The 273,256-nt window shown below is 42.4% G+C and overlaps 3 protein-coding genes across 4 annotated transcripts in view; 2 read left to right on the forward strand and 1 right to left on the reverse strand.

Annotated features, from left to right (window-relative positions):
- Positions 1 to 2,725, forward strand: part of neurod1 (neuronal differentiation 1) — a 3,959-nt gene extending 1,234 nt beyond the window's left edge. The window contains exon 2 of the mRNA XM_055637864.1: positions 299 to 2,725. Within this exon, the coding sequence (XP_055493839.1) occupies positions 333 to 1,415 (1,083 nt within the window). The 5' untranslated portion in view covers positions 299 to 332 and the 3' untranslated portion in view covers positions 1,416 to 2,725. The remainder of the gene's footprint in view (positions 1 to 298) is intronic.
- Positions 2,726 to 32,125: 29,400 nt separating this feature from the next.
- cerkl (ceramide kinase-like) lies at positions 32,126 to 144,349 on the forward strand. 2 transcript variants are annotated; one of them, XM_055637866.1, is made up of 13 exons: positions 32,126 to 32,405; positions 65,722 to 65,964; positions 79,910 to 80,044; positions 86,756 to 86,819; positions 95,691 to 95,833; positions 124,547 to 124,621; positions 127,005 to 127,113; positions 127,318 to 127,386; positions 135,166 to 135,200; positions 135,315 to 135,420; positions 136,529 to 136,625; positions 137,617 to 137,816; positions 143,617 to 144,349. In XM_055637866.1, the coding sequence occupies exons 1-13, from the start codon at positions 32,189 to 32,191 to the stop codon at positions 143,696 to 143,698; spliced, it is 1,575 nt and encodes a 524-aa protein (XP_055493841.1). In that variant the 5' UTR covers positions 32,126 to 32,188; the 3' UTR covers positions 143,699 to 144,349. The 2 variants fall into 2 exon arrangements, with proteins under 2 accessions (XP_055493841.1, XP_055493840.1); XM_055637865.1 differs by having other exon boundaries at positions 126,936 to 127,113; positions 143,617 to 144,347.
- An 811-nt stretch (positions 144,350 to 145,160) lies between these two features.
- itga4 (integrin alpha 4) lies at positions 145,161 to 242,328 on the reverse strand. The gene is made up of 28 exons (XM_055637867.1): positions 242,057 to 242,328; positions 241,625 to 241,746; positions 234,437 to 234,543; positions 234,210 to 234,336; positions 231,346 to 231,407; positions 231,127 to 231,256; positions 230,900 to 230,985; positions 230,017 to 230,079; positions 229,792 to 229,929; positions 229,593 to 229,701; positions 226,644 to 226,738; positions 223,439 to 223,529; positions 218,820 to 218,865; positions 200,323 to 200,477; positions 194,003 to 194,157; positions 190,211 to 190,363; positions 188,779 to 188,855; positions 182,746 to 182,896; positions 172,158 to 172,253; positions 169,788 to 169,867; positions 169,106 to 169,195; positions 163,456 to 163,567; positions 158,890 to 158,997; positions 157,141 to 157,257; positions 151,941 to 152,060; positions 150,464 to 150,556; positions 147,474 to 147,593; positions 145,161 to 146,960 (listed from the first exon to the last, which is right to left on the reverse strand). The coding sequence occupies exons 1-28, from the start codon at positions 242,224 to 242,226 to the stop codon at positions 146,832 to 146,834; spliced, it is 3,102 nt and encodes a 1,033-aa protein (XP_055493842.1). The 5' UTR covers positions 242,227 to 242,328; the 3' UTR covers positions 145,161 to 146,831.
- Positions 242,329 to 273,256: the final 30,928 nt, after the last annotated feature.

Below are 273,256 nucleotides of genomic sequence, written 5' to 3' on the forward strand. Positions count from 1 at the left end.
TTTTGGACATCCTATCTCGTTTTTCAGTGCTTTTGAAGATTCATTTATAATCAATAAACCAAATACAATATCCAGGGCTTTGCGAAATGCATTGTTGCTTCACATCTATAGGCATCGCTCGATCTCGATCATCATCCACGATCTATTTTGGAATCACGGTGTATACAATAAAGGTGCTACGGTTTTACTGTGGAAAGTTTTAAACTTAGTTGAGCATCGGCGGATAATGTGATTGTTGGCGTCGGGTTTTCATTCTGCCTGAAGAATGTACTTTTTGTGTGTGTTTTTAATTGTTTAGGTTTTTAACGGTAACAAAGTCGTACATAGAAAACATGATGCCAGAGATCCAGAGTAATCCCAGCTGGACCGATGACTGTCTCAGTTCCCAGGATGAGCACGAAGTGGAGAAGAAGGACGATGAAAACGAAGCCATGAGCCTGTCCTTCAAAGATGACGGGGTAGAGCTTGATAAAATGGGGGAGGAGGACGACGACGACGACGACGAGGACGACGACGACGATGATGATGATGATGGCGATGGTGGCGGTGATGGTGATGGTGATGAGGAGGAAGTGGACGAGGATGAAGATCAACAGCCTAAACGGCGGGGGCCGAAGAAAAAGAAAATGACTAAAGCCCGACAGGAAAGGTTTAAAATGAGGAGAATGAAAGCGAACGCCAGAGAGAGGAACCGCATGCACGGATTGAACGCAGCACTGGACAGTCTGCGGAAAGTCGTGCCCTGTTACTCCAAAACCCAAAAGCTCTCCAAGATCGAGACTCTGAGACTGGCCAAGAACTACATCTGGGCTTTGTCCGAGATCCTGCGTTCGGGAAAGAGCCCGGACCTTGTCTCGTTTGTGCAGACCCTTTGCAAAGGCTTATCCCAGCCCACCACCAACCTGGTCGCCGGGTGCCTTCAGTTAAACCCGCGAACTTGCCTTCCAGAGCAGAACCAGGACATGCCGCACATGCAGACGGCCAGTGCTTCCTTCTCCGTACACCCATATACGTACCAGTCGCCTGGTCTTCCGAGCCCGCCCTACGGTACCATGGACAGCTCACATATATTCCACGTCAAGCCGCATAGCTATGCCGGGGCACTGGAACCTTTTTTCGAAAGCACTCTCACTGAATGCACTAGCCCGTCCTTCGACGGGCCGCTGAGCCCACCTTTAAGCGTCAATGGGAATTTCACATTTAAACACGAGCCTTCTCAAGAGTTTGACAAGAACTATACTTTCACCATGCACTACCCCGCAGCCTCGCTGGCCGGGCCTCAAGGACACGGCTCCATGTTTTCCGCCGCTACCCCTCGGTGTGAAATCCCCATAGACAACATTATGCCATACGACGCCCACTCGCAACACGAGCGAGTTATGAGTGCCCACCTTAATGCCATCTTCCACGATTAACATGGAAGCCAGCAACAATGTATTGTAAACGAAACGATATTGATGTACTCCTTGAATAGCTCGTTTACACACGGCAGCGCACTTGCTGCGGAGTGCAAATGTTTCACGCTTAAATTAGTACTTGTATTTATTATTGTTACTGCCTTTAGAAACGGGAATTTAAACGGCTTCCTGTTCATCTTCTTAACAATATTATACTTAACGTTGCTCGTCGTGGGCTACATATGGAAGTCGATGTAGCGCTTGATCAGAAAATGGTAATTATCGATCCACATGACAAAATCACAAGCAATAATTAGGAATCTATGCAATTTTTAAACTAATAATGGGCCAATTTAAAAATATATTTTTCAACCAACATTTTACTACTGTAACCTTTCCCATGCTGAATTATTTTGTTGTGGTTTTGTACAGAATTTTTAATAAATTTTTATAAGGTCGATTTCCTATTTTAACCATGCAGCTCCATCACTGTTTTATATCAAAAGTAGGATTATTTATAATTTATACAAAAGTAATTTAATTTTTAACGAGCAGAAAAGTGCTTAGAATAATATTCTGTTGCCTTAGCACTTCTTACCTATATAATCACGCAAGGTTGCACAATCCTAGCCAATTATTTTGCTGCATCAGTCTTTAACTGCTATTAGAACCTTACCTACAAAACAAACATAATGCAAATCGAAAACCAATTAAAAAGACATATCTTTCATAGATCGTATCAAAATGGTATGGCAGTTGCACAAATGTGTATATAATTTTAATCAAATACCAATTTCTGTTTCTTAAAACGGTTGCTTGACTATCACAAATGATTTGCACTGCATTTCTTTAAATCATTTCCATCAAACATTGTCAGAACAGCTAAGCTAATTTGACTAAAACCAGCAAAGGAATTGTTCCAGGTATCAACATTGACTTGACATAATGCACACATAGATATACACACATGGACACATAACACTGCATCTTATCATGATTTGAAAAGCAACAGCTATAATCTGGCTTATTAATGTTGGGCTATATATTTGTTAATTAGTGCAGTAGCTAAAAAGTCTCACATTTATTCAGTAATTAGAACAATAGATATTGCATGTACAATGCAGTCCAGATGAAGTGCTGTTTAAAGTGTAATGCTGGTTCAACTGAAATAAATTGGTACTGTAATTTTGTTTGTAATCCTGTATTTTATGATGTAATGCCACAATGCATTGGGAATTGAAATCAGATTCATCCGGTCCTTTATGGAAATAGTAATCTCATCTTTGTCAAATGTTGCATTTTCATTAAATGTGATTTTCCTTAGTGTATGTAATTCCTATGGGATTATTGTTTTATTTTGATAGCTCATGAAAAGGTGCAAAATTTATTATTTGTTGAATAAAAGCTGATTACAACAAACATTTACTTCCATGGTCTGTTTTATTTTCATTTTGTAGATTAGGGGTCAAGGCAGCACTCACATTTTAACATTTGAGGCTTTTTAAGGAATTGAAGACATGAACTCTTCCTTAGGAATAAAATTGCGCACAGATTTCCAATTTATGCCTCTTCTTCCAAAACAGTGTTGATAATCATGAATTATTCCTTAAAGAGAATTATTCCCTTTGACATATTGTAAACGGTATCTTTACAATCATGAACCACTATCAATGTTTAATACTTCCCCATTTTCCTCAGCTCTTCTCCACCACTTCTGCAACAGGTGGCATCAAAGTTCACTTCCTCAAACTTGGGAAAATAACAATTTAAGGTGGCTTATATTCACTGATAAATCTTTATTGCATTCATGAGAGATATTAAACAATGCAGTGTGGGAAAGAACTGCAGATGCTAGTTTGAATCGAAGGTAGACACAAAATGCTAGAGTAACTCAGCATGACAAGCAGCATCTCTGGAGAGAAGGAATGGGTGACGTTTCAGGGTCGAGAGGGGAGTGTGCGGGACAGATATAATGTAGTCGGAGACAGTAGGACTGGTGGGAGAACTGGGGAGGGGATGTAGAGAGAGGGTAAGCAAGGGCTATTTGAAGTTAGAGAAGTCAATGTTTATACCACTGTGGTGCAAGGTACACAAGCAAAATATGAGGTGATGTTCCTCCAATTTGCGCTGGGCCTCACTCTTATAACACTCTGGCCTCACGCTGACACTCTCTATCCCCTCCCCCTTCCCAGTTCTCCCACCAGTCACAATCTCCGACTACATTCTATCTCTGCCCCGCCCACTCCCCTGACATCAGTCTGAAGATGGGTCTCGAGTAGACCTGAAACATCACCCATTCCTTCTCTCCAGAGATGCTGCCTGTCCTGCTGAGTAAAACGATGCAGTCATGAAATAATGCATGGTGTGCACAGTAATAGTACAAACCAATTTAAAGAATTAACACAATACAAAGTATTCTAACTAATAGAAGGTATCTAATATTTGACATCCTTTTGCTCTTAAAATTATTTTGTAAATATTTTTAGTTGCCACACTTTAAATGCAGCTGAGTTAAACTCGCCTTATTGATTGAAGAGAAAAAATATTACCTTGACATTTATTCTACAAGAAGCCAAGTTTGAACAGTTCACTATACTGGGAATCTGAGGACAACTTCAATTTTTGTTTAAAACTTTTTCTTCTCATCATAAATAGATTATCTGATGTTTTTTTGTAATGTTGAGATTTTTAACTTAATAACTACATTTGCTTAATTCTACTCTTCAAAGGTAACTTTAAATTGATTTACATCTCAGAATTGAAAAAAGATTACAGCATATCAGTGTGTTGTAAAGGCTTTCTATCAAGTTGTCCAAATTCACATTTAAATATATGTAGGTGCTGACACGGAAAATGTTACTCTTTGTTGGAATAAATGTTCTAATGGATAGATTAATTAATATTAATAACTCATTCCTTTAAGATCGCCAATTGTGTATATTAAAACAAAATTAAAGCGTGGGCATCCTAACATCATTATCCACAAGTTATTTGTTTTACAATAACAAGGAATGTCATATCTCCAGAGCAGGGGTAGGGAAAAACTGTGAGGTTGGTAAAGCCTGTCACTCTGCAAACCAGTCAGAGGTACTTAGATATATGTATGGATTTAAAGTCTTTAAAATATAAATATTTTTAAATCCTTTAAAAAATACGTGAGGATCGTCAACATTGAAATTCAATCTTTGGCATTGATTAAAAAAAATACAAAGACTGTACATACAATACATTCAAAAATAATTGCACAACTATAGTTTATGCTTAATATGCAAGATATAATTCTACTAAATAATTGAGATGGTTTTGTAAAAGACCAACTAAATTGATATAAAACAAACATTAGTTTAATGACCACCATGAGCTGCAATGGCTGCTTTAGTTTTGTCCAAATATTTAGTTTTGTCCAAATTTCAAAATATCTTTATTTTGCTTAAGAGCAGAATTATCAGTCTTGTCCCTGACCTTCTGTACAGGCATAATTTGGGTTTTTTTCTGGAAAGCATAGTCCATTGCGGGACAACTCGCTGGTCCAGTCCAAAATATTTTGCCATCTTTTTTTGCCATAAATGCAGTGGCTCGGAATTGGGTGTCAGGAGAATATGTACTTGGCAGCTTTCTCACTTTCTTGCCCTCAGCGGTCTTTCTGTTCTCATTAAAAGCATCTGTGTCTGTTATGGTGTATTTAAGCATATAATGCTACAAACATTGCAATGTATTCAATGTACAAAGTTCATCTTAAATAAGCATGGACATTCTTTTCCATTTTTATTTTATTTGTGATGCTTCTAACAAAAGCTTCCGATGCCTCAATGGTGTAAATTGCCAAATTATCAGAATAACCTATATTAAAGGAAGACCCCATAATTAGAGGAAGGTTGGTATTAAAACTCGCCTTTGGAATGAGCTCTACTGTCTGTCAAATTTCCAGGAAAAATATCAGGTTTTCCACTTACAAACTGATGCAAGTACTGTCACATCACAGACAAACAGTTCATTGCTAGCTGAGTACATGCATTGTCGCAACACAAATTCATTCAGCTGCAGTTGGACCTGTTCCATCTCTATTCCCTTGTGTCTATTGGCAGACTCACGAACACCTAAGCATAAGAGAACAAAGACGGGAGTTAGCTACAATTAGAATTAGCATACTTTTTAAGCGATTGAACTGAAATGTTATGCTTAACAAGTAATTAGCAAAAAATAGGATTTAATAGTACAGGTAGGACAAAAAATTCAAAATAGTCTGTTCATTGCATGAAAAATCATAGTAGACATAGAAATGATGAAAAGTGAAAATACAATTTAATATATTTGCATTATGACTTTTTTCAAAACAAAAATGTATCTGTCTCGCATAATATAAAAGGCTAATTTAAAAAAACCTAGCACATTAGTGGATAACTGACCCTTGGTTATGCCTAGATTTCAAAGCATAACGATTCTTTCAGTCAGTTGAGGGGCAACTCGCATGCCACCATCTTTTATTCAAACCCAGGCAGGCACAGATGTTGCTTCTGCAGGGGAGGTTTTAATTTATGAAAATGATATTGTTTATGCATGAATGCACTATGCATAACACACAATCCTTCCATCTGATCAGAGAAATACCACAGAACCAGAGCCAAAGTCAGAAACATATTCTGCAGATTTATTCGCTTAAATGTTTAATGACTATTTGGAAAGCATCTTCAAACCACAACAAACCTTTTCAAACAATCTGATTCTTTTGGCATTTGTGCTGCTATTGATTACACTTACCGCTGTTGTGTATCATATATTTTACATGTAATCAAAAGCAAATTAAATCACCGCAAAATGGAACACATTCTGAATTTAGACCGAATGTTTGCTGAGTTAAATCCAACAAATGGTCAAACGAAAAGACAGAACAATTTGCAGCTCAACATTTAAACATCAAGTCATTTTAAAAGCTAAATAATATTCATCAATATTTGGTGGATTTGGAACTCAGGATAGGATCCAAAAGATCTTTCAGAATTCTATCTGCAATTAAATATCATGAATCCTCCTTGTTTAAACATATGGAATATGCTTCACTTGGTGTCATTTTCATTATAACTCAGATATTGCAGGTACAATATTTTAAAACGTTAAAAACCTCTTCTTACTTCATTTTGGTGTATGCTGAATTTCTAAATTAAAACTATGCTTATCAATCAAAAACACAATATGCAAGGTTTATATCCGAAGAAGGTAAGACATTGATTTGATAGCACCTATCTTCAGATTGCTACAGCAAGTCTCAAATGTCATTTTTTTCCCTACAAATTGCTCCTAACATGGTAAAACCATCTTTTGCTAATCCTAAATGAGAAAAAAAATACATTTAAATTGTGTACTATAAAAGATAGTAGTAGGAAAGTAATAAATAACTAACAATGGTTGGAAAAATAAAATAGACAGAAATGTAGAGCATAAGGGTAAGGAAATCATTTGTATTTGTATTTTTACCTTTTAAGTGTAAACTGCATTTGTCTATCAACAATTTGATTCAACAAATGTTAAAGTTAAATGCTAATTAACAGAAATACCCTAATGGCAGCAGTTTGATAGGAAATTAAGCCTTCTTTGCTATTAGCCTGACTTTGCTATTAGCCTTAGAAACTGTCCAGTTTTTATAGACCAACTATACATTAAAACTTGAAAAGGGATTGGTATTTCTTAAGGCTTAATGCAAGTTCGTATGATTGATTAAAATGGTTTGACATACTGACCAAATACTTGTATGTTAGTCATAGTATTTGAACAGGCAACAGATCAGTTAATTAGTCATCAGTCTTACAAGATTCAATTGTAGGCTCGATGGACAATTTAGAGCAAGGTATAGATTTCCGAAATGCAGTAGTACAAATGTGATAATAGTGATCACCGGCTCATATTCAATATGGATATATGAGTGGGTAAATGACAGATAAAATTAAATAGAAAGACATATGAAACGTGGTGGAGGAGCAGATGTGAATTATGTTGTAAATGGGAATATGCTTGAGAAATGAATGCAGGAAAAGAGACTGGGTTTTTCATGGTCGGCTCAAACACTAGCCAAAAATTCTCTGACTATCAAAAATATCGAGCAGACTGTTGACATGAATACCAAGGGTTCTAACATACAAGTCCAACAGTCATATAAAAATTGTATTTGGCACTGGTGGAACTACATTACAAGCCTACATCTCATTATTTCAGAAAATATTCAGCAATTGGGCATGGTATGGGCAGAAGTGGGCAGGTTATGGTTAATAAAATTCCAATATTTGGCGCAGCTTCAAATGAGCCAGGTTGAGAGGTTAATTTGGGGTGTTGCAACTTTACAAGCACTGAGAAGACATCAGCAACTCTGACATCCCTAAAAAGTTAAACGTCACTATTTCATTTTCCAGCCACATGACGCCTTTTTTATCTACAAAAAAAAGCACTGTAAAGGTTTAAGGTTTAAAACATTTTTCCATTCAGCTGTCTAACTGCTGAATGTTTCCATTATTTTATTTCAGAGTTTTAGCATGCTTTATCTTGATTTTGGTCCAACCTTCGTATTAGTATTTTTCATGGTACTTTTAACTGAATTCCAGCATTTTCCAGTTTCTCCCCTCAAAATCGATTTGTTTCATTAACATTGGGTTGATTAGTTATGTGTGTTCCTTTTAATGAAAGGAAGGGTACATCTCATCATTTGTGCAATTCGGAATTTGCTTTATGCAATAACTTACATTAGACGAATGCAAAATATAGTAGTTAAGGTGATATAAATAAAGATACCAACTTGAATTATAAATTATAAGATTTGATCAACTAAATAATGTAGAATGATTGTAATTTATTAACCATTAAATATTAGATTGAATATGTATTCTTCAGAATGTATTTAGCTATCTCATTCCTCCCCTTTCTTTGCAATGCTATATTTTTCAATTTATTAGCTCGTGTGTCAGACGACGTGTGTCAGACGACGCTGTTGGCTTCTGTCATCGTGCAACATGTTGACAGAATTGGTCACCCGTCGCGCCACAGAATGCATCATGTCATTGTTTTCTGGGGATCGGCACAAGGAGGCTTCTGTCATGATCCCCATTTTTCAATTAAATTGATGATATATTCTCATCTGCAACAACTGAAAATTAAGCACTTCACAGAGCATGTGGTTCTTCTGCTTTAATACCACTGTTGTAGGACTAGTATAGTCCATGTTGCAGGAACATGTTCCTGCTGAACCATGTTAAAATTTAAGAGCCACTTAGTGAAAACAATTTGTTTATTTTGAGTACTGAAAATGTTCTTGCATTTAAGGCGAAGGAAATATACTTCTATTCAAGTTTTTAACAATACATATCATGGTTGTGATTAATTACTTGATTAGTAAAACATTTTGTTATGTAATAAAAGTCACGGACCAGTATAGTCTGTATCTTAGTTTGACCACTTCGGAAAGTTTAAAAAATCTTTCCTCAATCATTTAAAGAGCAAATAAACATCAACATCAACGTGTTATCATGAGAAAAGTGTACATTTTGAACTTAATTCTCAAAAAGATATTTGAATGTCCACATTTTGAAGCTTCAGTATATTTAGAGACTGAAATAGCTAACATGTATCTATATTACTAAAAGTCTGAACTTGCCCACTTCCTGTTGTTTTGTATATTGATTTTAGAAAAAACGCTGCCAGTTACGGCTGTGACTTTTGGCCATCTTACTCAGAGTCCCCCTCCGCTGCGCAGGACAAGAGGATTTTTCCCATCGATGAAAAAAAAGAGTTATTAGTGTTTAAAAAACGTTGAGATTCTCTCTCCTGAAGGCCACGCCCCTTCCGGAGGGACTATAAAACCCGGAAGTGTTGAGTGCCTCAGTCAGTCTCTGCAAGATGGGGGAACGAGAGGATCATGTCTCTCAGTCTGAGCTGTGAATAACACTGAACACATGTCTACTAAACTGTGAGTGGTTTTACTGACCTGTCAGTGCCCTTAATGTGGTTTGAAAATATAGTTTGGAAATGTTAAAGCTGTGTTGCCTTTGGTTTGGAAATGCTAAAGCTGTTTTGACTTTGGTTTGCCCACTTCCTGTTGTTTTGTATATTGATTTTAGAAAAAACGGGAGGGTTGTGGGGGGGGGGGGGGGGAGGGGAGTTGTGGGGGGGGGGGGCGTTGTGGATGTGGGGGCAGGGGGGGTGTGGGAGGGGGCGGGGTGTGTAGCAATGTTACAAAATTTTGAGATTTTAAAATCAAGTCTGCATAAAAAGAAGTTCAATTTGACACATAATTCACTTTCATTTCTCAAGTAATAAAAAAGTTATGGCCATTTTCATACTCGGAAATTTGCATCTAGTTCCTATTAAATTGTCCAGCGATTTTTTTAATTAAAAAAAAAACTGGGAATGGAAGTCCGATCGATTTTTCTTCATCGACTAGCATCCCGAGCAAATCCCTCTCCGACAAGCGATACAAACCTGCATTTTAATCCTGCCCCCTTACCCCCTCAAAGGCGCCAAAGCCGCACACATGGTCAGTGACAGAACGACAGCGCCGCTGAAGGTAGGTTTTGTAACATCGGCAGTGATTGAGATGGGGGTGTGTGTGGGGTGGGGGGGGGGGGGAGTGTGAGGAGGTGGGGTGGGTGTGTGTGCGGGGTGGGTGTGGGGGGGGGTGTGTGTGTGGGGGGGTGTGTGTGGGGGGGGGATGGGTATGTGTGGGGGGGTGGGGGGAGGGGTGCGTTGTGGGGCTGTGTATGTGGGCGGGGGTGTGTGGGCAGTGGGGCTTGTGGGAGAGGTGTGTGTGGGGGTGAGGGGTGTGTGGGCGGTGGGTTTGTGTAGGGGGAGAAGGGTGTGTGGGTTTGGGGGGGGTGAGTTCAGAGAATAGGTGGGGAAAGAGCCATGGGGGAGAGAGTGGCATCACGGGGGAGGGGGGGAGGACCCAGCGAGGGGGCCAGAGGGGTAGGGCCTGGAATTTCCGGTGAGAGAGGGACACACAGCGGGCGCTGGGCGCTGGTCTTTTTGTCCGCTGGGATTAGAGTCTCCGCTTTCCTTTGGCAACATCTCTGACTCTGGGCTGAACTGGGTCTCCAATTGGGCTGGGTCGGGTCTCTAACGCTGGGCTGCTGCTTGGGGCTGGGCTGGGCTGCTTTGGGTCCCTCCAAAAGTCCCGTTGGAAACCTCCGCTGGCCACCCTCGGCTCCAGTAAAGACGCGATGGTACAGGAAGGGGAGGACCGTCCTGGGGATTGACAGGGGATAGAGACTAATCCATGCAGCGCTGACTGGCAGGAGAAGAGATCGGTCTGTGCACGCAAGGTTTTTAAGATTTTTAAACCTCATTAACCTTTACGACATTCAACCGATTGGAATGAAACCTGGTGCACTCGCAGCACAGGAGAACGGTGAGTGAACTGGTGAATAATCGTAGCGCTATCGCGAACCATTTTTGAGCAAATAGAAAGACCGCCAAACCGGAAGATAACATAATCAGAGTTTCAATTATGTATAGGAGAAAATAACTACTACTGGTTCAATAATGCCTCAACGTCACAAACATTTGATATGTTTCTTTGATTGATGGATAGTATTAATAGAAAATGGTAAATAATTTATATCAGCTGAGTTTAAAATCGTATGTCAGGCATCTCTTGGATCATCGGTGGTTTGGGTTTCAGTTTAAGAACACCACAGGCCTCTTGGAGGCAGCATCTTGGCATTGTGAATGTTTTCCTCAATGACAGCGAGGCCAGCATCTCTGGCAGCAATATGGATTACACTGGCAATCTTCCACAGCTTACCCATCATGTGATACTTATAACTGGCACAATGTACCTGGTAGCTTGCCACTCTCATCTAAAGTGTTGGCTTGAAGCTGAAATTGTACATGGAGGCACTAATATATTTGTAGTCCCATCTGGAAGAGGTATCCTCAAAGAGCCTTAGTGCTATGACTTGCTGACTATAGATTAAACCATAGTAAAGATCAAAAATTGTGCTTAGGGGATAGAAGTTGTGAATTAGTCCTAAGGGATCTTGTAAAGCGTGCCAGCTCCAGCTGAGCAAGCAACGGATTTTCCTATTCATATGTCCGGGTGTCCAATGGATAGGATGTATCCCAATTACACATTAACCAAAGCCATAATAAAAATAAAAGATTCTATTTATTGATGTCCTGTCGCTAGTTATGTCTGATAAATTGAACAGATATATTTTCAAAGCATGCATATTTTGCTGATAGTTATAAAATTTGAAGTCCCAATTTGTAAACACTGGTACACTCTGAGTTCAAAGGCTGGCTCCTGCAAAGCCAACTAGAATCATAATTCATAGTTCCAATGAATCGTTGTGATAGCTCAAAGGGATTTTCACTGACAGAGAGTGAACATAAGCTCAGGGTCCAATAAGGAGATCTCTGTCCTTTTGATGCTGATGGCTTTATGAATGGCACCCTTGAGCCCTTGCGCTGGTCAAAAAGTTTAAAGTCTTGTTAGTTTAATAACTATCCTGACACTGTATGACAGAAAACATTGGGAGACGGAAATTATACTGCAAGAATCAGGCAATGTTGTCAATACCTGTAGTTGTTTTTGCTTAGCTTAGTTTAGTTCAGATTAGTTTAATTTATTGTCACGTGCGCAGAGGTAAAGTGAAAATCTTTTTATTGCATGGAAGGGAGGTTGGTTTACATGATGGTCTGGGGTGCGTCCACAATTCTCTGCAATTCCTTGAGGTGCTAGATGGAGTTGTTCCCAAACCATGCTGTGATGCGTCCCGATAAAATGCTTTCCACAGCGCTCCTGTAGAAATTGGTGAGAGTTGTTGGGGACATGCCAAACTTCATAAGCCAAGGAAGCAGAGGCATTGGTGTGCGTTCTTGGCAATTGCTTCAATGTGATTAGTCCCGGCCAAGTTGCAGGTGATATTTACTCCTTGGAACATGAAGCTTCCAACCATCTCTACATCGGTGTCGTCAATGTACACTGGCGTATGTGTACTGCTTCGCTTCCTCGTTTGATCATTTTCCACTTTATCTTGCTGACATTCAGAGAATGATTGACGTCTTGACACTAGGTTATGAGGTTCTCAATCTCTTTCTCTTTTCCGTCATCATTATTTGATATCTGACCCACATCGGTGCTGTCGTCCACAAATTTGTAAAATGAGTTGGATTTGTACTTGGCTGCAAAGTTATGTATAAGGAGTGAAGAAGGAAGCTGAGAACGCATCTTTGTGGAGCAGCAGTGTTGAAGATTATCGCAGGGGATGATTTGTCCCCAATCTTCACTCATTGTGGTCTGTTGGTCAAGAAGTCAAGAATCCAGTTGCAGAAATGAGTGCTGACTCCAAATTACACAAGTATGGTGATAAGCTTGCATGGGATAATGGTATTAAAAGCAGAGTTGTAGTCTGAGTTGTATGTCTCTCTCATCCAGGTGTTCCAGGGATGGGTGTAGGAACAGAGGGATGGCATTATCTGTGGACCGGTTGTCCAGTTTGATAACCACATGGAGAAAGGATCACCTATGGCGCTCTCTGTTGCATCTTGGTGGAACCAGTTTGTTGCTGGAGGTACTCCTCAGGTTGACCAGTTTGTCATAGAGGGGGAGCTGTATTGTCCAGGATGCACAGTTTGAGGAGCATCCTCCCCTCCAAGACCATCTCCAGAGAATCCAACTACACTCAAGGACGGAGCCAGCCTTCTTGATGTGCTTGTTAATTCTGTTGCTGTCCGTGGCCTTCACCCTACTACCCCAGCACACAACTACGAAGAAGATGGCACTGGCCACCACCTTTTGGTAGAACATCTGCAGCATCTTACGGTAGACATTGAAAGAGTGGAGCCTCCTCAGAAATTACGAACGACTCTGTCTTTTTATACAGTGCCTCAGCGTTCCTGGACCAGTCCAATTTACTGTTCAGGTAAACTCCAATGTACTTGTACTCCTTAGTAAACCGCACAACCACACCCTTGATGGACACAGGGGACAGAGGTGTTTCTTTCCTCCTAAAGTCTACTACTAACTCCGTTGTCTTGTCAGCGTTGAGCTGCAGGTGATTCAGCCCACACCACTTAACAAAATCATTGTTTACACCTCAGTATTCAGCTTCCCTCCCTTCACTGATGCAGCCCAAAATTGCAGAGCCATCCGAAAATCTGAGAAGAAGATCTTGCTCTTATTCAGCACCAGGATGATTGTGATCTTCTTGAAATAGGTGTGTAGTTTAGAATGGAGTAGGGGGAGATTAAAGATCTGTTAATACTCCCATTAGTTGGTCCACGCAGTTTCTAAAGGTGGGGCCAGGTACTATCAGGGCCAGTTGCTTTCCGTAGGTTCACCTTCAGGCAGGTCGATCTATCTTCTGCAACATTGATCCTGGGAAGATCATAAGTGATAGGAGCAGAATTAGGCCATTCAGCCCATCAAGTCTACTCCGCCATTCATTCATGGCTAATTTATCTCTCCCTTCTAACCCCATTCTCTACCATTTCCCCATAACCTCTGATACTCATACAAATCAAGAATCAATCTATCTCTGCCTTAAATATATCCACTGACTTGGCCTCCACAGCCTTCTGTGGCAAAGAATTCCAGATTTACCACCCTCTTACTAAATAAATTTCTCCTCATCTCCTTCCTAAAAGAAAGTCCTTTACTTCTTTGGCTATGATCTCTAATCCTAGACCCTCCCACTAGCGGAAACATCCTCTCCACATCCACTCTACTCCAGCATTTCAAGGTTGAAATTCTCATTCTTCTAAACTCCAGTGAGTACAGGCCTGTGCTACTCATTCCCGTGGCACAGTTGAGTCTGATGGGACGGATGTCATTCTCGTTGGCCTTCTGCTCAAAGTGAGCATAGAGAGCATTAAGTTCATCAGGTAGGGCCACACTATCACAAGTGATGTTGCCTGACTTTTCTTTGCAGCCAGTTATAGTATTCAGACCATGCCACATTCTGCAGGTATAATCCGAATGATTATACTGTGACTCAAATTTGTCCTGGTATTGTCTCTTGGCATTCTTGAGTGCTTGGCAAAGATCATAGGGAGCTTTCTTGCACCACTCAGGATCTTTGACGTATGCAGCGGACCTGGCCTCCACCTGTGAATGTACCTCCTGGTTCATCCATGGTTTCTGGTTTAAGAACACTTGGATTATCTTCTTCCGCATGCAGTTCTCTTCTGACTTCCGAATGAAGTCAGTTACAGCAGTGGCGTATTCATTCAGGTTGGCCTCAGAATCCCTGCATATGAACCAGTCCACTGACTCCAGCAGTCACGTAGCATTGAACCACTCTCTGTACTGGATGCTCAATTTTTGTTTGTAGGCAGGGAATAGGTGATCTGATTTCCAAAAATGTGGCCAAGGAACACAGTAGGCATTTTTTATTAATGTGCCGCAGTGGCCAAAGGTGTTCTGGCCCTGGTGGAACAAGAGAAATGCTGATAGTACTTTGGTGGTATGCCCCTGAGGATGACCTTGATTGAAGTTTCCGGCTACAATTAACAGGGCTTTGGGGTGTTTTGTCTCAAGGCTAGTGATAATGGAGTACAGTTAATATTAAGATTCCTCCAGCAGCACATATTGTCGATAACAAACAATTATCATGTTTAAGGCGTATATCCCAAACTGCTCAACATTAGTAGCAATGATGTGCAGGAAAAACTGAATCGAGTCAACTAGATTGCTCTTAAATGGCTTTATTAAATGTAATTGTACTTAATTACATTATGATTCAGGGGATATGTTAACTATATTTTCCAGAAGCCTTATTATAATTTGTTTGTTTCCGGTGCTCTTGAATTTTTCTATAGTTACTAATGGGCATAAATAACAACATTTAATTGGAATTATTTTTAGGTTAACATGATTCACCCTATTTTCTATGGTTCAAATTATTAGTTTTATTATGTCACTTGAATAATTGCATTTGAAAATAAATCAATTAATTTTATAATCTATCATTAAAATACAGTTTTCTTTAATGTAATAGGGTGAGATTCCCATCTATTTGTTCACCAGAATGTATATAGTTACTCACCAACTATGGTCTAGAGAATGAAAAAGCAATCAATGCCAACCATATGTCAAGAACCATCATGATAGGAATAGATCAGGTAGATGTACAGAGTCTCTTGCTCAGAGTAGGGGAATCACAAACCAGAGGACAGTTTTAAGATGAGGGGTAAAGATTTAACTGGAACCTGAGAGGTAACTTTTTCACACAGGTGGGTGTATGGAACGAGCTGCCAGAGGAGGTAGTTGATGCAGGTAGAATCGAAAAATTTAAGAAACATTTGGATAAGTACATGAATAGGATAGGTTTAGAGGGATACTAGACTAAGTGGGACCCGTTGGGTCCCAGTCACACAGGAGGCCTGGCCCCCCAACGCAACCTGTTCCCCAAACGCAATATTTCACCACTCACCCATAGCCACTAACTGCGCAGGCGCAGCTCATTTCCCCTCATCCCCGAACACTCCTTCCCCCTCGTCTTGTGTGGGAGGGGAGGGGAGGGGTGGAGGGGTGTTGGTTGGGAGGGGAGGAGAGGAGAGGTGTGTGTGGGACGGGGAGGTGTAGGAGAGGGGGGAGATGGTTCTGTGGGGGAGGGGGGTGTGTGTCGTCGTGGGGGCGGGGGGGTTTATGGGGGCGGGGAGGGTGTGGGGGTTATGGGGGCGGGGGAGTAGGAGAGGGGGGGATGTGTGTGTGGGGTGTGGGCGGGGGGGGGGATGTGTGGGCGGGGGGGATGTGTAGGCTGGGGTGTGTGGGCGGGGGTTGTGGGGGAAGTGGGGTGTGGACGGGGGGGAGTGTGTGCAGGAAGGGGGGTGTGTGGGTGAGGGGGAGTTGTGGGGGAGAGGGGTGTGTGGGGTGGGGGGGGGGGGGGGGGGGGGGGTTGTTGTGGGGGGGAGAGGGGTGTGTGGGCAGGAGAGGGGGAGTGAGCTCGGAAAAAATATAGTGAATTCCCATGGGCGAGAGGGGGGTATCACGGGGGAGGAGCCAGTGAGGGGGCCAAAGGGGTAGTGGCTGGAATTGGCGGTGCGATGGGAACACACAGCTGGTCGTTCTCCTCCGCCGGGATCAGAGTCTCCGCTTTCCGTTTGGCGACTGGCGACATCTCCGACTCTGGGCTGGGCTGGGTGGGCTGGGCTGGGTCTCCAACTCCGGGCTGGGTCTCCAAAGCTGGGCTAGGTCACGCACGCTGGGCTGGGTCTCCTGCGCTGAGCTGGGCTGGGTCACGCACGCTGGGCTGGGCTGGGCACGATCTCCGACACTGGACTCGGTTGGGTCTCCAACGCTGGGCTGGGTCTCCGAGGCTGGGCTGCTTGGGGCTGGGCTGCTTGTGGCTGTGCTGCTTCGGGTCCCTCTGAAAATTGTGTCTGGTTGGAAACCTCCGCCGTCCATCCTCAGCTCCAGTAAAGACGCAATGGCTCAGGAAGGGGCGGATCGTCCCGTTGAGTGACAGTGGAATAGACTAATCTGCGTGGCAGGATTTAAGATCGATCTGCGTACACGCAGTTTTTAAGATTTTTTTAAACCTCGCTAACTTTTACGATATTCAAGCGATCAGATCGAAACTTGGTGCAATTGCAGCATTGGAGAACCGTGAGTGATCTGGCAAAAAAAAAATCGTTGCGCTATCGCGAACTGTTTTTACGCAAATAGAAAGATCGCACAAGCCGGAAGAAAACAAGATCAGGGTTTTAGTTATGTATAGATAGATAGAAGATAGATGGCCCAACGCAGGCAGGTGGGACTAGTGTAGATGAGGGATGTTGGTCGGTGTGGGCAAGTTGGGCTGTGGGGCCTGTTTCCACACTGTATGACTCTACGACTCTATTACTCTATATTGGTTTGAACCAATAACTTGAAAATGCACACGACTTCTTCAGGATAACTTCTCGCTGAATAATTATCCCAGATATACACAAATGAGAGGAAACTTAGAAGTCTACATGAACGAGAGGAACAAATTAATCTTTCACTGTTTATACATTAAAGCATTTGTCACAATTAATAAAACATAATTTAATAGAGGCGCTCAAATCAAGATCTGACTGATAGTTATGAAATGTCAAGAAGACAAAAGCAAACAGGAAAGGATTTTCGAATGTCTGCTCAAACATACAAGTATATTGTCAGAATCTACGTAAGTGACCCAGGAGAGGTCAATGCGTATTGACTGTGTAATCCATGAAGTATTTAAGGGAGAAAGGAGACAAAACAATTGCTGAGAATATTATTCACTGCGTTAATGCTGGTTGATCTATTTAAAGAAGTGAGCACAATACCAACGAGAAGGAAAGGAATATGAATTGCTCTACAATAAATAAACAATTACATCAGGCGACTCATATCCTTTTAATAATGTTTTATATTTATATTTATTAAGTAAAAAGGTGTTTCTTCTTTAAAATCTGCAGAAAAGAGTGGTTCTGGAGAGGATAGTGGACCAGAGACCTTAGCCTCAGAATAAAAGGATGTACCACTAGAAAGGAGATGTGGAGGATTTTTCTTAGTCAGAGGGTGGTGAATCAATTGCCACAGAATGCAGTGCAGGCCAAGTCAATGGATATTTTTAAGGCGGAGTTGAACAGATTCTTGATTAGTACGGATGTCAGGGGTTATGGGGAGAAGGCAAGAAAATGGCGTTTTGGGAAAGATAGATTATCCATGATTGAATGGTGGAGATTATTCAAAAGACGCTCTGGTATCGCTTTCTCTCGGGGCTTTCCTTCGGCTCCTCAGTCACCTCCTCTCTCTCCCTCCCCGAGCTTTGAAGAATGAGTAAGCCAGACACTATATCAGAGCTCTCGGGTCCGTCTCGGGTCGGGTCCCTCTCCCCCCCCCTCTCCCCTCCTCCCCCCCCCCCCCCCCCCCCCCCCCCCCCCCCCCCCCCCCTCCCCTCCCTCCTCCTCTCCCCTCCTCTCCTCCTCTCCCCCCTTCCCCTCCTCCTCTCCCCTCTCCCCCATCCCCTGGCCTCTCTCCCCCCTCCGCCTCTCCCCATCTCTCCCTGGCCTCTCTCCCCCCTCCTCCTCCTCCTCACCCTCTCCCCCTTCCTCTCCCCCACCCTCTCCCCTCCCCCCCTCGCTCCCCCCCCCCCCTCTGTCTCTGTCTCTCTCCCCCCCTCTCTCTCTGCCTCTCTGTCTCTGCCCCTCTCTCGCTGCCCTCTCTCTCACTCTCTCAACTCCCCCCCCCCCCCCCCCCCTCTTCCCTCTCTAGACGCGCCTGTGAGTTGGGGAGCTATGCGTGAGTGGATAGTGTGTGGATGGGGTAAAAGGAGCAAATGAATAATATTAATATAATGCAAGGTGGGTGGTTAATGTGTTGGGCAGTGGTTAGTGTGTGTGTGTGTGGGAGGTGGTTAGTGATTGTGTGACGCCGCAGGCTGCCCTCCTTCCCCCACATCCGTGCGTTGAGGAGACGGGACCCAACGGGTCCCACTTGGTCTAGTAACTATTAAAACTCTGATCGTGTGTGTGTGTGTGTGTGTGTGTGTGTGTGTGTGTGTATTTATTTGTGTGTGATCCCATCTTCTCGAAAAAACAACGCGCTTACGGTAAAAAACGTTTTTTTACATATTCCGATAGAGATTTATCCCGTGGACTCAGAAATTGCCTCATCTGAAAAATTCATGCATTATTTCTCGAGTTATTAATCAAAATGTTCAAAAATCTGAAACAACTTAGAAAATAAAAACTGTTGGCTTTGGCTGATGACGTGATGATGTCACAATGGATTTCACGCTGTTTTCCACGTGTTGCGAGTGACATCACACGGCCGCCCGCTGCTGCCACCCGGTGTCGACCGCTGCTGCCGCCCTGCTCCCCTTGCCGCCCTCCTCCCCCCGCAACCCTGCATTGAGGGGACGGGACCTGACGGGTCCCACTTGGTCTAGTGGATGTGTGTGTGTGAGTGTGTGTGTGTGTATTTATTTGTTCGTGTGTGATCACATCTTCTCGAAAAAATGACGCGCTAATGGTAAAAAACGTTTTTTTACATATTCTGGTAGAGATTTATCCCGTGGACTCCGAAATTCCCTCATCTGAAAAATTCATGCCGCTCAGGGACGCCCGCTGCTGCCGCCCACTTCTGCTGCCTGGGGCCTCCCGCTGCTGCCGCCCTGCTGCGCCTCCTCCTCTCCCCCCCCCCCCCCCTCTCCCCCCCCCCCCTCTCCCCCCGTTTCTCCCCCTCTCTCTCTCCCCACCCTCCCCCCCTCTCGCACCGCATCTCTCCTCCCCTCTCTCTGCCCCCTGCCTCTCCAGATGCACCTGCGAGTTGGGGGCTATGCGTGGGTGGGTAGGGGGGGATGGGGTAAAAGGTGCGAATGAATAATATTAACATAATATCAAAGGGTGTGGTTAGTGCGTGTGTCTGTGGTTAGTGCGTGTGTGTGTGTGTGTGGTTAGTGTGTGTGGGGGGTGGTTAGTGTGTGTGGGGGGTGGTTAGTGTGTGTGTGATGCCGCATGTTGGCTTTGATCAGTCATGGCATTGAATATAAAAGTTAGGATGTTATGTTGCAGTTGTACATGTTGTAAATAAAGCTGCACTTGCTATTGTGCTCAGTTTTGGTCCCTGCTGCAGGAAATAATTCAATAAGCTGGAAAGAGTGCAGAAAAGATTTACGAGAATGTTGTTCAGATTCGGGGGACTGAGACATATGGAGAGGTTTGGCAGTCTAGAGCTTTATTCCTTCGAGCGTAGGAGACTGGGGGGGGGTGATCTTATAAAGGTGTAGAGGACATAGGTTTAAGGTGAGAGTGGGAATATTTAATATGAACGCACTCCTGCAGAATACCTAGCCTCTGACCTGCTCTTGTAGCCATAGTATCTCTGTGATACCTGCTAAGTTTCTGATCAATGGTGAACTGCAAGATATTGATGATTTCTCAGTAACGATAATGCCATTGAGTGTCAGAGATAGGTGATTAGATTCTATTTTTGGTTGAAGATAATTGCTGTCTAAGTCTTGGTGTTTGCACCATTTTTCCAGCTGGAATATTCTTAGGCAACGATCTTTCTTTCAATGTCAACAAGACAAAGAATATAGTGATCGACTTCAGGAAGCAAAGTGGTACACATACTGCTGCACATTGATGGCACCAAAGTAGAGATGGTTGAAAACTTCAAGTTCCTAGGAGTAAATATCACCAGCAACATGCCCTGGACAAGCCATATCAAAGCAATGGCCAAGAAAGCACATCAACGTCTCTACTTCCCTAGAAGGCTTAGGACGTTTGGCATGCCCCCAACAACCCTCACCAATTTCTACAGATGCTCTGAAGAAAGCATTTTATCAGGATGAATCACAACATGATTTGGTAACAGCTCCATCCAGCACCTCAAGGAATTGCAGAGAATTGTGAACGCAGCCAAGACCATCACATGAACCAACCTCCCTTCCATTGACTCCATCTACACTTTACACTGCCACAACAAGGCCACCGGCATAATCAAGGATGATTCCGGTCACTCTCTTTTCTCTCCTCTCCCATCAGGCACGAGGTACAGAAGTACCTCATTGGAGACCCTTTGACTATCTTTCATCTGACTTTACTGGACTTTATCTTGCACTAAATGTTATTCCCTTTATCTTCTTTCTGTACACTGTGGATGGCTCAATTGTAATCATGTCCTATCGCCAACTGGATATCATGCAACAAAACGCTTTTCACTAAACTTAGGTGCATATAACAATAAACTAAATTAAATAGGAAAGATATAATTAATCTGGAAAGATTGCATAAAAAATTTACAAGGATGTTGCCAGGACACAAGAGCCTGAGCTTCATCGAGAGGTTGAGCAGGTTAGGACTATATTCCGTGGACCACAAGAAACTAAAGGATATTCTTACAGAGATTGATAAAATCATGAGGGGAATAGATAGGTGAATTCACATTCTTTTTTCCCCAGGATGGGGAAATCAAGAACCGGAGGGCTTAGATTTAAGGTGAGGAGGGAAAAATATAATTGGAGTTTGAGGATCAACTTTTTCACACAGAAGGTGGTCGGTGTAAGAAACAAACTGCCAAATTAAGTAGTTGGGACAGGTATTAGAACAACATTTAAAATACATTTGGATAGGTGCATAGATAGGAATAGTTGATAGAAATGTGGGCCAAATACAAGCATATTGAATAGCTTAGATGGTCATCTTGGTCAACATGGATGAACTCACAACAACAACTCGCAGCAATCTCAATATTTGTGATTGTGTAGAAATACAATCCCTGTACCTCCTCCCTCACATCCATCAAGGGACTCCAGCAATCCTACAGGAGTTCACGTGCATCTCCTCTAATCTCATCTATTGCATCCGTTATGGCCTCCTGTACATCGGCGAGACCAAAAGTAGACTCGGCTACTGCTTTGTTGAACACTTACACTTGTAGGTCTGCCAAGGCCTACTGGATCTCCTCGTTGCTAACAATTTTTACTCTTTTTTTCCCTCTCCCATACTGACCTTTCTGTCCTGGGCCCCATCGATTGCCAGAGAATTGCCACACAAACTGGAGGAACAACACCTCATATTCTGCTTACAACCGAATGGTACAAACAACTAACAACTTCCCTTCCTCCCCACACCCTGCTTTCCTCCCCACCCCTCCCCTCCCACCTGGAGCTGCATTTACTTCTCTCCTACCCCTTCTCCCCCCACCCACATTCCTTCTTGTGGCTCGTTGTGACACAAAACAGAATTTACCAAACCTAACCATGACCACCTGTGATGTTGCAACCCATCCGTGACCACCTGTAATCTTTTGCTTATTAGAGAGTGAAGTATTCTCCATCAGGTTAATTTAATTAACAGTTATATATGAGATAATTTTATTATTCCAACTAAAACTAATTATATATATTTTAAATATAGTATATATATATATATATATTTTAAATAGTCTTAAATATTTTAAATATATATAATATATTGAATGAACACATTCAATATTTCTGTAAATGTATATTTCAATTATGTTTCTGTCTATTTTTTACTAGTTAAAATTTGATTATTTATTTTTGCATTCTTAGAAAGACCATTAATGAGCGCCTATCTATTTCTATGTAATTTTGATTTCTGTGAGCATCAGAGAGCTTCTACACAGAGTAAAACATTGCTTCAGTATGAAATATGTACAGATATTTTGTTACTTGAGAGTCTGCTGAACTAATGTAGTTATGATAAAGATATTGCTGAAAAGGACTTTAAAATGGCTGGAATGGTAACAGCTATTGAGATCGGACCATCGTGGCAGAAACCTGCAAGTGCCTGTGGTGATGAAGTGAACCAAGACCTGACAGATTGGGGGGGGAAGAATAAAGGAGAAGAGAATCTGTAGGCAGGAAAAAACTGAGCTAGGAGGAAAGGATGCCAGATATAGGTGAGAATAGACTGAAATGAAAAATCAATAACATAAATGGTAATAGGAAGGAAAATATGAAACAGAATAGAGAATAAAAGGTAAAATAGAAATAAAAGGAAAGTAAGGATCTGTAAAACCAGACAGTAAAACATTATTTATAATAAAAGAGTAGAAATGCACAATGTGGAAAATGTGGGTGTTTACACAATTATGTTTGCAGTAAATCTCTGATAATTTGCCATCAGATTATTCAGGTCCCGATCATTAGGACATTGGCGAACTTCCTATAGATTCACTAGGGCTCCATTTCCCACATTCTCTTTAAACTCACTGTGTCCCCATTTCCCACACTTCCTTTAAACTCACCTGCGCTCAAACTTTAGAAAATCAATGGTAAGGACCTGAGAATAGCACCATTTATTTCCAGTGGAAATTTTGAACATGGTATACAGTGTTCATTTTTATTGACTAAAGGAATCATAGATCATCAGCTTATTAAAATACCTTCCATTATTAGAAGTTTATGTTCTCAATCAATCAGTTCTCCAATGCATCATCCTATAATATCAATTGAGTGAAATCCATTTCTATGGCAACTCCAAAAAATACTAGACTAAGTGGGACCCGTTGGGTCCCATGTTCACACGGGACGGCTGGTCCCCCGATGCAGTATGGGTACTGCGAGCTGAAGGGACTGGTTAGTATGGACATTGAGGGCCAAATGGATTCTTGAGGTGGCAGTTCAGTCACTCAAGCCTGATGTGCTGGCAGCTCACTAACGGCCGGTGGACTAACAGTTGACTCACGGCCATTCTTTGAAATTCCACTTCAAGCTGGGTGTAAGGCAACCAAATTCAAATGCAGTTTCCTACCACTTCAAGCAGGGTGCAAGGCCACCAAATTCAGGTGCAGTTTCCGACCACTTCAAGCAGGGTGCAAGGCCACAGAATCCAAGTGCATTTTCATGCCACTTCAAGCTGGGTGCAAGGCCACCAAATTCAAGTGCAGTTTCATGTCAATTCAAGCAGGGTGCAAGGTCACCAAATGCTGGTGCAGTTTCATGCCATTTCAAGCAGGGTGCAAGACAACCACATTCAAATGCAGTTTCATACCATTTCAATCAGGGTGAAACCACCATAAAACCACACAAAACACCACACTCACAGTTCAGTAGACATTCAGTGTGTTCAGTTGATTCACAGCTCAGACAGTCGTGACCTCTCTCTCCCCCATCTTGTAGAGGCTGAGCCACACCCACACTTACGGGTATTATAATCCCTCCCCCTCCAACTGGAAGGGGCGTGGCCTTCATGGCATGATTGACAGTAGAGAGATTCCCAAAAATGTTTTTTAACACTAACACCACTTTTATTTTTAATTGATGGGAAGAATCCTCTGCACCTGATGAGTGGCGAGGAACTGAGTAAGATGGTCAAAAATCACAGCTGCAAGTGGTAGCATTTTTTTTAATCTAAAATCAATATTCGTGCAAAAAGGAATTTGTCAAGTTTCCACCAACAACAGCCATTTTTTTTTGCAGTGCAGCCTTTCAAAGCAGTTACCACCATCTACAACCACCATTTTTTTGCAGTGCAGCCTTTTAAAAGCAGTTACCACAACCAAAAACAGCCATTTTTTTTTGCATTGCAGCATTTCAAAGAAGTTACCACCACCAACAGCCATTTTTTTTTGCAGTGCAGCCTTTCAAAGTATTTACCACCACTAATAGCCATTTTGTTTGCAGTGCAGCCTTTTATAGCAGTTACCACCACCAATAACAGCCATTGTTTTGCAGTGCAGCCTTTGAAAGCAGTTACTACCTCCAACAACAGCCTTTTTTTTTTTACAGTGCAGCCTTTCAAAGCAGTTACCACCACCACCAACAACAGCCAGTTTTTTTTTGCAGTGCAACCTTTCAAAGCAGTTGCCACCACCAAAACCGCCATTTCTTTTGCAGTGCAACCTTTCAATGCAGTTACCACCACCAACTACAGTTTTTTTTGCAGTTAGAACCAATAGACACTTTTTGCAAGCATTTTAGAAGCGCATTAAGGGGACTCACAGTTGAGTGAACATGTGTTCAGTGTTATTCACAGCTCAGAGAGACATGACCCTCAGGCTTCCTCCATCTTGCAGAGACTGAGTGAGGCATACCACTTCCGGGTTTATAGTCCCCCCCCCCCCCTCCCACCAGCAGGGGCAGCAGAGAGAATGGCAATTTAAAAAACTCCATTAATATTTAGCTGATTTTTCATCGATGGGAAAAATCCTCCGGACCCGAAAGGCGGAGGGGGGCTCTGAGCGAGGTGGCCAAAAATGACGGCCGTAGGTGGCAACGTTCTCTCAGAAATCGCAGCACAGTGGGCCAAAAGCAGTCAAGATCAGACTTTTAGTAATATAATCTGGAGGAAGCAAATCAGACCAACTCCATTTGATATAACAAACAGGTTAGTGCAAGATTGAATATCTTTTGGGGCTATGTTGAAACCAGCCAACTTTGGAAAATTATGTATTATTTTGAAAGTGTAAACTTTACAGTTTGTAGTATCATTATCTCACTTTGGGTGGATCCAAAGTAACCCATATTCAAATCTGAAGACACTAACCCAACCTACAGCAATTTGTTTACAATTGAGATTGACAAAATAGATGCCTAGATAATGTTTCCTTGCCTGCCGTTCGCAGAAATTGGAGTCTCGTGGTGTTCCATGTGAACCTGTTCTGGTAAATAATGGAAAGCCTGAACAGATAAGAGATCTCACATTACAACATTTAATTGGTGCTTTTTTTACATAAAAGTGAAGCACTATCTTGTGAAGTACACTTACAGATTAAAGGACGGAGTATTTTGATATAAGATTTCTTAAGAATCTAAAGTTCCTTAAGATTCCTTTCCTTTTAGTTTAACCCATATGTGCTCATGTAAAATTTTCACAACAAAATTGAACTAAGTTAATAGATGAGTTGAGTTACTTCATTGATGTAAAGGAGGGATTAAATTCAAACAAACAAACTTGTAATGTTTTTTTTTTAATAAAAAAAATATTTTCCACCTAATGATGAGGAAGTTCAAAGAAAATGCTTTTCATGATTTCAGTTTTATTTCTACTTCAGAGACACTGGAATCCAGTAATCATTAATGCCTCCCACGTTTTCTCTTGAAAATCTGCATTATTTTCCAAGGCAAAATAATTACGTTTTGTTTTGATTAATCAGTGCCTATGCCAGAAATTCTTCAATGCTATAAAGGCATGTGAAACCGGTTGTAAGTGGCAAGCCATTCTTGCTTGAACATGAAAGAGCATGAAAAAAAATAGCAAAAGTAAACCATTCATTCCATGTATCTGCTCCCTCATTAATATCATGGTTTACTTTTTGCCTCGCCATCACCTTCCTGCAGTAAAACCATATCCTGTGATTCCTTAGATATCCAAAATTCAATTAATACCCACCTTAAATATAACCAGAACCAAGCCTCCCCAGCCCTCTTGACATGAATTACCCTCTGAGAAAATGTCCAGCCACTTCTTTTGAGACAATGTCCTGCCCAAGAAAAGGAAATATCCTTACATCCACTCTGTCAATCCCAATAATAATCCTCAGTGAGATCATTTCTCATTCTTCTAATCTATATCCAGTCTGTTTAATCTCTAGTCATAGGAAAACCAACCCAATCACAGGAATCAATGCGGTGAACCATTGTTGCACCGCATCCATCATAGGTAGGGAGATCAGACTTAGTCATAATTATTGAGTGATACAGTACAGTGAGGAAACAGACCCTGCGGCACAACTTGCCAGCATGTCCTAGCTACACTCGTCCCACCTGACTGCGTTTGATCCGTATCCCTCCAAACCTGTCCTATCCATGTCCCTGTCTAACTGTTCCTTAAACAATTGGATAGTCCCTGCCTCAACTACCTCCTCTGGCAGCTTGTTCCACACACCCACCACCCTTTGTGTGGAAAAAATTAACCATTGGATTCCTAATCCCCTTCACCTTAAATCTATGTCCTTTGTTCCTCTAAGTGACTTTTCATCTACCCGATCTATTCATCTCATGATTTTATACATCTCTATAAGATCACACCTCGTCCTCCTGCGCTCCAGCTTACTCAACCTCTCCCTATAGATCAGACCCTCTCATCCTGGCAACATCTCTATTTGACACCGGCTTTTCTATAATGGTGCCGGAACTGAACGCAATATTCTAAACATGGTCTCACCAACGTCTTATACAAATGCAACATGACCTCCCAACTTCTACAGCCAATACTCTGGCTGATGAAGGCCAATGTGCCAAAAGCATTCAAATCGTACCCTGTGTAACAGCAACTTCTCCTCCCTCCCCGATCCTGAGTGACAACACCTCCCTTCCTGACCCTGGGAGTAACAGTACTCACCCCACACCCCGGGAGTAACGGCACTCATCCTGGGAATGACGACACTCACCCCAGTCCCCAGGAGTAACGACCCTCACTTGGGAGTAACAACACTCATCCCAGGAGTAACAACACCCACACCGCATCCCGGGAGTAACGGCACTCGCCCCGGGTGTAACAGTACTCTCCCCGGACCCCAGGAGAAATGGCACACACACTGGGAGTAACGTTATTTACCCCAGTAGTAACGACACTCACCCCAGACCCCAGGAGTGACGGCGATCACCCTGGGAGTAACGACACTCACCCCGGTAGTAACGACACTCACCCAAGACCCCGGGAGTGACGGCGATCACCCTGAGATTAACGACACTCACCCCGGGAGTAATGACACACGTCACATCCTGGGAATAAGGACACTCACCCTGGGAGTAATGACACTCACCCCGGGAGTAATGGAATTCACCCGGGAGTAACGCCATTCACCCCGGGAGTAAAAGCACTCACCCCGGAACCCGGGAGTAATGGCCCTCGCCCCGGGAGTAACGGCTTTCACCCGGGAATAATGACACTAAACCCGGGAGTAACGACACTCACCCTGGGAGTAATGTTATTCACCCAGGAATAACAGCACTCACCCCGGACACCAGGAGTAACGAATCTCACCCTGGGAGTAACGACACTCATCCCGGGAGTAAGACACCCACACCGCACCCTGGGAGTAACGACACTCACCATGGGAGTAATGACACACACCCCAGATCCCGGGGGTAATGGCACTCAGCCTGGGAGTAAGGACACTCACCCTGGAACCCGGTAGTAACGGCACTCACTCTGGGAGTATCGACACACACCCCGGATCCCGGGAGTAAAGGCACTCATTACAGGAGTAATGGCACTCACCCCGGGAGTAACGGCACTCACCCCGGGAGTAACGGCACTCAACCCTGGCAGTAATGACACTCACCCCGGGAGTAACGACACTCACCCCGGGAGTAACACACATTTTGGGAATAATGGCACTCACCCCAGACTCCGAGAGTGACGGCAAGCACCCTGGGAGTAACGTTCTTCACCCCGGGAGTAACGCACTCGCCCCGGGAGTAATGACACTCACCCCGGGAACAACAGCCCTCCCCCTGGGAGTAACGGCAATCACTCTGGACCCCGGGAATAAAGGCGCTCGCCCCAGGAGTAACGGCACTCACCCCGGGAGTAACGGCGCGCGCCCCAGGAGTAATGGCGCTCACCCCGGGAGTAACGGCACTCACCCCGGGAGTAACGGCACTCACCCCGGGAGTAACAGCACTCACCCCGGGAGTAACGGCCCTCCCCCTGGGAGTAACGGCACTCACCAGAGGAGTAATGACCCTCACCTCGGGAGTAACAACACTCACCGCGGACACTGGGAGTAATGACACTTACTCTGGGAGTAACGACCCTCACCGCAGCCCCCGGGTGTAACGAAACTCACCCCAGGCGTAACGGCACTCACCCCAAGAGTAACGGCACTCACCCCGGGAGTAATGACACTCACCCCGGGAGTAATGACACTCACCCCGGGAGCAACAGCCCTCTCTCTATGAGTAACGGCATTCACCCCGGGAGTAACAACGCTCATCCCAGACCCCGGGAGTAGCGGCTCTCACCCCAGGAGTTACGACACTCACCACAGGAGTAATGACCCTCACCCCGGGAGTAACGACACTCACCCTGGATCCCGGGAGTAACGAGCATGCATACCGTGAGTAACGGCACTCAACCCGGGAGTAACGGCACTCAACCCGTGAGTAACCACACTAACCCCGGGAGTAACCACACTAACCCCGGATCCCGGGGGTAAAGGCAGTCACCCCTGGAGTAACAACACTCACTCTGGGAGTAACGACACTCGCCCCAGACCTTGGGAGTAATGGCACTCAACCTGGGAGTAACGACACTCACCCCAGGAGTAACGACACTCACCCTAGATCTTGGGGGCAACAGCATTCACCTCGGCAGTAATGACACTCACCCTGGGAGTGACGGCAATCACCCCGGGAGTAACGGCACTCAACCCTGAAGTAATGACACTCACCCCAGAGTAACGACACTCATCCCAGGAGTAACGACACTCATTCTGGGATAACAGCACTCACCCCTGACCCCGAGAGTGACAGCAATCACCCCGGGAGTAACAACACTCACCCGGGAGTAGGCATTTACCCCAAACCTTGGTAGTAACGGCACTTACCCTGGCAGTAATGACACTCACCCCGGGAGTGAGGGCAATCACCCAGGGAGTAACAATGCTGGAGTAATGACACTCACCCCAAGAGTAACTACACTCACCCCGGACCCCGGCAGTAACTGGCACTCACCCTGGGAGTAAAGGCACTCATACCGAGATTAACGACACTCACCCGGGGGTAACGACACTCACCCGGGAGTAATGACACTCATCCCAGGAGTAACAACACCTACCACACCCTGGGAGTAACGACACTCACCCTGGACCCCAGGAGTAACGGCATCCACCCTGGGAGTAACTGCACACACCCCGGGAGTAACTGAACTCACCTTGGGAGTAACGGCATTCGCCCCTAGAGTAACGACACTCACCCTGGGAGTAACAACACACATTTTGGGAATAATGGCACTCACCCCAGACCCTGAGAGTGACGGCAATCACCCTGGGAGTAACGTTCTACACCCCGGGAGTAACGCACTCACCCTGGGAGTAATGACACTCACCCCGGGAGCAACAGCCCTCCCCCTGGGAGTAACGGCAATCACCCCGGACCCCTGGAATAACGGCACTCAACCCATGAGTAACGGCACTCACCCCGGGAGTAACGGCATTCACCCCGGGAGTAACGACTAACCCCGGGAGTAACAATGCTCATCCCAGACCCCGGGAGTAACGGCACTCACCCCAGGAGTTACGCCACTCACCACAGGAGTAATGACCCTCATCCCAGGAGTAACGACACTCACCCCGGACCCCAGGAGCGCATACCGTGAGTAACGGTACTCAACCCGGGAGTAACGGCACTCACCCCGGGAGTAACCGCACTAACCGCGGGAGTAACCGCACTAACACCGGATCCCGGGGGTAAAGGCACTCACCCTTGGAATAACGACACTCATCCCGGTAGCAACAACACTCACCGTAGACCTTGGGAGTAATGGCACTCACCCTGGGAGTAACGACACTCACCCCAGGAGTAACGAAACTCACCCCAGACCCCGAGAGTGACGGCAATCACCCTGGGAGTAACGTTCTTCACCCCGGGAGTAACGCACTCACCCTGGGAGTAATGACACTCACCCCGGGAGCAACAGCCCTCCCCCTGGGAGTAACGGCAATCACCCCGGACCCCTGGAATAACGGCACTCAACCCATGAGTAACGGCACTCACCCCGGGAGTAACGGCATTCACCCCGGGAGTAACGACTAACCCCGGGAGTAACAATGCTCATCCCAGACCCCGGGAGTAACGGCACTCACCCCAGGAGTTACGCCACTCACCACAGGAGTAATGACCCTCATCCCAGGAGTAACGACACTCACCCCGGACCCCAGGAGCGCATACCGTGAGTAACGGTACTCAACCCGGGAGTAACGGCACTCACCCCGGGAGTAACCGCACTAACCGCGGGAGTAACCGCACTAACACCGGATCCCGGGGGTAAAGGCACTCACCCTTGGAATAACGACACTCATCCCGGTAGCAACAACACTCACCGTAGACCTTGGGAGTAATGGCACTCACCCTGGGAGTAACGACACTCACCCCAGGAGTAACGACACTCACCCCAGACCCCGAGAGTGACGGCAATCACCCTGGGAGTAACGTTCTTCACCCCGGGAGTAACGCACTCAATCCCGGGAGTAATGACAATCACCCCCCCCGGGAGTAACGGCAATCACCCCGGACCCCGGGAATAACGGCACTCGCCCTGGGAGTAACGGCAATCATCCCAGGAGTAACGGCACTCACCCCGGGAGTAACGGCACTCACCCCGGGAGTAACGGCACTCACCCCGGGAGTAACGGCACTCACCAGAGGAGTAATGACCCTCACCTCGGGAGTAACAACACTCACCGCGGACACTGGGAGTAATGGCACTCACTCTGGGAGTAACGACCCTCACCGCAGCCCCGGGAGTAACGAAACTCACCCCAGGCGTAACGGCACTCACCCCAAGAGTAACGGCACTCACCCCGGGAGTAATGACACTCACCACGGGAGCAACAGTCCTCAATCTCGGAGTAACGGCATTCACCCCGGGAGTAACAGCGCTTATCCCAGACCCCGGGAGTAATGGCACACACCCCAGGAGTTACGACACTCACCCCGGACCCCGGGAGTAACGAGCACGCATACCGTGAGTAATGGCACTCAACCCGGGAGTAACGGCACTCAACCCTGAAGTAATGACACTCATTCTGGGAATAACAGCACTCAACCCTGGAGTAACAACGCTCACCCGGGAGTAGACATTTACCCCAGACCTTGGGAGTAACGGCACTCACCCTGGCAGTAATGACACTCACCCCGGGAGTGACGGCAATCACCCCGGGAGTAACAATGCTGGAGTAATGACACTCACCCCAAGAGTAACTACACTCACCCCGGACCCCGGCAGTAGCGGGCACTCACCCCGGGAGTAAAGGCACTCTCCCGGGGGTAACGACACTTATCCTGGACCCCGGGAGTAACGACACTCACCCTGACCCCGGGAGTAACGACACTCACCCTGACCCCGGGAGTAACATCACACCCCGGACTTCGGGAGTAACGGATCTCACCCTGGGAGTAACAACACTTACCCCGGGAGGTGGGAGTAACGACACTCACACCGGACCCCAGGAGTAACGACACTCACCCTGGGAGTGACGGGGGGCGGACGCTCGCGACCAACGGTCGGTCGGCGGTACGGTAGGTACGGCGCGCGCACGCACGCGCACTGGCCGCAGCAGGAAGCGTTGCCGAGCCGGTCACCAACACAAACAGTGTCGACTCGGGGCCGCGGTACAAACGCCGGCACCGCCACCGCCACCATTACACCCCCGAGAGATGTTTGAGGACCGGCGGCGTGCAGCGCCCGTCGGGGCCGCCTGGTGCAGCGGCGAAGTCCCGAGGAAGGAGGTGTCCCGGGACTGCAGCCCGGACCGGGGCGGCCCCCACCAACACATCTGCAGGGGGATATTCCAGATTGAGAAAAGAAGCTGCGACGTGCTGCTGACTGCCAGCAGGCTGGAATGGACGGCGATTGAACCGGAGAGCCCTACAGGTGAGTGTGGGCGGCGGCCAGCGGACTGGCACCGGTCTAACGAAGGGGCTCGACCCGAAACGCCTCCCATTCCTTCTCTCCAGAGATGCTGCCTGTCCCGCTGAGTTACTCCTGCATTTTGTGACGACCTTCCGTGTAAACCAGCATTTGCAGTTCCTCCCTACACATGTGGTCGAACTCCTCAACACACAGCTGCAGCGGGCCAACACTTTACACTAGACACCAACCAGCTCGCACTTACTTTCGCTGATGTGTTTCACCAAGCAAAGTAACCAGGTGTTGAAAGTCCATAAAAAGGTCTGACTCTCTATTCTATTCATGCCAAATGCCTTTCTTTTTGATCGTGCAAAATAGGGCACCAAAACAAAAGTCTGTTTTAATGGCATAAGTAGGGTAGAGGGCATTTCTTTAAGGTGAGAAGGGCAAAGTTTAAATAATCGAAGATCTGCATATGCTGGTTTCACAAGAAAAGATACAAGGCGCTGGAGTAACAGCGGGTCTGGCAGAATCTCTGGAGAGAAGGAATGGGAGGCGTTTCGGCAAGTCCCCCCCCCTCCCCTCCCCTCCTCCTCCTCTCAGTTTTGGGTGGCTGTAACACACTGTCAGGAGTGGTTGTAAAGGCATAGATCATAGTGGCATATAGACTTTTGGGTGTGATTATGAGGGAATGGAGGGAGATGGATCATGTGCAGACAGATTAGATTATTTTATTGTGGCAACATGTTTGCCACAGACATTGTGGGCTGAGGGCTTGTTCCTCTGCTGTACTTTTCTTTGTTCTTTTTAGAAACAGTAGGTCTCCTGTGATTTAAAACACTTTTAAAAGACCAATTAATCGGTCCAAAACAAACGTGCAATTTTGAAGCATGAATGTACCAATAAAGCTTGTGTCTAAGTGTGTAGGAAAGAACTGCAGATACTATTTTAAATCGATGGTAGACACAACATTCTGGAGCAACTCAGCGGGATAGGCAGCATCTCTGGAGAGAAGGAATGCGTGACGTTTTGGTTCGAGACCCTTATTCAGACTTAAGGGTGAAGAAGGGTCTTGACCCGAAACGTCACCCAATCCTTCCCTGTAGAGGTGCTGCCTGTTCCGCTGAGTTACTCCAGCATTTTGTGTCTACCTTAAGTTTGTGTCTAAATTGCTTTTTGACAAATCAGAAATGTGCATTGTGGCATGGAGGGTGGAGGGGGGTTATTTGATTCATAGAGTCCATATTTGGTCTTTGTGGAGCTACCCAATAAGCCTCATTGCCCAATTTAGCCCTACATGGATTATTTCCAAGTTTTTAGCTGATTTATTTTTGAAATCTGTGTTCTTATACCTGGGAATGCCCTTTTAACGCGAAGTGAATTACTAGTGCACTTTCTTTAACTGCTCTTAACCGTTACAGTTTGATCATGTTCAGTTTTATTTTTGCTTTAAAGAAACATTTATGGCAAAAATATATATAGCCAATGCTTGTCTACTGTCATATGTTAAATTACACTATTCAGGTCAATTCATATCATCACAGTTCCCTTTATTCAAATTTAAGATCCGAGATACTGTATCAACGCATTCTAATTACGCAAAGATTGATAGTTTAGCTTTGAGATACAGCATTGAAACAGACCTTCGGCAGAATAGAGTCTGCGCCGACCAGCGATTACCCACACACTAATTCTACCTTGCATACTAGTGACAATTTACAGAAACCAATTAACCTACAAACCTGTGTGTCTTTTGATTATCTCTGCTTGCTTGTATTACTTTCATAGGCAGTGAGTTCTAGATCATTTCTATTTATTGCATTAAACAAAGCTCTTTTCGTGTATTTTCCCCAATACTTTAAATCTGTGTCTCATAGTCATAGAATCACATGGAAAACAGGAACTGACCCTGCACCTTAAATCACCCATGCTGACTAAGATGTCCATACTAAGCTAGTCCCATTTGCACTCGTTTGGCCAATTCCTATCTCAACCTATCCTGCCCATGTATCTGTCCAAGGGTCTTGTGAATGTTGTATATTACCTGGCTCATCTATCTTCTCTGGCAGCTCGCTCCATATACCCTCCACCCTCTGAGTGAAAATGTTACCCCCGGGTTCCTATTCAATCTTGCCCATCTCATCTTAAACCTACAGCCTCTGGTATTCAATTCCACTACCCCGGGTAAGAGATTCACCCGATCTATTCCCCTGATGATTTTATACTCATCTATAAGATCACACCTTGGTCTCCTGTGCTCCATGAAAAAAGTACTAGCCTGCCCAACCTTTCTCTATAGCTCAGGGTGTTGAGTCCTCGTAAATCTTCTCTGCACTATTTCCAGCTAAATGACATCCTTCCTGCAACAGTGTGATCAAAACTGAACTCAGTATTCGAAATTCAGCCTCATCGTCATCTTATACAACTGTAGTCCTTGTACCATCGGCTAAATGAATCTAATTTTTATCTGTCTTATCTAAACTTATCACATTGCTGTGCATCTCTGTTTATTCTCCCTTTGACCTACTATAACCTGACTTAACCTTGCAGCTAAAATCCTACTTCCCTGCACCATTCTGGCAATTCAGGAGTGAGAGGTATCAAGAACAATGGCGAGGCCCAGCTTGTGACTGCTGTAGACAAGCCTGAAGCATTCACAACAATATTTATCTGTACGTTCCAATGAATAATGAAGAACGAGTAGCCACTGTGTGGTCCTTGTGGAACCAAAGTACTATCTTCACACTGAGGCCACCGTTTGTATTGTCTGGCACTAATTATCTTACGTTGAATAGACTCTAATCGGAACTGGCAGTTCAAAATTAGGCATCTACGTTACCATCAGAAGTAGTACAAACATTCGCTGCTGTAATCTAACCCGGTGGGCTGGCATATCGCTTCTGTTTCTGTTTGGGCAGTCCTTTGGGTTCGAGGATGATTGGTTCTAATATAGCAGATGAGGCCATATATGACCTCTAACCTTTGCCACAGGTGGAACTTTGTTTACTTAAGAAGGTGATGTGGATATGTGGGAGTTGGTGTGTTTCTTTGACCATTTATGCTGAGGTGCCTGCTCTAAGTAGATCATGGAACAGAGTGATGAAAACAAGGCTACCAGATTGTTGTAAAACCTCTATTCATTCACATCAGTCCTTCATGGTAGAAAACTTGCCATGCTTTCTTGGTTTGGGCTTTATGTGAATCTAAACCCAATGGTAGTTGTCTACCTCAGTCTTTAACCTAATAATGTGGCACATCTCTCAGTTTACCATTATAATCAAGCATGATGACCAAAAAACTACCTGCTGGAGGAATTCACTGGGTCAGACAACATTTTTGGAAGGAATTAAGTTTTGGGTCCCTTCTTCCACCAGATGATCAAATTGGTACAGTGAGAAACACAGAAGGGCATGCCACAAGCAGCATCACCCATATCTAAAAATTAGGTTCCAGCCTGGTGAAGCTTTAATGTAAGACCACATATGATCTAACTGCATGAAATAGACAGTGCTAATTGATTCTCAGAATGAATAGATCAGAAGAAATAAGGAACTGCAGATGCTTGTTTATAAAAGAAGACACAAAGTACCGGAGTAACTCAGTGGGTCAGGCAGCATCAATGGAGAACATGGATGGGTGACATTTCGGGTGGGAGCCTTATTCAGATATTGTAGTGGGGGGTGGGGTGAAAGCTGGAAGAGAGGAGGGGCAGGACAAAGCCTAGGAGATGGGTGTGGGGGTTTCTGAGGGTAAAGGTAGAGGGGAAGGTTTATGGAGTTACCTAAATTTAGAGAATTCAATGTTCATATCATTGGTTGTAAGCTACCCAAGCAGAATATGAGGTGTTGTACCTCCAGTTTGCATGTGGCCTCATTCTAGCAATGGAGAAGGCACAGGGCAGTAAGGCCAGTATGGGAAAAGTAGCACACAATATTTTGCAGCAGCCAACATCCTTGCAGGGAAAACATGATGCACTTGAGTCGCTCTTAAAATGATAACGTGTTGGTATGTTTAGGGATAAGAAAAGATTTGTTTAAAGGACAGCAGCTGTTAGGACTCTTTCAACTTACATTTTTGAGAATTTATTTCTTCACCCTGTATCTTGGTATTTTTGGTGTTTTGCTGATTTTTGTAGAGAATGTGTATATGGCCTTTATGGACAAATTTGAGCTTTTGCTCACTTTTATTAAAAGGAAGAAACATGTCAAGAGATTTAAGGTAAGGTAAGAGGGGAAAAGTTTAAAGGAGATGTTTGGGGCAAGCCTTTTTACACAGAGGATGGTGAGTGCCTGGAATGCCCTGCCAGGGGTAGTGGTGGATGCAGATATGCTAGTAGCATTTAAGAGACTTTACGATAGGCATGTGTATACACAGGGAATTGAGGGATATGGACTCTGTGCAGTCAGATAACTGTTAGTCTCAGCATCATGTTTGGTACAGATATTAGGGCCTGTTCCTGCGATGTACTATTCTATGTTCCATGTATACAAATTCAAGGTTAAGTTTGCAAATCTGGACTAGATGGCTCCACAGTCTCTTTAATGGATCCAAAAGCACAGTCAAAATCTGAGGAAAGCATGGGAGCCAATGAACCAGGCTCTGCCACCACTCAAAGTTAATCTGGACGACAGAAATGTCTCTACTGATTATGGTTTGCATCTGTAAAGTTTAGAATTTGTAATGTTTTTGACTAATTTATAACACTTCAAAATAAGTCCCAGCGACCATAAGAGACAAAAGCGGCATTGGTTAATCTGCAACACACAGCTGCTCCAATGAAGTCACTGATTATCTTTCTCATCACATGTCATGTCACAGGGAAGCAGATAATGATGTTGCCGGATTACCTCTAAAGCTGCCACAGCAGGCAGAGAAATCTCTGCAGCAACAAGTTTGAGAGCATAGACCCAAGGTGGCTCAAAAGAGAAGGCAAAGCAAGGCTGAATCCTATATATGAAGACTTGTATAGAATGGGAGTGTTTCATAATGGGATACATTGGCTTCATGTGACATAGGAGCAATGAGGATGCCCGAGTTGGCTGACAACTGTTCTCCTACCTTGTTGCATAATGAATTGGAGCCAAATATAATGGTACAAGCAATCCTGCATCTCTAAGGTATAGCGAGTCCTGTATTTCTCATCACAACGCTCTTCCAGGTTGAAAAATGTAACAGGAGGACAATTAGTTAATATGTGTTCTTATGACACCGTGTAACATATTTGTATGCAAAGAGGCATACTTTCCTCTGAATGAAAACTGCTGATCCAAGGGGCAAGCCACTGATTTTCCCCACTCCGCTAATTTTCGCGGGTAGAATATCTCATTAATTGCATTAAATTGCAAGATTCCATCATAAATATATTTTGATACTAGACTAAGTGGGCCCAGCATCACACGGGAGGAGTGGTCCCCCAACGCAATATTCCACTGCTCCACCAATTCCAATATTGGTGGCCGGGAGTGGGGGGGGGGGGCTTTCTGGAGCGTTAGTATGGGTGTTGTAGGCTGAAAGGACTGGTTTCAAGAGGGCTAGTATGGACATATTGGGCCGAATGGATTCTTGGGCTGGCGGCTCACTCACTCAAGCCTGTTGTGCTGGCAGCTCACTCACTCACGGCTGGTGGGCTAGCAGTAAGATGGCCAAAAATCACAGCCGCATTTTTCTAAAATCAATATACAGCACACCAGGAAGTGATCAAGATCAGACTTTAGTAATATAGATATGGAGGTGATCTACTTTTGTAAAAATCTGGCTGTATACAGACTGCCAATGCATGCAAGTTGACTGGCAAGCTGCTCTGGGTAATTTAGAAGGTCCTCATGTATAGGAATCAATCTTTTAAAGTCCTTGAGTCCTTGAGGTTTGCAGTTATGTCCCTTGTAGTGCACAGCAAGGATACAGATCTATTCTTAGCACTATACATCTTGTGCTGCAATATCTCTCAATTCATGGCTCTGATCATTTGTTCAGATCCCTCTAGCTTCTATATAGTGTATATACAATGTTTGCCTCAGCAGGAAAAAAATGAGTGATGTGAATAAACAAGTTTTCTTCCCAATGCTGCCGCCAAATTTCCTTGCCATTTTCAAATAGATCAGCCCCTGCCTCAGAAATGACCTAGATCCACTTCAATTTGCTTATTGTCATAGCAGGTCAGCAGCAGATGCTATCTCACTAGCTCTCCACTGTACTCCGGACCATCTTAATAATAAGTACACACGCAGACCACTGTTCATTGACTACAACTTGGTGTCAACACAATCATCCTCTCCAAACTGATGATCAAGCTCCAAGACCTGGGCCTCTCCACCTCCATTTCCAACTGGATTCTTGACTTCCTCATTGGTAGAACTCAGTGCAGATCTGTAACAACATCTCCTCACTGACCATAAACACAACTGCATCTTAAGGCTGTGTGCTTAGCCCACTGTTGTATTGTCAATACACCCAAGACTGGGTGACTAAGCACAGCCCCAATGCCAACTATAAATTAACTGATGACACCACTGTGGTTGGCCGAATCACGGGTGGTAATGGAGAGAGATAAAACACGTAGTTGAATGGTGATTCAACGACAACCTCTCGCTCAATATCAATAAAACCAAGGAATTAATTGTCAACTTTAGAAAGGAGATTTTGGGAGACCACATAACAGTTTTCATTGGCAGGTCGGCGGTGAAGAGAGTTAGCTGCTTCAAATGACTACATCTTGGATGGCCTGATCTGAGGCCAGTATAGTGATGTAATCATAAGAATGTATGCCAGATGTACTGTAGAAAGTATCCTGACTGGTTGCAACACGTCCTGCTACATTTCTAATGCACAGGAATCCAAGAGACTGCAGAGAGTGGTGGACTTTGCCTGGTCCCTTATGTTATCCCTTGATGATAACTCTTGTGGTGAATAATGAGTATTATTTCTGTGTGAATAATTCTGAAAATGTGTTAGGGGAAAGTACAAGCTTTAAAAATAATCATACAAAAAACACTTCTTCTTCTTATCGAGTCCACACACAGGATTAGAAGTTGTTCAGCCAGAGCTGAACACACCTCTCGGCATCTGCATACAATGGTGTCTGTCTTGTCGCTTCTTGTGCTTCTTGTGCGTGGTGGTGGAAAGATTGGTGGAAACAGGGCCGCGACGTGAACGCTCTTTCCTTGACCCCACAAAAAACACTGATAATCACATTTGGAAAGGACTTTGTATTAGGGAGATTGCAAATCTAAGAAGGACAAAGATGCAGCCAGATCGTATTACTATCAAATCAGTGGAACTGAAACATTTCAGCTTACCTTCAAAAGGTTCATTATCATTGTCAGCAGGAACAGACATTTTCTCTTCCACCTCATTAACCACTTTCCCCTTCAAGCAAAGGCGTATGGTGGTACAAACCAAGGTATTAAAGAAGAATTGTTATTATAACATAAATTGCAGCTAATAGTTATTTTATTCTCCACTGGAAAAGATTAAATTGCTTGGAACAAAAATCAATATTTCAGATTCTGTTGCCTAATAGCATTTTATAAGCTATCTACATGAGTGCCATTTATAGTTTTCAGTTAGTTAAGCTCATCCAAGGTACAGGGTACTTGGAAACCAGTTACATGTGAGCAAATGCATTATGCTCCATATTGGTTCTGTTAATTTTGGAAAAAGAATTTGCACAATGATTAACAGCAAGAACTTTAGGCTATGGTTTTGTTCCCTATTTGTTCCATTTGCATTAACTTATGTTTGGTTGATACACACTAATTAATGCCAAATTATCTTCTATCCAGTTTTAAAGCGAGAAACGTATTCACTAACTAAAGTGCATTGGAAGTGAATTCATTGCGTTTTTATTAAACTTGGACATGAGTAAATCTGATAATTCATTGATTAAAAAAAGTAGAGTATTGAGATAGGCACAAAATGCTGGAGTAACTCAGCAGGCCAGGCAGCATCTTTGGAGAAAAGGAATAAGTAATGTTTTGGGTTGAAACCCTTCTTTAGATTGAATATTTGGATTCTGGATATCTGAGATATAAATAGATGTCAGAAGAAGCTTAAATGTCAAGGTGAAAAACCATCTGAAACTTCTAATCAGTTTTTCCCTCTCAGAATGTTGCTCGACCTGTAGGGTGTTGGTTGTTTTTACTTTATATCAAAGTTGTTCTTCTGAAGGCTTGCCAGTTTCTGCACTTTGTACCCCTCTATAAAATAACAAATCTTTTTGTTCAGCGTATTAATTTTCAGGCATAGCTACTTTAAATAATATTTTCAGGTATATTCTACCTACTCTGTCATTGGGCTGGACTTTTATTTAAAACTTTATCGCTTATTCCTGTAGATGGAGCTGTGATAACTTATATTGTAATATACTATGACCTACAGTTTTTTTAATACATTATTGAATACTTTGCAATTGCTCAGTTGGTCCCCTGAATTCCTTCAAATTATTCAATAACATCCTGAAATTAGTTTCTGTCCACTCGTTTTACCAACGTTTTTCGCTAATTAAAATATCATATGTCTGAGATAAAGGATGAAACAAAAGAGTGCATGGTTAGCAATATGCTGTGTTAAATTTATGCTTTACATTGATTTTTTAATATCTTCATTGGTTATTTTTAAAGATTTCAGCTGAAAGTCTGGCCTTGGATATATTTTGTGCTCCACATTATGACAGTCAGATGAACTAGGGTACGTAATTCGAACATGCATAACAAATTCTTCCAGGAAGTTGCTGTGCAGGTGGGCAGGTGTCTTAATTTTCATATTACAGTTTTCAAAGAATAACTGCAGATGTTGAATTTTAAAGTAGAAAAAAAAACTTGCTTCTAAGAGTCAGCACTACTACGAATATAAGGGAAAGCTACTCCACTGGGGCAAGTTCATTTAAAACAAGCACATCAAAAAAGTAGTTTCTATAACTGTGTGGCTATTCAGCTGTGAAAACTTTGTGTAAAGCATATTAAACCATTTTAGCGGTCCTGCAAATTATTTGTCATATGGTGTTTCAAGCTAGATTAACTTACTATGAAGATTTGCAAAGTGCAAATTTTGATAATCCTCAATTTTTCAATAAAATCCTGAATACAATCGCAGAATTTAACTACCAAAATGTTATAATTGGAGGAGACCTCAATTGTGTTTTAGATCCGTACTTAGATAAATCGATGCAAAAACAAAGAGGTAATATGAAATCTAAAACTAGTGAACTCTTAAATACATATATAAAAAATACAAATATAGCAGGATCGCACACAAAACATACTCACGTATAAATTATTTCCTAGTGGATACAAAACTAATCCCTTATACTATGAACCCTAAATATCACACCAATACGATTTCAGATAACTCCCCGCTAAATTTCGTTTTAAAATTAGAAGGAATGTCTACGAACAAATCGTTCTGGAGGTTTAACTCGCAAATTCTGAAAGACCCACAAGGGAGTATACATCTAAAAAAACAGATGAACCTATTTTTTGAACGATACACCAGATATATCGCCTACTTTACTATGGGAATCCTTCAAAGCATTTATTAGAGGAGTCATTATCTCGTATCAAGCTTTTCAAAACAAAAAGAATAAGAATGAACAAAGACAATTAGAAGAACAAATCAGACAACTAGATATAGATAATGCTAAAGATCCAACTATGGATAAACAAAATAAAATTTTTATATTTAAATTTAAGCTAAATAAATTATCGTCAGAGAAAGTTATAAGACTATTCCAAATTACAAAACAAGAACATTTCGAATTTGGGGATAAACCCCATAAACATTTTGCACGCCAACTGAAAAAACGGGAAAAGGATCATGCTATTTTAAAGATTAAATCAGATAGAGGGGAATTATTAACACTACCTAATTATATCAATAAAAGATTTGCTCAATTTTACAAGAATTTATACACATCGAAAACGCTAATAGACAATAATAAAGTTTCAGAATTTCTGGACAATTGTAACCTTCCAAACTAGAACTGAAGGAACAAGAGGAACTGGGAGCACAAATTACATCTAAGGAAATAGAAGACACAATAAACACACTTAAGAATGGAAAAACACCAGGACCAGACGGATTCAGTGATGAATTTTATAAATGTTTTTACGACAAAGTTACACCACGTCTACAGAAAATGTATACATACGCTTTTAAAGAACAGATCTTACCTGAAACACTAGCAGAATCAACAATCACATTAATACTTTAAAAAGATAAAGATATAGAAGAACCAGGCTCATATAGAGCTATTGCTTTGTTAAATACGGATCAAAAAATATTAGCGAAAACACTAGCTAGAAGACTAAAGTAAATATGTTAGTAAATTAATAAATGAGGATCAAACGGGATTTATACCTAAGATACATTTATTTAATAACCTGAGACGTCTGCTTAACATAATGCACTCTCACACTCCTCAAGAACAAGAGTTATCTATCAAAATTTCAATGGAGGAGCCTCAAAAGCGTTTAGATCCGTACTTAGATAAATGGCATTAACAATGATAAATGAATTCTAAAACTAGTGAACTCTTAAAATTACAAAATAGGGAGACAACTTCATCGCATGGATAAATTATTTTAGTTACAAAACTAATCCCTTACGGCTATGAAAAATATAACCAATACGATTTCAGATAACTCCCCGCTAAATTTCCAATTATCAGGAATGTCTACGAACAAATCGTTCTGGAGGTTTAACTTGTAAATTCTGAAAGACCCACAAGGGAGTATACATCTAAAAAAACAGATGGACCTATTTTTTGAACGATACACCAGATATATCGCCTACTTTACTATGGGAATCCTTCAAAGCATTTATTAGAGGAGACATTATCTCGTATCAAGCTTTTCTAAAAAAAAGAATAAGAATGAACAAAGACAATTAGAACAACAAATCAGACAACTAGATATCATAATGCTAAAGATCCAACTATGGATAAACATAAAAAATTTTTATCTTTAAATTTAAGCTAAATAAATTATCGTCAGAGAAAGTTATAGACTATTCCAAATTACAAAACAAGAACATTTCGAATTTGGGGATAAACCCCATAAACTTTAACGCCACTGCGGGAAAAGGTCATGCTAGGTAAAGATTAAATCAGATAGATGGGGATTATTAACACTACCTAATGATATCAATAAAAGATTTGCTCAATTTTACAAGTGATTTATACACATCGAAAACGCTAATAGACAATAATAAAAGTTTCAGAATTTCTGGACAATTGTAACCTTCCAAAACTAGAACTGAAGGAACAAGAGGAACTGGGAGCACAAATTACATCTAAGGAGATAGAAGACACACTAAAGAATGGAAAAACACCAGGACCAGATGGATTCAGTAACGAATTTTATAAATGTTTTTACAACAAAGTTACACCACGTCTACAGAAAATGTATACATACGCTTTTAAAGAACAGACCCGCTCTGAAACACTAGCAGAATCCGCGATCACATTAATACTTTAAAAAGATAAAGATATAGAGTCCCAGGCTCATATAGAGCTATTGTAAATACGGATCAAAAAATATTAGCGAAAACACTAGCTAGAAGACTAAGAGTAAAGGTTAGTCTCCAAATGAGGATCAGAGATTATACCTAAGAGACATTTTTTAATAACCTGAGACGTCTGCTTAACATAATGCACTCTCACAAACCTCAAGAACAAGAGTTATCTATCATTTCAATGGACGCAGAAAAAGCGTTTGATCAAGTAGAATGGGATTATATGATTAAAGTATTGCAAAAATTTCAAATGGGAGAGAACTTCATCGCATGGATAAAATTATTATATAACAAACCCACGGCTAGACTATTAACTAATAATATACTATCTACGAAATTCCAATTATCAAGGGGCAATAGACAAGGATGTTCATTATCACCGCTGTTATTTGCTCTGGTAATTGAACCTTTAGCTGAAGAAATCAGAACACACCCGGATATTTACGGTTATAATACAAAATATTCAAATAACAAAATATCTTTATATGCAGACGATGTACTACTGTATATCACAAAACCCCAAATCAGTATACGAAACATATTAAATCTAATTGAGGACTTTGGATCTTTCTCAGGATACAGAATAAACTGGAATGAAATTATGTCGATAAAACCAAAAGACTCAACGCATCTCTTGAAATTCCCCTTTAAAATAGCCAAAGAAAAATTCAAATATTTGGGAATTGAATTTACTAGAAACTATCACGCTATGTTTAATGCCAATTATAGTCCCTTACTTAAGAAACTAAATAATCTAATCAAATTCTGGAAAATGCTCCCGATGTCTTTAATAGGTCGAATAAATGCTATAAAAATGATCTTTTTACCACAAATCCTATATTTATTTCAATCAATACCGTTATATCTTTTCAAAAAACTAGACTCAGACATTACAAATTTTATATGGGATTATAAATCCCACAGAATACAAGGAGCACACCTTAGTAAACCAAAAGAGATGGGTGGTCTAGCGCTCCCTAACTTTATGTACTATAATTGGGCAGTAAATATTAAAAATATGATTCACCTGCTGGACAACTCTGCCCAGCAGGTGGACTGGATTGTAATGGGGAGAGAAGACTGCTCTCCGTGTAATACAGGAGCAACTCTCCTCTCACCAATGAATCTGAATAACAAAAATTACAATAAAAATCCAATGATACATAGCACAATTAGAACTTGGAAACAAATAAAACAGAATCTAAAATTAAGAAATCTATCTCTTAATGCCAATAGTCAATAATCCGTCGTTTAAACCTTCAATTATGGATAAATCATTTACACAATTGGTAAGAATGGGAATCAAAACGCTCGGAGACTTGTATGAATCGGGAAAATTATTATCATTTCAACAATTACAACTGAAATATAATTTGAAAAATAATCAATATTTTAAATATCTTCAAATCCATGACTATCTGAAAAAATACACAAAAGACTATCATAACATGCCTCCAGACTTATTGGATGAAGCCATGAAGACAAAGGCTGAATCAGCAAATCTAATATCATACTTATACAACATTATTTTAAATATAGAAATACCTACAACTGATGGTATTAGAAGAGACTGGGACCAAGAACTAGCTATAAAAATTTCAAAAGAGAGCTGGGATAAACACTTGCTATATGTGCATAAATGCTCGATCAACGTACGACATACTCTAATTCAATTCAAAACATTACATATACTATATTATTCAAAAACCAAAATAAATAAACTTTTCCCCAATGTCTCACCAACTTGTGATAAATGTCAGTCACAAGAAGCTACCATAGCGCACTCTTTTGTTTTTTGTATAAAAATCCAAAAATTCTGGAATTAAATATTTGAAATCTTCACAAAATTAATTAAAATAAACCTTGTACCAAAAGCAGAATGGATAATTTTTGGATTCTGGAAAAACGCTCCAATACCAACAATAAAAATGTGCATTTCAAACATGTTCGAAACATTACACCTGGAAGAGATGAGAATTCTCCTAGCAGGCAAAGCAGACCACTTCCAAAAGACGTGGTCTGCATTTATGGAACTATTACAAGCATAAGGTGCAATAGTAATTAAAAAAATAAATGGTACCAGGATCTGGTAACGGGGGGTAAAAAAACCCCAAGAAAAACACGGTTGGTATATCCTTTTTTGCGGAGTTTTGTGTTATAATAGAGCGATTGTTTCTCCTTTTTTTTTCTTTTCTTTCTATGGTCCATTTCCTTTGTTTACTTCCTTCTCTAACTTCTTCTCTAAGGGGCTTTCTTTTCCCAACACTTTCCTGCACCTTCACGCCTCTTGCTCACTTTCCTTACTTATTTCTACCTTTTTTAAAGCTCGAAAAATGAAGTGGTACAACAAATGTAATAATATATATGTGATGTGTATTACTGTAATTTACTGTACTTCTAATAAAAATAAATTTAAAAAATAACAAAAAAAACCCAACTTACTATGAAGATTTGCAAAGTGCATATTCCTGGGCGGAAACAGTAATTGACCTCGATTTTCCACTAAAACCCATTGTTTCTTTTGGGTATTGCTAGCTTTTTCCTGCATAATTGTGCAGAGGTTCGGGACACTCAAGTGGAGGCAGACGTTTCTCAATAAAGATGAACACCACTGACAGGATAACTGCATGCACTGTCACCTCCTTTGTGTAAAAAAGTTACCCCTCAGATTCCTATTAAATCTTTTCCCCTTCACCTTGAACCTATGTCCTCTGGTCCTCGATTCCCCAACTGCGGGCAAGAGACTCTGTGCATCTACCCAATCTATTCCTCTCATAATTTTGTACACCTCTATAAGATCCCCCCTCATCTTCCTGGGCTCCAGGGCAAAAATCAAAAAGGGCCACTTTTCAACATAATTGTATAAGGGGTAAGAGTGTTGTAAAGACAAGCCTGAAGGCTTTGTATCTTAATGCAAGGAGCATTCGTAATAAGGTGGATGAGTTGAATGTGCAGATAGTTATTAATGAATATGATATAGTTGGGATCACGGAGACATGGCTCCAGGGTGACCAAGGCTGGGAGCTGAACATCCAGGGATATTCAATATTCAGGAGGGATAGACAGAAAGGGAAAGGAGGTGGGGTAGCGTTGATGGTTAGAGAGGAGATTAACGCAATAGAAAGGAAGGACATTAGCTTGGAGGATGTGGAATCGATATGCGTAGAGCTGCGAAACACTAAGGGGCAGAAAACGCTAGTGGGAGTTGTGTACCGGCCACTAACAGTAGTAGTGGAGTTGGGGATGGCATCAAACAGGAAATTAGAAATGCGTGCAACAAAGGTAAAACAATTATAATGGGTGACTTCAATCTACATATAGATTGGGTGAATCAAATTGGCAGGGGTGCTGAGGAAGAGGATTTCTTGGAATGTATGCGGGATAGTTTTCTAAACCAACATGTAGAGGAACCAACGAGAGAGCAGGCTATTCTAGACTGGGTATTGAGTAATGAGGAAGGGTTAGTTAGCAGTCTTGTTGTGCGTGGCCCCTTGGGCAAGAGTGACCATGATATGGTTGAGTTCTTCATTAGGATGGAGGGTGACATTGTTAATTCAGAAACAAGGGTCCTGAACTTAAAGGAAGGTGACTTTGAGGGTATGAGACGTGAATTGGCCAAGATAGACTGGCAAATGATTCTTAAAGGGTTGACGGTGGATATGCAATGGAAGGCATTTAAAAACTGCATGGATGAACTACAACAAGTGTTCATCCCAGTTTGGCAAAATAATAAATCAGGGAAGGCAGTGCATCCGTGGATAACAAGGGAAATCAGGGATAGTATCAAAACAAAAGATGAAGTGTACAAATTAGCCAGAACAAGCAGCCTACCAGAGGACTGGGAGAAATTCAGAGTCCAGCAGAGGACAAAAGGCTTAATTAGGAAAGGGAAAATAGATTATGAAAGAAAACTGGCAGGGAACATAAAAACTGACTGCAAAAGTTTTTATAGATATGTGAAGAGGAAAATATTAGTTAAAAGAAATGTAGGTCCTTTGCAGTCAGAAACAGGCCTATTGATCATGGGGGAAAAGGACATGGCAGACCAATTGAATAACTACTTTGGTTCTGTCTTCACTAAGGAATACATAAATAATCTGCCGGAAATAGCAAGGGACCGGGGGTTAAATGAGATGGAGGAACTGAGTGAAATCCAGGTTAGCCGGGAAGTGGTGTTGGGTAAATTGAATGGATTAAAGGCCGATAAATCCCCAGGGCCAGATAAGTTGCATCCCAGAGTACTTAAGGAAGTAGCCGCATAAATAGTGGATGCATTAGTGACAATTTTTCAAAACTCTTTAGATTCTGGAGTAGTTCCTGAGGACTGGAGGGTAGCTAATGTAACCCCACTTTTTAAAAAGGGAGGGAGAGAGAAAACAGGGAATTACAGACCAGTTAGTCTAACTTCGGTGGTGGGGAAACTGCTAGAATCGGTTATTAAAGATGGGATAGCAGCACATTTGGAAAGTAGTGAATTCATTGGACAAAGTCAGCATGGATTTATGAAAGGTAAATCATGTCTGACGAATCTTATAGAATTTTTCGAGGATGTAACTAGTAGAGTGGATAAGGAAGAACCAGTGGATGTGTTATATCTGGACTTTCAGAAGGCTTTCGACAAGGTCCCACATAGATTAGTATACAAACTTAAAACACATGGTATTGGGGGTTCAGTATTGATGTGGATAGAGAACTGGCTGGCAGATAGGAAGCAAAGAGTAGGAGTAAAAGGGTCCTTTTCAGAATGGCAGGCAGTGACTAGTGGGGTACCGCAAGGCTCATTGCTGGGACCCCAGCTATTTACAATATATATTAATGATCTGGATGAGGGAATTGAATGCAACATCTCCAGATTTGCGGATGACACAAAGCTGGGGGGCAGTGTTAACTGTGAGGAGGATGCTAGGAGGCTGCAAGGTGACTTGGATAGGTTGGGTGAGTGGGCAAATGCATGGCAGATGCAGTATAATGTGGATAAATGTGAGGTTATCCACTTTGGTGGCAAAAACAGGAAAGTAGACTATTATCTGAATGATGGCCGATTAGGAAAAGGGGAGATGCAACGAGACCTGGGTGTCATGGTACACCAGTCATTGAAAGTAGGAATGCAGGTGCAGCAGGCAGTGAAGAAAACAAATGGTATGTTAGTATTCATAGCAAAAGGATTTGAGTATAAGAGCAGGGAGGTTCTACTGCAGTTGTACAGGGTCTTGGTGAGACCACACCTGGAGTATTGCGTACTGTTTTGGTCTCCTAATCTGAGGAAAGACATTCTTGCCATAGAGGGAGTACAGAGAAGATTCACCAGACTGATTCCTGTGATGGCAGGACTTTCATATTAAGAAAGATTGGATAGACTCGGCTTCTACACGCTAGAATTCAGAAGATTGAGGGGGGATCTTATAGAAACTTACAAAATTCTTAAGGGGTTGGACAGGCTAGATGCAGGAAGATTATTCTCGATGTTGGGGAAGTCCAGAACTAGGTCACAGTTTAAGGATAAGAGGGAAGTCTTTTAGGACCGAGATGAGAAAATCATATTTTACACAGAGAGTGGTGAATCTGTGGAATTCTCTGCCACAGAAGGTAGTTGAGGCCAGTTCATTGGCTATATTTAAGAGGGAGTTAGATGTGGCCCTTGTGGCTAAAGGGATCAGGGGGTATGGAGAGAAGGCAGGGATGGGATACTGAGTTGGATGATCAGCCATGATCATATTGAATGGCGGTGCAGGCTCGAAGGGCCGAATAGCCTCTACTCCTGCACCTATTTTCTATGTTTCTATGAGTTTAGCGTATGAAAATGTGTGTGAAGGGAATGGTGAGCCCTAGTCGCCTTAAATGGCAGAGCAGCACTGAAATGAAACTTCTGCCTCTTTCTCATGATATAATTTAGATATACCTGTTATAAAATGACATTTTTATTCAGCATAATATTTGTTAAATATTATGTGTTTCTTAGTTAACAAGATTGTTTATGAAAGGTATTCCATATTGATTTTAGACACAAAATGCTGGAGTAACTCTGTGGGTAAGGCAGGTGAATGGGTGATGTTTCGGGTCGTGACCCGAAACGTCACCTATTCCTTTTCGTCAGAGATGCTGCCTGATCCGCTAAGTTACTCCAGCATTTTGTGTCTATCTTCGGTGTAAACCAGCATCTGCAGTTCCATCCACACCTTATTGATTGTAGATCAGACAGAGTTGATGTGAATAAGCTTTTCCCACTGAGAGGAGGGAAGATGCAAACAAGGGGACATGACTTGAGAATTAAGGGACAGAAGTTTAGGGGTAACATGAGGGCGAACTTCTTTACTCAGAGAGTGGTGGCTGTGTGGAATGAGCTTCCAGTGAACGTGGTGGAGGCAGGTTCGTTTTTATCATTTAAAAATTAATTGGATAGTTATATGGACGATAAAGGAATGGAGCGTTATGGTCTGAGCGCAGGTATATGGGACTATGGGAGAATACGTGTTCGGCACGGACTAGAAGGGTCGAGATGGCCTGTTTCCGTGCTGTAATTGTTATATGGTTATACAGGTGCACAACCTTTTATCCGAAGATCCAAATAACGAAAACCTCCGAATAGCGACATTTTTTCACTCCTTGAAAAAAGGTCCTTGAAAACGTTCACCGAGGGCGGCCCGCAGAGGTGACAGCGGAACCTCCGGTCGGTCCTCGAAGAAAGGGGAACTAAAGCCCCATTCATAAAAGAGAAGGTGAGGGTATATTGCGCGGGAGGGTTAATAATTGACAATATGCCGCTGCCTGCCCGCTGAGGTTAAAAAGTTCCCACGGTAGACTCACGATACACAGTGTATCGTGAGTCTTGCGTGGGAACTTTTTTAACTCAGTGGGCAGCAGCAAATTGTCGCTCCCTTCAGTTTCACCCCACCTACACCCCTCTGCTTCCCGGCCATGTGTGTGACCCCTTCCCTCCCCTCTCCAGCTCCCCGCCCATTGCACCGGCGCGGGGGCTTTGCACTGTCTTCACGTCGGAGCTAGTGCCAGTCACCGGAGACGTCAGGACCAACGGGACACCGGCACCCAGGCCCACTGCAAGGACGGAGATCCCAGAGACCCACAGCCAGCAGCAGCCCAGCCCCGTTCCAATTCCAGAGGAACACGCTCTCCGCTGTCCCCGTAGGGACAGAAGCTGACGGCTCAGGCTGTGACGTCTCCGGCCACCCCCCTGTACAGGAGCTGAGACTGGGAACTGTGGGGTTGTTTGCAGTTGCAGAGGGAGGGGGCAAGGGCGGTACAGTTCCCAGTCTCAGCTCCATTCCAGGGAGGTGACCGGAGACGTCAGGACCAACGGGACACCGACTGCAAGCACGGAGATCCCATAGACTCACAGCCAGCAGCAACTCTAGCCCAGCCCCGCTCCAACTCCAGAGGAACCCGGGTTGCGGATGAGGGGGCGCAGCTCGGGCTGTGGGCGAACTGCTACTTGTCGCTGTAGCGGCGCATCGGGGAGCGGGTTCCTGTTGGTCCTGACGTCTCCGGCCACCCCCCTGGACAGGAGCTGAGAGACGTCAGGACCACCAGAAGCCGCTCCCCAATGCGCCGCTACAGCGACAAGTGGCAGTTCGCCCACAGCCCGAGCTGCGCCCCCTCATCGGGACACCGACCCCCAGGCCCACTGCAAGCACGGAGATCCCAGAGACTCACAGCCAGCAACAACTCTAGCCCAGCCCCGCTCCAACTCCAGAGGAACCCGGGTTGCGGATGAGGGGACGCAGCTCGGGCTGTGGGCGAACTGCCACTTGTCGCTGTAGCGGCCCATCGGGGAGCGGATTCCTCTGGAGTTGGAGGGACAGGGAGACACAGCGGCTTTTGAGAATGGTGGGCAATCACTTCCAAAGTTCTGCCCACACACTCAGTACACCTCTCCTACACTTGTCTCCCGCACTAAGATCATCTCGCAGAGAAGGATCCCAGCCTAACCCTCCCTATTCTCTCCTATTCTGCAAGAAAAACCTACATTGAAGACTCAAACTCGCGATCGAGTAACTGCCGGGATCGAGGCGCAAACTCGCGACCTTACGGATATGAGCCGAGCACTCTACCACTGAGCCAGCCGTTAAAATCTACGCTAAAAATCTTCCATTCCGAAAACCGAAAAATTCTGAATTACGAAAAGTGTCTGGTCCCAAGGCTTTCGGATAAAAGGTTGTGCACCTGTATATGGTATTGTTCTGAAGAATCAAATATTGCTCTGTCTCTGAAACATGGGTAAACATTTTGGGTGTTTCTGGACTGCAGAGCAGAGTTGACAGAGGTGAGCTCACAGAGTAGTTTTATCTCATCTCCAGCAAACCTAATTAAATTCTGGCTTCTCAAGGACCTGTTTCCATACTGTATGTCTCCGTGTCTATGTGACTGTAAAATGTTGTGGTTTCATTGCTTCATGGTGATTCTGCATTCTGAATGTTAATGCTCAATTTGTTTGAGTTGGCGTTTAGAATTAATAAACTAATCAAAAATGTTTAGGAACGAGTAGATTTTAAAGGGACAGCAGAGTAGCGCAGTGGTAGAGTTGCCACCTTGCATTGCCAGAGACCCAGGTTTGATCCTGACCACAGATGCTGCTATACGAAGTTTGTATATTCTTCCTGTGATCCCATGGGTTTTCACCGGATGCTCCAGTGCCCAACCACATTACAAGGTTTGCATGCTGTATCTTTAAACTAAACTAAACGTTGAAAATAGTAAATTTAAATATCTGCAAAATGTATTGGGATTTCGAATAAAAATGGAATGTGAATTGGGTTGCAAAGATAACACAGTGTTTCTGCTGCTGCTATTGACGGTAGAAAGGTTCCATGGTTATGTAGTTTTAAATATCTATTTAAAAGCCTTAACAGGGAACAACCAATGCACACTGAAAGGATTCTGTATTTTTAATTTGTTGTTTTTAAATTGTAAACTGACAGGACAAGCTAGATGCAGGAAAAATGTTCCCAATGTTGGGCGAGTCCAGAACCAGGGGCCACAGTCTTAGAATAAAGGGGAGGCCATTTAAGACTGCGGTGAGTTGAGGCCAGTTCATTGGCTATATTTAAGAGGGAGTTAGATGTGGCCCTTCTGGCTAAGGGGATCAGGGGGTATGGAGAGAAGGCAGGTACGGGATACTGAGTTGGATGATCAGCCATGATCATATTGAATGGCGGTGCAGGCTCGAAGGGCCGAATGGCCTACTCCTGCACCTAATTTCTATGTTTCTATGTGAGAAAAAACTTTAAGGGCCTGTCCCACTTACGTGTCCTTGGCACGCAAATTACGCGACCCCGTGGTCGCGTTGAGCCGCGATGGTCCCGCGAAGGTCGGGCGCGATTACATGAGTATGCACAGCCGTCTGGAGCGCGTGACGTAATTTGAAGATGGACACAAAACTGGAGTAACTCAGCGGGACCGGCAGCATCTCTGGAGAGAAGCAATGGGTGACGTTTCGTGTCGAGACTCTTCTTCAGTCTGAAAAGAAGGGTCTTGACCCGAAACGTCATCCATTGCTTCTCTCCAGAGATGCAGCCGGTCCCGCTGATTTACTCCTGCATTTCGTGTCTATCTTCAATCTTCTTGGCCCCGCTCTGGGAGTAGAAGTGGGGGTGGATCCGGACCGCAACGGCCGTGAGCCCCAGGCCGAGTTCGGCGATCGTTTGCCTGCTTCTGCTGCTGTTGAAGATGAGACGTTGCGTCGCGCCAGGGTCTTGGGTCCTGTCCCACTTTGGCCGTCAGTTCCGCGACAGGCTGTTGGCGCGCTACGATTTTGTTCACTACCAAAATTTTGGCGCCCCGCGCGATGTCGCACACAACTACATACCCCTCCGCGCCAGAGAGTTGTGAATTTGTGTAATTCCCTGCCACAGAGGGCAGTGGAGGCCAAATCACTGGATGGATTTAAGAGAGCGTTAGATAGAGCTCTAGGGGCTAGTGGAATCAAGGGATATGAGGAGAAGGTAGGCACGGGTTATGATTGCACCCTACCATGATCGCAATGAATGGCGGTGCTGGCTCAAGGGCTGAATGGCCTCCTCCTGCACCTATTTTCTATTTTCTATGCTTCTATGTAACATGATTAAAATGTGCAACATTTATTTAGCTATACTGCTTGATTTGTAAAACAAAACATCTAAGTTGCTGTTGAGGAATGGTTGAAAAAAAGTGTAAATCTTCATGACAGCAGTCATTTTGGCATGATATCTGCGCTTATGATTACATGGTAGCAGCTACTGTGTTTGTAATTTAAGCTAGCGGTTGTTGCCGTGTGTCATATGAATATTGCCAAATTATTTGTATTATAGTCTTGGTTACTCCATGCGTACAGTGAACATAATTAGTATTTTGATGAGGCTGATATCCATCTGGAAGGATAACGTTTTCTGGGAGATTGTGCACTTTATTTCATCTCATGTCTAACTGTGATTAAAATTAAGATTTGATCCAACATGACCTGACATGTTAATAATTGTAACAGAAAATATGACACAAATGTGAGGAAGCTCAGATCATTGTAATTTCTGAATTCAGCTAATTTTCTGTCATGTATACTTGTACAAGTAGTGTGCATCAGTTTAGTCCGTAGACTACAAAAAAGCACAAGAATCCCTAGCAGGAAATATTGTATTTAATTATAAAGTGTGGAAATTTAAGAATAACATTTACAGTAAAATGGGAAATAATAGAATTTTCTGAGCTTGCCTGACGCTGATTTAGCATGAGGTGGGATTGTAGTGTTTGTGATGAAGTATATTTAATTTTAGAAAGATTAGTAAATAGTGTTGGCATCGTTTTTATTTACTGCGTGACAGCATAAAGGGCCTGTCCCACTTTCATGACCTAATTCACAACCTTTTTTACTCGTGGACATTTTTCATCTGGCTAGAAAAACGCCACGACCTACTTAATGCCACGAATACCTACGTCCAACATCACAACCTACTTACGATCTATCTACGACCTCGTGACGACCATGCTGCGAGTATGAGTGAAGGGCAAACTCGGCAGAGGTCATGAATTAGGTCGTGAAAGTGGGACAGGCCCTTTACTGTTTTAAAAAAAAATAAAAGCCAGAATTAGGTGTGATGCCTAATTGAAGCAGATATGTTATTCCTCCTTTTTATTAAAACTTGAGAATTTCTTTTACTTCTTTGGGAAAAGATAAATCCAAATTTAGATGTTAATATGAAACGTTAATGAAATGGGTAGGAAAGAACAGCAGATGCAGGTTTAATCAAAGACACAAAATGCTGGAGTAACTCAGCGGGACAGGCAGCATCTCTGGAAAGAAGCAATGTGTGACGCTTTGGGTCGAGACTCTTCCTCAGACTGATGTCAGGGGAGTGGGCGGTACAGAGATAAAATGTAGCTGGAGACAGTAAGACTGGTGGGAGAACTGGGAAGGGGGAGGGGGAGGGAATGGAGAGAGAATGAAAGCAAGGGTGACTTGAAGTTGGAGAACTCAATGTTCTTACCGCTGGGGTGTAAGCTACCCAAGCGAAATATGAGGTGCTGTTCCTTCAATTTGCGCTGGGCCTCAGTCTGACAATGGAGGAGGCCCAGGACAGAAAGATCAGATTTGGAATGGGAGGGGGAGTTAAAGTGCTGAGCAATCGGGAGATCAGGTAGGTTTAGGCGGACTGAGTGGAAGTGTTCAGCGAAACGATCGCCGAGCCTGTGCTTGGTCACGACAATATACAGGAGCTGACACCTGGAACAGCGGATACAATAGATGAGGTTGGAGGAGGTGCAAGTGAACCTCTGCCTTATCTGAAAAGACTATCTGGGTCCTTGGACGGACTCGAGGGGGGAGGTAAAGGGACAGGAGTTGCTTCTCCTGCGGTTGCAGGGGAATGTACCTGGGGAGGGGATGGTTTTGGTTTGAATGGGACTAGTTGACCAGGGAGTTGCGGAGGGAACGGTCTCTGTGGATCGCAGAAGGGGTGCAGATGGGAAGATATGAGTAGTAGTGGGATCCCGTTGGAGGCAGCGAAAAGCAGAGGATTACGTGCTGTATGTGACGGCTGATGGGGCGGAAGGTGAGGACAAGGGGGACTCTGTCCTTGTTAGGAATGGGGGGAGGGGCAGCAAGTGCAGAGCTCCGGGAGAGCTTTGTCTATAATGGAAGAGGGGAACCCCTGTTCCCTAAAGACTGAGGAAGTTTCTTATAGAAACTTACAAAATTCTTAAGGGTACACAAAAATGCTGGACAAACTCAGCGGGTGCAGCAGCATCAATGGAGCTAAGGAAATAGGTGACGTTTCGGACTGAAGTTTCGGCCCGAAACGTCACCTATTTCCTTTGCTCCATAGATGCTGCTGCACCCGCTGAGTTTCTCCAGCATTTTTGTGTACCTTCGATTTTCCAGCATCTGCAGTTCCTTCTTGAACAAAATTCTTAAGGGGTTGGACAGGCTAGATGCAGGAAGATTATTCCCGATGTTGGGGAAGTCCAGAACTAGAGGTCACAGTTTAAGGATAAGAGGGAAGTCTTTTAGGACCGAGATGAGAAAATCATTTTTTACACAGAGAGTGGTGAATCTGTGGAATACTCTGCCACAGAAGGTAGTTGAGGCCAGTTCATTGGCTATATTTAAGAGGGGGTTAGATGTGGCCCTTGTGGCTAAAGGGATCAGGGGGTATGGAGAGAAGGCAGGGATGGGATACTGAGTTGGATGATCAGCCATGATCATATTGAATGGCGGTGCAGGCTCGAAGGGCCGAATGGCCTACTCCTGCGCCTATTTTCTATGTTTCTATGTTTCTAAATCTCTAATGACCTGGTATGGAAAATCTCAACCTGGGCGCAGATGTGGCGTAGACGGAGGAATTGGGAGTAGGGAATAGTCCTTGCAGAAAGCAGGATGGGAAGAAGTGTAGTCTAGATAGTTATGGGAGACGGTGGGTTTGTAATAGATGTCAGTCGATAGTCTGGTTCCTGTGATGGAGACGGTGAGATCTAGAAACGGTAGGGAAATGTCGGAGATGATCCAAGTGAATTTGAGTGCAGGATGGAATTTAGTAGTGAAGTTGATGAAGTTAGTGAGTTCTGCATGGGTGCAGGATGTAGCACCGATGCAGTCAATGTAGCGGAGGTAGAGTTCGGGGATAGGGCCAGTGTACGCCTGGAACAGTGATTGCTCAACGTACCCTACCAATGGGCAGGCACAGCGGGGGCCCATGTGAGTGCCCCTAGCTACGCCTTGGATTTGGAAGATGTGGGAGGAGTCGAAGGAGAAGTGGTTAAGGGTAAGGACCAGCTCTGCTAGATGGAGGAGAGTGTTAGTAGACAGAAATTGGCTAGTTCTGCGGTCGAGAAAGAAACGGGGGGCTTTAAGACCTTCCTGGTGGGGGATGAAAGTGTACAATGACTGGGCATGTCAGGTGTCTTGGACATGGGTAGGGAGGGATTGGACACGGGTGGATGGGATGGAGTCGATGTATGTGGAAATTAATTCAGTAGGACATGAACAAGCTGAAACAATGGGTCTGCCAGGGCAGTTTTGTTTGTGGATTTTGGTGAGATGAAATGGTATTCTTTTCAGGTAATATTGCAAAATATAATGTGCATGTCTATCTTTGGATTAATATGGTATTTCGAAACTCATTATGGTTTGTGTGTAGAGCAAAAAATCATAATTTGCATCTGTAATAAACATGAAGCTTGCTCTCACCAAAACAGAGAGATTCCCTCTCTTCGATCCATCCATCTCCCACCCCTTCCTCTGCCGCTGAATAATAACTGGCTTTCTCTTATTCTTAAGTATGATGATGAGTCTCAGACATGAAACATTCATTGTTTCTCTTTCTATAGATCTGCCTGAACCACTGTGTTTACAGCATTTCCTGACATTATTTTAGTCATGTTCATCATAAATATACTATGAAGCCTCAGTCCAACTGAAAGTTGCGAAATGGTGTAATTTTCCAATCCCTCACGATCTCTAATTTCTCACTGGCGTACGTGATATTTAACCTGTTTCCCAGCAGCTTCCTGCAACACTTTTGTTCTCTGATTCCTTCTTTGGTTCTGTTCAAACTACATGGATATTTAGGAGCGGAACAGCCTGTTGTTATCTGAATTATCCTATGCTGCACGTGGTTTCATCAGTTTGGGTGCGTGCCACCTGTCAGGAGTTTGTACCAGGCAGCGTGCTGGAAGAAACAACATAGTCCCCAGTAACATGAGATCAGTGAGCTCAAGTGGCTTGTCAGTTGTCAAAAGATCTGCTCCAGTGGGTATGTATCTTGACATTTTAGTTACTAACATTGATGTGAAAGGGTATGTGACTAGAGATAATATTTGCATTGAAGATAGAAGGTTACTTCTTCCACCCCTTTTGTTTTAGTTCAGCGCTTGGTTCACACATGTAGTTAAATTTTTATTCAGTTTGTCAAACCAACAGTTCTTCTGAAAGTATAATAATATTTGGAGAGGAATGCCAGTGTACATATTTTGCCATTGCTTAAGAGAGTCTGTATCGAACATTTTAAACAAAGCGTGGACATGTGCAAGAGCTTTAAGCACTATTAGCATCAAGCGGATATATCTGACTTTAATCCTATTTACGGTCTACATTGGACAGGTGTGCCAAGATTGGATCAGACGAGGCCTCAGCTTACAGTAATATTTAAGCCTGCAGTGGTCCATTATATGTTTGTTGCACCTTCATTTAATGACTGTTTAATAACACTGCCAATGCTAATGCACATTGGTCATGTTTGTATTTGCTTAATTTAGGTAGATGATTTTTCAAATTTCCAAAGAATAGTTTTAAAGTAAATATTTGTTTTAAAGAATCCCATATAACTGACATTTAGGGTTGTACTAAGTCCTTCTCTTTACCAAATAAAAGGAACAAAGCTGTTTGTTGCATCAGCTCTCAAAATATGCCAACTTCAGTGTATGAGAATTATGCTGCCTTACAGATGCCACAAATGATTATTTCAATGTTTGTAGATTATTCCTGATATTTATTATCCTTGTACCAGGTTGATGACAGAATGTTTTCAGTTTTTATTGCATTGGTTTACTTTGCTTCCTAGTTAACGAAAAATGACAAGAACACATTTGTATTTATGATGGACTTTGCAAGCCATCAAGGCTAACTCACCAGAGCCTCATAATGCCAATTAATTACTCACAAATGTTCTTTCTTAATTTTAAGTAAACGCGGCAGCCGAACAGTGAATAACCCACAAAAATTCCTAAAATCCTAACAACGTATCTGAAGAGATTTCTACATTATCAAGAAGTCAGAATGGTGTCAATTTTCCTTCATTCCTTAGCTGGTTTAATATTAAAGGGTCTGGTTTCAGTTTACGTACATCATTTAATATTTTATATGTTTTATGCACCACACCTTAACCATTTTTTTCAGATTAAAGAGCTTTCCCTTGTGATTTTTTCCCGATAACACAATTCATTCCAAATAGAGAAACGATGAGCTGTTCAGTTCAGTTCTGATTGATTAGATACTTTTAAATCATAGTGGGCAAAATTTAATTTATCTCTTGCTCTAGATTTTTTCATTTGCAATGTAATTTAACAATCATGTAAATAATCCAACAATTTAATGTTTATAGTGTATACACATTTCACATTATTTATGATAATGCTAAACGGTACACCAGCTGAAATAGGGTCAGCTACCAGATTTGTAAATCAACTCATGAGTCCTTTCAATGGACAGAATAGTCATATGATTAGACTAACTTAATCCAGTCAATATGCCTGTGTGATTATCGAATTATAGAGTAGTCGTGGCCCAGTCGGTTTGTGGAATATGCGTGGTCTGTTTTTATAGTGTTAACAAATTGGAACCCATCACCTGCTCTTTATGTTCTTCAAAAAGTTGTTTTTCATTTTGTTTTTTCTCTTTGCATTAAAATAATGTTTCCTCTGTTCCTTCAGCTAATTACAACAAATCTTACGTTGCTATTTTTCAGGAAAACAACTTCAATATTTAGTCCATTAGTATTTTAACTATTTGCTTTTGTTTTAAATGTACATGTTTAAGCACCATGAACCACTGTAAAACCTAAAATAGCTTTCTCTTAAAATCTTTAAAGGAGCCAATTAAGTCTCAAAATCCTGCAGAATTACCTGTACCAGAGTGAATTCTGATGATTGCCTTGTAAAGCTTTGGGGCATTTGGATGCTTTGATCATAATTCTGCTTTAATATGTTCGATTCCATTAATGTTTTACAATGTAAGAAAAAGCCACTTTGCCTGTGGAAAATTGATGTTATAAATCACAAGTTATATAGACAAGTTAGTTACATCAGAAGAAGGGTAACCTGTCAATTGTAATCATGTTATTGACAGGTTTACCATTGTGGTGGTGTGAAATCTAGTTATTCTTCCACAATATTGAGTACTGTACTACTAAAAGCAGAATATCTTTCATTAACACAGCCTTTTGTAAGCTGGAGTACTGGATAAAAATATCTGTTAGTAATCGTCTTTACTTTTTTTCTTGTTTCTTTGGTTTAGTAGGTCCTACTGGAATATTCAACTATTTTGTCAATAGAAATCCCACCTAATGGCCAGGGATTGCATGTGAATAATTTAAGTTTCATTCTTAGAACCTGCCGACAGTGTAAGAATGAATTCAGTAATTTCATCAGCGATGCTAATCACCATTTTATCTTTATGCACCAGTAAAGTTAAACCGCAGCTAGGTTCCCCTTCCCACAAACCCCACGCCCTTCACCATCTCTTCAGTACTAGCAATAACATTCACTTTCACATTGTGTTTCTCTCACAATTAGTGCCCTTTTTCCTACACATGCTGCTGCCTTCCCTCACCATGCACCCTATATGCCGCAGAAGCTTTGCAACCTGTCAATAACCACACACTAATACGATCTGACTTTCCTTGCTGGCAGACAACAGAAGGGAGATGTCAAAAACTGCAGGAGGCCTACCAGCTATTCAAAGCAATGGAGGAGGCCACCATGGAGATTGTTGGCAGAGGCAGGGCCTGAAACAAAGCAGATGGCATGGAAAGGGGATGTATCCTGAAGGAAATTTGGTGATCTATTGTTGGTCACAAATGATTAGTCCATTTGAGGATTCCTCTGACCTTCCATTGTCACTCTTGCAGGAAATTCAGCAGATCCTTCAGGGAAATAATAATCTGATGGTAAGGGATTATGTTTCTACATGTTCTGGGAGATTTGGTCGAGAGATGACACATGGAAATTGTGAGGTAATGCATTTTAGAAAGTCAAATAGCAGTAGGTTGTATAGTGTAAATGGCAGGCCACGAAGAAATGTCAATGAACACAGGGAACTTGGGATTCAAGTCCATAGTTCTCTAATAGTGGCAACACATTAGGGTGATAGGGTGATATATTTTATTTTTTATTTTAGTTAGTTAAGTGTTTTGTTTGGAGGTCTAGACTTTTTTATTGGGGGTAGGGGGGGGGGGGGGGGGGGGGGGGGGGGGGGGGGGGGGGGGGGAGGGGGAAACTACCTTTCAGGGTCCCTACCTGGTCGGAGAGGCAGCTTTTCTCCGGGCTGCAGCTTCGACCAGTCCTCACGGCCTACCAGCAGGCCTGGAGCGGCTATTCCTGTCGGGGACCGCCCAGAACCTCGGCTTCAGTGGCGGCACAGCGCTGGAGCGCTATCGCGGAGCGGAGCGGGCGATGCCTTGCCCAGGTCACCGCGCTGGAGCTCCGGTGAGCTGAAGATCGCTGAGGAAAACATCACGGAGCTGCGGGACTGTGGAGCGACCAGCTGCGGGCGGCGGCGCTGACTTTACACCGGGAGCCTGGGATCTCTAGATGAGATCGCCAGTTGTGGAGCACCAACCGGCGTGGCCTTGTTGGCTTCGGAAGTCGCGGCCTCCAGTGCGGATGCGGCCATTCCAGGGTTCCCAAGCCGCTGAGAGGACTCTCCCGATGCCAGAGCAACATCACCCGGCGAGAACGGCCTGGAACATCGGGCCTCCGTAGAGGCAACTGTGGAGGCCTCAATAGGCCCGACTATGGGTGAACTGGGGTTGGGGACTGGACTTTGTGCCTTCCCTCATAATGGGAACCATTGTGGGGGATGCTCTTTATGTTTAAAACTCTTATTAATGTTATGTCTGTATTCCTTCTTTATGTGCTGCAAAATGGCAAGAAGAATTTCACTTCACTACACCTAGGTGTATGTGAATGTGACCAATAAAATACCTTTGATACCTTTGATAGATGGCATATATCATGTTTGCCTTGCTAGGTCAATGCATAGATTTAAAGCAAGGGACATCAAGCTTCGTTATAAAGTACTGTTTAAAGGGAGAAAAGAGAGTTTTAAAGGGGATCTGAAGGGAAGTGATTTTACACAAAGGGTGGTTGATGTTTGGAACTTGATGCCAGAGGAACTAGTGCAGGCAGGTACAATCACTACAATTAAGAGGAACTGAAATTAGCACGGTATAGAAAGAGGACCTAATGTGGGAAAATGGGATTAGTACAGATGGGCAACAAAGGTCAGCATGGAAGTGGTGCGCCAAAGGGCCCATTTCTGCGTTGATCAACTGACTATGACTGAATGACTACATGACTATTTCTGAGTCTATTATATAAGATGGGAGGTTTTGTTTTTTCATTAGTTTATTATTGTCACGTGTACCGTGGTACAGTGAAAAGCTTTTTGTTGTGTGCTATCCAGTCAAAGAAAAGACTACACATGACTACAATCGTTATCCACAGTGTATAGATACAGGATAAAGGGTAGAAGGTTTAGTGCAAGATAAACTGAAAAAGTCAGATTAAAGATAGTTCAAAGGTCTCCAATAAGGTAGATGGGAGGTCAAGACCGCACTCTAGCTAGTGAGAGGATGTTTCATTTGCCTGATAACAGCTGGGAAGAAACTATCCCTGAATCTGGAGGTATGCGTTTTCAAACTTCAAACCTCTTGCCTGATGGGAGAGGGGAGAAGAGGGAGTGGTCAGGGTGAGACTGGTCCTTGATTATGGTGGTGGACTTGTTGAGGTAACATGAGTGTAAACGGAGTCCATGGAAGGGAGAACCTCCCATAAGCTAACGATATATTCCTGATCCCCCAATCTGCCTCATTGTGGCCCTTGCACTATTTTTATCAGCACTTTCTCTCTGGCAATAATACTATGTTGTGCACTCTGTTTTTGCACCATTGGTTGTGCAAGTGTATGGTTTGATTGTACTCTTTATTTGTATGCTACGAGGCATACCATACGTTTGTCACTGTATTAGGCCTTTCTCACGGGGCGACTTGACGCAAGAGTTAACCAGAGTTTAACATCGTGGGAACCTCGTGCGTTAACAGTACGGCATTCGTGGACCACCGTGGACCGCCGTGGCGCTAACGGCAGGTAATCGTGTAACTTGGTGACTCGGGAGAAATTTCAAGCAAGCTTGAATTTCTCCAAGAGTGACTTGTACACTTGTGGTTGAGCATTGCAACATTATATGAACGTAGTGGCCAGTGCGATATCCGTTTGATATCCGTAATAACTCTTGCGGTTACCGTGGGAACTCCTGCGAACGGTAAACCCGGAAGCTGGACAGAGGGGACAGAAGGTGAGTAAAAATTGTCTTCTGTGGGATTGAATTTAAAAAATAAAGATTTGCATCCGCATATGGACATCAACTTATTCATGAGTTATGTTAAGAAAATAACTATAATCTTTAAAAGGGACTTTACTGAAAGGTCCCGCATTTTTATGGTCCCTGAGAAATTTTTCACATGTACTTCTTTGAGAGATACAGCTCGGAGTCCTCGCCGACTAGCGATCGATGCCTTTCCGAAGCAGGGTCCGGAACGCTACCAATCAATGTTTTCCAGAGACCCGTGTAAGGAGTGAACTGCACATGCTGGTTTAAACCGAAGACAGACACAAAAAGCTGGAGTAACTCAGCGAGTCAAGCAGCATCTCTGGAGAAAAATAGGTGATGATTCGGGACGAGACACATCTTCAGACTCAGTTCCGATTAGGATGTCTGAAGAAGGGTTCCGATTCGAATCGCCACCTATTCTTTTTCTCCAGAGATGCTGCCTGACCCGCTGACTTACTCCAGCTTTTTATGTTTTTCTTCCCAGATCTGACTTGGGTAACTTAGGTAACTTACACTCTCTCTCTCTCCCCCATGGTCAGGATCGAACCCCGGTCTCTGGGGCTGTGAGGCAGCAACTCTACCACTGTGCCGCATGTAGTCAGATTTAATAAATTGCTGGTGTTGCTTCCAAAGACAGAGGCATTGATAATATTAGATCAGAATTGCATCTTTCCGCTAATAGTCAATTATTAGTCAATTAATAATAGAATCAATTATTGTTGGTGACATTTCACCTACGAATATCAGACTATTTTCGCAGAGGTAAGGGCCAATTAGGCATAGCAAAAGGTATGAACACTTTAAAACTTTTTTTCCGACTATTTTGTCAAATGCAAATACAGGGAGAATGATCAAAGTGCTCACATGGCTCACTCTGTTAGAAGCGTTCTGAGTTTAAACGTTAACTTGCTTCTAGTTCCCTCCTACAATCATCCCGAAGAAGGGTCCTGACCAAAAATGGAATCTATTCCTTTTCTCCAGAGATGCTGCTTGGCCCGCTGAGTTACTCCAGCATTTTGTGTCTAACTTGCTGATTCAGCCAGGTTTTGATTATCAAGGATTCTGCGCTGACTCTTTACAAGTACCACAGATCCCCACCTTTATAAATTTCTATTTGGCAGTGTTTTCTGTCTCAGGAATTTCAGCCCTTTGTCTGTAGTTACCGTCATCAAATATAGACAAAGGGCTGAAATTCCTGAGACAGAAAACACTGCCAGATGGAAATTTATAAAGGTGGGGATCTGTGGTACTTCTGAAACACACGCTGGAAATTTAAACTTGGGCGCAATTAACATCATCTAAGTAATGTGGCATCTTCCTGCAGTAAAGTCACAGCATTAGTACAGGCATGTCTCCAAATGAGCCAATTCAACCAAGGGAGGATATTTATAGTGTGTGAAAAAAAAGTGACATCATTTGTGCCACGTGACACTTCACAGTTCACAATGTTCATTCAAGATTTAACGGGAAAGCTCGGGAGACGGACAAGTCACTCGCACAAATAACAGAAATGCCGAGTACCGTGGGAACTCTTTATCTGCCCCCCGTTATATCGTGTGATATCGTGCTAGACCACGGCCACTTCACTCTGGTTACATCTTGCGTCAAGTCGCCCCGTGAGAAAGCGCTTTATCTGTGGCAATAATAATCCAATATTGATACTCCTGGCTGGCCTCCTTTCGTCTATCCTCTATAGATATGTACGTCATATCTCGCACTGTCTTTTTCGTCTTTCACTCTTCTGCTCTCTGAACGACAGCGCCTCAATTGTATCAATTGTCCACCGATGACCCTGCCCCAACCCATGCCTGTGATCTCAAGCCTTGCAACCCTTTTGAGATTTCTACTAATTCTGATTCTCATCAATCCATAATTGTGTTGGTGTTGGGGAGAGAGCCAGAAGGGAGGGGTCTGTTGGAGGTTACCTAAATTGGAGAATTCAATGTTGTCACCATTGGGCTGCAAGCCACCCAAGTGGAATATGAAGTGCTGTTCCTCCAGTTTGCACAAAAAAAAAATGAAGGATAGAAAGTCACGGTAATAACAATAGGTTAGCTTGTGATGGAAAACAAAAAATCAAAATGTAAAGAATAAGACATGGAGAAAAAAAATTGAGAATGTATAAATTAGCAGGAAAACAGTTACCTGTGACCCATTCTATGTGATAGGATAAAATAATTAATGAATGATTGATCTGTTAATGGTATTAATATTTTCAGATTTTTTGCTGTGCTTTGGATGCAGGTGATGGTGCAACGATTTCCCAACGCGAGGCAGAATTTCTGGATCTGAAAGAAGTGTTTGCTGTGAAGATGAAACGTCGCCGATCTATGAAACAGCATAATGGAGGAACTCTTTTAGGAATTGCCATCTTTGTGTGTGTCAACAAGGGGCAAAATAAGCTCAAGCACCGTGTTATTCATCTAAGCAACTTAAGTGAAGACCATTGCAACATTTGGTTTAAATATCTAAAAGATCTTCTGAATGGTAAGTGATGAAGCATAGTATGACAATGATCTGCTTGATTTCCAGTTACTTAGAGAGTTGACCCTCTTTTTCAACAAAAGGTGCAAAATTGAACATGGCTATGTGATAATCTATGCACACATCATCGAAGCAGAAGGGAATCACGAGTCATTTAAATTTGTTTCTTATTGTTTTGTCATAAGGTATAATTTATTGACAATTATCATTAATGCAAGAAAGACTTCTATATTCAAAACCCATACAGTGAGTGTAAGATGTTTACAATTGTGATTTTTATATTCAGGTCAATATTTACTACAGTAAACCCTTGCAATTACAGACCTCTATATTACAGATTTCTGTTATAGCGGGAAGAGGCATCCGTTTGTGATGGCGGTTGGTGGGCGGTGCGTTGCATAGTTGGGCAGCAGAAAGGCGGCAGCGGGGAGAGAATGAGCAACAAAACACTGTTGACAGGTTTGCAGCGGCTGCCGCTAAGCGAGGTCCCGGGGTGTTGGATATAGACGCAGCGTGTGCTATTGCACCTGCGTCGCCCTGGCAAAGGGTGCCTCGGATGTCTGGTAATAGCGCGTGGCTCCATTGCACTAGTCCCCACGACTGCAAGGTTTACAAATGAACTGGCACCATGTGGCGAGCTTCTGATGTGCTTCTGGTTGTGGGAGTGGAGAGCGTCGAGCAGCTTGAAGGCGTCGTGAGTACCGGGCCCATTCCTGGTGCACCGGGCTCTACTGCTCCACTGCTTATGAATACTTGTGCCGCTGGTTTAACAACCACCTCCCCACCCCCCCGATGCCACATTTCCTCCAACCCAGTCTTGGGTTAAACTAATACTTATGGGCCTTTCCACGTTGGCGATTTTTTTTGGCGACTGTCATAATCGTAGCAGGTCTCTGAAAAACCAGCGACTGAAACCAGCGACAATGTCCACGACAACCTACCACCTAGTCGACTTCAAGCTACCGACAACCTATTAGGACGTTCACTTACGACAACCTACGTCCACCCGCGACAAGCTATGATAAGATACGACCCTGTTGGTAACAACTGAAGACAACTTAAGACAATTCAGTCGCCGGTACTTGTCGCCGGTTGATGTAGGTAGTCACCAATGGAATTCACCAAAGTCAGAGCCGGCGACAACCTAAGTCACCTGGCAACAAACTACGCCATACTGGCGACAACCTACGACAGCACCTATGTCAGGAGAAGTCAAGCTACGCTCATTGGCATCAAGCCAACTGTCGCCGAAAATGTTTGAACATTTCAAATTCGAGCAGCGACCAGAAAAACACTACTATTCTTTGGGCGTCTGAGGAGACTACTCTAGTCGCCTAAAAAAAAATCGCCTAAGTGGGACAGGCCCATTACCCTCCAACATTTGGTTGTATCGGACAATCGTCATTAACGGACTTCATCCCCCCCCTCCCCCCCCCCGGTGGTCCATTTAAGTGAGGGTTTAGTGTATATTAAAAATTGGCTTACAGAGTGCAGTCTGGATTTGGTCACTGCTACTGGATTCTCTGTCATTCTTCACCAAAGGCGATGCTAAACTTCATAAGGAAACCTTTTATTGATAGAAAATAAAATGTAGAAAAGTAAGTGGCCATTCAGTTATTTGCACTTGCGCTAGAGCTATTCAGGAGCATTTCCCCTTTGGCCTAATTTATTTTTCATTTTCTGAAATTTAACATATTCTTTTGGATTTGGCTGTTGAATCTGCTTCTACTTATTTTGCAGCAAATGGGGGAGGGGAAGGCATGTACGATGAATTTACTTAAAATTAAAGAATTCATTTTAAGTAACTTAATCTTAGTCTCCCCCCCACCTTGCCCCCTCCCTCCGCCATAGTCGTCTTACCAGTTCTCCACATTGTTTCTCTTGAGATCACACCGTCCCTAAGCAAAAATGGGTCTAGCAGGTACTGCCCTGCCTGAGGTCATTTGTGACTGGCCCAGATTGGTCCTGGTCTTTTTTTGCCTCTTGTGTTTCACCTCCGACATGTACCATGCAGGTATCGGAGGCATTTGACAAAAAAAAATAGCACTAGAATGGAAATTCTCACTTAGCAAATACATGGAAGTATAAAGCAGGTAATGTAAAATGGATTTATACGATTTGCAAAAAGCAAAATAAAAATTATGATGTACCTGAGATGAATTAAAATGAATGTAAAAATTGAATGATAGAAAAAATAAATTAAAAAAACATTTTTTTGCGGGGGTTACAAGACTTCCCACATTATTATTATTTCCGAAATCCTAACTTATTCAAAGTTCACTATAAAACTGTAATTAACTTTTGTTACTTTATTTTAAAAAGCGGACCTGTAGGCACATGGAACAAGTTTATGCCTTGCATTTATTTGTGTGTAATTCTTGTGTGTAGCTGCATAGCTTGCAAAGAAGCAGGGTATATCACTGATTTGTACCTCTGTGATTGCCAGAAGTGTCTATCCTTTCTACCACATGTTAATAGTGTGGACTAATGGCCCTACTGTTATTATCGCAAAAACTGGATCGCTAAGTAGGCTGGCTTTATTGGGCAATTTAAGTAAGTTTTTTTGCACATCATTAAGTTCAATTATCTGCTGTTACCTATTTACTTAATCAGTTGAGTGCCTTTGAGTCCTGTCTGACCCTTTTATTTAAATTGCTCTTAATTGCAAATTGTATCGGCATGCACAACACAAAAGTATATGTTAGCATAGGGCAGAGTAGTTTTATTGCTTTGCAGCGTGTGTGGAATCGGATTACCACACAAAATGGCATTTACTGAAATACATTTTCATACCTCACTGTACAATCATTAAATCTTTTCCATATCGGTTTTAAATGCCCTGGGAATAGTTGGCTGAAATTGATAGCCTTCTCTTTTTTTACTGCTCATGAAACGGTTATACAGCAAGGAAACGCTTCAGCCTAACTTGTCACCCATCTAAGCTAGTTCCATTTGCTCACTTTTGATCCAAATCTCTCTAAACCTTTCCTATCCCTGTTTCTGTCCAAATATCTTTTCAATGTTATTGTACCAACCTTAACCATATCCTCTCGCACTTGCTCTATAAGCGTACCGTCCTTTGTGGAAAAAGTTGTCCATTAGGTTCCTACTAAGATCTTCCCCTCTCATCTTTAACCTATGCCCTCCAGTTCTTTATGTCCCCTCGTCTAAGCGAAAAATACTCTGTGCATTCACTCTACCTGGGCCCCTCACGGTTTTATACATGCCTATAAGGTCAACCCTCAGTCTCCTACATTGCAAGAAAAAAAGTCACAGCCTGCCTTACCTTTCCCTATAACCCGGTCCTTTAAATCCTGGCAACATCCTTGTAAATGTTCTCTGCATTATGTCCAGTTCAATGGCATCTTTCCTATAGCAAAGTATCCATAACTGAACACAATACTCCAAGTGCACCTCACCAACGTCTTGTACAACTGCAACATAACAAACATCCCAATCTCTATCCTGACTGATAAAGGCCATTGTGCCAAAAACCTCCTTCACCATCTCATCCACCAATTATGCCACTTTCAGGGAACTACTTACCTCCGAGGTCACTTTGCTGTGCAACACTGCCCAGAGCCTACCATTCACTGTGAAAATCCTAACCTGATTTGACTTCCAAATGTGCAACATCTCGTACTTGTTTGAAGTAAATTCCATTTGCCATTCCATGGCCCACTTACCAACATCAAGAGTCTGTAATTTGTAATCAGCTTTTTCACAGTCCATGATACCGCCCATTTTGGTATCTCCAGACTCACTAGCTGTGCCTTCATACATTTTCATCCAAATAGTTGATGTATATGACATACAATGGGACCAAAAGTCACAGGCCTCCAGTTCAATAAATAGCTTTCCACCATTACCCTTGACTTCTTACCATAAAGCCAATTACATTTCCAATGAGCTAGCTCTCCCTGGATCCCATGCAGGTTGAACATGTTATGCAGCTTTAATCAGCTGTTCACCAAATACCTATGATCAATTGATTTGTATCTACATTAATAGTTACTTCTTGTTAAATTGTCTATACAGCTCCCTTCATTCAGTATGATAGAGATTTTGGTCTCAAATTTTACTTGCTTACTTTAAAAAAATGTTTTCAACATCACTGCCCTATTTAGTGTGGGCTGTATTTCAGCAGCTGTGAAACACTTTGTGATATCTTGAAGACATGAGAAATACTCTACACACATCGGATGTGTTGGAAGCAAGTGCAGATGCCGGATAGACACAAAATGCTGGAATAACTTAGCGGGACAGGGAGCATCTCTGGATAGAAGTAATGGGTGATGTTTTGGGTCGACAATAGACAATAGATGCAGGAGTAGGCCATTTGGCCCTTCGACCCAGCACCGCCATTCAATGTGATCATAGCTGATCATCCCCAATCAGTACCCCGTTCCTGCCTTCTCCCCTGACTCCGTTATTTTTAAGAGTCCTATCTAGCTCTCTCTTGAAAGCATCCAGAGAACCCGCCTCCACCTTCTCTGAGGCAGAGAATTCCACAGACTCACCACTCTCTGTGAGAAAAAGTGTTTCCTCGTCTCCTTTCTAAATGGCTTACTCCTCATTCTTAAACTGTGGCCCCTGGTTCTGGACTCCCCCAACATCGGGAACATGTTTCCTGCCTCTAGCGTGTTCAAGCCCTTAACAATCTTATATGTTTCATATAAGACCCTTCTTCAGACATAGAGAGTCAGCGGAGAGGGTGACATAGCGATAAGGAATGTTAAAATTGGTTATTGATGTAACATAATGAATGAGAAGTTGCAGGGCACATAATTGTATTATATAACGGGACCAAAATAGTTGCAGATTGAGAAGAATATCAAACTTTATTATCTACTTTATTTAATGCAAAGGGCAATTGAATATTTTGATGAACAAAATAAATAATTACTTGGAAGGCAGAATAGGGGTCCGTTGTGATAGTTCTGAATTTAACATGTAGGTATGCTAACAGTATTGGAAATGGGGAAAAGAAAATCTTACAAAAGAAAAAAAACTATATAAAGTTTAATTCCAAAGTTAATCAAAATGGTGCAAAATCTACTATGAAACTAAAACTGTGCAAGTCTAAAAGGTTGACAGCTTCAACAGTTGAAAGCATTTTGAAAAGCTAGATTTGGTTAACTACTCAGGCAAGCATTACAATCATTTTTGCAGATTGATTTGATTTAACTGTCATTGGAAAAATAATAGTGGCTTCTAAAATTGCAAAAATTAACTTGATTTGGTTAAAATTATACTAATATGCCTTTATTGAAAATTATGATGGATTCTTATTTAATACAAATGTGTAATAAGACTTCATACAAAGATGAACTGCACTCTTAATTTTCAAGATGATTTGCCATTTAACTCATGACCTGTGATTTGTATTTTATTTATCAGTTTCTATTATAATAAAAAATGTTACTGCTTCAGTTCTACAGATAAGAAATATGGTACAATGTAAATTGAGTGTGCAGAGGTCAGAACGGAGATAATTGGTGAAATCAGAGTAAAATATAATTATTAATAGTTTATTTCCTTTTAAACTTTTTATTGAACATCTTGAAAATGTATAAATATGATATTCTGCTGTAAACTGAAATTTGTTTTCAAATGTTACTTTCTGAAAGGCCTGTGGAGCTTATCAGCAATTAGGAATGCTTTAAAGTTTGTTGGAGGACAGTGGGAGCTATATTTTGCACCATGTTTCATTGTAATATTCATGGAGTCGTGGTGCAATCATTATGTCTTTGTTTTTTATTGTTTTCATACCTTTGACAACTGCTGCGTATGTGGATGAAGACACTTATGTGACAAATGGGTGTATTCAGTGCAGTCATGCACAATCTTTCATTTGATTGTTATACATTAACTTTGGCCAGTTTTACATTACCTGTCTAGAAGTTAACCTGTCATTCTTTGTAACCTTGGATACATTCTAATCAGGCTTGACTGTGTTTATTTAGATCCATAACATTTTATGAAGTATTGGATTATATGTGAAAATATCTGAGATTTATGTACACTTGCTTATTCAGTTTTAGTCTACAGGTACAAAGTGTGATTGAGAAAAGGGTGAAAAGAGAGGCACAGATGTGAAGCTGACATTTGAGTCTCTGCTGGTCTGTCAGTCTTTGTTTTCTGGCACCCTGATTAACCCTCCGTTTTCATGGTTCAACAGCTCTCTCATAGATCAAGTTTAAACTAGTATGTATTTGTAACGTAGCTCTTGAAGGAACAGTTGGTCGTTCATTATAGGCTGCTATTTTTCGCAAATGGAGAAGTAATGGTGAAAGCTAAATTTATAATTGTAAACTAATGCAGCCAATATTCCAAAATTCAACAAATGGCACAAAGCATGTGGATTTTCCAAACCACCTTGCTTTTTCTAAATAAAAAGTAATATATGCATTGCCTTTGTCACCCTTTTGATAGCACTGAAATGTCTTCTATTAAATGTACTTTGCCAGTTCTACATTGTTGTGTAGTTGTAAACTATTGAGGTAGCATTTAGAATGTTTTAAGAGGTCTACTGTTAAATATTAGTGATAAAGTATAAAGGTTGAGCACTCATTGCTTCACTTAAACCTTGCAACTTGTGTTTCATATTCCAAACCTATACATGCATTTAAAAATATATTTATTTTTAAACGGAGGGAGACCACAGAAAACCTGCTGCAGATAGGTATTGCAGGATATCTGGTGTAATTCCCAACAGATACGTTTCATTTTGTGTTTTATACCATGCTTTTGAATTGTGGTTTCTTATTACACAAAAGAAAATCTTTCCATTTGCCAATAGACAGTATAGTCTGGAAACTAGTGTGAGGGATGTTTTTTAGGTCATTTTTCTTGATATGAGTTTCAGGGAGCGAGACGACACACTGGGCTTTAAGATCATATGCAACAGAAGAGGTATTCTTCAAAGTATATTTTTGATGCAGTATTCTGATTATTGTATGCAACATTAAAAACATGTGTAGGAAAGAACTGCAGATGCTGGTTTAAATCGAAGGTAGACACAAAATGCTGGAGTAACTCAGTGGGACAGGCAGCATCTCGGGAGAGAAGGAATGGGTGACGTTTCGGGTCAAGACCCTTCTTAGACATTAAAAACATGTTGCTATATGTAAAACAGCTTATAACATTTAACTGCAGTTTTTTTAGTTCTGTAGCTTGGGCTGTGCACAGTCTCTGATAAGATCAGCCATGATCTTATGGAATGCCACACAGGCTTGAGAAGTCAGCTGGCTCCTGTTTCTGGTACTGCTGCTCCTGTTTCTTACATTTTTCTGAAATGTAAGATTGTGTGTTCGGATATTGATTTAGAAATGGCATATTAAATCTGCATTATGGGAGGGCTACATTATTGGCAGTGTTATCTTTCAGATGAAATGTTTTGGTCCAATCATTTTATGTGGAGTTAAAAATATAATTGACAAAGAGCTCCCCGAGTGGTACGGCTGACATTTGTCCCTCGACCAAAGTGACTGAAACGACAGGTTAATTGGTTGTTTGATTTGTTGCACTTGGGACTTGATATGCACAAATGGGCACCTGGACGATGGTATTAAAGACTTCATATCTAATTGATATAAAAATGAAACCAATAATTGTTTTTCCACAACTGGCAATAAAGTCTCAGTAATGACTGAGTGTCAGGTGATGCTATTCAGAGGCACCATCATTCAATTGTGTAGGCAGTCTTAAAAAGAAGGCAAAGCTGTGGTGAAGCTTTATTTCCTTCAAAAACTGCTAAGCTTTTTTCAATTTCTATCAGTCTCATGAATTCAGTAACATTTGAAAATTATTGCATGAAATAAATGTTTAATATGATTGAGCGTTTTAGAAAATAATACAAATTAATTGAAGCCATAAAAATGCGGTGATAATTATAATGTTACATGCAAAAGTATAATTCAAATAAACTTAGCTTCCTTTGACTCCACAGGCTTAGAATCCCCAGTGAAATCAACGGGGTCTCAATCCTTATGCCAGGTCTTATCTGGCATGGGATCAGAGTGTTGATACTCCAGCAGAGTGCGGGGGAATCCCAGCAAGACTGAGCTCTCCATGAAGAGTTCAGTGGCAGAGTGTAGTGAGAATTCTGCATTATACCCTGTGTGCATGGCCTATAACTATTCTTTAGATTGACTAGCGTTTAGGTGATGCGATCAAGTGCCCAAAGGTCTGAAGCAAATAATGATCCTGAGGTCGGATATTTGGTAGAAAGCCAAACTCTTCAAAGCTTTCACAAGAGGATGATCCCAAGGATCAATGGTTTGGATTTGGTTGTGCGAGATCACAGCTCACATTTGTTGATCACATTCTCCAAAGCTCGAAACTTACTTGGTATTGTCGACATATAAAATCTTGACAGCGGAGACAGTTTTGTGCAGAAAAGCAAGGCTCATGCGTCTCATGGGCCTTGCATTTCTTTGCTGTCGATGTTGTCAGTGTTTTTCGGTGTCACTGACATTTACTATACTTTCTATTAAACACCAGCGTTGTCTTGATCACTGAAAACAACATCCAGGATGTGAGTCTCTTGCTTACAGTCACTACTTATGTGGCTTATTCAGATGAGTTTTGGTCAATGGCAACCCCCGAATTGTTGATGGTAATGATTTGGCAATGGTGAAGTTGCTGAATTGTTGAAAGCTGATGATTAGTCTCTAGAGTTGTTTATTGCCTGGCTATTGGTATTGGTTTATTACTTGTCTTGCTATTGGTTTATCACAGGTACTGGATACAATGGAAAAACCTGGTTTTATGTGTTATCCAGGTAAATCATACCGTGCGTATAATCAAATTATACGTGAGTACAACAGGTTGTGCAAAAAGAGAAAGGAAACAAAATGCGGAAAATAGTATTACAGCTACAGATCAAATGCTGATTATAAAAAAAAGTACGAGGGCCATAACTAGGAAAAGATTGGGAAATCAGGAATAGATCCTTAGCTTATAAGAAATGGCATGTTCAAGAGTGTGATAACAGGGAAGAAGAAGCTGTTCTTGAATCTGCTGCTAGTTCTATCAAGCGTTTGGATCTTCTGCCCTGTGGGGAAGGAGAGAAGAGGGAATGACTGGGGTGTGAGTGACCCTTGATTATGTTGGCTGCTTTCCCGAGGCAGTGTAAAGTGTAGATAGAGTCATTGGGAGTGATTGAAGGGGGAGGGGGGTATGGATGGGGGAGGCTGGTTTGTGTATGAACAGTGCTGCAATCCACAACTAATTTCTTGTGCTCTTATGGCAGAGCAGTTACTCTGGTCCAAGACCAACACTGGTATGGCACTTCTATTACTAGATAGATAGATAGATAGATAGATAGATAGATAGATAGATAGATAGATAGATAGATAGATAGATAGATAGATAGATAGATAGATAGATAGATAGATAGATAGATAGATAGATAGATAGATAGATAGATAGATAGATAGATAGATAGATAGATAGACAGATAGATAGATAGATAGATAGATAGATAGATAGATAGATAGAGATAGAAAGTTAGAGAGATAGATAGATAGATAGATAGATAGATAGATAGATAGATAGATAGATAGATAGATAGATAGATAGATAGATAGATAGATAGATAGATAGATAGATAGATAGATAGATAGATAGATAGATAGATAGATAGATAGATAGATAGATAGATAGATAGATAGATAGATAGATGAAATTGCAGCAGTCATACATATAATACAATACAATAAAACAACAATAAACACATATTAACATCCACCACAGTGAGTCCACCCAGCATCTCCTCACTGTGATGGAGGCAAAAGTCTTAGGTCTGCAGTCTCTTCCCTCCTCTTCTCCCTCTGCGCTGGGGCGATAACCCCCCGGGCTATGTTAAAAACAGTCCCGCGGCTCAAACACCGCGGCCCGGGGTGGTTGAAGCTGCCGCCCACCAGTCCTGCAGACGCAGCCACTGGCCCGCGGCCGAACCCCGGACTCAGGCCACCACCACCAGAACACCGTCCCAGCCACCCTCACGTGAGTACTGCACCGTCTTCAGCCTCGGGCTGGGCCGCCCCGACATGGGTGCCGAACCTCCCCCGGGCTGAGCCGCCCCGACTCAGCCCATGTGGGAGCTTTTGTTGTTTAATAGCAGGCTCTTATGGATGTTCTTTGCTGTAAAAGGTTGGCTCCCTTGCATAAACCCAAAGGTTTGTCAAATAATTTTAAAGGTGTTCAAACGAATCAGGTTAATTCTGAAGAAGGGTTTCGGCCCGAAACGTCGCCTATTTCCTTCGCTCCATAGATGCTGCTGCACCCGCTGAGTTTCTCCAGCAATTTTGTGTACCTTCGATCTTCCAGCATCTGCAGTTCCTTCTTGAACAGGTTAATTCTCGATTCTTTTAACAAATGGATCACTTTTGCTGTTCCTTTTTTATAAACGCAGAATTCTTATTTACACTTATGACTCTAATGTTATATTTTCAGCATGCCCGTTATTAAAGCACAGTCCATATGCAGATTGAAACAGCATGGCATGTTTGTTCATTCTCCTGTTTGTAACAACTATTGGAATTTTCAGTCAGCTGTGGTGCTGTTTTATCCTTGGGTGTCCTGCTGCCATTAATATATTCATGTAGAGTGTATCTTGATTGTGCCAGTTGCAAATGAGAAATTATTTCCAATCTAGAAATGTTTCATGTACGTCCCTATCTAGAATGGAGCATATAGGTTCACTAAAATTAAAAGTCATGCGGCAAATTCCAATAAATACTGCTCTGAAGAAATTGGTGAAATATATACCTCATTTTCATTTGTAAAGTGCAACTGAAAACTTGCCTAGTGAAATGAAACCGAATGATTAATCCACAGGAACTAATTTCAGTTAAAAAAAAAAACTCAAATTTGAATTGAAGTTAATTCAACGAGGAAATCAACTTTAAATTGGTTAATGAACGATGTGTGGTATCCTTGAGGACGAATGACCGTAATATGTTAGAATTCACCATTAAGATGGAAAGTAAAGTAATTCAGTCTGAAACGGTGAACTTAAATCTAAGCATTTGAAACTACTAAGATATGGGATGTGAATTACCTTCAAGAGATGTATTGGAGTGCTTCATTGAGGAACACGACTGTTAATGGCAATAACTGATAAGTAAGGAACAAATGCAGAGCTGCCACTATCATGCCTTCTTTCTGAAGCAAAACTACAAAAGGAAGAGGAAACTAACATTGGCTTAAGAATAGTATCAAATTCAAAATAACATGACATTGTAGATAAAGAGGTTTGGAGTAGATTTGAAATCAGCCAAAATGGACTGAGATTGATCAAGGGAGGTAAGCATGTAAGCATGTGGGGAACATAAAAGTGGACTGTAAAAACCTCCGTATTTAAAATATTTCTAAGAAGGTAAAATATAAGTTCCTTACTGTCAAAAACAAAGAAATTATAACGGGGAACAAAGAAACAAATCAATTAAACAAATACTTTGGTCTAGATTTCATGGAAAAGTACATAAATAACTTCCCCAAAATGCTTGGGCCTGAAATGTCTAATAGTTGAAATTAAAGGAAATTATTATTAGTAAAAGTTTAGTGCTGAGCAAAGGACAGAAAGCTAATATATCCCCAGGGGCTGCTAATTTGGATCACAAAACACTGAAAGGTAGCCCTGAAAATAGTGGATGCTTTGGTAGTAATCTTCCAATATTCTGTAGATCATTGAATGGCTCCTGAAGGGTACCAATCGTAAACCCACTCTTGAGAAAAGGAGGGTGAGAAAACAGATATTGATGGACTATTTTATACAATATTAATAGTGAGATCAATGCTATGTAATATGAAGAATGTGGTAACAGAACACTTGGAAAATATCAGCAGGATTACATGAAGCCAAAGTAGATTCACAAGAATGAAATCATGAAGCAAACCTGCTTGAAATTCTTTCATTGTGAAACAGCAAATTATTTTTACTGCAAGTAGTAGGCATTGTAGATCAGAACACAATAAAGTGCACATTAATAGTAATTTTGCAGATAAAGTTTTTCCTGACAATTGAGTTATTGCGTCTAGACCCATTACTGTAACCGGTACACATAACTAGCTGAGGATTCACACGTCAGATGATTCATGGTTCAAAGTGACAATCAAAAGAAAAAATGGCAGTTTCCATGGTGAATGGCATGGGGAAAATGGCCACAACTTGGCAGACTCCAATTACAGGGAAAAACCGGAATGTGACTTGGATTTGCATGACCTGCACATACTTAAGGAAGTTTGAACAAAAGACTTTTGATATTCAAGTTGTGGAGTTTCAACATTTCCCATTTGAGTTGCATTTTTAAGACAAAAGGATGTGGGAACTAACTGCCAGAAGAAAGTTTGGGTCTGGAGAAGGATCCAGATCCAAAATGTCATAAAACCATATAACCATATAACCATTACAGCACGGAAACAGGCCATCTCGACCCTTCTAGTCCGTGCCGAACACGCATTCTCCCCTAATCCCATATACCTGCGCTCAGACCATAACCCACCATTTCTTTCCCGTCCATATAACTATCCAATTTATTTTTAAATGATAAAAGCGAACCTGCCTCCACCTTCACTGGAAGCTCATTCCACACAGCCACCACTCCCTGAGTAAAGAAGTTCCCCCTCATGTTACCCCTAAACTTCAGTCCCTTAATTCTCAAGTCATGTCCCCTTGTTTGAATCTTCCCTACTCTCAGTGGGAAAAGCTTATCCACGTCAACTCTGTCTATCCCTCTCATCATTTTAAAGACCTCTATCAAGTCCCCCCTTAACCTTCTGTGCTCCAAAGAATAAAGCCCTAACATGTTCAACCTTTCTCTGTAATTTAGTTGCTGAAACCCAGGCAACATTCTAGTAAATCTCCTCTGTACTCTCTCTATTTTGTTGACATCCTTCCTATAATTAAGGACCCAAATTGGACACCATACTCCAGAATTGGCCTCACCAATGCCTTGTACAATTTTAACATTACATCCCAACTTCTATACTCAATCTGTCATCTGTCCATTCCCTCTGCAGATGCTGCCTGATCCACTGACTTCCTCCAGCACTTTGTGTTTTGGCCAGTTTGGATATTATGTGCATAATTAACATGCATTATTCTCAATTCATAGACAATTGGAAATAATGTGATGTACACTCAGATGGGGTCAGGAGTATTTCTCAGTTCAAAGACACTAATTAAGCAATCGTTTTAATGTAAAGAAGTTTTGTTTAATCCATCGATGCTGTAACTAAAGGCTGTGGCGGCGGCAGCGAGTTTGAACCGGCCCGTTTGCGGAGCACGGTTGGGCCGCGGGATTTACCATCACCCGGTGGGGTCAGAACATCTGGAGCCTGGATCTCCTCGGCGCAGAGGGAGAACAAAGAGGGAAGAGACAGAGACTTTAAGATTTTGCCTTCCACCACAGTGAGGAGGTGTTTGGTGAAATCACTGTGGTGGATGTTAAATTTGTGTTGATTGTGTGTTTTTGTCATTTTTTATTATATGTATGACTGCAGGGAAACAAAATTTCGTTCAGACCGAAAAGTCTGAATGACAATAAAGGAATCTAATCTAATCTAATTTAATCAAGTGGAATTGATCTGCAACATTAATGCTTGACCTTTAAAAGAATCTCTGCAGCTCAGATTTGCTGTTTCATGTGTACTTTATCACAAAGAAAGATTAATGCAAGGTGAACATGGAATTTTTGATTTTCCAAATAGGTGCTTATTTGGACAGATTGGAGCGTTGCCATGAAGTGAGAAATCAGAGATGGATTTTACCTGCAGTTCAATATAAAACACAAACAAAAATATGTATTATGCCATATGCATATTCTGAATGTTGCATGTAGAATCTCTATTTGCAAAAATAAAACTATTACAGTTAAACAAATATAAAATAAACTCTAATGGAATCTGGGCTAATTATTTTGTTTTATTTAATTCACAGGATTTTTTCCAAATAGACCAAAGTCACTAAAAGTTATTATCAACCCCTATAGTCACAAAAAAGAAGCTACACAAGTCTACCATGAACATGTTGCACCTCTTTTCAAGCTGGCTGATATCAGAACAGACATTACCAGTAAGTAAGCCAGATTTATATTTGTATATCGGATGTTTAAGTTTTGTTTTGCAAATGGAACAATTTATTATCTTTTTGGTTAAATGCAACATTGCAACTCCAGCTTGTTTGAATAATTATCGACTGGTAGCCCTCACCTCGGTAGTCATGAAATGCTTCGAGAGGCTGATCAAGAACCACATCTGTGCTTTCCTCCCTCGCACCATGGACCCTCTGCAGTTCGCATATCGTCTGTAGTGGCAGAATGTTCATATTTCCGGTAATTAGCACCCTAGCCGCTAATTGGAGGAGAATGGATAAGGGTTCAGTATGCATGCAAGCTGCCTCAGAGACCTTCAGAGCTTCACCATTCATAAAGCTTCAGCACACAGTCTTTTGATGAATATTTTCTTTATTGTAGATATAAAACAGTAAGATACATCCAAGGTTTCTGACTTGTTACGGCAATCTTCTTCGAACTCCAGCTCATTACTTCAGATATTAGAAAGCTCCTCGTGTCTCTGTAACAATGACATGCCTTGATATGCTCGACATGGTTGAAGGATTAACCTTCTCCATCGTCTCTCCAAAACAAATCTAAAAACTAAATTTCTTCACTGGAGATAATTGGGACTACTGTGGATAGGCTGAGCAGCTTCAAATACCTGGGAGTCCACATCACAGAGGATCTGACATGGACAACACACACTGCCGCACTGGTGAGTAAGGCAAGGTAGCGCCTTTACCACCTCAGGCAGCTGAGGAATTTCAGTCTCTCTGATGATCCTTCAGTGCTTCTACTCTGGGGCTGTGGAAAGCATCTTGTCCGGTAACATCTCAATCTGGTTTGGGAACTGCTTTGCCCAGGACAGGAAGGTTCTGCATAGTTCGGCCAAACGCACTATGGGAACTACATTCACCCCTCAGCAGGACCTATACACCAGGAAGTGCAGATCCATAGCCAGCAACATAATGAAGGACCCCTACCACCCCAGCAACGGACTGTTCCAGCTGCTACGGTCAGGCAAACGCCTCCGCTGTCACGCTGTGAAAACAGAGAGGATGAGACGGAGTTTCTTCCAACAGGCCATCAGGACTGTGAACTCTTATCTCACCAGGGACTAATTTACTATTGTGTTGTGTCTTTTTTTTCCCCCGAAAATGTAAATACTGGTTTTGTTCTATTCTGTTCTGTTGTTCTTGTACAATCCGCAGGCATTGCCACTTTCATTTCACTGCACATCTTGTATGTGTATGTGACAAATACAGTTGACTTGACATGACAAACTGAATGAATTGCATATGTTTGTGACATTGAATTCGAATTGGATTTATATATTTCTTGATTAAAAAAATACACATAAGGACTTCTAGTGGCGCCATGGAGCACTAAGGCGCGGAATTGAGCTCCTCTCCCGCAAAAATTTCAAAAAAGCCGTTTTAAAGTCAGTACCGATTTTTTTAAAAAAAACTCACCGGAGCTGCTTGGTGTCGTGTAAAGGTGACATCATCAGAAGGTGACGTGAAAATCGGGGAGATTAACGGTAAAAATTGGGAATATTAAATGAGCAAAGAAAAAGGCTCAAGGGCACCTAAGAAAAACACTACAGGTGCACAACCTTTTATCCGGTGTTCCGGAAACCGAAAAACTCCGAAAACCGGCCATTTTTTCCAGGATGTCGTCTGCACACCAAAGCTCGCGTTTGGCGTCAAACTTGACCCGAAACGACCCATGGTCAACCCAGGTCTGTACTACTGTAGTGGCTGCCTCCTCCCCGGAGAAAGAAACGGGGAGACACTTAAACATCTGTAACAAATTAAAGTCAGTGTGTTAGAATCGAAAATGTTAGTCAGTTAAAGTTTGGAGGGATATTTATGGATGAAATAGGGGGGGGGGGGGGGGGGGGGGGGGGGGGGTCAAGGGTGGGGGGGTTTGAAAACTCACAGGGGGGGGAAGTGAAGGGTAAACTTTAATTCCCTACCTGGTCGGAGAGACGGGGAGCGGTCAATGCCTTACCGGGTCGACGCCGTGCAGTAAGCTCCGCAGCGCTGTGGCCGCCAAATCTCCAGCTGTACTTTCGTTGCGATTTACTCAAAGCGGTTGTAGCTCCGACCCCTGCAACTCTACCCCTGGCTGCGAGGCGCTCCAAATCCAGCGCCGCCCGCGGCCGGACGCCTGCCCAATGTTGGGAGTCGGCGGCGTCGCAGCGCTGGAATACCAGCGGGGAGCGGGCAATGCCTTACCGGGTCGCTGTGCGGTAAGCTCCAGGGCGCTGAGGCCGCCTTCTCCCAACATTCGCGGAGCTGGGGCTGCGGGTGTCCGACCACGTGCCGCGCTGGATTTGGAACGCCTCGCAGCCAGGGGTAGAGTTGCCGGGGTCGGAGCTACAACCGGCGTCGCCCGCGGCCGGACGGATAAGAAGAATTTGGAAACAAATAAAATTATCTTTAAAATTAAGAAATGTATCATTCTTAATGCCAATTGCGAATAACCCTTTATTTAAACCATCTCTTATTGATAAAACATATAACCAACGGGAAAGTCTCGAAATGAGAAGGATCGGGGATATGTACGAAATGGGAAACCTACTATCATTCCAACAATTACAATTAAAATTTAAACTGAAAAACAACCAATATTTTAAATATCTTCAGATTTGCGATTTCATGAAAAAATATATACAAGGATATCAAAAAATAACTCCTGAATTATTGGAAGAAGCAATGAATATTGAAGCTGACTCACAAAAAATAATATCATATTTATATAATAGTATTCTAAATATAGACCTACCATCGACAGAGGTACTTAGAGAAGAGTGGGAACGGGAACTAATGATAAAAATTACGAAGGTTACATAGGAAAAGTACTTGATATATATTCACAAATGTTCGATTAATGTAAGACATAATCTAATTCAATTTAAAACTTTACATAGATTATATTATTCAAAAACAAGATTGAACACACACTATATATCTCACGCCTTTCTATCCTTTACTATCTAATTTATTTTTCTTATTCTAATCTTTCTTTAATATAACAAAAAAAATAAGAAGCTGTACATAAAATGTATTATAAAAATATATATTAGGCACTTTGGTGTCATATGATTGTACTTACTTCTAATAAAATAAAACAATTATTTAAAAAAATACACATAAAAATGTTTAACACACTCAAAACTGTGGGATATGCGTTTTCTGTTAGTTCACCACATCTAGCAGTAGTTGCAAAATGCACAAATGTATGAGGCACAGTTAACTCAACATAAGGTTTATTCTCTTCATTCAAGGGATCATCTCAGTTGTGTCTCTGTATCTTTCTATAAACGTTGTTAGTCTTATGAGAGTCCTTAAAGGAGTACCGGCTTTAAACAACAACTATAGTGTGACACATTTTTTAATTAAAATGATCAATCTGAATTTACATGTATAAAATGTTGACAGATTTAAGCATTTTAATTTGTTCACTCCCTGTAATCTTCAAAATAACGAGCTACCTGCACTATGCCTGTGTATTATCCTTGCGTTGCTGGAGCATGATCATTCATCAACAATATCACAGGTCATTTCCACTTCACCAGTTTGGCACACAGTTAAGTAATTTCTTTGCATCTCTCAGTCCAGGGTGCTATGGTCACTGCTATTGCATGCTAGGAATAAGTGGTCAATGTGAACTTCATGGACCTATGCCAATTTCCCCAAATAAATCTGACTTCCTTACACCGTAGTTAACGGATATGATATAGTTGGGATTACGGAGACATGGCTCCAGGGTGACCAAGGCTGGGAGCTCAATATGCAGGGGTACTCAATATTCAGGAAGGATAGACAGAAAGGAAGAGGAGGTGGCGTGGCATTGCTGGTTAAAAAGGAGATTAATGCAATAGAAAGGAGAGACATTAGTTTGGATGCTGTAGAATCTGTAAGGGTAGAACTGTGAAATAGCCAAGGACAAAAAAACACTTGTTGGAGTTGTATACAGACAACTAAACAGCAGTAGGGAGGTTGGGGATAGCATCAAACAGGAAATTAGGGATGCGCGTAGCAAAGGTGCAGCAGTTATCATGGGTGACTTTAATCTACGTATAGATTGGGCCAACCAAATTGATAACAACGTTGAGGAGGAGGATTTCCTGGAATGTATACGAGATGGTTTTCTAAGCCAATAGATAGAGGAACCAAGGAGAGGACAGGCCATCCTCAACTGGGTATTATGTAATGAGGAAGGATTAGTTAGCAATCTTGTTTGAATGACAATAAAAGGAATTCTATTCTATTCTATTCTACTCTATTCTATTCTATTGTCATGCAAAACCCCTTGGGCAACAGTGACCATAATATGGTGGAATTCTGCATTAAGATGGAGAGTGACACGGTTAATTCAGAGACTAGCGTCCTGAACTTAAAGACAGGTGACTTTGGCGGTAGGAGACGGGAATTGGCTAAGATAGACTGGCAAATGGTACTTAAAGGATTGACGATGGAGATGCAATGGGAAAGATTTAAAGATCCAAAGACGGATGAACTACAAAAATTGTTCATCCCTGTGTGGCGAAAAAATAAAATGGGGAAGGCGACTCAACTGTGGCTAACAAGGGAAATTAAGGACAGTGTTAAATCCAAGGAAGAGGCATATAAATTGGCCAGAGGAAGCAGCAAACCGGAGGACTGGGATAACTATAGAATACAACGGGAGGACAAAGGGGATAATTAAGAGGAGAAAAATAGGGCATGAAAGAAAGCTTGCGGAGAATATAAAAACTGACTGTAAAAGCTTCTTTAGATATGTGAAGAGGAAAAGATTAGTGAAGATAAATGTAGGTCCCTTACAGTCTGAAACAGGTGAATTTATAATGGGAAACAAGGTCATGGCAGACCACTTAAATGAGTACTTTGTTTGTGACTTCCTTAGAGAAGACAGAATCAATCTCCCAGAAATTCTAGGGGACCAAGGATCTAGTGGGAGGGAGGAACTGAAGTAAATCCACATTAGTCAGGAAATGGTGTTAGGTAAACTATTGGGACTGAAGGCAGATAAATCCCCAGGGCCTGGTGGTCTGCATCCCAGAGTACAAAGGAGTGGCCCGAGAAATCGCGGATGCATTGGTGATCATTTTCCAATGTTCTCTCGACTCTGGAGTTGAAGCATTTCATTTTTAAGGCCAGCGTGAAAAGCGGCAGGTTGATTTGGGTGTTGAGTTAGCAGTATTGTTTTGAAAAAACTGCTTACATGTCTGTTTATGCTATAAAATGCAGAAGAAAAGTGCCATCACGATCTTTGAAATGATACTGATTCTTATGTGTTCCAGTTTTTGCTTAATTAATACAGTATACAGTTATCCCTCTATGTAACTAAATTATGTTTGCAGGTTTTTCAGGCATACCACAATATCCATGAATTATGTTTTTTCTTTCTATCATACCAAACCAAAATATTTGAAAAATGAACAAATAGATGGATTGCACAGTAACATTCCTTTGAATATTAAATTGTATATTTTGGTTAAAATAATTCCATCTTTAATGTTTACATTTTATTTTCAAATAGTAATCGTAGTTAGTAGTAATGTCAGATATGTCAGTATTCTGCTGAGCAGTTTTATTTACCGTGCCACATATGCTGCAGTGGAAGTCATTGTTTTTAGGTGCCTTCATCCAGTTTAAATGTTCACTGCTCCCCCTACAGTTGTATTGAATAATTTACACTGGAGTATTTTGTTATTATTTTGTGGTACAGATGGACTGTCTGGCAATTAAATGAAACTCCATTTTACAATTAAGTGGTTCTTTTTCCTTTGTTTATTCTAAACAATAACGAACTATTGTTAAACCCACATATTATAATTTTAAGATGAGGTAATCCAGTTGCCCATTAGATTACGTGTATTTTTAAGAGCACTTTATAAGGAGAAGTCGTTATAAACCATCTCTGGAATCTTCATGTAATTCTTTCAACTTATCTTCTGGACAAATTTAATGTATGTTTAATATAATGCATTGCTGAATTTATGACCAGAAGCACACTGGTACCGGGAAACAGACAAGCATGAAAGATTAATGTAATCTTGCAAATAATGATGCACATTCTTACACAAAAAATCCATCTGCAAATGTCATGTCAGTCATCAGAAATCTTTGATGGGTAGGTACAGCTGGGCTGTCTCTTCTGGCAAAGCTGTCCTAGAAAATGCTAAATGTAGTTATGATGCTTAGTGCCATCTGCAGCATGCCAGCTCATCCCTACTTCATTGGCATTTAGAATGCCACATAGGGCATAAGCAGTGGAGATGGCAATTTGGTGTGACAGATTTCTACCCTCTGGAGACTCTGGTGTGTAGTTTTGCCACCTTCCCTTTACTTTCATTTGATGATGCTGCTGGTGTTTTCTTATAGTTCATTCAAAGTAATTTTACTATATTACATTAATTATAAGATGACAAAAACAAAACTGATCAAAATGTTCAGTGTGAAAAAGATAAATAATTAGAAGATTCTATACAGGCATATTCAATTTTGGTAAAATCAGTACTATCTGCCTTGGCATCTAATTATATGTTTTCATTGCTTTTTTCCCCTTAATTATAAAAGACATTTGAGTAAAATTTGCCTTTTATAGCCTTGCCATATGTTCATACATATGCCAACCACATTCAGCAATTCCAGTTTTAAATAATGTCAAAACTTTAGGTAATAATTTTCTGTGTCTGACCTTATTTTGTTTTGTAGTTACAGAGTACGAAGGACATGGGTTTCAGGTTCTGAAGGAATGTGATATTCAAGAATTTGATGGGTATGTTCCCTTTGAAACACTACAAAATATTTGTTGAACTTTGTCTACAATGAATTTCTCCTCAAAGTTCTACTTCAAAACCGTTTTGATATTATGTCAGCAAGGCCATTGCTGAATAATACTAATCGGATGCTTGCAATTTGAAGACACAAGAAACTGCAGATACTGGAAATATCGGAACTACCTCGCAGTGCCAGAGACCCGCGTTTGATCCTGGCCTTGGGTGCTGTCTGTGTGGAGTTTGCTTATTCTCCCTGTGACCATGTGGGGGTGCTCCAGTTTCCTCCCACATCCCAAAGATATTCCAGTTTACAGGTTAATTGGCCTCCGTAAATTGCTTCTAGTGTGTATGGATTGGTTGAGAAAGTGGGATATCATAGAATTAATGTGAATGGGTGATTAGTGGCCGGTTTGGACTCGGTGGGCCAAAGGGCCTGTTTCCATGCTTTATCTCTAAATTAAAACTCAGTGGGTCAGAGAGCTTCTGTGGAGGGAATGGGCAGATGCTATTTCAGGTCAGGTCCCTTCAGACTGATGGAATAGGGGGGGGGGGGAGGAGAAAGCTGGAAAAGAGAGGTGGGGATGGGACAATGTCTGGCAAGTTTGGTGGTTGCAGGTGGGGGGAGAATTGGGTAATTGGCAGATGGATGGAGATAGTGACAAAGGCTAGAGGTGAAAAGGCGACATAAGGGCATCAGATAATATACCGAATATAATATATATATATTTATTTATATATCAGATAATGAATGTATTCAAGAGATTTAGATATAGCTCTTGGGGATAACGGAATCAAGGAGTATGGGAAGAAAGCAGGAATGGGGTGCTGATTTTGGATGATCATATTGAATGGCGGAGCTGGCTTGAAGGACCGAATGGCCTACTCCTGCATCTATTTTCTATTTTTCTATAAGGAAAGAAGATGTGAAGCCTGTGGGAGGGATATGGATGGAATGGAACAGGGGGGAAATGGGATGCAGAGATGGAAGAGGGCATATATAAGAAAGGAGAAGTGTGACTGGGGTGGTGGGAGATGTGGGTGCGCACTGGGTTAGGGTAGGGCAGGTGCAAGGAAAAGAGAATGAGGGTATTACTTGAAAATGGAGAATTCAATGTTCATATGTCGGGTTGTAAGCTGCTAAAGCAGAATGTGAGGTGCTGTTCTTCCATTTTGTTGTGGCCTCTGGCATTGGAAGAGGCCAAAGATAGAAAGGTCGCTATGGGAAGCTGAGTTAAAATGGTTAGCAATCAGGAACTCCAGAAAGCCTTGAATGTAATTTTTCAGTGAAAAGGTCAAACTGAATATGCCTGGAGAGCCTCTTCTAATAATTGTTTTACATTTTTTCATGTTACAGTTTGATTTTGTTCAGTTTGACTTTTAAGTATGTTTTCAAATAATAAAGGGAGTAAAGAAAACTTACCTTGAAAAAAACTAACACGCAGGAATGATTTGGTTTAGTGCAGTGTAAATGGATTAGTAAATAATCTATTACTTAAGGTGCTTTTAAGGAAAATTGATTATCATATGATAGAATTTCATATCAGAATTGAAAGTGATTGTTCAATCTGAAACTGGGGTCTTAAGTGAAGCAAGGCAATGTACAAGGCCTGACGTGGCCATGGAAAATTGGGAAACTTCATTAAAAGCTATAATAGTAAACAAACAATGTGTAACACTTAAAGAATTGAGACATAACATAACAAATATATCTCTTTTGAGGCAAAAATATCTCAACAGATAAATTTGCCCTGCCTAAGTAAAAGCTCTATCAGATCGAAAGAAAAGTCTTATCATGTCAAAAGGAGCCACAGTTTGACTGTTGGGTAAATTTCAGATTTCAGCAAAAGGAGAACCAGGATAAGAAAAATATGGTAAAGTACAGGAGTAATCTGTTGACTAAACATTAAAATAAACAGACTACAAAAACTGCTTGGCATATAGATAGAAAGGATGAAAATAACAAAAAAAACTGTTTGTGCCTTACACAATGAGACAGGAGAAATAGCAACTGAGGACTAAATGGCAGAAACACTGTGAATATATATTTGTCTGTCATCGTGGAATCTCTTGAAAATAGTGGTGGAGGGTAAACAGGGAACTAAAAGAAATTAGCATTACTAAAAATGTTTGCCGTGCTGAAATATTCCTGGAGCCTAATGACCTTTGACAGAGATACATGGGCTGTCATCTTCCAAAGTTCCATCAGAGATTGGAAGGTGGCAAATATAATTCTGCTGTTTTTGATAGAAGAGACAGAGAAATTGGGGGACAACCGACTGTTTAGCCTGGCGCCAGTAGTGAAAATGTGAGATTATTATCACTAAAACAGGGCTTGAAATTAACGGTTGCCCGGGTGCCACTGACCACTCAAAATGCCGCCTGGGAAACCTAAACGGCGAGACATTTTGCCCCGCTTGGCAACTTGGTTTATACCGTAGACCGAAGTGTGGCGTGACGGAGGGTCGGAGCAAATGACGGGCCCTGCGCAGCAGCAGCGGCTCCATCTCCTCCCCCTCCTCCTGCTCCTGCACCCCGCCCAGCCTGATAACGGCCGCTGCTGCCACTCTACTTTCGAAGCAAATGCTTGGAGGAGGGAGGTATCAGTCAGAGGCGGAAGGGGGGGGGGGGGCTGAGGATAGAGCGCGGTGATTGGAGGAGGGAGACGTGCCAAAACACTCTCATCAGCCCTGCACCGCAGCCAGGATCGATCCGGCGCTGCAATCGCTGCCAAACCGTCACTGGACCATCCCCGTCCCCACCCGAGGGTGGCCAGAGGCGTCGGGAGTCAGATGGGAGCGGTGCCCCGAGGCCCACAGCCAGCGCAGTGAAGCAGCGCTAAACCCAGCTCAACTGTGCCTGCCCCGCCAGCTTAACTTACAGCCCTGTCTGTATTGAGACATGGCTTTAGGCGAGACAGGCAGTTGAGCTGCATTTAGTGCTGGATTGAGCTGAAATTACCGTTCACGGGGCCTCCGAATCCTCGCACGGGTGTATGAGTGTGCGCATGCGCGCCCGGCCGCCAAGATATTCTGTCCCCTCTATATTTTGATAGCGATTTCCGTGCCTGACAGGGACGCCCAAGACAGCGATGATGCCGGTGCTGTCCGAGGAGCGCTGGCCTTCCTTCCCACATCCTCTGCCCCTTCCTCTCTCTCTCTCCCCCTCTTGTACGCCCCCCTCCACTCCCCTTATCCTGAGACACCTCCTCTCCATCCCGCATCCCCCGAGCTCTCCCCTCACATCAATCCATCCAATCCACATCGATTTTGCCTTCTAAAAAAACAGAAATTAACGGTTGCCCCCCCCCCTCAAAATGCCCCCACCACCATCTATCCATCCTGCACTGATTCACACACACATACCGTAGACCGAACCCAGCCCCCCCCCTCCCCCCCCCCTCCCCCTCCCCCCCCCCCCCCCCCGACCCTATTGTGCTGGAAATGTCTTCATAGCTAACATCGACTGTGTTTGACAACGGAATGCGATCAAATATGTTTTAATTCCCGATGTTATTATTTGTTTTAATCCATAAAGATGGATTAATTAAATTGTGAACATGTGAAACATTAAAACCGCAGTGTTCGATTGTCACTGCTACCGTTGACACGTTATTACAGAATTCATTTTAATGGTGAATCAATGCTCTTAATATGGAGTATCAGTACTGTAGTTATTTACTGAGCAACATTCACAACTATATAATAATAATAATAATAATAATAATAATAATCTTTATTTATATAGCACTTTTCAACAAAACCAGTATTTGAACCAAAGTGCTTTACAGAGTTTGATTAAATTAATAGAACAGACCAAATGTCAATATATCCATACAAAAACAAAAAAGAGAAAAAAGAAAAAAAGACACAGAACAGTACACTATAGAAATCAACATGAAACGTCCCCCCACAGCAGAATTCACTGTGAGGGAAGGCACTAAAAATATCCAGTTCTCCCTCTCATAGTCCACCCGAGGTCGGGGTCTATATGTGGCCTCCTCAGCCAACTCGATTTTCTCAGGCCCTCTGCCGCGAAGCTGGATCATCGGCGTCGGGTGAACATTCTTCAGCGGCCTGGACTGAAGCGGCCACTTCCTCCCTGAAGACTGCAATGTCCAAAGTTCTCAGGCCGCGCTGGCCGGACCGCTGACATTGGCGAACTCGGACACCAGGCCCGATATGTTGGATTTATCCAGGTTTTACTTCTACAGTCAGTCATATACATCACAAATTTGGTCAGGAGTTATTTCAGTTGAAATTTTAAAGTTAATTCTGAAGTGGGAATGATGGAAAAAGCGTTTGTCAACAATTTAAAAAAAAAATTGTTGCTTACAAACTGGGTATCTTCATTGCAACACATACATCTAATCTGAATGTCCGGTAATGTGGCGTCTTGACACCTTTAAATATATTACCAAAAGAACATTTGCTGCATTTATGTCCTTTGGCCATCTCTTGTTAGTTAGTGTAATGTTTAACCTGTCAGATGGGTATAGTCAGTTTTAACAGCTATTATCATAAAATGCCTTTAGAAAATTCCTTTGCAACTTGTATATTTTGTTGTGGATAAATTATGTGGGAAGCGAGAGTGTTTCTGTACCAATAGCAATAACGACCCATGCTATGGCCATGTCATGATAATTTTCCGTCCATCACAAAAAACATGCTTGCATCAATCTGTAGTGTGCATGGTTAAGCATATATGTTACCATGGTCCTGGATTTATTGACACAAGCTGATAATACGATGAATAATCCAACCACATTTTTGTTTGGGGGTGGAAAGATATAATAAAAGTTGCATTAATTGCAATGTGTAAAAAGAGTTGAGATACTGTATTATAATTTTGCTGCATGTCATTGTGGTATATATCATGTCTTGATTGGTGAATTTGTTAGTTTGTGACTTTATTTGAAGCGGAAATAATATGTGAATGCTTAATTGAGCATAATTCCGACTGGTAACTACGCACTTCGCCCGAGCACGCGTCATGCAAGCCATCTTAAATGACCACCTAAACTGTCATTTGGCAACCTAAAAAGCTGCCAAGGTTGCCCGGCTGGCAACAGGGAAAAAAAGTTAAGCGAGAGCCCTGTAAAATAGTAGTAGGATTCTTCGAAACGAACATTAGGTTGGCAAGAGATCACATGGATTTATTGAAGGGAAATTATGTTTGACGGACTTGTTAGGCCTTCAATAAAGGTCACACAAGAGGTAGTTGAATAAAATTAGAGCAGATGGGAATGGAGCTAACATATTGACATGCTGAGGGTTGGTTACTGGATCGAAGACAGAATAAGAATCAGGTGATTTACAGGTTGGATGCTCATAGTTAAATATAAATGTTTTGGATAAGGGAACCAAGTATTTTAGATCAAGTTTGCAGATAGTACACAACTGGGCAACATTGTAGGTTGGAGGAGGATACAGTGCAGCTTCAGAGGCAATTGATATATATATAAATTAAATGAACAGCAAGAAAATCATGATAGAATATAACCGAGAACTTGCAGATCATCCACTTTGGCAAGAAAAAGTTGAAAAGTAGAGAATATATATATTTTTTAATTCATAGGAGATGTAAAGGTATTGATATCCAGAGTGCTCCAAATGCCTTTGTACAATAATCACTGATAACTATCAATACAATACAATACAATACCTTTATTTGTCATTTGAACCTCACATGAGGTTCAAACGAAGTGTAGTTTAGTGGATCACTGAGGCTAAATCATCATTTATGAATTCAAATGCTTTGATGGCATAAATTACCAGTGGGTTTGAGTACAAGAGTGAAGAAGTAATGTTGCAATTATACATGCATGACTTAAACTGTATGAATGGAGGGACATCTCTTGGACCTGATTAGGCAAGTAAGCCTGACATCTGTGGCAGATAACTTACTGGTGGAGATTCTGAGGAATAAGATATACGTGCATTTGGAAAGACGGATTATTTACTGATAGTGAGCACGGCTTTGTGTCTCATCATCTCAGTCTCCTACGTTCCGAAGAATAAAGTCCTAACTTGCCCAACCTCTGCCCTTAGCTCAGGCCCTTGAGTCCTGGCAACATTCCCATACGTCTTCCCTGCACTCTTTCCAGCTTAAGAGGATTTAATGTTATCTTGGCTACAGTGACTGTGATTGTAATTTTAATTTTCAAATTATATTAAAATTGTAATTTTCATTTTGAAAATCAGCTTGACCAAAGCTTTATCTGCTTTTTGGGCAATTGTCTGGACCCTAATATGGCACACATGGTTAAATTCCCTGGCCAGGGGTTTAACTTGGTGTATAAGCATCTGAAATACGACCTGTTGAAAACCAATCACTTGTGCAATCCATTTTCAGGTAAAACAGAAGGATGTTTATTAGTCAATCTTTGACCTAGAAGAAGGAGAGGGGGGCATTCTTTATACCAGGTGCAGATCACACACTCTTTTCAAGTATACAAATACCACATTATTATACACATTGTGTGGTAAGGTACAGCATTTTAATCTAATGTACAAACACTTACTTATCATCCAATTAGGTGCAGATGCATTCACGGCCAATTATTTCATGAAGGGATCCTGCCTTATCAGTGTATCTGAGGACTGTGGTGGTCTCCTGGTCAGGTTTCTTCTTAAGTATGTTGCTGCTCTACCTACACCTTGGATTGCTCTGGCATTGTCATTGTGAGACTGAGTCGAGCTATTTCTACTACTACCCTTAGACTACCCTCTTTTATCTCAATAACACACTAACACGGGTTGTTTAATCTGGCATCTCACTGTAGTGATGAGCAAAAAATGTATTATCACTTAGTGTTATACTGTGGAATCAACATGCCTCTTTCCTTGTCCTGTGCCAATAGACAATAGGTGCAGGTGTAGGCCATTCGGCCCTTCGAGCCAGCACTGCCATTCTGTGTGATCATGACTGATCATCCCCAGTCAGTACCCCATTCCTGCCTTCTCCCCATATCCCCTGACTCTGCTATTTTTAAGAGCCCTATCGAGCTCTTCCTTGAAAGCATCCAGCGAACTTGCCTCCACCGCACTCTGCGGAATTCTCTGCCTCAGAGTGCGGTGAAAGCATCCAGCGAACTTGCCTCCACCGCACTCTGAGGCAGAGAATTCCGCAGACTCACCACTCTCTGTGAGAAAAAGTGTTTCTTCGTCTCCGTTCTAAATGGCTTACTACTTGTTCTTAAACTGTCTTATTAGAAATATTACTGCAAAAAGGTTAATGTACTAAATGTAAGATCCAGGTCTGCAGATCTGGAAGGATACTTCAATGTGTACATTGTGGTTTCAGACATGTCCTTAATAGAATCACTATTCAGAACATTCTCAAATTGATATGAATTGCAGGGTAATTGAGGCTTCCAGTTACCAGCGTAGTAAACTCAATAGCTTCCTAATTTATGCTGTATCTTGAATGTGTGACCCTACATTAGGCCTTGCCTTCCACTTTTTAACCATTGTAGAATGTGGTGCAAATTAATTAGGCAAGAAAATTGAAATCCAATAACCACATTTTGGTTGGCCAAATAGCAGCAGCAGTAGCAACAGATACATGCCGCTGTTCTCTCTCAATGGGCATGGATTAATGGCTTGTGCCGATTCTTCAATGGTTTTATTCTCCATATTGCCCAGATTCAGACGACTGAATCATGTGGAGTGTGTTTTTCCACAACAGTATTGACATAATGATCCTGGGCATTTATGTCAACTTTTATTATGGTTGTCCTGCATGTATAAGTTAGTCTAAAAGTATTTAATCTTAAACAAAGGAAACCAGATGGAAGAAACACTGATAAATTGCTCAACAGTGTAGAAATATCCAGAGCCAAAGGGTTTAATCTGATCTTCAACACATTGATATTAAGTCTCTGATCTAATAGTCTCTGATCTAATATCGAGAGTGACCACTCACTGTGTTCAGATAATCATCAACCTAATCTTTCCAGTCACTTTGAGCTGGTCCGGGTCAGATGCAATTAGATCGGTGCATTTTTGCACTTTCCATTCTAAAAAATAGTCGTCTCACCTTGTTTTTGCAGTCTTTGCAGATCTGGAAGGATACTTCAATGTGTACATTGTGGTTTCAGGCATGTCCTTAATAAAGTTACTATTCAGAACATTCTCAAATTGACATAGATTGCAGGGTGATTTGGTGAGGCTTCCAGATACCAGCGTAGTAAATTCAATAGCTTCAGCATTTATGCTGTATCTTGAATATGTGACCCTACTTTAAGCCTTGCCTTCCACTTTTTAACCATTGCAGAATGTGGTGCGATTTAATTAGGCAAGTAAATTGAAATCCAATAACCACATTTTGGTTAAAAACTAATAATCATGCAATATAAACTGAAATATGATGGGAAACAATCCTTCATGGAGTCCAAAAATACTAAATACCGGTTAAGTGATACAATGTCAAGGAATGCTATTGACCTGAAAATATTAAATGCAATATTGTATTAAACGGATGTGATATGTGCACCTTATCAAGTATATGAAGTGTTGTTTCTTGAGTTTATATTTGAGTTTTGTGAAACAATTTTAGAAGTGAGATGGAGAATCAAAGTGTTTAAGAAGGAACTGCAGATGCTGGAAAACCAAAGGTAGACAAAAGTGCTGGAGAAACTCAGCGGGTGCGGTAGCATCTATGGAGCGAAGGAAATAGGCAACGTTTCGGGCCGAAACCCTTGAGAATCAAAGTGATGGGCAACTGAAAGTTTGGACAAGATTACATTTAAAGTTGAAAGAAGTGGATCATATTTGTCTTCACATCCCCCTGTAAAGGCATATATGTAATTCTTCTTATTCAAAAATATTGCTTCCACAACAATTTTTTGTGTTTTTTCCTTTGCTGTTTAGAGTGGTGTGTGTGGGCGGTGATGGAACTGCCAGTGAGGTTGCTCGTGCCTTACTGCTCCGAGCGCAGATTGATGCTGGGAAGGACGTGGATTCCAACTTCACGCCTGTCAGAGCACCACTTCCTCTCGGCATAATACCAGCAGGTGGGCTTGCAAAATGCTGACTCATCTGGATATACATCTGTTCATATTCTGTTTATTATCCTTTCATAATTTAAGTTAAACGACCAGCATTTATTATATTGAGGTGTGTGTGCTTGCTTGCATGTAGGTTTGTCTATATATATGTGTGTTTATATATAGTTACACATTATGGGCGTATGTTTTGGGAGGTAATAAATGATGTACTGAAAAATAATTGATTATTGGTGAATAATTTGTTTAAAAGTATGTCTTTGTTATTGGTATTTTCTATATTTGGCAATTTCCTAAAGCATCTCATTGTTGTGAGCTTACATTTGAGGAATATAGAATCTGATTTTCTTTTTCACATAATATTACAGGAACTGTCTTGTATTAGATCATCAAACTACATAGTGCTTAATCAAAGATTCAAGAGATTATTTCATATAAAGGTTCAAAGGTTAACATTGAATATCAAGGGACACTTTGCACCTGAGACATTGAGGTTTATAGATCAATTGTATCCAGAATCCACGGCCACAGTAATTCAACAGTAATTATATTTCTAAAAACAAAACATATGAGGTTGCATAGTTTTTCACTAGAATTTACTTTTGCCAAGATTACCTTGGAACTGTTAAGTTTTGTATAATGAAATATTGCAGTGGGAATGTATATAGACTTAAAGAAATGCTGTCTTGATCATTTTTGATGGTAATGTTTTTTTCCGTGGATGGTTTTGTTACAGATGGGAAAGGTGGGATGAAAGGGTGAAGTGGTATCTTATGGAAATTCCAGTTTCAACAGCAACGTGCATTTCATGTTGATTATAGTATATTTTCACTCTTAAAATGAATGAAGATGCCTGTCTAATATATTTGATTAAGCAGGTTATTCTGAGAAAAGCAATGAGGCTATTAAGTAGACATTTTTAGAAATCGTGGTTTGTATTTGGCTTGCGACCTGTACCTGCCATTGATGCATGTATAAATTAAACTCCCCAAGACGTACAGGTTTGAGATTAATTGGCTTCTGTAAAATTGGCCCTTATGTATAGGGAGTGGATGAGAAAGTTGGATAACATGGAAGTATTGTGAATGGCAGATCAGTGGTCAGTATGAACTCGGTGGGCTGAAGGATCTATTTCTATGCTGTATCTCTAAAATAAACTGAAATAAACCCTGATTTAAATTATATCTAGAAGACTGAAAGGAAAATATATTCTAAATGACAAGGCCTTGTATAGTAACTGCTGCTATATGGACAGTCTAGAACAAGCCCATCCCATGTAACTGAGGAAACTTTAGACAGATGGCAAAGCCATTCCTCGAGTTTTGTCATCTGTCAAACCTTACGAAAGTCAGAGATGTAAGGATGCATTCAAAAACGATTAAAAATCAAAGGTGGTTGCCGGAGGTTGCAGGTAGTGGAAGCAGGTAGGGAGACTGACAAAAACCTCCGGGAACCACATGGAAACCTTGGGTGGGGCGTAAAGTCTCCAGAGGTTTCCGTTCAAGTTTCCTAAGTGGGACAGGGGCATTAATTAAGCAGCTCACCAGCAAATTGTTTTGTAATTCCAGTACGTTTGTACTCTACAAGGACGGGTTACACCCAAACTAAGGGACACCAATATCTTTGTAGGTTGGATTGCTTGTGCTACTCAGGAGGGGTATAAAGAGGTGGGGGCTGCTGCATTACTGATCAGGGCTGCACTTTGCGAGTTAATCTTGGAGGGCTCATCAAGTGAGGACATATGGGTAGAATTTGGGAGTAAGAAAGGTGAAGTCACTATTTATTGGATTGTAGACATCCCAATGTCCAACAGGATCTTGGGATCAGGAAAATTTGGAAGTCATGTTGCAACTTTAGTTAGGCCACATTTGGAGTAGTGTGTGAGTTCTGTTTACCACATTACAGGAAGAATGTGGTGACTTTGGAGATGGTACAAAAGAGGTTCTCCAGGATGTTGCCTGTACTGGAGAGTATTAGCTCTAAGAAGTTGGACAAGTTTGGATTGTTTTTTCCAGAGTTTTAAGAGCTGAAGAGCAACCTGATAAAAAATATATAAAATTGAGAGGCATAGATAGGGTTGATAGTCAGTCTTTTTTCTGAAAAGTGAAAATGTCAAATACTATTAAGGTAAGAGGATGAAAGTTTAAAGGAGAAGTGCGAGGCAAGTAATCTTTTACACGCAGAGTGGTAGGTTGCTGGGACACGTTGCCATGGATTGTGGTGGAAGCAGATATGATAGCAACGCTCCTGAAACATTTAGACTGATGCATGAATAGGCAGAGAATAAAGGCAGACAGATCATATGCATGATGTGATTGTTAGATTAGTATCAAGATCGGCATCAACATGGTGGGTCAAACAACCTGTTCCTATGCTGCACCGTTTTATGTACATTGCTCAAATCTACTAGTTCAATGACAGAGCAGGGGTCAAGGAAAGAGGATTCACGTCGCGGCCCTGTTTTCACCAATCTTTCCACCACCACACACAAGAAGCACAAGACAGACACCATTGTGTGCAGATGCTGAGCAGTGTGTTCAGCTCTGGCTGAACAACTTCTAATCTTGTGTGTGGACTCGACAAAAAGAAGAATGACAGATAGTGATTGATGTGCTGGCAAGAATCTCAGCAAGTTTTGGATCTGCATTTGAGTCCAAATCTGAAACTTACTGGCATTTACTATTATTTCGCAGGCTAATGTTTAAGCACAGATTTAGTCTACAGATGTTAATGCTGATTTCTTCTTCTTTGGGTGGTGGATAATTATTGTGAATTGCAATTTTTAATTTAAAACATGCACATGTACCAATTGGCTGAACATTTGATCCATTTCTAAGCCAAATAATGTACCTAGAAGACCTGTAATGTACAATATTCATTAAGAATAACATTAGGCAAAATCAAAATTGTTCCTGGTCATAGATTTTATGAAGTTTAATGACGTTATAAATTTGATAGTAGAATAACAGACCATTTTCGCATAACAGACCAACAGTCGTATAAAATTATTGAATTTCATACTTCCCAAGCTTTTAATTAGGTATTAATCAGAAAAAATGATGGATGTGTATTTAATCTAACCATAAGCAGAGCAAAAGTTGTGGGCAAGGTAAGTAAGTGCTTTGAACGTTTCACTCCTAGATTGTTGTTGCATGAATCTTTCATGGCTTTGACTTAAGCCCAGCTATTTTTTCATAGCTTTCACTTAAGCCCAGCTATTTTTAGCTCCAACAAGTATTCAACTCAGTTTAGTTCAGTTTATTATTGTCACGTATATGAAAAGGGTTTAGTGAAAACATATTTTTTGCAAGCTATCTGTGGATGGAGTCAATCGATGGGGAGGTTGGTTTGCGTGATGGACTGGGCTACATCTACAACTCACTGCAATTTCTTGTATTGGATGGGGCTATTCCCAAACCATGCTTGACTCGAGCTAGAAGCTAGTTGTCTAGTTGATTCCCAATGGCTTCTAATTTGCAAGAGATCCTTGTTAATTACAGTAAATTGTGTACTGTCTTCATACTTTATCTGACTTCTGGAATTCAGACCCCTTTCGTGGGGATAAGGCTAACATTATCAGAAGTTGGGTGGTAGTAAAAGGACCGAGACTGAACATTGTGATTTGATAATTAAGTATATCTTAAGAACAGTATCAACCATTCTTTTTGATCACTTTTCAACTGAATTGGGAAAGATTAATATTGGAATGGATTTTCCTCTGAAATCCGGACATATCTGGGCAATTTTCCACATTGTTTGTGGATGCCAATGTTGTTGCAAATTAGAATGATTGAATAAATTAGTTAGAGGTGCAGCGGGTTCTAGAACATCGTCTTTAACACTGCAATGGGTATTTATATTCAGAGCAACCAGCTGTTTATTGATACCATATAGAGGAAACAGAATGAGATGAAGATGGATGCTGTGCTGGTGGGGTCCTCAGGAGGAGGCCCAAATTGATTATTCCCTTGACAGTACTGGGTGATGAAGGCCACAGATTCTTTATGTTGATTTTAATCTTATATTTTTGATTTCCTTTTGTAGTCATAGGCAGGGTTCTGCCACCATTGACGACCAGGATGATTAGCGAGCTGTCCCTTCTTATTAGGTGTAACAAGGCCATTACCATTTATGAATGATTGGGCCAGGGCGGGGCTACAGAGCATCGATCTAATCTCACAGGCTTGGCGTTACTTGGCCCTATCAATAGCATGTGCTTGCCATTGTTTGGTGGGTACATAGTCCAGAACTGCAGGTACAGTTGACTCATTCCTTATTTGTAGGTATGCCTGCAGCTTCTCCTGGCAGATGAAGGCACGTTATTCTGTTGTTGCTAATGATATGCCACCTTATTAAAAAATAGTTTTGAGTTGTAGTATCTGTTTTAAAAAAAAAAGTCTTATCCTGTTTAGCATGATGCACTGTGTCCTTGGTGCAAGGCAATAAATTATCTCCACATTGCTTTGGCCTTTCTTAAAGAAAAATTGTCATAGACAGGTACAGCTGCACAAGATTTTTTTAGGATGATCTTAAATAAATCTTGTACACACTTTGATCTGAGCATCTGCTGCAGACTTATTCTAGGAGGTGTACTTTGTCACACTTCAAGGTGGACAAGGAAGTCGATCATTCAGCGAACATTATGTCCTTGCTGCCTTCAGTACTTTTTCCTGCTGTGTTCATTACGGAGTGCTTCTTCTGGGGGAGGAGGGTGATGGGTGGTAATTAACCAAATCCTCTTGATTGGACATCATTATGCTGTCACTCTAGGTAGATATATTCCCCCTGTGAAGCAGGCAATACCTATTGACAGTGATGGGTAAGAATGGTGGGATGTGCGTGATTTAATGTGCATTTCTGGTGCTTGACCTGTTTGTGGGACTCCTGCAATTCCTTTCCATCTTTCAATTTTTGCACGAGTTTCCAAATGACGGTTCAGTGGTTTTACAGTGTCAGCTGGACTGTTTGCAGTCTAGCTTTGTCAAACTCATTTCTTAGTATGATGTTCAATTGGCTTTCCAGATGTATTGTTATTGTGTTGCTGCAGTAGTTTCATATAGGTGAGTGGCCTGCTGATTTGTGTGGGGGGCAGGCGAGATTCAAGCACAATGCCAAGGCAATTTTTATTCTGCGAAAACTTCAGTAGCATCAATGATTTTTTTTAATGACCGCCCACTAGTACCATTCGTATTACCAATTTTAGGTTCTTATTCTAGATTTATTTAAATTACTTCTCGGAGGAAATTTGGATTTGTGTTTCAAAATAATTAGTCCAGATCCTCTGATTACTAGTGTAGTAACATAAGTGCTGGCATAACAAGCATATCACTGATGTAGCTGGTCTTTAAAGAGCTGAGAATGGGTGATTAAAGCTGCTTGAACCATCTAATATTGCCGATGCACTAATTACATTTTAAGAAGTGCCACTGTAATTTGATACCTGTGGGGATGACAGAGTTGCTTGTGAACTGCCAGTTTATTTTCTTCAACATATAAAATTGGATTGTGGAGTCAACAGGAAATGAGTTGGAAAAATTAGGTATTATTTTGGTTCAGTAAAGCTAGTTTTTTTAGTTGAATCATTAAGACGAGGAAATTTTGTGTTTTAGGTTACAACTTGACCTTTACTACACGTTACCACATGACCTGTTGGAATACTTGAGCTTTGTCCTAAATAGAAATATCTAAAAGCCTCCTAAAAAAACATTTTCACATCTGCCTTCATCGCCAACCCTGGCAGCATGTTTTGTATGTGTGGAAAAAAATCTGTTGCATGCATCTCTGTTAAACCTCCCCTCTCTAACCTTGAACCGATACACTCTGATCTTTGACATTTCCATTCATTTTGGGGGGAGACGTTCTGACTGTCTATCAGATTGTCAGATCTATGCTTCTCTCAATTTTATAAACATTTAACATAGATAGCATAACATAAACATAGACCACTGGGATCTCTTCTGGGGTAGGGGTGACCTGTACAAAAGGGACGGGTTATGGCCCTGTCCCACGGTACAAGTTCATTCCAAGAGCTCTCCTGAGTTTGCCCTGATTCGAACTCGGAGATTTGCCGTAGTGGCCGCTCATCGGTACTCGGGGCTCTCGTGGACATTTTTCAACATGTTGAAAAATCTTCACGAGTCTTCCTGAGCTTACCTGCCGTTAGCGAGTCTTCCCGAGTACCTGCCATTAGCGTTACGAGCCGCTAGGAGACGTCCCCGAGCTCCGACGTACCCGCTACGTTCATTCTCCGTGCTTACCACGAGTTTGATTTTTTTTTTAAACTCGGGAGAGCCCTTAGAATGAACTCGTACCGTGGGACAGGGCCATTACGCCTTAACTAGAAGGGGACCGATGTTCGGGCAGGCAGGTTTGCTAGGGCTACACGTGTGGGTTTAAACTAAATAGTGGAGGGGAGGGATTGACCAATTGGGAGTATAAAGATGGAGTTGAAGGGGAAGTGGCTACAGGAAAAGTTACAAAATACTCTTGAATTAATGGGAAGGAAAGTTCAAGAAGGGATAAGAGAGTAAGGCCAGGGCCAATTGCGAGCGGTGCGAGAGGGGAGGTGAATACCGAGGTCAAAGTGTTGTATATGAATGCGCGAAGTATAAGAAATAAAGTGGATGAGCTTGTGGCTCGGTTAGAAATTGGCAAGGATGATATTGTGGGAATTACAGAGACATGGCTGCAAGAGGGCCTGTGCTGGGAACTGAATATCCAAGGTTATGCCTCCTATCGAAAAGATAGACACGTGGGCAAAAGGGTGGGGTAACTGTTGGTGAGGAATGAAATTCAGTCCCTTGCAAGGTGTGACATTGAAACGGGAGATGTGGAGTCAGTATGGATGGAAATTAATTGTAAGTGTACAAAGACCCTAATGGGACTTCTCTACACTACCCCAAACAGTAGTCTGGTTATAGGGTGCAAGTTGAATCGAGTTCAAATTGGCATGAAGTAAAGGTAATGCTACGGTTGTTATGGGAGATTTCAACATGCAGGTAGACTGGGAAAATCAGGTTGGTACTGGACACCAAGAAAGGGAGTTTGTGGATTGCCTCCGTGATGGATTCTTAGAGCAACTTGTATTAGAAACATAGAAACATAGAAATTAGGTGCAGGAGTAGGCCATTCGGCCCTTCGAGTCAATATGATCATGGCTGATCATCCAACTCAGTATCCCGTACCTGCCTTCTCTCCATACCCCCTGATCCCCTTAGCCACAAGGGCCACATCTAACTCCCTCTTAAATATAGCCAATGAACTGGCCTCAACTACCCTCTGTGGCAGAGAGTTCCAGAGATTCACCACTCTCTGCGTGAAAAAAGTTCTTCTCATCTCGGTTTTAAAGGATTTCCCCTTTATCCTTAAGCTGTGACCCCTTGTCCTGGACTTCCCTAACATCGGGAACAATCTTCCTGCATCTAGCCTGAACCCCTTAAGAATACTGTAAGTTTCTATAAGATCCCCTCTCAATCTTCTAAATTCTAGAGAGTATAAACCAAGTCTATCCAATGACAGTCCTGACATCCCAGGAATCAGTCTGGTCAACCGTCTCTGCACTCCCTCTATGGCAATAATGTCCTTCCTCAGATTTGGAGACCAAAACTGTACGCAATACTCCAGGTGTGGTCTCACCAAGACCCTGTACAACTGCAGTAGAACCTCTCTGCTCCTATACTCAAATCCTTTTGCAATGAAAGCTAACATACCATTCGCTTTCTTTACTGCCTGCTGCACCTGCATGCCTACCTTCAATGACTGGTGTACCATGACACCCAGGTCTCGCTGCATCTCCCCCTTTCCCAATCGGCCCCATTTAGATAATAGTCTGCTTTCCTGTTTTTGCCACCAAAATGGATAACCTCACATTTATCCACATTATACTGCATCTGCCAAACATTTGCCCACTCACCCAGCCTATCCAAGTCAACCTGCAGTCTCCTAGCATCCTCCTCACAGCTAACACTGCCCCCCAGCTTAGTGTCATCCGCATCCGTATTAGAGCCTACCAGGGAGTAGGCAATTCTGGATTTAGTGTTATGTAATGAATCGGATTTGATAAAGGAACTTGAGGTTAAGGACCCATTAGGAGGTAGTGACCATAATATCGTCAAGCTTCATCTACAATTGGAGAGGGAGAACGGTAAATTGGAGGTGTCAATGTTACAGTTGAATAAAGGGGACTAAGGAGCCATGAGGGAGGAGCTGGCCAAAGTTGACTGGAAAGATATCCTAGCAGTGATGACAGTGTACCAACAATGGCAGGTATTTTTGGGAATAATACAGAAGGTGCAGGATCAGTTAATTCCAAAGAGAATGAAAGATTCCAAGGGGAGTAAGGGGTGACCGTGGCTGACAAGGGATGTCAGGGACAGTATGAAAAAATAAAAGAGAAGTACAAGGTAGCAAAGATGAGAGGGAAGCAAGAGGATTGGGTAATGTTCAAAGAGCAACAGATAACTAAAAAGGCAATATGGGGAGAAAAGATGAGGTAAGAAGGTAAGCTAGCCAAGAATATAAAGGTGGATAGTAAACGCTTCTTTAGGTATGTGAAGATTAGTTAAGACCAAAGTTGGACCCTTGAAGACTGAAAAAGGTGAATTTATTATGGGGAACAAGGAATGGCAGATGTTGAACAGGTACTTTGGATCCATCTTAACTAAGGTGTTCACAAACAATCTTCATGATATACTAGTGGCCAGAGGACTTGGGGTGACGGAGGAACTGAAGGAAATCCACATTAGGCAGGAAATGGTGTTAGGTGTACTGATGGGACGGAAGGTTGATAAATCCCCAGGGCCTGGTGGTCTGCATCCCAGAGTACTTAAGGATGTGGCTCTAGAAATAGTGGATGCATTGGTGATAATTTTCGAATATTCCATAGACTCATGATCAGTTCCTGTAGATTGGAGGGTAGCTAAAGTTACCCCACTTTTTAAGAAAGGCGGGAGAGAGAAAACGGAATTGTAGACCAGTTAGCCTGACATCGGTGGTGGGGAAGATGCTGGAGTCAATTATAAAAGATAAAATAGCAGCACATTTGGATAGCAGTAACAGGAACGGTCCGAGTCAGCATGAATTTATGAAGGGGAAATCATTCTTCTGGAATTTTTTAAGGATGTAACTACGAAAATGGACAGGGGAGAGCCAGTGGGTGTGGTGTACCTGGACTTTCAGAAAGCATTTGATGAGGTCCCACATAGGAGATTAGTGGGCAAAATTAGGGCCCATGGTATTTGGAGTAGAGTGCTGACATGGATAGAAAATTGGTTGGCAGACAGAAAACAAAGAGGAGGGACTAACGGGTCCCTTTCAGAATGGCAGGTAGTGACTAGTGGGGTACTGCAAGGCTCGGTGCTGGGACCAGAGCTATTTACAATATACATCAATGATTTAGATGAAGGGATTCAAAGTAACATTAGCAAATTTGCGGATGACACAAAGCTGGGTGGCAGTGTGAATTGTGAGGAGGATGCTATGAGAATGCAGAGTGACTTGGACAGGTTGGGTGAGTGGGCAGATGCATGGCAGATGCAGTTGTTGGTAAATGTGAGGTTATCCACTTTGGTAGCAAAAACAGGAAGGCAGATTACTATCTAAATGGTGTCAAGTTGGGAAAAGGGAAAGTACAACAGGATCTGGGGGGTCCTTGTTCATCAGTCTATGAAAGTAAGCATGCAGGTACAGCAGGCAGTGAAGAAAGCGAATGGCATGTTGGCCTTTATAACAAGAGGAGTTGAGTATAGGAGCAAAGAGATCCTTCTTCAGTTGTATAAGGCCCTAGTGAGACCACACCTGGAGTATTGTGTGCAGTTTTGGTCCCCTAATTTGAGGAAGGACATTCTTGCTATTGAGGGAGTGCAGCGTAGGTTTACAAGGTTAATTCCCGGGATGGCGGGACTGTCGTATGCTGAGAGAATGGAGCGGCTGGGCTTGTACACTCTGGAGTTTAGAAGGATGAGAGGAGATCTCATTGAAACATCTAAGATTGTTAAGGGTTTGGACACGCTAGAGGCAGGAAACATGTTCCCGATGTTAGGGGAGTCTAGAACCAGGGGCCACAGTTTAAGAATAAGGCGGAAGGCATTTAGAACGGAGACAAGGAAACACTTTTTCGCACAGACAGTAATGAGTCTGTGGAATTCTCTGCCTCAGAGGGCTATGGACGCCGGTTCTCTGGATACTCTCAAGCGAGAGCTAGATAGGGCTCTTAAAGATAGCGGAGTCAGGGGATGTGAGGAGAAGGCAGGAACGGGGTACTGATTGGGAATGATCAGCCATGATCACATTGAATGGCGGTGCTGGCTCGAAGGGCCAAATGGCCTAATTCTGCACCTATTGTCTATTTATCGGGTCTCCCGTCATTCTCCAATGCTCCAGATAAAACTATCCAAATTTATCCAAACTCACCTTATACCCTTTTAGTATTCTAGTAAACTTCTGCATAATCTCTGAAACCTCCGCTTCCTTCCTGACTAATACTGCGCACAATATTCCAACTTCAGCCTAACTAATGTTATATAAAGCTGCAACATGACATCCTAACTATTATACTCAATGTCTTGATTATTGAGGGTAGGCGTAGCAGGCACCTTTTTAAAACTATTTATTTGGGTCGCCATTTTCAGGGAGCTATAGTCTTGGACCCCAACGTCCCTCTGTACATCAATGCTGTTAAGGGTCTTATTATTAACTGTAACTTACTAATTAACCCATCTACATGGTTATGGTGCTGTTCCACCTCCGGCCAAAATAATATCCTTCCACCACTACTCTTTAAGTTGTCTCCTCCTTGTATCTACAGAAGCCAGTTTCAGTCAAGTGGCTACCCTGCATGTAATTTCGAAGAAATAGCTCAGTGCACTGATAAGGTTCTGTACCCCGTCAAAATTCTGACAAGCGCTAATGTCTTACGATTCAGTGCAATCTGCTGTAGCCAAGCTGTTATAGTGCAGCTGTAGTATCAGCATTTACTTGAAATAATCTTTTGTACATCCAAACAAAAATATAATTGAATATTATTTAGTGCATGGCATATTTCATATTTAAACTTGATTTTCTTATTGTAAAATGGATACATTATGACCACAGTAATAAATCAAATGGCTATTGATGGTCGTGTATTCAGGGTAGAGATGGATGCTCTCCAGTCCAATGCTCAAAGCCAATTGGAAATGCTTCCAATCTTTGATCCCTTCTTTGGTGGGCTGCCTCTTGAGATTATTTACAAAGAATTGTTCCTCACAAAAGAACAAGAGAAGGAAATCAAAGGATTACATTTGTAATTGTGCCAATAGATCAAATAGTAAGAAATACTTGGAAATGTTTTTGATACATTATAAACAATAAATCATTTAGAATACTTTCTAAAATGTTGCAAATCATTTATTTGTAATTTCAGCACATTTGTAGTGTTTTTTTATTGCTATTCTGTACTCTGTCTGCTCCAGTCATTAGTAACAGCTTCAATCATATATTTTAAAGAGTTAACTGAATCCTATTTTGAAATTTATCATTTCAAAACTTTTACATTAACTTAATTTTCGAGAGACATTTTGCCCTAAAAATGCTTTGAGGAATAATCTTTGAGGAATAATCTTTTCTGCGGCCTCTGGCTTAATCATATCCTTCTTATGCATCTGAAGGAATGGGTGAACCAAAACGTCACCCATTCCTTCTCTCCGGAGATGCTACCTGTTCTGCTGAGTTACTTCAGCTTTTTATGTCTATCTTTGGCTATGGACATCAAAGTGTAGAAGAATAAAGATGTTCTACTTGTACTATAAAAGATTCAGAAAATATGCCGGTTGAAAGGCTGGAAAATCTAGAAACAGGTCCGGAAACTGGGTAGTGGGAAGAGGTGTTGACAGGATAAAGGGTCAACCTTTTAGCACTGCGATGAAAATAAATTTGTATACACGGAGGATTGTAAATATTTGGCATTCTCTACCATTGGAGCCATTCGTATGCAGTCACTGAGGATACGCAGTGCTGAGATGAGAATATTTCTGGACCGCAAGAGAATCAAATGAGAAATTGATTTGGCAGACGAAGGGCCTTGAGGCCCAGAATCAGCCAAGCAGAGTAGACTTGAGGGTCATATTAGTATAATCCTGCCTCTATTTCGTATGCTACAATGTTCCAAAATTCCAAAAATGAGTTTGCTGCATTGTGATTAAAAACATTCATTGTTATTAAAAACATTTTTCTGAAACCAATTGATTGAATTTGCTGATACTTTTGCAGCAGTTTAAATAGACATGTGTGAAGGAAATGAGAAACAAAATAATTTACACAAACCTATATATGGCATTCAATGTTTAAAACATTTTATAATTTGACTTATTTAGAATATGGGAGAATTGACTGTAAGTATTAAAGGTTTTTGTTTAATTTTTTTCCAGATGTACACATTGCTGGCAAGGACTGTACTTGTCTTGCATGCATTATTTCTCTTTGTAGGTGGCGATGAATCACCTCCTTGAAGCATTGCATCCGTTTGGTGAAGGCACCCCTCCAAATAATTTTGGTGAGGGCATTCCAAGATTTTAGACCCAGTAATGATAAAGGCATGATGATATATTTACAATTCAGAATGGTGTGTGACTTGACTGGGAGCCACATGTGCTGGTGTTGCCATGTACCTGAAACCTTCATCCTTCTTGGTGATGGAGGTTGTGCATTTGGATGGCAAGCAACTGCATTGCATTTTGTAGTCACTAAAGGGAATTAATCTTCAGGGTTGTGCCCACCAGGTGGGGATATGATCTAGTCATGATTCCACACAGATTATTGTGTTCTTTTCCATTCTTTATAACCTTGATCTCATCTGTTGGATCCTTCTTATCGAGTCCACACACAAGATTAGAAGTTGTTCAGCCAGAACTGAACACACTTCACGGCATCTGCATACAATGGTGTCTGTCTTGCGCTTCTTGTGCGTGGTGGTGGAAAGATTGGTGAAAACAGGTTTGCAACGTGAACAGTCTTTCCTTGACCCCATCTGTTAGATGATTTGAGAAACAAGGAATGGAATATGACTAATAACTTTGACTGTGCTAGCACAGACTTGCTCCAGTACGATAAACATCTTCAGTTTATTTTCTTGTTTGATAATCCTTTTTGGAGATTAACACGATATTCATAATTGGCGGAAAAAAAGGTTAACTCGGGTAATGGTCTCGGCACTCTCAAAAAATATCCACAAAATAAGTACAATGTGTATTTCAAATGATAATGGAATGTTCTTCTCTTTCTCGAATACCAAACTTTGTGCCATCATATCCATGAACTTGTTGAGGCCCAGCTTATAATTCAGTAATACAATGATAGCATTGAAAAAGAACGCTTTATTGCAATTAGACCAAATGCCCAAATATGTTCTACTAATCTATCTTCTCACAATTTCAATTAATATCTTCCCCCTTTAGAAACATTTTTATCTTGAATCCACTTAAAAATTATTAGTGAAGTAATCTTTTAAGATGTTTCATGCAAAACTATTTGCTTGACGTTCTTGCGTGCCACAATATTTAAGCTTCAGACATCAATAAGCAGATTTTCCAAAACTATTTATGATCGGATGTTCTCAACAAATGCACGGAATATTGCTTCACTGTCGCCTAACCCTAATCATTCAAAGTTGTTCCTTGCACTAAATTAATTGCCTTATTAAGATGCAATATAAATTTGAGTGGAAAATAGGATGATTACACCTTGTTGATTGGCCGTTAGATTTACCCTTTGTGAATATTAATTTCAGACAAAAAAAAGTACATTTGAATACTGCATGATTTGATTGAAAACTTAAGAGGTGATATCACACATTTGTTTCTGCTGCCTTTGGCCTTCTGGGTGTAAGCTTGCAGGTTTGGAAAATGTATTTTAAAGTCGGTGCATTGTGTAGCCATGATGAACTACTGATAGATGAAGTGCATGTTTAGATTAGAAGATTAGTTACTAATCAATCAGACTAATCTGTCCTGGATGACATTAGGGTTTAGGAGAAATGCTGAAGCTGCATTATTTTATGCAGATGGGTCTGAATCTGTGGTCAATATACATTAACTGAGGTTCTCTGAACGAACAATTGTTATTGCTCTTGCCTGTGAAATTATTACATGTAGATAAGCACACTGTTGGAATTTGTTGCACAGGCATGCTTACAGTGCCCTCCATAATGTTTGGAACAAAGACCCATCATTTATTTATTTGCCTCTGTACTCCACAATTTGAGATTTGTAATAGAAAACATTACATGTGGTTAAAGTGCACATTGTCAGGTTTTATTCAAGGGTATTTTTATACATTTTGGTTTCACTATGTAGAAATTACAGCTGTAATACATAGTTCCCCCCATTTCAGTGCACCATAATATTTAGGACACATGGCATCACAGATGTTCGTAATTGCTCAGGTGCGTTTAATGCCTCCTTCGTCATCTTCTTCTTGTGTATGGCGTGCACAGCCTAAAGTTGTTAGACAACTTGTTCTGTTTGATCTTCTGTTTGTGCACGCCAGGTTGATTGCATTCGTTGAAACAGGGTGGACCACGTTAAGATTGCAATCTCCCACCCCCATTGCCTCCTTCTAGCAGGCATAAGAGAACTCTCATCACCTAGTCTTTCCTCCAGTTTTTCCATCACCTTAGGAAACTTTTATTGCTGTTTATCAACATGAGGACCTAAGTTGTGCCAATGAAAGTCAAAGAAACCATTATGAGACTGAGAAACAAGAATAAAACCGTTAGAGACATCAGCCAAACCTTAAGGGCCTGTCCCACTTACGTGACCTTGGCTCGCAAATTATGCGACCTCGTGGTCGATTGAGGCGTACGGACACGGTATGGCCGCGCGGGGCCGGTCCCACTTAGAAACGCGGAGTTGTGTGGGGCTGGTCCCGACATCGCGCGGGGCTCCGAAATCCTTGCAGTGGCCAAAATCTTTGCGCGCCAACGACCTGTCGGCACGCAGGTGCATTGCGGTCGTACACAGCGCCTTGACGTCGTACGCGGCGTCTTGACGGCGCACACAGCGTCTTGGCGGCGTACGCCTAGCGCGTGACGTTGCATGATGACATCACCGCCCGACGCCGTGTGACTCCAGAGCAGTGTTGAAATATCTTCCTGAGAAGTTGCAGTCATCAGCAGGTAAATGTTAGATGGGTTCTCTCCAGGATTCCCTAACAGCAGCATGACAGGAGTCCAACTTTGTGTCTGACAGTTCAGAACAAAGAAAGCTAATGCAATCTCCACCAGGACTTCATGTTCTGGGCAAATTCCTGGCTCTCGCATTTGACAATATTTTTTGGTGCATGCTACTGCACATCCACAAGCAGAGCAGAGCAGGCTGACATGAATTGGATTGGCTTCATGCTGGCTTTTTGGGAATGAGTAGTAATGAACAACAAAAATATAAAAATCGGTGTAAGAAGTAGTCCATCCAACTCTTCAAATCCACTCATTATGATCACGATTGATCTTCTATCCAATTACCATGTTCTAGCTCTATTCCCATAAACTTTTATGTCCATAAATCTATTGATATCTATTTTGAATGAATAGAGTGGCAGAACCTCTTCAGCCCTCAGCAAGAGAGAATGCCTCAGATTAACCACGCTTTGAATGAAGACATTTATCCTCAATTCATAAATACTGTGGAAGTGGATAGTGATGTGGGATTGTTCTAAATCTCTCCTGTATTTTGTTAACAGTTTCAGACTTGCATGGTGATGGCACCAAATAAGAGGGTGTGAATTCAAACGCTGCTTAGTGTACATGGTTTAAACAGATCCTTCACAAAAATGCTCCATTGTTGCAGGTTCACTCTTTTGTTGAGTTGTTAATCTGAAGCCTCTGCTCAACAGAGACCCCATGGTGCACTATTAGAAAAGGAACAGTTGATTTACCCTGGTGTAGCAAACAATACTCTTGACAACCAATCTAAGCTAAGCAGGCTACTCAATCACATAATTCATCACTTTTAGGCGGATAATGGTATGTGCAAATGGGCAGACATATTTATACTCATTACTTCAAAAATGCTCTTTCCCAGTCATTCTTAATTTATCAAATATATCTATCTATAGAGAAATGGGAGAGGATTTGTCAATTAGTCAATACCTCTTCAATGTGTGCAGGACACGCTTTGATACAATTGAAAGTGGTTCACAGAGTTCATATGTCAAAAGATAAGTTAGCTTGTTTTATGGTCATATAAATCCTACCTGTGACAGATGTAACTCTGAAGTGGCCTCACTGAATAATCGCAAAGGGACTGGCAGGCCAAGGAAGACCTCCACATCTGATGACAGAAGAATTATCTCTATGATAAAGAAAGATCCACAAACACCTGTCCGACAGATCAGAAACACTCTTCAGGAGATGGGTGTCGATTTGTCAATGACCACTGTCTGCAGAAGACTTCATGAACAGAAATACAGAGGCTACACTGTAAGACACAAACCACAGGTTAGCTACAAAAATAGGATGACCTGGTTACAGTTTGCCAAGAAGTACTTAAAAAAGCAAACACAGTTCTGGAAAAAGGTCTTGTGGACAGATGAGACGAAGATGAACATATCAAAGTGATGGCAAGAGCAAAGTATGGAGAAGAGAAGGAACTGCCCAAGATCCAAAGCATACCACCTCATGTGTGAAACACGGTGGTGGGGGTGTTATGGCCTGGGCATGTATGGCTACTGAAGGTATTGGCTCAAGATTCAAAGAGTTTATTGTCATGTGTCCCAGATAGGACAATGAAATTCTTGCTTTGCTTCAGCACAACAGAATATAGTAGGCATAAATAAATACAGAGCAGAACAGATCAGTGTGACCATATACCAATGAATATATATATATATATATATATACATATATAAATAAACAGATAAAGTGCAATGGGCTATTAATGATCAGAGTTTTGTTTGAGTTGAGTTTAATAGCCTGATGGCTGTGGGGAAGTAGATATTCCTGAACCTGGATGTTGCAGATTTCAGTCTCCTGCAACTTCTACCTGAAGGCAGCGGGGAGATGAGTGTGTGCCCAGGATAGTGCGGGTCTTTGATGATGCTGGCAGCCTCGATGGTAGGGAGGTCAGAGCCGATGATGGACTGGGTAGTGTTTACCATTTTTGCAGTCTTTTCCGCTCCTGGGCGCTCAAGTTGTCGAACCAAGCCATGATGCAACCGGTCAGCATGCTCTCTACTGTGCACCTGTAGAAGTTCGAGAGAGTCTTCCTTGTCATACCAACTCTCCGTAATCTTCTCAGGAAGTAGAGGCGCTGATGTGCGTTCTTTATAATTGCATCCGTGTTCTCGGACCAGGAGAGATCTCCAGAGATATGCACGCCCAGGAATTTGAAGCTCTTGACCCTCTCCACCATCGACCCATTGATATAAACGGGATTATGGGTCCCCATCCTACCCCTTCCGAAGTCCACAATCTGTTCCCTGGTATTGCTGGTGTTGAGAGCCAGGTTATTGTGCTGGCAACATTTGGTCAAACGGTCGATCTCACTTATCTTCATTGATGATACAACTGCTGATGGTAATAGCATAATGAATTCTGAAGTGTATAGACACATCCTATCTGCTCAAGTTCAAACAAATGCCTCAAAAATCATTGGCCGGCTGTTCATTCTACCATGTGCAAACTAAGCCGAAACGCCAAATAACCGAAAGCATACGAAGCCGAAACACCAACTAACCGAAAGGGTGGGTCGCCTAAAAGCAAACTAACCAAAAGCGCGGGACGCCTAAAAGCCAACTAACTGAAAGGCTGCGTCGCCTAAAAGCAAACTCACCGAATGGCCACTCTGCCGAAACGCCACCTACCCGAAAGGCTGCGTCGCCTACAAGCCAACAAACCAGATGCCGCACAACAGAAAAGTCAAATAACGGATATGACGTTGCTGGGGGGCGCAACTTGTCAGTGATTGGTCTAGACCCCCGTGTCCATCACATCACTGGCCGGTGGAGACGGGAGGGTGGGGGTCATTTTCCCACACAAGCCATAGGTGACTGGGCACTCTGAACCCAAGCACCAAGTTGTAAGCGGCCGAAGGTGCGCATCCCTCGGGACAGCCCCCACTCTCCCACGGCCACAGCCGCACTCCGCCTCGTCTCCCCCATGCGGCCGCACTGTGACGGGCTGTGGGTCGGGTGGAGCGGAGGTGTGGGACAGGCTGGTCCCTCCGCCCACCCAGAGTCACTGACCGCGATGCACCGCCATCGGACCCCAACCCCCACACCAGGGAGATTTTCCCCCCCCCCCCCCCCCCCCCCCCCCCCCCCGACCCTGACCCCCACACCGGGTGATTCACCCCCACCCCATCCGCGGGGACAGACGGCTCGGGGCATAGTAAATTGTTTTTAAAACATGGAGGGACACACACATTCCCTGGCGGGCCGAGGACAAGTGTGCATGACAACGAACAATTTTATCTCCTCCCACTCCCCCTCCCCCCCTGACCCCCCCCCCCAATAATGAAGCACGTTTTATTTATTACCGTCTGGTTGCCTGCGGAACGCACACAAGCTCCCACGCACAAAACAGCAGATAATCTGTAAACTGTTTTAAGCGAAGATGGACACAAAAAGCTGGACTATCTCAGCAAAACAGGCAGCATCTCTGGAGAGAAGGAATGGGTGGCATTTCAGGTTGAGACCATTCTTCGGACCTGAAGACTGAGTCTGAAGATGAATGATGGGAAAAAACATTAGATCTGACCATATTTGTGGAGAGAGAAGCAGAGCTAACAGAAATATTCAAACATGCACTTGATGAACATGCACTGTTTTTGCATGTTAACTGTGCCTTTGTCTAGAAATAAATGCTGAGTATTTCCAGAATTTTCTGTTCTCATTGTAGAATTGGATAATTTTCCTGTTCAATAAGAGAGTAGCTGAATTGTCCAGCCATCTGAAGAAAAGTCTCAATGTGTTTCTTGATATTGGAAGGAGATTCTAACTGGTTAGTGTGAAACAGATGATCTGATGTTGCCTAAAAAGATATCCACAGCAACGGTAGCTGGACTTTTGAAAAATATTTGTTCTGCTGGTAGAAACTGCCGTAAGGTGTTATTTCCCCCAATAACTATCAGGGGAAAGCCTCGGTTCAGAGAAGAATTGTTCAAAGAAAACTAAGTAGTTGCTCTATACACCATGGTGATTATATATCTATACCTAGCATGCCTGATTTGAAGAACTTCTTATTTGGCCTTTGTCTTCTTTCTCTGAATAGAGTTAAAACGTGATGGTGTTAATCCTCACATGGAGTTATGCTGAGTAAAAGTGGAACCAAATGCCCTGTTTCAGTTTTCAGAGTTTGCAGAAGAGAGAAAGATACCACCCTTCAGTTTGAGACTTTAGATTCTACATTAGCCAAGGGGCAGGAAATAATTCCATTGGATTTTAACGTTATTTTTTCCTTTTTGTAAGTGGAATTCAAGGTGGATTTAAGTGATACTCTTATCGCGTTGGCTAATTTTCCATCCTAAATCATATGGTAACATAGATTCACGCAGTCTTTGAGATAAAGTGCATCATATTTTTTGTTGGATGATACTTTAGAATGAATGTGTTACATAGAACATAGGACAATACAAGAACATGTCCTAAAGCCCACAATATCTCTGATGATGCCAAGACCAACTCTTATCTGCCTGCACATAATCCATATCCCTCCATTTCCTGTATATCCATATTCCTTTCTAAAAGTCTTTCAAATGCCATAAATTATATCTGCCTCCGTTACTACCCCCAGCAGCACGTTCCAGGTTCTTGCTACCTTCTGTGTTTTAAAAAAAACTTCCCCCTGAATATTTCCTTAAACTTTGCCCCTCCCGCCTTAAAGCTATGCCCTCTAGTTTTTAATTTATCCATCCTGGGAAAAAGGTTCTGAATGTTTACCCTATCTATGAGTTTCATAATTTTATATACTTCTATCAGGTCTTTCCTGAAACCTCTGTTGTAGCAAATAAAACAATCCCAAATCTGTTCAGCCTCTCTCTGTAGCTAATACCCCTTAATCCAAGCATCATGCTTGAAATCTGCCAAGTAAACCCTCCTAATAGTTTGCTATTGTTCTGATGCCACATAGGCGCATGAGGAGAGATTAATTAAGATGCATCATGCTTTAAGACAACACCAAATGAAAGGATTTCTGAAGCAAGTACAGAAGCCTCTGGGTGTCTACCTTCGGATATAAACCTCAAAGTCTAGATACAGTTCATTATATTACTGTTTATTTACCAATGAATCTTCTTGGCAAAAATGTTCACTAGTTTTACTTTGAATTTATTAGAGGAAATGATCAAGAATAAGCTGCTAATGTTAATAATAATAATAATAATAATATTTATTTATATAGCACTTTTCAACAAAACCAGTATTTGAACCAAAGTGCTTTACAAAGATTGATTAAATTAATTGAACAGATCAATGCAATAAATCCATACAAATCAAAAAAAGAGAAAAAAGAGAATAAGAAAAAAGACACAGAAACAGTACACTATAGAAATCAACATGAAACGTCCCCCCACAGCAGAATTCACTGTGAGGGAAGGCACCAAAAATAACCAGTTCTCCCCCTCATAGTCCACCCGAGGTCGGGGCCTATATCTGGCCTCCTCAGCCAGCCCGGTGTCTTCAGGCCCTCCTGCCGCGAAGCTGGACCATCGGCGTCGGTGAACATCCATCAGCGGCCTGGACTGAAGCGGCCGCTTCCCCCCCGAAGACTGCAACGACCAAAGTTCACAGGCCGCGCCGGCCGAACCCCCGACACTGGCGATCTCGGATCCCAGGCTCTGCGGTGCTGTCGGCAGTAACAGTGCCCCGGAGCTTACCGCAAGGCGACCCGGTAAGGCATCGCCCGCTCCTTGTAGGTGTCCCAGCATCTACACCGCCGTCGAAGCTGCAGTCCCCGCAGGAAACGCCGCTCCAGCGCTGCTCCAGTTCGACTGTAGGCCGCACAGAGAGGACGAAGATGCGGTTCGGAGAAAAACCGCATCTCCGACCAGGTAGGACTGGGGTTAAAAATAATTTCCCCCTTCCCCTCCCCCACCCACCACATAAAAGAAGACCTCCAACAGGACTAAAAATAAAAATAAATAAGGGTGAAAGGACGGACTGCAGGAGGAGCGGCCATACACAACGGCGCATCACCCCCGCAGTCCGCCATCTTGAATGTTAATGTCGTTTTCTGAAGAATTTCAGACATGCTCGAGTAGAAAATCATTACATCACATTTATCAGTTTGAATACGGGAGACATTAACAGTGTTATGAATATGGATGTGTCTAGTTAATTAAGTTAATTGTTGTTCAGAAATGCTCACACTTTCAAGGACACATTTTTTGATGATTTTGGCTTGATGCAACCATTAATCATGCTTTACCTGAACTATTAAAATCATTGTCTACAGTTTATTCTTGCTATAGTTTGATATGAAAAGGTTTGCTTCAAAATGGCAGAAAATGAATGGAGCTATACTTTACCTTTCATTTTTGGTACCAACTAAATTGCTTCCTCCTGTGTGAATTTTTTTATATTTTTCCCAGAATATTAATTTATCAGCATTCATGTTGAACACTGTCTCTTTGATGCACTGAGACTTGGTTAGAAAATGCTCTATTTTCATGCCTGCCCAAGCTGTTCACTCTCAGCATTGCAGTCTGCCCAGGTTTTCATTTGAGGCCTCTGGAGATTCCTGAGAACCAGGAAACTGACAAGTATCTGAAAAGGGTCATTTTATTAGAACGCCGAGTATCTGTTAACCACATGAGCTACACTGCAGCTTAGAACTCTGAAATGCCTACTTCCTCCACTCAACTGTCAGCCAATATGGGTAAATACAAATTCTGGCACCCAATTGATGTGAAGTAGTAACTGTTTATGTAGTCATGTTCATATTTTCCAGATTTTAATTTTCTGTTTTAATGTGTTCTCATTAATGCCAAAATCAACCATGAAAATAATGGATATATGATTGACATAGAAAAGATAACACTTCCAGTTTACCAGGAAGATGTGCAAATGGGGATGCAATGTTATTGAATGCCCAGGTGTTTTGATCAGCAAAAGATTTTCAGGAAAAAAAACATCGGAATTTGATCAAAAATATGATATCTTAAGATTCACAAAACATATGATTTCTACTTTAATAGTTGAATAACAGAAAAGCAGTAGTTTAGATTTGTTTAGAGATACAGCATGGAAACAGGCCCTTCAGCCCACTGAGTCCGCCCTGACCCATGCATTTGTTCTATATTATCCAAGTTTTACATCTGACACGCTAGGGGCAATTTACAAAAGCCAATTAACCAACAAATCTGCTCATCTTTGGAATGTGGGAGGAAACCGGAATACCCGGAGAAAACCCATGCGGTCACAGGCAGAACAAACAAAGTCTGTGCAGGCAGCACCCATAGTCAGGATGGAACCCGGGTCTCTAGCACCATAAGGCAGCAACTCTACTGGCACAATGGTGCTGCCTCATGCCAGTAGAATGCTAATTTATAATGCAATACTTGTTTATTGGAATTCATAAACAGCAGTTTCTGTAGGGATGAGTTTATGCACGTGATCATATGGTTATTTGGTTGCATCTAGGTGTTAATGTTGCCAATGTTATATTAGTATTAGTAGGTGAAAGTGATAAAAAAAGAAATATATAATACTGGCTGAAGCAATATAGGCAGAACGCAAAAAAAATGGTGCATTAATTCTAATGGTATTGTACGACACGCCCCCAAATAGCCAGAGGGCAATAGAGAAAGATGCCAAAGCAACAGGGTTGTCAACATCTTAAAGGGCACTGAGGTGATTTTTTTCGGTGACTGCAGGCGACTGTCACAGTTGTAGCAGGTCACCGAAAAAGCGGCGACTGGACCACCCCCTACGACAATGTCTACGACAAGCTACCACCAAGTCGAGTTCAAGCTACCGACAACCGGCGACCTATTAGGACGTCCACCTACGACCACACAGGTGACAACCAAAGTCATCCCAAGTCCGCCCGCGACAACTGGAGACCATTCACTCGCCAGTACCTGTTGACGTAGGTAGTCGCCAATGGAATTCACCAGAGCCAGCACCCGGCGACAACCAACGACACCTGGCGACAACCTGTCCCATCCTGGCAACAACCGGCGACAGCACCTACGACAGGAGAAGACAAGCTGCGCCAAGCCCACACTCGCCGAAAAGTTTTGAACATTTCACAATCCAGAGGCGACCAGAAAAACGTTATGACTCTAGGCGACTTGAGGAGACTACTCACAACAATACAGGCGTCACCCAGCGACCATGTGGCGACAGCCTAGTCGCCTGTAGTCGCTGCAAAAATCACCTAAGTGCGACAGGGGCGTAAATGTAATTTGGACAAGTGCATAGATAGGAAAGATTTGGAAGAATATGAACCAAATGCAAATAGATGGGACTGGTGTAGATGGGGCATCTTGAGCAGCATGGATAAGTTGGTCTGTAGGACCTGTGTTTGTGCTGTATGACTCTGACTTTATGAGTGTGAGGTGCTGTACTTTAGGAGGTTGAATGTAAGGGGAAGGCGCACAGATGATGACAAGATTGTTAACCGAAATGATGTGCAAAAGGATCTTGGAGTCCAGGTTCATAGGTCCCTGAAAATGGCAATGAGAGTAGACAGTGGGAAGGAAGGCATATAGCATGTTCACCTTCATTGGTCGGGGAATTGAGTAGAAGAATCAGGAAGGCATGATGCAGCTCTTTAAGGCTTTGTTTAAGCCACATTTGGAAAATTGTGCGCAGTTCTGATTGTTCATTTATAAATAGCTCTGGAGTAGAGGTTTACCTGGATTAGGGAGTATTACCTACAAGGTGAGGTCGACTTCAGGAACCTCGACCGGCCTTTCAGGTGCGGCAGAGGTTTACTTGCACCTCCTCCAATCTCATCTACTGAATCCGGTATTCCCAATGTGGTCTCCTATATATTGGTGAGACCAAGTGTAGACGTGCCGATCATTCCACTGAACACGTGCATTCAGTCTGCCTTGGCCAATGTGATCATCCGGTTGCCAAAGATTTTAACTCCCATTCCCATACTGATCTTTTTGTCCTAGGCCTCCGCAAATTGGAGGAACAGCACCTGTTATTTCGCTTGGGCAGCTTACAGTATGAACATTGATTTCCCTAATTTAAAGCAACTGCTGCATTCCCTCCCCTCCCCTCTACCCCCACCCAAGTTGTTCTATCCGTTTGCCTCCTTGTAATCCTCTTGTTACCACACCTTCCTCGGCCATCAATCGGCCATTATGGGCTCCATCTTCCTGAGGTCGTCTGTTACTGACCCTGATTTGTTATGGCCTTTTCTCATCTCCAGTTTACTTCTCTTTCCTTCCACCCCCCTTCCCCAACTTCTATTTTCAGTCTGAAGAAGGGTTCCAACCCGAGACATCACCTATTTTCTCCAGAGATGTGCCTGTCCTGCTGAGTCAAGTCAAGTCAAGTCAAGTTTATTTGTCACATACACATACGAGATGTGCAGTGAAATGAAATTGGCAATGCTCGCGGAACAACAAAACAACCAAACAAATTATAAACACAATCATAACACACATATTATTTTACATAATAAATAATAGAAGGAAAAACGTTCTGTACAGTTAGTCCCTGGTGAGAAAGGCGTTTACAGTCCGAATTGCCTCTGGGAAGAAACTCCTTCTCAACCTCTCCGTTCTCACCGCATGGCAACGGAGGCGTTTACCTGACCGTAGCGGCTGGAACAGTCCGTTGCAGGGGTGGAAGAGGTCTCTCATGATTTTGTTTGCTCTGGAGTTGCACCTCCTGTTGTATAGTTCCTGCAGGGGGTGAGTGAAGTTCCCATAGTGTGTTCGGCCGAACGCACTACTCTCTGCAGAGCCTTCTTGTCCTTGGCAGAGCAATTCCCGAACCAGATGGTAATGTTCCCGGACAAGATGCTTTCCACCGCCGCTGCGTAGAAGCACTGGAGGATCCTCGGAGACACTCTGAATTTCCTCAATTGCCTGAGGTGGTAAAGGCGCTGCCTTGCCTTACTCACCAGTGCTGAGGCGTGTGATGACCATGTCATATCCTCAGAGATGTCGACTCCCAGATATTTAAAACAGTTCACCCTATCCACAGGATCCCCATTTATACTCAATGGAGTGTACGTCCTCGGATGATGTGCCCTCCTAAAGTCCATGATCAGCTCCTTCGTTTTTTTGATGTTCAAGAGGAGGCTGTTCTCCTGGCACCAGAGTGCTAGATCAGCCACCTCCTCCCGGTAGGCCCTCTCATCATTGTCTGAGATCAGGCCCACCACCACAGTGTCATCAGCAAACTTAATTATTGAATTGGAGCTGAACCTAGCCACACAGTCATGTGTGTACAGGGAGTACAATAGGGGGCTGAGGACGCAACCCTGGGGCGATCCTGTGCTCAGGGTGAGGGACTTCGATGTATTCCCTCCCATCTTGACTACCTGGGGCCTGGCGGTGAGAAAGTCCAGGACCCAGGCACACAGGGAGGTGTTGAGCCCCAATTCCAGTAGCTTCCCGGCCAGTCTGGTGGGGACTATCGTGTTGAAGGCTGAACTGTAGTCTATGAACAGCATCCTCACGTAGCCCCCCCTTCTGGCTGTCCAGATGGGAGAGAGCGGTGTGCAAGACCTGGGAGACCGCATCGTCCGTGGACCTGTTCGGACGATATGCAAACTGCAACGGGTCCATGTTCCGAGGGAGGAAGGCGCAGATGTGATTCTTCACCAGCCTCTCAAAGCATTTCATGACTACCGAGGTAAGGGCCACCGGACGGTAGTCATTCAGGCTGGCTGGGGAGGCATTTTTTGGTACCGGTACAATGATGGATTTTTTGAAGCAGGCAGGGACCACGGACTTGTCCAGGGAGAGGTTGAATAATGTAGTGAGCACTGGAGCTAGCTGCGTAGCACAGGACTTGAGTACTCGCCCCGAGTTACTGTGGGTATGTGTATCTATCTTTGGAGAAACTTGGTTTGTTTTCTCTATAACACCAGCGTTTAGGGGGAGACCTGGTAGAAGTGTATAAAATGATGAGGGGCACAGTTAGGCTAGATAGTCAGCACCTTTTTCCCTGGATGGAAATGTCGTAGACATGGGAGCATAGCTTTAAAATGAGGGGCAAGATTATTTTATCTAAAGGTTGGTTGATGCCTGGAATGCACTGCCAGGAATGGTGGTTGAGGCAAATAGATAGGAATGTTTAAGACATCGATAAACAGGGAATAGAGGGGTATGGATCATGTGTAGCCAGATGAGATTAGTTTAATAACATTATCTTTGACCCAGACATTGTGGCCCAAAGGGCTGTTCCAGTGTTGTGTAATTTTCTAAGTTCTATGTTAATGCTGCATCTGCCCATTGCTGAAATCTGCCCATTATACTAAAGATGATGCTCAAAGCTATAAAGCCATTGAAAAGAAATACTTAAAAAATCAAAGTAATACCAGAAATCTGAAATAACCATATAACCATATAACAATTACAGCACGGAAACAGGCCATCTCGACCCTTCTAGTCCGTGCCGAACACATATTCTCCCCTAGTCCCATACACCTGCGTTCAGACCATAACCCTCCATACCTTTCCCGTCCATATAACTATCCAATTCATTTTTAAATGATAAAAACGAACCTGCCTCCACCACCTTCACTGGAAGCTCATTCCACACAGCCACCACTCTCTGAGTAAAGAAGTTCCCCCTCATGTTATCCCTAAACTTCTGTCCCTTAATTCTCAAGTCATGTCCCCTTGTTTGAATATTCCCTACTCTCAGTGGGAAAAGCTTATCCACGTCAACTCTGCATGGAGGCTATTGCCTGGTTTCCAGCTCAGTATCTTACTCCCAGACCCAGGCTGGAGTATAATTCATAGAATCTGTAACTATATATTGTATCCATAAAAATTCTCATAAAAAGAGCTTCTTCAAATTGTAGTTGTGCAGGTGAGAGACTTGCCTTCTCGGAATAATTCTTGATGCCCAACCTCAGGCAGGCCCCCCAGGTCTCGTCTTTGTTTTGTGTGTATGTGTACATGCACGCATGCCTGAGATTTCAATTTCTGTTCTAAAGGTCAGTAATTATGCACATTTCTTTAAAGAAGTCTTTGAGGACATAAGTATAGTTCCTGACCATAGAATAGGCTATTCTATATAAAGCCATGTTTTAGAACCATGACATAGCTCAGATTACCAACCCCAGGACTACACCATTAGAGCCCATCCAAGCTCATCTCCAAACTCATAGAATTTGGTCAGTACATGTCTGCAACTGGATTCCTTGACAATCAGTGAGGATAGGTGACAAATCATCCAGCACGAAAATCCCCAACATCGGTGCTCCACAAGGATATGTCTCTTGTTTATTTAAATTTAGATCTTGAAAAATTGATGCACTTGAACCCTCTATTTTGAATTATATAGCCCTTTCTCAATCCTAACATTGTCACTTGTGGCTTTGATGTTAGTACTTCGAGCATAGACGTTAATTGCAACCTTTTATCATTTTGCATTGAAAAACTGTTATGTTGGCAGCAAAGAAGCGTATAATTGCAAAAGTTGTGCCAGATATAATTTAAAGGACATTGATGTGTGATTGTTAATTCAAAATCTTTTTTTCTACTGCAAAATTGCATTGAACTTGAGTTATTTGCTATATGTCATTATTATTTGGTCTGAAATTTAATGTGACCAAGGAAAAAATAAATACCCTTTATCAGATAGACTTGTGGCATTCAGAGATTTCTTTATACTTTGAATGTATCAAACCCTTTCGCACTCAATGGCCTATAAGTTCTTATGTTTTGTGCTACAACAAAAAGGAAAAGTATTACAATTCTTCAGATAACAAAATTAATAATTTTGCATTACCATCATTTGTTAAGACTCAAAGCAGACTCAAATAAATGTATTTACTTGGAAATCAAAAAAGATACTTTTGTTTAGAGACATATTTTCTCATTGAATTTGAATCCGATCATGGCAGCTGGGAAATTCAAATTCAAGTAATTAAATAAATCTGGAATCAAAGCTGGTCTCGGTTATAGTCACCATGAAATTGCTCAGTTGTCACAAAGACCAATCTGGTTCTTTAATGTCCTTTAGGGAAGGAAATCTGCCATACTTATTTGTTTGACACATGATTGCCCTCGCAGTTCAGGAGAAGTTGCCAGTATTTTGTGCGATTGGCCACTCAAATCTTTTCTTTCAACAGAAAAAATAATTCATAATCAAAAGCTCTTTAACTGACCTAATTTGCATCAAATAATCAGGTAGCAAAGTTTACACAAATTAGAAAACTATAGTAAATGAATGGATCATATGGAAAAGACAAAATTAAAATGAAAATACTTTACTTTTTCAAGCTAAGATTCCTTGGAACATTTGGTTAAGAAATTAAACCTGTGTCCAAAATGGGTGGGAGTGAAGTGATGTTGACAAGCAGTGGTTTCACAGTTTGGTCCGAGGTAGCTTAATTGCATATTTGGGTTTTGACTTTCATGTATTAAGCAGACACCCCACATGGAGAGAATCAAAAGGTATAATTTGTCCACTAAAGTGCTCAGTCGTTATTAATATGCATAAGTAAATTACCTTGATTCCTCTCCTAGAAATAGGAAGGAAGTGCTGTTACATAGATGAGAATTTATAAATGTGTTATTTTTTTGTTACATAATTAAATATTTTTTTCAGGTTCCACTAATATCTTAGCATTTTCTGTGCATGGACTTAAGCATCCAAGTACTGCAGCTATGCATATTATTATGGGTAAGTATTTCTTATAGTTTCATCATTTTAAGTTTCGATAAATGTACATTCAGATAACAAATCATTTAACGCAGCATGTTTCAAGTAAGATGTGGTAGGGTAATTGGAACATTTGAGCTTGTCATTTCAATTGGATACATCACCTTTGTGTGTATACACCACAGTAGTCTGTTAATGTGTTAGTTATGTTTTTATTCCACCACTCTTTCTCTTTTGCTTTATGCAGAAAATAGAAGAGAAGACAATTTGGATACAAGAATTAAAAACCTTATAATCTAACAACGTAGTTTGTATATTAGGTTGGGGGGAAAAACAACTCCCAAGGTCAGGGTTTCCATCAGAATGGCAAATATTCAATATTCCAACACTTCTAATTTTAATATATTTTGTTTAATAAAACAGATTAAGGACATTGAAATAGCTACAGTATGAAACAAGGCACAGGGGTATCTAGAACATGATTTCATAACAATGAAATTAAAATTACAAAAGTGAATAGATGATAGTTTCAGTAGGTTTTCTAAAAATAAATCTTATCCGCATAAGCCTTCCTCCTTAGTGAAGACAGATGCAGTGTATTTCATTTTGTTGCCCCGCCTCGACCTTCACAGTAAGATAACCTTTTTGGACCCTAATTCTTTTGGTTTAAGTGCATTCTGGATCAAAAATATATTATTAAAATCCTACACTCTGTTGGCTTTGATGCCCTCAGATGGTTGGCACTTCTGTCCCTAAAGAAACTTTCATTTTTATTTCCGCCTGGAAAAGCTTAATATTCTCTTAATTATCCCCTCAATTTTCTTAAAAAATAAAAGCACCAAGTTTATTGTCCAAAACACCAACCTGGAGGAACTCAGCAGGTCAGGGAGCATCTGTGAGGGAACGTACAGACGATGTTTCAGGTCGGCACCTTTCTTTGGATGATTGTAGTAGAGCTGGAAATGGGGTGGGATGGGCCTGACAAGTGACATGAGGATATTGGTGTAGGACATTGATTGACAGATGGGGGTGAGTGAGTGACAAAGGCTAGAGATGAAAAGAAGACAAAAGGGTGTCAGATATGCGCTGAAGCCTCATAGCTTTCTTGTACTCAGTCCCATCCTGACAAAACTCTGGTGCCGAGACCTGTACACATTATTCAAGTCAAGAGTTTATTGTCATATGGACAAGGATGGTGAGACATAGATACAATGAAAAATCTTGCTTGTGATGCATCATAGGCATGTAGATCCAAACAAGGGCACAAAACACATTTATGCATAAATTACACACAATTTCTAAAATAACAAAAAAATTAAGATATTCATACAGAACAGTTTTAGAAAACAAAAGTCCATGGTAGCGCTAGACAGGGACCGTCATGATCACTTGCTGAGGGAGGGTTGATTAAAAAATCTGACAGTGGTACAAATTGACCTGTTCGTGAACCTGGTGGTGTGGGACTTAAGGCATCTGTATCTGTTTCTCAGTGGTAGCAGTGAGAAGAGGGCATGGACCTGTTTCGATCCTTAATGGATGCCACCTTTGTGAGGCAGTACCTCATGTAAATATATTTGATGGTGGGAAGGATGTGCTCATGATGAACCAGGCTAAGTCCACCATTCTCTGCAGCCTCTTGTATTCCTGTACATTAGAATTTTCCTTAAAAGGCCATGATGCAATCATTGTGCAATTTCTACAGCCCATCTGTAAAAGTTTGTTCGAGTATTTGGAGACATGTCTTTGCATTTTGGAGAAAGTAGATGTGCTCATGTCCTTTTCATGTTACATCAATGTGCTGGGCACAGAGCAGGACATTTGAGATGTTAATGCCCAGGAAATGAAGTTGCTAACTTTCCCCTCCACTAACTCACAAATGCAAACTGGTATATGGTGTCCCGACTTCCCCTTTTAGAACATGTAGGGAGGAACTGCAGATGCTGGTTTAAACCGCAGACACAAAAATCTGGAGTAACTCAGCGGGTCAGGCAGCATCTCTGGATAAAAGGAATTGGTGAGGTTTCAAGTCGAGATCATTCTTCAGATCCATTCCTTGTGCCTATTCCATTTCTCCAGAGATGCTGCCTGGCCCATTGAGTTACTCCAGCTTTTTGTGTCTGTCTTCCCCTTTTTGATGTTCAGCTCACCCCTAATTAGCAATTTTAAAAGGTTTTGTTTCACTTCTTTACTTTTGTGTGTTGTATGTCTGCCTGCCAATAAATTATTGTTTGTTTAAGGACATTGTATAGTAAAGTGTGGAATATTAGCAAAGTATCTTGTAACTAAATGTTAATATATGGGCTTTTTTTATTTCTTATGTCATCTTTTGCTTTAGGTAACCTTCAAGAAGTGGATGTTTGTACCTTTAGTAGTCATAACAGGCTGCTTCGATTTGGTTTCTCAGGCATGTTTGGCTTTGGAGGGAGAACATTGGCCTTCGCAGAAAAACATCGTTGGATACCTTCTAAAGAGCGGCGGGAATTTGCTGTAATCAAAACGTTGGCAAATCTCAAGTAAGATGAACTGTTTACCATCCAAGAGTTAGTATCTCCACCACTTGTACCATCCACATGTGTTAATTGATTATTTCTTAGCTTCTAATTTAGTTATTTCTCTAAGAAAATTTTCAAACTTGTTGAATGTAGCTTTGAACGTATCCTAAAGTCTGACCAACAAAATAGCCTTTGTTGTGATAATTGAAATATTTCTTTTCATAGGTCTGAAGATTGTGAAATATCATTTCTGCCTTCAAAAAATACCCACTTGGACAATCAAGATTGCAAAAGGTTGGTGGCAAGTAATTTGGCTTGGTTTTACTGTATATTTTAGTTGAAAACAATATCTTTAATGTAACATTTTCACGAATAGAATATAGAACACAAAGCTAAGGAAATCCCTTTATCTCAATCAAGATTACCCATTTATAGAGCGGAGAGACTTCCTAGGGAAAGATGTTGTTCGGCCAGGAATCCCTCAGCTGGTTAATGAACAAAGTTATGAGATGCGTGTGGACGTGCAAGGTGGTAGGAGTAAATGGTGCCAGGTCTCATTTCCCTCTCCCCTTACTCTCAGTCTGAAGAAGGGTCTCGACCCGAAACATCACCTATTCCTTTTCCCCAGAAATGCTGCCTGACCTGCTGAGTTAATCCAGCTTTTTGAGTCTTAAACCAGCATCTGCAGTTCCTTTCTACACAAAAAATGATTTAAGTTTAATTTGGATAAATGTGAACAAACTACCTGAATTATGGCTAGTTGTAAAAAAATGTGACAACAGGATACATATTTAGATGGTAAAAATTGGATTGGACAGAATCAATTCATGAAAGGGAAATCGTGTTTGACAGGATGAGGTTGGAACTTGCAGAATGTCCAAGGACAAATTCTCTCCTTTATCCTTGCCAACCTTCTTTGCTATTTTTAATGGATTGAGATACATTTCATTTGAGCCTGGCAATATATCAATTTTCAAAAATGCTGAACTCCTTAATACTTTTTGATATTGGTTTATTATTCACACGTACTAAGGTACAGTGAAAAGCTTTTATTTACATCCCAAGTAATCAGATAATACTACACACGAGTACAATGAAGCCATACACAAGCACAACAGATAGGGCAAAGAAAAAATACCAGAGTATAGAATATAGTTTTACTGCATTACACTTGCAGAGAAAAATCCAGCGTCCGCAATGCAGATAGGTTGGAAGATTGGGACTATCCCTAACTTGTGAGAGAACTGACTAGTAGTCTGATAACAGGGAACAAACTGTCTGGTGGTACCTGCTTTCTAGCTTTTGTATCTTCTGCACAATGGGAGCAGGGAGAAGAGGGAACAAATGGAGTGAAAAAGGTCCTGGGTTATGTTGGCTGCTTTTGTGAGGCAGCATGATGTCAATAGAATCGACAGTGAGATGTCATGTCTGTATGATGGACTGGGTTGCATCCACAATACTCCGTGATTTCTTGCAGTCTTGGGCAGAACTGTTCCCTAACCAAGCTTGCTGCAGCCTAACAGTATGCATTCTACAGTGCATTTGTAGAAGTTGCATAAAGTTTTCGGAGACGTGCTGAATGTCGTAGTCCCCTGAGGCCAATCACCTTTATGATGGTGAATGCCAGAGCCACTGATATAGGTAGTCATTAATGCACGCTATCTTGCTTTTCATTGGCATCAGGTGATAGTAGCCTTCTTAAAGCATGGTGGGGACCTCAGATTAGAGTAGTGAAAGGCTAAGTATGTCTATGAGTACTCCTGCCAGCTGGTCCATAGAGCTCCAGGGGATATGGCTGAGTACACCATCCAGGTCATTTGGGAAAACAATCTTGCATCTGCCGCAGTGACCGTGGGTACAGGCAGCCCAAGGCTGACGGGACAGATGATGTCCTTTCACTGACCTGTTCAATGTAGGCATAGAATGCATTCAATTCTTTGTGAAAGGACTCGTTATTGCCAACGATACTGCCCAACTTCACTTTGTAGCCTGTTATGGCATGCAAGCCTTGCCAAAATCAACAACTGTCCACATGGTTACCTCAGGACTTAAGCTTGCTCTGGAATTTCCTTCTCTTTGATGCCTCTGCAAAAGTTGTAAATAGATTTCCTGTGCTGTTTGGATTGTTTGACTTCAACATTGCAGACTTGGACTTCACCCGGGAATGGACCTCACAATTCGTCCATGGTTTCTGTAAAGAAGTGTTGGCGACACACCGTAACTTTACTTCATTTTATTCATACTGTATTTTTACAGAGAGCACTAGCTGTACGTGGTCTGTCACGGAAACTAGAGCGCGATATGTGGGTGGGGAGGTTGTAATTATACTTGTGATATGGGGAGTGGTTAGTAGTGATGAGGTAACTATATTAAAGGCACATGCATATCTCATCTACATCCTTCCCCTTGGAAACGAAAGGCAAACAAAGTAGTGACAGGGCGACCACGTCTCATGCGCTAGAAACGGTTAAGCAAAGTCGCCATAGCGGACAGGCGGCTTGACAACACGTCCCGACCGGGTTCGCATCTCGCCATCTTCCCTCCCTGCAGGAAGAAGTGGAACAGGTGCAGACGGCCGAACTGGAACGGGGGAGCTGGGAGGGGACGGAGAAGACAAGGGCAGAAAGGCAGGAGGGGATGCAGGGTCAGCAGCGGGCAGTGCGCGGGCAGGCGAGGGAGGACGAGCCGGAGGAGGATTGGACTGATAGAGCTGAGAGGGTAAAGACTGTGGCATGCGAGGGGCGGCGGGCAGAGCATCGCCCGGAGGCTGAAATTGCAGTGGGGGAGCAAAAGGATCCGCGGGCGGCGGTCGTGGCTCGTTGACGAGCCGCAGGTGTTGGCGGGACCGGCGGTAGACGGTTCCTGCATGGTCGACGAGATAGGACCTAGGCGACCCAGCAGAGGCGACGACGGTAGCGAGCCTGGAGTGACCGGAGGGGGTCTGCATGCGGATGACCTGACCGCGGAAAAGGCGCGGCAGGGGGCGGCAGGACTTGTCATGGGAGCGCTTCTGTACATCGCGTTAAGGGCAATGCGCTCCTGAACAACAGCGGGCTTGAGGACAGAGGGGATGAGTGAGCGCTGGGCCACCGGGATCGGGGGTCTGATAGTGCGAGACATGAGCCGCTGAGCAGCGGAGCCCATTGCAGGGTCACGGGATATGTTGCGAAGGTTGAGGAGGGCTAGGAAGAAGTCGGAGTTAGACAAGCGACATTGTTCCAGCAAGTTCTTTACACTGCGGACGGCGCGCTCGCCCAGACCGTTGCTTTGAGGGTACTCAGGGCTGCTGATGAAGTGGCGGAAGTTCCAGCTGGTAGCGAAAGCCCTAAACTCGGAGCTCGTGAATTGGCTGCCGTTGTCCGACTGCACCTGGCCGGGGTGCCAAAGGTAGAGAAATGGCAGCGCAGCTTATCGACAACGGCCGAAGAGGTGAGGGAGTGCAGCTGGTCAACCTCGAACCAGTTGGAGTAGCAGTCGACGAGGACCAAGAAGTGTTTGCCTCGCCACTCGAAAATGTCAGCGGCAACCGCCATCCAGGGCAGTTCCGGTGCAGCCTGCTGCAGAAGTGGCTGTCGTTGCTGGTGGGGGGCGAGACTGTTGCAGGTGGAACACGAGGAGACCCTCTCCCGGATGTATTGAGCCATACCAGGCCAGTAGAACTGGCTCTGGGCGTGAGACAAGGTGGCTTCGGTGAGCGCCTGAAAATAGTGGTCGTGCACCGCAGCAGGTACAACAACCTTGTGTCCTTTCACAACCACGCCGTCGTGTAGTACGAGTTCATCACGGACCAGGAAGTAGGGCACGGTGCCAGCCGGCAAAGCGGAAGGACGGACGGGCCAGCCCTGCTGGATGATGGCACAAGCTGTTGCAGGGCAGGATCATCGGCAGTGTGCTCGACCCGGGACTTCATCTGCTGTGAAGGGACAATATTCACATTGAGCACCATCAGGTCAGACATTTCATAGGGGTGGCAATCGGTGGATGTTAACGGGGCGCGGGACAGCGTGTCGGCCACGAACATGTCTTTGCCCTTACGATAAACAACTTCGAAAGTGAAGCGCTGGAGCTGCAGCATCATGTGCTGCAGTTGGGATGAGGCAACATGGATCAATTTGTTGAGGATGGTGACAAGCGGCTGGTGATCAGTTTCGATGGTAAAGGTGTTGCCTAGAATGTAGTCCTTGAATTTGGAGCAGGCAAACACCACGGCCAGTAATTCCTTCTCGATCTGTGCGTAGTGCTGTTCGGCAGGGGTCATGGTACGGGACGCGAAGGAGACAGGCAGCTGCAGGCCGTCATGGAGCTGTAGGCAAGCGGCACCGAGCCCGAACTGAGAGGCGTCGCAGGTGATGATAATGGGACGCTGCAGGTCAAAAAATTTAAGTGTGGGGATACTGATTAGCTCGGATTTAAGAATGTCGAAGGCTTTCTGGTGTTGAGGGAACCAAGCCCATGCCGTGTCCTTCTTTATCAAATCCCTTAGGGGTGCGCTGAGGTCGGGGATGAACTTCCCCAGGTAGTTTACCATGCCTAGGAAACGTTGCAGGCTGGGCACATTAATAGGTGATGACATCTCGGAGATGGCAGCCGTTTTCTGCGGGTCGGGTTTCAGCCCTAAGGCTGTGAATACATGTCCAACATATGTGAACTCCGGGATGCGGAACCGGCACTTCTTGGGGTTCAGTTTCAAGTTGATCTTCCGGGCCCGGTCTAGGACTTGGCGGAGGTTGAAATCGTGCTCAGCGACATCCTTGCCATAGACCAGTATATCGTCAACGATGATGGCACACGGTAGACCGGCAAACAGCTGCTCCATTGTCCGTTGGAACACCTCGCTGGCAGAGTTGATTCCGAATGGCATTCGGAGGAACTTAAATCTGCCGACAGGGGTGCTGAAAGTTGTCAGGTCGGAGGACTGCTCGTCAAGCGGTATCTGCCAGAAGGAGCTCTTGGCATCGAGGACAGAAAAGATTGTGGCCGGACCAACCTGTGCAGCGACGTCCTCTACTGTTCTCATGGGGCAGTGCGGGCGTTTGATGGTAAGGTTTAGGTCTTTGGGGTTGATGCAAATGCGCATTTCGCTTTTGTCCTTTTTCGCGGCAACAACCATGGTGGAGACCCACCTGGTGGGTTCGCTGACCGCCTTTAGGACGCCCATTTTTACCATGCTGTGCAGCGTCGATTCTACTTTGTCCTTCATGGCGATGGAAACACGGTGAGGCGCATGGACCACTGGCTCGACCTTGTGGTCGACTGCAATCTTGTAGTGGCAGGGTAGCTTGCCCAGCTCTTCATCAAAGCGGTCAGGATATTCAGTCAACGGGTCCATTAGGGCCTGCACCTTGTGGATGTCACGGTGGAAGGAGACCAGGCCCAAGCCCTGGCATGCTTGGATGCCCAACAGGGTAATGCAGTTGGAATCGAGAAGATAGAAAGTGAGGGGCCGAGAGGTTTCCAGTATCCTGCAGCGCAGAGTTGCATTGCCCACAGGAACAAGCACCCCTCCCCCGTAGGCATGTAAAGTGGAGCGATCAGAAGTAACTTGCTCATTAGACCTAATCTTATTGAAGAGGATTGTTGACATAACATTTGCAACAGCTCCGGTATCAATCTTAGCGGTGAAGGTCGAGTTGTTCACAGTTACACGAACTTAAGGGTCTGTTATCACAGCAGGTGCATCCAACAGAGAAAATATGCTGGTCTCCCCCTGAGAGGACCCAGATTCAGACACAGGGAGTTCGTTGATATGGTACTGGGAACCGAGCTCGCTATCAGCTTGCTCCAAGTTGTTTAACATACGCCTTGGAGCAGCAGGAGGCTTCCCACGGGAACGGCAGGCAGCAGAAAAATGGTTCAGTTTCTTGCAGTAATTGCACGTTTTGCCCAAAGCAGGGCATACATTGTACTGATGAATGGCAAAGTTACAATTGGGGCACCTTTGCTGGGCGCGTCCCCCGGGAGCAGTGCCGGACCACGGGGGTCGTGGTGGGGTCGTGTTCCGCCGACGGCTGGTAACGCTGGCAAAGTTAATGTCCTGATCAGTCGGTGACACCGCCGAGGTGACAGCTTCGGCTAAGCGGCAGGCAAGCATGGCCTCGTTAAAAGACAGGTCGGGCTTGCGCAAAAGTTCAGCCCTGAGCTTTTCATCGCGGAGACCGTAAACCAGAAGGTCCCTGGTCAGCTCCTCGGGGGTCAGCGTGTCAAGGCGGCACCGCCTGGCCAGGTGTCGCAGCGCAGCGACATAATTCTCGGCAGATTCACCAGGGTGCTGACGCCGCCCGAACAGTTTAAAACGTTCTAAAATGCAGTTAGAGGGAATGTCGCAAATCGCGGTAAACTTAGCCAGTAAACATACCGGGTCCCGAGCAGATTCACCCGCAGCGTAGACGAAGAAGTCTGACCGAGCCAGGGCATCGGGACCAGCCAGGTGGAGAAGTAGAGAAGCTTTGACTTCAGGGGTGGCGGCAGGATGAGCGATTGTGACATAGTGGTCAAAGTCACGTCTAAAGACATCCCATCGATGGGCAATGTCTGAATCGAAAACGAGCACATCGGGCTTGCGGCAAGAAGTGGCCATAACGAGGAAATGAGAGGGGGGGGGAACAGAAAACTGGGGCAAAATTAAATAATCAACCGATAAACAGGAGGCGCAAAGGTACGAGGTATGACACCATGTAAAGATGTGTTGGCAACACACCGTAACTTTACTTCATTTTATTCATACTGTATTTTTACAGAGAGCACTAGCTGTACGTGGTCTGTCACGGAAACTAGAGAGCGATATGTGGGTGGGGAGGTTGTAGTTATACTTGTGATATGGGGAGTGGTTAGTAGTGATGAGGTAACTATATTAAAGGCACATGCATATCTCATCTAGTTTCCAGTTGGGGAACAATCATATTGTCTTCTTACTACATACACATTTGTCTATACATCTACTGATGATGTCTTTGACAGCAGTGGCATATGCAATTAGCTTGGCCATAGACGCCTTGAATATGTACCAGTCCACTCACTCAAATTCGCAAAGGATCTCATGTGGTTCCTCAGGCCAGCGCATCATAACTTTCTGTACTGGATCCTCCATCTTTATGTGCAGCCTCTTGTGTCTTCTGTTTATAATGTTTTGGTACAGCTAAAATATCTTACTTCCATGTGCATGTCAAAATCCCAGCTAATGTGCCTGTTTCATTTATTTCTTTGCATTTAGATATATATACCCAATTAAGTAAAGCCACTTTCCCGTTTTGTCTATTTTCTAGCCATTTTTCCCCATTGGTGTTTCAAACATTTTCACTGCACTGTTAACACCAGAAGCTACTATATTTAGTACTAGCTTTATTTTTCTTATCCTTTCCATCTACATTCCCCAGAGCCATGTACTAATTACATAGCATTGTCTGTGTAGGAGCCATCTAGGCTCTCAATGACACACTTCCCAGAACATGCTATCCATGGATCTCGGTTTTGTGAAAGGACTGCTGTGGTATCAATTGTTGCTTAAGCCAGAACCTGGGCTCCTGCAGTTGTTGGTACCTCACGGCATCTGTGGTTGTCTACGGCACAGGAAATGTGCTAGTGTTTCTGCATGGCATAGCATATGCATTTCACAGGTTGGAGGTGCCCTGCTAGATCTCTGAATATTATATTGTCTCACTATGCAGAAACCAGAATTATTATGATAGCTGGCCACATCCACCTGTATGCTTGCCAGCTGAAATTCCTCTTAGCAGACATGTTTTCCAATTTGAATGATGCCCTGACAAGAAGTTACGGGGTGCATGATTAGGACAAGTACTATTACATCGAAGACAGTAATGAAGCGTGTCAATGCTATCGTAGTCACCTCGTTTTTATCCATGCTAAAGGCTGTGATATGTACATTACAAAGGAGAAGATCATTTCTGACAGCCTCTTTTTCATGCATGTGTACCTCAGATTTTGCTGTCAGATTTCCTATGTTGTAATAATGTTCATTATTACATTTATTCCTATAGCAAATTCAGGCTACAATATTTTTGTATCAAAATATTTTTTTAGTATATTGGCAAATGACTTTCTGGTCTATTTTAGAAATGCAAATGGAACAAATGCGGAGGAACAATGCAGTGAGTACTGAATGTTAACTTCAATTATAAGTGAATAGATTTATATGAATTTGAAATGTCACTTTGTCTTCATTGTATCATGACATATTAACGCAAAATTGTGCTGCTTTTCAGGTGAAGATGAATGGAAAAGCATGCAGGGCGATTTCATCAATATTAGCATTATGGCGATTCCTTGTCTCTGTTCAATGGCACCAAGAGGCCTCGCACCTGACACCAGGTCAGTCAATGTAGACTAAGCCTGTGCCTATGATTTATTTTTGCCATGATTTGGGATTTTGATGGGCCTTTGATGATTTTAAACTGCAGTTAATACAGTGATCTTATGTTTACAAAAGATTCAGTCGAAGGTGAAGACTGATATAAATATGGAATTGTGCTCTTTATTTGACTGGATGAAGAGTTGTATTTTTTTATTTATTAGAAGTACAATAAGTTACAGTAATACACACCACATATATCTTATTACATTTGTTGTACCCCTTCATTTTTTGAGCTTTAAGAAAGATAGAAATAAAGGAAGTAAGGAAAGTGAGAAAGAGTCGTGATAGTGTGAGAAAGTGTTGGGGAAAAAAAGCCCATTAGAAAGAGTTAGAGAAGAAAGTTAAGAAATAGACCCTAGAAAAGAGAGACAGAAAGAGAAACAATTGCTCTATTATAAAAAAACACGCAAAAAGGGATATACCAACTTCATATTTTTCATCCCCCATTACCAGATCCTGGCACCATTTATTTTTTAAATTACTGTTGCACCTTATACTTGTAGTAAGTCAATAAATGCAGGCCACGTATTTTGTATTTTAGACATGCACAGCTGCACCATGCACATCTAGACTAGCTTAAATGATTTATCTACATTTGTAAAACACTTTTTCAAGTATCAAACTTGCAAGATCTCTTTTTCTCATTAAAAATATATTATTTACAATCACAAACTTCATAATGCTCATCAGGTAGTTATAACGCAGTAGTTGCTTTCTTAAGAAACCTTGTGCTCTAGAATATTATATCAAGAAAATTGGGGTTAGGGGCTAGAAGGTCTCAACACTTGCAATGACAATGTTCTTTTTAATAGCTATGCATGATTTTGCAATATAAAATCTAAAAAATACTAATGATCATATATCACTATTTAATGGACTATTATTACATAAGTGTCAATAGAAACGATTGCTTATCAATCTCAAAGACCACTGGCGGTGAAACTGACCGACCGTTTTATTAAGAGAGGAATGATGCACCAATATCAACATCAATTTCCATACATATTGGCATTTATTTCACTGCTTAAGATAAGCAACATCTTCTGTATATAATTTCTATTTCAGGTTGGATAATGGAAGCATGTCACTTATTGCTGTCCGAAATAGTACTCGAGCAGATTTTATTAAACACCTAAAGCAATATGGTAATCTAAACAATCAGGTAAACTAAAACGTTTCTTGTATTAATTCCAGGTAATTTGTTTTCTTACAAGGCTACAGATAGCATTAGCATGGCTGGCCTCCTAAAAAGAATTAGCTTGCTGTCACAAATGCTGGGCACCGTGTTATAGGAAAGATGTCCTCAAGCTGGAAAGGGTTCAGAGAAGATTTATGAGGATGTTGCCAGGACTAGAGGGGCCTGAGGTATATGGAGAGGTTGGGCAGGCTAGGTCTCTATTCCTTGGAGCACAGGAGGATGAGGGGGTTTCTTTTAAAGGTGTACAAAATCATGAGAGGAATAGATTGGGTAGATGCACAGAGTCTCTTGCCCAGTGTAGGGGAATCGAGAACCAGAGAACATAGGTTCAAGGTGAAGGGGAAAAGATTTAATAGGAATCTGAGGGGTAACTTTTTCACACAAAGGGTGGTGGGTGCATGGAATAAGCTGCCAGAGGAGGTAGTTGAGGCTGGGACTATCCCAGCGTTTAAGAAACTGTTAGACAGGTGCATGGATATGGACAAGCAGGTGGGACTAGTGTAGCTGGGACATGTTGACCAGTTTGGGCAAGTTGGGCCAAAGGGCCTGTTCCACACTGTATCACTCTATGATTCTATGACTAAAATATCTTTAATGGATTTTTACCTAATCCAGATTAGCACTTTATTATTTGCCTCGTTTTATTTTGTTATGTGCTCGTCTGTCAATGTGCAGTTATTTTTAGACATTTTAGATTTATAAAGAACAATTGATTACTATAAAGCCATATGTATTCAGTTTCATTAACCATCTCCAGTAGTTGGCATTACACCTTGGATAAATTGCAAAACTATCACAGACCATTCCTGTGAGACCTCATCATCTATGGAATAGTCACTATTAATTTGCAGAGTAAATGATTTGCAACAAAATTAATTTATTGTATTTTTCATTTTTTAAGTTGCTATCGTTACTTTATTTTACACCTTATTTTAATTTATGTTGTTGTTTGTAGTTCAACTTTCCCTTTGTAGAGACATACACTGTCCAGGAAGTTAAAGTACAATCAAGGATGGAAAACAGATGGGCTGATGAGACATCAGAAGAGAAAGCAGATTTTAGTTCACGTTGCCCTTCAGTAGTTTCTTTAAAAGGAAATTGTCCATGGAACGTTGATGGTGACTTAATGGAGGACTCTTCCAAAATTCATATAAAGTAAGCATTAACCTTTGTCACATTAAGATGTTTGTAGAATATTGTTTTAAAGCATTCAAAACTCGAAAAAGACACAATAATTGCCAGACCTCTTTGTTTTTATTTTGTAATCTTATGTTTATTCAATGATTCTGAGGGGTAAAAAATGTATAAGCATTTGGGGGGGGGGGGGAGATGGAGGGGTGGGGCAGGGAAGGGGAGATTGGGGGGATGGGGGGGAGGGAGGGAGGGAGGGGAAGGTGAGGGGGGGGGGGGGAGGGAAAGGGGAGATGGGGGAGGGAAGGGGGGGAGATGGGGAGGGGAAGGGGGGGGGGGGGGAGGGGAGATGGGAGGAAGGGAGGGAAAGGGGAGAGGGGAGGGGAGGGGAAGGGGGAGATGGGGAGGGAGGGGGGAGATGGGGAGGGAGGGGAGGGAAAAGGGGAGGGAGAGGGGGGAGGGGAGATGGGGAGAGGGAGGGAAGGGGGGAGGGAAGTAGGGAAAGGGGAGATGGGGGGGAACGGGAGATGGGGGGGAAGGGAGGGGAGGGAAAGGGGAGATGGGGGGAGGGAGGGAAAGGGGAGATGGGGGAGGGAGGGGAAAGGGGAGATAGGGGGGGAGGGAATGGAGATGAGGGAGGGGAAAGGGGAGAGGGGGGAGGGGGGAGGGAAAAAAGGGGAGAGGGGAGACGGGGGGGGAGGGAAAGGGGAGATGGGGGGGAGGGAGGGGAGGGGGGGAAAGGGGAGGGCGGAAAAGGGGAGGGGGGAGAGGGGGGAGGGGGGAGGGAAAAGGGAGGGGAGATGCGGGGAGATGGGGGGGAAAGGGAAAGAGGGGAGGGGAGGGGGGGGGGGGAGGGAAAGGGCGAGGGAAGAGGGGAGGGGGGGGGAGGAGAAAGAGGGAGGGGAAAGAGGGGAAAGGGGGGGGAGGGGAGGGGAGAGGAGAGGGGGGAGGGAGGGGAGGGGGGGAGGGAGGGAGGGGGAGGGGGGGAGGGAGGGGAGGGGAGAGGGGGGGGGGAGGGAGGGAGGGAGGGGAGGGAAAGGGGAGAGGGGAGGGAAAGGGGAGAGGGGGATGAAAGGAGGGGAAGGGAGGGGAGGGAAAGAGGAGAGGGGAGAGAAAAAGGGAGAGCGGGGGAGAGATGGGGAGGGGGAGGGAGGGAAAGGGGAGAGGGGGGGGAGGGAGGGAGGGGGGGAAGGGGAAAGGGGGGGGGGAGGGGAGGGGAGAGGGGAGGGAGGGGGGAGGGGGGGAGGGGGGGGGGGAGGGGGGGGGGAGGGGGAGGGGGGAGGGGGAGGGGGGAGAGGGGGGGGGGGAAGGGAGGGAAGGGGAGAGAGGGGGGGGAGGAGGGGGGAGAGGGGAGGAGGAGGGGAGGAGGGAGGGATGGGGAGAGAAGGGGGGGAGGGGAGAGGGGGGGGGAGGGAGGGATGAGGGGAGGGGAGGGGAAGGGAGGGGAGAGGGGAGGGGAGGGGGATGGGGAGGAGAGAAAAGGGGAGATGGGGGGGAGGGAAAGAGGGATGGGGGGAGGGGGGGAGGGAAGATGAGGGGGAGGAGAGGGAGAGGGAAAGGGGAGATGAGGGGGGGGGGATAGGGAGAGAGGGAGAGGAGGGGAGGAGAGGGAAGAAGGGGGGGAGGGGGGGGGAAGGGAGGGGGGAGGAGGGAGGGGGGGGAAGAGGGGGGGGAAAGGGAGGGGGGGGGAGGGGAGGGGGAAGGGAGGGGAGGGGGGGAAGGGGAGGGGGGGAGGGGAGGGGGGAGAGGGGAGGGAGGGGGGGGGGAAAGGGGGGGAGGGAGGGGAGGGAGAAGGGGGGGGAGGGGGGAAAGGGGAGAGGGGGGGAGAAGGGGGAGGGAGAGGGGAGAGGGGAGGGGAATGAGAGGGGGGGGAAAGGGGAGATGGGGGGAAAGGGAAGGGGAGGGAGAAGGGGGGAAGGGGGGAGATGGGGGGGGGAGGGAGATGGGAGGGGAGGGAGGGGAAGGGGGGAGGATGGGGGGGGGAGGGAGGGAGGGGAAAGGGGAGGGGAGATGGGGGGGGGGAGGGAGGGAAATGGGGAGGGATGGGGGGAGGAGGGGGAGAGGGGGGGGGAGAGGGAGGGAAAGGGGGATGGAGGGGGAGAAGAGGGAGAGGAGATGGAGGGAGGGAGGGGAGAGGGGGAGGGAGGGAGGGAAGGAGGGGGGAGATGGGGGGGGGGGAGGAAAGGGGAGATGGGGGGAGGGGAAAGGGGGATGAGGGGGGGGAGGGAAGGGGGGAGGGGGGGAAGGGGAGATGGGGAGGGGGGAAAGAAGAGAAGGGAAGGGAGGGGGGGGAGGGAAAGGAGAGATGGGAGAAGGGGAGGAGGGAAAGGGGAGGAAGGGAGGGGGGGAAAGAGAAGAGGGGATGGGGGATGGGAGGGAGGGGGAAAGGGGAGAGAGGGGGGAGGGAAGGGGGAGAGGGAGGGGAAGGGAGAGGAAGGGGGGAGAAGGGAAGGGGGAGGGAGGGAGGGAGAGGGGGGAGAGGGAGAGTGGAGAGGGAGAGAAAGGGAGATGGGAGGGAAAGGAGAGAGATGGGGGGGAGAAGAGAGGAAAGGGAGAGAGGGGGGGAGGGGGGGAGGGGGAAGGAAGGGAGGGAGGGGGAGAGGAGAGAGGAGGGGAAAGGAGGGAGGGAGGGAGGGAGGAGGGAGAGAAAGAAGAGATGAGATGAGGGAGGGAGGGGGAGGGGGGGAGGGAGGAGGGAGGGGGGGGAGGGAAAGGGGAGGATGGGGGGGAGGGAGGGGAAGGGAGGGAGGGAGGGAAAGGGGAGGATGGGGGGGGAGGGAGGGAGGGAAGGGGGGGGATGGGATGGGGGGAGGAGGGAGGGGGAAGGGGGGGGGGGGGGAGGGAGAGAGGAGAAGGGGGAGGGGGGAAAGGGGAGGGGGGGAAGGGGGGAGGGGGGGGGAAAGGGGAGGGGGGGGAGGGAAGGAGGGGGGGGAGATGGGGAGGGGGGGGAGAGGGGGGAAGAAAAGGGGAAAGGGGAGAAGGGGGGGAGGGAGGGAGGGGAGAAAGGGAAAGGGGGAAGGGGGAGGGGAGATAGAGGGGGGAGGGGTAGATGGGAGGGAGGGGGGGAAAGGGGGAGATGGGGGGGAAGGGGAGATGGGGGAGGGAAAGGGAAAGGAGGAGGGAGGGAGGGAAGGGGGGAGGGAGGGAAAGGGGAGATGGGGGGAGGGAGATGGGAGAGAGGGGAGGGGAACGGGGGAGGGGGAGGGAGGGAGGGGGGGAGGGGGGAGGGGAGGGGGGAGGGGGGGGGGGGGGAAGGGGGGGGGAGGGGAGATGGGAGGGGGGGGGGGAGGGAGAGTAGGGAAAGGGGAGATGGGGGGAGGGGGGGGGAAACGGAGGGGGGGGGAGATGGGGGAAGGGGAGGGGAGGGAAGGGGAGGGGGGGGGGAAAGGGGAGATGGGGGGGAGGGGGAGGGAGGGACAGGGGATGGGGGGAGGAGGGGGGGGGGGGGGGGGAGGGAAAGGTAGCAATGTTACAAAATTTTGAGATTTAAAAAAATCAAGTCTGCAATTTATCCCATCAGATAAAGCATAAAAATAAGTTTAATTTGACACCTAATTCACTTTCATATCTCAAGTAATAAACAAGTTATGGCCATTTTCATACTTGGAAATTAGCATCTTGTTCCCTATTGATTTTCTATGGACATAACAAAAAAGCTGTGATCATGGACAGTCAAAAGCCCATAACCTTCTTAAAAATTAAGAGAACTGAATGAAATTTTCAGTTATCATAGATTGAACCATTCTGAAACAAATATAAAATAATCTTACTTGGATGGCCTGTAATTAAAGCATATAATTAGTTAGTTACCCAATTGTAGCTAATTTCAAACTTCAATTACTAGATCTAAACATCTATCCATTTCTTAATAAATGACTAACATTTTTAAATAGCCTAAGTGTCCAAATAATATTGACAAATAATTCACAATAAAACATGATTTTTAAATTTCTACATCAATTTATAGGCCAAATGGAAGGAATTTAGTGTTCAATTGCTGGTTTAGAACGTTCACATTGCGCTGGATTTGTGCCTCAAATGTACAGAAAAATACTGCGGGATATAAAGAGCCCAAAATGAACTACTCGCTATAGAAAACTTTATATACAGGGTTCTTAAGAAGCCCCTTTTAATGTAAAAATAAGGTACATACCTTTAATTGTTTGCTTTATAAAACCCTGGGGCTGCGAGAGGTTGCGGGTTTAGAGAGTGATTTTTAAACTACTATAACTATTATACAAGGCCATAAAAACTAATAATACCTTTTGCGACGGGGTCTTTCAGCGATTTTCCGTTAATGATTTACTAGGCTGAACATTTTCGATTGCAACAGCCTAGTAAAAATCGCGTTTTAAACCCGCCCCCTCTAAACAGCGCCAAAATCACACACACGGGGCTGGGACAGATTCTCAAACAACGCTCAGGTAGGTTTTGCAACATACCTAGGAAAGGGGAGATGGGGTGAGGGAGGGAAAGGGGGGAGGGGGGGGGAGGGAGGGAGGGAAAGGGGAGAGGGGAGGGGGAGAAAGGGGGGAGGGAGGGAAAGGGGGGAGATGGGGGGAGGGAGGGAGGGAGAGGGGAAAGGGGAGATGGGGGGAGGGAGGGAGGGAAAGGGGAGATGGGGGGGTGAGGGAGGGAAAGGGAAGATGGGGGGAGGGAGGAAGGGGGGGGAAAGGGGAGATGGGGGGGGGGAGGGAGGGAGGGAAAGGGGAGATAGGAGGGAGGGAGGGGAAGGAGGGAAAGGGGAGATGGGGGAGGGAGGGAAAGAGGAGATGGGGGAGGGATGGAGGGGGGGGGGGGGGGAGGAGGGGAGAAGGGGGAGGGGAGAGATGGGAGACCAGGGGGAGACAGTACAGGGGAGAGAGAGGGGGGGTGGGAGGAAATGGGAGGGGGAGAGAAGAGGAGGGGAGAGGTGGAGGTGGGCGAAGAGGAGGGGATGGAGGAGAGGGGGAGGGGGTGGATGGGGTTTGAAAGGGAGGGGGTAGGACAACTATTTGATTGTGCACGCCAGGTTGATTGCATTTGTGGGATCACGTGAAGGTTCCAATCACCCGCACCTGTCCGAATGAGATCCATTGTGATTAAACAACTGTGAGATGGCACTGACTCATGCAGCTGCTTGATTTAAACATTTTTTGATGTTTTTTTACTAAAAAAGCAGGGAAATTAATAACCAAATGTTCTAATTTTCAAAACAAAATGGGGAGGAGGAATATGTAAAAATTTCTCCGTTATGGCAAAGGGTGGAGGAGTAAATTCACAAACAGCTTAAACAAATTTTTGCGAAATAGAACCCGTTACAAACAAACCAACGAACGACAGTTTTAATAGTTACTAGACCAAGTGCAGACCCGTTGGGTCTGCTGCCCCAATGGTGTGATCCCCCAACCCAAGATTCCACCATGCACCCGTCTCCTCCAACGGAACTGAACCCGTTCCCAAATGTAAGATTCCAGCACTCCCCTGCCTCCCTCCGCAGTAGATTTTAAAAAAAATCAAATTTCACCTCCCCTGCCTGCTGCAGCAGTTCCAATTGCAATACCAATTGACCCTCCCCCTCCTGTTGAAGCACTTGCTGTGATATCCCATTGAGGTGAAAAGTTCAGAGTGTTCCTGTCTTGCAACTTTGTTTTGAAGTGTGTTGGAAGCTGATAGGAAGGAACAGCAAATCAAAAGGCAGACAGGCAGCCGGACGGACGGCAGGCGGCAGCCACAGACTTTTATATAATAATAGGTAGATAGATAGATAAGATAAAATATTCAAACACTGATTCTGTTCTACTACACCTCTGTATGATAAATGTTCTTTCCTTTACTTTCATAGGATCCACTCACAGCTAATTACTCTATATGGTAGAAGTATTGAAGAATGTGATGAGTCCACAGTACAGTGTGGTTGCCTATAGTGAAGATACCAAGCATTTGTACTGGTTTATAATTTAGACTTTCCAAAGACAATGAATCAGGATTGTTAGCAGAACTATAATGGAATTCTATGCAACTACTTTGAAATAGCTATATTTGATGGTTAGATTAAGCATAAATATATAACAATTTAAAATATATAGTTTTACAAATCTGTATGAAAATATATCCCTGATGATTACCAATTTAAAACTTTGAAGGAACATTTATTTTGTTACTTGATTAAGTTGTCTTTAGCGATATCAATAAACTTAAGAGCAACAAAATGTCACATTCTACAATAGTTCAAAAGACTTTTGTGCTGTAACCAAGAGAACTAAAATTTGAACAACTTTGATTATTTATTATTCAGTGACAAAATGACTAAGAGGGTTGTATATTTTATGAGGTAATTTATGAAATTGTAAAAAGATCATGTTTTTAATTTACTGTACTTGGATTTAAGAAAATGAAGCTTTACATATAAAATCATAAATGAGCAATGGCACGCTTAATGTTTAATCTCTGAAGTGATTGTTTTAGAATTTTATTCATTTCCAGATTTCTGGAATAAATAATTATTTTTATCCTGTGTTGATCTAATCATTTTGAAATCAGATTCTTGTAGTTTTCAATTTAGACTGAACAGACATTTTAAACGTAATTTCTCTTGCACAGATCATTTTGTATACATTTGTTGATATGAGCTAGTGAACCCAAGTTCCTCTTGTAAAAGTGAAAATGTTTCTCTAAACCAATAAATTGATTAATTTTAATCTCTTAGTAGAACTTCCAATAAAATGAATAATAAAATTCTCCAAGATAGCAGGTATGATAATCCATCTAAGAAAATACCCATCATTTGTCAGTTTATTACTGTTTTTACAGTCAATTCTATTACAGTTCTGGGTTAAAATGTCCAACTCCTTTTACTCAGTAACTTGAACATGAATTGAGTCAGCAATCATTAAGTCCATGCCTCCTTTCCTGCTTCATTTGAAAACTTGTATTGTTAATATTTTTCCTTTGAGATTACATTATTTTATCTGAGGTAACATTCCTATGAGATATTAGTAGAAGGAAGAGGCAAGTACAGGTATGTTTAAGAAGGAACTGCAGATGCTGGAAAAATCAAAAGTTGACAAAAAATGCTGGAGAAACTCAGCAGGTGAGGCAGCATCTATGGAGATAAGGAATAGGCGACGTTTCGTTTTAAGTACAGGTAGTTCTGTGATAACACAATAGTTGTGTTCCCAAGAAACCTTGTGTTTTAGATAATTGACAGTGGAAGAAAGTAGGTTTGGGGAGACAGACTTACAGTAACAACATTTTTTCTGAAGGATTTTCAAAAATGAATATACATATTTTTTTTGAAGCCCAAAGGTTGAATACTGTCTATGAAATTTAGAAGGAAGATTATTTTCTGAGTAACATTGTATTAGTATTAGTAGAAGAAGAGGCAAGTACAGGTATGTTTAAGAAGGAACTGCAGATGCTGGAAAAATCAAAAGTTGACAAAAAATGCTGGAGAAACTCAGCAGGTGAGGCAGCATCTATGGAGATAAGGAATAGGCGACGTTTCGTTTTAAGTACAGGTAGTTCTGTGATAACACAATAGTTGTGTTCCCAAGAAACCTTGTGTTTTAGATAATTGACAGTGGAAGAAAGTAGGTTTGGGGAGACAGACTTACAGTAACAACATTTTTTCTGAAGGATTTTCAAAAATGAATATCACTATTGAAAATATCTATATTTGTTTTACTGTAAGCCCAAAAGGTTGTATGTTACAGCAAGATGGAATTGTCTATGCAAAAAAAGCTTTTCACTGTACCTCTATACACGTGACACTAAACTCAGACATTAATAGATTATGTTCCACGAGTGTCAATCGAAGCAATTGCTTGTCAAATTCAATAGGCACCCGTGGTTAAAATAGCTATATTCTTAAGAGACAATTGTGTCAAATTACTATGGGGAAGCAGGACTTCGTTTTCTCCTATATTATATTTAAATCCAGCAGCTTTTTCTCTGCTTATCAATATCCAAAGTAACTTTTAAGTGGTTCGCTGGTTCACGATCAAAATCAAATTATCAATTTTGCTCATGTAATGGAAACAGAGTTCCCTAATTCATCACAATATCCAATTGCATTACAGCAGAACTAATTAAGTAGGAAGCAGCAAGGGTGAGAAGAAAAATAACTGAACCCTTCTGCAGAAAAGAATCAGACCCAAAGAAGCCATGCAACTGATTTGTAAAGTATATTTGATAACTAAACTTGCAACTAAACTAGCAATTTGGTATTAATGGTAAATAATTACATTTTACAGTACCGATCCAGTCATTTTAAAATCATATTCTTGGTAGTTTGCAATATAGGTCCAAAAACCATATTTAAAATGCAGTCTATGCAAAATGATTTTGTAATTTCACTGTTACAGATGTTCCCAGTGTTCTTTGAAGAGGGCATATCATTAAATCCGGTGAAAATTTCATTGGAAGGTATTGTTTAATATTTTAACCCCAATAATTGATTAAATATCTCTCATCAGCCATTTTAGGACAAAACCAATAAGAGGTGGTTCCAAAAGTAAGCCCAAGCATAAATTAAGTTAGCTGAGACTCAGTTCCAAAGGCAACCATGAGGCTGGAGCTCTTCCCAAGCAACATAGTCCTAGAATTTATATGTAGCCACTTAATCAATAGTCACTCTTATTTGTTCCACCATTTCTCATACAGTCCCCAGTGAGGGTTAGTCTTGCTCAGATTCTATGAAAGCCGGCCATATTCCAGAAGTTGTATAATCCGAGACCACATTAATTTCAGCAGGGATTCTTGGTTTGAGAACAAATGGAAACATTTTTTAAAAATGATATCAACATGAGATGAGTTGCATTTAATAAATCATAAATGTTTCTCAGACTTCACCCCCAATGTTGCCTCATATTAAAGCCTTTAAGGATGTTCCACAGGCAAGACCTCAACAGTATACAATGCACAGCATACTCACTGCTGAAATTTCATTACATCCAGCCCACTGCCTCTGGGGATCAATGGGATTGTGTGCATAGCAGTCTCCATCTAGTTCAGTGAAAGGAACCCACTGTCCACCTATAACCTCACTTAGGGGCATTATTATTGTAAACCATCAAAGGGCATTGAACAATTACTCTCGTCCATTACAGAGTCATCTTTCTGATTGATTGGAATCCACAGTTGGTAGTTATTTTTCTTCTCTTCCAGTTGTCTTTTAAAGAATCCACACTAAACAGAAGAATGGGGAGAAGGGAATAAAAGTCACCAAATTACAAATTATTCAAGCTTTTCTGTTACTGTTAACAATGATGATCATCAGTTATTGGCTGAAATAATATCCCAGACGTGTGTGGAATCATCTTTGCAACATGTCAAATTTAATATGGGTAAGGTGTATTATTGGTGACACAGGAGTATTGGTATTTTCATTTGTTCATTACTTGAATCGTGAGGCCAAAAAATATTTTATATGCTTAATTTTTTGGAAAATGGTATTGCCTCTCTGTTCTCTGGAAATCTAATTTACAAGTGGCTACTTGGTTTGCTTAGCTGTGTTATATCCAGCTCTCACCAAGCCTAATTTGGTGTCAGCATTTCTAGACAGGTAAGGCAACCTGCAAAACCTGGGTGGTTGGAGATCAACTGACATCATAGCTTCCTGACTGCAAGGGGAATAACATGACATTAATGTTAAAGGGAGGTGCTGCTTTGAATATAAAAATAGGTCAGTATGAATCTTACCTTCCAAAGTAAGTATATGATTGGAACCATTATTAAAACCACCAGGAACATACCGATTATAGCAATTCCTATTGATACTTTCATTTTAAGTTTAAAATTATAATGTGCTTCCATTGCAACCTAGAGGAAAAAATTGAAATAAATAACTTCATTCAAAGAAATAACTTGCAAATATGATTCCTAAGGTGTTATTTATACATAATTTATCAACAAACATAGTTACCAAATTATGAAAGGGAAGACCTGATATCTGGTGCAGCTGCAATTCCAAAAAGGTAGTGAGACAGATAGTTCTATTTAAAAGTTGCTATTCTACAGATCATCAGAAAATGACTGTCGGAAATTAAACGAGTGGGATTTTAAAATGTGGGAGTAGAAGTTTTGTTTGCAAATAAAAAGCAGTAAATCACATTAAAATGTCACATATGATTAAATAGATTTCCTCATCATGAATGAGATGTAGTGAACAGGGAGTGCAATCCCCTCGGGGAATATAAATATACCGCTGTCACACAAGAGACTGAACAGGGCTCTCACTTAACTTTTTTTCCCTGTTTCCAGCCAGGCAACCTAGGCAGCTTTTTAGGTTGCCAAATGACAGTTTAGGTGGTAATTTAAGACGGCTTGCATGACGCATGCGATAATGTGCTCGGACAAAGTGCGTAGTTACCAGTCGGAATTATGCTCAATGAAGCATTCACATATTATTTCTGCTTCAAATAAAGTCACAAACTAAACATATTCACCAATCAAGACATGATATACACCACAATGACATGCAGCAAAATTATAATACAGTATCTCAACTCTTTTTACACGTTGCAATGAATGCAATTTCTATTATTTCTTTCCACTTCCAAACAAAAATGTGTTGGATTATTCAGCGTATGATCAACCTCGGTGAGACCAAGTGCAGGTTTGGCGATCGCTTAGCACAACACCCCCACTCAGTTCGCAATAACCAACCTGATCTCCCGGTGACTCAGCACTTCAACTCCCCCTCCCATTCAGAATCCGACCTTTTTGTCCTGAGCCTCCTCCATGGCCAGAGTGAGGCCCATCGCAAATTGGAGGAGCAGCACCTCATATTTCGCTTGGGTAGTTTACACCCCAGCAGTATGAACATTGGCTTCTCCAATTCCAGGTAGTCCTTGCTTTCTCCCTCCTTCCCCTCCCATTCCCAGCTCTCCCACAGCCCACTGTCTCCGCCTCTTCCTTTCTTTTTATGAGAAGGATCTTGACCCGAAACGTCGCCTATTCCTTTGCTCCGTAGATGCTACCTCACCCACTGATTTTCTCCAGCTTTGTCTACCACCCATTCTCACAATTTCTGTTATCCCACTTTCCTCACCCACTCCCTGCACATTAGGGGCAATTTTACAGACAAGTTAACCTACAAAGCCAATGTGTCTTTTGGATGTGGGTGGAAACCCACACGCTTGCAGAGAGAATGTGCAAATTCAACACAGACAGTGCCCGAGGACAGGATTGAACACAGATCTCTGGCATGTGAGGCAGCAGGTCCACTAGCTGTGCCACTATATTTTGTTTACCGACACACAAAAACTTATATGTTGATAACTTTGGTTACTAAAAAAAAAAACTATCCATTTTCAGTCTTAAATCTCTAAGTCACGCTATGTCCCCCTTTATAGCTACTGTATGTGTTAATTCAGTTCAAGACTATGGGGCAGTACATTGTACATAAAGTTGCTGCCTAAAAGTGCCAGAGACTTGGAATTGATCCTGAATATGGGCGCTATCTGTATGGTGTTTGCTCCTTTACCCTTTGATCGCATGGGTTTTCTCCGGGTGCTCGTTTCCTTCCACATTCCAAAGGTGTGCAGGAACTGTTTTCAGACCCAACCCAAAACGTTATATTTTCCTTTTGTCCAGAGATTTTGTCTGACCTGTTGAGTTACTCCAGCTTTGTGTCCATCTTCAGTGTAAACCAGCATCTGCAGTTCCTTCCTACACACACGATACTATACGATAGAACTTTATTAATCCCAGGAGGGAAATTGTGTGTGTGGGTATATATAGTTATATATTCATATATAAATATTCACTGTTTTGTTTTCTCGTTTATAACATTGTTTACAGACTACTATGTTTACATATTCTATTGTGCTGCTGCAAGTAAGGATTTCATTGTTCTAACTGGGACGTGAGAGAATAAAACACTCTTGACTTACGCCGCTAATATGTGGGGATAGAACTAGTGTACGGGTGATCGGGTGGTCAGTGTGGATTCGGTGGGCCGAAGGGCCTGTTTCCACGCTGTACCTTTAAATTAAACTAAAAACACTAAAACCAGAGGCAGTCTAAAGAAGGGTCTCTACCCGAAACGGGAAGAGGGAAGAAGAAAGGAAGAGGCGGATACAGTGGACTGGTAGAGGAGGGGAAAGAGGGAGAAATCAATGTTTATACCTGAGGCTTTTCAAACTATTGTCTGTTTCTGGCTCAACCAATATTTAATTCATTACATGCACAACAGTAAATGGTTGACCTGATTTTTCCTAACACTCCAAGGGTGGCGCAGCGGTAGAGTTGCTGCCTTACAGCGCCCATTTCAATCCTGCCTATAAATGCTGTCTCTACGGAGTTGGTATGCTCTCCCTCTGACCACATGGGTGCTTCAGTTTCCTCCCCTCCCTTTCCAAAGATGTGCAAGTTTGTGGGTTAATTGTCCCTAGAGTGTAGGATAGAACTAGTGTGTTGGTTGGCACGGACTCGGTGGGCCAAAGGGCTCGTTTCCACGCTGTATTTCTAAACAGTGCTCATGCTCTACTTCTTCAAGAAAAAACAGTTAACCAATGAACCTGTTCCTGAGCATGTCCTGAAAGCCAATATCATTATTCAAAGATGCATCCAGGACAAGTTTAAAAGAGGGAAGGGCTGAAAATTAATCGAGCATGTTGTAGGGAAGGCAATAAGCTCTCAATTCAACAACATCCACGTCAACTCTACAATAATGTGTAAATACTTACAGTCATGTTCATTTCTCCAACTTCAACAACGTTGAACTTTTGTCTTGATGATGCAACAGCGTCAGTAAAAAATCTAGTTGATGCAGCCGTATCCTGTTGAAGTGAAATGTGAATTTTGTATTCTGTTTAAACATGACAGTAACAGATTTACTGTGTCTGGTAGATAATATCATGTAAATACAGTTTCTGTACAAAATGTATTTTCTGCTGGAACATAGAACACTGCAACACAAGAGTAGGTCCAACTACCCACAATGGCCATGCCGAATATAACACCATGAACATCACTTATCTTCCTACTCACAACCCATATGCAACATTCCCAGTATATTTATATGCCTATGCAAAAGTCTTTTAAATATTTGTTTCTCTTCACCTGGAAACGAGTATCACAAGAGCAATTTTTTGTATATGCATGTTTCATGACATTCCTTCTTCATTTGATGAGATTTCCATTTGGGGGGGGGGGGGGAAGAAGGACTGGCCATGTCAACTTTACCTGGTGGTCTCCCAAATATAACAAAATTTGTCGACTGGCAAAAACGTACTAGTGCAGACAGGAATTCCAATCGGAGGTGATCTGCATATTCATACATCAAGTAGGCAGGCCATTCAGCCGATTGCCCATGCTGTACAAGATGCCCCATCTACACTAGTCCCACCTACTCAAGTTTGGCCCATATCACTCTAAACCTTTCCTATCCATGTACCTGGCCAAATGTCTTCTAAATGTTGTACTACCTATCTCAACTACCTTTGGCAGCTCGTTCCATATACCCATCACCCTACTGAATAACTTTCATGAAGCATATGCCACTAGGGAAAGGGAAGAGAAGCAAAAGCAAGCACAGATTCAGTCATGAAGAGTAGAAACAAGGAACTGTAGATGCTAGTTTACCAAGGAAAGACGCAAAATGCTGGAGTAACTCAGCGGGTCAGGCAGCATCCCTGGAGTACATGAATGTTTCAGGTCAGGGACCCTTCTGATGTTTTGAGTCGGGACTTTTCTTCGAAGGGATCCTGAACCGATATATCACATCTCATTTTCACCAGGGATGCTGCTTGACCCTGCTGAGTTACTCCAGCATTTTGTGTTGTCTTCATGAACAAGTGCCCAGCAATAGGAAAGATTGTTGAAGATAGAACAAAGATTGATTTCTATTTTTTTTCTTTCAACTATTATTTAAAAAAACCATGGATCACATTTTTGACCTTCTACTATAATCATATGAAGTCTATTGGTTAATTGCTAATACGCTTATAGGTTAATTAAGTGTGCAGGAAGTGGATGGGAAAATTGAATAACAGAAGTGTGAATGGGTGGTTGGTGTCGATTTGATGAGCCAAAGGGCCTCTTACCATGTTGCATGTTTCAATCACTCAATTTCTAGAATTTGTTTGTATATTAATTGAACACACATTACAAGGTTCAGTCATAGTTAAAAGATCTAAAACGGCACATTCAGAATAGACTTACTGATGCGAGAAGTGCATAGTTGAGTCTCATGGCAACTTTGATGGATGCAACTTTGCCACCTTCAATGTCTCCAAGCTGGCAAGTGATGTGTAAACAGGAAATTCCATGTCTGAAGCAAGACTGTTAAAAATATATCAAATATAGACTTTATATGTAAAAGGCTGAAATTCATAAGTTATAGCACATGCCACTGGTATTCAGAGAGTCCTGAGGAATTGAATGATTGGACTTGTACAGTAGTTTTGAGGAGATCAGACATGTTATACTTACAGTAACCAGTGGGACAGTATACCTGACATGATGTTATGGGCCAAAGTCAATTTGTCATCTTATCACAAGGGTTAGAAGCAAATGCTAATAATAAAAAGGATATTAACACTAATTTACTCAATGATGTCATGGTGTCGATAATGACAAAAAAAAGGAGAAAACACCCTGTTATTTAAGAATCTGAACTCAGGATTTATTTTTCTGCTATTAAAATTAATACTAGATATAAAATCATACTAGATATAAATAAAGCAAGATACCTCATGCTGAAATCTAGAACAAAATTATTCTTGCTTTTCTATTTTGCTTCTATTTCCGGAACAGCCAAAAACACAAAGTATTGTTTTGTAAAATAAATTTGAATCAACAAAGACTTCATTCATGCAGTTTGTCAAAGCTATATGTGAAAACAAGCTGTGAGGATGCTGTGGAACCTACAAAAGGAATACAAATAAGATTGAGCAAATAGGCACGGAGGCTGCAGATCAGGAAAGCGCCGTTCCTTGATCTTTATAAAAGCTATGCATGAAAGTACAGTGAAGAAACTGAACTGAATCTTGTTGGTAAATGCCAGCAGTTCTGAGGCTGCTTGTCAGCAATTATTTTCATGAAGGCAAATTCAGAGCTTCGGCACCTGCACATTAACATACAGAAGCTCCAGTCAAACTCTCGCTTGTGAATCTAAAAGTACGCTTTGTAATTGAATAACACAAATAAGGCAAGTTGCATTTAAAAAATAATAATTACATATGCAGTAAGTTGTTTAATATTGAAAACAGTTTTAAGAGCTATTTTATTTGTAACAGTTTTTGAATGCTCTTCGTCTGTGGTTTTCAAAACGTTTGATAACTTTGATGTTTGTAAACTGGGAATGATGCTGCGCTGTTTGTGATTTCCCCAGCACAAGCAAGAACCTGGCCTGTTCATATGGCCAAATGATGTTACATAATGCCCTGGCAATACGCAGGGACTTGCCATTTGGGGCTCTTCTGATCTGATCGGATCCAGGGAAGTGTGGAATGCATGCAGTGGGTGCAAAAGTCAAGCACACATTTTAACCTGAAGGAAAACTAGTTTGTTTTTTAAATTGGTGTTGAAATGGGGTTATGCTGTGCTGGTTTATCAGTCCCTGAAGGGCCTGTCCCACTTGGGCGTTATTTGCGTGTCATTTATGCGACATCATTTACCCGTCACAACGAGCGCATTACACGCGCATGGCATGTGGTGAGACGTGGTGGGGTAGGCAGTGAAGTGTGGTCGTGCACGGCGCCCCAGGATTTTGGGATTCACAACATTTTCGGGCACCACCTGCGTGACGCGCAAATGACGCCCAAGTGGGACAGGCCCTTGAAGATAAATGTGGGAAGATAAAGGTAAGAGCCAAGAAAAGCACAATGGTGTAAGGCTCGGGTAATGAGCACACTCAAGAGTTTTGAGGAATGAGAAGGCAAACAAAATCATGAACATTTATGAAGTAGATGCTTGCTAAGAGGTCTTTTTAAAGTGGCGGCAGCCTTGAACTCTGCTCATTTTCATGTTAAAAAATAGACGAAAACAAAATAAATTACATTGGAAATCGTATATCTGTGATATTCCTTGCTTACAAAAATGCATACACCATCAGTGAGTATTGTTAAAGCTGAGACATATAATTAAAAGGAAGATAGACAAAAATGCTGGAGAAACTCAGCGGATGGAGGCAGCATCTATGGAGGGAAGGAAATAGGCAACGTTTCGGGTCGAGACCCTTCTTCAGACTGATGTGAGGGTGGTGGGGGGGGGGGGCAGGAAGAAGAAAGGAAAAGGAGGAGGCAGTGGGCTGAGGGAGAGCTGAGATGGGGAGCAGAAAGTAGGAACTATCTGAAATTAAGAAGTCAATGTTCTTACCTCTGGGGTGTAAACTGCCCAAGCAAAATATGAGGTGCTGCTCCTCCAATTTATGGTGGTTCTCACTCTGGCCATGGAGGAGGCTCAAGACAGAAAGGTCGGATTCGGAATGGGAGGGGGAGTTGAAGTGCTGAGCCACCGGGAGATCAGGTTGGTTATTGTGAACCGAGCGGAGGTATTGGGCGAAGCGATCGCCAAGCCTACGCTTGGTCTCACCGATGTAGATCAGCTGACACCTAGAGCAGCGAATGCAATAGATGAGGTTGGAGGAGGTACAGGTGAACCTCTGCCGCACCTGGAAAGACTGTTTGGGTCCTTGAATGGAGTCAAGGGGGAGATAAAGCGACAAGTGGAGCATTTCTTGCGATTGCAAGGGAAAGTGCCCGGAGAGGGGGTGGTTCGGGTGGGAAGGGACAGGGGAGGAGATGGGAAGATGTAGCCAGTGGTGGGATCACGTTGGAGGTGGTGAAAATGTTGGAGGATTATTTGTTGTATGTGACGGCTGGTAGGGTGGAAGGTGAGGACAAGGGGGACTCTGCCCTTGTTATGAGTGGGGGGCTGGGGACTGAGAGCAGAGTCACGGGGTGTAGAAGAGACCCTGGTGAGAGCCTCATCTAGAGGGGAACCCCCGTTCCCTGAAGAATGAGGACATCTCCGATGCCCTGGAGTGGAACACCTCATCCTGGGTGCAGATGCGGCGTAGACGGAGGAATGTGGGAGTAGGGGATGGAGTCCTTAAAGGAAGCAGGGTGGGAAGAAGTGTAGTCCAGATAGCCATGGGAGTCAGTGGTTTTATAGTGGATGTCGGACAGTAGGCTATCTTACATATAATTAAAATGAACTTAGATGCTGGTTTTACCAAAGATAGACACAAAATGCTGGAGGAACTCAGCGGGTCAGGCAGCATTTCTGGAGAACATGGATGGGTGATGTTTCGGATTGGGAGTCTGAAGAGGAGTATGACCTGAAATGTCACCTATCTCTTTTCTCCAGTAATGCTGCCTGACACGCTGAGTTACTCCAGCCTTTTTTGTCCATCTCTGAGGCATGTTGTACATGTGGATACTAAATTAATCAAGGGATAAGGTGATCAGAAAAGAAAGTAGATGAGTTAATCAGGTGTGAATTTAATGAATGTACGTCACAATGAGCTGTGTGGCCTTTTCACACTCCTTTATCTTGATTTAAAAAAAATCAGAATCAATGAACAAGGTTGGAAGGTGAAACCAGAAGATCACATTTAAAACAAGTGTTGGGTGCAAATAACGTCTCACCTCCAACCTCTCTTATTCGTGATGTTTTTTTTAATCAATCTTCTCCAGAAATCCTTCTAATTAAATTTACACTAGTCACTTGCAACAGAAACAACTCAAAATTCACAATGGACATCCAATGTAACTCTCCCTCTGTATCCTTCTTACCTTATCACAATTCTTTGATATCATTGACTCCAACATCTTCTTCCCACCTTTTAAAAAAATAACTACTCTTACACATGTAATTCCACTTTTTTCCTTTCCAGTGGAATGAGCTGCATTGGTATCTCTTTTCACACTGTTGTACCTGGTGTCCTCCCCAAATTTATCTATGGTTTCTATCCATTTTGCATCTAAAGTAGGGGTCAGCAACCTACGGCCCCCGGGCCTAATGCGGCCCGTAACCCGAAATCATCCGGTCCACAGGCGTATTTTTTACCAGGAATTATCCGGCCCGCAGACTTCCGTCATCTCCGATACCTCCCGGGCCCGAGGGCGCGGTGATGCAAGGACGGATATGCTGGCGGCCACAATGGCGGAGCCACCGAGCAGCGCACAGCGCCGAGCTCTGGCTGTACCGCTTCCTGCGAACGACCATGCGCCTTCTGTGTCTGGGCTTCACTGCCATGATCGTGGTTGTCAATAGGCCGGGGATGAGGGAGTGTGAGGATTTGTGCCACCGCCTTCAGGACAGAGTCAAGGCAATGGTCTGTAGATGCGCCATGTTCGTGAGCGCCCGTAACTAGGGGCCAGGGCTCAGGGTGGCGTCCTCAAAGGGGCGGGATCTATGTGATTTGATGCCTGCCATCCGGGGCGGGATCCATGTGTACACATGATAGATGTTGCCCGCCATTCGCCCACAGACGTGCGTCCTGGCCCCTATGCAGAACAAGGTTGCTGACCCCTGATCTAAAGACTCCCTCTCAGCGACATCATTTGAAAACAAATCTTAGTTTCCATGTTCTTTGATGTTGCTCAGCTCCACTTCACCATCACCTCTTTTGACTGAGTCAGTCTTTAAACTAACCACACATTCAACATCTTGTATAAACAGGCCACAGGAGAGACCAAAGCCGACAACTTTGAATCACAAAGTAAATTCGGTTCTTGGAGCACCAAATTTTTCTCCCGACTGTTCAATATTACAGTACATGTGACTCCAAGTTGTACTGCCAGTCACATATCTGTAAGATAACTACATCCACTATCAGAACAACGCCCTTCCCTTAACTCTATCTATTGTGTTTGAGTTTAACTTGATTGTATGTATGTATGTATGGTATATCTGATCTGTTTGGATAGCATACAAAACAAAACCTTTCACTGTACCTAAGCACACATAACAATAATAAACCTAAACCCAACCCCACTACCTCTTCAAATTACTTCTTGCTGAAACCCCCACCTGCATCTCAAGACTCAATTATTTTATCATGGATGGCCATTTTGCAACCTTCCTGCTTCTGTGAATTTCTGTTAATTCAAGTCTTAATTGCTATTATTCTTATTCACACTTTCTACTTCAATTGCTCGATATGTAGTCCAGTGACTAATTTAAATGACTATCCTTTAAAAATCCTTGACAATTTTTTTTTGGAATACTGTAAAAAATCAAGATGCTGCAGTTATTGATTATTATTTTATCTTGTGGTTTAGAAACAGATTATTATTTTTTCTGTTGGTTTTTTGTTCTTTAGATCAGATTTTAGTTTGCAACCATTCCAAGAATCCAATATTTCATCATGTAAAGCTTGGCTCAACTTAACTAATTTTACATTAATCCTTACCAATTCTTTACTTCCAAACTTGTTGACCAAGTTATATATTTGATGGACCACTGTTACATCTGGTAGTTCGGTGCAGTTTTTCAAATGATTATCAAACCGACATTCTCCATGACTGGACTGCAAAAACAAAAATTAAAAAGCTTAATGAAATGAAGCACCTTGCTAAATATCAAATGGAAGCAATTGGGCTGCCACATATCAGTTAAGTGTCTGGAAACATAAGGCTTTTATAGTAATCTTAGGTAAAATGCTTACTGGTTCAAAAGCTGAACATTCTGCAATGGATTCCACTTGATGATCCCCCAAACCAAAATTGCCACTACTTGGTGCTTCACACTTGCAAAAGATTTATCAAAGCATTGCTCTGTCCTGACACTCAACTGATATGTGGAAGTCAAATTGCTTCAATTTGATTGAATAACTAACCTCAGCAAGATCCTGGACCCTCTACAATTTGAATCTGCCACAATAGATCAATGGAGGATGCGATCTCGCTGGTTCTCCACTCTGCACTAGACCACTTGCACAATAAAAACACATACGTCCAGCTGTTGCCCAAAGGCTACAGCTCGGCAATCAACACCATCCTCACCTCCAAACTTGTTAGCAAGCTCAGGAAACTGGGTCTCCGCATATACCTTTGTAACTGGATCCTCAACTTCCTCATCAATAGAACACAATCTGAACCAATTGTCAATAATACTTCCTCCTCGATAAGCATGAACAAAGGGACGCCTCAAGACTGTGCCCAGCCTCCTGCTCTACTCACGGCTGTGTAACCAGACACATTTCTAACTCCATCTTTAAATTCACTGATGATGTCATGTTGTTGGACGAATTACAGATAATTATGAGTCAGAGGATAGAAGAGTGAGATTGATAGTCTGACTGAATGGTGCCTGAATAACAGCCTTGCTTTCAACGTCAGTAAAACCAAGGAACTGATTGTTGACTAAAAGAGGAAGGCTGATGATCCACAAACCTGGTCTCATTGACAGGTCGGTGATGGCGAGAGTCAAGACTTCAACTTCCTGGGCACAGATATCTCTAAAGATCTCTCCTGGTCCCGGTATATTGATGCGATCATAAAGAGAGCCCAATCAAAGCCTCTAATGCGGTAGAAGATTGAGGAGATATTGTATATCGGCAAATACTCTCTTGAATTTCTACAGGTATATGTATGGTGACCATATCGACTGGTTGTGTCACAACCTGGTTTAGTAACTCAGGAACGATGGAGTTTACAAAAAGCAGTGAACACCGCCCAGTCCATCACAGGTACTGACCTTTACCATTTCACTCCTGCCATTGGGAAGGTGGAATAGGAGGCTGGAAATTGTAATGTTCAGGTTCAGCAACAGCTTCCCAACAACCATCAGGCGATTGAACACCAGGAATTCCAATTAATCTCCAAACTGCCTTGATTGTACTAGGGACTGTTTGGGCTTTTTGTTTTTGCACATATTGGTTTTTTTATTTACATTTTTGTTTGTGGTTTATCATATTATACATTGAGTATCGTGTTTACAAAGCTGTTGTGTTGCTGCAAATAGAAATCTTATTGTTCCGTTTTGGTACATATGAAATTACGCACTGAACTCTTGATATTAAATCTCTATACTCCGAGTGGGGAACCACTGATGTTAATTAGTGTGTCTTTACAGTCAATCTAATCAAATCCTATTGCCAATATGGTATTGGGAGTTTTTTTTAAACCAATTAACACCTAACACTATCCAATTATCTTACCTTTATATGAAGAATTTCAAATAACTTAAAGTCATTTCCTTCCAATGCATTAGGTTGTGCAATTTTCAATTCAATATCAGGAGCCATGCCATTCCCCATGTTCATGACCTGAAGTAGTTAATATGAACAGGTTAAATGGAGGGACTCTCAAATATGGCATAACAATCTACAATATATGTAGCATTCGAACACTTCTATGAGAAATACAGCTCAACAAATAATAATACTAAACACTTAACAAATAACATAATTCTGCTGTAACGCCCAATATTTCTGCAAAACCATTCCTGAATACCTTTGAGAACAGAAAGGGACTTTGTTTTACCAGTTTTATAGGAGGATAGAAAAATATGCAGAGTTAAATATCCATAATTCTGGCTCATAGCATTAACTGCCAGCAATACAGCCTATCTTTAATTGCAAGAAAGAATGAATGTATAGTTTCAAGTTATAAGATAGTTAAGGGCCTGTCCTACTGCGGGGATCTAATTTGCGAGTTTAGAAGAGTTTGCGCTTGACTCAAACTCCCAGCATGGCTGACATGTGTTTATAGGATGTCACTGGGAACTCTCCTTCATGCTCGAGGGAAGTTCCCGCATATTCGCGGCCTCAGTTTGGTCGAGGAACATTTTTCAGCTTGTTGAAAATTTTTCCGCGAGTAAAAATTGGTCGGCATGGTTCTTTTAAGTGGAGTGGGATCGCTATGTAGTTACAGGCAGTCGAGGTAGCCAAGGGCAATCTCCTTCACTGACTGGGAATTTTAATTGGCTCATTGGAGTTTTCGGAATTAAGGAAAACCGACCGGTAGGTTAAATGCCCGCTAAACTTTATTAAAAGTTGTCAAGCTTCTTAAGTGTCTCCACTCCTGCTCCCCCCTTCTCTCCCCTTCTCTCCCCTTCTCTCCCTCCCCCCCCCTTCCGCGTTCTCTAAAGGACTTACCGTAACTGTGCCAGCCATCTCTTACCTTCCTGGTTGTGTGTGTGTGTGTGTGTGTGTGTGTGTGTGTGTGTGGTGTGTGTGTGTGTGTGTGTGTGTGTGTGTGTGTGTGTGTGGTGTGTGTGTGTATGTGTGTGTGTGTGTGTGTGTGTGTGGTGTGTGTGTGTGTGTATGTGTGTGCGTATATGTGTGTGTGGGTGTGTGTGTGTGTGTGTGTGTGTGTGTGTGTGTGTGTGTGTGTGTGTGTGTGTGTGTGTGTGTGTGTGTGTGTGTGATCCAAAGGTAGCCTCATTATTGAAAGTTGTAATTAGAGTTAAGAAACTATCTTAAATATCATAAATGAGAGGATGGCCACACATATACATAGATAAGTTAATTTGTAAGGGCAACAAACAAAAACAGATTGTAAGAGCTTTTCTAAACAGGTGAAAAGCATCAAGTGTCAAACATAGACATGAACATTTGTATTGAGGAATAATGCAGACAGAAAATGGAATAAATATTTTGTACCTCTTCACAGAAGACAATACAGAAATAGTGCAGGACAACAGCTCCAGAATAAATGAAGAGCCTAAAGAAGATAAGTAAAATAAGTAGTATGTGAAATCATCAAGATTAGAAAGCAGACATCACCAGGACATAGTGGCCACATTCAAGGATGTGACAGTGGAGATAATGGGTACACTGGTTATCCTTTCCAAAGATTCCATAGATTCTCAAACGCTTCCTACAGAATGGAACGTGGGTAAATTCAACCCATTGATAAGAAAGGAGAGAGCAAAAGGGGATAATGTACCAGTGAGCATGACATCAGGAGAATGCTGGAATCTATGATTGAGAAAATGGGAACAGAGCAGATACAAAATGATTTAGCAAAGTCAACATGGATTTACGAAAGGAAAATCATGTTTGACAAATCTATTGGAATTTATTTTCTGAGGTAGCTAACACAGTAGGCAAGGAAGAACAAGCTGTTTGGGCTATTAGTGCTCTAATATTGTTCGATAGCCTCTTGTGAGACTGACAAGCATTGAAGATTAGTTAATGGACTGAAATGATAATGGGAAAAAGTGGGATTTTGGGGTTCAGAGGCTATGGCTGAAGTTGATATTGATGCTGTTGTTTTGGCCGAGGGATATCGAGTTGTCTGATTGCAGGAAACTGGGTGGTAGTGTAAGCTGTGAGGTAGTGTGAGCTTAGAGGAGGATGCAGATAGGTGTTAATAAGAGATTTAAAAGGTTAAAGGACATGACGGATGGAATAAAAATAAATTGAGAGGTCCTCCAGTTTGGTAGAAAAAAAAAAAAAAATCTGTTTTTTTTTTTTAAATAGCTCAAGACTGAAAGGTGCCGGTTATCAGATGCACCAAACTCAAATCATTGAAAATTAATGTGCAAGTTTTGCAAAGAAAGCAAACTGTTGCAAGAGGATTTGAATACAACATTTGAGATATCTTACCCAATTATCCAATGGCCTGGAATATTGTGTACGTCAGCTTTCCCTATTTGGGGATTTGATGTTAGACACATCCAGGCCATAGCTTGTTTGGCAGTGGACTGAATGCAATTAGAGCCTCAGTGCTGGGGATTACGGCCTGTGAGAGTGCTGAAGTTGATTCACTTATCCTGCCACTCGATTAGGAGGATTTTGCAGAGACAGCGTTGGTAGCATTTCTCTGCTGCCATGAGCATCAGGCAGCCAATCTTCCAGAAGCATATAGAGGTCAGTGTTCAGTAAACCATGAATTTTTCATTAGTCCTGGTCTTTGGTCTTTCTTTCCCTCATACAGTATAACCAAAAACTGATGTTTAGCGCTAAAGGTGTTGGTGAATCTTATCATTGATTGGTACCTTCACTGAGATGTGGTTTCCCCATAAATAAAAAGTGAACCCCATTATCAAGAATATGTCAGTGGGCATTTAGTGTCGGAGGATGTTGTTGCACAGCAGAGGCAGGGTGGTGGAGATGTGTTATAAAATTGCATGAGCTAGCTGATAATGACGGAACTCAGCCTAAGACAAACAAACACAAGCATACCACAGCTCAACTACCAAGCCTGGGCTGCAGAAACCATTGACTTTAGACATTAGAGATACAGCGCAGAAAAAGGCCCACCAAGTCTGCACTGACCACTGACCTGCACTAACACGATCCTACATTCTAGGGACAATTTTACAACTTACCAAAGCCAATTAACCTACAAACCTGTACGTCTATGGAGTGTGGGGGAAATCCGGAGCACCCAGAGAAACCCCCATGCAATCACAGGGAGAATGTATAAACTCTGTACAGGCAGCACCCACAGAGGATCGAACCTGGGTTTCTGCCGCTGTAAGGCAGCAACTTCACCGCTGTGTCACTGTGCCACACCCGACTCTGGTTTTCAATGGTCCTGCAGATTCGTTCCACCCCAGTGGGAAGTTGGTTGGAGGCAAGGTACAGCATAGCAATGAGGCGGTTTGAAAAATATGTGCAGACACTGTTAAAACCTTCCTCAATGCAGGTCCGCTCCATGATTAGATTTGCCGTGGACTGGCCAGTAGTTAACAGATTGATTGCCACCACAAATTTAATGTAAAATCAGCACGAATGTTTGCGTCTTCCAGCACAAATATTTGCGTCCTCGACGGATTTGGGTGTCTTCCACAGCCCTCACACTCACACCCCTCCCTTTCTGCCTGACAGTCAAAGCTTCAGTGAGAGCAGGGAAGGCCATCAATGGTGATGGACGCTACTCCCTTCATTTTTCTTGAAGTTGTTACATTGCGCAGTAAAGATTCCATCGACTCTGCTGGTCAGAATCCAGACTGCTATTTGGAGATTTGTGGAGTAAATCGAAGGCAGAGGTCAACAGATTTTAAAGGAATCAAAGGCTAGTGTGGAAAACTAAAAACAAAATCAAAAATTAGTCTTGATCTTGGTGTATGACGGAAGGCGGCTGAAGGACCAAATGGCTGCCATCTGCTGCTGGTTCTTATGTTCTTAATCTACCAAGAAAGCAATGAACTCATGTGAGAGTGTGCAGGAGGTGTGATGAAGGTTGAATTCACAGTGAATGTGATAATGCAGAGCCCGAGGGTGGAAAGCAGAAGTAAAATCTCACCAGGAAGCTCAATGTGATGCCTGGGTGGGCAGCCACAATAGTTTTCTATAAGTGGCAGAATGGGTGAAACAAGTTGAACTGCTTGAAAAAGGGGAAGTTGCAGAAGGCACTGAAGTTGCAGAAGACAGACCATTGGGGCAATTTAGATTTGAAGGCTACATCACCTTTGTGACTACATAAATGTGGTAAATCTGAAGGATAAATAGACAAGGAAGTTTGTTTGGAGAAAGGGACCTTCGATACCAATCCAGAGCTCCCCAAGGTCATGAACAGTTCACAGAAGACCAAAGCTTTGTTTGAATGTGCATTCTGAAACAAAATGCCGGAAGATATTATGTTTGACTTCAAAATGTAGCCAACTCATTGGGTGACACAGAACAAATATGACCAGCTTTTTATATCATCTCAATATATTTAAATAGGTATTCAAATTAGTATAACCAACTATAAATGTTTAACATCCACAAGCCCATTCCAAAATCAGGCACTACTCACTTGCCTCTGTAGTCTGTGGAACAAATACTTACTTGAAATGTATAGTTGATGTCCTGGTATACGCAAGGTGAATCATAGAAACTAGACGTTACTGCATCATTATCCGTGGTTCCCTCGTACAAAAATGAAGGAGGAAACACTAACCTGTTCCAATGGTAGAGTAGAATATTGCATTAGGAAGTTGAGAAAGTATCAAGTAATTCCTCTTTAAAGTTCATCCAAAGCAAAGAGTGTTTACTAAGTGTAAACATTTGTTCAATTTAACATTATCTCCGTAGAGTAATGCATAACATTTAATCATCATCTCTGTTTTAATATTATCATTTGAGCGATACAATATAAACACAACATTATATTGAGCAAGGACGGATGCAATGTGTAATAATTCATCTTTAAGTTCATTAGACTGTAAAATCATGAGGGGATTACAGAGGATGAATGCATATCGTCTTTTCCTCAGGGTAGGGATGTTGAGGGCATAGGTTTGAGGTGAGGGGAAAGATTTAATAGGAACCTGAGAGGCAACCTTTTCCACATAGGAAGGGGGTGGGGGGGGGGGGTATATAGAACGAGCTGCCACAGAAGTAGTTGAAACAGGTACAATAATAACATTTAGAACGTACCACACAGTACAGCACAGGAACAGGCTCTTTGGCCCACAAGATTTGTGTCAAATATAATACCAACACCAAATCTTATCCGCTTGTATATAATCCTATCCCTCCATTTCCTGCATATCCAAGTACCTATGTTAAATGTAACCTGTTGAATTTGCCTCCACCACCAATCCTGGCAGTGGGTTCCAGACATTCACCATCCTGTGTAAAGTACATGTCTCGCACATCTCCTTTCAATTTTGCTCTTCTCACCTTAAAGCTATGCCCTGTAGTGTTCGATATTTCCATCCTGGGAAAAGGGTTCTTACCCTACTATGTCTACTCTATTTATGCCTCTCATCATTTGATATACTTCCATCAGGTCTCCCCGCAACCTCTGGCATTCCAGAAAAACAATCCAAATCTATCCAATCTCTCCCTGTGGCTAATATCCCCTAACACAGGCATCATTCAGGTCTGAAGAAGGGTTTCGGCCCAAAACGTTGCCTATTTCCTTCACTCCATAGATGCTGCCTCCTCACCCACTGAGTTTCTCCAGCATTTTGTCTACCATCGTTCTGGTAAACCTCCTCTGCACCCTTTCCAAAGCCTCCACATCCTTCCAGTAATGGAGCAACTAGAAACGCATGCAATACTTCAAATGCAGCCCAACCACACCCATTAAGCTGCATCATAACTTCCAGACTCTAATATTCAATGCCCCAACCAATAAAGGCAAGCATATCACATACTTTATCTACCTGTTTTGTCACTTTCGGGGAATTATGGACTTGGAACCCAAAAACCACCTGTACATCAATGCTGTTAAGGGTCTTGCCGTTAATTGCATTCATGTTCTCCTACATTCAATCTCCCAAAGCACAACTGTTCTCATTTGCTTGACTAAACACCACCAGCCATTTCTCTGTCCAGTTCTGTAGCTGATCTATATCCCACTGTATACTTTGACAGCCTTCCTCACAGTCCCCGACTCCACCAATGTTGGTGTCACCTTCAAATTTACTAACCAATCCATCTACATTACATGCAAGTCATTTATATATATTATAGCAGAGGTCCCTGCACAGATCCCTGTGGAACACCACTGCTCACAGACCTCCAGCCTGAATATTGTGCTTCCACCACAACCCTCTGTCTTCTATCGTAAGCTAGCTAGGAATGCACACAACCAAATCACTGTTCATCCTGTGCTTCTTAATCTTCTGGATCAGGCCACCATCTAATCGTACTAAAATCCATGTAGACAACATCCATTACCCTATGCTCATTGATCACCTTCGTCATTTCTTCAAAGGTCTCGATAAAGTTAGCAAGACATGTCTACTATCCAATTATTGGTCAGTTGGTTGCTTTTTCTTCTATGCTGCACTTCTTGGACTATTAGATTTGTTTAACATTTTTACATCTCTACTGTTTCATGTTTTGATGAAAAGTCATTGCATTGAGATGTTTGCTCCTTTCTCCTTTGATGGTTTATTTTCTGCTGAGTCTCCTAGCATTTTCTGTTTGCATAAGAGAATCAGACGATAAGAACATAGGAGCAAGAGTGAGCTTCTTTACCCCTCAGAGATGCTCATTATTCACTGTGATCAAGGCTGATCTGCCCCAGGCCTCTATCCTGTATTGTAGGTTTCCAGCATTTAAATCCTTTCCTCTTTTTGTATTTGTCCATTTTATCACATTTGAGAACTTAAGCATTAAAAATGCAAAACATAATTGTTGCCAATTTTAAACTCAGCTTGCACTGGACATCAATCCTTATTTTACTCATCTGTACTTAGGTTTAGGATGATTGTATTATGAGTGCAAAGAATGAAAATATGCAGTATTTTGTCCTATGCTTTTTGCTGTTTAAGTCGATTTTCAATAATTTTTGTTTGCCAGGCTTTTAACAGTAATGTATGCACTTTTGCTTCCAAAAAAACAAAATCCTTTCCATTGAACACTGATTGAATGTACTTGTTTATTTGCGAGTATTGCCATAAAGATTTACAAACCATTTACTTTTACCATATTATTAGGGTCATTATAATAATTCTCATAATGCTCCCAATATATAATCAGCCCGAGTACTAATTTTTAAATGTGGGGTTGTCAGTGGGGTGCTTTGCAGCATGAGTCCAGGTCGGATAGTGAGCATAATATTATAGCCCCATTTTCCAATTTGTGTTCATTAACATTGCTGCAACAAATGCCAGAAGGAACACAGGTGCAGTGGCTGCTGCGCAGCAATTTATTTTTCTTCACTAAAGGCATACACATGGCCCTTTTGCTAACACAAGAACAAAACACTGAACTCTGACAGTATATGCAAAGTAAAGTTGCCTGGCAGCCGTTCCACAGTTTTTATTTCCTTGTCATGAACAGTTTGAACAATTTTTGCACGCAATTAGTTATTTTATTTTAAAACGGAGACACGACTAATGGCAGATCTTGAGCAAAACACAAATTGATGGGGAAATTGAGTAGGTCAGATAGCATATGCAAAGGGAAAGGACAGACAGCATTTTGTTTCTGGACCTTTCTTTGACCTTTATGTTAAATGACAGGATAAAATGTAGGCTTGAATTCACTCCACCAGAACATGGTCTAACTTAAAACTCAAGTTACAAGAACACACACATTTTTCAATTTCCATCAAGTTTTTTGCATCATGGAGGAAATTCCTGTCTTAACTCCCATGATCACCATGAGAACTCCCTATTCTTCTCCAAATAATATACAGACAGGGCACAAAACAATGATAATAATGATATGTTCATTCCTTTTCCTTGTCATCAAATGCCTCATCCTTAAAACACAAGCTCTTCTAATTTACAAAGGAGAAATGTACCTGTTCTACATCGGTGCCAAAAACAAAATGCCGGAAGAACTCAACACATCAGCCAGCATCTGTGATGGGAATGTTCTGATACCAAAATGTTGTCTGTCAATTCAGATGCTGCCTGACCTGCTGAGTTCCTCCAGCACTTTATTTGTTGCAGTCTCTCGTGTCCCCTGTTCTACACCTGTTTTGCCAGATGGGACTATTTACTGAAGCCGGGTTTCCTCACATATTACTCCACACTGAGAAGCAAGTACACAAATTCTATTCCAATATGCTTGCTGCAACCTTCCTCCCACTCCCACCTCCCATCACGTGGTCAGTTGCTCTGCTCGTGTGCCCTCTTCATTTTGCCAAACACGCACGACCCCAAACATGGAGAATGAGAAGCAAGGCAGTTGTCTCTGGGATCTGACTTCTATAACACCATTCCTATAGACCTTAAGTTTAGTTTAGTTTCGAGATACAACATGGAAACAGGCCTTTCGGCCCACCAAGTCCACGCCGACCAATGATCACCCGTACACTAGTTCTATCCTACACTCTAGGGGCAATTTGACACATGGGGGACCACAGAGGAAGCCAATGTCTCTGGAATATAGGAGGAAACCAAAGCACCCAGAGAAAACCCACACAGTCACAGGGAGAACATACAAACTCCAGTCATGATTGAACCCGAGTCTTTGGCGGTGTAAAGCAGCAACTTCACCGCTGTGCCACCCAGTATCTGCGTTTCCACCATATCCTTTAAAGCCTCTCTTATCCTCCACCAGTCCAAATGTCTTTTAAATATTGTAATTGTAACCATCTCTGCTTCTTCTGGCATCTTATTCCATACACCAGCCTCTCTCGTTGTAGAAAACCTTGCGCCTTTGGTCCACTTTACAACTTTCCTGTTTCACCTTAAACCGAGGCCCTCGGGTTTTAAACTGCCCTGCCCTGAGAAAAAGACTGACCATCCATCCATCTTATCTATGCTGCTCATGATTTTATAAACTTCTGCAAGGCAGCCCTCAGCCCCCTTCACAGTCCCAGCCTTTCCAGTCTCTCCCTATAACTCAAGCCCCACATTCCTGGCAACATCCCTCTGAATCTTTTCTGAAACCTTTTTCAAATAATCACTTATAGACATTTCAGTCTGAAGAAGGAGCTCGACTGGAAACATCACCCATTCCTTCTATCCAGAGATGCTGCCTGTCTCGCTGAGTTATCCAAGCATTTTGTGTTTATCTATGGACCTATTGCATGACGACTAGAACAGCACGTAATATTCCAGGTATGGTTTCCCAACTTTTTCATACAGCTGAAATGTGACGTCCCAACTCTTGTAACCATATTCCGACTGCTAAAAGCAAATAAATGTGCCATGTGCTTTCAGCACTGTATCTCCCTCTGTCACCACTTTCAGGAAATTACAAACTTGTATCACTAGATATCTTTGTTCCACAACATACCCAGGGGCCTGTCATTCACTGTGCTTGTCTAACATTGGATTAACCTCCCAAAAGACAACAATGCATTTCTCCGCATTATTTATGCCATTTAATTAAGTTTAATTCCCGTATAAAATACTTTTTAAAGCAATTCTGCTTTTAGACTAAAGTCTGAAATTCTGTTTGTTTACATTATTCTCCACAGTAATAAAATATTCGATTAGATGTTTACGGTAGTTAAATGCTCCTCTAAGCTGCTTGAGGATTGGTGGTGCCATTTGATATTTCAAGTACATACACTACAGTAAGACACTAATGTGTGATTGTCTTATGGGCCTGTCCCACTTACGTGACTTTTTCGGCAACTGCCGGCACCCATCATAGGTCGTTGCAGGTCGGCAAAAATTTTCAACATGTTGAAAATTCAGCGGCGACCAGAAAGACGCTACGACTCTTTGGGCGACTGAGGAGACGACTCACGACCGTAGAGGCGACACCCCGGCGACATGTCGCGGGATGAAGCCTGTATGGTCGTGAGTAGTCGCCCAAAGAGTCGTACCTTGTTCTGGTCGTCCCTGGATTTTCAACATGTTGAAAATTCACGGCGACCTGTAACGACCTATGACAGGTGCCGGCAGTCGCCAAAAAAAGTTGCGTAAGTGGGACAGGCACATTACACTGCTGTTTTGTTCTAAAGATAACACTTCACAAAACAGAGCTGAAAAAAATGATTGCATCTTAAACATGCATCAGAGCATTACCACATTGTTGTCAACAATTATTTTGCTGTGGTTTATAGATTACTCACCCATGTACTGCAACAGCAATCTCATATTTTAAGGGCATATTAAGAGTGATAAAATTGTCATGAAGTAAATCCAGACTCTGCTCATTTTTACTATAAAAGCAAACACAGGAAATACACAACGTTAGATGTGTGAAATGCATCTGTTTATCTAGTAAGAAAGTAATAATTAGCTTACACATGCCTGGTGGCCTACTGAAATAATATGTATATAGTTTTACTGACGGCATGTGTTCACTCTCATTAGTTTAGCAGTGATTATTTGTGTGCATTAATCCCCTGAATGATCCATCTATAGTTTATAATGTTTCTCTACAGGTTAGATGATAAGTGTGCTTCCTACCAAGGGCTCAAACGAACCACAGCAATAGTCTACCTTCTACCTTAACATTTCACCAAGGGACATAAAGTGCTGGAGTAACTCAGCAGGTCAGGCAGCATCTCTGGAGAACATAGATGGGTGACATTTCGGGTCTCGACCCTTCTTCAGGCCCTTCAGTCTGAAGATGGGTCTCGACCCGAAACGTCATCGATCCACGTTCTCCAGAGATGCTGCCTGACCTGCTGTGTTACTCCAGCACTTTGTGACCTTTTGTGTATTAACCAGCATCTGCAGTTCTTTGTTTCTACATTTCATCAAGTACATATATTTGGCACAGAGCTTAGTTACTTACAAAATGCTTACCATGTTGCATTAATAGTGATGACAAGATCTCTCTCTGCTCTGGTAAACTTGCTGGTATCAAGAAAAAAACTCAATTCCACCTAGGCGACAAATAGAAAAGACTAGAGTTTTCAAGCATTTAACACAGATGAATTGAAGAGGAGGAAGTACAACATTAACACTTCTACAAACAGTAGCAGCAGGAAAAGAAAAATTAAACAAAATGTCACAGTTCTAAACTGTGTGCAGGAACAGAGACCTGGCTGCATGTTATAAATAAATCCATGAGAGTGGCACAATATGTTGTGAGAAAAGCTTGTGAATTGAAATCCCAGAATTCATAAAAGCAGGAAAATGTTAAATCTGTATAAAAAATTGATTGGGCCATGATAGATATATTGTTTAAGAAGGAACTGCAGATGCTAGAAAATCGAAGGTAGACAAAAGTGCTGGAGAAGCTCAGTGGGTGCAGCAGCATCTATGTGTTATAGATATATTGTGTTCAATTTTGGTCACTAATTGATGTTGAGGTCTTAGAAAGGCTGCTCATCATATTTCCTAGAATGGTTCCACATGTTAAGGGTTTCTGCAATAAAGTTGAAACTTTCATCCTGAAACTAAGGTTGAGAGAAAGACATAGACACAATGAACTGTAGATGCTGGTTTACCAAACAAAACACAAAGCACTGATGTAACTCAGCGGGCCAAGTAGCATCTCTGGAGAACATGGATAGGTGATGTTTTGGTTCAGGACCCTTCTTTAGACTTTTTGTGAACCTCTGCCTCACCGAGGTTCACTTGCACCTCCTCCAACCTCATCTACTGTATCCACTGTTCCAGGTGTGGACTCCTCCTTATCAGCGAGACCAAGCTCAGGCTCGGCAAACATTTTGCTGAACACCTCCGTATAGCCTGCCTAAACCTGCCTGAACTCCCAGTTGCTAAACACTAACTCCCCTCCCATTCCCACACTGTCCTTTCTGTCCTGGGCCTCCTGCATTGTCAGGTTGAGGCCCAGTGCAAATTGGAGGAACAACACCTCATATTTTGCTTGGGCAACTTACACACCAGCGATATGAACATTGACGTTTCTAACTTCAAGTAACCCTTGCTTTCCCTCTCTGCATTCCCTCCCCTTCCCTGTTCTTCAACCAGTCTGACTGCCCTCAATTACATTTGATCTCTGTTTGCTTTATTGTCACCTTCTCCTTACTAACAATGATCTATCCTACATCTATCCTACAGGATAGACTCGGCTTGTACTCGCTAGAATTTAGAAGATTGAGGGGGGATCTTATAAAAACTTACAAAATTCTTAAGGGGTCGGACAGGCTAGATGCAGGAAGATTATTCCCGATGTTGGGGAAGTCCAGAACTAGGGGTCACAGTTTAAGGATAAGAGGGAAGTATTTTAGGACCGAGATGAGAAAATCATTTTTTACACAGAGTGGTGAATCTGTGGAATTCTCTGCCACAGAAGGTAGAGGAGGCCAGTTCATTGGCTATATTTAAGAGGGAGTTAGATGTGGCCCTTGTGGCTAAAGGGATCAGGGGGTATGGAGAGAAGGCAGGGATGGGATACTGAGTTGGATGATCAGCCATGATCATATCGAATGGCGGTGCAGGCTCGAAAGGCCGAATGGCCTACTCCTGCACCTAATTTCTATGTTTCCTTGATTCTCATCCCCTTTGTCTCATTTTCACATCTTACACTTCCTTATCTCTGTATCTCCCTCTCCCCTGACTATCGATCTGAAGAAGGGTCTTGATCCAAAAGGTCACCCATTCCTTCTATTCAGCGATGCCACCTGTCCCGCTGAGTTACTCCAGCATTTTGTGTTTATCTTCGGTTTAAACCAGCATCTGCAGTTCCTTCCGACACAACTTACAAACCCGAATGTCATTGGAATATGTGAGGAGACTAGAGCAACCAGAGAAAACAAAAGCGGCCACAGGGAGAACGTACAAACTCCGTACAGACAAGCACCTGTGGTCAGAATTGAACCTGGGTCTTTGGCACTGTGAGGCAGCAACTCTACCGCTGCACCACCATCCAGCCCTAAAGGTTACATTGGGGTTGCTGTAAAGTTGAGGGGCCAGGTGGGAAGTGCACACAGCCTTTCAGCTCTACAAGTTACTTTCTGAAAGTTGTGGGCACCAAGAGAGATTGGCATATTCTGTACTTGTGTGCGACCGAGGATACACGCTGAAACCCTGAAGATGCTGATGCTTACACTGCAGCTAGATTTCTGCAGAATTGTAATCTGGCCCATTAGATCATGGGGGGAGTAGGAGAGAGATTTGCATCCTTTTCATTTAGCTAGGGCTTCAACATGCTGACTCAACGCTGCAACGAGTTACATTCCCTCAGAACAACTAGAATTTGTGTACCTTTGATTGAGAATTCATGTACAAATGTCCAACGCTGCATTCCAGACTTGTTGAATTTTCTTCCTCAGTCACACCACATATTACATATTTCTCCACCTGTAATAAAAAAAAACATTGTATTGACCTAGACTATCATTTTAATTATTTTAAACATTTGTATACTTATTAAATAAAACTATAGTTAATAACTGAGGAAGTCTAATGTCAGTAAAGGTAGGCATTTTGTCATTTTCATGTAGCTACATTTGAACATAATGAATAGTCATACAGTGTGGAAACAGGCCCTTCAGCCCACTTGCCCACACTGACTAATATGTCCCATCTACAGTAGCCTCACCTGCTTGTGTTTGGCCCATATCCCTCTAAAACTGTCCTATCCATGTACCTGTCTAAATATTTCTTAAACGTTGTGATAATACCTGCCTCGACTACCTTCTCCGGCAGCTCGTTCCATACACCCAGCACCCTTTGTATGAAAATGTTCCCCTTACCTAATAAACCTATGCCCTCAGATTCTCGATTCCCCTACTCTGGACATGAAACTCTGTGCTAAGTAAATGTGTTTGAACCTTAACTGTCTAACCAGAAATTTCTTGAAATGTCAATTTTGATGAAGGAATACAGAAGATACATGACCATATGATCAAAGAGTTGTAACTTCAGGTAAGTGGAAACTGAGCGGAGGTGCAGAACCTAGCGGACTGGTGCTCACGTAACAACTTGTCACTAAACACCTCCAAGACTAAGGAGCTGATTACCGACTTCAGGAGCTCACAGAAGGGGGAATACGCCCCAATCTCCATCTACGGGGACAGTGTGGAGAGAGTGTCCGGCTTTAAGTTTCTGGGCACTCACATCTCAGAGGACCTCACATGGTCCACCAACACCGCTGCGCTGGTCAAGAAGGCACAACAACGACTGTTCTTTCTGAGAACATTGAAAAGGACTGGTCTGCCCCAACAGCTGCTGACAACCTTCTACCACTGTACGACAGAGAGCATACTCTGGCATCAGAGAGCATATGGCATCTCTGTGCAGTATCTCAGCTGCACGGAGCCAGAGAGGAGAGCTATTCAGCGCGTCGTCCACAGAGCGCAGAAGATCATTGGGACACAGCTACCAGCCTTGGAGGGCATCTACCACACATGGTGCCTCAGGAAGGCTGTCAGCATTCACAAAGACACCTCACACCCTTGTAATGGACTGTTCGAACTACTTCCCTCCGGCAGACATTACAAGGCTTTCTACACCCATTGTATTGTATATCTTTATTGTCATTTCCTGAGTATTCACATACCCAGAGGAAACAAAAAAACATTGCTCAACCAGTGTCCATTCAGTGTGCATTAAAAATAAATAGAAATAAAAATACATGTATCATGAACAAATTTAACACTCTACTAAACATTCAAACGCTGCATTCCAGACTTGTTGAATTTTCTTCCTCAGTCACACCACATATTACACCCACACCTCCAGACTCAGGAAAAGCTTCTTTCCCAGAGCTATAGCTGCTCTGAACCGGCCCTGCTGAGTGCCCCCCACCCCCACGGACTGTCTCCCTCAGATGGTCACGTCGCAGACACATCTGCACTTTAGTCTTTGACTATTTTACTGTTGTAATGTTCTTTGTACAAACCATGTTCTCGGAGTATCTAAACCTAAATTTTAGTAGTTACTTAAGTTATGATGTCGGATGGAAGCTGCATACCCAAATCTCATTGCACTTATGTGCAATGACAATAAAATATATTATTATTATTATTACTAGTCTTTATCACTGCAGATATTTCTCTCGTACTTAAATATTGTAAAAGCCCAGGTATTTTTGTAAGTAATTTCTGTCCGTTTCTTTCCCAGAATGTGTGAAATCGGATTATAATGAAATTAAAACTGTTTGCCGTTGCAGCAATTATGTTTGAAAGACAGTGGGGTGGATCAGTGAGCAAGGAAAATTATCACTGGGAATTATTCTTGCCTGCATTCATAACAAGATTCATAACAAGAGAGGTTGAGTATAGGAGCAAAGAGGTCCTGGGGGGCCCTTGTGAGACCACACCTGGAGTATTGGGTGCAGTTTTGGTCTCCAAATTTGAGGAAGGACATTGAGGGAGTGCAGCGTAGGTTCACGAGGTTAATTCACAGGATGGCGGGACTGTCATATGTTGAAAGAATGGAGCGACTGGGTTTGTATACACTCGAATTTAGAAGGATGAGGGGGTAACTTATTGAAACATAGAAGATTATTAAGGGATTTGACACACGAGAGGCAGGAAACATGTTCCCGATATTGGGGGAGTCCGAACCAGGGGCCACAGTTTAAGAATAAGGGGTAGGCCATTGGGAATGGGGATGAGGAAAAACGTTTTCACCCAGAGACTTGTAAATCTGTGGAATTCTCTGCCTCAGAAGGCAGTGGAGGCCAATTCTCTGGATGTTTTCAAGAGAGAATTAGATAGACCTCTTAAAGATAGCAGAGTCAAGGGATATGGGGAGAAGGGGTACTGATTGTGGATGATCAACCATGATCACAGTGAATGGCGGTGCTGGCTAGAAGGGCCGAATGGCCTACTCGTGCACCTATTGTCCATTGCATCATGATCATGTTCCAGATTAATGCAATAGAAACAAATCCAAGGAGAATCTTACTGCTTTATGAATCTATCGGTTTACGGCAACACCACATTCTTCCCCCTTTCACCAATCTTAATACTTTGCGGCTGCATTTCAGTATGGGCGTCAAAATGTTAAGCTTATTTAGGCCAAAATTAGCTAATTTCACAAATGGTATTTGTGAGCATCCCACTGTGGATAAAGCAGATGAGGGTGATTTAAATTTGTAGGATTGAGATTCCAAACAAGTAGAAGCTTATTTTCATTGCCAAGTAAATTGGTTTGCGGTAATTAGGAGTTAGCACGCTGAGAAAATAAAAAGTGCCTACGCTTGAACAGACAACAGTAACGTTTTCTGGCAAACTCAGTGTGAATCTATCATGCAACTACATCCCTTTCCAAGGGCTTCAGCGGTGAGCCTTTTGCTGGCGTACCCATATCGCAAAGCTTCTGGAGGAGGACTTTGTGATGGCAACCAGGAATCACTGTCCAATTTACACCATAACAACTCTGCTACTGCACATTTTGTGTTAAAATATAGGCAACAGGAGCATGAGTGGTCAAATGGTCCTTAAAACCCACTCTGCCGTTGATCAAGATCATGGCTGTGTTTACCTCCGTGCCATTTTCCAGCATTATCACTTAATGCGATATAACCCATTGATCTTCAGACAGAAGTGAACATGATTGAGACTCCACAGCTCAGGATGAAGAATTCCAAAGGCTCATGACACACAGTAGTAATAATAATAATAATAATAATAATATATTTTATTTTATTGGCATTGCACATCAGTGCAACGAGATTTAGTATGGAGCTTCCCACCGATGTCAAAAAAATAAAATAAATAAATAAACTGTGCAACGTGACCATCCGAGGGAGACAGTCCAGGGGGGATGGGGGGCACTCAGCAGGGCCGGTTCAGAGCCGCTATAGCTCTGGGAATGAAGCTGTTTCTGAGTCTGGAGGTTCGGGCCTTGTAACGTCTGCCGGAGGGAAGTAGTTCGAACAGTCCATTACAAGGGTGTGATGAGTCTTTATGGATGCTGACGGCCTTCCTGAGGCTCTGTGTGTGGTAGATGCCCTCCAAGGCTGGTAGCTGTGTCCCAATAATCCTCTGCGCTCTGTGGACGACGCGCTGAAGAGCTCCGTGCAGCTGAGATGCCACACAGAGATGCCATACGTTAATATGCTCTCTGTGGTGAAGACATTTCAAATTGTTTGCCCTGTTCCAACAGTCCACAATCAGGGAGCTGCCTGTCAAACCCTTTAAAGGTTTTTGTAGGTTTCACTCTGATCTCTTTTCATCCTATTAAACTCTAAAGAATATACTCTCAGTATACGCCATCGCGTGATCGTGGGTGTGTTTTCGCTGGCTTTTGGTTCCTCAGTTGATTGAGCTCCACCCGTGTCATTGTCATTGTCTTATCGGTATGGGTTTTGTATTTGGAAAGGGAAAGCTGAAGGAGCTGGAAATGGAGCTTGCGGGAGGAAATTCCTATGCGGCCAGGTTTGGGGAAACAATTGTGGATCTTGGAGACATTGATGATGATGGACATTCAGGTTTGGCATATATAGATCCTATAATTTCAAAATTCTTTCTTTTTAAAAAAAGATGCCATTTAGTAATGGGTGTTATTTTGATAGTGACATTTTGTTATATTCTAAATTAAAGTAGTTGTTGTACGAAAATATCTGTAGCTTTTGATACAGAAATTCTATAGTGGGGCAGATGGGAGAGGAATGTAGTCCTGGTAATGCCACACTACTATCCTGAGCTACTATCAACCTCAAGTCTTTAACAAATAAACTTGGCTTTAATGGAGATATCTTTTATCAGACTATCCCGGACATAACCTCACACTAACGTTATTCCTTTATCATGTATCCATACACTGTGGATGACCCAGTTGTAATCATGTATAGTCTTTCGGCTGACTGGTTAGCACGCAACAAAAGCTTTTCACTATACCTTGGTACATGAGACACTAAACTAAACTAAACTAAATCTATAGGAGGCAGCTGATATAACGCCACAGAGATGAAATCAAAGGAACTGCAGATACTAGAATGTTGAGTAAAACACAAAGTGCTCGAGTTACTCAGTGGTTCACACAACATGCTTGACCCGCTGAATTATTCCAGCACTCGAGACTTCTTTGAAATCATCCATCCATCATACGTCATTCATAAACCAGATACAAAATCCCGACTGTGCTGATCACTGACAATGGGCCACAGTTCACATCAGATAGGAGTTGATCCAAGGACTAAGATTATCATCTCACTTTCCACGGTAATGGAAAGACAGTGATCTCTGCAAGAGTGGCCAAGGAACTGACAATAGTAATTACATCATCACATTCAGACTTCAATTTGACCCTCTCAGCTTTGTCCACACCTCAATCCATGAGATGGCCACAAACCTTTGGATAGATGCATCAAAATTCTACTCCCTGCATCGCAATCTGCTAGAATCAGAAGCACAAAGTGTGTGTGGGTGACAGTGGAGTTGGCCTGTCTTCTTTACCATCGTTAATTTTCTGCATATCTTTCATTCATTTGTTCTGCTCTACATCAACACCTATATCTCTTGTTTCCCTTTCCCATGACTCTCAGTGTGAAGAAGGATCTCGACCCGAACGTCACCGACACCTTTTCACCAGATATAACCATATAACCATATAACAATTACAGCACGGAAACAGGCCATCTCGGCCCTACAAGTCCGTGCCGAACAACTTTTTTTCCCCTTAGTCCCACCTGCCTGCACTCATACCATAACCCTCCATTCCCTTCTCATCCATATGCCTTTCCAATTTATTTTTAAATGATACCAATGAACCTGCCTCCACCACTTCAACTGGAAGCTCATTCCACACCGCTACCACTCTCTGAGTAGAATAGAATAGAATAGAATAGAATAACCTTTAATAATCCTTTACAGGAAATTACAGTGCCACAACAGCTTCAAGACAGACATAACACCACACATTTCAACAGATATCTTCAATACATAATAAGTTAAAATTTTTGTGCATTATAAAACCTTATTGGTTCTGAGTAAAGAAGTTCCCCCTCATATTACCCCTAAACTTCTGTCCCTTAATTCTGAAGTCATGTCCTCTTGTTTGAATCTTCCCTATTCTCAAAGGGAAAAGCTTGTCCACATCAACTCTGTCTATCCCTCTCATCATTTTAAAGACCTCTATCAAGTCCCCCCTTAACCTTCTGCGCTCCAGAGAATAAAGACCTAACTTATTCAACCTATCTCTGTAACTTAGTTGTTGAAACCCAGGCAACATTCTAGTAAATCTCCTCTGTACTCTCTCTATTTTGTTGACATCCTTCCTATAATTGGGCGACCAAAATTGTACACCATACTCCAGATTTGGTCTCACCAATGCCTTGTACAATTTTAACATTACATCCCAGCTTCTATACTCAAATGCTGTCAGATATGCTGTCTGACCTGCTGAGTTACCCTAGCTTTTTGTCTGTCTCTTTGTACAGGATGACAACTGGATGTGGTCTAGTGAAAAGGACACATTGTTGAAAGAGAAGCATTAAAGAAGTAAAGGAACTGAGTGAGGATGCAACCCGGATAAGAATGAAGAGCAAATGCAGTATCGGGATCAGCATAGAGGTTGGACATGGTGACAGTAGATATGAAGATGATGGGGATCACATCACAAGTTCTTCAGAGCACAAGCATAGTTGGACAACAGTCCATAGAAATGCAACTAAATCATGAGGAAAATTAGTTGACACAAAAATCAGGAAGACTTTGTCCAAAAGAAAATCACTTTAAGACAGGATAGATATTTTTTTTTTCCCCCCCATTATTTTTTACAATATTAAAAGAGGGATGAAAACTAGTGCATGTAATATTGGGTGTGTATATCTCTTTAAGCACGGCAGCACGTAACCATCAGCTCACTATTTGGCTGCCACAATATGTTTCTGTATAGAACAGGTCTGCCCTGTGTGGAAGTAAGCTACATGTACAATGCAGCCACTCACTGCAAGCTTTTCTTTTGCTTAAGTACACTAGTTTTTAATGTGAATGATAATTTATTTCTCAGCATCTTAGGGAGATAATGAAACCGTGATCTGCAAATCAACATAGTTTTAACAAAAGTCTAATTAATCTAATATTTATCAATTATTTTTCTTTGAAACAATACATTTAAAAAGCACCGAAGGTTTAACAACAATGGTAATGGAAAGATGCTCTTACAGAATTCATAAATCACCAAATTTAAGATACATATTATCTCCAATAAATCAAAGCACAAAATAGATCAAAATAAATAAATTAGGGAAAGAAGTGATTATTCCTCTGACATGGAAAAGCAAACCTATTCAAACTATCTGTAATATTTAATGTTAACAGCCTTTCATGACCAATCACTTAACCAATAAAAGTAAGTGAAGAAGTGTAAATGATTATTTGTGAATGGATGACATCACCTAACCTCTATCAGTAATATAGAATAAACCCGTTACATCTATTACTGTTTGAGTCGATATCCTATAATCTGGTGTGCACCAGTCTATGGTGACAGAATATACTGTAACATAGAAACATAGAAAATAAGTGCAGGAGTAGGTCATTCGAGCCTGCACCGCCATTTAATATGATCATGGCTGATCATCCAACTCAGTATCCCGTACCTGCCTTCTCTCCATACCCCCTGATCCCTTTAGCCACAAGGGCCACATCTAACTCCCTCTTAAATATAGCCAATGAACTGGCCTCAACTACCTTCTGTGGCAGAGAATTCCAGAGATTCACCACTCTCTGTGTGAAAAAATGTTTTTCTCATCTCGGTCCTAAAGGATTTCCCCTTTATCCTTAAACTGTGATCCCTTGTTCTGGACTTCCCTAATATCGGGAACAATCTTCCTGCATCTAGCCTGTCCAACCACTTAAGAATTTTGTAAGTTTCTATAAGATCCCCCCTCAATCTTCTAAATTCTAGCGAGTACAAGCCAAGTCTGTCCAGTCTTTCTTCATATGAAAGTCCTGACATCCCAGGAATCAGTTTGGTGAACCTTCTCTGTACTCGCTCTATGGCAAGAATGTCTTTTCTCAGATTTGGAGATGTAATGGGCTCAGTACATTTGAAAGGATCATTTTACCTGCTAATTAGTTTATTCATTTAATCCGTGGTTTCACTGCTATACAATAGTTGCCCACTGTTTCCTCACATCATTTATTGGAAGTGGAACACTGCTGACATGGTCGGCATTTAATATCCTAGTGTTATCACAGATTTAAATGAACAAACCTTCAATTTTTAACAGCAGCTCTTGGTTTGAGATTTCCCCACTTGAGGAAACATCGGCCCCCATATCAACAATGCCAGGACTGCTGAGGATCATGTAGGCTGCAGTCATGTTACCCCTAACTCTTCTCAACTCAAAGCATATTCAGGACCAGCCTCTCCAACCTTTATTCGCTAAGAAACTTGTCCAGTCCAGGTGTTGGCACAAGCTATCCTCTGTATTTGATTCACCTCATCATAAATAATATTATTATTTTCCTAATTACTAGATCTACCTGCACACTAGTCCAGGTTCTTGGTACTTGTCTGTTAATCCCCAATTTATTTCATCAACTGAATTTAAGCGGCCCAACTGAACATAAGGATGCAAATCGAGAGCCCGGGCCGCTCAATTGGCAAACCAGTAAATCACAATTGTATATCTTCAAGCTGTTGAAAAGGTCATCAGTGCGAATAAAATAGCAAATGTAGCATAAATATTGTACAATATATCAGCAAACTAAATTAAGTATTCAATATCAAATTAAAACTAAATAAAAAGTTTCATTTTCTGAATTTTCATCCAAACATAATTTACTTAAATATCCGATGCACAAGGTTGTATATTTAGCACTTTTGTTCAACAGTTAGACAGGTACATGAATAGGACAGATTTGGGGGGGGATATGGGCCAAATGCAGGCAGGTGGGACTAGTGTAGCTGGGACATGTTGGCTGGTGTGGGCAAGTTAGGCCGAAGGGCCTGTTTCCACGCTGTATGACTACGACTCCAGAACATTTTTGTGCTTCGAACTATAAAATATCTGCTGCTGAAGATCCAATTAATCAGTCTAAATGGTAAACAATTTGTTCATATGGGACGTTTGAAGGCAGATCAATATGGCTTAATTTACAAAATCTAGATTCCCATTGCTGGTGGACACAAGAGGTGATATCATGTGATGGACAACAAAGTGGCGGCGCTGCCCTGGCAGCAGCGGCTCGCCTGCAGTCCGTTTGTTTTTGCTTTTTTTTGTGTTGTTTTTTTTCGTTTGTCAAGTTAAGTTTTTGGTTTTTAGGTTGTGTTTATGTGTGGGGGGGGGGTTGAAACGGGGCTTGCTGTCTCTCCCTTCGGGGGAATGCGATTTTTTTGTCGTATCCCCCTTCTCTGCCTCCATCTGCGCTGAAGCCTAATGGTGGAGCTGGCGACCTCGAGACTCTGGAGGCAGAGCCTGTCAGGACTCGCCCTGGGCTCGCCCCGGTGAGAGCGATCCGGCTCGGGGCTGGAACGGCGCTCCCGTGAGGGGCTGAGACTCTCCCGTGCGGGGCTGAGACTCTCCCGTGAGGGGCTGTGGCGCTCCTGTCGGAGCGGCCCAGCCCGAGGGAGGAACGGCGCTCCCGTCGGAGCGGCCCAGCTCGAGGGAGGAACGGCACTCATGTGAGGGTGATTCGGCTCAGGGCTGGAACGGTGCTCCGGTGGCTGGGACGGTGTTCTGGCGATGGTGACCTGAGTCCGGGGTTCAGCCGCAGGCCAGCGGCTACGTCCACTGGACTGCAGGGCGGCAGCTTTGACCACCCCGGGCCGCGGTGTTTGAGCCGGCCCGTTTGCGGGGTTCGGTGAGCCGCGGGACTGTTTGTACCATCGCCCGGTGGGGTATCGCCTCAGCGCAGAGGGAAAAGAGGAGGGAAGAGACTGCAGCCCTAAGATTTTTGCCTCCATCAGAGTGAGGAGGTGCTTGGAGGACTCACTGTGGTGGATGTTAATTTGTGTTTATTGTTGTTTATTATTGTGTTATTGTATGTATGACTGCAGGCACGAAATTTCGTTCAGACCATAAGGTCTGAATGACAATAAAGGTAATTCTAATTCTAATTCTTAACCAGATGGGAAGATGGGGTGGGCTCTCCAGTTAGGTGCCAAGGGGGTGGCTGGATTGGGACTGAGGGTTTGAGGCATGGCCCATTGAGATCAACAGAGAGGAATCATTCACTAATGGCGAAAATGCAGATACCTGGAAGAAGATGGATGGAAGGTAAAGGACCTGACTTTTATTGGGAGTCAAGTTATGTTCCAATCTAAGATTTCAACATTTGTGAACAATCCATCCTACTGTTGCCCAGTTATCTCAACCCCCTCCCCCCAATCACCTCTTCACCCCCCCTTGCAGTGATTCTACCTCAACCACTCATCTTCCAACCAATCTTTCTCTAACTAACCCGTAATCTCATCCCTCCCCCCCCCTTAATACTCTGGGCTTCTCCCTACTCTCATCCCCACTCCAGTCTGTTCTCCGATACATTTCCTCTCAACCTGACTTTTCACAATGGGAGGAGATTGTGGCAAACAGCCTGAGTGTTTTTGTGTAAAAACTAGGCAGGCAGTTTGCAGACGTTGTACTCATCAGGGCTGTGATTTTATGCCAAACTGACAATGAATGCCACATACAACAGCTTTTACACGTTATTGCACACATCACCATTGATATTGATCAACATTTTAAATATGATTCTAAAGTTAGTGATTGCGTTTTTTTCTCATAGACTAATTTGTAATGACATTTTCAAAAAGCGGAAGTCGTATTTCAAACTCCAATGATGCAGATTATATTTTGTTCTGTTACCATTCAACTGTTATTCAAAGATATGGCACCTTGATGCAATGACATTTAATCAACGTCATTCGCAAACTGGAAAGTTGCACTTACCATTTCCACTGTCTTGAAAAAGTTTATATCCTTGGGCATTTTAACAATAAGAGTGCTCGAGTAGGCGTTGTCCCCGGCATTGAATAGAGCTATGTTCAGGATAATCCTCTTCACCTCTTGAACAGCCAGGTAAGATTTGTTTACATGGTGCCTACGAAACAAAACCATCAAAACTACATTGTTATACGAGGGTAATATCGCAGGAAGAATGCTGGTTTTAACCCGTCCCACGGTACGAGTTCATTCCAAGAGTTCTCCCGAGTTTCCCCTGATTCGAACTCGGAGATTTACGGTAATGGCCACTCGTCGGTACTCGGGGCTCTCATGGACATTTTTCATCATTTGAAAAATCTTCACGAGTCTTCCCGTGCTTACCTGCCGTTAGCGAGTCTTCCCGAGTACCTGCCGTTAGCGCTAAGAGACGTCCCCGAGCTCCGACGTCCCCGCTACGTTCATTCTGCGTGTTTACCACCAGTTTGATTTTTTTTAAACTCGGGAGAGCCCTTGACATGAACTCGTACCGTGGAACAGGGCTATAAGGCATACAGACTCTTGTCAGATAAAGGTAAGGATCCCTAATGGGAATATACAGTGAAAAATATCAATATATACTGACTACTAAATATTTTTACACTATGTAGAAAGATGATGGATACCATAGATTATTATCCTTGTCACGTCTTTCATTCTATCAACAATCCCCAAAGTGCCCACAATTTAGATCCAGATTAATAGTCGTTCAACTTGAAAATAACCATTCACGTGTAATGGTTCATGCTCTAAATTCCAGTACTATGATTTATACCTTACAGTTGTTACAAAAGTATAATCACAAATTTCACTGCATGCATTTAGATTGCCGTCTATTTACTGTTTTTTTTTGTGCCGGAAAAACAAGACATTCATAAGATATTCTGGCTTCTAACCAGCACATTAGTCAATGAGCACCTTTGGGAAGAAATCTGGCACACAGACAAGAAGCAGAAGGTGAAAAAAAAAAAAACAGGTTATTGGGTTTTAGGGTAAATGGAAATTATAAAGATCGTATACTCAAAAATATATATGCTTTTTATGTGAACAGGAAGGCCAGTTTGTACTTTCAAGAAGGTATTTGCATATTTTTTTGGCATTGAATAAGAAATTGACTATATCTCTGAGTGTGTTATCTGGCTCGCGATGATGTTTCCATGGTGCTGCCAATAAGATGCCCACCGGCCTGGTGCCGAGCATACAGCAGAGCACCAGGTGTGCAACTACGAGCGTGACAAGGGTATGCTAAAGACTTCTGCTGATGAATAATCTTTTTTCTGCCCTCCATAAAATTATCTGGCAGAACACAAAGTCAGACGCTAACGCAGAGAGCAGGCACTGAAAATAATAAAAGTAAATGTGCTTAAATAATTTGCAGCAATTCCAACTATGCATGGAAAGCAATTCAATTCAAGAGTGTTCAAAGTGATAAATTATTTCTCTCTTTGCAATTATAACAGCTGGTATTTCAATCTAGTCATCACAGCACTTCTAGGTTTTAACCCAAAACCCATCCCCCTCTGAAAATGAAAAGTAAATTCAATGGCATCTATTTGTTGTTATTTCACACGGTTTGAATGTAGCTGGCAAGACCTGCATTTATTGTCCATCCCTAAATGGACGGAGTGGCTTTCTACTTTGGTGGGTCTGGAATCATTGTTCGACAGGACTGGGTAAGTATGGCATATATCATTATCTGATGAACATTAGTGAATGATTCAAAGACAGTCCAGTTATTTCATCGTCACCTAACCCGACAATTGCATTTCATATCTGGATTGATTTAATTGCATGAACATTTTAATTCTCTCAGTTCCCTTTGCTGGTGTTCCATAGCAGTCCAGATAATCCACTCGTTCATCCATTGTGCTACTCTCTCTACTGTGCTACGGCAAACCACCTTTATAGCATTGCCTTCAATGTATGGCAGAAGCAAGGGTGGTACAGTGGCACAGTGGTGGAGTTGCCGCTTTACAGCACTAGAGACCCGGGTTCAACCCTGATGACTGATGCTGTCTGTACGGACTTTATACGTTCTCCCTGTGACAGTGTGGGTTTTCTCGGGGTGCTCTGGTTTCATCTATCACTCCAAGGACGTACAGGTTTGTAGGTTAATTGGTTTTGCTGAAATAATAAAATTGTCCCTAGTGTGTAGGATAGTGTTAGCGTGCAGGGTGATCGCTGATCGGCACAGACTCAGTGGGCCAACAATCCTGTTTCCGCACTGTATCTCTAAAGTGTAAAAGTTTAAAGTAGGAATGAATCAGTACTAATTAGCTGGCTAATTCAAGATAAATATGACCACCTGAAAGCAATGTCTACAACATCCTGGAGTCAAACGTCTTCACTTATGCCAGTAATCAGTGTGACCCTGGAGGAGGATTCTTTTGGCTTCTCACCAACGTGCCAAAAATGGCTTTGAGTGAATTAAACATCCGTCAAAACAAGAACAGGCAAATTAAAACCAAAGCTAAAAAAAAAACAAAAAAACTTTCAAAAGCTTTTCTTAAACCAAAGCCAGCTTCACTGTAGCAGTTTCTATCCGAGCTAGAATGGGAAGCTTATTACGTACTGCAAACAGGCTCAGCACCTGCCTTCTGAATGAAAATTAATCTAACCCTGTGAAATAATCCCAATCATAGTATGGGGAAGATATGGACTGCAATCCTGTCCAGCTTCACTCTGTTAAAACATATTTAACATCATATTGTTCTAGTTTATTTTAGTTTAGAGAAACAGTGTGGAAACAGGCCCTTCAGCCCATCGTGTCCATGCCGACCAGTGTTCACCCGTACACTAGTTCTATCCTACACACTAGGGACAATTTACAGAAGGCAACTCACTGACAAACCAGCACATCTTTGGAATGCAACCCAGTCAGTCACAGGGAGAACGTACAAACTCCGTACAGACAGCAACTGTAGTCAGGATTGAACCTGGGTCTCTAGCACTATGATGCAGCAACTCTACTACTGTGCCACAGTGCCTCCTAACAATTGCATCAACAGTTGCAAGTGGAAAGGTAGGGACAGGGATGCTGGCCAGAAGGGGAATCGAAGAGGGTAATAAATGGTTAATTATGATTGGTAATAATGGTATGCAGAAGGAATACATATAATGCCAATGAATATCTTTGGTTAAGGGATCATATTTAACATCATAATGTCTCTGTTGTGAATTAAAAAGTAAGACTTTTTTTTTTAAACAGATTGAAGAATTGATCCTTCTCTGTTCCTACAAAGTTAGAGTGTGGAAACCAGCTGCTAAATCCCATTAAGTCCATAGGAAGACTTTGCACTAGCAATACAACTCAGCACATTCACGGCCCTCTTCCCATAGCTGTGAAGAATCTTTGAATGTGCATCCAGTATTACTCCTGGCCTAACCATCTGGCACTAAAATTGTTTCTCCTTATATCACTTTTTCTTCTTTCTAAATCTTTAACACCTTTCCAACTGTGATGTGTTTGGCTCTGGACCGGGTAGTTTTATTGTGGTTTATTGTGACTTCCCTGCTCTTGAACGCCATGCTTCTCTTTATAAAACTCAGGATCCCATGCAGTTTATAATCACTTGCTCAATCTGCCCTGCCACTTTTAACAAACTATACAGACTGTAGGAACAGCTCCCCTATTCGTAATCCTTCCTCCGAAGCCTGGCTGACCCTGCACCAGTTTCTGCCCTTGTGTATCCCTCTTGCGCACACACTTGTCTCTGTCCAACAATCTTCTTATCAGAGAATCCCCCTCGCCCGAGGTCATCTGTCACCAGTCTTAATTTGTCCGGTGTACACAAAAATGCTGGAGAAACTCAGCGGGTGCAGCAGCATCTATGGAGCGAAGGAAAAAATGCAACGTTTCGAGCTGAAACCCTTCTTCAGACTGATGGGGGGGTGGGGGCGGGGGGTGGCGGGGAGAAGAAAGGAAAAAGGAGGAGGAGGCGCCCGAGGGCTGAGGGAGAGATAGGAAGGGGAGGAGACTGCAAGGGCTAACAAAATTGGGAGAATTAGTGGTTTCGGCCCAAAGCGTTACCTATTTCCTTCGCTCCATAGATGCTGCTGCACCCGCTGAGTTTCTCCAACATTTTTGTGTACCTTCGATTTTCCAGCATCTGCAGTTCCTTCTTGAACAATTAATTTGTCCTGCGTCATTTCGCTTCCAGTTCCCTTCCCCTCCCCTACTCTCCCTAATACAATCAGTCTGAAGAAGGGACCTGGCCAGAAAAGTCACCTATCCATTTTCTCCCTAGCTGCTGCCTGGCGCGCTGAATTACTCCAGAATTTTGTGTCTATCTTTAGCAAAGTACTAACGTTAAATCTGCTGTCCTGCTATTAATGGTGGTAAATGGACAAAATGTACAGAGCGACTGCATGAGTATTTTGCCAGATAAGCGCTGCAAAGATTCAGCAGAGGAACAGAAAGGTATTGCCACATTTTGAGGAGTACATTATTTGTATCATTAATCCACAGATAGGTAATGGTGGAAGGAACTTTTAGGCAAATTTAAATGGATGCTTATGTAATCCTCCTGCTTGAATATTTGGGACACTTTATTTCTCTATGTGGATAAAGGGGAGATGCAATTGACGAGGCAGATTGTCCTATACATTTTCTTCAGGTCAGTTTTACCAGCCAATGTGTCACCATTTGACAAGCCAGAAACCTAGGTAATCATGCAGAGCAAATAAACAATTTAAAGGTGACTGAATATTTGGGAAGCAATCCATATATCTAATTAGATTTTGGAAAAGGACAGAACAATTAAAGAAAAGCTGAACAATACATAGCAGCAAAAAATCTAAATGGAACAAAGGATAAAAAATATATAAAAGCATAGATTGGCAATAAAACATATTTAACGGAGAGACAAAAGGCACAAATAAAGATATTCCAGTGGGGGAGAAAAGGCTTCAAAGACGAGGAGTGTCGGGCTAAAATCCAAAAGATGGACACTATAAAAACTCAAAAACTAATGATAAAAATGATGTCTAGACGTGCAAAATTTATATGAAAATGGAACAGAAATGCCATGATGTATTATGAAAGAAAATCCGCAAAAAGCATCAAGATCCAGCAACAACTTTCAACGAGAACAATGTCAATAGAAATACAAGGTTACAGAATAAAGTGAGCTGTAATAGTGAAAGTGTCTCATGGATATTGTATGTTATGGAGACAAATGTGGGTATTACAGGTTTACATCTGCTGTTAGTCAAGGCTATTATTCAAATCGCTTACTGCCTCATCTCAAGTGCTTACTTAACCTGTGAAAAAATAAATCCATAGCAGTCGCGCATCTCAAGCCACTGCAAGTAAGAACCTCCAGCTAAGACTGGACATCTAAGCAAAAATGCAATACATTTCTTCACCTAATATATCACTTTGCCAAAGTGATCACTAGAATATAACAGAAGCAGTAGGCCATCCACTCCCTCATGCCTACTCCACCATTCAACAAGATACAGCTTATCTTTTAACCTCAGTGTCATTTACCTGCACAAATGCCCCTTAATATCCAGGGATCAATCAATCTCTGTTCAGTTCAGTTTATCATGTCTACCGAGGTACAGTGAAAAGCTTCTATTGCATGCTACCCTGTCAGCAGAAAGACAATGCATGATTATAATTTAGCCATTCATGGTGTACATGATTAGGGAATAACGTTTAGTCAATGTCAATGTAGACCCTGTTAACTTAAATACTCCTTGGAAGACAAACCTCACCAGCCTAGAATCAATCTGGTGAACCATCATTCCACGGTACCAACTGCATGTGAATCCCTCCACGGAGAGAGAAGCCTGATTCACCAGGACCCCATAAAACCTCCACACTCTTGCACACAATTCTTCTCGCAATCAGGCCTTTGCTAACTGCTCTCGTTAACCTGCATGTAAAACTTACTGTAGACAAGCATGTGCAGATCCCATTTTAGCAAATGTACCAAATTGATGATATAGGAACCAGTGGATCAAAGACAGAACATAGACACTGCAAGACAAACTCACCCTTCTAACACCAGCTTTCCAGAAACCTGAAGGTTCGCAGCACAGTCTTCAAAAGTACATAATCGTTCAAAATGTGTCTGTTCAAAAACAAAAATCCAGAAACACATGTTAAAACTAACATACAAAGAGAAACCAAACGTATAAATCTTAGGAGGCAAACAGCAAATTCTGCAAAACAAAACTGCAAATTCCACTATAGTGCTGAGACCATTCAATAATAAACTGCTGGATAAGGAGCATGCCCTATTTCATAGAATAATAAGCACGTGTATTACCCTGGCTACACACTCATTTCAATCCTGAAATTAGGAAGAAGATATAATGTAGCATCCAGCTTCAGGAACAGCTTCTTCCCTGCAGCCATTAGGCTATTAAATTCTACAACCAAATAAGCTATGAGTGAGCTATTAATAGGAGGGTGTGTGAGAGAGAGTGGGGGAGTGGGAGTGGGAGAGTGGGAGTGGGAGTGGGAGAGTGGGAGTGGGAGTGGGAGTGGGAGAGGGGGAGGGTGAGGGTGAGGGGGAGGGGGAGGGGAGAGTGAGAGTGAGAGTGAGGGTGAGAGTGAGGGTGAGAGTGAGGGTGAGAGTGAGGGTGAGAGTGAGCGTGAGAGTGAGAGTGAGAGTGAGGGTGAGAGTGAGGGTGAGCGTGAGGGTGAGCGTGAGTGAGAGTGAGGGTGAGGGTGAGCGTGAGGGTGAGGGTGAGGGTGAGAGTGAGCGTGAGAGTGAGGGTGAGAGTGAGGGTGAGAGTGAGGGTGAGAGGGTGAGGGTGAGGGTGAGGGTGAGGGTGAGAGTGAGGGTGAGGGTGAGAGTGGGTGAGGGTGAGAGTGAGGGTGAGAGTGAGGGTGAGTGTCTTTCCATTTATTATATTGTTTACAGAGTGCTATGTTCATATACTCTGTTGCGATGCTGCAAAGAAGAATATCACTGTTCTGTTTGGGGACGTTTGGCAACAAAACACTCTTGACCCGACCTAACAATCAGGTGGAGGGAGATCATGGGTTGGCAATGTCCCTGTGATTGGAGATGGAAAGGGGTGGGGGCAAGGGGTGGCAGGTTGCCTGCTACAGAACGAGGTGGAACACTCCTGCTTCTGATTCCTGCACAGGCATGCAAGCCGAGTTCTCTGGTGACTTCCAGCAGAATCACTGGACGGGCTGTCCTAAACCTGGCAGCATGTACTTTGCTCTGCTTTAGCTCAATTTAACACTGGAATCCTGAAACAGATGTTAAACCCGAGTCGTACACCTCAGAAGTCACCTGTGAAATCGATGCCTGGCAGCCTTCCATCAAGCCAGTCACAGGATCTACAGCTAAAGATAAGTTTGCCCCAACACTGGTTTACCAGCCAGACACTGACATCAATTAGTTTGCAACCTTGAGATTTAAACTCTATCACAGAATGAGATGTAATATACAAGTATATTTGCTCACACCTTGTTCTTGACTCCATTTCTTTCATTTTCTTTATTTTGCAAAACAGGTTGCAGTGGAGGGAAAGCATCTCCGGAATCGTTCCGTACAATGTGCTTACCCAGGGTATAAGTTGCTTCAAAGTAGACTGGTGTGATAACGTCTCGGACATTTTCCTTGTAAAGGAAGAAATGCTTCATAAGACAGAGATATGTAAAAAGTTTTAGTTTCAGAGAAACAGCATGGAAACGGGAAACGGGCCCTTCGGCCCATCGAGTCCGTACCGACCAATAATCAGCCGTGCACTACACACCAGGGGTGATAAAATAAAATGGCACCTGTACTGCTAAACAATCAAGACAGCCAAATCAAATGAAAGGAATGGATTTCCAACCAACGAATAATACAAACAGCTTGCAGCAGTGTCTATTACAATACTGATCTTGATTAAATTATTCCCCAGATGTATGTGACAGAGAAACAATGATTGTCCTTCCACAACCTCTGTATTTCCATTCATTCTTAACATGCTCGCTTTGGCCTACATTGAATGTTATTTAATCTGTATTAATTTTTCACAAGGTCCCTTATAAATCTACAGTATATTACATGTGTAATCACCAATTGATTATTCTGTTTGGAATTAAAATAAATTAAGTGCACTCTAGTAAGCATTTTATTTGAGAGACTATTGAACATTTATACAGCCATGTCAGTATACGCAGTTGCTAGAGTTCTAACAAAGATCAAAAATTTTGACCACATTACACCAATTCTTAAATCCTTACATTGGCTCCCTGTATGTCACAGAATTGATTTCAAAATCCTGCTGCTCACCTATAAATCACTACATGGTTTAGGGCCAAAGTATATCACTGACATGCTTCCACTATATAAGCCTTCTAGACTGCTAATATCTTCTGAGACCAATCTGTTAGTGATTCCCAGAGTAAATACAAAACATGGGAAAGCAGGATTTAGTTACTATGCAACAAATAGCTGGAATAAACTTCCTGAAGATTTAAGACTTGCCTCAACTTTGACCACTTTTAAAACAAGACTGAAAATTTTTATGTTTACTTTAGCTTTCAGCTAAATCTTAACTACATTGCACTTTTAATTTTTGCACTTTTTATAATGCATTTTTAACTTTGCTTTTATTTTCTTTTAATTCTTCTATTTTATTTCATTTTATTATTTCATTTTATTGTATGACATGTTTTTATGTGAAGCACTTTGAGTCTGCCTCGTGTATGAAATGTGCTATATAAATAAAGTTGCCTTGCCTATGCTGCATGACATTTTAGTGACAACAGATAGATTCTTTTCATTTTGCATTAATGCCATTGTCAATTTCATTTTATTTGGTGATTTATGTTTTTTTCCTTGCAGACACCATGTGACATACTCCTGAAAATAGTTAGAAATCTTGCAGTTCATATTGTTGAAAAATGATACACCACAATATCAATACAACAATCTGAAGTTATTGCACTTCCCATTATAAACATCAAATGTTTCATTTAATTAACAAGATATTTCCAGTGTGCAGGATTTTGGAAGATGTAACAGATAGACAAGAGAAAACAGGTGGAAATGATGTACTTGGATTTTCAAAAAGCCTGTGATAAGGTCCCACACAAAAGGTTAGTGTGTAAAACGAGAGCGTATGGTGTCTGGGGTAACGTTTTGGTATGGAATGCAAATTGAATGATAGATGAGAATCAAAAAAAAAATGTTGAGAGGGCAGGCTCTAACTCATGGGTACTTGGGTCTCTGTATTATCAACAATTAAGATCACAAGGTATTTAGTTTCTAATATATTTCTGGCAACATATAACTGGTTGGCATTATGAATTGTGAGGAGGATGTAACGAGGCTTGCAGGTAATTTATTTAGTCAATGCAGTATAATATGAATAAATGTGAAGTTATCCACTTCAGTAGAATAAAAAGTATACTGTTGAAATAGAGTTAAATTGGGACTATCAGACAGCATTAATGTCGAATAAGATTTGGGCATCTTGTGTACTAATCACTGAAAGCAAACACGCAGGTTAACACTCGGCCAAAGCAGCAAAAGTTGTTCTTCATAGTAAGATGACACAAGTAGAGGATTAAGGTTGTCTTGTTACTATAATGCAGGGCTTTAGTCTGCTTGGAGTATTGCATAGAATGTTGATCTCCTTATCCAAGAAAGGATGTGATGCAGAGCTAAAGGGCAAGTGCCTGTCCGAAAAAGGGTCCCGGCCTGAAATGTCACATATCCACTTTCTTCAGGGAAGGCTGCCTGACCTGCTACTCCAGAACTTTATGTCTTTTTTTGTAAACCAGCATCTGCAGTTCATTGTGTCTACATTTCACTGCTCTAATCTTAGACTTCTGTAATGTGAACCTTTTGTTTTACATCTGAGCTGCTTAAACTGTGCTGTGCAAAAATGCTTAACACGGACTCTAAAATTAACTCTCTCCTTCAGTAACTCTCATTTCACTTTGCAACTATTCTATACTTGAATTCTAAATCTCAATCTTGCCTGCATTTATATTAAAACAACCTTGCTGCACCAATACTACATTTTTACTTTTTTGTCATTGCTGATGAAGTTTGATATTTCCATATATCACATTACCAAAAAATACAAACACCTTCAAAGCATCAAATATTTATCATATTCTCCAGTATCAATTAAAAATTAAAACGATTAGAACACTAAGAAACACTAGCAAAGCAATTTTAAGTTAATAGAATTCAAAGAAATTTAATTATCGGGAACATTTCTCTACCCCATAGTTAGTCCTCTGCATTGAAATGGATGGAGTTACTAAATCTAGATCAGCATTCTACAAAGAGCCCACATCTAAAAACAGTTGGAATAACTGATGAAAAATTCTGACAACGTTCAGGGTTGTGTATTCAGGTTTATTTGCATGGATCTCTAAACCATTCCGACAGTTATGTGGGAATATAAAGACAGCCTCACATGGAACCTATAGCGTTTCTCAAGGAAAATTCGGATTAGTAAGTACTTTCAGAAAACTGTGACAATTGCATTGGGGACAGAGTTTGGTTTAAGTTGCATTTGCAGATACAAAAACCAGCACTGTGAATATTACAATCACTACAAGCACCAAACAGCAGGACAGAGAAGCATATTTATATATGTTCATACATAGAACACAGACCAACACAGCACAGGAACAGGGCTTTCGGTCGACAATGTCTGTGCTGAACATGAAGCCAAGATAATCTAATCTCAACTGTCTGCACATGATTCATACGCTTTAATTCCCTGCATATCCATATGATGAAGAGCGTAAAGAAGAAGAAGAACCAAGTGAGAAACCTTTCCACAGGCATCTCGTGCCAAGTCATGATTAATGCCAATGCATTACCACATGAACTCAACTCTTCTTCCTCATTTTTTTCCTAATCAAAAATCATGTTGTAGTTATGCGCTTTCTGGACTTGTGGTCCAACTGATGCAGCATTATTGCATATATGAAGCAATTCATCTTTAACAGGGGAACTGAATATTAGTAGCACACCCAGCACAACTGGATGATCAGCCATGATCATATTGAATGGCGGTGCAGGCTCGGAGGGCCGAATGGTCTACTCCTGCACCTATTTTCTATGCTTCTATGCTTCTAATCCATGGCTCCTGACCCTGCTTTCTATTCTGCTTCTTGTATGCAAAACAATTTCACAGCAATATAAAATATGAAGATTGAAAGCAAAACCAATTCTAAATATCAGATATAATTTATTTATATAAAATATCACTAGCAAAGTTTGAGTAGAGTTGATAAACATACCTTCATAAATGCATAATGAGTGTTACAGTTAATCATATTTTGATAAAGCATAATCTCTCCTGAATGACTTTTCAATTTGCCATCAGATACCAACTTAAATCTGGAAGGAAACCCAGTCCTTCTGTGGACATCTGCACTAATGTTGTACTTCAACACTGAAAAGCAAGAGGTAGAAATGACTTTTATTAACAGTCTGCTATTTGGTTTGGTATCAAGTTGAGAACCACACAATGTGTTTAAACGTACATTCAGCAAAGAGCAAACACATTCCACAAGGTGGCACTTCATTGAGAAACTGGAACTAAAACTTCAGTTTTGGGCTGAAGATTTTTCATGCAGTCCACACAATTTATTCCGTTGGATTTTATGCACTCAAACTTTTTTGATCCCTAGAAATAAATGAACAACAATAATCTACTCTCTCTCAGGACCTTTTCACCCTCTCAATGCCTCGATCCAATCACAATTCATTTCGACCTTCTGATCTGTTCAATTTGGTACTTTGTACAATACTTTGGTACAAATTTCAATTTGGTACTAAGTTCTAAGAATGTTGCACAATCAATTTGTGGACAAGATTGTGCTCCACTAGATGAAATGACTTGTCTGCAGAACTGGGCAATGTAAAAGAATGCAGCAGATTGAAGAATATATCAAAGTAGTGCTGCAGGTGTGGTTGCAAAATGTACAGCACATTCCCTCGCATGGTTACATTACATATAAACAACTTTCAGATTTGAACATATTTTACTATTCATCATGGATGAGAATCCTCTGAAAACCAGTCTTTTCTGCAAAATTCTCCAAGTGCATGATTGATGGGCGACATTACACACGAGTAATACAACTTTATAAAATTAAAGCACCAAGATAAAAAGCAGTCCAAATCAAACTTGGCATAAACAGGAAATGTGTTTGATTGTTCACAAATACTTATCATGAATGATCTGAATGAAGTGCATTGCAAAATCTGATAAACAAAAACAAAGACATGCTCTGTTAATCTGCTTCACAGAATCATTCCTAAACAAAAATAACACTTAGCATCTGATGTTCCTTTTATTACATTTATTAAAAATTATGCACCATTGTTATCCAAAATATCAACACAGCATGCAATATGATCAATAGGTGACAATGCTTAATGCATGCTAATTTCAGTAAAACAGTGTGCAACGTTTGCTGTGGGTTTCTATTTGCTGAATAATATTGGCCACCTGTCCTAATTTTCAGGAAGAAAAAAACAGTGTCAGAGGGGCTTTAATGGCGGATTTGCTGGGAATCCATATTGAGGAGGACCTGACGTGGAGCGTGAACACCATAGAGATCCTGCTTATTTCAATTTATTTTTTGGGAATGCGTGTGGTACACCAGAAGGAGATTGGCAAGGCACCTGTCCAATGCAATTGACTCCCAGTTGGTGATGTGTAGATATGGGGGCATTTGGTGCTGCACTGGAACGCAGTGCTAAGGGACTGTTACTGTGAAATCGACAGAAGGATGGAGGGTTGGGTGTGCATGGTGCGTGTACGTGAGGCTAATTCATTACCGGATGCTTTTGTTCAATGCTGCACTGACAAATTTCGTTTAAGGCTAACAGAAACTATTCTAAATCTATTCAGTTGGTGATTGGGGGATGCCGTGGAGGCTAATTCATTGGATGTGTTCAAGATACAACTCTTAAGGCTAACAGAATCAAGGGATATGGGGAGAAAGCAGGAACGGGGTACTGATTTTGGATGATCAGCCATGATCATATTGAAAGGCGGTATTGGGTCGAAAGGCCGAAAGGCCTACTCCTGCACCTATTTTCTATGTTTCTTTGTAACATAAATATGAATGAAATAGCAATCTTGATGTTTCCTGGTAAATCAGTGCAGCTTTGCATTAATGTTATGGGTTAATGTGGAGTTTAACAATACTCATGGACCCAGCTGTTACCAAAAATGCTGGGGATTGACCTCTCCAGGCCTGTCAGCCAGTTAAAGGGATCAGAGTGACCTCCAAGGGAGAGGGCACTGTCACATACTGTGGAGAGGTTATCTGAGATTTGATAGCACAAGGGGGTGGAGGCAATTAAGGTTTCATTTATTACTGGATTACTGCCCAGGGAGGGAGAGCATACAGCAGCCAGGGAACAATCTCCAAACTCAGCAGGGGTAAGGTGCATCTGGATTATAAACACTTATTGTAAATACGTGGACGAGAATGATTATCAACCTGACTTTAGTCATGAACTTTTATTAATGGTTACCAGCTTGAAGCTGGGAAGTTTAAACATCCAACAGCCCCTCATGTTGTCTATCCTAAAGGAACTGCTGATGCTGGTTTATACCTCAGATAGATACAAAGTGCTGGAGTGACTCAGTGGGTCAGGCAGCATCTCTTTAGCAAAAGGATGGGTGGTGTTTTGGGTCGGGACACTTCCTCAGACATTAATTAGACTTATGAAACTAATTACAGTCTTTCTTCTAGCCTGTCATTTAGTGTTGCAGTAAGGTCAACACTGTGATTCAGAGGCAACTATATTTCTTTCCTAGAATCCCAACAGGCAGAGAAAGCATTAAACTTTGCAAGGTTTCGCATGGCTCACAATGCCAATATTTGCATTTGTATCTGCATCAATTTTTGCATGCACCACATTAACTTGATCGTATGATGGAACCAAGAGGAAGCCTTTTCTCTCAAAATCCAGTTGGACCAAGACAAAAGGCAAAAAAAAACACAAGCTCAACATTTAGTATCCTGACAGCATTTAGCATGCCTTAATTCTGTAGCAGTCTGTTGCATCAACAGAGTGAGAGTTAGATAGAGCTCTAGGGGCTAGTGGAGTCAAGGGATATGGGGAGAAGGCAGGCAAGGGTTATGGATAGGGGACAATCAGCCATGATCACAATGAATGGAGGTGCTGGCTTGTAGGGCCGAATGACCCCCTCCTGCACCTATTTTCTATGTTTCTATCAACTGTATTTCAGTCACCACAGCTGATCAAAGTCTGGCTATTCCCATGATTCCAATGCACAGCCACAAAGCATGCGTGGCAAACATTCAATGACAGTCATGTAACCACATCAAACATGGTGGTGTAAACCATTGGCAACCATGACTGCCTGGACCACACTAAACAAGCATTCCAGTAATACACACTGAGAGTGCTGAATTTGCAAACTCTACCCATTAGAGTTAGCCATCGTCATTCACTGCACGATGATCAACTGAGGGGCAGGAGGAGGATGATGTAGAAGGAAGCTCCTCTGCTCTCAGGCTATCAGTGGAGAACTAATTAGAGTGCAAAGTTGGGTCACTTTAAAATCGTCCCATGGCAGCATTCACGTGGCCACAAAACTAAATTTCCAACCCAACCTGCACATAAAATCTTACAACACTGAAGACCAAAATAAAGCATATCAACTTGTGCATTCAAAAGGACACAAAGTACTCAGCAGGTCAGGCAGCAGCTCTGGGGAACATGAATAGGTGACGATTCAGGTCAAGACCCTTCTTCAGACTGGAATTCTGAATTTGAGTCTGAAGAAATGTCATCTATCCATATTCTCCAGAGATGTTGCCTGAGCTGCTGAGTTACTCCAGCACTTTGTGTCCTTTTGTGTACCAGCCAGCATCTGCAACTCTTTGTTTCTACATCTTGTGATTTCCCTTTGTTTCCTATTTTCCTTCTGCCTTGGCCTTTTATTTTAATCATTCTCAAGATGTTGGGGCGGTCAAACCCATCACGGACCACCACTTTCTGCAGCCTCCTTTATTCTTGGGCATTCGTGTTACCGAACCAGGCCGCGATGCAAACAGACCTCCCACGTACAAAACTATGCTGACTATGACTAAAGATAAACACAGAGTGCTGGAGTGACTCAGCGGGTCAGGCAGCATCTCTGGAGAAAAAGGATGGTTGACATTTCAAGTCACAGCCCTTCTTCAGACTACTGAAGGATACAGTCTGAGAAGGGTCCCAACCCAAAAGGTCACCCATCCTTTTCTGCAGAGATGCTGCCTAACCCGCTGAGTCACTCCAGCACTCTGTGTCTATCTTTAGTCATAGTCAGCATAGTTTTGTACGTGGGAGGTCTGGTTGCATCTCAGCCTGGTTCGGTAACACGAATACCCCTGACTTTACTTAATGGTAGAATTGTTTGTTTTTTGTGTGTACGTTTGTGTGCGTGTATGTATGTATATATGTGCGTGTACTTGTAAGTATGCATATATATATATATATATACACACACACACACACTGGACTTTTTTTTCTCTTGTTTATTATATTGTTTACAGTGTACTATATTTGTTCTGTTGTGCTGCAGCAAGTAAGAATTTTATTGTTCTATCTGGGACACATGACAATAAAACATTCTTGGCTCTTGACTCTTGAGAACGAGGGATGTGCCAGGCCTTGAGATTAGAAATTACAATGGTGCTCAGTACCTCATGATGCCCCCATGGTTCTAAACTACCAGATTTGCTCCAAGTCTAGCCCATTTTGTACCATACTGGTGCCACACAAGATGAACAGTATCGTCCATGTAAAGATGGGACTTCATCTCTTCAAAGACAAACGAGTAATTACTTTTACCAATACCATCATGAACAAATGTATTCATAATCCGTGAAAAACAGATAGGTTTTAACGGTGAAAATGCTAAAATCTGTGTCCTGGCTACTCGTGCTGTGGACATTATCTAAATATGGCTCAAGAGTTCCAGCTTTGGATACAAATGTCCAATCCAGATGCATGTGTTGGAACAGTGATTGACCAGGTGATGAGCGCCTTCATCAGAAGTAAATGTTCTTGCAGCACTGCAACTCTTTGCATGCCGACCCCAGAAGAGGAAATACCAACATCCATTCTTGATTGATTGTACTCATGTATAGTCTTTCCTTTGACTGCATAGCACACAAACAAAAGCTTTTCACTGTATCTCGGTACATGTGCCAGTAATAAACTAAAAATGTTCTGGTAAAGGCACTGAAAGTCACAAAGTACAATTAAATGGATGAATTTCATCATAGAGTCATAGAGTGATACAGTGTGGAAACAGGCTCTTCAGCCCAACATGCCCACACCAGCCAACAATGTCCCAGCTACACTAGTTCCACCTGCCTGCGCTTGGTCCATATCCCTCCAAACCTGTCCAATTCATGTACCCGTCTAACTGTTTCTTAAACATTGGGATAGTCCCAGCCTCAACTACCTCATCTGGCAGCTCGCTCCATACATGTTATTTATGTCTATTGTTACATTTTTTAATGTTGTGTCTTATTTTTATTGGTGTGCTGCAAATGGCAAGTCAAATTTCACGACACCAATTGGTGTATGTGATAATAATAAATGTCGTTTGTCCTTGTCCCACCACCCTTTGTGATCATGTTATAAGCTTATTGATTCCACGTTGCGGTTTTTTTTAAATATAGGTTTCTGTTCATGGATTCATAAAAGGCAGGGGGGCAGTGAGCAGCACCTATAACGGGGTGGCTTTCTAGCCAAGATTGCAAAGCGGAGGTTGTGTGTTTGATCAAAAACAATCAAAAACCTGAACACCTGAGAGCAATTTAATCAGGACAGCCCTGAGCAGACGATGTAACATTATCTCACTTCCATTGTTTGCTACCGCACTCTTAGTGCAATCTCACTGTTCCCATACATTTAATTAAACTAACTCTATTGTCCTGCAACACTGGCTTTCATCGTCATTTCCAAGTGTTTTTAAACACCAAAGTGCAATGTGATATTCAGTGTGTTTGTGTGATGAAACAGTATACATGTGCCTTCAATTTCCTGAATAATAAGAATATGCTATCTTCACTTTATTCCTTGGACTTTGTTCCTTGAAGTGCAGGAGGACGGAGGTGGTGATCTTATAGTGGTGAACAGTTTCAGAAGGGGAGTAGGTAGGGTGAATGCACAAAGTCTTTTACCCAGAGTAGTGGAATCAAGAACCAGAGGGCATAGGGCATGAGGGGGGGAAAGATTTAATAAGAACCCGAGGGGTAACTTTTTCAGAGGTTGGTTAGCCACTATAAATTGCCCTTAATGTGTAGGTGAGTGGGAGAATCTCAGAATAGTTAATGGTAGGAGAATAAAATGGGATTAGGGTCACATTAAGTGGTCAGCATAGACATGGTGGGCCCCACTTCTTTGCTGTATGATTCGATATACAAATCTCAAGAATCATTCCAACTATAATCTGAAATGATCCCATAGGTTTCCTTCAACTGAGCATCACTAAAATTGACATTCAGAAATAAAAGACATCTTAATTTACGAAGTTCAATAACCACAATGCACGTGCGTAAATTTGATTATTTACCTATATATCCAGGAATTTTCTTCCCCTTGTGACCAAAGCAGACAGTAACATTGATGCACGTTACTGGCTTTTCATTCTCAAAACATTCCATGTGTGTTTGGTTGATTGAAGGAGGCAACTGCAGGAAGGATTCCACGATCACAACAGGTCTGCTTCTGTAATCCATGGAGAATAGCAATTAGTCACAATACACTAATTTTGTAAATATTGAATTGAAAAAAACCCACCAAAACTAATTCGGTAAATAATTCCTCAAAAAAATCTTCAACACAGCCTATTGGCCCATCACGTCAGTGATGGATGAAAAAAAGTTCCCAGATGAATCTCATTGACAGAACCAGAGTTGTTATCTTGCAGATCACAGCTTTTCAAGGGCACTTCCAAATGCGTTTCTTCCTCAACCACTCTTTCTGGCATCGAGGATACCGACCCCTACCACCAGCTGAAAGAAAATTGACTCCTCTTTTGTCTCAACTTTATCTTGGTTACTTTAAATCCACCCCTTCTCATTTTTGTCTCGTCTAGTATCGAGGAAAAGTCCTTTCTCTGTATTTTAAGTAGACTCCTCAAGGTTCGACACATCTCTTATAAAGTTACCCCTCAAGCTCCATCATTAAAAAGAAAATAGCCTTGCTTACCCAAACTTTACTTGGTTAACCAGTCCTAGCAGCATCCTTGCAAATCTCCTCTGCACCCTCTCTCTAGTGGTATTAGTGGTCCAGCCATCTTATTGCTCAAGTTACTGGACCAGCATTTACAGCTATAGGAGTAGAATTCAGACCATCGCTTCCACTGCCATTCAATCATGGCTGATCTCTGCCTCCTAATCCCAATTTCCAGCCTTCTCCCCATAACTCTTTATACCCATTCTAATCAAGAATTTGTCTATCTCTGCCTTAAAAATATCAATTGACTTGGCCTCCACAGCCCTCTGTGACAATGAGTTCCACAGATTAACTACCCTCTAACTAAAGAAGTTCCTCCTCATCTCCTTTCTAAAAGAGCACCCTTAAATTCTGAGACTATGGCCTCTGGTCCTAGACTCTCCCACCAGTGGAAACATCCTTTCCACATCCACTTATTAGTTATCTATGCATTTCATTATTCTGTAAGTTTCAATGTCCCCCCTCAACCTTCTAAACTCCAGTGAGTAGAGGCCTAGTGCTGTCAAAGGCTCACCATATCTATCTATTTATATAATATTAAACTCTCTGTGTGTGTGTGTGTGTGTGTGTGTGCGTGCGTGCGTGCGCGTGTGTGTGTGTGTGTGTGTGTGTGTGTGTGTTTCTGCCTGACTTGTGGGAGCCAGCCTTTGATGTGTTGTTACACCAACACCAGACGCAGAAACGCCGAGATTTTTTCCATTTCAGTAGAGATTTCACTTTTCATTACAAATATCCACTCCTGATTAAATGTTGTCGTGTTTATGTACACATTTTTAATAAAATCCCCCCCACCCCCACTCACTCTGATTAACCATGTTGTCGTGTCTCGCCTCAAAGACGCCATTTAAAAACAGCCGCACTGTTGAGTGCTGGAATCTTATGTTCGAGAATGGCTTGAGTTGGAGGACCACGTCTCCCGTGGGGGCTACGGGTAGGGAACGGCCCCCCCTGCACTTGGTCTAGTGCCCCACATTCACATTCTTGTAAACCTTTTGACGCTCTTGCTCACTGTACTCCAAATGCAGCCTACTAGCGCCTTATAGAGCCTCAGCATTACATCTCTGTTTTTGTATACCAGTCCTCTTGATATAAATGCTGGCATTGAATTTGCCTTCCTTACTTTTTGAGAGTCCTGCACCAACACTCTCAATTCCCTTTGCACCTCCGATTTCTGGATTCTCTCTCCATTAAGAAAATAATCGACGCCTTTATTCTTATTATCAAAATGACCCCGCACTTTGCTACACTGAATTTTATCTGCCACTTCTCTGCCCACACTTCTAACCTGTCCAAGTCCTCTGCAGTCCTTGCTTTCAAAGCCTTCTTGGCCACAAACCCTTCAATCCGCTTTATCCAAATCATTAATATACAACGTGAAGAGAAGCGGCCCCAGCAACGACCCTTGCAGAACTCCACTAGTCACTGGCAGCAAACCTGAAAAAGCGCCCTTTATTGGACAATAAACTCTGAACAGAAGCTTTTAACAAGCTCTGAACTTGTGTTTCATAAACACAAAAAGGACACAAAGTGCAGGAGTAACTCAGCAGGACCGACAGCATCCCTGGTAACTTCACCTATCCACATGGAGAACATGGATAGGAACTATCATCATTAAAGTTTCAGGTTCATCATGTACGTCAGGGAAGAACATATGACATCTGTATTTGGTCTGGACTAAAAGCTCAATGGCCAAACTCCCTTGCTCAGTTAAGAGGTAATTAGCAAAGTGGGCAATAAATGCCAGTGATATCGATATTCTGCGAATACATTTATAAATGCCACATCTCTCCTGTAAAGTGGTGGCCAGATTGGTAGGTGGTGCTCATGCTGTTGCCCAACTGAAATTGTCCTTTCCTCATTCCTCTTATGCCGTACCTTTACTAATAATCATCTTAGTGTAAGAAAGAAGTGTAGTTGCTGGTTTACACTGAAGATAGACACAAAGTGCTAGAGTAACTCAGCGTTGTAGACGAAAAGTAACTCAGCGGGTCAGGCAGCATCTCCGGAGAAAAGAATTAGGTGATGTTTTTCGGGTCGAGGCACTTCTTCAGACAAACCTTTAAGGATTCAGATTCAGATTCAGATTCAATTTAAATTGTCATTGTCAGTGTACAGTACAGAGACAACGAAATGCATTTAGCATCTCCCTGGAAGAGCGACATAGCAAATGATTTGAATAAATAATAATAAGTGTCGGGGGGGGGGGGGGGGGGGGGGGGGGGGGGGGGTGGTGATTGGCAGTCACCGAGGTACGTTGTTGAGTAGAGTGACAGCCGCCGGGAAGAAGCTGTTCCTCGACCTGCTGGTTCGGCAACGGAGAGACCTGTAGCGCCTCCCGGATGGTAGGAGGGTAAACAGTCCATGGTTGGGGTGACAGCAGTCCTTGGCGATGCTGAGCGCCCTCTGCAGACAACGCTTGCTTTGGACAGACTCAATGGAGGGGAGCGAGGAACCGGTGATGCGTTGGGCAATTTTCACCACCCTCTGCAATGCCTTCCGTCGGAGACAGAGCTGTTGCCATACCATACTGTGATGCAGTTGGTAAGGATGCTCTCGATGGTGCAGCGGTAGAAGTTCACCAGGATCTGAGGAGACAGATGGACCTTCTTCAGTCTCCTCAGGAAGAAGAGACGCTGATGAGCCTTCTTGATCAGAGTAGAGGTATTGTGGGTCCAAGAGAGGTCATCGGAGATGTTGACTCCCAGGAACCTGAAGCTAGAAACACGTTCCACCTCCGTCCCGTTAATGTGGATGGGGGTGTGCGTGCCGCCTCTGGACTTCTGGAAGTCTACATTGAGCTCCTTGTCTTCTGGAGTTAAGGGCCAGGTTGTTGTCAGCGCACCATGCTGCTAAGTGCTGGACCTCCTCCCTGTAGGCCAACTCATCGTTGTTGCTGATGAGGCCAATCACCGTTGTATCATCTGCATACTTGATGATGGTGTTAGTGCCATGTACAGGTGTGCAGTCATAGGTGAAGAGGGAGTAGAGGAGGGGGCTCAGCACACAGCCCTGTGGAACGCCGGTGTTCAGGGTGAGGGTTGAAGAAGTGTGCTTGTCTAACCTCACAGACTGGGGTCTGTTGGTTAGAAAGTCCAGTATCCAGTTGCAGAGGGAGGGGTCGATGCCCAGGTTACCGAGTTTGGTGATCAGTTTTGATGGTATAATGGTGTTGAATGCTGAGCTGTAATCGATGAACAGCATTCTTACGTAAGTGTCTCTGTTGTCGAGGTGGGAGAGGGCGGAGTGAAGTGCCGTTGAGATGGCATCCTCCGTACTCCTGTTCTTGCGGTAGGCAAACTGATAGGGATCCAGTGTGGGGGGTAGGCAGCTTTTGAGGTGTGCCAGGACCAGCCTCTCGAAGCTCTTGGTGATGATGGGGGTAAGTGTGCAATCCTTTGCATCTCTCCATGTCACTCATGTGGACATTCACTCTTTCTGTTCCGACACACATCTCAATACACTCCCGTTTACTGTACATTTCTTTCCCCTGTTACACCTCATTGTACTCCAGTTTACATTTAATTCACGGCCATTCTACCAAACTGATCAGATGATCTATATCTTCCTGCAGGCAAATGCTTTCTTTCTGTTAAATACATAGCCAGTTTTTGTATCATCTGCAAACCTCTCTATTATGGTCCCCACAGCAAGTCTAAATAATTGATATACCTCACTATCAGCAAGGGACTCAGTACTGGGCCCTGCAGAACCTCAGTAGTGAAACCTTCCAGTCAAAACTAAACAAGCAACCATTTCCCTTCTTATCATCGAGCCAATTCCAGATGCAATTTGCCAGTCTTTCTTATATCCTTTTTGACTATGTCCTGTGAGATGATGCCAGGGTCTTGACTAAAATCAACATCAAATGCATTACCCTCATCAACTCCCCTTCCCACCATTTCACAAAAACTGCATCAGATGGCAGCAGAGGATGCGGGTGAGATTCGTGGTGAACTCAGGCTGGCTGCCTTTGCCAAGGAGGAGGATGATGCTTCTGTTGCAGTTAAGGAGGAAGGGTATGAAATATTCCACAAGATAGACATAAGAGAGGGACTTTATCTTGCATTAAACGTTTTCCCTTTATCCTGTATCTGTACACTGTGGATGGCTTGATTGTAATCATGTAGTCTTTTTGCTGACTGGATAGCGCACTACAAAAAACTTTTCACTGTACCACAGTACATGTGACAATAACAAATTAAACCAAGAAATTCAGCAGAATTGAAACTGGAAATTGGTTGCATTGTTGATCACAAAGAGGTCTTACACTTCCCTTTGTTATTTTCTGGTTCTTACTGTACTTTAAATCGCATTTTGAATTTTCTTTGCTTTTATTGCCCAACGTAGTCTTCATAACTTCCCTTTGCTTCCCCAATTTCCTATTTAAATGTCACTCACATACTCTCTACTCTGCCTTCAGCTGTATTAGGTCCCATGTCCCGCATAAGCTTGCAGTTTTATTTTCAAGTTCAAGTTCAAGTTCAAGTGAGTTTATTGTCATGTGTTCCTGATAGGACAATGAAATTCTTGCTTTGCTTCAGCACAACAGAACAGAGTAAGCATTGACTACAAAACACATGAATAAATAAACTGATCAAGTGCAAATAACAGATAATGGGTTATTAATAATCAGAGTTTTGTCCGAGCAAGGTTTAATAGCCTGATGGCTGTGGGGAAGTAGCTATTCCTGAACCTGGTCATTGCAGTCTTCAGGCTCCTGTACCTTCTACCTGAAGGTAGCAGGGAGATGAGTGTGTGGCCAGGATGGTGTGGGTCTTTGATGATACTGACAGCCTTTTTGAGGCAGCGACTTCGATAAATCCCCTCGATGGAAGGAAGGTCAGAGCCGATGATGGACTGGGCAGTGTTTGCTAATTTTTGTAGTCTTTACCTCTCCAGGGTGCTCAAATTGCCAAACCAGGCCACGATGCAACCGGTCAGCATGCTCTCCACTGTGCACCTGTAGAAATTAGAGAGAGTCTTCCTTGTCAAACCGACTCTCCGTAATCTTCTCAGGAAGTAGAGGCGCTGATGAGCTTTCTTGATAATTTCATCAGTGTTCTCGGACCAGGAAAGATCTTCCGAGATGTGCACGCCCAGGAATTTGAAGTTCTTGACCCTCTCAACCATAAACGGGACTGTGGGCCCCCATCCTAGTCCTTCCAAAGTCCACAATCAGTTCCTTGGTTTTGCTGGTGTTGAGGGCCAGGTTATTGCGCTGGCACCATATGGACAGTTGCTCGATCTCCCTTCTGTATTTTGACTCATCCCCATCAGTGATACGCCCCACAACAGTGGTGTCGTCAGCGAACTTGATGATGGAGTTCGCACTATGACCGGCTACGCAGTCATGAGTATAGAGTGAGTACAGCAGGGGGCTGAGCATGCAGCCTTGAGGTGCTCCCGTGCTGATTGTTATCGAGTCTGACACATTTCCACCAATACGAACAGACTGTGGTCTGTGGATGAGGAAGTTGAGGATCCAATTGCAGAGGGATGCGCAGAGACCCAGTTCTGCGAGTTTGGTAACCAGCTTGGAGGGGATGATTGTATTAAATGCCAAGCTGTAATCAATGAATAACAGCCTGACATATGAGTTTTTGTTGTCCAAGTGGTCCAGTGTGGAGTGGAGGGCCAGCGAGATCGCATCCACCATTGATCTGTTGTGGCGGTAAGTGAACTGCAGTGGGTCCAGGTTTTTGTTGAGGTAGGAGTTGATTTGCGCCATGATCAACATCTCAAAGCACTTCATCACCACCGGCGTTAGTGCCACTGGTCGATAGTCATTGAGGCACGTCACCTTACTCTTCTTGGGAACTGGTATAATTGATGCCCTTTTAAAGCAGGTGGGAACCTCAGACCTCAGTAGTGAAAGGTTGAAAATGTCCGTAAAAACTCCAGCCAGTTGGTCCGCACAGGTTTTTAGAACACGGCCGGGTATACCATCAGGTCCAGGTGCTTTTCGAGGGTTCACCCCTCTGAAGGATTTCCTGACGTCGGCCTCTGTGACTGAGACTGAAATACCATCACAGCGAATGGGGGATCGGGAAGGCACATCAGTATTCTCCCTATCAAAGCGTGCGTAAAACGCATTGAGCTCATCAGGGAGTGATGTTTCACCGACATTCGAGCTGCCTCCTGGTTTTGCCTTTTAGGAGGTGATTGCATTCAGGCCCCGCCACAGCTGCCGAACATCTGTCTCATCCTCCAGCTTGGAGCAGAAGTCCCTTTTGGCCTTTTTGATGGCCTGTCCAAGGTCATATCTGGACTTCGTGTAGTTCTTGCCCCTTCTTACTATCCATGCATCTTGCTATCCAAGAGGATCTGGATTTGGTAGCACACTGTTCTACTTTGAGGGAACTTGATTATGTTGAACTCCCGGAGTCTTCTGAAGAAGGGTCTCGGCCTGAAACATCACCCATCCCTTCTCTCCAGAGACGCTGCCTGTCCTGCTGAGTTACTCCAGCATTTTGTGTCTATCCCTGAGTTTTAAGTCTCCTCCTTAAATACCTCCCATTGCATGGAGATATTTTGCCTTAAACATTGCTGTTTCAATCTATTTTTGCTAAATCACTTCTCAGTCCAGTAAATCTGTGTTTGCCTCAGTTCATTCGAAGCATCATCATCATCATCATTGAAAACATCAACGGGCACAGTGCCTTACAATACTATGTACGACAGTGATTGCAACTTCTACTGAAGAGTCAATGGCCGTTGGCTCGCTAGGAGCTCATCCGCCCTTTAACAGGTCTTGATTTATGTCCTGCTGGAGGTCGACAGACCCCTCCTCACCTGGCAAACAAGGTGGGGAAGATGGTTTAGTCGCCGACTATCCGACAGGTAGCATGGGATTACATGGTGCCCTTGGCGGGGGAACTCCCCCCGACCTGACAGTAATTCGAAGCAGAGAATACATTTCTGAAAGCAATGCACTAGAGCATTGCAAATAAAATATTTTGTTGATTAAATATTATAGTTGAAATCTCCCAAAGTAATTTGCACACAATATTTTGCTATTTTTATTTTATAGCCTGAGATGCAGTATTGGCTGCACAGCAGGTTGGACAAAGTAATCTGAATAGTATCAAATCCTCCAAGTCAACTGGGAGTGAGAATCAAGAGTCGTGCATGGCCCTGACATAGCAAAGGCTAATTGATCGTATAACACATTCTCCAAATTTGGACCTTACTGACTGAAAAAGCCAAGTTGTTTGGCATGGGAAAGAATGCCATTCTCAAGGAACTGGGGGAGAAACAGACCACACTTTAAAGAACAGATGGCTCCCTTCCCAGAAATACAGTGCACCCGGCCGAACAGGTTGGAGCTAAAAATCAGCCAACTCCAGCCAGCTATTTCAGTGTCAGATGTGGAGACCTCTGGCACTGCTCAGAGCTGAGAGCTTTAAAGCCATTACAAACCCAGCAGCCTGTTATTATATCATGTGGCTGCTTCCATACTCCTGCCTTCCCTGAAGAGATTGCGGGACAGTAGGTGTCTCGCGTCAAAAACAAAATACATGCATCAAGGGCAACATTATGTCCACTCAATCTGTCAGCATTCACACAGAACAGCACAAATGCCCTGCAATTAACTCGAGCACTGTGCATAGTATTTATTTATCACCAATAATAATAATAATATAGCAGGATAAGAGGGGGCTGATATCACTTTAATAGCCAAGGAAATGTAGGACTAGAGGAATGAGAGCAATTAGTAGCTGGATGTGGTTTGAGCCTTTATAAAACAGTACACTGTTGGTACAACTCTGAAGTCATTTTGACCTGGTTGCATTGTTTGCAAAAGTGCTAATTGCTTCCTGGCATTTCAACCTCTTGCTCAACCTCAACCTCAATCTTTTGCCCGTCATCAATGGGTGCATAGATGGAAAAATCAGGCAGGAACACGAAGCATATTCCTGATGTGGAGCCTTACGCAGCAGAAGGTGGATCAGAGTGTAGAAAGAATGGGAGTGAAATTAAAAGGGAAATTGGGAAACCAAAGGGAAGTTACGAAAATAGAACCAAGTGTGTTCATTCACAGCCATTCTGCCAAACTGATTAGAATATCTACATCTTCCTGCAGGTTAAAACTTTTCTTTTGTTAACCATATTGTTATTTTTGTATCACTTGCAAACTTCTCTATCATGTTTCCCACTGTAAATCTAAATAATTGAAGCAAATCACTATCAGTAAGGGACAACACAAAGTGCAGGAGTAACTCAACGGGTCAGGCAGTATCTCTGGAGAACATGGAAAGGTGACCCTTATTCAGACGGATTGTTGAGCGCGAGGCGAGGGGGAGGGAGGAGAAAGAAAGCTGGAAGAGAGGTGGGGCAGGACAAACCCTGACAGGTAATGGGTTGATACAAGTGAGTGGACCTACATTCCTTCCACTAGCTTCACATTTCACAACCCTTCAGTCCTTTTGTGCGGTGGGAGATTGCAAGCTTTACGTGGACCACCCTGTTTCAACGAATGCAATCAACCTGGCGTGCACAAACGGAAGATCAAACAGAACAAGTTGTCTTACAACTTTAGGCTGCGCACACGCCATTACCAAGAAGAAGTCCTCTTGTCTCACACCTTCTGTATTTTCTCTCAGGCCTTTGCTCAACCATCAGCCTATCAACCAAAACTCACCTGTATCAACCTATTGGCTGCCAGGCTTTGTCCTGCCCCCCTTCTCTTCCAGTTTTCTCCCCCTTCCCCCAAACACAAATCAGTCTGAAAAAGAGTCCCGACCTGAAACATCAACTATCCTTGTTCTCCAGACATGCTGCCCGATGTGCTGAGTTACTCCAGCACTTTGTAAACCAGCCACTCCAGTTCCTTGTTTCTACTATCAACAAGGGATTCAACATTGAGCCCTGCAGGACCCAATAATATACTATACTCGACTTAATAACCAAAAAAACTAGGTCTGGTGAATAATTTTGTTCCTTTATTCCTTATTTGAACTGATCATTTTTTTAATCTCACAAATGATTACGACAGTTATCAGGCAATATAAATTGGGATACATTTGTCTCAATGTGATCGGTCTGAAGATGGCTCCTAACCCAAAACGTCAACTATTCATGTACTCCCTAGATGCTGCCTGACCCGCTGAGCTATTCAAGCACTCTATATCTATTTCAATGTGATGTTGGTAACAGGCAGAATAGGTCAACTAGCCTTTTCCTAATCATTTATTTTGTACATGAGCATTTACTGTGGAGAAATGTGTTTTGTTTTAACTACTTATGTCTGAAGAAGGGTCTCGACCCGAAACATCACACACTTCTTCTCTCCAGGGATGCTGACTGTTCCGCTGAGTTACTCCAGCATTTTGTGTCTACCTTATATCTAATTCAACATCCCAATCACCGCCATAATTCTTGCTGTCAAAGTAAAACACTGTGTAAAGTCTAGGGATGAAAAATAAAAATGACAGAAGAACTGCCAGGAACATCAAGTGGCATAGGAAACATGCTGACTGGGCTTGCACTTTACATCCTATTGCATTTATATTTTTTGACCTTGAATGGAAACAAGAATACAGGTTTTGACTCCAGACTTCAGGAAAGACATCAGTTGTATCGTCCTGCTGAATTTATACCTATGATCAAACCGTTTGATCAGAAGATAGCTTGAAAAAAATATTGAGGTTTGTGCTTAGCTCTTTTTAAGAAACATTTAGACAGGTGAATGGATAGGATAGGTTTAGAGCAGAGATTCCCAACCTTTTTCATTCCTTTTACACCTGGCAACTTTAATAGCACATAACGATGTTATTTCACTTATTTATGAACAGATACACTAGAACCAAACACCGTCAGTCAATAAGACAAACTTAAAAAAATATGTACGTACAGTATCAACAAATTTGCCCCCTGGGTAGGTGAAATTTACCCCAGGTTGGAAACCCTTGGTTTAGAGGGATATGGGCCTAACGCAGGCAGGTGGGATTAGTGTAGATGGGACATATTGGTCGGCAGGTGGGACTAGTGTAAATGGGACATGATGGTGGGCTTGGGCGAGTTGGGCCGAAGGACCTGCTCCACACTATGACACATGGCCGGTGATGTTTTCCATCCCACATTACAGTGGCAAATGTATGCCAGAAGTATTTAATTGCCTGTCAAATGCTTTAAAATGAACTGAAGTTGTTTTTTGTTTAATATTTAGGTTGGCTGCATCTAATCACCTACTACAAATAGGTGATTAGATGCTTCTTTCTTAAGGTGAACTGATGGAAACAGCTTGCCGCTACAAGTGCCAAGCCATTGGACCAGTGAATATAGATACAATAGTACGCAAAGCAGAGTTTAAGACAGCAAGTCTCTTGTGCCATTTGTATTCCTGGCAGCCTTTCCCATCCTCATTCCCCCAACTGGTGCTGGCACAATGCTTCCCTCCTCTAGCAAATGTTATGCTTCACTGACCAGGAAGTTTGATAGCTCCCAGCAGCTAAAACAAATACTAATTCTCCCAACCCCTCCGCAGACAAAATGAAACATAGAATGAAACCACATGAAGAATTTATTACGCTTGGAAGAGATGAGACTCCTCCTAGCAGGTAAAGCAGATCACTTCCAAAAGACGTGGTCTGCATTTATGGAACTATTACAAGCTAAGGTGCAATAATAAGTTAAAATATAAAGGCTACCAGGACCGGGTAATGGGGGGTATAAAATACATTTTTAATAAAAAACATGGTTGGTATATCCTTTTTTGCGGAGTTTTGTGTTATAATAGAGCGACTGATTTTCCTTTTTTCCTTTTTTTTCCTTTCTTTCTAGGGTCTTATTTATTTTCTTTGCTTGCTTCTCTAATTCCTTCCCTAAGGGGTTTCTCTTCTCCCAACACTTTCCTGCACCTTCACGATTCTTGCTTAGTTTTCTTACTTCTTCTATTTCTTTCTCTTTTAAAGCTCAAAAAATGAAGTGGTACAACATAATGTAATAAGATATATGCGATGTATTAATGTGATTTACTGTACTGCTAATAAAAATAAAATAAAAAAAATAAAAAATTTTTATTACGCAGCATTGTTGATTCATAACTTAATATAAAGGGGCATTTTTAACCTGCTTTTACTAATTTCTCAGGATAATTTAACCCAATGCCTACACTTGCTGTGCTCCTAATTTTCAATGATCCTGTGCATAAATGGAATGAGCATTAACAATGCTTTTTAAATACGCCGCAATTTCCTATGCTTCTCTTCACCCAGGCTAAGTGTGCAGGCTCTGTACCATTGTAGACAAAAGGTGAAACAATGACTGAAATTGTAGCTACACAAAAATGCTGGAGAAACTCAGCGGTTGCAGCAACATCTATGGAGCGAAGGAAATAGGCAACGTTTCGGGCCGAAACGTTGCCTATTTCCTTCGCTCCATAGATGCTGCTGCACCCGCTGAGTTTCTCCAGCATTTTTGTGTACCTTCGATTTTCCAGCATCTGCAGTTCCTTCTTTAACACTGAAATTGTAGCTGCTCCTTTTGCTAAAGATAATTCCTTTCAAGAAACTTACAGGCAGCTCGTCGTCCAGAAAGATTGAAATTTGTCTGTGAAGTGGTTCAGGCCATCATAAATGCTTACGTTTCAATGGCACGATCATCTGCTCATGTGGCAGGGATCAGGCTCACAAAGTTAAATACACTCTCTGCAAGCTGATACTTGGGTGCTTCTTCCCCAAGTGATGAAGACAATAATGAGGAAGGTTAGCACAGACATAGTCAGGCACAATGGAAATGGACCCTTCAGCCCATCGAGTCCACACTGACCAACCAACACCCATTTATAATAATCCTACACTAATCCCATTTATTCTTCCCACATTCCCCAAAACTACCTCTCATTCCCCCACTCATCTGTACACTAGGGACTATTTACATTATTAACTTGCATGTCTGGTGAATGGGAGAAAATTCACACTGTCACAAGAGTTTATAATTTGTTTGGTTGTTTTGTTGTTTGTCTTTTGCACAAAAGTCCGCGAGCATTGCCACTTTCATTTCACTGCACATCTCGTATGTGTATGTGACAAATAAACTTGACTTGACTTGACTTGAACATACAAAGCTCTATTATGGATAGTGCTGGAGGTTAGGATTGAAGCTGTGTCTCTAGAGCTGTGAGGCAGCAGCTCCAGGAGTTTGGCTCCTTTGTGCACAGTTCCCTGAAAGTGGAATCTCATGTAGATAGGGTGGTAAAGAAAGCTTTTGGTGTGCTGGCCTTTATAAATCAGAGCATTGAGTATAGAAGTTGGGATATAATGTTAAAATTGTACAAGGCATTGGTGAAGCCAATTCTGGAGTATGGTGTACAATTTTGGTCGCCTAATTATAGGAAGGATGTCAACAAAATAGAGAGAGTACAGAGGAGATTTACTAGAATGTTGCCTGCGTTTCAGCAACTAAGTTACAGAGAAAGGTTGAACAAGTTAGGTCTTTATTTTTTGGAGCGCAGAAGGTTAAGGGGGAACTTGATAGAGGTTTTTAAAATGATGAGAGGGATAGACAGAGTTGACGTGGAAAAGCTTTTCCCACTGAGGGTAGGGAAGATTCAAACAAGGGGACATGACTTGAGAATTAAGGGACTGAAGTTTAGGGGTAACATGAGGGGGAACTTCTTTACTCAGAGAGTGGTGGCTGTGTGGAATGAGCTTCCAGTGAAGGTGGTGGAGGCAGGTTCATTTTTATCATTTAAAAATAAATTGGATAGTTATATGGATGGGAAGGGAATGGAGGGTTATGGTCTGAGCACAGGTATATGGGACTAGGGGAGATTATGTGTTCGGCACGGACTAGAAGGGTCAAGATGGCCTGTTTCCGTGCTGTAATTGTTATATGGTTATATGGTTATATGAGTAATCCCTGCATCACTCGGGAAGAATCATATTAATGTCTTTTCACTTGAAGAGTAACCAATGATAATTTCACCTTATTAACCATTCCCCATCCATTGTTTTCTACACCCTTGAGTCATGTCAAGAGTCAAGAGTGTTTTATGGCGATAGGTCCCAGGTAGAACGATGAAATTCTTATTTGCAGCAGCACAATAGAATATGTAAACATAGAATTCTATAAACAACGTAATGAGATAAAAAAGTTCAGTTGTGTTATTTCAGTGCTAGTAAATGGGGACTATGATCAGTGATTGGTTTTCCAGCAACACATACAGAGAAAGAAAATGGGCATAAGTAATTTCTATTAAAGTGTGGAATAATGGCACAGCAGTAGAGTTGCTGCCTTGCAGTGCCAGAGACCCAGGTTCGATCCTGACTATTGGTGCTGTCTGTACGGAGATTCATGTTGATTTCTATAGTGTACTGTTCTGTGTCTTTTTTCTTTTTTCTCTTTTTTGTTTTGTATGGATATATTGACATTTGATCTGTTCAATTAATTTAATCAATCTCTGTAAAGCATTTGGTTCAAATACTGGTTTTGTTGAAAAGTGCTATATAAATAAAGATTATTATTATTATTATTATTGTACATTTTCCCCGTGACCTGCGTGGGTTTTCGTTGAGTGCTACAGTTTCCTCCCACATTTCAAAGACGTACAGGTCTGTAGGATAATTGGCTTTGGTAAAATTGTAAAATGATCCCGTATGTAGGAAAGTGTTAGTGCACGGGGATGACTGGTCAGCACGGATTCGGTGGGCCGAATGGCCTGTTTCTGCGTTGTGTCGCTAAACTAAGTGTATCTGTGGATTTGGTTTGAGGAGGATTCGTCCACAACTCCCTCTCCAAGGCCCAGAGTGGAAGGTGTGAAAGACAAATAATTTCTGTTGCTCCCTGTTTAACAATAGGACAAAGGAGAGAGAGAAAACAAAAAACGCAAGCAGCTTAAAAAAGTCTCTTAATAACTCCAGAACTTGCAAATTTCCTCAAGCTTCAAAGGCCAGGCTCAGCCAATTACTCAAAGTCATAAAATGCTGCAAATGTCACATAATGCAGCCTGCATATGAGGAGCATGGATACATTCACAGCTCCTTAATCTTTATATGGGTTGAAGAGCTATATTTTGGGGTTATATACTGCATAGATCAAGCCTTAAAGCCAACTTTTACAGTTCAGACTTAAAACTGGAAATCTCGGCTAGAGTAATAAGATTATTCCAAATTACAAAACAAGCACACTTCGAATTTGGGGATAAGCCACATAAACTGCTTGAAGCAACGAGAAAAGGAAAAAACTATTACAAAAATTAAATCGGACAATGGTGAGTTTCTAACATTGCCTAAGGATATTAATAAGAGGTTTGCCCAATTTTATCATAATTTATACACATCCAAAATAAAGACAGATGTAAGTAAAATTACAAATTTTTTAGATAATTGCAAGCTCCCAAAATTGGATAGTTTACAACAAGAGCAATTAGGAGCACGGATTACTAGTGAAGAAATAAAACAAATAATAAACTCATTGAAAAATGGGAAGACCCCAGGACCAGATGGCTTTAGTAATGAATTTTATAAAAGATTTCAGGAGTCAATTGTACCAAAATTATTTAATTTATACACGCAGGCTTATACTGAAAATAAACTACCATAAACCCTAGCAGAAGCAACAATAACGCTTATACCAAAAAAAGATAAAGATTTAGATGAACCTGGTTCGTATAGAGCTATATCACTTCTAAATACGGATCAGAAAATTTTAGCAAAGATTCTAGCTAGAAGGCTAAATAATTATATTAACAATTTAATAAATACGGATCAAACGGGATTTATACCCAAAAGACAATCATTTAATAATTTGAGAAGGCTTTTTAATATAATGTACTCTCATAAGGAGGACAATGAAGATATCTCAGTGGTCACGTTGGATGCAGAGAAGGCATTTGATCAAGTAGAATGGCAGTATTTATACAAGGTACTCCAAAAATTCAACATGGGAGACTTTATGATAGACCTACGGCAAGAATATTAACTAACAATACGCTATCTCCAAAATTTTACTTATCAAGGGGTAATAGGCAAGGGTGTGCCTTATCACCATTGCTATTTGCCCTTATGATCGAACCGCTGGCCGAAAGGATTAGAAATCACCCGAATATTCACGGATATAACAGCAAGGACTCAAAGAATAAAATTTCATTATACGCTGATGATATCCTTTTATATATTACTAATACACAAACGAGTATACCCACCTTATTAACACTAATTGAGGAATTCGGCTCTTTTTCAGGATATAGAATAAATTGGAATAAAAGCGAAATTATGTCTTTAAAACCACAGGATTCGAGACACTTACTAAAATTCCCCTTCAAAATTGCAACAGAAAAATTCAAGTACTTGGGTATTCAAATTACGCGAAGACACAAATCATTATTTAGTGCCAATTTTATACCACTATTAAATAAACTGAATGATACGATTAAATTTTGGAAAACGCTTCCGCTCTCATTGATAGGTAGAATTAACGCTATAAAAATGACTTTCTTACCACAATTAATATATTTGTTTCAAGCGATCCCAATATATATTCCAAAATATTTTTTCAAAAAATTAGATTCCACTATCACTAATTTTATATGGGACTACAGAACACATAGAATTCAACGAAAGCATTTGTGCAAATCTAAAGAAGTTGGGGGTTTATCATTACCTAACTTTATATATTACTACTGGGCAGTGCATATTAAGAACATAATATACTGGCTGGATAGTTCCACTCAGCAGTTGGAGTGGATAAGAATGGCGAAAGAGGAGTGCTATTCGCACGATATAGGAACGATCCTGCTCTCACCGATAAAATTGAATAGTATAATATATAAGAAGAACCCAATTATTCACAATATAATAAGAATTTGGAAACAAATAAAAGTATCCTTGAAATTAAATAATTTATCAGTACTAACCCCACTATTGAACAACCCCGCATTCAAACCTTCTCTCATCGACAACACATATCAACAATGGGATAGACTGGGGATTAGGAATGTAGGGGATATGTATGAAGTGGGCAAACTGTTATCATTTCAACAATTAAAATTAAAATTTAAATTGAAGGATAATCAATATTTTAAATATATACCGGTATGTGACTTTATGAAGAAATATACACATAGATTTCAAACTATATTTTTAGATCCTTTAGAAGAAGCAATGAATATTAAGGCTGATTCACAAAAATTAATATCATACTTTTATAATAATATATTAAATAGAGAATCACCCTCAACAGAAGCATTAAGGGAAGATTGGGAACAAGAGCTAATGATAAAGATCTCGAAGGATAGATGGGAAAAGTATTTGATGAATACACATAACTGTTCTATTAATGCAAGACATAATTTAATTCAATTCAAATTATTACATAGACTATATTATTCAAAAACGAGGTTGAATAAATTTTATCCAAACGTCTCTCCCAGATGCGATAAATATTTGGAATAATAGGAGAAGATACCAATTTAAATAAAGATCAAAATGTTTTTTTAATTATGGGTTAATAATTGGAAAGAAATTGATACTTAAATTTTGGAAAAATACAACCACACCAACTGTTAAAATGTGGATTAGGAATATGATGGACATAGCACGCCTTGAAGAAATGAGACTCCGACTAATAGATAAATATGACCAATTCTTAAGGAGTTGGTCTCCTTTCATCGACTTTTTGGAATCATGTGATGCAGCGGTACCGTAAGGATTGCTGATTTCAGTTCATGACGCGGATAGATCTACATCTCCGAATACAGATTTGAAAAATTCTCTTTTAAGGGGCCTTCTCTTCTATTTCTACTTTCCACTTTCTCTCTTCCTTTTTTTTATTTTTTATATACACACTTCACGTTTTTCTACTCTCTACCATCTATTTTTCCACTTTTTCCCCTTTCTATTGTTTTCTTTTTCTTGTCCTGCTTACTTCCTTCTTATAACATAAAACTAGAGGTTGTACATAGAATGGATTACGGTATTACATAGTTGGCACCTAAAATCAGGTGCCACTGTACTGTTTTGTGCTGTATTAACTTCTAATAAAAATAAAAAAAAAAAAAAAAACAAAAAAAAAAACTGGAAATCTCACGAATCAATTCACAGCCTCCAACAAATTTCTGTTCAAAAAAGGTTAAATTTTACTTTTGATATACACTGCCCTAATCTCGTGTAACAGCATTTCATGCAAGGCTTTAGTGAGTATTTACTGCATCTACATTCGAATTGTATTACACTTCCCTCCACCCAAATCAATTAAGTTTGTACTTTAGAGATACAGCATGGAAACAGGCCCTTTGGCCCACCGAGTCAGCGCTGACCAGTGATCACCCCGTACACTAGCACGATCCAACACACTAGGGACAATTTACAATTTATAGAAACCAATCAACTTACAAACCTATATGTCTTTGGAGCGTGGGAGCAACGCGTAGCACCCAGAGAAAACCCACACGGTCACAGGGAAAACATACAAGCTCCGTACAGACAGCACCCATTGTCAGGATCGAACCTGGTTTTCAGGCGCTGTTGGGCAACAACTCTACTAGACCACCCTAAATTTGCCACCCTAAACAATTCCTCAAAATGTACAAATGCCCGATCAGGATGAACTCCCCCTTTTTGAAAATGTTTTTGACAATTTGTATCAACAAACAGTTGTGAGCTGAAGAAAAGTAAATACGTCATATATTCTGGAAAATGGTGAAAACACACAGAATTGTCATAAGAAACTTATTGGCAAATTATGTGCATACAATTCCTTGCATGAAAAGAATAGGTTTAATATTTGAAGATCAAACAGCGTACAGGTCAATCCTTTATGTTTATTGATTAGGCATCACCTTTCCCATTTCACCAAATTATCACACCCAATGAAATCATTATTCAATCTCACCTGAGCAACACCACAGTATCAGACATGAAGGCACCAACAGCGATATCTACAATGAAGAGAAAATTGATAAATGTTACGTTCAAATTTTTACGCTAATTCACTGGATAGAATAAAAGTTATAAGGGCAGATACAGCTCATTCAACCCCTCGAGTCTGTTCTTCCATTCAGATAAATCCTGCTGAAACCATATCCCCATAAATATGAAACCATATCCCCATAAATATTGATTTTTCTTAAGTCCTGATATCTACCGATGTAGTTTTAAATACAATCAATAAATGAGCTTCCACAGTTTCCAGGGTCAGAATTCCAAAGATTCACTGCCCTTTAGATAAAGCAATTTCTCCATGTTTGGGCTAACCTTTATTTGGAGACTGGGAAAATAGTCAGGGGCAAGATAGTCAATATTTTTACTTTGTTGAGCATTCTCAGAGTTTTGAGGTCACCTCTTAGTCTGCTACACCCCAAGGAATTGAAGCCTTCTTATATGACATCCCAGGAACCAGTCTAGTGAATCTTTGTTGCATCCCCTCTATAACAGGTATATCAGTGTTTTATGTAGGAGGCCAATGCTGTACACAATACTTGAGGTGTAATCTCACAAAAGCCCTATATAACTTCAGGAAAACATCTTTATTATTCGCATTGATTCGCATTCAACTCAATTGAATGGGATGAGTAGATGGCTCATATTAATTTAGCACAAATTTAGAAGTTTGAAACAAAACCTGTGCAAAACTATGAATGATCAAATTACATCAGCCCTCCAATGTTCATTGCCTCTGCAACCTTGCGACCAATGGTAGATTTGGTCATGGGGTGGGAGCCACAAGTGACACTTCACATGGAGCGAGGGACAATAGGTGCTTTGACTTCATTGCAAAACTCCAAGAGTGCTCAACAGGGTAAATATCTTCAGGATATTGCCTCTAACTATGTGCCCAGTCTCAAAATAAAGGTTAGGTGAAACAAGGAGAAACTGCTTCCTTTAAAGGACAGTTAATCTTTGAATTATTTGAATTCATTAAAATGGCTAAAGTCAGGTTATTTATTTTATTTCACTTGATATTGTATTTTTGGATTAATTTACCATAATTTAAATTTTAAACAGACAAATTTATTTGTTTACAACATATTTAAACAGTCTTGAAGTGATCTTCAGAGGCATTTAAAAGCCAGTTGTGAGCAGTGCTACATCTCGCTGTTACATGAGGCTTCCAGCATGTCCAACCCCCAAGCACTGGGACCAGCTCAGGGAATGGATGTGGGCCACACAGGGTATGATGCGGTGCTACACTTTTTCTGAACACTAGGTGCTGTTGCAGTTTCTACAGCCCAGGAACCCGATCCAAACCTAAACACAGAGCTGCCAACTCTCACGCTTTGAGCGTGAGACACACGACCTCAAGCAAACTCTCACGCCCTCACGCTCATCAGAAATTTCTCACGCTCTGTGGTGAGAAATTTTGTGATCAACGAAAATGTCAAAACTCGGATAAACTGCATGGTCCGCGGGTGTTGGAGAGCCGGGGCTGCGGGAGGGATGGGAGCAGAACCAGCGGCGGGAACAGATGCGGGGAGCCGGGACTGGCGAGTGTTTGCCGGGGCCGGCGTGTCGCTCGCTGCAGCTCTGGCCATGGAGCACTCCGGACAGTGCAAGTCCCGGGTGTCGGAGGCGTCGGAAGCGTTGCTGCCGCTGCCGCGAGAGTCTCTGTGCCGAAGGGACAGACTCTCAAAGGGAGGTGGAGAGAGAGAGAGAGGGGGGAAGGAGAGAGAGTGGGGAGAGAGAGGAGGGGGGGGGGGGGAGGAGGGAGGGAGAGAGAGGGGGGAGGGGGGAGGGGGGGGGGGGAGAGAGAGGGGGGGGAGAGGGGGGGTGGGAAGGGAGAGAGAGCGAGAAGAGGGAGAGGGGGAAGGTGATAGAGGGGTGAGAGGGAAGAAAGAGGGAAGAGAGAGAGAGGGGGTGGAGAGGGAGGAGAGGGTTGGAGAGAATGAGAGAGAGAAGGGGAAGAGAGGGGGTGGTAAAAGAGAAAGGGGAAGAGGGGGAGAGGGGGAAAGAGAGAAACGGGGGAAGAGAGAGATAGGGGGGCAAAGAAAAAGAGAGAGACAGAGGAGAAAGAGAGGGGAGGGACAAGGGGAGAGAGTGAGGTAGGAGGGGAGTAATGGGGAAGAGAGGAGGAGAGAGGGAGGAGAGAGGGGGGTGAGAAGAGAGAGATAGAGAGGGGAAGAGAGGAGGGAGAGGGTGTGGAGAAGGAGAGAGACGGGGAGACAGAGACGGAGGGAGAACGAGGTTGGGGGGAAGCGATGGGGAGAGAGAAGAGGGGGAGAGAGAGAAGAAAAGAGGGGAGAGAGGGGGAGAGAGTGTTAGGGGATAGAGAGGGGGGGAGAGGGGAGGGGAAGAGAGGGAGAGAGAGAGGGAGAGGGGGGGAGAGAGAGAGAGAGAGAGGGAGAGAGGGAAAGAGAGGAGAGAGAGAGGGGGAGAGGGAGAGGGGAGAGAGAGAGAGAGAGAGAGAGAGAGAGAGAGAGAGAGAGAGAGGGGGAGGGGGGAGAGGGGAGAGATAGAGGGAGCGAGAGAGAGAGAGGGGGGTTGAGAGGTGGAGAGAGGGGAGAAGAGTGGGGAAGGAGAGAGAGAGTCTGTGTCGAATTTGCCCAGGTGACTGGCATGATTAGACTGGGCTCGGTGCATCCTGGAGGACAACCAGTGGTGCTGGAAGTAAGTACCAAGCACTGAGAAAATGGAAGATAGTGGACTTCAAATGGGGGTGGTTGGAGAAAGCATCCAGCTTGCCTGCTAGATTTTCACTTACTGTAACTGCAGGAAAAATGTTCCCGATGTTGGGGGCGTTCAGAACCATGGGTCACAGTTTAAGACTAGGGGGGGGGGGGGGGGGGGGGGGGGTAGTTAGGACTGAGATGAGGACAAACTTTCTTCACGTAGAGAGTTGTGAATCTGTGGAATTCTCTGCCACAGAAGGCAGTGCAGGCCAATTCACTGGATGTTTTCAAGAGTTACATTTAGTTCTTGGGGCTAACGACATCAAGGGATATGGGGAAAAAACAGGAAAGAGGTATTGATTTTAGATGAATAGCCATGATCATATTGAATGGCAGTGCTGACTCGAAGGGCCGAATGGCCTATTCCTGCACCTATTTTCTATGTTTCTATGCTTGAGTGTATGGCAATAAAACTTGATCACTTGATTTTGAAGCATTCATGCATGGTGGAGGTATAATGTAGTCATAGAGTGATACAGTGTGAAAACAGGCCCTTCGTGCAACTTGCCCACAGCCGCCAACATGTCCCAGCTACGCTACCTGCTTTTGGTCCATACCTCCAAACCTGTCCTATCCATGTATCAGTCTAACTTTTTCTTAAATGTTGGGATGGTCCCTGCCTCAACTACCTCCTCTGGCAGCTTGTTCCATACACCCATCACCCTTTGTGTGGATAAAGTTACCCCTTAAAAAGTTACCTCTTAATAATACTTCATACAAAAAACATTGAAATCATACTTCTACAGTGCACTAAAACATGATTTTAAGACATCAAATTAAAAAAAGTTCCTACCCTTCTTCCACACCCTCTCCCCACTCGGTTGCTCCACTCCCTCACCGGGTACCCCCAAGGCCAGTGATCGCACAACCTCCCCCTTTCAAAAATGCTCCAATCCAATTTAAAGCATATATATTGCATTCAAGTGTAAGCTATAAAAATCGCTACAGTATGCACCATACTGCACAATTTCAAGCTGAAAAATGCAAATGTTGCGTACCAATGGGATTCTTCATGTTTAACAATAACCTGATCAGAACAATTGAATCTGGCGTCACCACGAGAACATTTTAAGAACGTATTTTCATTAGATACAGCAATGGCCAATGGAAATTATTTTCACATGGTGCGCTGATGGTTAGAAAATCCATCAGGTTCACTAATACCCTTTCACAAATTAAATCTTTCATCCTTCATGTAGCCTAATTTATATACAACTTTATACCCATCAAGGGCGTCACCAGTCTGAAGAACGGTTCCAACTGGAAACGTCACCTATTCCTTTCTCCAGAGATGCTATGCTGCCTGACCCACTGAGTTACTCTAGCAAATTGTGCCCATCTTTAAACTCGTCAATGTGATTTAAATTTAAATGCTCTTTACAAATGATATATCAGGTCATGCAGATAATAATTTTGTTTAGATTTATAAAATAATTAGAGATAGGTTATAAAAAGGCTGCAGTAAGAGTTTTTTTGTAACAATTTTGTGGTAACAATTTTTAGTCCCTTATCTGTGATAGGGCAGGACAGTATCCACAATCTGCATTGTGTTCATTTAATTCTTCCTGTCTAAAGGGCATGTGACATAAGTATTGTATCTTCGAAACCAACCACATCGAAATAAAGGACTTCATTTTTCCATTACCTAGTTCCAGCTGATTTTCAGATGATTTTAAAATGAGTAATATACTGCCAATAAGCTTTTGTTGCTCACTGCAATGTTAAATTATACAATGAATCTTGTGTATAATACAAAATGCTACCATTCCTTTAATCTAAAATTTCTGATTTGAAAATAATAAATAATTTTGAGTTGTAAATGCATTTATAAAATTCTGAAGATTACCTGAGTAACCATTTCCATCTGCATCAATACCTCCAGATATCGATTGGCCAAAGGCACGCAAGTTATTACTGATCTGTTGCCCAAGGATTTTCTGTAAGAGAAAGAAAATAATGAATCCCTGAAGATGGTTTCAAATTGATCATGGAGTGATGGATTCAACTCCCAGCCTTGTATATTAAATCGACTTTTCATCCAGATATTGTCATGCATTTTACTCCTGCAGCCTGCTGGTGATCACCTCAGCTGTCCTTTGCAAACCTTGACAATCAGGCATCCTGGTAAAATTGTTTAACCCAGTGTCTGTCAGAAGAATTTGCAAATAGAAAGCAGAACTTCCAAGCCATCAAAGGTGCATCAGAGAGCAATTTTATTCTCACCCTTCCTGGTTGGCATGGACGAGTTGGGCCGAAGGGCCTGTTTCTGTGCTCTACAACACTACTCGCATAGTACTTAAATGACAAAGACAGAACAATATCCTTTACAAGACCATGGACAACCTTAGACTACGCTTCATCCAAACAGGACTCCAAGAGAATCCCGTTCATTTCTCCAGGTTTTCTATTTCTTTTGTTCTGATGATATCATCTATCTACTTCAGTGATCCTGTTACGTGTCTGCCCCCACAGATCTTAAGCTCAACCATGTTGTTTAACTTTCCCACACATTCGCTCAAAATCCCTCTAGTCCCACTCCAGACAAGGACAGGTTATATTCTCACCTTCTACCCCATCAGCATTGTGTTCAATCCCCTGCAATTTACAACATATCCACTGTGATGCCACGATAAGACATATCTACCTCTCCAATCCTTTTTCAACATTCCCAAGGGCATGCTCCCTCTGAGGCCCTTATGTTCATTCTTCCATCTCCAGCAATAACAACTCTCCACTTTGTGGCGCCTTCTTGTACAATCACAAGGTGTGAACTTGCTCTTTCATCTCCTCCCTTTTCCACTACTCTGGGCTCTCAACACATTCCAATTGAAGCAGCAAATCATTCGCCTTTTATCCAATTTAGCACCCATTGCCTCCAATGCTACTGGCGTGGTCACCCCTATATTGGAAAAACCAATTGCAGTGAGTGCTTTGCAGTGCAGGTCCTTCAGTACACAAGCATGGCCCCAAGATTTCTCTTGTCTCTAATTTATACATCCCACTCTTCAGCCTCCTACACCGAGCCCAAACCATCTTGTCGGCTTCAGAAGCCGCGGTCTTCGGTTAGGAAGCGGCCGTTCCAGGTGGCCCAGCCACTGAGAGGACTCTCCCGACGCCGGGGCAATAGCACCCGGCCAGAACGGCCAGGAACATCGGGCCTTCGTAGAGGCAATAGCGGAGGCCTCATTAGGCCTGACTTTGGGAGAACTGGGGATGGGGACTGGACATTGTGCCTTCCCCCACAGTGGTAACCATTGTGGGGGGATGATTTTTGTGTGTAAGTGAATATTTTAGTTTGTGTCCAAGATGGCTGTCGGAAGGGAGAGTGGACGCTGGCGCGGTTTAGCTGCCGCTGCTCTCTCTTCACATTGTGTTTTTGGTTTTTGTCTTTGGATCGAATTCTGTCTTTAATCTGTGTATTGGTGATGTCTTTATTATTTATTTTATTCCGATTATATGTTTTTTTACTCTTGTTAATTTTCTGTAAGGTGTCCTTGAGACTTTTGAAAGGCGCCCACAAATAAAATGTATTACTATTATTATTATTATTATCTTGAGGAATAACACCTCAACTTGCGAATAAGAATGTGGCGATCTTCTGAACTCAGCGTCATGACCAACAATTTCACATTTCAGCTCTACACATCCTGGACTCTTGCCTTCTCCTCCCTTTTCCCCTCATTTCTGGCGATTTCAGGTTTCTTCCCCCTCCCTCCTCTTAAAACTTATTCTCTCTTTGGTGGCTGGACTTGAGCTGTCTCTTTCACCTCTCCTGCTTTCCACCTACAAAGAACTTTGCCTTTGTGTCTCACCTGCCACCACCTCCCCTCCACCCCTCCCAGCCATCCCCAACCCCCCCCCCCCCCCCCCCCCCCCCCCCCCCCCCCCCCCCCCCCCCCCCCCCCCCCCCGTGCCCGTGCTCTGTAATTTAAAATCTGTGTAATCTCTAACTTTTTCCAGGTCCAATGAAAGATCATGGACAAACTGTTACCTCTGTCCCTCTCTCATCACATGCTGTCTGACCTGCTGAGTATTTCCTACATTTTCAATTTTATTTCAGATTTCCAAAAGTATCCTGCAGATCTTGTTTATCGGGTGAAAAAACACAAATTTGTCAATTGTGTCAAAATGATCGTTAAATGTGCCATGTGCTGTCACTGGGGCTACCAGACTGAGAAGTGTGGTTTTATTTCCCAGTGCGGAGTTGGAATTTGTCCACCACTGAACACAGAACAGATCACCTCGTCATACACTGCGGTTGTTGGAAATCCAAAATAATGACAGTAAATACTGAATGCACTCAGCAGACCAAGCAGTTTTAGGTCAATGAGCTCTGATGAAAGGTCATTGGCTTGAGATGTATAAACACATGATTCTTAAGGGGTTGGACAGGCTAGATGCAGGAAGATTATTCCCGATGTTGGGGAAGTCCAGAACAAGGGGTCACAGTTTAAGGAGAAGGGGGAAGTCTTTTAGGACAGAGATGATAGAAAATCGTTTTTAACACAGAGAGTGGTGAATCTGTGGAATTCTCTGCCACAGAAGGTAGTTGAGGCCAGTTCATTGGAATATTTAAGAGGGAGTTAGATGTGGCCCTTGTGGCTAAAGGAATCAGGGGGTATGGAGAGAGGGCAGGTACAGGATACTGAGTTGGATGATCAGCCATGATCATATTGAATGGCGGTGCAGGCTCGAAGGGCCGAATGTTTTCTATGTTTCTATGTTGCTTGACCTGTTGACCATCTCCTCTACTTTGTTTTCATTACATCCCTTCACATTTTCTAAAGTATACATGAAATACTGCATCGCTGCATTGACGTTTGCACCTGTGGCATGTGTGTGAGGCGGCCCAGTGGCAAAGTTCACAAAATTGGGTCTGAAGAAGGGTCCAGGCACAAAATGCCACCTATCGGTTTTCTCCAGAGATGCTGCCTGACCCGCTGAGTTACTCCAACACTTTTGGTCTAGCTTTGACAAAATTCAGCTGCTTGCCTCATACTTGCTGACATTTTAAGTCTTGTTTTACATCAAATTTAATTTCAATTCCTTACTTGAGAAAAAGTTGAAGATATTCCAGTCTCTCTGCCATTGTAGATATAAATCGCCCCCTGTAGATCATCTTCTTGGGGAGCACCTATTGCTATATCTGTAGTGGAATTAAACACACTGAGTCTAGTAACCTCTTGGGTTAGATAAGGGGTAATGACACACAACATATATCTTTGCCTTTATGCTCTTGTAACATGCATTGTGTGCTCAAAACGGTGTTAATTTATTTACTTTGCATGAACTGAAATATAACAAATTTATCTGGCCATAGAGCATGTGGGAATATTATCCGTGCAGGGAGGAACTGCAGATGCTGGTTTACACCGAAGATAGACACAAAATGCTGGAGTAACTCAGCAGGACAGGCAGCACCTCTGGAGGGAAGGAATGGGTGACGTTTCGGGTTGAGATCCTTCTTCAGGCTGCCTTTGTCTCACTGAGTTACTCCAGCATTTTTTGGCTACCATGGGAATATTATCTGTTATAACAGATTTCAACAAATCATAATATTTTGTGATGGTCTAGTTTCACATCTTAGATTTGAGATTTTATTTATGGTGGCAAGCATCATTCACTCAACCTGCAGCATTATTCCCCACAGCTTCTGCTCCACACTCACTTAATGTAGTATAGTTTAGTTTATTGTCATGTGTACCAAAGTTCAGTGACAAGTTTTTTTTGGGGTTGTGTGCTATCCAGTGATTAGAAATACTTTACACGATTACAATCAAACCATCCACAGTGTAAAGGTACAGGATAAAGGGAATAACAATTAGTGCAAGATAAAGTCTGGTAAAGTCTGATTAAAGATAGTTCCAGAGACTCCAATGAGGTAGATGGATGGTCAGCACTGCTCTCTAGTTGGCGATACGATGGTCCAGTTGCCTGATAACAGCTGGGAAGAAACTGCCCCTGAATCTGGAGAGATGCGTTTTCACAGTTCTGTACCTTGCCTGATGGGAGAGGGTGTGTTCAGGGTGAGACTGGTCCTTGATTATGCTGGCGATTCATACTCCCACTTAGTCACAAAGGTGTTATATGTTGCAAAACATGACATGTATTACTTTCACACATGCATTCCCAGCTATTTGCAATTTCAAGTAATGGCATAAAAAAATCTAGTGCCATAAAAGCTTCATGAAGGCATCCTCGTTAAAATGCCCTGGATCAATAGAAATTAATTACAACTACAATGTTCTATCACTTTTTATAGTATTGGCCAGATAAACTGCTGCATTCAAAACTTAAAGCAATGCCTGGATCATTAATTTATTTTGAATGTAATTCAAATGAGCAGAGCTATGCTTTAGCTCATTCAGTCATTAAAATGTTAAATCTCCTTGAATTTGGCTAATTATGTGATACGTGGGGGTCCACATTAATGGGCCAGGCACGAGGTCTATCATAAGCCTGATTTGTTTTACATTTCCATGCTCATGCTCTGGTGTACAAGTCCGCACATTTAGTATGACTGGATAATTTATTTCAATAAAAGGTTTCTTCATCTTTTGCTGCACTGGAGTCTGTACTGGAACAAGGCACTGGATGGATTTCCTTCCCCTTATTACAATCTCATTTGGAAACAAATTACTCAACAGTGCATAACGTGTCTCACCACACTCCCTATCCCGGAATTGTTCCCTGAAAATAGGCAGTGACGGACAGTAGCAAGGGGCTGCACACTGGCCACACAAACTCTACTGATGTTGAATGGGCTGCATGTATCCTTGTCAGAGCTCCTTTTATTTTCTATTATATACGATATGATGTGATACAATAGAACTATATCAATCCCAGGAGGGAAATTGGTCTGCCAACAGTTATAATGCACAAGAAGATACATGAACATGAAATGAAGGCGATGAGTGAAAAGTACAGGATAGGGTGTGTGCAAAGATGGAGGAGGGAACGGGGAGTCAGTCTACCCCATGACAGAAGGGGAAAGAGTTGTGCGGTTTGATCGCCACAGGGAAAAAGGATCTCCTGTGGCATTCTGTGCTGCATCTTGGTGGAACCAGTCTGTTGCTGAAGGTGCTCCTCAGGTTGACCAGTGTGTCATGGAGGGGGTGAGCTGTATTGTCCACAGTTTGAGAAGCATCCTCCCCTCCAAGACCACCTCCCATGAATCCAACTCCACCGCCACGACGGAGCCAGCTTTCCTGGCGAGCTTGTTAATTCTGTTGCCATCCGTGGCCTTTGCCGCATTTCCAAATATGAAACTCAACATAGGTATTGAGAAGCATTCCCAATGGTGGGGATAAAAGCTATGGAGATCATGCTCCTCTAGGTCCTTTGCCACCAGCTCTGGTGAGTTAAAACACAGAGTGCTGGAATAATTCAGCGGGTCAAGCATGTTGTCTGAACCACTGAGTAACTCGAGCACTTTGTGTTTTACTCAACATTCTAGTATCTGCAGTTCCTTTGATTTCATCTCTGTGGAGTTGTATCAGCTGCCTCCTATAGATTTAGTTTAGTTTAGTGCCACATGTACCAAGGTACAGTGAAAAGCTTTAGTTGCGTGCTAACCAGTCAGTTGAAAGACTATACATGATTACAACCGGGTCATCCACAGTGTATGGATACATGATAAAGGAATAACGTTAGTGTGAGGTTATGTCCTGGAAAGTCTGATTAAAGATATCTCCATTAAAGTCAAGTCAAGTTTATTTGTTAAAGAGGGTCTCCCATGAGGTTGATAGTAGCTCAGGATAGTAGTGTGGCTTTACCAGGTCTACATTCCCCTCCCACCTGCCCCCCCCCCCCCCCCCCCCCCCACACACACAACACACACACTATAGAATTTCTGTATCAAAAGCTGCAGATATTTTCGTACAACAACTCATTCATTTATAATATAACAAAATGTCACTATCAAAATAACACCCATTACTAAATGGCATTTTTTTTAGAAAGAAAGAATTTTGAAATTATAGGATCTATATATGCCAAACCTGAATGTCCATCATCATCAATGTCTCCAAGATCCACAATTGTTTCCCCAAACCTGGCCGCATAGGAATTTCCTCCCGCAAGCTCAATTTCCAGCTCCTTCAGCTTTCCCTTTCCAAATACAAAACCCATACCGATAAGACAATGACAAGTGATAATTATTAAATGTAAATTAGCTCAGAGGATATTCTTCAATCTTACCAATCCCATGTTCAAGTAAACATAGACCCTTCCTTCATCTCTGACCACGCTGTACATGGGGGCTCCAACTAACAGATCCGAGAGGCCATCTGAATTGAGATCCACCGCACAAACTGATGAGCCAAAGTAAGAAGCAAGCTGCAAGCCAAAGAAACAAAAGCAAATGAAACATTGCAACAGTTTCAGAATCTTAGAATTGAAGGACGGTTTTATGTCTTGTCGTACCTTTTTACCCTTTGCCTCGAACATTATGCTCAAGCTCATTCCATCTTTCTTAAAGATGTAAACCTACAAAAAAAAAATAGGCCATAGTTTAAAAAATGTCCACACTGTTTGAAAGAAACAATTTTTAATTGATAAAGATAATTATGTAGTGTTTTCAGGACTGCATAATTATGCCCAAAGAAAAAAATGTGGAACCTGAAACTTTCAATATATACAAAGCTGAGATGGGTTTGTAACCATGAAGAGAATAAAAGTGATTAAGAGAGAGAGCAAGGATATGGTATTTAGGTTTAGTGTAGAAATACAGCATGGAAACAGGCCCTTCAGCCCATGCTGACCATCAATCACCCATTCACACTAGTTCAGTGTTATCTAACTTTCACAGCAACTCCTTGTGCACTAGGAGCAATTTACAGAGGCCAATTAACCAACAAACCCTTACGCATTTGGGATGTGAAAGGAAACCGGAGCGCCAGAAGGAAACCGACACGGTCACAAGGAGAATGTGCAACCTCCACATAGACAACACCTAAAGTCGGGATCAAACCCGGGTCTCTGGTGCTGGCAGGCAGCAGCTCTGCCAGCTGTGCCACTCTGCATCAGGAAGGTTATATTGAATGTGTAGGAAGGAACTGCAGGTGCTGGTTTACACCCAAGATAGACACTGGAGTAACTCAGCGGGAAGTATGCTGAATGGCAGACTCGAGGGATCAAATGGCCTACTCTTGTTCCTATTTCTTCTGATCTAAATGTCACCTGTGAACTTTGGTTGTTTTAGTTGCTGTCTTTTATCCAATCTGTTACAGCAACCGTTGATATATTGTTTTAAATTATTTCACTCATTGCAATCAAAGGAACATTTCTGAAAACGCAAAATTCTTACTTGACCCATCATCTCCTGCTGTGGTGCCCCTGCCACAAATTCTGTGCTGTTTGGATAAATAAAGTGTCCTGCACTAACCGAATAACCTGGGAAATAATTTAAAAAATATTCATATTAAAACAAATGGATTCAACACGTCTTGAGCATCAAATGTCATTGCTATAGGGTACATTTTGCACCAAATGTTGTACTCGTGCAATAGTTATTTAATTATGACCTTTAATTACCAAGATAGCTGCCATCTTTGATTAAATAATCCAAATCTTCATAAAAGAGCAAAGAATTTTCTTTCTCATTTTTGACTAAAACTGTTCCAGCCCATAAATTAGATCCAGGAGCTCCCATTACAATTAAATCCTGCAATATAAAAACAGTATCACTAAGATAATGCATGGATGCTTCAAAGAAGAAACAAACATTTTATTCAAGAAACAGCTCCCACTCACCTCAGTTACAAAACTAGAAATCCCAGCCTGACAAAACATCTTATCACGTCCCTGGTTATATTCTAATGGGATAAGAAAAATAATTACAATACAATGCATCTTCGTGCCGCTGTGATCCCAAAATCCAGTCCAATAAAATATTTTGTTTTCCTTACTCTCGTTACACAATTCCAATGGGAAATATCATCTCCAGATATCACAGGACTACAGTTACCCAGCTGTACTGCTTCAGGGTGCCAGATCATAGGATTGCTCCCAATATGCCACGCAACATTAAATTCTTAAAGGACAGTGATCAAATAAAACACTCAACATAAACAGTAAAATACTGTAATATTTTGGAGCAGGACCATTATTCGCAATAGCCATCCCTTTTTGGCACATTTACAGCTCTGATGTGCATTTTCATCATCACCAAACCAAATGATCACTTCAAGTGAATTGAACACAATGTGAAACACATACGGATGATACAATGTTACCAAGTTCTTCACACTGTGAAAATGTCTACTTTTAATTGTTTTGTAAAGCACTATGTACAACCATGAAGTTCTGAATTGGTCTGTGAGGGGAAAAGAAGTAGAGAATGGTGGCTGGAAAGGCCTTTATGATTTGATGACAGGCAAGTGTTGTCATTAAATTCTTCTGGTTCCTACTTTGGAAATACAGCATCTTCTAAGGAATAGCATGCCGCTCAATGTTTTATGAAATGCATTGTTCTTGCCGCATATTAGCATCCTGGTCACATGATCGCTGGTTTCAGGCCAGGAGTGCTCATAATAACCAACCTGCAGAAAGCCAAATCGTTTCACGTGCACAAATAGTGCCAGGTCCTGACCCTGGTTCCGATGCATTTACTTTGTGGCGGGCACCTGAATCAGTTCCAGCAGGTGGAAGAGGCTACAGGACAGCAGGCATAATGGGGTCAAGGACAGAGCGTTCACGGCGTGGCCCCGTTTCCACCACCACGCACAAGAAGCGCACGGCGGACACCATTGTATGCAGATGCCGAGAATTGTGTGCAGCTCTGGCTGAACAACTTCTAATCTTGTATGTGGACAGTCTGTGGAATTCTCTGCCTCAAAGGGCAGTGGAGGCAGGTTCTCTGGATGCTTTCAAGAGAGAGCTAGATAGGGCTCTTAAAAATAATGGAGTCAGGGGATAGGGGAGAAGGCAGGAACGGGGTACTGATTGGGGATGATCAGCCACGATCACATTGAATGGCGGTGCTGGCTCGAAGGGCCAAATGGCCTACTCCTGCTCCTATTGTCTATTGTCTATTGACTCGATAAGAAGAAGCAAGAATAATCAAATCAAAGACCTAGATGCAGATGTCCTCTATGATGGGACAATGTCAGGGGAGAGCTGACAAATGGGCACAAATGCTTCCTGCAGTTCCTTGAGGATTTGTGCAGTGTTCTTATGGGAGTGTTGTGGTGCATGAAGGATTAAATTCTGTCATACAGGGCCAGTGGCAACTCAAATGCATCATGGTGTGGTCCTTAGGAGAACGTGGACATCATGAACAATGCTTTACACATTCTTATTCAAACTCTATCTTCAGAGAGTGCTAAAACACATTTCTCTACTGCTTTTTAAATGACTGCTTCGGAATCCAATCATATTACTCTTTTGGGAAATGTTTTACAGATCATCTCTGACACGATTTCTCTTCATGTTCCCTCAGCTTTTTTTTTTAAACCAATTGCTAAATATTGTTAGTCTCTGTTGAGAAGTCCATCTTCTACATACACAACTGTTCACACAAAAGCGCAGCAACAAACAAAAGGCTGAACCTTCATTATTTTTTGTGCAAAAAGAAAACATTTCTGTGAAGATGTAGCTGAGTACAAAGCCTCCCTTCTGAGTTCAGTAGCTTGAGGAAAGGCCCTAAATAAGGGCAATTACATTGCAACACAGGAGATCCAAAAGATCCTTGGTCATGTTATGACTGAGGACAATTACCAGAGGCAGCAACAATCTAATGTTGTCAATAGCAACAGATTACTATGGGACATAGTAAATAACCTCTTGATACAGTTGAGCTCATTGTCTTAAGTATTGCAGTATCATTTTGTTCCAGTACAAACGGTGGGATATCTGCTGATTAACTCAGCAATTAGCAAGCAGGTTAAATCAGCAGTTAGCAATTTTCTTTCCTCTGAACTAACTCAATCCAAATTGATGCCTTCAATAAAGCGGCGTTATTATTCCAAACATTATAAGCTCAGAGATATTGAATTGATACCTTTCCACTTGCTTTAACCATGCTTTCAATAGGTCAACCTGAAAAGCAAGCCGGTAGAATTCAGCCAGTGAAAGATACTGCTTGACTGATCGAGTTATTTTAGTTTTAGAGATACAGCGTGGAAACGGACTTTGGCCCACCGAGTCCACGCCGACCAGCGATCCCCGCACACTAACACTGCCCTACACACACTAGGGACAATGTAACCAAGCCAATTGGTCCAAAAACCTGTATGTCTTTGGAGTGTGGGAGGAAATTGGAGCATCTGGAGAAAACCCACAAAGGTCTGTACAGACTCTGTACAGACTCTGTACAGACTCTGTACAGACAGCACTTGCAGTCAGGATCGAAACTGGATCTCTGGCACTGTAAGGCAGCAACTCTACCACTGTGCCACCGTGCCGGCCTTGTTGTTCGAACATTTCTGTTTCTATTTCAGATTCCAAAACCTGCAGTTTATTAGCTTTCAGTAGGTAAATAGTCTACCAATTGCCATTAAAGTAGTCACAACAATCCCATAGATATTCACACAAAGTAACACAATGACTATTTCTAAAGAATAACTTAAGAGGGAATAACATCAATATATATATATTTTTTTTAATGATTTCCTTACCTGTGTAACATGGTATCAGTGGCGAATCCACAGAATGCTGCAAGTCTGGTCGAATTTTAAAACACAACCCAAGTGGCATTATCTCTTTTATTATGTGGAATATATTTTTCCAACGATGTGCACAAGCCTTTAAAAACACAAAACACTTGGTGTAAAACATATCATCGCAATTAATCAAATATATTATTGAAATAATTAAATAAGCATTCTGAACAATATTTATATACCAGTATGTAACCATCTTCCTTTGGCTGCCTTGCCAAACTAACACCAAGCCACTGGTTATCCCTGTCTTCTGTACATTCCGGCCCACATTTGTTCCCCTCATGGTTACCTGCAAAAACAAGATATTTATGTCCATATTATTGCATACCTTTTTTCCATGAATAAGCTTGAAAGAGTGCAGAGAGGATTTATAAGGGCATTCACGGGTTTTGAGGGGCTGAGCTATCGGGAGAGGTTGGGCCGTTCGGACTTTATTCTTTGGAGCACAGGAAGTTGAGGGGGGTCTTATAGGCATGTACAAAATCATGAGGAGAATAGAAAGTTATTCACCCAGCGTCGGAGAATCAAAAACTAGAGGACATAGATTTAAGGTGAATATGAATCCAAGAGGAAACTTTTTAACTCAGAGGATGGTTAGTATATTGAACAAGTTGCCACAGGAAGTAGTTGAGGCAGATGCTATAACAGCATTTAAAAGACATTTGGACAGGTACATGGGCATGACAGGTTTCGAGAGATATGGGCCAAATGCAGGCAGGTAGGCTCAGTGTCGATGGGGCATTTTGATCGGCATGTGCAAGTTGGGCTGAAGGGTCTGTTTTGTGCTGTTTGACTGTGAATAGAAAGAGTGGAAGGAGATGCAGAAGCTACAAAAATTAAAACTGCCATGACCTACTTCCCGGACTTTCTACATATATTACCTCAATTAAAATGAAAACTTCCCAATTTATTCCGGGGATCCTTGAGTCCAATATGCAGTATTCATTTCAGCTTGTGTTAATTTCATGCCGAAATAAAAGAATAGTTTGAAACTAATCCATCCCAATGTTAACAAATGACAGCGTCCTCAGTACTCCTGTGTCCGCTATTAAAAGCTCGCCGCATGGAGGAGAAAGATAGGCGGCCGAGAACAAAGAGGGACCATCGGGGTGGGGGGGGGGGGGGGTCCCCCTTTGAATTGTCAGTGCCAGAAACACGACGACACTTGTGTACTGATTTTACTGGGTTGTATGCAAAACAAAGCATTTCACTGTACCTCGGTACATGTGACAATGAAGTATCACTGAATCATTGGGGTTCCAATTGAGACTGGTAAGAAAGGAGGCTTCAACAATACATAACGTTTTTTCACCTCCAATGTTCCGAGAATTGTATTTGCCAATTTGTTGATCAAACCCAATCTGACACCCACCATCAAGCATCTGAAGACAAAGGGAGCACCAGCAGCTCAACTCATTCACTGCAGTGAAGTCAAACATTCAATTTGAGCTGCATGCTCAAATACATAGATACATAGAAAATGGGTGCAGGAGTAGGCCATTCAGCCCTTCGGGCAAGCACCACCATTCAATGTGATCATAGCTGATCATCCACAATCAGTACCCTATTCCTGCCTTCTCCCCATATCCCTTGATTCCATAAATGACGCCATGAGTATTAATTTACGAAGCTAAGATATCCAAATTTAGATGCGAGAAGGACATTTGAACAGACTTTTTCTCTCACAGTTTGCTTCTGGTTCAATTGAACATGCACTTGTTTGTCTCCAGTTGTATCTTGACAACTTAACTTCACCAAGTATATCCACATTGGTTTTAAACAAGAATTGAAGCTAAAAACTGAAGATGCTGGAAACCTGAAAGAAAACCGAATGCTGGAAACAGGAAGCATTTCTGGAGAAAAAAAATGAAATAAACTCTTCATCAGAACGTGAAAAGGTGAGAAAACGTGCTTGACGTTCGGAAAGGAAGAATGGTGCAGAAGAAGAAGGAATGTCAAGTGACAGTTTTTTTGGAACACTTTCATTCAGTCCTCAAAGGTGATCAAGAGCTTCCATTTTCCCTGAAACTTGACTTTCCCACCCCAGTGCGAGCTCACTGACTTTGGCCTCAACCTCCAGCATAATTTCAAGCAACTGCATCTCGTCTTCCATCGAAGCATGTTGTCGCCCTCAGGACTCAATGCTAATTTCAACAGCTTCATGAAATCAGCCTTCCTGAGGAGGAGGATGTTCACCGTCGGGGATCGGCGTCGGCGTTCCAACAGCCCGGCGTGAGGGCCTGAACATCGGGCCGCCCAGTGCGGCGACTGTGGGTGCTCGGAAGGCCCAGACCACAGATGAACATCTGGGAAGATCGGAGGGGAGGCTGGCTGGACAATGGTGCCTTCCTCACCTTGGTGCCACTGCGTTGTGTTGTGTCGTGGACTTTCTGTGTTTGTGCTTTTATTTTATTTAATACAATTCAATTTTATTTTTAATATGTTTTATTATTTATTATTTATTTGTTTTTATGATACTGCCTGTAAGGAAAATTCATTTTGTTGTCTCTAATTGAGACAATGACAATAAATTTGAATACAATACAATTCCCTCTTTGCCTCTGAGCTGTCCACTTGTGATACAAGGTCATGCACCTGGAGCACTAATTCAGTTTGTTCCCTCTCCACAAACACTGCCTGATCTGCTGGGTATTGTATTTGGGCTCAGATTTCTTGCCAACAGTTGTGTTGTGCATTTGACAGTTGTGTGCAATTGTGTTCCAACATGCTAAAGTTTATTGTCACATGGACCGTTGTTGGGAAATGTTGAGCATATTACCACAAAATCAAAAAAACTGCAGATGATGGAAATATGAGATGAAATGGGGAAATGCTCAGGGGAAGCACTCAGCAGGTCAGGAAGTGGCTGAAAAAGGGGAATCATTACAGGTCAATATTTTTTTTATGTGATATGGTTGACCAAGATAATGAGGATGACTACCACACTCCTTTTTTGGAAACAGGATCTTTCATATCACCCCGAGAAAGACAGAGTCCAAGTTTATCATCGCAACCAAACGGCAGCATCTCTGATAGCAATTTGCTTCAATACTCCTGCATTGGTGGTCACCTTGATCTTTGACTTCAGGTCTTGAGATTAGAAACCTCCGACTTGGACAGAGAGTCGACCCACTGAATTATACAGTTTAATGCTACTGAGAAAGCAAATGGTCATCTGCCTACTGATGGAAACTAGCCATTGCGTTCAGTCACATTAAGTTCCTAAATATTGATCTGACTGGAGATAATGCTCACATTTTCTTGGATATATGCAAGACTGACTCAGCTAAATTGTCACTTCACCCTTCTGTATTTTATCCCCTCACTACAAAGACCATTGATTAATTGTGTCATTAAGTCATTAAGTCATTAAGAATCCAATTATAATTTTATCTGTGGCCCTTTGTTGGGAAATTGGTACATTACCAAGCCAATCCAAAGAGGATCTGTAGACCTATTAGTTTCCTTCTCAGATAAGAAAAGCAGAGCTTCACGAGGGGAGTTCCTACCTCCCTTCTCTTGGACCATCCCGGGAGACACAAGGAACTGCAGATGCAGGTTGACAAAAAAAGGGGCACAATGTGCTGGAGTAACTCAGTGGGTCAAGCAGAATTTCTGGAGAACACAGATATGTGACATGCTGGTCGGGACTCTTCTTCAGTCTCAGCAAGGGTCCCGACCCAAAACTTCACCTTTCCATGTTCTCCTGAGAAGTTGCCTGACCTGCTGAGTTATTCTAACAATTTGTGTATTTTCTAGACCATCCTACGCTGATCGTAGGGGGTTAAAGGCACTTCTTTCAATTAATGGTAACCACCTCCTGCTTCTGACATTGCCCTTCCTAGCTGTGACTTCCTGTTGATTTGGATCAGGAATCCTATCATCACATAATCTTCTTATCAAGTCCACATCACAAAATTAGAAATTGTTCCACCAGAGCTGAACACACTTTTCGGCATCTGCATACAATGGTGTCTTGTGCTTCTTGAGCGTAGTGGTGGAAAGACTGGTGGAAGCAGGGCCGCAACGTGAACGCTTTTTCCTTCACCCCCATCAACATAATGACATCCTGGAATTAGAATCATGCTGTCGAGAATAGAATGGCTTGCCAGCCAATGCCAGGGTGACACAGTGGAGCAACAGCAGAGTGGCTGCCGCACAGTGTCAGAGATCCGGATTCAATCTTTGTGTGTTCTCCCTGTGGCCATGTGGGTTTTCTCTGGGTGCTCCGGTTTCATCCCACACTCTGAAGACGTACAGGTTTGTAGGTTAATTAGCTTTGGTAAGTTGTAAAAGAAACTGTCCCTAGTGTGTACGATAGAGATTGCTGGTCGGTGCGGACTCAGTGAGCTGAAGGGCCTATTTCCGTGTTGTATTTCCAAGTCTAAAGTTTAAATTTAAGTACGTCCAACTAACTACCAAGTTTAAATCATTTTCTCTGCTTACTTTTACTCTCTATTTCCTTAGCTGAGCAAAACTAAAGAAAGATGCACCATGACCTTCTTCTGTGGTTGGTCCAATAATGTGGTCCAACATTTCTACATAACACAAACATATTTTCATATGTTCTAATGTTTAAGGAAATTCAACGGCCAACATATTTAGATATAGTGGAGAGCGATCAGAAGAAGAGAGAAAAAGAATGCAACTGTTTGGAAAGAAACTTAGTGGGACATGGGGTAGATCTTACAGACTGCAGCAAGCTAATCATGCATAAATAAAATGACATTTTGTATCCTCTCAACAGCGGAAATTACTGGGACGATTCTCCGCAGTGAGAAATCTCACACATATTAACACCTATTGTGTCATAAGTAGCAAAATATCAACTCAACCCATGAAAATAAAATAAACATAAAACCACAACCAAAATCTTACGCAGCTTCTTTAAACATCATGAATGATGAAACATTCAAAGAACAACAAATTAATTAAAGATGGGCACAAAGTGCTGGAGTAACTCAGAGGGTCGGGGATCATCTCTGGAGAAAAAGGATCAGTAAAGTTTCGGGTCGGGACCCTTCTTCAGACTGAAAGGGGTGGGGGAGGCGTGAAGAGCTTGTAATGAGATAAGATAGCCAGTCACATATGAGCTCAGGCAGGGTGGTGCCTGGTAGATGCCGAGAACTGTGGACCTGGTAACATGACGAGGGTGGAGGAAGGGGGGAGGGGAGTGAAAGATGAAGTTACTTCAAATTAATTAAACGTATCTTTTAAGCTTAACCTATAACCTTAAACACATACACCATTACCATTAAAACATCTAAATTAGCAACTTATGGAAGACAAAAATATATATTTTTAAGTTTTAAAAGCTGGATCCTTTTTTAATGAGCAAAATTGTACTCGACTAATTGCAGCCAATCCATTCCATACTAAAATGGTCAGGAGAATACTCTCTGTATTTTTCCAAAGCTGCAAAATAGTCTGTGGTAACTTAAAAACAGAAAATGCTAGAAATATTGGCAGTAGCTGTGCGGCACAGTGGTGCAGCAGTAGAGTTGCTGCTTTGTAGCACCATTCACCCAAGTTCGATCCTGACTATGGGCGCTGTTGTACCGTGTTTGTACGTTCTCTCCTTGACCTGCGTGCGTTTTCCCCGGGAGCTCCGGTTTCCTCCCACACTCCAAAGACGTGCAGGTTTGTAGACAAATTGGCATGAAACAATTGTAAATTGTCCCTAGTGTGTGTACGACAGTGTTAGTGTGCAGGGATCACTGGTCAATGCCGACTCGGTGGACAGAACAAAGTGCCTGTTTCTGTGCTGTATCTCTAAACTAAATGAAAAAGATCAGTCAGCATCTATGAAAAGAGAAATAATTATGTTTCAAGTCTGAAGTCCTTTATTAGCATAGAGTTTGACCTGAAATTTTAACTATCTCTCTCTCCAGAGATGCTGTCTGACCTGCTGAGAGTTTCCAGCATTTTCTGTTTTTATTTCAGATTTCCCACACCTGCAGTTTAAAAACAATTTTCATTGACTCACAACTGCCAATGTTGGTCGAGTTAGACAGGCTCATTTACTGGACTATACAAGGAACCCAGCATTGGACTGCAGTCTGCTGCTTAATGGCAAACTGCTGGTCGCAATCTAAAGGAAGCATACCTTGAACCTCCTCCAACCTCATCTTTTGCATCCGCTGCTCTAAATGTCAGCTGATCTATATCAGTGAGACTAAGCGTAGGCTTGGCGATCATTTCGCCGAACACCTCCACTCGGTCCCCACTAACCAACCTCACCTCCCGGTGGCTCAGCACTTCAACTCCCCCTCCCATTCCGTATCCGACCTCTCTGTCCCGGGTCTCCTCCATGGCCAGAGTGAGCAACACCGGAAATTGGAGGAACAGCACCTCATATTCCGTTTGGGGTGTCTGCATCCTGGTGGCATGAACAATTCTGTTAACCCTTGCTGTCTCCTCCCCTTCCTACCTCAGCCCTCAGCCCTCTGGCTCCTCCTCCTCCTCCTCCTTTTTCCTTTCTTCTCCCCGCCTCCCCCCACCCCCTATCAGTCTGAAGAAGGGTTTCGGCCAGAAACGTTGCCTATCTCCTTCGCTCCATAGATGCTGCTGCACCCGCTGACTTTCTCCAGCATTTTTGTGTACCTCTGATCGCAATCTAACCCTAGTCTCTGAGGCTGCAAGGCAACAATTCTACTGCTGCGCCACTGTGCAACCCAATTTGGACAGAAAGCATTTAAAGATATTAAATGATTCATGCCCTTGCTTAACGAGTGGACCTATGGAGGAAGAATGAAAGAATGGAGCAACTGGTCTTGTACTCACTGGAATTTAGAAGGATGAGAGGAAGACCTTATAGAAACATATACAATTATTAATGGATTGGACACGCTAGATGCAGGAAACATGTTCCCAATGTGGGGGAACTCCAGAACTAGGGGCCACAGTTTAAGAATAAGGGGTAGGCCATTTAGAACTGAGATGAGGAAAAACCTTTTCACCCAGAGAGTTGTGATTTTGTGGAAATCACTGCCTCAGAAGATAATGGGGGCTGATTCACTGAATGCATTCAAAAGAGAGTTAGATAGAGCTCTTAGGGCTAATGAAATCAAGGGATATGGGGAGAAGGTAGGAACGGGGTATTGATTGTGGATGATCACATTGATGATCACATCACATTGAATGGCAGTGCTGGCTCGATGGGCCTAATGGCCTATTCTTGGACTAATTTTCTATGTATCTATGTAATAGAACCTATTATTTAAAAAAAGCATATTTGTTGCAGTTGAAGATAATAGCCATCAGACTGCTTTCCATCACAGACATCAAATTCACAAATGTGATATTTGCATATTTGACATTTCGTGTTCCCCCAATATCATGTCAGAAACTGACCTGCTATTACAACTCACCTAAAGGGATTTCTTCGCAGTTTCTGTCAGGATTTTGGCTGATTCGACATTTGTAAATAGATCCAGGATTTACTGTCACGTTATACAGGGAAGAGTTTGCTTTCGGAGCGCCCACCACAAACCTGCAACGTCAAATGGGGGGGTGGGGGAGAGATGGGGTTAAATCAACACACCCATTGTTAACCAATTCTCCAGCACTGCACCAACGCCACAAGTAAAAAAACGTCGCCAGAAAAGGATTTCTATTTAGTGGACAGTTTAAAATCTTTGAGCTATCGAAAGCAGTCCCTGTGCACGACTTTCACCTTTCCTTGGCTAACTTCAGCAGGAGAAATAATGCTTACAATAAACATTAATGTAATAAAGTTCACTCACGCGAGCCAGGACTTGAAAAACAAGTCATTTTAACATGCTTCAAAAAGTGAAACTCACCACTTTTCACCTTTATAACTGTGTAATATTACCGAATAACCAAATAATGTCCCTTCGGCCCCTTTAAACTGGACGGCACTTTCCAAAGCCACGTTGTACAGGCGAGCCCTCTTGACTAAACAGCACAGGGCTACAATTGGCCAAATCACTGTAAACCTGTTTAATCCCATTGTCGTTAAATGTCACTGCTCCTCGAGTCGGAACTATGAAGTGCTCGACACGTACGCTGTAATATCCGAAGCAAGTGGAACTGCGAAGTGCAACTCATAACAAAACATTCACACCCACCCTTTGCCAGGGAGCTCAAAGATTTATGACGCCCGCCGAGTGCCCCTCCCGTTCCGGGTGGGCTGGTCTCTGTGCACTTTGTCTTTAGGTTCAAGACATGGTGCCTTAGCTCTTCGAAGGACCCGCACAATTACCACGGATACACTTTCATTGTGATCCCTTTCCAGATAATTGTAAAGTGAGCACCTGTGCAGAGAGTGCACTCAAAGACACCTCAAAGTGGGATGGAATGACAAGAATGACTGGGAAAGAGAATTCCTGATGTCTTAAAGGGCTGGGGAGGGAGAACGATGCTTGGAATATTACAAAGATCTGCCAGTATTGAAGTAGGGTTGGACATCCATCTGGGCTCATAAGAATCTAATCCAATTAACTTTTCTCTCCTGAATAGCGAATCTCAAATTTTCAGAAGTACAGGAAGGAACTGCAGATGCTGGTTTACACCAAAGATATATACAAAATGCTGGAGTAACTCAGCAGGACAGGCAGCACCTGGAGAGAATGAATGGGTGATGTTTCAGGTCAAAACCCTTTTTCTGGGGTCTAGACCCAAAACATCACCTATTTCTTGTCCAGAGATGCTGTCTGTGTATCCCACTGAGATACTACAGCATTTGTGTCTAGCCAAAGGTTAAGAATTAGACTTTGCTATTTTCATTCAAATCAGTTAGTTATTGCCTTTATGTTTTTGTATTATTAAAGTGACTGAAAAGATTATCACAGACTTGAGATATACCATTTCTACCGCAGCATGCATCAAGATTTCACAATTAATGACTTTGACACAATGACATCTTTGATGAAATAAATTTGTACAAACAATTAAAATCACTTTATGGAGCTGCACTTTACAAAAATCCATAATTTCTACAGATGCTAAGTTTGAAATGTACTTCCGAAGTTTTTAAAATATATTACAAATCAAAAAAGTGATGTTGAAAATATTATTTTCCTAGCCAGAAATAAAATACACACCAGCCATTAATCTTTTGTTTATTTGACAGGAGTTTAACATACAAACATGCAATTTTTTTTGTTAATTTGTTATGGATGCTGCTGGGTTTATTATCAGCCTATGGTTGACCAGAGGAGGTAATAGTGTGCTGCATACTTTTATCTCACAGTGGTTTGTGTAGTTTACTGTTAATTCTCAACACATGGATAATGAGAGCAGGTCTGGCAGTTAATGCCCAATCCTGATTGTCCTGAAATGGTGGCGATTATGCAATCTCATGGCAGTTTTATTATAACCGAGTGCCTTGTTGGATCACATGAGAAAGCCAATTGAAAGGATATTCAGAGAGAGTCCATCCCATTGGTGTGAGTCAGGAATGTCTGGGATAGGATAGGCAGGAATGGAGCATTTCATTTTCTGAAGGACAATAGTGAGCTAATAATTCAAACAGAAAACATTGAAAGACTGACTGACTTGCAAACTGTCTGACTCGCATTCTCATTTTTGTTCTCAGCTTTCTACACTGGCTCCCAAGTATCAGTCTGGTGAATATGTGTTGCATTTTATGATACTCCACATGCAATGTCATCAATTTACAAGACTAAAAAGAAATGTTTATTGTATTGTATTGTATATCTTTATTGTCATTTCCTGAGTATTCACATACCCAGAGGAAACAAAAAAACGTTTCTCAACCAGTGTCCATTCAGTGTGCATTAAAAATAAATAGAAATAAAAATACATGTATCATGAACAAATTTAACACTCTACTAAACATTCAACAGGCATTCCGATCGGCAGCGGCACGACAGTGGCTCTGCTGCAGTGTGTCCAGGTTGGTGGTTGGTGCGCGATACTTGGCAGGGGGAAAAGTCCGTTTAGCAGTCTTATAGCCTGTGGGAAGAAGCTGAGGAGCATCCTGCTGGTTTTGCAGCTAATGCTCCTGTACCTCTTCCCAGATGGCAGGATGGAGAAAATGTCATGCGATGGGTGGTAGGGGTCTTTGATGATGGAGATGGCTCTGCTGATACATCTCTTCCTGTATATGTCCAGCAGGAAAGGGAGTGGAGCACCAATAATCCTGCTGGCGGTCTTCACAATCCTGTCTAGTTGGTGCCATTCGTACGCCTTGCAGCTCCCGAACCAGGAAGTGATGCCGTAGGTCAATGTGCTCTCGATTGTCCCCCTATAAAAAGTCCGTAGGTGTGTAGTGGGGAGACCTGCTTTACGTAGTCTTCGGAGAGGGTGTAGTCGCTGCTGGGCTCTCTTGACCAGTGCTGTGGTGTTGGCCGTGGACGTCAGGTCATCAGACAGATGTAGTCCTAGGAACTTCACGCTGCTGACCCTTTCCACATCAGCTCCGTCGATGTGCAGAGGTGTATGGTGTTGTTTCCCCGCCCTCCTAAAGTCAACCACCATCTCCTTAGTTTTTCCCACGTTAAGAATGAGGTTGTGGGATTTGCACCAACCTGTGAGCAGCTCCACCTCCATCCTGTACGCCGATTCATCATTGTCACTGATGAGACCCACCACTGTTGTGTCATCAGCGAACTTGTTGATGAAGTTGTTGTTGAGTCTAGCAGTACAATCGTGTGTCAGCAGACTAAACAGCAGGGGGCTTAGGACACAGCCTTGGGGTGAGCCAGTGCTCACGGCTATGGTTTTTGATGTCCTACTGCCCACCCTGACTGTCTGCTGCCGTTGCGACAGAAAGTTCAGGACCCAGTTGCATGTGCCAGCATCAACCCCCAATAGAAAGATACTGCAGGTGCAAACATATTTTCAACATCCATAAGATAAATGATCCTAAGATATGATAGAACTTTATTTATCCCTGGAGGGAAATTGGTCTGCCAACAGACATAACACACAAGATGCATGAAACATGAAATTAATCCTCTACCAATCTTTCCCCATTGGCCAACATCACAGTGAAACCCAGGACAACATGCACCACTTCACATATTTCAGGGGCCTTAGTGAAGACAGACATTGATGACAAGTTTCACCACCATCTTCAATACATCAGCACAACCTTGGCCATCTGAGGAAAAGAATGTTTGAGGATCAACACCTCAAACTTGGCACAACACTCACGGTTTACTGGGTAGCAGTGATCCAACCCTCGGACATGCTACTAAAAAAGTCTGGCCATGTATAGTAAAAATCTCAATGGACTGGAGAGAAGTCACCGCCAAGCAACAGCCTCCAAACTCGCTCACATGATAAACAAGCCATCATCAGTGTCCTCTCCCAGACCAACATCCTCAGCCTTGAGGCACTAACTACATTCAGAAGGCTCTGTTATATCCAAAAATAAGTATCTCTATGCCAAGAGTAGAAACAAGGGAACTGCAGATGCTGGTTTGCAAGAAAAGGCACAAAGAGCTGGGGTAAGTCAGCAGGTCAGGCAGCTTCTCTGAAGAACATGTTGATGTTTCAGGTCAGGACTCATCTTCATATTGATTGTGGCGGTGTGTGGGGGGGGGGGAGGAGGGGAGAGGAAGAAAGCTAGAGGAGAGGAGGGGCAGGACAATGAGTGACAGGTGATAGGTGGGTAAGGATGAGGGGGATTTGAAAAGGGAAGGTGGTTGGGAAAAGGCCAGAGATGCAAAGACGAAAGGTTTGAGATAAGATTGAAGAATTGTGAAGCCAGAGGAAGGAATCTTGGTGGAAGGGAGAGGAGAGAAATGGATGAGAGTACAAGTGGCATGCAGGGTAAGGGGAGGGTGGGGGGAGAGGGGGGGGGGGGGGGGGGGGGGGGGGGGGGGGGGGGGTAGGTAAAATGTTAGGTAATTTTATTACCTAAAATTGGAGGATTCAATATTCATACCATTGGGCTGCAAACTACCCCATGCCACAGGAGGAGATTACCAGATGAGATTACACTTCAGATGGAATTGAGAGCCACGATTGTGTACACATCATCTCGCAAACTACCCGCCTGCCTGTTACATCAAACATCTGCTGCTCCATCTGTGGTCAGGCAAGTCGGTCCCATGTTGCCCACGAAACCCACAGAACCAGAACGGACACAAGTCATCCTCTATCTCAAGGTTCTGCCTTATAAAGCAGACATTGTAAATTTTGAAATACTGAAATATTATTTTAAGAATGTGAGGAATTTATTTTGTGTAGTGTAACATTTGACTCTCTGGCCAAAGGAATTTAAATTAAAAAAACTAATTATTAGCAATCAGATACTTATTGCAAAGTTCTTGTTGGAAGTCAAACTTGATCCAGGTTCACGTTTGATGTTATGATAATAATGGATAAATCAAAATGGATAGGAGTAGAATAAGGCCATTTGGCCCATCAAGTCTAGTATCCAAGTGTTCCATGGCATGTGATAGATGATTTGACAACAAAAGCAACATGTTCATTTATGCAGACAGCTCCCCTTGATAACTGCCATCACAAGATGGGCAAAGCCCATTTCTTTGCAATTTACAGAGATTATTTGACCAGCTCTGAGGCAGTGAAATCCAACAAATGTACCCTCCTTGAGGCGGGCTTCTTAGATTTCTACTATTAGTTGCCCTTCTAGCACCTACCCCATCCCCTTCAGAAACTAAATATTCTATAGGAGCCCTCTACTAGTTTGAAAAGTTAGAAATACATCCCAACCAATTTCCAACCAGCACCCAAACCACGGAAGAGGTCTCAGTCAACCACATCCCTCCACCTCTACTTCCTACCCAAGTTCCGGGGTTGCTCTATACATTTTCAGTACACGATGTATTCTACTGCACACAAAGTATTGAGCCTCACATAAAAGGAAATATTCTGCAAGGAGTCCATGAACCAAACATCAAAGGCGCCCCACCTTTCCGTGCATATTGCTAGTTTAACAAAAGTGCCTTTTGAAAAAAACATTTTGCTAGTCAATTATTCTTACAACCTATGCTTCTCGCTGCTTCTTGTTTTGAAACCCTTGAACACAGTTCACTCTCAGGTCACAGTACATTGTTTATGTGGCAGTACTGAATAAAATCAAACTAAAACTGGTCCCCAAAGTCCCTGCCATATATGCAGAATAAATAGGTCAAAAGTGTTATGTTTATTTGCAATATGTTCTTCACATCACTCCCGAGCCTTGGATTATATTTGGTCGCAGAGTCAATGCTGAACCGCAAAATATCTTATGCAGTTGGAAACCAGTAAACTCTTCAGTTGCACAATAATGTTCTTTTTATATTGTTACCCAAAATACACCCAAATTTGCTTACCACTTCAGTTTTGTTTAACCGTTCTAAAAAAGGCTGACAAGTTATTGTCAAGTTGTGTCACTCTTATGTTAAAGTTTAGTTTTAAAATGAGTGGCACATGAATATTTAAGATGCTTCGGCGCTAATGCTGAACATTAGAAATTAATCTTGAGCTCTAGGTCTAGGAGAGGCAAAACGTCACAGATGCCACTAAAGCAGTGACATATGGACGCATCAATTTCTTACATTTCTCTTTAGTGCAAAGTGATCACATTCTCACCTGAAAATTGTCATCAAACCACCATGAAAATTATAGGTTCAAAACCTGCCTCAAAGACTTGACTGTCAAGATTAGCATAGTGCTGAGAGAGCAAGTCCATCTTTCAGATGAGACACTGAAAGGCGTGCTGACAAACCATTTAGATCGGCAGAAAAGAACCACTTGCACTAAATAAGAATATCAAGATTTATTCCATAACAATATTTATCCCTCAACTGACATGATTCTGCACCTATGTCCTACAACATTTCACCAAGAAAAGAAAAGGTATTGGTGGAGCAGAGCTAGTTCGGCCTCTTCTGACTGGAAAATTACAACCCTCAAGGCATAATATTACAAAGCTACCTTTTATTACAAATATTACAGGAACCTACGTGACACCGCTCGGTCCGCAGGAACCTACCTGACCTCCCGGTGGCTCAGCACTTCAACTCCCCCTCCCACTCCGTATCCGACCTCTCTGTCCTTGGTCTCCTCCATGGCCAGAGCGAGCAACACCGGAAATTGTAGGAACAGCACCTCATATTCCGCTTGGGGAGTCTGCATCCTGGGGGCATGAACATTGATTTCTCCCAATTTTGTTAGTCCTTGCTGTCTCCTCCCCTTCCTCAGCCCTCCCTGCTGCCTCCTCCCATCCCCCAGCCTTCAGGCTCCTCCTCCTTTTTCCTTTCTTCTCCCCACCCCCCATCCCCGATCAGTCTGAAGAAGGGTTTCGGCCCGAAACGTTGCCTTTTTCCTTCGCTCCATAGATGCTGCTGCACCCGCTGAGTTTCTCCACCTTTTTTGTGTACCTTCGATTTTCCAGCATCTGCAGTTCCTTAAGCATATTACAAAGCTTCTCAGGCAAGCTGGCAAGAAATGGAGGTGTAAAAAAGTTGGATGCTCATAGTGAAAATAAACAAGTTCAGTTCACGAAGCTATGAAAGTGCAGGAGGGCATAGGAGAGGTAATTGATGTACGCAGGAAGGGATTACATAAATGGAGAAAGAATTATATTGTGTTATGGTAGGAAGAAATTAGTTTTATGTAACAAATATAGGTTGAAACAATGGTTATGCAAAAAGTCCAGCTTGTGTGTCTTAGGGAGGATCAGGAAGTGGGCTAGGCCTGATTGGATGACTGTGAAACTAAAGGTTGTGGAAGAAAGGTGGTTTGTCACCAGCGTTGTCAATGAAATAATGCCTTCACGTTCAGTGATCGGTTAATGGTGGTTTGATGACAATGTTGTGGCTGAGTAAAGTGGTGCAAAAATGAAGAGGGTAATGGTCATACTGGCAGTTAGCATTGAATAGGTCTAAAAATAGTAAGTATTCAGAGGGAGAACCCCTAATGGCTCAATTCTGAATAGATGCAGCACAAGGTTTCTCCTGACTAAGACATCTAAGGTTGTTATTAGGACTAAAATGAGGAGAACTTTCTTCATTCAATGGGTGGAGAATGTTCGGTTGTGGAGGCTCAGTATTGATTTGCTCAAAAGATTAATAAATATTCAAGGAATCATGGGGAAAGGGTGGGGAAATAGTGGTGAAGTGCAACATCTGCAATGATCTGTTGAAGGGAACTGTCAGTTGAAAGACTGAATGTCCTCCTTCTCCTCCTGCTTCATACGTTCTTCATCCTGGAAATGAGTTTGGGGAAGAAGGAGGGTGGTGTCACAGTCATAGAGTCTATGACACCATAGAGTCTATGACACCTGTATCATAGAGTCATAGAGTGATACATTGTGGAAACAGGCCCTTTGGCCCAACTTGCCCACACTGGCCAACAATGTCCCAGCTACACCAGCCCCACTTGCCTGTGCTTGGTCCATATCCCTCCAAACCTGTGCTATCCATGTACCTTTCTAACTGTTTCTTAAACAATGGGATAGTCCCTGCCTCAACTACCTCCTCTGGCAGCTCGTTTCATACACCCACCACCCTTTGTGTGAAAAAGTTACCCCTCAGATTCCTATTAAATCTTTTCCCCTTCACCTTGAACCTATGTCCTCTGGTCTTTGATTTCCCCTACTCTAGGCAAGAGACTCTGTGCATCTACTCAATCTATTCCTCTCATGATTTTGTACAACTCTATAAGATCCCCCTCATTCTCCTGCGCTCCATGGAATAGAGACCCAACCTACTCAACTTCTCCCTATAGCTCATACCCTCTGGTCCTGGCAACATCCTCGTAAATCTTTTCTGAACCCTTTCAAGCTTGACAATAACTTTCCTATAATATAGTGCATTGAACAGAACACAATATTCAAAATGTTGTCACCAACGTCTTATACAACTGCAACACAACATCCCAACTTCTATACCTTGGTAGGAGAAACATGTATTTGTAGGAATATGAAAGTCGAAGAAGATCCTAGAGAGTGCTATTTAAATAAAAAGTTGAAATTCATCATCCCTGACCGCTGAAAAAAAAGAAGAACGGAATTTTGTTAAAGTGGACCAAGAGTTTTGGAACAGAGTAAATCGGAGCTGTCGGAGAGAGTAACAAGAGTTGATGTAGTGTGGATCATGCGGGTGCATAGAGAAGTGTCTCACTGTGCCAGAGACCCAGGTTCGATCCTGACCTTGGAAACTGTCTGTACGGAGTGTGCATGTTCTTCCTGTGACCGCGTGGGTTTTCTCCGAGTGCTTCGGCTTCCTCCCACATCCAAAAACGTGCAGGTTTGTAGGTTAATTGGCCTCTGTAAATTGCCCCCCAGTGTGAAGGGAGTGGATGAGAAAGTGGGACACCATAGAACTAGAGTGAATGGGTGATCAATGGCCAGTGTGGACTCGAGGGGCTGCTTCTATGCTTTATCTTTAAAAACTAAAAATAGTGATTATAGAAGAATTGAATATCTTGAATCTAATTCAGTTGGACCATCTGCAAAGAGGTCCCCTTTGCACTTTTTTAAATATAAAAACTCAAACACACCAAACATAGCATTCCAAAGACAAAAAATATGTTCTTCAAGCCGCCACCACTGGACCATCTTGCAAACACATCCCCAAAACCTTTGCACTTACCCTGTCCTTGACTGGTAGATTGCAGAGTTGGGAATTTAAAAAATGGACTTTGTTCTTATTTCTTTGAAACACCTGCTCTGTTGTGCATGTTACCTTTGGTCAAAGCAGCAACAGGATATTTAAATGGTGATCAGTGTACAAAATGTTGGGGTTCCCCGCACATTGCCAGTTTAGCTGCCTTTTGGTGCACGTGGTTTTGTGACATAATTCCAGCAACAACAGATGCTGTCAGAAGCCAAGCTCAGCAAGTAGCCCATCCTGGAGGTGTAGGAAACCACTGACATAAAAATCGGAAGCAAAGCAAAATGCTGGAGGAACTCAGCAGATCAGGCAAAATCCATGGAGGAATTGGACAGGTTTGTTTCACGTCGGGGACCCTCCTTCAGACTGCTTGGCAAAAGGGGTACCAAGCTGTAAAAGAGAGGTTGGGGTGGGACAAAATCTAGCAAGTGATGTGTGGATACAAGTGAGAAAGATGGGAGGTGGGGATTGGCAGATGGGTGGAGTAAGTGACAAAGACAAGAAGTGACAAGGAGACAACACTGTGTCAGATAGGAGCGGAAGGGAGGAGTGAAATGTAAATCAGAGGGAGGGATATGGGTAGAGGGGGATGGGGAGGGATACATTCAAAATATGGGTCTCTGGGATGGGACATGAGTGCATAATGGAGGGGAAAGAGGCAGGGTGACTGGGAGATGGGAGCTGGTGGGAGAAATATGTGTGCACCAGAGTGATGGGGAAAGTGAGTGGTGATAGGGGGTTCTTAGTTGAAATTGGAGAATACAATGTTCATACTGCTGGATTGCAGGCTACCCAAGCAGAATATGAGGCATTGTTCTGAAAGTTTGCAAGTGGTCTCACTTTAGCAATGGAGGAGGCCTAGGGTAGAAGGTTCAGTATGGGGATAAGAATAGGAGTTAACATGGCTAGTGACGGGGAGCTCCGGCAGGCCTTGGTGGTCACAGCCTCTTTCCTTTCCATTCAGGGAGCCCAGCAGCCCTTCTGGAGATGATATCAGTTCACGTGCGTTTCTTCCAAACTCACCTACTGCATTCATACGTTCATAAGTCATAAGAGCAGAATTAGGCCATTCGGCCTATCATCTGCTCTGCTAATCGATCATGCTTGATCGATCTTTCCCTCTCAACCCCATTTTCCTATCCTTTCCCCGTAATCTTTGACACCCTTATTAATCAGGAACCTGTCAATCTCCACTTAAAAAACATTCTAAGACATCACCTCCACAGCCGTCTATGGCAATGAATTCCACAGATTCACCACCGTCTAGCTAATAAAATTCCTCCTAGAAACATAGAAACATAGAAACTAGGTGCAGGAGTAGGCCATTCGGCCCTTCGAGCCTGCACCGCCATTTAATATGATCATGGCTGATCATCCAACTCAGTATCCCGTACCTGCCTTTTCTCCATACCCTCTGATCCCATTGGCCACAAGGGCCACATCTAACTCCCTCTTAAATATAGCCAATGAACTGGCCTCAACTACCCTCTGTGGCAGAGAGTTCCAGAGATTCACCACTCTCTGTGTGAAAAAAAGTTCTCCTCATCTCGGTTTTAAAGGATTTCGCCCTTATCCTTAAGCTGTGACCCCTTGTCCTGGACTTCCCCAACATCGGAAACAATCTTCCTGCATCTAGCCTGTCCAACCCCTTAAGAATTTTGTAAGTTTCTATAAGATCCCCTCTCAATCTCCTAAACTCTAGAGAGTATAAACCAAGTCTATCCAGTCTTTCTTCATAAGACAGTCCTGACATCCCAGGAATCAGTCTGGTGAACCTTCTCTGCACTCCCTCTATGGCAATAATGTCCTTCCTCAGATTTGGAGACCAAAACTGCACGCAATACTCCAGGTGTGGTCTCACCAAGACCCTATACAACTGCAGTAGAACCTCCCTGCTCCTATACTCAAATCCTCTTGCTATGAAAGCCAACATGCCAGTCGCTTTCTTCACTGCCTGCTGCACCTGCATGCCTACCTTCAATGACTGGTGTACCATGACACCCAGGTCTCGCTGCATCTCCCCCTTTCCCAATTGGCCACCGTTTAGATAATAATCTGCTTTCCCGTTTTTGCCACCAAAATGGATAACCTCACATTTATCCACATTATACCGCATCTGCCAAACATTTGCCCACTCACCCAGCCTATCCAAGTCACTTTGCAGTCTCTTAGCATCCTCCTCACACCTAACACACTGCCCCCCAGCTTAGTGTCATCCGCAAACTTGGAGATATTGCCTTCAATTCCCTCATCCAGATCATTAATATATATTGTAAATAGCTGGGGTCCCAGTACTGAGCCTTGCGGTACCCCACTAGTCACTGCCTGCCATTGTGAAAAGGACCCGTTTACTCCTACTCTTTGCTTCCTCATCTCCTTTCTAAAGGTACGTCCTTTTAGTCTGAGGCTGTGCCCTCTGGTGCTAGACTCTCCCACTCGTAAAAACATCCTCTCCACATCCACTCTATCCAGGCCTTTCATTATTTAATTAATTTCATTGAAATCCACCCTCATATTTCTAAACTCCAGCAAGTACAAGCCCAGAGCCATCATTCGCAAATCATACATTAACCTATTAATTCCTGGGATCATTCTTGTAAACCTCCTCTGGATCCTCTCCAAAGCCAGCACATCCTTCCTCCGATACGAGGCCTAAAACTGCTCACAATACTCCAAATGCGGTCTGACCAGTGCTCTAGCATTACATTCAGCATTACATTCCTGCTTTTATATTCTAGTCCTCTTGAACTGAATGTGTCCTTGATGAGGTACATCGGTAGGACCAAGTGTAGATTAGGAAACCATTTTCCTGAAAACCTGCGCTTGTTTCTCCCATCATCTTCCACCCCACCCCCAGTCACACAGCTTATTTTCTCTCCTTTCTACGCTAATCTCCCAGACCCCTCATCCCCCATTTCCTTTTTATTCCCCTTTGTTCCCCCGTCCCCCCGGCCCGCTTCCATATCCCTCCCTCCGGCTTTACTTGTCACTCCATCTTGTATCTCCTATCTGATGCGCTTTGTCTCATTTTCACCTCTTGCCTCATTATCGCCATCTGTCTGAAATCACCCACTCGCATGTATCCACCTATCACTTACAAAGCTTTGTCCCCCTTCCACATCTCTTTTCCAGCTTTCTCTCCCGTACTCCATCAGTCTGAGGAAGAGTCCCGTTTCAAAAAGCAATCCATCCATTCCCTCACCTAGATGCTGTCTGACCCTCTGAGTTCCTCCAGTATTTTGAACCTCTTGAGTTCCTCCAGCATATTTTCCAGCATTTTTGCGGTTTCTTGTGTGGGCAAACCATGTGTTGGTTCCCCACACGTTGCCAGTTTTAGCTGCCTTTTGTTGCATCTGCTTTTGTTGTAGATTTCCAGGGACAATCGTTGGTGTCAGAAGCAAAGCCCAGCAAGACGTTAATCTTTGAGAAAACACAAAGAGAGATAAGTGTGCCCAAAATAGTTAAGAACCAGTATTTGGCTTTGTGTAAACTGTGAAATAAGTACTGGACTTGTGAAAACCTGAATGTAGTTAAACCTGGCAGGATATCCATTTGCCAAAATTCCCTTTGCATCAGGATTTAAAAGGTGGAGCCCGCACAGTGAGGTATTTGTATCTTGCATTGGAATATATTTTGTGACTTGGGTACTTCATGGAATTCGATTTTTCTGTCAAGTTTTCTGATTTGCTCTCCATCTGGCCATTTAGCTTTGTACGATTATCAAAATAACATTAAAACATATGAAAGAATGCACCAATGTGCTTGGCGCTTCTTTTAAAAAGAACAATTAAGTCGTTATTATTTTGTGCACTCAGACCGTATTGCAAGTACAGCAGTCTATTGCAAACCATGAAACCAGATGTCACATATTTCTGTATTTTTAAAAATCTAATTTTTCTTTTAATAGAGCTAATTTAATGATTTGCTTTTCTGGTTTATAATCACACGTCAGGAATGCTGCCGTTGGTTATTCCGACTCACTGTAACCTGTTTACACCTTGTTTAGGTGCAAATGGATATGTCATTGCCTTTAAAAAGAGCTCAATGCTCAACAAATGAACTAGCAGATGATGAGCCACAGTCTCTTGAGATATCAATTGACTCTCAATTTACGTTGCATTTTTACATTCAATTTCAATTATACCAACCAATGCATTTTTCCCAAATACTTTAAATATCAGATTAGGCATCTTTGTTCTGTAATATATAGAAGAATCTTTTAGATATTACAGGCATATTCTTGAAGGCAACTATCCCTTTAGTCTTGAACACAATGCCTGACACAAATAGTTTAGTTTAGTTTGAGATTCAGCGTGGAAACATGCCCTGAGTCCATGCCGACCAGCGACCCTGTAGTCTAATGACATCCTGTGCATACTAGGGACAATTTATAGTGATACCAAGCCAATTAACCTACAAACCTTCACGTCTTTGTAGTGTGGGAGGAAACCGAAGACCCCGAAGAAAACCCACGCGGTCTGTGCGGAGTTTGCCGGGAGAAAACCAACGAGGTCACAGGTAGAACATAAAAGCTCCATACAGACAGTAACCCCCCCGTAGTCAGGATTGAACCCTGGTCTCTGGCGCTGTAAGGCAGCAACTCTGCCGCTGCAACACCATGCCATCCACAAATGATAATCCCATTAACTGAGATGGTGGATGTTTGTTAGTACCAAACGTTGCGTCATTCAAACACGTGGCATTAGCTGTATTGTTGAGATTGACTTGCACAGTACTGGCATCAAATGAGCACCATGCACTGATGCTACTTCCTTCTACCAGTTCCCTTCTCAATATGATCAGCAAAGCCCATGCTGCGAAAGTGGGTACAAACAAGTAATTGCAGCAAAATTAGCACTCACACCACCCGCACAAAAGGTTCCCCTAGAGTTAAATGTTGCAGCTCATAAATTCAAATAATGTTAAATATCTACCACAGACACGCAAGAATAATCGAAAAATTCATCCAAATAAAAAAGCATTTCTTTTTATGTCCAGCAACTGGAGCAATAGTTGAGATTTCACTTTTAATGATAACAACCATATCATTTTAACCGTGGCTTATGAGAAGGCGCATTCAGCGAATTGCTGTTGTGTTGTGGTGAAGTGGGTGGTGTGGCTCAGCTGTGGTACACAGAGCCAGTAGTACAGCAGTAAATCCAGCAAAAAAAACTGCAGTCTGGAATCATCCTGATGAAATTACACTGATTTAATTTCCACGCTGTGCGGACATTTGGCACCACTTGGACTTGTGCCCTGACATCTTCATCTGGGGTAAATTGAATGAAATAAAAATCGCACAAAAGCCTCCTAAGGTATTAACCAGTAATACTGATTTTTCTTTATTCTGATCTTTGGACTCATTTCTTTCGAGTTATATTCCAAGGCCATTTGTACTGGCAGCAATTTTTTTTTTTTCATTATAAGCCTCAGCTTTCACCTTCAAAAATGTGCAAAATATATTATGCCAGAATGCCTCAGCTGCAGCAAAGTTTGGCACCAACAGCCCACCATATACCTGCACCATCCTGTGCAATTTAATTGGCATTCAGTGGGTTGATAAATGAATTGGCTTAATGGGACAATATACATGACATATGCAGGACTCTCCTGAGAAATAGGATTCATTTTTGTTCTTCACACTTCAACATGCCGCAGATACCAACACAGCCATTTCCAACAGCTGTGCCACTGTGAATATGACATTCCTGCCAGCACCGTAACCCACTGCTTTGTCTCCTGTGGGCACCCACTCAGTCCAGAGGTTGATCGCTCACATTTATAGTTTCCGCTCTCCACGCTTTTTGCTAACACCTCCCTCTGAAATTTGGATCATGAAATGCTGTTTATTCTTGTAACAATGAGCATGTTTTAATGAGCAAGCGTGCATCAGCCATCAAGCTAGTGCAGAAGTAAATTGCATTTTGTGGTATTAGTTGTAAGCCAATCAACCGGGTTGCAGTCTTGTCCGGCTCATGCGAAGGACAAATAATTCTGCACATCCTTTAAAGAACCCGGGATGGGGGGTTTCTTCTGACCTACAGTCTCAGTGGCTTGTTTGTTGCTTTGACTACGGCAGTGACTGTCGTTGGCCACTTGTCCACAAGGTGGAAGAAGCACGACTGAGCCAATGCCTTAGATCCCAACTGGGTGCCTGTTTGCTGCTCCAATCTGTACTTTGAGCATGCAAATAAGCTCAAGGAAACTGAGAAATGAAACGGCGTGTGACAGTTTCTAATTACCGAGTAGAAACAACATATGGAAACTTCATTGTCCATTTCATCCCTCAACATGTACAATCAAGTCACATTTATTTTGCTCAATCATTCTCTCTAGAGCATTTCATTTGTTTCAGCTGTGCAAAAGCATCACTTGATGGGGCTGCAATGATGATTTCATTTGCCAGGTCCAGCTATAGAGATCATTAATTTCTTAAACCCTTTCATCATTTTCTCTCCTCATTTAACTCTTGAAGCACCAGCAGACTTTTCATTGCAACTATTCAATGCAGAGAAATGCTGATGCTATTTTGATTCTTAGAACGAGGCCCGAAAATATGAAGTGATGTAGAAGATACTCTCAGATAAGAATGACTTCAATGGCGTGCCTTAATTACAAATGCCGATTACAGGCAAATTCTAAAAATTGCAAAAAGAGGTTATGTCAAGAATAATCATTAGCACAGATTTGGAGAGTTTAGTCAAGTCAAAGGGCGGCACGGTGGCGCAGCAATACAGTTGCTGCCTTACAGTGCTTGCAGCGCCAGAGACCCTGGTTCAATCCTGACCATGGGTGCTGTCTGTACGGAGTTTGTACGTTCTCCCCGTGGGTTTTCTCCGAGATCTTTGGTTTCCTCCCACACTCCAAAGACGTACAGGTCTGTAGGTTAATTGGCTTGGGTTTGTATACTTGGTATAAGTGTAAATTGTCCCTAGTGTGTGTAGGCTTGTGTTAATGTGCAGGGATCGCTGTTCGGTGCGGACTCGGTGGGCCAAAGGGCCTGTTTCCGCGCTGTATCTCTAAACTAAACTAAACCAAACAAAGGATTGAAACAATCATCGGGGTCTGTCGCGGGGCAGCAGGAATTCCCTCCAGGTTTTCTTTGAGCCCCTCTGGCCATAGTCACAATGTCAATTAATGAATCAGGAAAAAAAACGTGGTAACCAGATGTCTCAGCTTATTAATGCGCACATCATTTCCAAAGCAGCCTGTAATGGCATTCAATGAGCAATCTGTATGGAGCAGACACTGACAAACTTACAGATCTAATTTAAATCCACGATTCACTGCGTAACTTTCCAAGTGTACGTTTCATTGCCATCAAAGGCAATTTATTAACTGATGTGCTAATTTGCAAGCAAATAGTAATCATAATCAAGAATTTAAAATTATGCCATATATTGAAGGCTTCTCAAAAAGCTGCGTGCTTTCCTATCTTCACATACTACATTGGTGTTAAGCATTTTCATTCAAACCCAAGAGACATTTCCGTTCTTTCTGATCAGCTGCGGTTCATTTTAAAGCCACCTATTGCTCAACGCTGCAGTATAATTTTATGTTAATAGCCTGAAAGTTGTCAAATCTTGGCAAAATCCATGTATAAATGACACAGGAAGTACAGTAGCTGAGAGCAGTGGGACTCAGTGACAGACACAGTTAGCCAAGGCTGCTAACTCACTGGAAAAGGACCAATCCTCAAATATTGGTCAACTGCTGAAAGGGGTTTACAACACGTGATGTGACACATGAAGGATGCTGAGTTTTAAAGAATATTTTTGTGTCAAAGACAAAATTCTTCAGAGTGCACTCTTTTGCATAATTTTAACTTTGCTTTGTTATCTTGTACTGAGACATACATAACTTCCATTTGTCCATTAGCTGCCTCTCGTCCAGCCTAATCTCCAGTCTTGACTTACTTCTCATCAGAACATCTCATATTATCTATCTGCTGTAACTTTGTCGAGTCTCAGAATGTTTTTTCTACCTTAATATGTGTTGTGTTGCGGCAAAACAACTGCAAAACAGGAAATGGAAAATAGCAAGCTTATAGGTTTTATGCAAAATCAAAGTCCGGATGTTTATTATCACATATTAATAAAGAGTAATTATGCAACCATCTACCTTGGAATCATTGGCTAATCAGAACCTAATGACAAGTAGTAAAGTGGATAATCTGGATGCTCTAAATTCCAACCAAACTTCAATATTCTACTTGGGTAGTTTACAAGCTAAGGTATGAGCATTGAATTCTCCAATTTTATGTAAAAAACCTCACCACCCCCACACCCCCCCCCCCCCCCCCCCCTTCGTCACCCCTTCCCTCTCCCCCCCACTCTTCTCTGTGCCCCATATGAATGGATTCCCATTTCTCCCTCCCCTCCCACCTATTTTCCTTCCTCCAACTTCACAATTTGTACTTCATCTACCCTTGGTCCTGCCGCTCCTTTCTTCCAACCCTAACCCCCCTCCCCCCATCACACCACAATCAGTCTGGAGAAGGGTCCCAACCCAAAATACTACCTAACCATGTGCTCGAGATGGTGCTTGCCCCATGCAGTTACTCCAGCACCTTGTGTCTTTTTCAGAGCATTAACCTGATAATAACCCATATCCTGGGTCTAGTTATGTGCATTTCAGCCCTGCCCTTGAACAATATTATGTTGCTTCTAAACTGCACCTTGTACTTTGTTTCCAAACAGTAACCTGGAAGACATAGAAACATAGAAACATAGAAATTAGGTGCAGGAGTAGGCCATTCGGCCCTTCGAGCCTGCACCGCCATTCAATATGATCATGGCTGATCATCCAACTCAGTATCCTGTACCTGCCTTCTCTCCATACCCTCTGATCCCCTTGGCCACAAGGACCACATCTAACTCCCTCTTAAATATAGCCTGGCCTAGTGTAATATAAGACTGGTCTGTGTGTTGGAAAAATGCACATCACAAGGACTTCACTTATCCCAAGGAGGCAAGGTCTAATTGGAAATTGATCAACTATTAATCAACAACCCTATTGCATTGAAGTGTAGTTAGTTGATTGATGTAAAACAAGACAGCTTTCCTTCTCTGATATGTTCAGATCAGCAGTTAACAACAAATGTTTGTACTATTGACATTGTCAAACTTATGACATACTACCCTTGAAACGTCATACTGTATTAAACAACTTTCAGACTTTAATCCCAAATGATAGTTTCATTTATAAGTGGGGATGATCATGGGCAGGAGCAATGTGAGAGGCAAGCAAGACATCCATGTTGGTTTTCATGACAAGGCTATGTAATTCCTAATCATCCTGTGCATTCCTGATCATCACCCATATTTACCTGATGGGAACAGCTCTCTGCAACAACATATAAATGCAGGAGGAGGTTTAGCACTGGGATAAAGAAACCAGGCCAGAACAGGTGAAGCCTATGTATTCCTGTTCTGTGACAGCCCAAAACAAGTTACTCAGCATGAACTATCTCCTTACTGTGAAATGCCGCACTGGGAATTTATATGAGCCCAGCAACAAATCTCAGCGTGTGCGTTGAGCTGCATGTGAGGATTTGTGTCGGGGAAGTGGTGGAACTACACAGGGAGGAGAGGAGGGGACCACTATACCCTGGCCACTGCAGGCCATTTCTAGGGATGACAGCACCTGCTCCATGTGCTGCCCAATTCCTAAGGGATCTCTTCCTAAGGCCAGGGTAAAGTAGATGTAGAGAGGACATTTCCACTAGTTTAGTTTAGAGATACAGCACGGAACATGCCCTTCGGCCAGCCAGCAATCCCCGCACATTAACACTGTCCTACACACACTAGGAAAATTTTACACATACACCAAGCCAATTAACTCACATGCCTGGATGTCTTTGGAATGTGGGAGGAAACCGAAGATCTTGGAGAAAACCCACACGGTCACGGGGAGAACGTACAAACTCTGTACAGACAGCACCTGTAGTTGGTATCGAACCCAGGTCCCTGGCACTGCAAGCGCTGTAAGGCAGCAACTCTACCGCTGCACCACTGTGGCGCACCAGTGGGATAGTCTTAAGACCAGATGCCGTAGCCTGAGAATAAAAGGATGCTCCTTTAGAAAGGAGACGAGGAGTTGAATGTGAAAGATTAAACCCGGATAGTGTAGAATACCATCAAATCGTGAAAATAAGTGAAGAAGAGGCATTTTTTCTGATGGCACGTTAGTTGATGACAAATGCAAAACAACAAGATAACTGCACTGGAAATTTAAAAAAAAAAGGCATATTTAGTAACCTACAAAATTGAACATATGGTAAAGGCAGGACCACGTAATACATTGTTACAATGTGTTAATGCAGCTTCCTGCCATTTGCCTATATTTCCAATGCGTACATTTCTTATTCTCCACCAACTGCTACAGTGATAAATCAACCCTAAATAAAAGAATGATTAAAGCCCTTTGTAATCTCATCTCAATATTCCCTGCAAAAAAACCTAATTATTGTATAGACTTAAATGTAGAAGCTTGTGCACATATGAAATAAAGATGGAAGATGATTGAGACAATCAGCTGGTCAGGTAGCAACTGTGGGGTTTCATGTTTCAAGCGGCTGGAAATGGGGAACAACTTTCAAGAAAAGTTGAGGCTCAATACCATCCAACACAAAGCAGCCTTCTTCATTGATATTCACCTGAAACTTTCACTCCCTAAGCCATCAGTGCTGTATATGTATGTCAGGATCCCCATATCCAATTTGGGTCTTATATATATGACACAGGTTCGATCCTGACATCGGGTGCTGTCTGTGTGGAGTTTGCACATTTTCCCTGTGACTGCATGGGATTCCTTTGAATGCTCCGGTTTCCTCCCACATCCCAAAGGTGTACGGGTTTGCAGGTTAATTGGCCTCTGTACAATTCCGCTTAATGTCGAGTGGATGTGAAATGGGATAACATAGAACGGGTGAGCAATGGTCGGAGTGGACTCAGTGGACCAAACAACTTGTTTCAATGCCTTAACTCAAAGCATAAACAATCTCAAAAAACATAGCACCAATAGCCCACAGTTTTTTCGACAGTACCTTCCAAACCCTTGGCGCCTACCTCCTCTCATCATTCCAAAACCTCCCTGTCAGACTCTACAAGTCACAAGGGCATTAAAGTTCAATACGTTTATCCTCAATTAATTCCAAACTCAGTGCCATGACGGGCAACACTTTCAGCCCATCATGTAGCAACAGACTTCAGTGTTGTTCTCACCATTAATATTGTATCCTGTGTTCTTTGTACTCAGTAGAAGTGTCTGTGGATTGTACTTCCAAAATTCAGCTTTAGTAGCAAGCTTAAGAACCAGAATGTAAATGAAAATGAGAGAAGACAAATTACCAATGATTTAGAATTTACAAACATTAACCAATGATTGAATTCTAATTCTACTCCTGTTCCTTATCACCTTATCCTGTTGCCATACCTGTAGAATCCCAGCTAAGTCTCTTCAGGATTCCGCACGCTTCCTACTCTAGTCTCAGGCCACTGTTGCAGGCCCTGAAAGGCTGTCAACTTTCTTCCATGCCCCACAGAGAGACTTGACATTGCAAATGCAACTCTAGTTGGGATATCCTACATTCCCAGCTGCAATCCGCATCCACATGCGAGCTGGAGGATAGTCATGCCAAGGATAGTCTCATTCCCATCCATTGCACCTCACCTAGTGCCGACCCCATGGGGTTTGCCATCACTGCCCTCCCTTTCCATCTTCCTTGAAAACAAGCAGCAATTTGCAAAGATTTCTCTTTCAACGATTATTGTACAGTGTCATCATGACCCTGATACAAATTGGCTGACAGAATGATATAATGGCAGCTACCGTTGCAACTGCTAACATTTACCTTTGTTCCCAGTTGAAAGGCAGACATATTTCTATCCACCCACCACTCATTGCAGAAACCCATCACTCAATCTTCCAGAAAGATAGACACAAAATGCTGGAGTAACTCAGCTGAACAGGCAGCATCTCTGGAGAGTAGATGACCTTTCGGGCTGACACCCTTCTTCAGACAGAGTCAGAGAAAAGGGAAACAAGAGATATAGACGGTGATATAGAGAAATATAGAACAAAGAAATGAAAGATATGCAAAAAAGCAATGATGATTAATGAAGTGGTCCACTGTTAGCTGTGGGCTAAGTGAAACAAGTTATTCCAGCATTTTGTGTCTATCTTCGGTGTAAACCAGTGTCTGCAGTTCCTTCCTACTCATTCTTTCAGCCTTTGCATTAGGGGACGTGTGTACTTTGACATAGGAAGCCATTCAGCGCATCAAGTCCATATCAGCTTCCAGCAGGGCAATCCTATCAGTCTCATTCCCATCTCTATGGAGCCCCACAACATATTCTCTTTCACATGCCCATTAACTCCCCTTTCAATCTATAGCCACTCACCTACACTACTGGGTAATTCACAGTAGATATTTAATCTATCAGTGTGTCTTTGGAAGGAAACCACACTGCTGAGATTTATCAGTGTACATCGGTCACTGGGTAAGTGAGTTGGTACAATGGTAGATGACACAGCTACTGCCTCACATTGCCAGAAACCCGGGTTCGATACCTCACCATGGGAGCTGTCTCTGTAGAGTTTGCACGTCCTCCCTGTAACCGTGTTGGGTCGGCTGAGTGCTCTGGTTTCCCCCCACATCCCAAAGACGTGTAGATTTGTGGGTTAATTGGCCTCTGTAAATTGCCCCCAGTGTATGGGGCGGATGTGAAAGCAGGATAATAATATAATAATCTTATTTATATAGCACATTTTTAGTCAACTTGCATTGACCCCAAAGTGCTTCACATAATTACATTACATTTACACACAGGCAAAGGTGGGTGAAGTGTCTTGCCCCAAGGACACAACGACAGTATGCACTCCAAGCGGGATTCGAACTGGCTACCTTCCGGTCGCCAGCCGAACACTTAGCCCATTGCGCCATCTGTCGTCCCTGGAGCTTGAGACAACAGGAGCAACTATTGTGGGATTTGCTTGTCCCCAGATGTTTATACCTGACAGCTGCCTCCTTTTTCTTGAGCACTATCTCGTGTTATCCAGGGTTCTCTAATGTGAATGGGTGATTGATGGTTAGCATGGACTCGGTGGGCTGAAGGGCCAAGTTTCCATGCTGTATCTTTAAACTGAACATTAACTAGACTCAGGGAGGAGTGAATATCTTTGGCTGAGGAGGTCTCTGGATCAGACTTTGGGAGGGTTGAGATGTTTGGGAAGATGAAGGAGAAATGAAAAAAAGGACTGACTCCTAAAGAGTTTTCTGCTGTACACTAACTGGGGGAAACACAATAGTTGCTGCTGTTGTCTCAAACTCCAGGGACTCGGGTTTCATCTGGACCTCGGGTTCTGCATTTTCTGCTCGGGGTTGCCCTTGGTATTCCAGTTTCCTTCAAAGACATGCTAGTAGGTTGACTGGCCACCCTTTGTGTGGATAAGTGATGAAAGAACCAGCACATGGAAGATAATAAGTTGGGAAGGGAAGTAGATATGACAGATACTTCAGTGAATGTGATAACTGCAGCAATCCCAAACTGTTCCCCAACACTTACAAAGCTTGCATCACTCGTGACTATTGGTAGCTTTAAAACAAAACACTTACAGCCATTGTTCCTTTGCAGGATTGTCATTTTCATATCCGTTTGCTCTTGAAAACATACACCCAGAGTTTTGTTTGCAGAATTTAAATAGGAAGAATAATGCCAAAGAAAATGTACAAAGGCAGTCAAATAATCCTGGTGCACCTAGGCCTTTTATATGAACAATACTATGAAATAACATTGAATTGGCTCAGTCGATGCAAGTAACTTTTGCATTTAAATTTCATTTGCAGGTCTGTCAGATCAGATGGCGTGTGAAATTCTCCAGGAACTTCAACGATTTGTGTTACTGCATTGTGATGAACATGAGATAACAACTGAACACAAACAGGTTTTAAAGGTCTATGTCTTAATAGACTCTGATATCTCCCACTTTTTGTTCAATTTTGATCTTCGGTTATTTTCTGATCAATTGTGACAATTGCTAATGGCTTAAGACTATAACATCAAATAGAGGAGGGGTTTTTTTTGGCTTCAAGGAAAATTAATGAATTGCGATGATAGATAAATAGGATCAGACCTTTCCACAACTCCTTGACTTGGTACTTTAGAAGGGTTTGTATTTTACCCAATCTTCGTGAGAGAAACAACCAGATCCTGTACAGGGGTCCATGGGATCGGGGATTGAGAAACGTACTCGGACATGACTACCAGGTGAACAACAGATCAGATTCTGCCTAGAACTGCCTCCCAGTCTGCCAACTTGTCCATGTGGCTTGGTCACATTGAGATCGTCACTGTGGGGTTCTCGTCACTGAATCATACCCTTGGTCGTTCCTCCTACTGTTCTCTCCCTAGTTAGTCTTTTGTCATTGATATTATTATAGAATCTCTTTGGATTCTCATTGACCTTTCAGCCAAAGCCATCTCATGTCCACTTTTTGCCCTCCTGTTTTTCCTCAAGTGTTCAGTGACATCCCCTTTACTCCTCAATGGATTTGCTTGTCCCCAGATGCCTATACCCGACAGCTGCCTCCTTTTTCTTGAGCACTATCTTGTGTTATCCAGGGTTCTCTAATGTTGCCAGCCTTGCCTTTCACTCTGACAGGAACACAATGCCCCTGAGCTCATGCTATCTCACATTTATAAAGCCTCCCACTTGCCAGATGTCCCTTGCAAGCAAACCGCCTCCCATAATCAACTTCTAAAAGCTTGCATCGAACTACATGAAAATTAGCCTCTTTAGGATTTTAACTTGTGGAACAGTCCTGTTTCTTTCCATATCTATTTTTAAATTAATAGAACTATGGCACCCATCCCAATGTGCTGCCCCACCAGTACCTCAGTCGCCTCACCTGCCATATTTCCCAAGAGGAGGTCAAGGTTTGCCCCTTCTCTTATCAGGCTATTTTACAAATTAATTAAGAACATTTTCCTGAACATACTTAACAAATTCCACAAGTCTAAGCCCTTAAAATCTGCTAGTATTACATTCCTATTATCCTTGCATTTGGCTGTGATCTCACTATATATTTCCTCCTCTAATTCCCATCAATTATTTGGTGGTTTTGCTGTAGTCAAATCCCCAAGTCATTCAGATACAAGGAATTGCAGATGCTTTTTAAATTTAAAAAAAGACACAAAGTGCTGGAGTAACTCAGCGGGTCTGGCAGCATCTCTGGAAGACGTGGCTAGGTGACATTTCAGGTCAGGATGATTTCTGGCTCGCTGCATTACTCAAGCAAATTCTGTCCAAAGTATTGCATCCTTCTTGGCTCGTTTTAAAATCCTCATTACCCACCTCATAAAAATGATTTTCCCTGTGAGTATCTTCTCTGCTTTCCAGTGCCCATCAGTATTGTTATTAGTTTATCATTGTACCAAAATCCTGTGGTAAATTGTGTTTGAGAGCTATTTGGGTAAAATTATCATAAAGTACTCCAATCAAAACCATACTTGAGTACATGGTGTGCGAAGAGAAAGCTAATAGTGTAGAATACAGCGTTACAGTTGCAGAGAAAGTGCAGATTTTACAAAAGTTCCAAGGATAAATTGGGAAGGTGGGGGGTGAGGGGGGGTGGGGTTAGGATGGGGGGTCAGGAACACAGACTGTAGCTTATGAGAGGAGCATGCAAGAGTCGCATAACAGCGGGAAGAAGTTGTGATTAAATACGGTGGGACATGCTTTCAAGCTCATGTATTTTCCACCTGATGGGAGAGCGGGGAAGAGGGAATGGCCAGGGTGCGAGTGGTTCATGATTATGTTGATTGTTTTTTCGAGGCAGTGTGAAGTTTAGGGGTTGGGGATGGGGGAGAAGAATTGTACTGAGTTGCAATCACAACACTCTGCAATTTCTTGTGATCTAGGGCTAAACAGTTACCAAACCCAGCTGATAAAGCATCCCAATAGTGTCAACATTGCATCCATAGAAATTGGTAAGTGTCATTTGAGACATGATGAATGTCCCCCAGTTTGAGGACGTAGAGGTGGCAGTATACATTTTTGGTCACAGCATCCATGTGCTTGGACCATGACAATTGTTAATCATATCTATGCCTAGGAACTTACAGCTCTCAACCATCTCCACTTTACATAGGATAATGAACTATAGTTTCTGATCCTAGGTAATATCCTTATCCAAAGTAAGTGTCCATTTTGATTGATTGAAAGAAACAACATGGAAACAGACCTTCCGCCCACTGAGTCCACGACGACCACTGCTCATGGTTCATCATGATTTCTCTATTTAACTTGTCTTCCGCAATGGGTGGTCATCACTCACGTTCATGGTTCTCCTGTCTCTCCATTAATGTGACAAAGTATTTCCCGTTATGTAGGATTGTTGACTTTATCAATGCTCATCCACATCAGTGGTCTCAAGACTTGAGTTCTCCAAAGTACTCGTGTTATTTATCAGTTGATCCAACATTAGTAAAGTTGAAGTCATCAAAATTGTTACTGCCTAATTACTTACACTGCATTAATGGCCATTCACCCATTAATCGCATGGCAATGCAAAAAACAAAAACAATTGCTGATGTGGGAAAACAGAAACAGCCAGAAATACTCAACAGCATCTTTGGGAAGAGAGTTAAGGTTTCGGATCGAAGTCCTTTGTCAGAAAGAGGAATGAGAGAAAAAAAGGAAGTTTGCTGAGCTCTAGGGAGGGTGGGGGAAGGGGATGTTTCCAGTAGGGTAAACCCAGGGTTATCATGGCAATAACTGGAAAACAAGGTATCTGGTCAATGAATGAATGAATGGGACCAGTTGGAGAGTGAGAGCATGGAGAGTTGCAAAATGTAGAGCAGGAAGATGAGGCTAACTGAACTCTCTTGAATTCCATTTAAGCATTATCTCAAAGTCTAAATTTTCATCTTTCTATTTCTGATCCTTGATGGCCCTTCTGCTGGCCCTGGAATTTGTGTATCCTCTTCCTCTATGGACTTAAATCATGGACTTTATTAACTTCACCACTATCTCTGTTACATAGACAACTACATCGGAGCTACCTCCTGCACTCATGCATAACTCATGGACTTTATTAACTTCACCACAGTAATTGCTTCCTACACTCTCCTTTCATGGTGCTTCTAAACTTGTATCCTGGCCAAGCTTAGTTTGAATATTCTCCGAGGAAATGTGACACAAGAAGCACTGAGGATATGGAAGCTTCGTAGTTGCTGTTGCAATGACAACCGGTAGCCCCTGTTTGGCATTCATAGTTTATTGCCCTTCTGGCACTCAAAGTGTGTTCAGCCTGTGAATGCTCTGGGTGGCAATTCATGTTCGGGTGGAAATTCTTGACGATTAAAGGAAATGTTTAGCCAACTTGGATTATTTCCAATCTGATACTAACATGCCAATCATGTACCCAAATACAATTTGCTACAATTAACATGCACACTCCAAGCAAATTCCCATTCCCACTCCTGGTAGCAGAGCTCTTTGTTTGACAGGAGCAGTCTTCACATTAATGTTTGCTAACGTGACAAATTCTCAAAGATTATGTTGAATTATTTTCCCTTTTTTTTCCACTTGTTTTCCTCTAGGATTTGCTGGGTTCAATAATTTATTAATGTGTGGAAAGGGTTTATTTTCTCCACCCAGTTTTTATATAGAGTGATTTTATGTGGAAAGATTCATCTTTGATTTACATTCTTACCAATTGGAAAGTACTAAGCAAATCAATAGCCTACGTTTTTTATAACCAGCCAGGAATCAAAGATAAAACTAGCCAGAATTGGAAGTACGAGAATTGCATGTAATAAGATACAATCTATTTATTCAGTCATCATTCACCAATGGACCTGTTAATATACTGCTGATGTTATATCACCTGGCTATTTGGACAGGTAGAAACATAGAAAAGTAGGTGCAGGAGTAGTCCATTCGGCCCATTGAGTATGACCATTCAATACGATAATGGCTGATCATCCAGAATCAGTACCCCATTCCTGCCTTCTCCCCATATCCCTTGATTCCGTTAGCCCTAAGAGCTATATCCAACTCTCTCTTGAAAACATCCAGTGAATTTTCCTCCACTGCCTTCAGTGGCAGAGAATTCCACAGATTCACAACTCTCTTTGTGGAAAAGTTTTTCCTCATCTCAGTCCTAAACGGCCTACCCCTTTTGCTTAAACTGTGACCCCTGGTTCTGGACTCCCACAACATCGGGAACATTTTTCCTGCATCCAGCCCGTCTAATCCCTTAAGAGCTTTATATGTTTCTGTAAGATACCCTCTCATCCTTCTAAATTCCAGTGAATACAAGCCCAGTCGATCCATTCTTTCATCATATGTCAATCCAGCCACCCCAGGAATTAACCTGGTGAAGCCACACTGCACTCACTCAATAGCAAGTATGTCCTTCCTCAACTTAAGAGGCCAAAACTGTACACAATAGTCCAGGTGTAGTCTCCCCAGGACCCTGTACAACTGCAGTAGGATCTCTTTGCTACAAATAACAAAAAGTCGAAAACACAGACAGACCGTTGGCAAGGCTGCCATCATGCGGCGCCCCCTGGTGGTATTATGCTTTTCTCTTCCTTCCTCCTTCACTCACCACCAACTGCATGCCCAGCTTCCTGCCTTCCCTTTTATATTTTCAATGTCCATAATTAGATTTGATAGTTAAAACATGTACGTGGGTCACAGGGGGGCGTTTATTGCATTTACTTTCATGCATCAATGGCTTCTGCCACTTTTTGCACGTTTTGACATTTTCCTCTGCAAATACTCGGCTTCATTATTTTCGTGTTCTGCTGCTGTAAACGGCACAACCAAACACTGTGAGGAGGCAAACTCCTTTGACGGTTTGCATCGCCATACACGGCTCAGGAAGCGATGGCAACATTTTCATGAGGAACCAACATGTACAGGTGCCATGACACTCAAGGTGTTTCAATTCCATCCGTCGTTAACCTGCGACCTACATTTAAAGACCTCTCCATGTGTAACTGAGTCTGGCAGAGGAGAGCTGTCATTGCCACCCTCCACTTCAGAAGACAGGCTGTCACAAGATGTTACCATCTGCTGCACAATGACCCGCAAAACAACATCTGGAGCAGAGGCTCATCTTCCCTTCAAAATAAAGGTTAATGCAGCCATCCCAGGGGACTCCCGCCACATCAGGCAACCTACAATACACATATGGATTATGCAAATTTATATGTGGGGTATTAGCATATAGCTAAATGAACACAGATCACCATCCAATCAGTTTTTGCACTTTGGGAATTACACCAAGATTTTTTATGTGCTTTTGTTACACTTTGGCAGAATACACAGTCTGCCTGGATATAAAGCTGTTAGTTATTGCTGCACCAATTTAAGCATTTTCCCTGACAGCGGTGCCTACCTTCTGCCTCTCGTAAAAACGTACATGCCCATTATCTGTCCTCAACTTCCTGCATTGACTTCCTGTAGCCAAATATGAAACATCAGTACAGCCCTGCCCTTCCTCGTCGCCACACACTCTTCAGCGCCGTTTCCCATTTGTACATTTCTGATATTTCTCATGCCACAAAAGGCACCATTCAGTACTCTGAATACAATCACATCTTTCTCATCCCCCCACTTAGTTTATTGTAACTCATTCTCTCACCAATACCCGATGCAGATGGGAAAAATTCACGTGCATGCCTGGGTTTATTTCAGAACAAACCCTCTTTGGTATAAATTGACCAACTTTGGAGACACCCATCCCAGGGCAGATGCTCTCCTGTCCTACTACCAGAGACAAAGCATATATTGTTTTTGATGCTACCCCTCATCTACACTTCCCCCCACGTATCTCTACTCCGCATGCTCAGTGAGTACATACCATAAAGGAATTCATGTCCACTGCGCTGTACTCTGCAGTGCTATAAAAGTCAGTTGGATGTTCCTTTTGCCAAATATATATAATCGTGAATTTCCCCCGAGACACTGAAAGTCTCTTTTGTTTGCAATTGGTGACTGAGTGACGCGCACACACACACGCGCACACACACATGCGCACACACACACGCGCACACACACACACACACACACGCACGCACACACACACACGCGCACACACGCTCGCACACACACACACACACACACACACACACACACACACACGCACGCACGCACGCACGCACGCACACACACACACACCCTCCCCAACCTCTAGTTTTAGTCCAACCCCAAATGTCACCTGGTGCTACAGATGCTACTTGAGCCGCTAAGTTGCTCCAGCACTTTGTGTCAATCTTCGATATAAACCAGCATCTGCAGTTCCTTCCTACACATCCGGTTTCAACCAGGTTTCAGTGAGGTCCCTCATCCAGCCTTGAGTATCATCGTACTATCTACCTTAGCCCACTGTCTGTCTTTGCACACATCAATTCCACTGATTAGGATGGAGAGTGACATTGTTAATTCAGAAACAAGGGTCCTGAACTTAAAGACAGGTGACTTTGAGGGTATGAGACGTGAATTGGCCAAGATAGACTGGCAATTGATTCTTAAAGGGTTGACGGTGACTTTGAAGGCATGGATATGCAATGGAAGGCATTTAAAAACTGCATTAACAATTGTTCATCCCAGTTTGGCAAAATAATAAATCAGGGAAGGTAGTGCATCCGTGGATAACAAGGGAAATCAGGGATAGCATCAAAACAAAAGATGAAACGTACAAATTAGCCAGAAAAAGCAGCCTACCAGAGGACTGGGAGAAAAAGCAGCCTACCAGAGGACTGGGAGACTCCAGCAGAGGAGGTCAAAAGGCTTAATTAGGAAAAGGAAAATAAATTATGAAAGAAAACTGGCAGGGAACATAAAAACTGACTGCAAAAGTTTTTATAGATATGTGAAGAGGAAAAGATTAGTTAAAACAAATGTAGGTCCCTTTCAGTCAGAAACAGGCGAATTGATCATGGGGAACAAGGACATGGCAGACCAATTGAATAACTACTTTGGTTCTGTCTTCACTAAAGAAGACATAAATAATCTGCCGGAAGTAGCAAGGGACCGGGGGTTAAATGAGATGGAGGAACAGAGTGAAATCCAGGTTAGCCGGGAAGTGGTGTTAGATAAATTGAATGGATTAAAGGCCGATAAATCCCCAGGGCCAGATAAATTGCATCCCAGAGTACTTAAGGAAGTAGCCGCAGAAATAGTGGATGCATTAGTGATAATTTTTCAAAACTCTTTAGATTCTGGAGTAGTTCCTGAGGACTGGAGGGTAGCTAATGTAACCCCACTTTTTAAAAAGGGAGGGCGAGAGAAAACAGGGAATTACAGACCAGTTAGTCTAACATCGGTGGTGGGGAAAATTCTGGAGTCAGTTATTAAGGATGGGATAGCAGCACATTTGGAAAGTGGTGAAATCATTGGACAAAGTCAGCATGGATTTATGAAAGGTAAATCATGTCTGACGAATCTTATAGAATTTTTCGAGGATGTAACTAGTAGAGTGGATAAGGGAGAACCAGTGGATGTGTTATATCTGGACTTTCAGAAGGACAAGGTCCCACATAAGAGATTAGTATGCAAACTATGCACACGGTATTGGGGGTTCAGTATTGATGTGGATAGAGAACTGGCTGGCAGACAGGAAGCAAAGAGTAGGAGTAAACGGGTCCTTTTCACAGTGGCAGGCAGTGACTAGTGGGGTACTGCAAGGCTCAGTGCTGGGACCCCAGCTATTTACAATATATATTAATGATCTGGATGAGGGAATTGAATGCAACATCTCCAAGTTTGCGGATGACACAAAGCTGGGGGGCAGTATTAGCTGTGAGGAAGATGCTAGGAGGCTGCAAGGTGACTTGGAAAAGTTGGGTGAGTGGGCAAATGCATGGCAGATGCAGTACAATGTGGATAAATGTGAGGTTATCCACTTTGGTGGCAAAAACATGAAAGTAGACTATTATCTGAATGGTGGCCGATTAGGAAAAGCGGAGATGCAACGAGACCTGGGTGTCATGGTACACCAGTCATTGAAAGTAGGCATGCAGGTGCAGCAGGCAGTGAAGAAAGCAAATGGTATGTTTGGATTATTATACATCATATATTTATAACCTATTCTGTCTATGAGGGGTTCACAGCAATGAATGCAGTTGATAGTAAGACAGAATCTTATGATAATTTATTTTGAAATTGGCACTATTCTCCTGAATATAATGTTGACAGTAATAAGTGTAAACTCCGAGTGGGAATATATATTCATCTCCTTCATTGCAATATTGCAACCCTCAGTCAACATCAGCAATACCTTTATTATTATTAATATGAATGCCACCAGTACAATTATTATCAATTCCACCTCTAGTACCTTTGCCAACAAGACTTGGGAGAATGACAAGGGAGAATTTGACCTATTCGAACATAATAAGCAGAAAAGGATGAATTTCTAATCCA

This window comes from Leucoraja erinacea, chromosome 7, assembly GCF_028641065.1.
Source record: "Leucoraja erinacea ecotype New England chromosome 7, Leri_hhj_1, whole genome shotgun sequence".
NCBI lineage: Eukaryota > Metazoa > Chordata > Chondrichthyes > Rajiformes > Rajidae > Leucoraja > Leucoraja erinaceus.

Excerpts from the sequence above, each read along its gene's own strand:
- cerkl (XM_055637865.1), top strand. The coding sequence starts at position 32,189 with ATGTTTGAGGACCGGCGGCGTGCAGCGCCCGTCGGGGCCGCCTGGTGC. Across the intron at positions 65,965-79,909 it reads TCTAAAAGATCTTCTGAATG|GATTTTTTCCAAATAGACCA; the intron begins GTAAGTGATGAA and ends TTTAATTCACAG. Across the intron at positions 137,817-143,616 it reads TCTTCCAAAATTCATATAAA|GATCCACTCACAGCTAATTA; the intron begins GTAAGCATTAAC and ends TTACTTTCATAG.
- itga4 (XM_055637867.1), bottom strand. The coding sequence starts at position 242,226 with ATGGGATTAAACAGGTTTACAGTGATTTGGCCAATTGTAGCCCTGTGC. Across the intron at positions 163,568-169,105 it reads ATTGCTGTTGCAGTACATGG|GTTAGTGTTTCCTCCTTCAT; the intron begins GTGAGTAATCTA and ends CCATTGGAACAG. Across the intron at positions 152,061-157,140 it reads AGTTTGGAAGTAAAGAATTG|TCTTGCTTCAGACATGGAAT; the intron begins GTAAGGATTAAT and ends TATTTTTAACAG.